The sequence below is a fragment of the Tetranychus urticae genome, chromosome 1 (genome assembly GCF_039701765.1).
Source record: "Tetranychus urticae isolate SD_2017Ah chromosome 1, NJAU_TeUrti_SD_1.0, whole genome shotgun sequence".
NCBI classification, from domain to species: domain Eukaryota; kingdom Metazoa; phylum Arthropoda; class Arachnida; order Trombidiformes; family Tetranychidae; genus Tetranychus; species Tetranychus urticae.
In genome coordinates, this window is record NC_142958.1 from 30,762,764 (window position 1) to 31,031,110 (window position 268,347).

General features: G+C 32.7%; 60 protein-coding genes, 9 long non-coding RNA genes and 1 other non-coding gene across 106 annotated transcripts; 37 read left to right on the forward strand and 33 right to left on the reverse strand.

Annotated features, from left to right (window-relative positions):
- Positions 1–947: 947 nt before the first annotated feature.
- Positions 948–7,750, forward strand: Nedd4 (E3 ubiquitin-protein ligase Nedd4). Of its 14 annotated transcripts, none has more exons than XM_015928753.3 (12): positions 948–1,187; positions 1,309–1,380; positions 2,573–2,734; positions 2,964–3,163; positions 3,255–3,372; positions 3,474–3,670; positions 4,023–4,152; positions 4,466–4,531; positions 4,719–5,953; positions 6,029–6,257; positions 6,458–6,627; positions 6,728–7,750. In XM_015928753.3, exons 2-12 carry the CDS (start codon positions 1,342–1,344, stop codon positions 6,828–6,830), a joined length of 2,649 nt encoding a protein of 882 aa, XP_015784239.1. In that variant the 5' UTR covers positions 948–1,187; positions 1,309–1,341; the 3' UTR covers positions 6,831–7,750. The 14 variants fall into 14 exon arrangements, with proteins under 14 accessions (XP_015784239.1, XP_015784242.1, XP_015784241.1 ...); XM_015928756.3 differs by having other exon boundaries at positions 3,255–3,345; XM_015928755.3 differs by having other exon boundaries at positions 3,258–3,372.
- Positions 7,745–8,759, reverse strand: LOC107362150 (uncharacterized). The gene has a single exon (XM_015929164.3). The coding sequence runs from the start codon at positions 8,757–8,759 to the stop codon at positions 7,980–7,982; it is 780 nt and encodes a 259-aa protein (XP_015784650.1). The 3' UTR covers positions 7,745–7,979.
- LOC107362149 (2-oxoglutarate and iron-dependent oxygenase domain-containing protein 3-like) lies at positions 7,745–10,629 on the reverse strand. The gene is made up of 3 exons (XM_015929163.3): positions 9,963–10,629; positions 9,587–9,884; positions 7,745–9,508 (listed from the first exon to the last, which is right to left on the reverse strand). The coding sequence occupies exons 1-3, from the start codon at positions 10,409–10,411 to the stop codon at positions 9,077–9,079; spliced, it is 1,179 nt and encodes a 392-aa protein (XP_015784649.2). The 5' UTR covers positions 10,412–10,629; the 3' UTR covers positions 7,745–9,076.
- Positions 10,630–10,697: 68 nt separating this feature from the next.
- On the reverse strand, positions 10,698–13,344 carry LOC107362112 (beta-1,4-glucuronyltransferase 1). Its single transcript, XM_015929120.3, has 3 exons — positions 13,142–13,344; positions 11,394–12,509; positions 10,698–11,332 (listed from the first exon to the last, which is right to left on the reverse strand). The coding sequence occupies exons 1-3, from the start codon at positions 13,199–13,201 to the stop codon at positions 11,138–11,140; spliced, it is 1,371 nt and encodes a 456-aa protein (XP_015784606.2). The 5' UTR covers positions 13,202–13,344; the 3' UTR covers positions 10,698–11,137.
- Positions 13,345–13,552: 208 nt separating this feature from the next.
- Setd3 (SET domain containing 3) lies at positions 13,553–15,999 on the reverse strand. Its single transcript, XM_015929121.3, has 2 exons — positions 15,414–15,999; positions 13,553–15,306 (listed from the first exon to the last, which is right to left on the reverse strand). Exons 1-2 carry the CDS (start codon positions 15,577–15,579, stop codon positions 14,048–14,050), a joined length of 1,425 nt encoding a protein of 474 aa, XP_015784607.2. The 5' UTR covers positions 15,580–15,999; the 3' UTR covers positions 13,553–14,047.
- Positions 16,000–16,524: 525 nt separating this feature from the next.
- LOC107361967 (peroxisomal reductase activating PPAR-gamma) lies at positions 16,525–18,138 on the forward strand. The gene is made up of 4 exons (XM_015928931.3): positions 16,525–16,717; positions 16,846–17,011; positions 17,082–17,399; positions 17,469–18,138. The coding sequence occupies exons 2-4, from the start codon at positions 16,855–16,857 to the stop codon at positions 17,909–17,911; spliced, it is 918 nt and encodes a 305-aa protein (XP_015784417.2). The 5' UTR covers positions 16,525–16,717; positions 16,846–16,854; the 3' UTR covers positions 17,912–18,138.
- LOC107361966 (carboxypeptidase B1-like) lies at positions 18,037–20,766 on the reverse strand. Its single transcript, XM_015928930.3, has 3 exons — positions 20,403–20,766; positions 18,863–19,979; positions 18,037–18,607 (listed from the first exon to the last, which is right to left on the reverse strand). The coding sequence occupies exons 1-3, from the start codon at positions 20,562–20,564 to the stop codon at positions 18,408–18,410; spliced, it is 1,479 nt and encodes a 492-aa protein (XP_015784416.2). The 5' UTR covers positions 20,565–20,766; the 3' UTR covers positions 18,037–18,407.
- Positions 18,493–27,628, forward strand: LOC112538785 (uncharacterized). Its single transcript, XR_003082133.2, has 3 exons — positions 18,493–18,611; positions 21,003–21,067; positions 27,489–27,628. It is a non-coding gene; the product is annotated as an uncharacterized LOC112538785 (long non-coding RNA).
- Positions 27,556–28,565, reverse strand: LOC107361969 (apolipoprotein D). Its single transcript, XM_015928933.3, has 5 exons — positions 28,403–28,565; positions 28,182–28,312; positions 28,038–28,114; positions 27,879–27,971; positions 27,556–27,808 (listed from the first exon to the last, which is right to left on the reverse strand). The coding sequence occupies exons 1-5, from the start codon at positions 28,517–28,519 to the stop codon at positions 27,630–27,632; spliced, it is 597 nt and encodes a 198-aa protein (XP_015784419.2). The 5' UTR covers positions 28,520–28,565; the 3' UTR covers positions 27,556–27,629.
- Positions 28,566–28,775: 210 nt separating this feature from the next.
- On the forward strand, positions 28,776–30,304 carry LOC107361968 (apolipoprotein D). Its single transcript, XM_015928932.3, has 5 exons — positions 28,776–29,205; positions 29,263–29,399; positions 29,503–29,594; positions 29,680–29,793; positions 30,061–30,304. Exons 1-5 carry the CDS (start codon positions 29,086–29,088, stop codon positions 30,198–30,200), a joined length of 603 nt encoding a protein of 200 aa, XP_015784418.2. The 5' UTR covers positions 28,776–29,085; the 3' UTR covers positions 30,201–30,304.
- On the reverse strand, positions 30,220–32,726 carry LOC107361965 (acylamino-acid-releasing enzyme-like). The gene has a single exon (XM_015928928.3). It carries the CDS (start codon positions 32,653–32,655, stop codon positions 30,406–30,408), a length of 2,250 nt encoding a protein of 749 aa, XP_015784414.2. The 5' UTR covers positions 32,656–32,726; the 3' UTR covers positions 30,220–30,405.
- A 624-nt stretch (positions 32,727–33,350) lies between these two features.
- LOC107362082 (acylamino-acid-releasing enzyme-like) lies at positions 33,351–35,903 on the reverse strand. The gene is made up of 2 exons (XM_015929085.3): positions 35,774–35,903; positions 33,351–35,702 (listed from the first exon to the last, which is right to left on the reverse strand). Exon 2 carries the CDS (start codon positions 35,694–35,696, stop codon positions 33,441–33,443), a length of 2,256 nt encoding a protein of 751 aa, XP_015784571.2. The 5' UTR covers positions 35,697–35,702; positions 35,774–35,903; the 3' UTR covers positions 33,351–33,440.
- A 589-nt stretch (positions 35,904–36,492) lies between these two features.
- On the forward strand, positions 36,493–38,961 carry LOC107362099 (uncharacterized). The gene is made up of 3 exons (XM_015929106.2): positions 36,493–36,857; positions 37,036–37,257; positions 37,448–38,961. Exons 1-3 carry the CDS (start codon positions 36,804–36,806, stop codon positions 37,925–37,927), a joined length of 756 nt encoding a protein of 251 aa, XP_015784592.1. The 5' UTR covers positions 36,493–36,803; the 3' UTR covers positions 37,928–38,961.
- A 3,826-nt stretch (positions 38,962–42,787) lies between these two features.
- On the forward strand, positions 42,788–53,647 carry LOC107361596 (histone lysine acetyltransferase CREBBP). Of its 2 annotated transcripts, none has more exons than XM_015928430.3 (22): positions 42,788–43,062; positions 44,035–44,821; positions 44,966–45,363; positions 45,458–45,645; positions 45,712–46,764; positions 46,884–46,958; positions 47,038–47,644; positions 47,711–47,817; positions 47,904–48,061; positions 48,154–48,600; positions 48,671–48,832; positions 48,931–49,457; positions 49,546–49,772; positions 49,855–50,131; positions 50,198–50,389; positions 50,482–50,990; positions 51,080–51,284; positions 51,366–51,766; positions 52,118–52,282; positions 52,370–52,626; positions 52,702–53,101; positions 53,185–53,647. In XM_015928430.3, the coding sequence occupies exons 1-22, from the start codon at positions 42,984–42,986 to the stop codon at positions 53,263–53,265; spliced, it is 7,302 nt and encodes a 2,433-aa protein (XP_015783916.2). In that variant the 5' UTR covers positions 42,788–42,983; the 3' UTR covers positions 53,266–53,647. The 2 variants fall into 2 exon arrangements, with proteins under 2 accessions (XP_015783916.2, XP_015783917.2); XM_015928431.3 differs by having other exon boundaries at positions 51,083–51,284.
- Positions 53,648–53,861: 214 nt separating this feature from the next.
- Positions 53,862–56,465, reverse strand: LOC107361601 (uncharacterized). Its single transcript, XM_015928436.3, has one exon. It carries the CDS (start codon positions 55,826–55,828, stop codon positions 54,452–54,454), a length of 1,377 nt encoding a protein of 458 aa, XP_015783922.2. The 5' UTR covers positions 55,829–56,465; the 3' UTR covers positions 53,862–54,451.
- Positions 56,466–56,997: 532 nt separating this feature from the next.
- LOC107361606 (uncharacterized) lies at positions 56,998–58,363 on the forward strand. Its single transcript, XM_015928443.3, has 3 exons — positions 56,998–57,282; positions 57,371–57,618; positions 57,681–58,363. Exons 1-3 carry the CDS (start codon positions 57,118–57,120, stop codon positions 57,898–57,900), a joined length of 633 nt encoding a protein of 210 aa, XP_015783929.2. The 5' UTR covers positions 56,998–57,117; the 3' UTR covers positions 57,901–58,363.
- Positions 58,364–58,646: 283 nt separating this feature from the next.
- LOC107361604 (uncharacterized) lies at positions 58,647–60,172 on the reverse strand. The gene is made up of 2 exons (XM_015928441.3): positions 59,829–60,172; positions 58,647–59,475 (listed from the first exon to the last, which is right to left on the reverse strand). Exons 1-2 carry the CDS (start codon positions 60,063–60,065, stop codon positions 59,017–59,019), a joined length of 696 nt encoding a protein of 231 aa, XP_015783927.2. The 5' UTR covers positions 60,066–60,172; the 3' UTR covers positions 58,647–59,016.
- Positions 60,173–60,667: 495 nt separating this feature from the next.
- ENGase (cytosolic endo-beta-N-acetylglucosaminidase) lies at positions 60,668–63,017 on the forward strand. Its single transcript, XM_015928434.3, has 4 exons — positions 60,668–60,980; positions 61,069–62,205; positions 62,270–62,520; positions 62,590–63,017. The coding sequence occupies exons 1-3, from the start codon at positions 60,775–60,777 to the stop codon at positions 62,457–62,459; spliced, it is 1,533 nt and encodes a 510-aa protein (XP_015783920.2). The 5' UTR covers positions 60,668–60,774; the 3' UTR covers positions 62,460–62,520; positions 62,590–63,017.
- A 563-nt stretch (positions 63,018–63,580) lies between these two features.
- On the forward strand, positions 63,581–65,030 carry LOC107361602 (choline/ethanolamine kinase). The gene is made up of 4 exons (XM_015928437.3): positions 63,581–63,722; positions 63,819–64,041; positions 64,130–64,846; positions 64,917–65,030. Exons 1-4 carry the CDS (start codon positions 63,595–63,597, stop codon positions 64,989–64,991), a joined length of 1,143 nt encoding a protein of 380 aa, XP_015783923.2. The 5' UTR covers positions 63,581–63,594; the 3' UTR covers positions 64,992–65,030.
- A 43-nt stretch (positions 65,031–65,073) lies between these two features.
- LOC107361605 (uncharacterized) lies at positions 65,074–72,338 on the reverse strand. 3 transcript variants are annotated; one of them, XR_001568534.3, is made up of 7 exons: positions 72,231–72,338; positions 71,855–72,089; positions 71,697–71,775; positions 66,253–66,415; positions 65,760–65,887; positions 65,599–65,648; positions 65,074–65,498 (listed from the first exon to the last, which is right to left on the reverse strand). XR_001568534.3 is itself a non-coding variant. In XM_025160681.2 (6 exons), the coding sequence occupies exons 2-5, from the start codon at positions 72,069–72,071 to the stop codon at positions 65,631–65,633; spliced, it is 477 nt and encodes a 158-aa protein (XP_025016449.1). In that variant the 5' UTR covers positions 72,072–72,089; positions 72,231–72,338; the 3' UTR covers positions 65,074–65,498; positions 65,599–65,630. The 3 variants fall into 3 exon arrangements, 2 of the variants coding, with proteins under 2 accessions (XP_025016449.1, XP_015783928.1); XM_025160681.2 differs by lacking the exon at positions 65,760–65,887; XM_015928442.3 differs by lacking the exons at positions 65,760–65,887; positions 66,253–66,415.
- Positions 67,788–69,032, forward strand: LOC149094949 (motile sperm domain-containing protein 2-like). The gene is made up of 2 exons (XM_025160680.2): positions 67,788–67,908; positions 68,053–69,032. The coding sequence occupies exons 1-2, from the start codon at positions 67,865–67,867 to the stop codon at positions 68,873–68,875; spliced, it is 867 nt and encodes a 288-aa protein (XP_025016448.1). The 5' UTR covers positions 67,788–67,864; the 3' UTR covers positions 68,876–69,032.
- On the forward strand, positions 69,466–73,096 carry LOC107361603 (uncharacterized). 2 transcript variants are annotated; one of them, XR_016198032.1, is made up of 3 exons: positions 69,466–69,604; positions 71,638–72,148; positions 72,225–73,096. It is a non-coding gene; the product is annotated as an uncharacterized LOC107361603 (transcript). The 2 variants fall into 2 exon arrangements; XR_016198033.1 differs by having other exon boundaries at positions 71,638–72,097.
- On the forward strand, positions 70,110–71,312 carry LOC149094950 (uncharacterized). Its single transcript, XR_016198034.1, has 3 exons — positions 70,110–70,245; positions 71,030–71,111; positions 71,175–71,312. It is a non-coding gene; the product is annotated as an uncharacterized LOC149094950 (long non-coding RNA).
- A 1,184-nt stretch (positions 73,097–74,280) lies between the features above and the next one.
- Positions 74,281–76,850, forward strand: Hsp83 (Heat shock protein 83). The gene has a single exon (XM_015928432.3). It carries the CDS (start codon positions 74,448–74,450, stop codon positions 76,614–76,616), a length of 2,169 nt encoding a protein of 722 aa, XP_015783918.1. The 5' UTR covers positions 74,281–74,447; the 3' UTR covers positions 76,617–76,850.
- LOC107361600 (beta-1,4-glucuronyltransferase 1) lies at positions 76,838–80,269 on the reverse strand. Its single transcript, XM_015928435.3, has 5 exons — positions 79,757–80,269; positions 78,474–79,397; positions 77,528–78,413; positions 77,214–77,440; positions 76,838–77,122 (listed from the first exon to the last, which is right to left on the reverse strand). Exons 2-5 carry the CDS (start codon positions 78,651–78,653, stop codon positions 76,922–76,924), a joined length of 1,494 nt encoding a protein of 497 aa, XP_015783921.1. The 5' UTR covers positions 78,654–79,397; positions 79,757–80,269; the 3' UTR covers positions 76,838–76,921.
- A 3,420-nt stretch (positions 80,270–83,689) lies between these two features.
- Positions 83,690–86,363, reverse strand: LOC149094951 (uncharacterized). Its single transcript, XM_089266158.1, has one exon. The coding sequence runs from the start codon at positions 86,237–86,239 to the stop codon at positions 83,801–83,803; it is 2,439 nt and encodes an 812-aa protein (XP_089122284.1). The 5' UTR covers positions 86,240–86,363; the 3' UTR covers positions 83,690–83,800.
- Positions 86,364–87,851: 1,488 nt separating this feature from the next.
- LOC149094952 (uncharacterized) lies at positions 87,852–88,357 on the forward strand. Its single transcript, XM_089266434.1, has 2 exons — positions 87,852–88,003; positions 88,095–88,357. The coding sequence occupies exons 1-2, from the start codon at positions 87,944–87,946 to the stop codon at positions 88,284–88,286; spliced, it is 252 nt and encodes an 83-aa protein (XP_089122560.1). The 5' UTR covers positions 87,852–87,943; the 3' UTR covers positions 88,287–88,357.
- Positions 88,358–88,431: 74 nt separating this feature from the next.
- Positions 88,432–90,679, forward strand: LOC107362017 (uncharacterized). 2 transcript variants are annotated; one of them, XM_089266431.1, is made up of 6 exons: positions 88,432–88,709; positions 89,047–89,106; positions 89,159–89,271; positions 89,348–89,723; positions 89,788–89,993; positions 90,151–90,679. In XM_089266431.1, exons 1-6 carry the CDS (start codon positions 88,622–88,624, stop codon positions 90,538–90,540), a joined length of 1,233 nt encoding a protein of 410 aa, XP_089122557.1. In that variant the 5' UTR covers positions 88,432–88,621; the 3' UTR covers positions 90,541–90,679. The 2 variants fall into 2 exon arrangements, with proteins under 2 accessions (XP_089122557.1, XP_089122558.1); XM_089266432.1 differs by having other exon boundaries at positions 88,473–88,709; positions 89,165–89,271.
- A 2,976-nt stretch (positions 90,680–93,655) lies between these two features.
- LOC149094953 (uncharacterized) lies at positions 93,656–94,741 on the forward strand. The gene is made up of 3 exons (XR_016198037.1): positions 93,656–93,780; positions 93,858–93,900; positions 94,610–94,741. It is a non-coding gene; the product is annotated as an uncharacterized LOC149094953 (long non-coding RNA).
- A 153-nt stretch (positions 94,742–94,894) lies between these two features.
- On the forward strand, positions 94,895–95,532 carry LOC112538800 (uncharacterized). Its single transcript, XM_025160733.2, has 2 exons — positions 94,895–95,030; positions 95,122–95,532. The coding sequence occupies exons 1-2, from the start codon at positions 94,971–94,973 to the stop codon at positions 95,317–95,319; spliced, it is 258 nt and encodes an 85-aa protein (XP_025016501.1). The 5' UTR covers positions 94,895–94,970; the 3' UTR covers positions 95,320–95,532.
- Positions 95,533–95,956: 424 nt separating this feature from the next.
- Tapdelta (Translocon-associated protein delta) lies at positions 95,957–96,791 on the reverse strand. The gene is made up of 3 exons (XM_015929001.3): positions 96,687–96,791; positions 96,482–96,598; positions 95,957–96,382 (listed from the first exon to the last, which is right to left on the reverse strand). Exons 1-3 carry the CDS (start codon positions 96,742–96,744, stop codon positions 96,048–96,050), a joined length of 510 nt encoding a protein of 169 aa, XP_015784487.1. The 5' UTR covers positions 96,745–96,791; the 3' UTR covers positions 95,957–96,047.
- A 3,714-nt stretch (positions 96,792–100,505) lies between these two features.
- Positions 100,506–102,623, forward strand: LOC107361674 (uncharacterized). Its single transcript, XM_015928520.3, has 4 exons — positions 100,506–101,194; positions 101,312–101,936; positions 101,999–102,280; positions 102,388–102,623. Exons 1-4 carry the CDS (start codon positions 100,638–100,640, stop codon positions 102,496–102,498), a joined length of 1,575 nt encoding a protein of 524 aa, XP_015784006.2. The 5' UTR covers positions 100,506–100,637; the 3' UTR covers positions 102,499–102,623.
- Positions 102,624–102,691: 68 nt separating this feature from the next.
- LOC107361673 (glucose dehydrogenase [FAD, quinone]) lies at positions 102,692–122,948 on the reverse strand. 2 transcript variants are annotated; one of them, XM_015928519.3, is made up of 6 exons: positions 122,744–122,948; positions 122,528–122,647; positions 118,820–119,214; positions 117,163–117,555; positions 104,460–105,038; positions 102,692–104,302 (listed from the first exon to the last, which is right to left on the reverse strand). In XM_015928519.3, exons 3-6 carry the CDS (start codon positions 118,944–118,946, stop codon positions 103,485–103,487), a joined length of 1,917 nt encoding a protein of 638 aa, XP_015784005.1. In that variant the 5' UTR covers positions 118,947–119,214; positions 122,528–122,647; positions 122,744–122,948; the 3' UTR covers positions 102,692–103,484. The 2 variants fall into 2 exon arrangements, with proteins under 2 accessions (XP_015784005.1, XP_089122554.1); XM_089266428.1 differs by lacking the exons at positions 122,528–122,647; positions 122,744–122,948 and adding an exon at positions 120,191–120,236 and having other exon boundaries at positions 118,820–119,968.
- Positions 108,240–111,436, forward strand: LOC107361681 (uncharacterized). Its single transcript, XR_016198036.1, has 3 exons — positions 108,240–108,500; positions 109,184–110,433; positions 110,953–111,436. It is a non-coding gene; the product is annotated as an uncharacterized LOC107361681 (long non-coding RNA).
- On the forward strand, positions 113,803–116,036 carry LOC107361679 (uncharacterized). The gene is made up of 4 exons (XR_003082181.2): positions 113,803–114,258; positions 114,628–114,762; positions 114,861–115,139; positions 115,693–116,036. It is a non-coding gene; the product is annotated as an uncharacterized LOC107361679 (long non-coding RNA).
- Positions 122,949–125,021: 2,073 nt separating the features above from the next.
- Positions 125,022–127,633, reverse strand: LOC107361678 (formin). Of its 2 annotated transcripts, XR_016198030.1 has the most exons (5): positions 127,151–127,633; positions 125,832–127,078; positions 125,610–125,759; positions 125,308–125,538; positions 125,022–125,178 (listed from the first exon to the last, which is right to left on the reverse strand). XR_016198030.1 is itself a non-coding variant. In XM_089266426.1 (4 exons), exons 1-4 carry the CDS (start codon positions 127,631–127,633, stop codon positions 125,409–125,411), a joined length of 2,010 nt encoding a protein of 669 aa, XP_089122552.1. In that variant the 3' UTR covers positions 125,022–125,408. The 2 variants fall into 2 exon arrangements, 1 of the variants encoding a protein (XP_089122552.1); XM_089266426.1 differs by having other exon boundaries at positions 125,022–125,538.
- Positions 127,634–127,752: 119 nt separating this feature from the next.
- Alg2 (alpha-1,3/1,6-mannosyltransferase Alg2) lies at positions 127,753–129,639 on the forward strand. 3 transcript variants are annotated; one of them, XM_015928522.3, is made up of 3 exons: positions 127,753–128,181; positions 128,274–128,340; positions 128,414–129,639. In XM_015928522.3, exons 2-3 carry the CDS (start codon positions 128,274–128,276, stop codon positions 129,595–129,597), a joined length of 1,251 nt encoding a protein of 416 aa, XP_015784008.2. In that variant the 5' UTR covers positions 127,753–128,181; the 3' UTR covers positions 129,598–129,639. The 3 variants fall into 3 exon arrangements, with proteins under 3 accessions (XP_015784008.2, XP_089122556.1, XP_015784007.2); XM_089266430.1 differs by having other exon boundaries at positions 127,753–128,074; XM_015928521.2 differs by having other exon boundaries at positions 127,753–127,947.
- Positions 129,640–129,702: 63 nt separating this feature from the next.
- On the reverse strand, positions 129,703–138,563 carry LOC107361672 (serine/threonine-protein kinase D2-like). Of its 2 annotated transcripts, none has more exons than XM_089266427.1 (7): positions 138,400–138,563; positions 134,287–134,622; positions 134,112–134,220; positions 133,404–134,045; positions 131,364–131,462; positions 130,871–131,224; positions 129,703–130,330 (listed from the first exon to the last, which is right to left on the reverse strand). In XM_089266427.1, exons 1-7 carry the CDS (start codon positions 138,447–138,449, stop codon positions 129,992–129,994), a joined length of 1,929 nt encoding a protein of 642 aa, XP_089122553.1. In that variant the 5' UTR covers positions 138,450–138,563; the 3' UTR covers positions 129,703–129,991. The 2 variants fall into 2 exon arrangements, with proteins under 2 accessions (XP_089122553.1, XP_015784003.2); XM_015928517.3 differs by having other exon boundaries at positions 134,112–134,223.
- A 1,839-nt stretch (positions 138,564–140,402) lies between these two features.
- Positions 140,403–141,397, reverse strand: LOC107361677 (ras-related protein Rab-8A). The gene is made up of 2 exons (XM_015928524.3): positions 141,206–141,397; positions 140,403–141,129 (listed from the first exon to the last, which is right to left on the reverse strand). The coding sequence occupies exons 1-2, from the start codon at positions 141,330–141,332 to the stop codon at positions 140,630–140,632; spliced, it is 627 nt and encodes a 208-aa protein (XP_015784010.1). The 5' UTR covers positions 141,333–141,397; the 3' UTR covers positions 140,403–140,629.
- A 398-nt stretch (positions 141,398–141,795) lies between these two features.
- LOC107361676 (synaptosomal-associated protein 25) lies at positions 141,796–143,301 on the reverse strand. The gene is made up of 2 exons (XM_015928523.3): positions 143,075–143,301; positions 141,796–142,978 (listed from the first exon to the last, which is right to left on the reverse strand). The coding sequence occupies exons 1-2, from the start codon at positions 143,165–143,167 to the stop codon at positions 142,430–142,432; spliced, it is 642 nt and encodes a 213-aa protein (XP_015784009.1). The 5' UTR covers positions 143,168–143,301; the 3' UTR covers positions 141,796–142,429.
- Positions 143,302–144,655: 1,354 nt separating this feature from the next.
- Positions 144,656–146,162, forward strand: LOC107361578 (transmembrane protein 130-like). The gene is made up of 3 exons (XM_015928413.3): positions 144,656–144,846; positions 145,015–145,320; positions 145,382–146,162. Exons 2-3 carry the CDS (start codon positions 145,224–145,226, stop codon positions 145,999–146,001), a joined length of 717 nt encoding a protein of 238 aa, XP_015783899.1. The 5' UTR covers positions 144,656–144,846; positions 145,015–145,223; the 3' UTR covers positions 146,002–146,162.
- Positions 146,163–148,338: 2,176 nt separating this feature from the next.
- On the forward strand, positions 148,339–149,533 carry LOC107362825 (transmembrane protein 130-like). Its single transcript, XM_015929991.1, has 3 exons — positions 148,339–148,393; positions 148,555–148,854; positions 148,914–149,533. The coding sequence occupies exons 1-3, from the start codon at positions 148,339–148,341 to the stop codon at positions 149,531–149,533; spliced, it is 975 nt and encodes a 324-aa protein (XP_015785477.1).
- A 4,787-nt stretch (positions 149,534–154,320) lies between these two features.
- On the forward strand, positions 154,321–162,367 carry LOC107361771 (chromatin remodeler ATRX homolog). Of its 8 annotated transcripts, XM_015928670.3 has the most exons (8): positions 154,321–155,400; positions 155,536–158,278; positions 158,333–158,758; positions 159,093–159,308; positions 159,823–160,101; positions 161,833–161,875; positions 161,933–162,043; positions 162,107–162,367. In XM_015928670.3, exons 1-8 carry the CDS (start codon positions 154,354–154,356, stop codon positions 162,330–162,332), a joined length of 5,091 nt encoding a protein of 1,696 aa, XP_015784156.2. In that variant the 5' UTR covers positions 154,321–154,353; the 3' UTR covers positions 162,333–162,367. The 8 variants fall into 8 exon arrangements, with proteins under 8 accessions (XP_015784156.2, XP_089122518.1, XP_015784153.2 ...); XM_089266392.1 differs by lacking the exon at positions 159,093–159,308; XM_015928667.3 differs by lacking the exons at positions 161,833–161,875; positions 161,933–162,043; positions 162,107–162,367 and adding an exon at positions 160,680–160,854 and having other exon boundaries at positions 159,823–160,481.
- A 2,540-nt stretch (positions 162,368–164,907) lies between these two features.
- Positions 164,908–166,417, forward strand: LOC107361769 (synaptosomal-associated protein 25). Its single transcript, XM_015928664.3, has 2 exons — positions 164,908–165,164; positions 165,260–166,417. The coding sequence occupies exons 1-2, from the start codon at positions 165,072–165,074 to the stop codon at positions 165,806–165,808; spliced, it is 642 nt and encodes a 213-aa protein (XP_015784150.1). The 5' UTR covers positions 164,908–165,071; the 3' UTR covers positions 165,809–166,417.
- A 168-nt stretch (positions 166,418–166,585) lies between these two features.
- LOC107361770 (protein lin-52 homolog) lies at positions 166,586–167,382 on the reverse strand. 2 transcript variants are annotated; one of them, XM_015928666.3, is made up of 3 exons: positions 167,158–167,382; positions 166,995–167,075; positions 166,586–166,893 (listed from the first exon to the last, which is right to left on the reverse strand). In XM_015928666.3, the coding sequence occupies exons 1-3, from the start codon at positions 167,222–167,224 to the stop codon at positions 166,628–166,630; spliced, it is 414 nt and encodes a 137-aa protein (XP_015784152.1). In that variant the 5' UTR covers positions 167,225–167,382; the 3' UTR covers positions 166,586–166,627. The 2 variants fall into 2 exon arrangements, with proteins under 2 accessions (XP_015784152.1, XP_015784151.1); XM_015928665.3 differs by having other exon boundaries at positions 166,995–167,078.
- A 744-nt stretch (positions 167,383–168,126) lies between these two features.
- Positions 168,127–170,070, reverse strand: v (Tryptophan 2,3-dioxygenase vermilion). Its single transcript, XM_015928663.2, has 5 exons — positions 169,874–170,070; positions 169,644–169,802; positions 169,503–169,568; positions 168,756–169,365; positions 168,127–168,625 (listed from the first exon to the last, which is right to left on the reverse strand). The coding sequence occupies exons 1-5, from the start codon at positions 169,940–169,942 to the stop codon at positions 168,387–168,389; spliced, it is 1,143 nt and encodes a 380-aa protein (XP_015784149.1). The 5' UTR covers positions 169,943–170,070; the 3' UTR covers positions 168,127–168,386.
- Positions 170,071–171,191: 1,121 nt separating this feature from the next.
- LOC107362140 (uncharacterized) lies at positions 171,192–172,069 on the forward strand. The gene has a single exon (XM_015929154.3). The coding sequence runs from the start codon at positions 171,383–171,385 to the stop codon at positions 171,860–171,862; it is 480 nt and encodes a 159-aa protein (XP_015784640.1). The 5' UTR covers positions 171,192–171,382; the 3' UTR covers positions 171,863–172,069.
- Positions 172,070–172,950: 881 nt separating this feature from the next.
- skd (mediator complex subunit skuld) lies at positions 172,951–185,563 on the reverse strand. 2 transcript variants are annotated; one of them, XM_015928655.3, is made up of 9 exons: positions 185,044–185,563; positions 182,975–184,592; positions 182,482–182,796; positions 179,919–181,935; positions 179,443–179,568; positions 174,754–178,192; positions 173,878–174,036; positions 173,454–173,563; positions 172,951–173,365 (listed from the first exon to the last, which is right to left on the reverse strand). In XM_015928655.3, the coding sequence occupies exons 2-9, from the start codon at positions 184,521–184,523 to the stop codon at positions 173,233–173,235; spliced, it is 7,848 nt and encodes a 2,615-aa protein (XP_015784141.1). In that variant the 5' UTR covers positions 184,524–184,592; positions 185,044–185,563; the 3' UTR covers positions 172,951–173,232. The 2 variants fall into 2 exon arrangements, with proteins under 2 accessions (XP_015784141.1, XP_015784140.1); XM_015928654.3 differs by lacking the exon at positions 185,044–185,563 and having other exon boundaries at positions 182,975–184,867.
- Positions 185,564–188,001: 2,438 nt separating this feature from the next.
- On the reverse strand, positions 188,002–189,833 carry LOC107361592 (uncharacterized). Its single transcript, XM_015928426.3, has 3 exons — positions 189,661–189,833; positions 189,361–189,450; positions 188,002–189,243 (listed from the first exon to the last, which is right to left on the reverse strand). The coding sequence occupies exons 1-3, from the start codon at positions 189,698–189,700 to the stop codon at positions 188,678–188,680; spliced, it is 696 nt and encodes a 231-aa protein (XP_015783912.1). The 5' UTR covers positions 189,701–189,833; the 3' UTR covers positions 188,002–188,677.
- Positions 189,834–194,612: 4,779 nt separating this feature from the next.
- On the forward strand, positions 194,613–196,295 carry LOC107361850 (transmembrane protein 115). The gene has a single exon (XM_015928779.3). The coding sequence runs from the start codon at positions 194,699–194,701 to the stop codon at positions 195,773–195,775; it is 1,077 nt and encodes a 358-aa protein (XP_015784265.1). The 5' UTR covers positions 194,613–194,698; the 3' UTR covers positions 195,776–196,295.
- Positions 196,296–196,478: 183 nt separating this feature from the next.
- On the reverse strand, positions 196,479–197,967 carry LOC107361851 (tRNA methyltransferase 10 homolog A). The gene is made up of 2 exons (XM_015928780.3): positions 197,851–197,967; positions 196,479–197,773 (listed from the first exon to the last, which is right to left on the reverse strand). The coding sequence occupies exon 2, from the start codon at positions 197,695–197,697 to the stop codon at positions 196,729–196,731; it is 969 nt and encodes a 322-aa protein (XP_015784266.1). The 5' UTR covers positions 197,698–197,773; positions 197,851–197,967; the 3' UTR covers positions 196,479–196,728.
- Positions 197,968–198,028: 61 nt separating this feature from the next.
- On the forward strand, positions 198,029–199,955 carry LOC107361849 (uncharacterized). Its single transcript, XM_015928778.3, has 2 exons — positions 198,029–198,260; positions 198,497–199,955. The coding sequence occupies exon 2, from the start codon at positions 198,556–198,558 to the stop codon at positions 199,846–199,848; it is 1,293 nt and encodes a 430-aa protein (XP_015784264.2). The 5' UTR covers positions 198,029–198,260; positions 198,497–198,555; the 3' UTR covers positions 199,849–199,955.
- Positions 199,956–200,003: 48 nt separating this feature from the next.
- LOC107361848 (7SK snRNA methylphosphate capping enzyme) lies at positions 200,004–204,282 on the reverse strand. The gene is made up of 3 exons (XM_015928777.3): positions 202,077–204,282; positions 200,672–200,798; positions 200,004–200,581 (listed from the first exon to the last, which is right to left on the reverse strand). Exons 1-3 carry the CDS (start codon positions 204,147–204,149, stop codon positions 200,532–200,534), a joined length of 2,250 nt encoding a protein of 749 aa, XP_015784263.2. The 5' UTR covers positions 204,150–204,282; the 3' UTR covers positions 200,004–200,531.
- A 2,059-nt stretch (positions 204,283–206,341) lies between these two features.
- Positions 206,342–208,212, forward strand: LOC107361703 (palmitoyltransferase ZDHHC17-like). Its single transcript, XM_015928563.3, has 3 exons — positions 206,342–206,649; positions 206,716–206,881; positions 206,943–208,212. The coding sequence occupies exons 1-3, from the start codon at positions 206,475–206,477 to the stop codon at positions 207,976–207,978; spliced, it is 1,377 nt and encodes a 458-aa protein (XP_015784049.2). The 5' UTR covers positions 206,342–206,474; the 3' UTR covers positions 207,979–208,212.
- On the reverse strand, positions 207,697–211,265 carry LOC107361502 (uncharacterized). The gene is made up of 2 exons (XM_089266151.1): positions 211,053–211,265; positions 207,697–210,866 (listed from the first exon to the last, which is right to left on the reverse strand). Exons 1-2 carry the CDS (start codon positions 211,128–211,130, stop codon positions 208,053–208,055), a joined length of 2,892 nt encoding a protein of 963 aa, XP_089122277.1. The 5' UTR covers positions 211,131–211,265; the 3' UTR covers positions 207,697–208,052.
- A 939-nt stretch (positions 211,266–212,204) lies between these two features.
- IFT43 (intraflagellar transport 43) lies at positions 212,205–214,316 on the forward strand. Its single transcript, XM_015928567.3, has 2 exons — positions 212,205–212,555; positions 212,619–214,316. Exons 1-2 carry the CDS (start codon positions 212,283–212,285, stop codon positions 213,036–213,038), a joined length of 693 nt encoding a protein of 230 aa, XP_015784053.1. The 5' UTR covers positions 212,205–212,282; the 3' UTR covers positions 213,039–214,316.
- Positions 214,317–214,396: 80 nt separating this feature from the next.
- On the forward strand, positions 214,397–217,570 carry LOC107361500 (uncharacterized). 3 transcript variants are annotated; one of them, XM_089266798.1, is made up of 3 exons: positions 214,397–214,629; positions 214,804–216,751; positions 216,824–217,570. In XM_089266798.1, the coding sequence occupies exons 1-3, from the start codon at positions 214,552–214,554 to the stop codon at positions 217,234–217,236; spliced, it is 2,439 nt and encodes an 812-aa protein (XP_089122924.1). In that variant the 5' UTR covers positions 214,397–214,551; the 3' UTR covers positions 217,237–217,570. The 3 variants fall into 3 exon arrangements, with proteins under 3 accessions (XP_089122924.1, XP_089122925.1, XP_015783825.1); XM_089266799.1 differs by having other exon boundaries at positions 216,848–217,570; XM_015928339.3 differs by having other exon boundaries at positions 214,398–214,629; positions 214,804–217,570.
- A 3,732-nt stretch (positions 217,571–221,302) lies between these two features.
- LOC107361706 (magnesium-dependent phosphatase 1) lies at positions 221,303–222,167 on the forward strand. The gene has a single exon (XM_015928568.3). The coding sequence runs from the start codon at positions 221,451–221,453 to the stop codon at positions 221,997–221,999; it is 549 nt and encodes a 182-aa protein (XP_015784054.1). The 5' UTR covers positions 221,303–221,450; the 3' UTR covers positions 222,000–222,167.
- A 197-nt stretch (positions 222,168–222,364) lies between these two features.
- ear (ENL/AF9-related super elongation complex transcription factor) lies at positions 222,365–227,321 on the reverse strand. Of its 2 annotated transcripts, XM_015928561.3 has the most exons (4): positions 227,012–227,321; positions 226,452–226,672; positions 224,607–225,011; positions 222,365–224,379 (listed from the first exon to the last, which is right to left on the reverse strand). In XM_015928561.3, exons 1-4 carry the CDS (start codon positions 227,199–227,201, stop codon positions 222,475–222,477), a joined length of 2,721 nt encoding a protein of 906 aa, XP_015784047.2. In that variant the 5' UTR covers positions 227,202–227,321; the 3' UTR covers positions 222,365–222,474. The 2 variants fall into 2 exon arrangements, with proteins under 2 accessions (XP_015784047.2, XP_015784048.2); XM_015928562.3 differs by lacking the exons at positions 226,452–226,672; positions 227,012–227,321 and adding an exon at positions 225,517–225,990.
- Positions 227,322–230,274: 2,953 nt separating this feature from the next.
- Positions 230,275–232,501, forward strand: LOC107370623 (fructose-bisphosphate aldolase A). 2 transcript variants are annotated; one of them, XM_015938595.3, is made up of 3 exons: positions 230,275–231,290; positions 231,432–231,557; positions 231,879–232,501. In XM_015938595.3, exons 1-2 carry the CDS (start codon positions 230,319–230,321, stop codon positions 231,525–231,527), a joined length of 1,068 nt encoding a protein of 355 aa, XP_015794081.2. In that variant the 5' UTR covers positions 230,275–230,318; the 3' UTR covers positions 231,528–231,557; positions 231,879–232,501. The 2 variants fall into 2 exon arrangements, with proteins under 2 accessions (XP_015794081.2, XP_015794082.1); XM_015938596.3 differs by lacking the exon at positions 231,432–231,557.
- A 396-nt stretch (positions 232,502–232,897) lies between these two features.
- Positions 232,898–233,939, reverse strand: LOC112538822 (uncharacterized). Its single transcript, XR_003082183.2, has 2 exons — positions 233,540–233,939; positions 232,898–233,325 (listed from the first exon to the last, which is right to left on the reverse strand). It is a non-coding gene; the product is annotated as an uncharacterized LOC112538822 (long non-coding RNA).
- Positions 233,940–235,715: 1,776 nt separating this feature from the next.
- Positions 235,716–236,297, reverse strand: LOC149094954 (uncharacterized). Its single transcript, XR_016198038.1, has 2 exons — positions 236,045–236,297; positions 235,716–235,961 (listed from the first exon to the last, which is right to left on the reverse strand). It is a non-coding gene; the product is annotated as an uncharacterized LOC149094954 (long non-coding RNA).
- An 11-nt stretch (positions 236,298–236,308) lies between these two features.
- Positions 236,309–238,255, forward strand: LOC107370624 (fructose-bisphosphate aldolase A). Its single transcript, XM_015938597.2, has 4 exons — positions 236,309–236,419; positions 236,538–236,666; positions 236,984–237,867; positions 237,995–238,255. The coding sequence occupies exons 2-4, from the start codon at positions 236,555–236,557 to the stop codon at positions 238,052–238,054; spliced, it is 1,056 nt and encodes a 351-aa protein (XP_015794083.2). The 5' UTR covers positions 236,309–236,419; positions 236,538–236,554; the 3' UTR covers positions 238,055–238,255.
- A 2,104-nt stretch (positions 238,256–240,359) lies between these two features.
- On the reverse strand, positions 240,360–243,875 carry LOC107370625 (peptidyl-alpha-hydroxyglycine alpha-amidating lyase 2). Its single transcript, XM_015938598.3, has 5 exons — positions 243,233–243,875; positions 242,741–243,153; positions 242,350–242,657; positions 241,512–241,608; positions 240,360–241,194 (listed from the first exon to the last, which is right to left on the reverse strand). Exons 1-5 carry the CDS (start codon positions 243,568–243,570, stop codon positions 240,728–240,730), a joined length of 1,623 nt encoding a protein of 540 aa, XP_015794084.1. The 5' UTR covers positions 243,571–243,875; the 3' UTR covers positions 240,360–240,727.
- Positions 243,876–243,928: 53 nt separating this feature from the next.
- On the forward strand, positions 243,929–244,691 carry LOC112539808 (uncharacterized). The gene is made up of 2 exons (XR_016198039.1): positions 243,929–244,103; positions 244,221–244,691. It is a non-coding gene; the product is annotated as an uncharacterized LOC112539808 (long non-coding RNA).
- A 290-nt stretch (positions 244,692–244,981) lies between these two features.
- On the forward strand, positions 244,982–254,809 carry Myo61F (unconventional myosin 61F). The gene is made up of 12 exons (XM_015928942.3): positions 244,982–245,566; positions 245,661–245,776; positions 245,928–246,860; positions 246,993–247,098; positions 247,187–247,267; positions 247,504–247,641; positions 248,111–248,911; positions 249,095–249,199; positions 249,629–249,806; positions 252,935–253,224; positions 254,242–254,348; positions 254,499–254,809. The coding sequence occupies exons 1-12, from the start codon at positions 245,441–245,443 to the stop codon at positions 254,620–254,622; spliced, it is 3,105 nt and encodes a 1,034-aa protein (XP_015784428.1). The 5' UTR covers positions 244,982–245,440; the 3' UTR covers positions 254,623–254,809.
- A 1,079-nt stretch (positions 254,810–255,888) lies between these two features.
- On the reverse strand, positions 255,889–256,418 carry LOC107361948 (uncharacterized). Its single transcript, XR_001568595.3, has 2 exons — positions 256,220–256,418; positions 255,889–256,137 (listed from the first exon to the last, which is right to left on the reverse strand). It is a non-coding gene; the product is annotated as an uncharacterized LOC107361948 (long non-coding RNA).
- A 130-nt stretch (positions 256,419–256,548) lies between these two features.
- LOC107361945 (USP6 N-terminal-like protein) lies at positions 256,549–262,692 on the forward strand. The gene is made up of 13 exons (XM_015928907.3): positions 256,549–256,752; positions 257,129–257,202; positions 257,388–257,430; positions 257,584–257,764; positions 258,334–258,503; positions 258,668–258,736; positions 259,102–259,156; positions 259,289–259,386; positions 259,547–259,632; positions 259,741–259,817; positions 260,283–260,406; positions 260,485–260,715; positions 261,441–262,692. Exons 1-13 carry the CDS (start codon positions 256,678–256,680, stop codon positions 261,595–261,597), a joined length of 1,440 nt encoding a protein of 479 aa, XP_015784393.1. The 5' UTR covers positions 256,549–256,677; the 3' UTR covers positions 261,598–262,692.
- LOC107361947 (uncharacterized) lies at positions 262,597–263,956 on the reverse strand. The gene has a single exon (XM_015928910.3). It carries the CDS (start codon positions 263,473–263,475, stop codon positions 262,879–262,881), a length of 597 nt encoding a protein of 198 aa, XP_015784396.1. The 5' UTR covers positions 263,476–263,956; the 3' UTR covers positions 262,597–262,878.
- Positions 263,950–265,605, reverse strand: LOC107361946 (Golgi-associated plant pathogenesis-related protein 1-like). The gene is made up of 7 exons (XM_015928909.3): positions 265,456–265,605; positions 265,197–265,393; positions 265,011–265,128; positions 264,869–264,946; positions 264,651–264,796; positions 264,140–264,166; positions 263,950–264,076 (listed from the first exon to the last, which is right to left on the reverse strand). The coding sequence occupies exons 1-6, from the start codon at positions 265,556–265,558 to the stop codon at positions 264,158–264,160; spliced, it is 651 nt and encodes a 216-aa protein (XP_015784395.2). The 5' UTR covers positions 265,559–265,605; the 3' UTR covers positions 263,950–264,076; positions 264,140–264,157.
- Positions 265,606–268,347: the final 2,742 nt, after the last annotated feature.

Genomic DNA, 268,347 nt, shown 5'->3' on the forward strand with positions numbered 1-268,347 from the left:
GCATCTGTTAAAGTTGTATGACAATCTTTCCAAACAAAAGGAGCAATAGTCTTGGTAGGCTGTGTCATGTAAATAGGCCCTTTGTAACCAATTTTTTCAGTCAGGTATGGAAGAGCTCCTGAATGGTCAAGATGGTAGTGACTGATGATAACACAGTCAATTGGTGTATTCACAGCATTGTTCCCAAAGAGAAATGTAAAATCAGGCAACAGTTGGTCGTAATTGTCATCATTTAAAGCCTCTAGAGTCAAGCCGCAATCAAGGATCACATTTTTACCTCCAATTTTAACCAAAGTTGAGCTTTTTCCATTTTCTTGAAGACCTAGTAGAGGGGTTACCTTGATTTCCGACATTCTTGAAATGGTTATTTCAATCGTCGGTTTCTCTAATTAACGATGAGAGATACGATAAGATCTCAGAGCAATGGGTTGAGAATAATAAAATGTTAAGGCAGCAAAAGAGAGAAATATCCGGATACCAAAAACAAGCTAAATATTGGATTTAGATGTTCATAATATGAAACTGTCCAAAGAGATGATTAAGGTGAATATGTTGGACCAATGTAGTTAAACAAGTAAATCTTGGAAACATGTAATAAACTTGAGAAGAAACATCACATTGTATGTTTAATGTTTTGGCATCTTGTGGGAAAACAAGGGTCTAAAAAGATGATGAAATATGATTTCAAAACAGATTTTTCACCTGATTTATCACCATGAGCGACTCAATTAATGAACTTAAAAGTTGAGAAAAAATAAAATCACAAGCAAATTACTATCATTAAAATAAATTTAAAAACACAACTAAAAAACATCTGATTTTTAAACTTGAACACAAACCGAGAAATACAATCAAATGCGTAGACACGCGGAAAAACATGAAACTCCTTCTTTTATTATCATGTATTAACGCCACCAGTGGAGGCTTGAGGTACTTTAGAGTAAATCTAAACTGCTGTTCAAAATTATGAAAAAAATTATTTGGAGCTAAAGAGCAACCTTTTTTAATCAATTTTACTACTATAATAATAATGTATATTATTTGATTGAGATTCCAACTTTCCTCTACTATTTTTAAATAACTGTTTACATCTAATGCCGTTTAATGTTCAATCCGGAAGGTCCAAACATTAGTGTTTACATTTACACTTCAAGTTGAACTGATCTCATCCTGTAATATTACTATTGGTAACCCTTCTTGTTTCTCTTATTTATCGTTGATGATCTTGTCTATCTTTTGTCGTTCCATGTTTTCATTGGAGATTTATAAATATTTTGACCATTTTCTATCTTATGTTTTATAAATCAGTGTCTGGAATAATCGATTTGGTTACTCTAAAGGATGTCTGGTACAGGATCTGAGTCAATTCAACAGCAACAGGTAGGTAACAAAAACCTTGCCTTTTAACTTACAATCTACTCTTTTTTATCTCTTTTTCAGTCACTCTTTTATCTTGTATCTTTGGGTGATGATTTTATGTGTAACTATTAATTGATTTTATCGAGTCTGTGTGCACTATTATAATGCATTCTTGGTTGAGAAAAAAACGTTCAATCTTTCGATAGAGTATAAGATCACTATCCAATTCTTACTGGACTCATCATTCCCTATTTTTTTAGATGTATGCGTATATTAGGATTGACTTTAGTGATATAAAATGTGAAGAACAAAAGGATTTCTTTTGATTATGGTGGTGATGATGTTGTTTTCCAAGATTGCAGAAATTCTTAGGGCTTCTAGGTGCACAGACCAAATCATGACGAAGCAATTAATTATTCAAGATTGACTGTACTCTGTTATTGTGTTTCTTTTTGTATACATTGTCTTGTTTGCTAGATTTGCAATGTATTCAACTTGACAGCTTGAACTTGTTATTTTAGCTGATCAATATTTCACCAAATATTGGTCAATTAAAGACATTGTAAACTTTCGGGTATTGTCAACCTACAATTCAGGATATTGTATTCTAAGGATTTGAGTTTATTTCCTTATTTTTCATTTCATTTCAATTTTTTTTCAAATCATGTCCTTTATACCTTTCTCTCTTTTTCTCTTTCTCTTTAATCAAATGTATGTCAGGTCAAATAACAGTAAATTTAAAATAACCAAGTCTTTAATCATGGACAACGAATTTGGTTTATCAGTATGTTTGATATACACAGCTCGATATTATCATGTTCAATATCATTGCCATCAAGCAAGCACTCAACCTGATTATAAACACTATTTTCAATAATCATTTGATTCTTTCAATTTATCCATCCTTTCTTGAGCTTTTTTTATTTATTCTTCCTCTTTATAATCTTAGAATGTTAAATATATCTCATTATCGACATCCATGCTTTTAATCAATCGATACATAACATATCGGTACTTTCATGTTTTGTTGATGTGTCGATACGAATGCAACAAAAAAAAATATATTGACGTTTCATTTGAAATGTTTTGATGGTTAGTCGATGATATGCTCTTTGCATCATCCAAATGGAATAAAAAACGAGATGAAACAAAAGCTGTTTAATTAATTTATGAAAATTGAACATTATGATTAATTTCTTTTCATGTTTTTTAGGGCTATCCAGCACGATCACGGACTCTAAGACTGAAGATAATCGAAGGAAAAAGCCTGGCCAAGAAGGACCTGTTTGGTGCAAGTGATCCTTATGCTAAAATTGGTCTAGTTACTTTAGAAAATGAAATCGTATACACAGCGTGTACCAAAACCAAAAAGAGGGTAACAGTAATCATTTCTATTGATTGTCTCTCCTGTAATTTTTCAATTTTATATTTTTCTAGTATCTTCATCTCTCTTTCTGTCTTCTTTTCATCTCACGTCACCATGATTTTATTGGTTGCCCTAATCAGCTTAATGTTGCTCATTTTCATTGATTTTTTTCTATTTTAACCTATCATTTTGCTTTTCTCAATCATTTCATTTCATTTTTTATCTTCTCTTGTAACAGACACTTAATCCTCAGTGGGATGAAGAATTCCAACTTCGTGCTATTCCTGATCAACATAAGCTAATCATCGAAGTATTTGATGAGAACCGATTAACGAGAGATGATTTCCTTGGTATGGTGGAACTTCCCTTGAATAACATTCCTACTGAACACCCTGAACGAACCATTTCTTCTAAGCTATACATTCTTCGTCCAAAGAGGTTTGAATTAAACCCAGTCAATAATTAATAATTGTTCTTAATAATGGATGATCAACATAGTAATTTTTTCCCGTTGTCTTTTCCTATTAAGTAGTCCTAAAGTTAAGGTCAGAGGGCAATTAAAGTTATACGTTGCATTCCTTCCGGATGAAGGTGAAAATGGCGCATCTTCAGAAAATGAGGTGAGCTTGTTTAAGGAAATTCGAGATGTAAGCTTTAGCGTTTCTAAACGCATATTTGAAATCATGTGCTATCATGAAATTACCACCAGAAGCATTCTTCTAATATTTCCTCTTTTTTATCCTTACAGCAAGGTTGGGAATTAGTCGAAGTAGAAGCAAATGGCCACGAAGAGCAACCAGCTCAACCAGTTCGCATTCCATCTTCTTCTATTGATAATCGTCTTTCACCTTTACCTCATGGATGGGAAGAGAGGCAAGATGCTAATGGACGCACTTATTATGTTGATCATATCAACAGAATCACTCAATGGCAAAGACCAACTGAGTAAGAATAGGCTTAATGATTTTAACCTTTCAAACTAACCTTAATCTTATAGTGGTTATTTTTAAATCTTATATTTCACCGCTTAAAATCTTTTTGATTTATAAGCGCACGATTTATCTGGATGAATTTCAGCCTACTCTTTGGTCAATTTTGATCGTTTATCTAGGTTTAGAAAAAGAAATTTTTCTTGTTCAGTTTATTTTATTACACTTTCAACATTACAAAACCACTATGAGAATAAATTTTCTCTTCCTAACTTCAAATGATAATCATCTATTTTTATGCTCTTCCTTGATTGCATACTATTTTTATCATTTTTAATTATATAAATCGTGTTTATAATTACTTTTAGACAAACGGGCCAGACTGTAGTAGCACATCAGCGGAGCATTGATTTAGCTCATTGGTTTCGCCGGAGAGTTCACATTAGCAGTGATCAAGGAGATAATCAGAATAATCAAGAAGAAGAGAGTCCTCCTCAGGTACATTATTACTTATAAAAAAACTCTTTAATAATACATTTAGTGCTAAACTAACCATGAATTGATTTATTCTATCTTTTATTTGTAACTGTTTAATTTTTTCTCTGTCATTGCTCTCAACAACTTTATCTATTTTTTCTCCTTTCGTTTTATATATTTACGGTCAACTTGTTTGGATGTGCAATTGTATAAATTTCTTATTTTTCCTTGTCCTGAAACTTTAATGAATGATTTTGCTCGCTGGTGGTTTGTCGATCCTGACAATATGCTTCATTTTGTGTACTTGGACACGCTATCCATGCATGTCTATTAGATCTTGGATTTTAATACAAGACTTGAAAGATTCAAGATCGAGCAAAACCGCCGTCGACTTTCTGAGGTCTCAAAATTAACTTTTTCTCATAAATGTTCTGTCATTTCCCTCCTTTTTTGTCAGCCCATTTTTGCTTTTGTCACACTTTCTAATTTATTTTATTCATCTGTATTTGTTCAAGCTATTTTCCTGTGTCATTACTAAATTATATTCTTTTCTTTGTTTTCTTTCACTCATATTGATCCATCTACAGCCTGTATCTAATGATGCTCATTCTAGGGAGAGTACTAGTCGTGATAGTTATGAATCCGCCCGTTCGTCTACACCACCATTGGACAGTATTGTGTTTCCGTCTTCAACAATAGCAACACCACCTTCAACTGGAGTTACGACAATCGCACCAATAGCTACTTTACCGGTCACATCAGCAACCTCAAGCTCAACTTTAAATGAAGAACCTTCAAGTTCTGCATTGAATAACGATGATAGTAATAATAATAATGATGATTCTACTGCCTCAACTTCAGCCGAACAATTGCCTGTCGGTTGGTCTATGCAAGTTGCTCCAAATGGACGCATATTTTACATTGATCACAATACCAAAACAACTACTTGGATTGATCCAAGAACTGGCAAACCAAGTCCTCAACCTCGTCCCCAAGTGTCCAATAATCCTTCAGTTGGTGCTACAATAGATGATTTAGGCTCATTACCTGATGGTTGGGAAGAACGAGTTCATTCCGATGGGCGTATATTTTTTATTGATCATAACACCAAGACAACCCAATGGGAAGATCCTAGGCTTAATAATCCAGCAATTGCTGGTCCAGCGGTCAGGTATTCACGTGAATATAAACGAAAGTATGAATATTTTCAATCAAAGTTACCTCGACCATCAAATGTGCCAAACAAGTTGGAAATTAAAGTCAGCCGAGCCAATATATTTGAATGCTCATATAATTTCATCTCCAATATCTCCAACCCTGATTTATTAAGAACCAAATTATGGATCGAATTTGATAATGAACAAGTTCTTGATTATGGTGGTGCATCTCGTGAATGGTTTTATCTTTTATCGAAAGAAATGTTCAACCCTTATTATGGTCTCTTTGAATATTCAGCCGCTGATAATTATACTCTTCAAATCAATCCGAATTCCGGAATGTGCTCAGAAGATCATTTATCTTATTTTAAATTTATCGGTAGAATAGCAGGAATGGCTGTATATCATGGTAAACTATTAGATGCATTCTTTATAAGACCATTCTACAAAATGATGTTAGATAAACCAATTGATTTGAAGGACATGGAAAGTGTAGATTTAGAGTATTATAATTCACTTAAATGGATTATGGAAAATGATCCTGCCGAACTTGATCTCAGATTTGTTGTAGATGAAGATATGTTTGGTCAAATGCAAGTTCACGAGCTTAAGCCTGATGGAACAAATGTTTCAGTTACCGTTGAAAATAGAGATGAATATGTAAAGTAAGTGACCTTTTGGTATCATTTTTTCATGTTTTATTTATTACAACTAATCTTTTCGTTCTCATCCAATTTTAGCCTTGTAATTCAATGGAGATTCGTATCTAGAGTTGCCCCTCAAATGAACTCATTTCTGAAGGGATTTGATGAAATTGTTAGCCTAAACTCAATAAGGATTTTCGATGAAAATGAATTAGAACTTCTATTATGTGGAATTGGAGAAATAGATGTTAATGACTGGAGGAAACATACTGTATATAAAGGAGGATTTCATGCAACACATATTGTTATTCAATATTTCTGGAGGGTAATTATATCATTAATTAATTTTTACCAGGCGCTTATCCTGGAACAAAGTCATTTCATCATCTCGAGCAAATAGCAAAAGCAAATTATACGCTTTTCACATGACTGTTTGAATTACCATCTCGTTTTTTCCTATGTTTAATAATTCATTAAATTTTATTTATAATATCTTCTTTTATCATCTTTTTATCTTCCAACAAGGTTGTATTATCTTTCTCAAGTGAGATGCGTTCTCGATTACTTCAATTTGTTACTGGTACTTCTCGAGTACCAATGAATGGCTTTAAAGAGCTTTATGGAAGCAACGGACCTCAGCCTTTTACAATTGAAAAATGGGGTACTCCAGCTAATTTACCTCGTTCTCACACATGGTAATGAACTAGTTAATTAGATAAATAGTTTATAAACTATTTCTCTCTAAATAATTGTAATTAGAGATAATTAATTGACATTTTTTCTTCTTTACTTTAGCTTCAATCGACTTGATTTGCCTCCATATGAAAGTTACCAAGAACTAAAAGATAGACTGATAAAAGCCATTGAAGGATCGGGTTCTTACGGTGGTGTTGACTAATGAAATACCGTTTAGCGATTAAAATGATGATGTTGATAAATAATGAATTTAATGCTAATGGAAAATATAATGATAAAGGTATTCTGAGCAGCTCAATGTTATTTGCTTGCACACAGTGTCAACCAAATCAAGTCTATTATAAATAACATGTAACATGATTAAGACGATATTTTTCTGTCTATTGAGTAATGCTAGTAAAAGATAAACAAGATGGAATGTGTAAAATAATCACAAAAATTGAATATAAAGAAGATACAATCAATTCTTCAATCTTAGCAATCAAATCAGCTATATATATAATTATATAAACAAAACAACAACACAATTGTCCAAAATTACATAGTGTATTTTTAAGATATTGATTGTGCTTAAACAATTGTTGCCTTTTTCTCAACCATTTGGTTTCTCATCTTATTAAGACTGTGATTTGTCTCTTTTCATTCTTTATTTTTTTCCACCACCTTCATTAATCAACACCAATACCGGCACCAACACCATCAACTTTCATACCTTTGGTTCATCTTTAAATTTTTAGTCCTTTTTGCTCAACTAAGAAACATCAATGATTATAATACACTCAAATTTCAATCTTTGTTTCTATCTGTTAATCAAATCTAACAAAAGCAAACGGGATTTGACTGATTTCAAGCTAATATAAATTGTTTTTTATGTTCAACCATTTCTGCGTCACACAATTAACCACAAGATGATATGAGGAACGATATGATTGAGATTAATACATGTATAATGATGAAATAATGATTGATTACAGTCAACAATATCTTGTAAACCTAAATGTTTAGGTTTTATACAAACCTTTTTTGTACAAACAGAAAGTAAAATTATTTCCTTAATGTTTCAAATTTGTTCAATTATTGAGATTTTAGCAAAATAAAACAATAAACATTCACCAATTATAACAATTATTATTATATTTATTTACAATCAAAGATACAAATTCAAATCAAGTCTCATAACGTAAGACAATGTGAAACTGATGGCTATTCTTGAGTTTAAAGATTATATTAGCTAACAATATAAACTTAATGGTTGTGATTTTAATTTCCTATTTTATGATATTGTAACATTAATGATAGCTTTCAATGCTAATTATAGATATTGAAATTGGATTGAATGGTGTGATTTAAGCTAAATTGATCGCTCTTCTTTTGGATCATTTGATTTGAGGACAGTTTCAAGATGTCTAATGTAACTAATTGCCATTTTTAATGTTTCAACTTTAGACAATCGTTTCTCTCGTTGACTTGGTGATAAAGGTAAATGTTTACGAAGTCGATCAAAGCCTTCATTTACATTTTTAACACGAGCTCGTTCCCGTTCATTGCGACGTCTAATGAAATTGGCACTATCAAGAGAGTTTGAATTTAAAACACTTGGTAAATGTCTATTGCAATCCTTGGTGAAAGTATCTGGTGGCGAAGTAAATAAAGCATTTTGTCGACGATGGTTAAAATTGATTTGATTTTCAAGAATAATAGCTTCATAGCTTTGAGACAAACTGTAAGAATTATCATTAACCAACCGATGATGAGTTTTATCACTTGTAATTACTCCAAACTTTGATAAACCAATAAATGGTGATGCTGGTGGAACTGGCTGAATAGCTGATGGTGTGTTTAAACAGCTTGTCGATTCCTGGTGTTTTAATGTCGCATGTTCAACCTGTTGGTGTTGTTGCAATTGATTTGATTCGCCTGGTTCCCAATGATTGGCTGTTTTAACATTATCGCCAGGTTGTAGTTGCAGTTGCAGTTGCTGTTGCTGTTGCTGTTGATGGTCTCCAAATTTGATAACATCCATTTTTAAGAAGATATAAAAGACAATTAATTTAGTTACTAAATGAAAAGAGAGTGTAAAGTATTGTCGAGAATGAAAATGAATCCTAATCAAGATTATCATTTGGATCATTATTTAGATCAGTGGTAAACTTGTATGTCTGACTACCTTTTGTTTGTTAATTGATCACTCAATTGACAAATGGAATGTCAAAATTAGTGAATGAACAATTAGATTTGTCTTACAAGATGAAAAACAATCGGTTAATTGCACCTTGCGTTAATTGATCAACAATTTTGCCTTATGCTTGACAACTGTCAATTTTTCACATATAAAAGGAAGTCAAAAGGGAATCATTCGCGTTTCTTTCTAGTGGCAAATATACATTATTGAATCAATTGTTTATTGTTAACCAGATTTGAGTTCATTATTGCCAACTGGTTAACCAGTTAGTAATAAAAGGATGGCTTTTTGAGTGTTGCCCAGGTCCTTAAGCTCTCTATAGTTGAATGGCCAAATTTAGGATTGGCAGTAAAGGCAAAGATAAGTGCTAATCTCTCTCCGTTATACAGTTCGTGTACACCATGAGGATTTTCATGAGACGAGGTCCAAGCCGCATATCTTCCCTTTTTGGGTTCAATCAGATATGGATTGAATTTCTCATCTCCAGGTCCATTGAGAAACTCTAATCGTCCACCTTCAAAGTCAACATCAACTGTTGATAGCCATAAAATTGAGGTGACAATCAACTCAGGAGATCGTACTTTATCAATATGACGGAACTCTGAAAATGCTGCTACAGGTTCATATCTTGTAAACTGACAGACTGTCGTGAAAAATAAACGATCCTCGGGAATTCCAAAAGCCATTGAAGTCACACTCTAATAATAAAAACAAGAAACAAGTTGATTGTCAATGAAAATAAAATTTATATTCGTAGCAATTATTTTAACTCTTACTTTTGCTGCAACTGATGCATTTATCAATAGCTCGTATTCATCATCAGATAACAAGCTTTTTTTAGGAGCCTTGCGAAACAAAGTATGTAAATTAATCCATTGGAGATTCAATGATTCACGATTGGTCGTTGTTGTTTCACCGAATAGTTCAATGTACTTAGCAGCCATTGTTCTGAGTTTATTGACTTGGTCCTGATCTAGAAGGTGATCGGTAAAAGTGATTCCACATGTTTCTGGTGCTGAACCGATTGAAGACTCGTAGCGATAACCAGTAGGGGAACATGGTTGCTCATAAATGCTAGTAACAAAGATTTAAATTAGTAACATGATTCATGCAATTAAAGTAGAAAAGAGTATCAATGAAATTAGTTATTACCTTAGTTGATCAATGTCTTGCTCCGTTGTAGCAAGAAAACTGTAGATCACTTTTTCTTCGGTGGCATTGACATCACTTTTATCCTTTTGTGATTCAAAGTTCACTTGATGACTGTTTCCTTCTTCTTGTAATGGTAATGAATCTGTGTTGTTATCTCCATTGTTAACCAAAAATGAGTAACCATTTTTACTTGAGCTGTCAACTTCATCTAGAGTGATTGGTAATTCACTTGTTTGATTGTTGATCACATTTTTTAGAAAATGATTTTGGGCATTAAAATGAGCCCCAATTGTGTTTAAAACAATGGCAATAAAGATTATTATTAATGATGAGATGAAGACTCGTTTGGGTTGTTGTAACACTGTTTTAACCTCACGCTCAGGATGTATCTTTTTACCATAATTGCTAATCTGTGAAGATTTACCTTTGGCGTTTGTCATAGTTGACATAAAATCATATTCCAGTCATACACAAATATGAACTGAAATGAAAATAAGGTCACCTGACGTGAATCTTCATTACCGAACTGTTAAGACCAAAATAAACAAACTGGTTTTAAGCTTGAGTTGATCAGGACATTAACCTTGAGAGACGCTCAAGAATCATGTGGCCTCAAAATACTGAATAAAATGGAAATACAAAATATCTATAGAAACTTATCGATCTTGATAAATCTTGAATTGATTGTATTGGAATTAGATGATACTTATGTAAAAATCAATCGGAGTCAAATCATTGGCAAATTGGGGCGATCATTAGCACACTCTAGAAATGTATTTGGTAAAAATAAATATTCGTTACAATAGGAGTATAAAAGACGAAAACAATCGGTAAAGGGGAAAAACATTAATTAGACACTCGATGAGTATTTCGTTAGTTAAATTACATTTTGACAGATGAATGTTGAAGGGCATGTTGCAACAATGCGAACAATAAAAGTGAATCTAAATGATATTTCGTATTTCTTGAAGATATTAAGCAAAAAGTTAGTGATTTAATCAGTAAATTGATATGCAGGCAGTCATGATATCAGGTATTTATTATGTTCATGGAATTTGAAATTGCTCAAAATGAAATATTGATATGGCCCATAAAAGAAAGTTTGAACATTTGGTGAATCCAATTTACATGGCACAGGAAAAAGTGGGAATGATGAAATAAGCTTTTTTACTGTTTTAATAACAACGCCTTGACGAGGTTGGATAGCGATCCTTGAGTTCATTTTTGAAATGCCTAAAAAGTATACGATTTTTTTCCAGCTCCAAATCTTTGTCTTTGTGAAATGAATCTGGCCTTTTCATTCCTTTATGAATTACAAAAGGATTATTCAAAACTGAAAATCGATATCCAGCCATATGAAGTTCACAAACCTAAGTGAATAATTAAAATTAATAAATTGGGTAACATTCGGTTATGGTAATTAAGAAATACCTGACTGATTCTATTGAAACCATATTGTCGAAATCTTTCATCATACATTGGCACAGTATTGCGAGAGATATAAAACGGTTCCCAGGGATCATGCCAGAAAACCTCAAATAAAATGTCTAATTTTGGTGATAATGGCTCCTTTTGCCAAGCTTCATAATCTGTGTATTTTTGACACTTCCAGCATAGCTCGTAATAAAATGGCCGAACATAACCTGAGTTGACTGCTAACATTAGTTCAGTTTTATCTTTAGGTATATGATCAGGAACAAGACTAGAATCGATTTCGTATGATGGCACAACAAATATGGTTTTCTCATCCTTGGTTTCTTCTTCAAATAAACGATTTTCCTTCGCAAATTCAATAAAATCATAATTGAGATTATTATTGGGGACCAGATCAATATCGATAACGAAAACAAATTGAGTTAAACTATTTCTCCTGGCAACATTTCGAAGTAAATTATTTGGAAATGGAATTCCTTCATTTTCATAGTTAAGAGTACCAGGGTTCAAAGCGGTCATGATTTTTGGCAGTTGAGCACAAATATTTTCTTCGATAGACTCGGCTCGTGAAGATGATGAAAGTGACGGCGCTGAAGGTTCTGATGGCAGAAGACGAATCAGATCATAGTGTGTATTTAGATCTGGCAGAGGCACAAGAAGAGGATAGACTAAATGGAAACTAGTGTTGTATCTTATCATAGGATAACATTTTCGTAGTGACAAAATGATTTCGATTGCAATGGATAGCTCTCTGGTCAATGTGAACAAGCCCACTGAAATTAAGCCTTTCCATCGATGAATAATGGTCAGCAAATTGTAAAGCTCTGATAAAGAAGACTGTGTGACCAAAGTAATATCCTTGCGAATATGATTGCGATTTCCCAGAGATTCAGCTTTGATCCAGTTATTAATGATATGCATTTCACCGAAAGCATCAAGAACGGAACTTTCCTTTACGGCATCCAAAAGCAGTTTACGATCCTTTTCGATCTCTTTAATTGAATAAACGAGTGGATTGTCATGACCAATTTTATCAAATTTGAAAGCTGCATTGCGTTTTCGTCGCTCATTTTTCAATGCTTCAAGTCGGCTCAACAGTGATATGTGAATAACCTGAAAATGAAAAGATATGGTCAATGAAAATGAAAAAAAGGTCAAAATATCGTTCTATGATATCAAATAAACGTGCGGGAATTGAACAACTCATCGCTTAGACAGTGATTATCGAAAAGATAATTGCTTACTTTTGATTATTATTACTTTAGACTTTTACGTTAGTAATTCTTTGTATAGCAAATGGAATTATGAAAATATTAATACATGATTAATTATTAATGAATCGAACTACAGTGGACTTTTAGTACATATATTGTGCTATCAAGTTAGTTTCAAAATTTTATGAGAAATAAAGAATTAAAATCCCGAATTAGAATCAATGATACGCTGTTTTAACTAGAAAAGTGCTAAAATATGCAAAACCAAGATTGTAATGAAACATGAAGAGTCTTATTTTTATGAACCTAAACTATATAGAAATGTGTGATATTCAATCATGTTTCTGATCTTCCATTGGTAACTTGATTATGTCTGTTGTTTACTTTCTTGAATATGAATGAAACGGTTAGATTGTCACATGTGCTGAGACAAACCAACAATAAATACGTTAATTAAAAATTAAAAATTAAAAGCTAAAGGAACTACAATATTGCACAAAAAATTGCAAAAAGATAAAGGTTGAACCTTACCTGTAATATAGCTATTACAATGACCAAGAAAAATATAGTTTGCCTCCAAGGGAATCCCATTAATAAATGGGCCTTGGTGATAGTTTGATACCCGCCTTGGAATATTCACATTACAAATAATTACAAAGTATACAATTAATTTGAAATTAAATTGCGTATTCTACAAGAATTAATTGAAGTCCAGTGTTTACATTTATTCATCAGAGGAAAAGAATCGGCTCATGTGAAGTCCAGCCTTCAAGAGACTGTTTTGTAGTGTAAATAGCTACACTGTTATTTATCAATTATTGTTTAGAAATGGTTTATGATTAGTTTTTTAATTTTATCGACATTGTAGTCGATTAGAAAGAATTGTCAATAATTTTGAACATTTTAAAATCACGAATAAAATAATTAGTTTCGAAAAAACAGTTTGTAGTGAGAATAGTGTTTATTTATCTCGCAATTTTTTGTTCCTAGATTTGACGAAAGTTGCTCTAATGTACAGAGAACCTAACAATTTGTACATTTTCAACTTATTTTTGCCCATAACGACTCAAGAAATGTTGCAAATCGATGATAAGTAAATTTAATATTTTATCAACAAAATTCCTGTTAATTGAGACACGAAATTGGACAATATTTTAGTCGGATTCAGCTGGATACAACAAAAACAATATGGTTCCTAAAATTAGTCAAATCGGTTACAAAAATTTCGAGTTTTTCTTGGCAAACATAAGTTACAAATTTGATATAAGTATATTAATCTGATCAATTATAAAGATAAAATGTAACCTTTGCTGTAATAGATAAATGAATAATATGAATTTAAATATTTCATATCCAATATTGCTTCGATCCAATTGAACATAGTCTGCAAATTGATAAGTATCGGTGAAGTATCCTTAGATTTGCAGATAAATAATTTTATTTTCCATTAGTACTCTGAATTGCGTTGATCACATGAGATGATAATATATTTTTCTCACATTCAATCAACTGAATAATGTGGTGGCCGCAGGGGGTTAAGTTATTTTGCTCTTTGTCCAAATTAGGATAACTTTTAAGTAATATCTGACATCTAATCGAGATGAAATTGAAAGCTTTTAGAGCCAAATCATCAGGAAGATCGTTGAAAGACGCGTTTGTTATTAACTGATCACTTTTCAATAATTTTTCTAATGTAGCCTTATCCATGAGAAAAATTTTAACAAAATTAAGTAGATTCTCATCCAGTCCAAATGTTTTATGGTGAAGAGGGAGATAACCTGAAGTCGGCAAGTTCATCATAAGACACAATTTAGATCGTAACTCAAACAATGGATCCACTTTACTAAGACCCATTCGAATGGACATAAAATCGTGTTGATTGTTAGCAGGGACGAAACCATTATTGATAAGAAATTCAGCATTGGTTCGTTTACCATAAAAAATGGTAATTTCTTCGTTGATTGAAAAATCTTTCATTGCATAGCAAAGTAAATTTGATTCAACTGGATCATAATCAGTTGAAAATTTCCCATCTTGATGATTACAAAGGTCCCAGAGTGGAATTAGTCCGGTTGTAGATTGATCAGGTCCATGAGATGCTGAAGTTGGAATCTGGTTTTGTCTAGTCATAACTGTAGATATTGCCCAGCGATAAAGATCAAGGGAATATAAGCCTTTGAGCTCTTTGATTTTGTTGATAGATGAGCTTTTAGAGGACATCTTTTTCCAAAAATATGCATATTGTCGGTAAATATTGCGCACAAGTTTAACGGACTCGAGCAAAACATGAGAACCTTTCAACAAAAGTAAATCTTCTTTGGTGTAATAGAGAGGAGTCGAGTAGACTGATGGGAGAAACAAAATATAAGGTTTCCAAAATGAATCCTTTTGACAATATTCAATCATCAAATGAAAAGCTAACAAAACATTAGGCATTGATTTAAGCAGTGGGTCTTCCAATACTGCAGATTTAAGACTAGTATCTTTTAAGGCTGTTTCTGTGGTCATCATTAATCTTTTTGGGATTTTCAGGACCAGTTCATCTTCTAATGTAGCTTTTTTAGTTATAAGTCCATATTCTCTGAGTGATGCGTCAAAATTTATGATGTCAAGTGACTCATTAAAGCATCCATTGGACTTCAGCCAAGTGATGAATTCCTTCAAATGATCTTCTCTGTGGTGTTGCACAAACAGACCTAAATATGGAGTAAAACAGATAATGTAAGAAATTGAATTTTTTCTTGAATATAGTAAAGAAAAGATAAAACAAAGAATTTATCAAATTTTGACTTGAAAATCTAACCTGTTTCAATTTTCCTAATATTGGTTGCGATCGAATCCAAATCAGTGAACTCCTCAATCAAAGCTTCTTGATTAGTTTCATTGCGAGTTGAATAGAATAAACATTTTTCAAGAAGATCATTAATGAGACCATTTCTCAAATTTGCTTGTTTTTTTGGTATTTTCATGATTCGTTATGCTCAAAACAGTAGAGAGAAAAGAAGAAAAAACGATCCAATGGTGATTATTATTTCAGGGTGGAGAACAAGTACTGTAACTTTAACAATGGAAGAGATATGAGCTAACGTCACACCATCAATCCTTTTGAAAACAAACCGAGTAAATTTCAGAATGAATGAAAGAACAGGAAAAGGCCATCAACGGTGTTCGGCTCTGAAGTTTAGTTAGCAGTAGAGCAACATCAAGACACTAATGTTCAAAAGGGTTTTCCTATCACTAGCAAATGATTATTTTTATTTAATTTCAATCATTGTTCAATTGATTTATCAGATTATACCCAGATTTAGGCATAAAATAATTGAAGATTATATTTGGTTCACTCGGAGAAACAATCAACAAAAAGTATTGCACACGTGTTGACTAAAAAAAATATAGTAAATAATGTTACAAACTGATGGCCCATCAGCTATGGGATAACAATTCGATTAAAAATCGAAGAGCGATTCATCGATCATTTATCTTTGCGCCAATTTAGCACGAGATATGACTCAAAGAGTATTTAAAATTCTAGAAATTAATGCAATGTATGGATGAACACTTTTAATTAACATGAGGTAAATACTCGACTACTCAAATACTGTTGATGAAGAAACTCTTCAGCTATGTAACGACTCCGATTGACGCTTACGTTTGTTCAGACAGTTGGGCTAAATTTGGTGGATCAACCTCGGAGAAAACTCTTATAGCTTTGTATCTAGAGGGTGATGAGCAAGTCATTACCATGACTTGGTTTCGGCGTTGACATTTTATATGGTATTAAAGAACCAGTGACAGGAGTTCTGTCATAAACTGCTGTTTTACGATAATCAAAATCGATAAGAATCGATACTCAGCTGATCAGAATTTATTTTAAACTTCTGATTCTGAAGTTGTGGATTCAACTAGATTTTTACATTTACTTCTGCAGGACTCATCTTTTCTTCATCGTAACATGTAAACAAAGATAACATTTGCTTAATTGCCTATTCAGAAGGAATTTTTTGATATTTCTAAAAGTGTTTAAAATTTCTGAAAGCTGCAAAATTATTTTGCAATGTTACTCTTTCAACTTTAATCAACAATCACTCCAAGAAATTAGTGCATAAGGTTTGTAAATTTTGTTATTTCTCATAATTTTCTAACTTCTAAAAGTACTCCTTGTTTGTGTTTTTGATAATCTTCACTCTTATTTATCATGAATCTTTTACTTTTTTTACTAACTGTGTTATCTCCAGGTAATTATAATGTCATTATTATGTCATTTAAATTGGTTACTACCAGTTTCTTCAGTTTCGTGGCTTATTTATGCCTTATTTAAGAGGAGTAATAGGCAAAAATATAAAGATAGCTTCAAAGACAAAGTTATTTTCATAACAGGAGCTTCTTCAGGTCTTGGCGAAGGTAAATTATTCTTACGGTGTTGATCTCAATTTTATCTATTCAAGATTCTAATGCAAATCTTTCTTTTTAGCTTTAACTAGAGTTTTCCACAAATTCGGAGCTAAATTAATTATTGCTGCCAGGAACATCGAAAAGCTGAATGTGCTGCGAGATGAATTGGTTGAGAATTACCCAGAAGGATATCGCCCAACTCCTTTGGAATTAGACTTAAGTAAAATCGATACTATCCGACAAATTACCAAATCAGCGATCGATATACATGGTAATATTGATATAATAATAAACAATGCCGGTATCAGTTATAGAGGAGCAATAATCTCAACTGATATTAATGTCTACCAAAACTTAATGACAGTGAATTATTTTGGACAAATTGAAGTGATTAAAGGTAAGTTTCTAGAAAGAATTAAGTTTTTTTTCCTTAAAAAGACTACTAAATTTTAATTTCATTTTCCAGCAATAACTGAACATTTTGTAACAATTGGTAAAGGGACAATCGTCGGTATTGGTAGCGTTCAATCACAAATAAGCATACCATATAGATCGGCCTACTCAGCCTCTAAACATGCCTTTCAAGCTTTTATGGATTGCCTTCGAGCTGAATTATCTTCCATCCAACCAGGTATTGACGTGCTAGCTGTGAATCCAGGTTACATCAGAACAAACTTATCTTTAAATGCACTCTCATCTGACGGATCTCTTTATAATAAGATGGACGAAACGACTGCTTTAGGCATGGATCCTGAGATTGTTGCCAATGAAATTGCTGCAGCGATTTATCAAAAGAAGAAAGAGTTATTCTTGTCATCTGTAACTCATAGACTAGCCATAATACTTCGTTATTTGTTTCCGAATTTATTCTTCATTTTAATGTCCAAAAGAGCCAAGAAACTTACTTAATTATTGTTATGGTTTGTTGAACAATTTGTCTTTTTATTAACGTTTAATATGGCAAAACTAGACATACTGTTGATTACAGTGAAGTCTGCATATGACTAAAGATCTTACAGTTTTCATTCAGACAATTGTAAGAATAGCCAACCTAATTTTATTAAGCATTGAAGTAGCAAGAGTAATTTGATAAATCTGATTATAAATATCAAATAAATACAATAACTCATTCCAAACTAATTGTTTACAAAACTTTGATTAAAAATCATGAAAGGCTATTTTTCGGTAAAATTCTGCGTAAATAACAATAAGACTAATCCCACGAAGTGGCATTTTGAAATTAACGACTGTACTAAATCAACAGCTGGTGTGATCGTTGTTTTCATTTCTTTAGAAATATGAATTAATTTATTATCACTTAATTTATTCGTATTCATTTTGATACTTTTTGAATCAATCACATAGATTCATTCAATTTTCCCAGATATCCATTTTATATAATAGCTCATCCTTTTCCGTCAAACATAGTTTCTCGTTTCTCCAATATTGCTTCAATGGCTATTTTTGCATCTTGTGCTGCAGGGACAATTAATTCTGGTGGAAGTAGGAATCCGTATTGACCATTATCACGAGTCTCAAAAGTAATTGCTATATCCGCAAATCCTCTGGAATAAACCCAATCATCGCTTCCACCACTAGACGCATCTAGGTAATTAGAAAAGGTTCAATTCACTGATACTGTATATTTAAATCATATTAATAGATCGAGGTCTTCCATTAAAAGTTGTTAATTTAGAACCAGAATTTTTTACTCTGAAAAAGGGAATTACCAAAAGGAAAAATGGAATTTGAAATCACTAAACTCCAAACCTAACTACAGACAACCTCGAAGAACAGCAAACATATTAAAATCTAACACGGATTCGAAGGAAGTGAAATTTGAATTGTAATTTGACTTACATTTATATGCCTGAGCAGTTTGACCACCACGATACAATCTTCTACCAATATTTCTATTAACCCTGTTGATCGCTTCTTGGCCAACTGTTTCCAACAGCTCTAAATTTTTAGGAGGGTTTTTGGTGAAACCATAAGGCCACAGAATCCATTGACCATACGAATGTATGGTAAAGTAGAGGAGAGTGCATTCTCCTGGTTCACTGTCGAGTTTTTTGTAGTAGTTTACAAGACTTCTGGTTTCGGGTTCAGAATTAGGTTTAGGCCCACAATAATTTTCTTTACACGGATTTCGTGATGACCCGATTTTACACCAATCGATATTAAAATTACGATTCAAATCAACACCAATACAAGATACACCTGCTCGCTTTGAGCGATTTTTTCGCCAAAGTCGAGCACCTCTGACTCTGGACCATGTGTATGCATAGCCATCAGGATTTGCTATTGGTATGATATGGAATTGATAGCGTTTAAAGATTGGTGAATTCGTAGTGGCCAGAAAATGAATCAAATACAAACATGAAGCTGGCGAGGCCCATTCTCTTGCATGAAGACCACATTCAATAACTACTGTCTTGCATTCATTATTGGGAGGCCTACGATTTGGTTGTCTATTGTTTCTATTCCTGTTTCGGTCATGACTACCAGTTATACCATCTTGATGACTTATCTTGGAATCATCTGTCCCGTCAACATCATCATCATCATAGTCGCCATCACCATCTTGGTCCCCATCAACACTTGCGATATCCATTTGCGATTCACGGTTTATAACAACAGCGGGAATGACTCGACCCTCGAAACTTTTACCGATGGAAATCAAATACATCGATTGAAATTCATCTGCCCACGATTTGATAATTGAAAGATATTCAGTGTAACGGTAATATCTTTTGAACAGTGAAGGTCTAACTGGTTTTATTGATGAAGCATCGGAAGCTAAATCAAGTTTTGGTTGAGTGTAATTGACCAATGCTAAATAAGCAGCCTTATTCTCAAAGAGTATATCAAATGGGATTGGAATTTTATCAAGAGCTTTAAGAAAATCTTCATCATCTTCATCTACAGCAGCCCAAACAGTGAAGTTAGCATCAGATGGACGATTCCAAACATCAACCTGAATCGAATAGTAAAATTAATCAAAATTTATTGGACCAATTGATTGTAAAAGGAGTTTGGGTTCAAAACAGCAAAAGCAAAGTAGCAAAAAGTTAATACCAATCAAATTCACACCTCTTATACAATTCATCGAAGAGTTGAAGCTCATATTCACCCATTAAACTGATAAACAGACACTTTCTTCGATTCATTTACCGATAACTGCAAAAAATCGAACGAAATATCAATTTTGAACGTGATTTGACTGCAAGTTAACGATCATAAAATTTTCAATCTGTCAAATGAACGTCTTTTGTGGACTTAAACTAACTCACCACTTGGTTTAAACAGATTTCTGTATTAAAGCTTTGAATAGATTTATATCAATTTCAAAAAGCGATTTGCTGTTTATCCGATGTTTATAAAAGGAAATATTACATACCTGAAATTTTCTTGCCAATCCAATGAGTTCTTCATATTCAGCCAAATTTTTTGAATGTATTTTCACAATTTTAGCATCGGATTCCTCAGTTTTATCACAACTTATATGCCAAATAAGAAAGACACAGAGACAGAATAGCAATTCAATCAGACTGGTCATCATTAAAATAAGGCTATTGAAAAGGAAGGCTGAAAGAGGGAAAACAAAGAAAGAGACAATGTGGAGCCAGCAAACAGTTCACAACCAGAATCTAAACTTAAGCAGTTATAAGTCTCTCTTTTGAATTTTGTATTACAATTTTGTTTAATTGAAATTTAGTTTATCCATTATTTCATACATTATTATGTCAACATGAATCCTCCATCATGAAATTCATTTTGTTTCAGCTTATTCTATTTGTTATGTGTTAACAGTTAAAAAATGCAAGGCAAATTTTCCTCTTCTCAAGGACAACGATTGCAAATTTTGTTTGCTTAGTCGTTCATTTTTATTTTCATTATTTTACCTCTTTTTCCCTTCAAAATAATTCTTTGTCCCTCTCTTTTTGACTTTTTGTTGATTATTTTAATTGTGAAATGATGTGTAATACCACTTCTACAGATAATCGCCATCATCATCATCTTGATCGCCATATCGTTTGCATCGGTTGGTGGGAACATTTTAAAGTAGGTGTTATGTGTTGGTTTAAGTGAAGTTTTACTCGATGACTTTAGTCAAACATTTAATTTAATCTTCAATTCAATTTAATACAATAAGTTAGTAAAACATTACTTCTTGTTAAATAACAAGGAACACAAAAAAGAGACGCAAATGTTGCTTCCAGTGCAACTCACAAAACTGGACTAACTGTTGGTTAATTTTTATCTTACTTATAAGAGTGAGAAAACGGTTATGAATGTCAATGTTTAGTTAAAGGAAAATTTCCAAGAAATTATGAAAAGAGATGAAACAGAGAAAAGGATCAAATTATCCTTTTAAGTCAAAGTTAATGATCATTACATGGTTAAGTTAAAGTACAGTTAAATGTGTTTAGCATTGGTTCAAGTTAGAGACAATTAGTGTGGTTTTAATTGTTAAATTAAAGATCATGTTATGTTTTGGAAGACAGAAAGATGACTCTGATTTCATTGTTTATTGAGTCTTTTTAATGATGTTGATATGTGGTTAGAAAGTGAATGAAATGAGCTTTCTAACGATGTCTTCATGATATCTCTAGTTTGTTTGGTTGAGGAGAAATAAGTAGATCTTTGATTACTTACTTAATGATTGAAAATATTGAGATTTTATATTTTAACCGTTCATAACTTGAGAACGGGTCAAGTTAAAGAGATGAACAATATACCATTAAAGAACTCTTAATTAGTTCTCAGCAACGGAACATTAATCATAGTTCCATCATGAGTAATTCTGATCATGGACATGATGTCTCAGAATTCAGTTTTAGTGATGAAAAGTTAAATTTTGAAAAATCTTGGTAACCTTGTCATATATTAAGGTATTGACATGTTATTAATAAATAATGAGTTAGATCTCGTTTATAATGAACTAACTGGTCTATTTCAACCAACACTCTCCCTTGCTGAACACATTTACTGTTTACATTGAATTTTAATTTTAAGGTATTACTGGTTTCCGATTGGTTGTTTGATTTGATTCATCTGCTTGAACATATACATGACTGAACAACGTGTTTTTATTGAATCTGTTAATTTTGCTTTGAAACTGAATGTTTTTAATAAATGTTAAGAAATAGTTTGTACTGATTAAGCGATGGAGCACAAAGTGATTTTGTCAGCATATCTGCTGGTTGCTCTTTCGTTGGAGTAAAATAAACTTTAATCAAACCTTTCTCTTGATAATCACGGATAGCATGAAATCTTATGTCGATATGTTTAGTTCGTTTGTGAAAAAGATTGTTACGAGTTAGCAAAATAGCACCTTGATTGTCACTCATTATTCTTACCGGTAAATTTATTTTAATTGAAAGTTCATTCAAAAGCTGAATATACCAAAGAACATCTTTTGTACATTCAGCAATGGCTACATATTCAGCCTCAGTCGTTGACTGGGCAACACTCTTTTGAAGCCTAGAACACCAAGAAACTGGTGAATTACTCAAAGTAACAACAAATCCAGATGTAGACTTTCTAGTCTCTTGATCAGCAGCATAATCTGCATCTGCATAACCAATCAAAGTAAAGTTATCATGATTATTTGCATAAGTTATTCCAACATTCGTTGTACCCTTCAAATAACGAAATACTCGTTTAATGGATTTCCAATGATCTTCATTGTACTTACTGTTAAACTGAGATGCTTTATTGATTTGAAAAGTAATATCAGGTCGACTGATTATCGATAGATAAAGTAAAGCTCCGACAGCTTCTTGGTACGGTATTTTAGGATCAGATTCAGTTGATGATGGATAGAGTGTAACATTTGTATCACCAGGACTTGTTACTGGTTTACATTCAGACATATTGAATCTATTCAATAACTCTTTAATGTAATTAGTCTGTTTGATTGTAATCATTGATCTATCATTGTTTTGGTGAATTTCCATTCCGACAAAGACCTCGGGTTTATGAATCTTGATTTCAAATTCTTGCTTAAGCTTTTCAGATATTTTGTTCAATTCATTTTCAGATGAACTTGAAATCAAACCATCATCAACATAAATTACAATGATTGTCAATTCATTATGATCGGATTTTACGTAAATACAGTTATCTGCTGTACTCTGTTTGAAATCATGTTTCAAGAAAAAATTCATTTATCCTTGCATTCCATTGACGTGGAGCTTGTTTGAGTCCATACAATCCTCGCTTTAATTTAAGTACTTTATTTGAATTTACATTAAACCCTGGAGGTTGATTCATGTAAATTTCTTCATTTAACTTACCATATAAGAATGCTGTTTTTACATCAAACTGTAACAAAAACATTTTATATTGGCAAGTTATAGCAATGATGGCACGAATCGAATCATACCTTGCCACTGGACTGAATGTTTCAAAATAATCGATTCCAGATTTTTGAGCATAACCTCGTGCTACCAATCTAGCTTTGAATCTATCGATGGAACCATCAATTTTCTTCTTAATCTTAAAGACCCATCGACAGTCAATTATTGTTTTATTTTCAGGTGAATCAACAAGTTCAAATGTTTCATTCTTTTTCAGAGATCGTAATTCATCTAACATAGCTTCATACCATTGTTTGCGATTTGGTGAACTCATTGCTTCTTCAAATGATTTTGGTTCGAGATCCTTGTTAATTATCTGATTTGCTAAATTTATCAAGTTCATTTCATTACTTCCAACTTCTTCATTTTTCTCTTCACTTCCATTTGCTTCATTTTGTTCATTTTGACAGATCAAGTCATTGTCATTGTTTAATTCATTTTCATCTGCTTTCTCAATCATTTCATCTAAATTTGTTTCTTTATTATTTAGAACTTGGTCAATTGCTGCTTGAGCATCAAGCTGATCATCTAAAAATTTAGCATCTCGAATAACTGTAATGTATTTACCATTTGGATTGTAAACTTTGAAATTATTTACTGTATCAGTATAACCAACAAAAATGTATTTTCTTGATTTTGGATCCCACTTCTTACATAAAGAAGCATTCAATTTACCGTAAACAACACATCCAAAAACATGTAAATGTTTGTAAGTCGGTTTCTTTTTGAACCACAATTCAAAAGATGACAAATTATTGAGCTTTTTATTTGGAATTAAATTCAGAATGTAAGCTGCAGTATGCATAGCTTCTGGCCACAAAAATTTCGGTAAGTTACAATCTAACATCATTGATCTTGCCGCTTCAGTTATTGTTCTATTTTCTCTCTCAATAAAACCATTTTGCTGTGGAGTGTAAGGAGCTGACAATTCATGTTTAATTGAGTTTTCAGATAACAACGTTTTAACTCTTGACTCAATGAACTCACCACCGTTGTCACTTCTCATTATCTTAACTTTATTTCCAGTATTTTTCTCAACGCTATTGATATACATTTTTAATGAATGATAAGAATCAGATTTATGTTTCAGAAAAAATAGAGTCCTAAAGCTTGACGCTTCATCCTTAATTACCAGAGCAAATTTTGAACCTGATAAAGACTCTACTTCCATTGGTCCTTGAAGATCACAATGAAAGGATTCACCAACATTTATTTCTCTTTTAGGTACAGATTTGAATGGTTTCCGAGCAAATTTGCCCTTCAAGCAACCTTCACAAATAAATTTACTTAAATCATTGTCATACTTAATCGGAGGCAAAATTTCTTGTTTAGACATTTCAATAATTTTGTGGACATTGATGTGGGCTAATCGTTTGTGCCAGTCCATTAATGAGTATTCTTGAGCTAACATAGCAATATTATCAGATTTAATTGTTCGCATTTTCATCCACATTGATTTACCAATTTTATCAACTACAGTTATTGTCCTTTTTGACTCAACATCAACAATTTTGGTTAGATTTGAAGTTGAGATTAAAGCATAATTTTTATTCAACGTTTGTACCCAAGAAAACAAATTGTATTTACCAAAATTTGGTACAAACAAAACATTAGTAAGTTTACCTCTGATCCACTCATTTCCATTGTAGCTCTCAACATCAACATCACCACGAGCTATTGCTTCGACTTTCAAGTCTGTTCCAACTGTAAGAGTAATTGGTTCATCTAAATCAACTAAATTTGAAAAATTTCTGATGTCACTAGTAACATGGAATGAAGCACCAGTATCAAGTAACCATTCCATGCTACTATGACTATCATGTATCGAGCAATAAGCAAAATTGAGATTACCATTGTTTTCATTTGAATTTGAATTTGAATTCGAATTTGAATTATTTCTGGAATTATTGTTATTTTGTTCATTTGAGTTTGAATTGTTATTAGAGTTTTGGTTTTGATTGAATTGAGCATTGTTTGCATGATTACGATTGTTGAAATTTCTATTATTATTTCGATATGAATTTTGACCTCGATAATTGCTTCGATGTTGGAATGAATTATTACTTTGATTGTTTCTGTTTGAGTAATTGTTTGGATTGTTGTTGTTTGAGTAATTATTATTTTGTCTATTGAAGTTGTTTGAGAAATTGTTTCTGAAATTATTTCGATTGAATCTGTTATTACTGTTATTGTTACTGTTGTTACTGAAATTATTGTTTCTATTATTAGTATTATTGAAATTATTAGGATTTTTGCGACAATAATTTGCTGTATGGCCTTTTCCACCGCACTCATAACAATGTTTTTCCCTGTAACTCGAAGTACGAGTAGCTTTGGCAATTAATGCTTCTCCATGATTATTCTTTGATTCAGATTTAACTCTTCTCTCTGCTAATAATAAATTTTATTTCAAAGATGAAAGCTTAATAACTTGACCATCAGTAATTTTGTACTCTAAGTTTTGCTTAAAAACTTCATAACATTGAGGAAGATCATCAATGACTTTCAAAATTACAGTTGGTTCATCCACTGGTGAACCTAAAACAGATAATTGCTTTACAATTGTTTCTAACTCACTGAAATAGCTTATAACTGTATGTGAAGCAGTAAATTTAAGGTCAGTTAATTTACGTCTGTGTTGCCAGACATTATGTGTAACACGTTGTTCTTTATAGTCAAGAATATTATTGTACATTTCAGAAGATGAGGAACAAGCAGTAATCAAATCAACAATACCTTCAGTAATACTTGTAGTTATAATTGTCCGAGCAATTGCATCCTTTTTGTTCCACTTTTCAATTTCCTTCCGATTGTTGATAACACTGTCAGGTGTTGCGACTCCTTCAACATGAATATGAGGAATAAGATCGGGACATTTTTCTTTGCCAAGCAACACTTCCAAACATCCAAGAGATTGAGCAAAAGCTTCAATAGATAACTTCCATAACTTGTAGTTAGTATCGTTCAGTTTGACGATACTGAACTCACCTAATTCAACCATGATTGGTGATTTAAAAAAACGTATAAATCTTAAGTTCAAAGTAAGATGAAAAAATATTGAGTTTAACACAGCTATTAAAGTTGGAAAACGTGTGAGCCCATAACCTGTTGGTTTAAGTGAAGTTTTACTCGATGACTTTAGTCAAACATTTAATTTAATCTTCAATTCAATTTAATACAATAAGTTAGTAAAACATTACTTCTTGTTAAATAACAAGGAACACAAAAAAGAGACGCAAATGTTGCTTCCAGTGCAACTCACAAAACTGGACTAACTGTTGGTTAATTTTTATCTTACTTATAAGAGTGAGAAAACGGTTATGAATGTCAATGTTTAGTTAAAGGAAAATTTCCAAGAAATTATGAAAAGAGATGAAACAGAGAAAAGGATCAAATTATCCTTTTAAGTCAAAGTTAATGATCATTACATGGTTAAGTTAAAGTACAGTTAAATGTGTTTAGCATTGGTTCAAGTTAGAGACAATTAGTGTGGTTTTAATTGTTAAATTAAAGATCATGTTATGTTTTGGAAGACAGAAAGATGACTCTGATTTCATTGTTTATTGAGTCTTTTTAATGATGTTGATATGTGGTTAGAAAGTGAATGAAATGAGCTTTCTAACGATGTCTTCATGATATCTCTAGTTTGTTTGGTTGAGGAGAAATAAGTAGATCTTTGATTACTTACTTAATGATTGAAAATATTGAGATTTTATATTTTAACCGTTCATAACTTGAGAACGGGTCAAGTTAAAGAGATGAACAATATACCATTAAAGAACTCTTAATTAGTTCTCAGCAACGGAACATTAATCATAGTTCCATCATGAGTAATTCTGATCATGGACATGATGTCTCAGAATTCAGTTTTAGTGATGAAAAGTTAAATTTTGAAAAATCTTGGTAACCTTGTCATATATTAAGGTATTGACATGTTATTAATAAATAATGAGTTAGATCTCGTTTATAATGAACTAACTGGTCTATTTCAACCAACATTATGCTCATAAGAGATATAGTCTGCTGTTAACCAAGGATCATCTCCCGGTTCAGATTTTATTTGTTATTCTCTCTCAGTTTTCAACTTTCACTAATGAATTCAATTTTCATCTTTTCGACAGGTTTTAAAGGCTTTCTCTGTGTTATGACGAAAATGTAAAGCTCAACAATTTGGTTTATTATTCAATATCAAATGAATAAAAAGACTTTATTGGATCGATTCAACATAAATGAACAAATTGACTTTTCGGTGTCGCTTTCCATTAGGATTGGGATTTTCCTCTATTAGCTTTAGAGTCAGGATAACCATTACAGTATGAGTATTGATCGTAATTATTAATCAAAGAAGTCACTGGAACTCCTAAGTTTTGTACAGCAATGTATGCAGCCAGTTTTGATTGAGCTGGAGGAGTCTGGCTCTTTGTTAATAATTTAGCATGGACTGTAAACAAATGCAGAAAAAACATGATAAGTTTAACCATCGAGATTACGTGAAAATTAAATGCAATTACTTAAGTGATTTCCTTTTTTCTCTTTACAGCCGATAAGAACAGCATAATTCTCATAGTCAGTGTCCACAACATATCTATCGAAGCTCTTTCCAGCTGAAAATAATGAATCAACGTTAATGAAATATTGACATAATCAAATGTTCACTGAAATTGACATACTTGGTGTGAATTTGATGGTTATTTTATTTGGTTGAGATTGGTCAATCAGTCCAGGGCCACCTTCACCTCGTGTGTACCTGATAAAAAGACGACAACAAATATAATGATAAAATAGAATCAGGAAACACCGAAATTGAAACTTACCCTCCCAAATGGAATCCATTCAAATATGTAACGGAGCTGTTATCTCGGAAAATGTATGTGTCGACTGGACAGTTTTCAAGATCACCGTTTTCATCTTTTGTTTCCTTCAGGACATACCAGGATCCTTCCATCTGTTGAAAGTTGAAAGTTGAGATTAGTTTCACTGGCACGAGAAAAACTCTTACGTGTTTAGTTGTATCATATGATAATGAATGACTTACCTTTTTCCATGAGAAATTAGCTGGAGCTGGAATGTTGGGACATGGACCAGGCAGGGTAACTTCACAGCAAACAGAAGCAATGAAGCAAAGAAGCAAAATATAACCTTTAGTAATCATTTTCAACGGTTTTACTTATTTGGTTGGATTCACTTTTGTTATGTCTTTACGTTTGTTGCTGCATTTAGCTTATTTGTTTAAATACTTACAGAATATTTTCCAAGGTTTTGATTAACAATTGATTATGAGCTCGAAATGAGTTGAAAATAAGTTCAGAATGAGTTTTTAACTAGAACAATCGATTAAATTATCTCCATCAAATCCACCCCATTCTAATGCAATTAAACACTTATCACTAAGAGGAGATACAATGTAAATTGTTATAACAGAATTTCCATTGTTAAGATGAAATTTCATCGGAATCGATCATTGATTTTTCTGTCTGTTTCTGTAATTTTTCTTCAGCAAATTGATATGAATTTGATAAATTCGCTATTATCATATATTCTGAAGCTATCGCTAAAATCTAGATGAAACAATGAAAAGAGAAATCAATTTGATTGCATATCTGATTGAATGTAGTTGAAAGTTAAGTACGCAAATCGTTCAATTATAAATTTACAGAAGCAAGTTGAATTGATTGTATATTTTATTTGTTTGCAATAGGAACCATTTCAGTAAAAAAAATGTTCAACAAAATCTTTTTTATCCTTTTAGCCTGCTATCTTGGCTCAATTTCATGTGAAATTTTTGACATCGGTACCTGTCCAACTCCTACTACATTCAGCCCATCTGATGCTGCAAAGGTAATTTAATCCTCAGTCTAATCCTTAATCTGTTTCTAAACTGTTTTTAACTTTCAGTTTTATGGTAAATGGTATGAAATCGCTCGAGTTGAAAGTGGTACAGAAAAGGGTCTACGGTGTGTTACCTTTGATATTGCATCCAATGCATCTTATTTATCTGGACATCCAGTAACACAAACTGGTTTCGATGACAAGTAAGTCCATTTTTTGTAAAGTTTTATAAAATATAATAACAATTATTGAATAGCTAAAACAACTAGAGTTAAACACAAATTCATCAACAACCATTTCTTTCAGAAACAATGAATACATTTACATTGGCAATCTTCAGATGTGGGATGATCAAACTGTTTTTGAATATGGAAATTTTGATATTTTGGACATCGATCGTAAGTTTCGATGTTATTTTATTTTTTCCTCCTTGTTCTCTTCAAACCATTTGAAACTGACTGACCATCTTTTTATGTATTTCAGTTTCTTATGGTTATACAGTTGTTGATACTGATTATGATAACTACGCCATTGTACTTGGTTGCTCTGAACTTCCTCCATTTGGTTATTGGTTTCCCTTCTTACTTGTCAGAATACGTAAGTTTACCTTTTTGAAATTGAATTTTCCCTGACAAGTGCCTTTGCTTGTACGACTTTTTTCAATTTTATTTGGGCTTTTATTGTAGAGTGCAAAAAACAATGATATTTAAGCCTTAAATTTTACCCGCACCAGCGAAACAAAAGCAGAAATGTTTATCTCATTATTTTTTCGTCCTCAACAATATAAGCCCGAAAATTTGAAAAAAACTGTACATGCAATGGCACATTCTTTGTGAGATATCTTATAAATGTTTCAATTTTCAGGTGTTGCATGGATCCTCTCTCGAACACCTACACTGGATGCTGAGCTTCAAAGCAAATTGGTAGATTTATTGGCTAAAAATGGAGTTGGCCAAAGTAAATTGACTTTCAACAAATTCGATAGCTGCCCATCATATTATTGATAACATAGCACAGTAAAAGTCTAATGTTTATTGTGATTTTTACTTACGCAAATACTTGTCTAGTGTAAGCAAATGTTGAAATAAAAATTTTGATTTTTCGTCAATTTCTTTAACCAACAATTTATGCTTAATGTTTAATTTAGTAATTTAAGTATTTAGCATGATATGTGCAGATAATTAAAATTCGAATAGTCTTTGGAAATATTCAACTACTGGAAGAAAGATGATCGAGAAACCATAACATAGTATTCACTGACATATCTAAAAAATGCGTTTCTTTGGTTATGCTATGGTTATCGTCATAAACCAAACATTTTGCTTCAATCTGACGTGCTTTTAATCCATAATAGTAATTTAATCCTTGGCTCATTGAAACTCTTTTGTCTTTAGTACTCAGACACATTAGAACTGGAGTTTTTACTTTGTCGATATGCAAAATAGGAGACTTAAGTAATAACCTTTTCAATAATTCTGGCGTTGGTTTAATAAATGGGTAAATTTTAAGATCACCAGATCCCTCGACAAGATGCCAGTCAGGAATATCAGAAGTACCAAATCCACTAGCAAGATCTGTAACTGGGTTTCTAACTTTACAAGCTTTAAATCCAAAATCACTATGTTGTCCAATTAAATGGGTAACCAGAAATCCACCATGACTTCCACCGAGAAGGAAAACTTGATTTGGATCAATCTGTGATTTTTCGATGTAATATTTTAGTACGTACATACAATCTTCAACATCAGTTGTTCCAACTTTACCACACAAAAACTTTTCATGAGCAGAATTGATGCCAGTTGATCCACGGTAATTGACCACAATCAATTTGAAACCTACCTCAATCATAGCTGCCACTGCACTAATGTATGAAGCTACAAAATGTAAATGAGGTCCTCCATGGGGAAATAAAATAGTTGCACTTGGTTGATCGATCAGCTCTTTTGGGCTTATGTAAACAGATGTAATTATTTGCTTATCATTAGTTGAAGGGTCAATTTTTTCTATGATATCACATTGATATTCCATATCATCTATTTTAACTTCATAGTTTGCATCGACAGGGATTAAGGCAAGTTGATTATCATTGTTATTTAGTTTACCTATTTGTAGATTATTACCACGATTAGGTTCGGAAATTTTAAAAACAACCAAATCATCCAACAGTGACAAAACTGAAACCACTTTACCAGGTAGAGCAATGCGTTTATTTAAACCTGTCTCACAATTGATATGAAATAGATGAGTTCTGTAACCCATGCTGGCCTCCACTATGATGCTTTTATTATCAGACAACCAACATGGATTTGGCAAATATATGCAATAAAGTGATCTGATTTCCGTGGGATCCTCAATTTCATTGGGTAACGAACAATTAGTGTTGATTAAAGTTTTTGTTGTTGAATCTTGTAAATTAAGAGCTACCAATGATGATGCTTGGCCATGTGGTCCTGATGGTGGATTACAAAGAAAAACAATTTTCTTGGAATCATAACTGACTCTTGGACTTCTGAGAGCAATATTGTTATTTTTTCCATAAATGCAAAAAGGTTCTGATCCAGGATCTCTCAAGTCACATTTGAATAAACATGATTTTCTGACAGGACAAAGTATGAGTCCTAATCGACGAGATTCTTCCATTATACCAACAAAACCAATTGTTTTATCATCTATCCAAAAGGCTTCACTGCATGAGACTCCAGGAACTTCGATCGTTCTTATTCTATAATCATCTTTGCGGTCAACAATACAAACAATCGGATTATAGGTACCTTCAAGTTGTTCCCCCCAATCCTCTTTTAACAAGTACTCTTCTCCTTGACCACTTGGTTTTATATTTTCATCCAAATCATTCTTTGATTCATCATTATTGTCTTTGTTCTTTTTGGGTTCCTCAAAAAATCCAGACGTTGTTTTGTATTTATCGGCAATGAACATTAACTGTGATCCATCTCGAGACCAACTCATTTTACCAAAAGTTGGTGAACAATGTATTTTACCGAAAGACTTATCTTTATCTCCATTAAGAGTTTTTATCTTTCCCTTTTTTGACCAAAATTCAATAACTTGACTGCTTTTCTTGTCTTTTCCAATTTTTTCACGCACAACAGCTTTCCATTGATTGTCAAGCGAGATAACTGTAATTAATTCCTCACTTACATCTTGTAGATTATTCAAGGCAATAACTTTATCCACGTTTCCATCATCTTTCAAATTAACCATGTATTCAGTGAAAAAACCTACTTTTTCAATTGACTCAAAGTCAGTATGACTCCAATCAATACGAAGTTTATATGATTTTGGTTGCAAACTATTTGATGATAGCGTAGCTTTGGTAGCATTCGGATGCAAGCCATATTTTTTGAATATCTCAGTTAGGCTTTTGATGACTGAGGAATTTGATGAAGCTTTGCCTTTGATTCCTCGACAAAAATCAATCAAACGATTTGTAGTTGACATTTTAACTTAACAATAATTAAGAAAGAACAAGAAAAATAAATTTAAATGTCTTAATGACCAACGAGTTGAACCAACACACAAAGAGATGAGCGATTATAGCAAATTCATCGCTTATCGATGACTCCAATGATGTATTGATTTGAAGAAACTCTAAGCACACTTGCTGCCATGAGGATTCTAAGCGCAATCGGAGTGATAGGCTTGAAGAATATTATTATAAATTTTTTAATTCAATAATACACATTATATGTTTGTATCTTACAGTAAAGTTTTCAGACTTTCAAATACTTTTCCATGAACAATTTTGCGGCATGAATTTTTGACACTTAAGCATCAAAATTCTACTGATTACTTGATCAAATTAACACAGTACTTTTATTAGTAAGTAAATTGACTTTTGATAGCTGCCCATCATATTATTGATAACCTATCAAATAAAAGTCTGTAAAATATAATAAATGTTTATTGTGATTTTTACTTTAAATATTAGTGTAAGTAAATGTTAAAATAAAAATTTCGATTATTCGTCGATTGAATCAACCAACAATTTTTATGTTTAATCTTGCAAGGCGATACTCGTAAAATTACCTGGATGAATTAAGCATTCAAGAATTATAATGTCACAGCCTTTTTTGGATAATCTTGAATCAACACAAAAACTGATGGAATAAAATTAAATGGTTGTTATTACAGAATTAAAGTGAATTTTTCATGACTTTTGCACATTTATTTCTAGAGTATTCATTATACACAAAAAGATACAAATATCCAGTGGAAATATTCAATTACTCAGAAGTGGACGAAAGATGATCGAGAAACCATAACATAGTATTCACTGACATATCTAAATAATGCGCTTCTTTGCTTAAGCTATGATTGTCTTCATAAACCAAACATTTTGCTTCAATCTGGCGTGCTTTTAATCCATAATAGTAATTTAATCCTTGGCTCATTGAAACTCGCTTGTCTTTAGTACCTAGACACATTAGAACTGGAGTTTTTACTTTGTCGATATGAAAAATAGGAGACTTAAGCAATAACTCTTTCAATAATTCTGGTGTTGGTTTAGTATTCAATGGGTAAATGCTTAGATCACCAAGTCCCTCGACAAGATGCCAATCAGGAATATCAGAAGTACCAAATCCACTGGCAAGATCTGTAACTGGGTTTCGAGCGCTACAAGCTTTAAATCCAAAATTACTATGTTGTCCAATTAAATGGGTAACTAGAAATCCACCGTGACTTCCACCGAGAAGGAAAACTTGTTTTGGATCAATCTGTGATTTTTCGATGTAATATTTTAGTACATGAATGCAATCTTCGACATCAGTTGTTCCAACTTTATCACACAGAAACTTTTCATGAGCAGAGTTGATGCCAGTTGATCCACGGTAATTGACCAAAATTAATTTAAAGCCAGCTTCAACCATGGCTGCAACTGTACTGAGGTATGACGCCTCAAAATGTGAATGAGGCCCTCCATGGGGAAGTAAAATAGCTGCACTTGGTTTATCCATCAGCTCTTTTGGGCTTATGTAAACAGATGTAACAATTTGTTTATCATTAGTTGAAGGGTCAATTTTTTCTAAGATATCACATCGATATTCCATATCATCTATTCTAACTTCATAGTTTGGATCGATAGGGATTAAGGCAAGTTGATTATCGTTGTGTTTTAGTTTACCTATTTGTAAATTATTTCCACGATTAGGTTCGGAAATTTTTAAAACAACCAAATCATCCAACAGTGACAAAACTGAAACCACTTTACCAGGTAGAGCAATGCGTTTATTTAAACCTGTCTCACAATTGATATGAAATAGATGAGTTCTGTAACCCATGCTGGCCTCCACTATGATGCTTTTATTATCAGATAACCAACATGGATTTGGTAAATACAGGCAATAAAGAGTTTTGATTTCCGTAGGATCCTCAATTTCATTGGGTAACAAGCTATCAGTATTGCTTAAAGTTCTTGTTGTAGAATCTTCCAAATTCAAAACTACCAATGAAGATGCTTGGAAATGTGGTCCTGATGGTGGATTACAAAGAAAAACAATTTTCTTGGAATCATAACTGACTCTTGGACTTCTGAGTGCAATGCTGTTATTTTTTCCATAAATGCAAACAGGCTCTGATTCAGGATCTCTCAAGTCACATTTATATAGACATGACTTTCGGATAGGACAAAATATGAGTCCTAATCGACGAGATTCCTCCATTATACCAACAAAACCAATTGTTTTATCATCTATCCAAAAGGCTTCACTGCATGAGACTCCGGGAACTTCGATCGTTCTTATTCTATAATCATCTTTGCGGTCAACAATACAAACAATCGGATTATAGGTGCCTTCAAGTTGTTCCCCCCAATCCTCTTTTAACAAGTATTCTTCTCCTTGACCACTTGGTTTTATATTTTCATCCAAATCACTCTTTGATTCATCATTATTGTCTTTATTCTTTTTCGATTCCTCAAAAAATCCAGACGTTGTTTTGTATTTATCGGCAATAAACATTAACTGTGATCCTTCTGGAGACCAACTCATTTTACCAAAAGTTGGTGAACAATGTATTTTACCGAAAGACTTATCTTTATCTCCATTAAGAGTTTTAATCTTTCCCTTTTTTGTCCAAAATTCAATAACTTGACTGCTTTTCTTGTCTTTTCCAATTTTTTCACGCACGACAGCTTTCCATTGATTGTCAAGCGAGGTAACTGAAATTAATTCCTCACTTACATCTTGTAGATTATTCAAGGCAATAACTTTATCTACGTTTCCATCATCTTGCAAATTAACCATGTATTCAGTGAAAAAATTCACTTTTTCAATGGACTCAAAGTCTGTATGACTCCAATCAACACGAAGTTTATATGATTTTGGTAGCAAACTGTTGGATGATAGCGTGGCTTTTGCAGCATTCGGATGCAAGCCATATTTTTTAAATATCTCAGTTAGGCTTTTGATCACTGAAGAATTTGATGAAGCTTTGCCTTTGATACCTCGACATAAATCAATCAAACGATTTGTAGTTGACATTTCAATCTAATCAGAAATAAGAAAGAACGAGAAAAAAAATTAAATGTCTTAATGACCAACAAGTTGAACCAACATACCTTGAGATGAGCGATTATAACAAAATTATTGTTTTATCGATGATTCCAATGATATATCGATTTGTAGAAAACTCCAAGCACACCCGCCGCCATGAGGCGTCTAAGCCGGTCACTACTCAATCAACCGGCTAGCTTCAGAATCTAGAATTTTTTTATAAGTTCAATACAATCAATGAATTTTATCATATTAAAATTTTGAACCTCATACACAGTATACTCTGATTCGAGCTAATTACATTGGTTTATTGCAAATGGAGGGATAAGCTTGAAGGAATAGAAATTTTTAATTAAATAATTAACTTAATATGTTTTGTATCTAATTTTAAATAAAGTTTTTAGTCGTTCAAGATACTTTTCCATGAGCAATTTCACGACATAAATTTTTGACACTAGAGCATCAAACTTTTACTGATTTGATTTATCAAATTAGCGAAGCATTTTTTTAATCTCAATAATCATTACCAATTCAAAAAATTCCGAGCAAAACTTGAATATTGGAAAATTTTCTGTCAGTTACAATCAAAATTTGCTATTGCAGGTGTTGATTTTAAAAAGCAATTATCGTGAATGTGAATGATTTAAAATTTAAAGGTCTACCTGAGAGATTTAAATTTCTGAAAATCCGGTATTTTTCTGGTTAGTTAACCAGATTACCTAGTCTCCATCTACAGAAAAAAAAGTAAACTTCCAGATGTTTTGTTTTGGTTCACAAATCACAGAGCGAGCCGAGTAAAGAGTATAACATAGATTTAAAGTGACAGATTCTTTGGTTGTGGTTCTTCCCCTTCTTCATCAGATTTGTAACAATTAATTTGTAATTATTGTGTTCCTTGTTTATTTAATTTATTTAATTTATTTATATTTTCACTTTGATCTCTTCTGATGTAAGAAATCAAATCCGCTTCATCTTCTATCTCTCTTTTTCTCTTTCTCTCTCTCTCTCTTCCTTTCTTCCTCTTTTTCTATTGGTCATTGTTTCCTCTTTCTTCTTTCATCAACGGTTTAGACTTTTAACTCAACACCATATCCAATGGCAAATATCAAAAACTGTAGGCCAAAAAGATATGCTGCTCAACGTGCTCAGGTTAGTAATATTTTTTCAATCATTATCACAATTATCATCAATTTGATAATTTCATGCTACTTAAATTTCACATATTTTAAATATCCCTTGTTACCTTGTCATGCTTCCGGGCGTTCTCATCTTTTGCCATGTCTTGATATCTTTCTATTTTGTATTTTTTATTTGTTATTTTTTCTAGACTTTCTTTGGTCAAGATCAAACTAGTGCTCTTTTTTACAAAGAACAAAATGACTTAAAGAAAGCATTAAGAAGATCTCTTATTGAAGCTCGCCGTGCTGCTAGTAGAGCTGACAGAGTTGAAAGTGATTCTAAATATGTTGATGATGGGGACACTGTTGAGAAGGAATCGGACCAATCGGATCAAGCAAGACCAAAACGATATGCTGCATTACGGGCTCAGGTAAGATTATCTTTTATTTCCTTCAACTATGTGTCTTTTCATCACTGTGATTGTTTCAACGTCATAATGGAAAACAATTGATTTGGCATATCGACAGATTACAAACAATTGATATTCACACATATCATGATGAATACTTTCTCTATTTTATCGTCTGATTTCAATTTTCTTTCTATTTCTTTCACTCTAGATTCTATTCTCTCAAGAACAGACCAGCGTTCTTTTTTATAAAGAGCAAAATGATTTGAAGAAAGCATTGAGAAAATCTCTTCTCGAAGCTAAACGTGCAGCTAATAGAGCGGATAGAAGTGATGGCAGTAACAAATATGTTAATGGTGTTTATAAGGTCGATAAAAGCAGATCTGAAGATTCGGAAAGCCATGAGCATCCTGATGATGACCAACATAGTAATAAAGATTCTCAATCTAACGATTCAACCAGTAGTAAATCTAAAAAGCTTAAAATCCACGCTCAAAGAAAATTTGCTTCTAGTTCGGTTAATAATATTGCAGCATCAAGTCCAGTAAAATCTGCCTCGAAAAATTATAATACTGTTGCTGAGCTTTTCCCCCGACATCGACCTTCCACTGAAGACTTCTTGACGTTTCTGTGCTTCAGATCAACCAAACTTTTGCCACCAATCAATGGTAGTTATAATTGCACCGACTAGTTTTATTCGAAAATTAATTTACCAGCTGTCTAATATTTTCCATTCATCAAATCGATCAAATAACTATCTTTAATTAATTTTTTAATCTATGCCTATCAATTGTTTTATACAATATCCAACATCCTTCAACCGGAGTGAAAGTTTATAGTAAACATTTCAATTGTAAAATAATTAAACTTGGTTGATTCATCAAATCTGATCAAATTTAAATTATAATATGCAGATGTCTTGAATGGCAAAAGAAGAAAATTAAATTTAAACACGATTAGTGAGAATCAATGACTGAATTAGAGAGTCAAATTCTGTATCTAACTCAAACTGCCCCAATGTTGACAATAATAATGTATAGTTAATTGTCTATTTGCTGTTTTTGGATTTACCTGGAGATGGATATTGGTTGGATTAGTGGATCCAATTCTAATTAATGGACAATTTGGTTCATACAAACAATTATATTGTACTGGTTGGATTAATGTGGAGGTGAACCCATACAATCAAATACCTGTTGAATAACTTAAATTTTGGTTGATTGTGATTTCACGAGCCTATGTTACAATGCTGGTCAATAGGTTTTCATACTTTGTGTTACTTTTGTTTCCCCGTTTTGGTTAATTTATTTGTTTATTGTTCAATTTAACTTCAATTATTTTTTTAATTATATTCTCATTTAGTTCAATTGGGATTTCATTTCAAAGGATTGATTTTTTCGCCACATATTTCATATAAGTCATCAACAATATTTTTACATCAACTATGAATCCAATTGGTTGTGGATCACTTTGAAATTGATTGAATCTTTCAATCTTTCTAAATTAAATTAATATGCAAAAAATAAAGCCAGTCATTTAAATATAATGAATTTAGTGGCCTGGAAAGTCATCTTTACCATTGCCAGTAACGGAATGGATGTGGTGCAAAAAAAGTCAATCCTTCGAGATAAATTCCTTTTTCAATTATCTATTTAATTTGATGTCTACATTTTAAATTATTTGTATCAAAATTAAACTGCAGTTAATACATTTTTCTACACTCAATTGTGTGTCTATTTTAAATTAATCTTCCAAAAGATTCATGCAAAATGAAAAACAATAACAAAATCATCTGTTGGAAAAGGGGAAAGATGAAGAATACTGTTGTCAAAAATTAACCAGTCTGGAGAAGCGGCCTATTCAAAATAAGTGAAATTCAATAAAAATTCATTTCGCTCTTTGAATTAATAATATCAACAGAAATTCAACAGAAATTAATAAATCTGTATATCAATAAAATCTGAACAAAATCTTGACATTATATATTGAAGACCGATATTCACAAAATAATTGTCAGTAAAACAAAATTGCAATGAGGAGTGGAGGTTATCATTTTGATTTCAAAAAATCCCATTCCATGCATTCGTCAGATAAATGCATTGATTTCCATGGAAATTATTCCATGGCACAATAATCGTTTATTATGAAATTCAGATAATCATTTTGGTTCAATAGATCAAAAGTAAACGACGGTCTCTATCCATAACATAGCAATTCATAATTTCTGATGAGTGTTTAATTACATGTTAGGTCTTAAAATTTTGATTGTTCATTTCTATGGGATTTAACAGGATCGATGATTAGTCGAAATGTTGATTTACAATTTTTAATTTGATGGCGATATTCCCGAAATGCAGTTAAATGATAATCTCCAAGATGAAACGAATCAGTTTTAGTTACTTAACTCTTGGGTTTATTTGTTATCAATTGAATTCAAAATCTGAGATTGGCTGTTCGTCTGATTCATAACAACATGGAATGTTGGCAATTCTGGACTTGGCGAACGATGAACTTGCAGATGGCGACACTTAAAATTAACTTACCTGTGACCATTTTTTGTTAACTTAACCCTGACCACTAGAGTACTCTATGATACTCTTATTGTTTATTTTGCCGCTTCTTTGCCATTTTCTTTTGCTTTCAACAAAACACTCTTCTGCTTTTTTTGAGTTATTTTTTGACAAATTGTTTAATCATTTTTTAGTCAATTTTGTTTATTATATTCAACCTGTGACCCTGTGATTTGCTTCTCAGAAATACAATGTTTCAGGAAAATTCAGAGCCTCAGCAGTGCTGTCAATGCCGAGACGCACCATCATCTTCTCATTCATTGAATCAACCTGGACAGACGACTCATATTTTACGATTTGTTAAAATTCATAAAGCTGACCCAGTATTGGGTTTACCTTGCAAGAACCCCAGTTGTACTGTACCATCGTCAGAACAAATACCTGATTTTAAACTAATAGCGGATAAACTTATTGACCCGATACAAGCTAAAGATTGGCACACTTCGGTACCAATGGAGCTTCGTAATCATCTGGTGCAAAAAATAGTTCAAGCCCTAATCTCAAATCCTGATCCATCGACTTTAAGTGATAATCGCATGGTAACATTGATAGAATATGCTTGTAATGGTGAAGGAAACATATATCAGGAGGCGGATTCCAGAGATGAATATTATCAGCTGCTAGGTGAAGAAATTTATAAGATTCAAAAAAAATGACTGTTGCTGAGCTTTTCCCTCGACATCCACCTTCTACTGAAGACTTTCTGTTATCCAGATAAATCAAACTTTTGCCAACAATCAATGGTAGTAATAATGGCACCGACTTGTTCATTAGAAAATGAATTTACCTTCTGTCTAATATTTCCCACTCATCAAATTGCTCAAATAACTATCTTTAATTAGTTTATCAATCTATGCCTATCAACTTTTCTATATAATTTCAAAGATACTTCAACCGGAGTGAAAGTTTCTAGCTAATATGGTTTAAACGTAAATCCTAAAATAATCAAACTCGTTTGATTCATCAAATCTCATCAAATATTATATGCAGATAATATAATATGAATATGTCTTGGATGGCCATGGAAGAAATTTACCTCGATTATTAAGAATCAATGACTGAATTAGAGAGTCAAATTCTGTATCAAACTAAAACTGCCCCACTGGATCACTTTCACTCTATTTAATTTATTGTATGCATTTGAATTATTTTTTTCAAAATTAAACTGCAGTTAATGCATTTTTATACACTTAATTCTGTGTCTATTTCAATTTCATCTGCCAAAAGATTTGTGTAAAATGAAAAACAATATTTGAAATGAGTAGTTCTATAAGTATGATGGTTTAAAAGCATGATACACACGAATGATTGAGCTAATAGAGATAGATACGAGTACAGGTCAAAAGTTATAAGACATGTATCTGCAATCAAGTTCAACAATTTGATTCTGTAATTACACTAATGAGATAGAAAATTAAAATGAAAAGCTTCACTTAATAACAAGATCATCTGTTGGAAAAGTGGAAACATGAAGAATGCTGTCAAAAATTAACCAGTCTGGAGAAGCGGCCTATTCAAAATAAGTGAAATTCAATAAAAATATATTTTCACCCATTAATAATAACAACAGAAATTAATAAATCTGTATATCAATAAAATCTGAACAAAATCTTGAAATTATATATTGAAGACCGATATTCACAAAATGATTGTCAGTAAAACAAAAGTGCAATGAGGAGTGGAGGTTATCATTTTGATTTCAAAAAATCCCATTCCATGCATTTGTCAGATAAATCCATTGATTTGCATGAAAATAATTCTTGGCACTATAATCGTTTATTATGAAATTCAGATAATCATTTTGGTTTAATGTATCAAATATATTTGATTATTTCTGTTGATAACTTACATGTTATGTCTTAACATTTGGGTTCATCATCATGTTCATTTCTATGGGATTTAACAGGATCGATGATTAGTCGAAATGTTGATGATTTACAATTTTTAATTTGATTGCGATATTCTCGAAATGCAGTTAAATGATAATCTCCAGATGAAACGAATCAGTTTTAGTTACTTAACTCTTTGGGTTTGTTTTGTTGATCCATTGAATTTAAAATCTGAGTTTGGCTGTTTATCTGATTCATAACAACATGGAATGTTGAAATTCTGAACTTGCGTTCTTTTTATGAATATGTTTCTCCATGAAATCGATAACCAGTTGATTTCTGGTGTTAGTAGAGGTCAGGATATTTCTGGTACTTCAAAGTTAACCTGTGTTTGTTTTGCTCAACGACTCCGAACTGTTAATCAACTTCGTACTGTCAAATTAAATCAACCAACATGTTATTCAAACACTTGATTGCAACAATAATTTTATTATTTAATTCAAATATTTAAATTAGCGGTAATGGCTGAAAGAAAGTCAGAAATAACGCAAAGCTTTAACAATTGAGTTATTAGGAAGCGTTTGCTTACTCTTAAAACATAACACAGCTAGTGATTAAGGTTCATTGGGAATAAACACCGAGTGTCGCTAAATTATTAGGAGATAATTCAAAATTGAAATTGGCAATTCATTCTGATTGAAATAATCAAATGAAAACTGGCTTGCATAGAATCAATTACCGTGAGAATTGAGGAATACATTCGCTTAACCAATTTCGTAGGCCATTATCAAGAATCTAATTGTTTAGCTTATAATTGTTAGATCGGTTACAATTTTCTTTGATTGATATTATCTTTAATTATGGAAAGACAGACTTGAAAATGGGTTGAAAAGTGAATCTTGACACTAGATTTTGATCTGCAAATGTAGAGATTGTTGAGAGTAAGATTACAATCTGGTATTTTGGTTAGTGATTGTTTAATTAACATAGTGCGCAAAATGGCCGACAATTAGCATCTAATTGTCATTTAAGGATTGACCAAATTTTTCTCCAAGTAAACAAAAATTGAAGTTGTCAAGGATAATCCGTTAATGCACTGCCAATGGGAAAAGAAAGATAGAACAATTCAAATTTTTAGTAAATTTTAACTCATTTGTTTCTCTTCTTTCAATAGATTAGGGACACTTACTGTTTATTTTGCCTCTTCTTTGCCATTTTCTTTTGCTTACAACAAACACTCTTCTGCTTTTTTTGAGTTATTTTTTGACAAATTATTTAATTATTTATTCGTTAATTTTGTGTAATATATTCAACCTGTTACCCTGTGTTTTAATTTAATTGACATTCAATGGATTATAGTAATAAAAATAGAAATCCTAATTTTAATAGATATTTCTTCAGCTACAACTATGTAAATGGATGTCGAGGTAAGCCAATTTGATTTCTTATCAATCCTTATCAACCAAATGACTCACTTTCACTGCTATTTCAACGTTTAAAGTGTTATTTTACTGGGCCAACGTTACCAGAAGAAAAACCTGTTCCTCGAATATGCTTAATTATTTGGTCTAATTGTTAATCAGTTCGGTTAACCATTGGCACTTTGTTGAATTTTCTGTGAATCTTTGGTTATTTTCTAGAGACATTTCTGGAGTTAGCATTTTGCGCGAATCTTTTAGCGTTTTTGTTTTGCTTATTGCTATATTGTCAATGGTTTTGGTGGTGGTGAATATTTTTTGATCTAGTTAATTATCTGCACTCAATTTAGTCATCTGTCATTTTTTTTATTTATTAGGAAATGATAAAGTTTAGGGGAAAAGTTTGATTTATCTGTAAAGTTTCAATTTTCTCATTTCTTTGATTGTTCTCATCCTAATGAGTTAACTTATTTGCATAATTGCTAATCTTTTTTGCAGTTGATCAAATCTATGTTCTTTATTAGTTTATATTTTCCTTTAATTATCAATTTTTGATTAAATGCGTCATTATTCTTTACCATGCAGTTGAATGGGAATTATTTTGAGGTTTGAAAGTTCACAATTAGTTGATGGTCCCTGCGACGCCATTTGTATCCACTCTCTTTCTTTTGGTCTCTTTCTCTCTCTTAAAACATTTATGTTTTGCCTGTAAAATGTACACTTTTGATTTAATAGTTCATTTATTTGTGGAACTTTATAATTATTATTTTGTTTAAATGAATTAATTTTAGTTTGATCAATCTTATGATGTAATGTAAAGTATGAAAGATAAGAAAAAAGTGCGATGTATAGTGTATAAGAAAGGGGTTTTTCTTCTGTGAGCATCAGCAAAGTAAAAAGAGAGAGACTTTTCTTACTCCATCTATCTCTCTTTCTCTCTTTCTATTTCTCTTTCTTTCGTTCTCTCTCCTAACTCTCTAGTCTTAGAGAGAGGGGAGACAATGGCCTCCAGTTCATCTTCGGCCAGTCCAACATGTACAGTGTCAACATCTTTTTCAGTTGTTGGTTCATCAGGGGCTGGTAATATGACAAGCGGTGTCGGTGGGGGCAATGGTATGCCCGGATCAGGACCACCGCCCAATAAAAGGATTAAATTAAGTGATTCTACTGATTCTCTACCTGGTCCAAGTGATTCACAACTATGGGAACTGGAAAGCAATCTACCTGATGAGCTAGCCTCAGCACCATCCTCATCTTCAAACGCTCCAAGCGCCTATGACTCTTTAACCAACAATGGTTCATTGCTGGCCACAAATGTTACTCTGATAAACTCTAATATTCCCATGTCCCATATAGGTATATCATCTTCGGCGAATGTTGTAAATACTACTTCTGTAACCTCAAATGTCACCAGTTTACCGCCACCATCTCAACTTCAGACCCAACAAACACCGCAACAACAGCCTAATCCACAACAGCAACAAACGTCACTGCCGGCTCAAAATCATCAACAATTGTCACAACTTCTCCAAGCCAAGACCCAGTCACCCAATGTATCAGTACAACAACAGAAGTTAATCCCTACCACCATTCAGCCTCAAATGATCGGTGGAATGGTGCCGGGATCACGTCCAGTTCTTCAAAATCAACTTAGATACACGAATCCTCCAAATATCCAACAGCAACCTCCTCAGCAGCAACAAACCCATATGCAATTGTTGTCACCACAGTATATGCCTCATCAAAACTTTGGCTCATCACTGTACTCGTATGTTTCAATTTTTCTTTGTTTTTCTCTGCATATTTGTCACATCTTTTTGTGAACATAATTTCTAATTTTTTGCATTCTCTATCATTACTTACACGAATTGTTATCACAATTTCTAACCGATTTTCTTTTTGTTTATTTCAGTGACAACCAAAAGCAGCAGCAAGTTCAGCAGCCTCAACAGCAGCCAGGGCAGGCTAGAATGCCTCAGCAGCAAGGTCCATTTAGATACACTCCACCACCATCTTCTCAGTCATTAAATCAACCTGGACCTCAGTTGCTTCAGGCTCAACCACAGAACTCTCCACAAGCTGTTGGTCAATTGACGTCTGCACCACAATCTAATCAACCTGGACATTCATCTGAAGCTGAGAAAAGGAAACTTATTCAACAGCAATTAGTTTTACTTCTTCATGCTCATAAGTGTCAAAGGAGGGAACAAGAACAACAAAATGGGACCGGTGGTCAACAGAGATCCTGTGCTCTGCCTCACTGTCGTACCATGAAAAATGTACTTAACCATATGACCGGTTGTACAGCGGGTAAGCATCATTCCCATTCCATCCTTTTGTCAATCTGATTTACTAGTAAACAAACTTTATTAATTCTTTATCTTCTTTATTTTTGTTCATCTAGGTAAACAATGTAATGTTTCTCATTGTGCAAGCTCTAGGCAAATTATATCTCATTGGAAAAATTGTACTCGTCCTGATTGTCCTGTTTGTTTGCCGTTAAAACAAGCCTCTGATCGCAGGCAGCAACAACAACAAGTTGCCACCTTGTTATTAAATCAGCCTTTACCTAATCCGCAACAGGCTCAAATAGTAAGTTGATACATTGTTATCGTTATCGTGACTATTAATATTCAATTCTCTTTTTTTCTTATTCAGCCAAACTCCCAACTTCCCAATGCTCAGACGCCTCAACCGCAATCACAGCCTCAGCCTCCTCCTCCGACTCAGTTTTCACAACAGCCTCAAAATGTTGACTTTCAAAAAGCTTACATAGCATTGGGTCTACCTTTCAATAATCCCAGTAGTACTTCACCACCGTCAGGACAAATCACTGGAAGAATACCTGGTTTTCCACCAATAACGGATCAGCTTCTTGACCCGAGGCAAGCTAAAGATTGGCACACTTCGGTACCAATGGAGCTTCGTAATCATCTGGTGCAAAAAATAGTACAAGCCATCATCCCAACACCTGACCCATCGACTTTCAAAGATAGTCGCATGGTAACATTCATAGGATATGCTCGTAAAGTTGAAGGGGACATGTATGAGAAAGCTAATTCCAGAGAAGAATATTATCATCTGCTAGCTGAAAAAATTTATAAGATGCAAAAAGAGTTAGAGGATAAAAGGCAAAAGAGGAAAGAACAGAAAGCTGCTGCTGCACAAAATTCAGGCCAAGATGTAAATGCCTTGCAGATTAATCCTAATCAAATAAACGCAAATAGACCGCCACAACAAATGTTAGCGCAGCAACCTCTTCAGCCTCAAACACCTAATGCTGGACCACCAACACCTCAATCTATCAGTCAACAACAACCAACACAACCACCTAGACCTAGACTTAATTTATCTGGCGCTCCGCCAAATGTCTCATTACAATCACCATCTAGATTTCCCTCTCAATCTAATCAATTGCCTCCAGGTTCATATTTTATTTCACCTCCTGGTCCACAAGCTCAAGCTACATCTCAAATACAGATTAGGTCGAATTCTAATGGTAATTTCATTACCAATTCTAATACTGGTAATACTTTACAAGGAATGCTTCAACAACAGCCCACAACACCTCAACCTCTCACATCGACAGCGACACCACCTCCACCTCGGTGTGCCTCTGTACCAACTTCAACACCCCAAGCTTTAACCAATCAAACCCTCCAATCTCACCAAAATAGAATGTCAAGAGATGAGATTGAGAGTTCTATGCCAGTACGTACTATTCTTATTGTCATTTTTTTATTTTACTCGTGTTTAACTTCCCCTGACATTTATCTTTTAACTTTCATTTTCACATTTTAATAATTTTAATGTATTTCTATTATAAACAGACTCCTCAACCATCTCTTCAGAATACATCACAACCAACACAGCAACCGGGACAACAGTCTATGGTAGACTTGCAGGTCAGTATTAGCTAAACTTCAGAATTTGTTTCGGTTTAGATTTTTACTTAACATTTATTCTCGATTTTTAATCTCACAGAATCAACAACAGCTCAGTAGGCCTCCATCTCAAATGCAACCCATTGAACAACAAGTTGTGATAAAAAGTGAACCAATAGATGATGTGTTATCAACAAGTTCATTATCATCAACAACTAATGGAATAACATCTAGTTCTGTTGTGAAACAAGAGGCCGTATCCACGTGTGATGACAGTATACCTTCACTTATGAAAATGGAAACTAGTGTGTCAACAGTTTCTAATAGTATTAAACCCGAAGTTAAGAAAGAAGAATCTGAAGACTCTATTTCAACAACAACAGATCAAAAGCCAATAAACTCTGTCTCAACACCATGTGAAAAAAGTGAAATTGATGTTAAGCAACCAATAACTACAACATCTACACCGTCCGCTATTTCATCAACAATATCCAAAAGTACCTCAGGGCCGAGACAAAGAAAGGTTTTCAAACCTGACGAATTAAGACAAGCTCTGATGCCTACTCTAGAAAAACTTTATCGACAGGACCCTGAATCACTTCCATTCCGACAACCAGTGGATCCTACTTTGTTACAAATACCTGATTATTTTGACATAATTAAGAAACCTATGGACCTATCCACAATTAAGAGGAAACTTGATACAGGTAAATTAAATTAATGCATTCATAATTTGGCAAATTCTAATATCTTTGGGTTTTAAATATATTCAGGTCAGTACCAAGATCCATGGCAGTATGTAGATGACGTTTGGCTGATGTTTGATAATGCATGGCTTTACAACAAAAAGACATCCAGAGTGTATAGATATTGTACAAGGGTAAGTTAAACACTTGGTCACTATTGCTTTCAACAATTTGCAAATCTCCACTTCTTTTCTAATGTTAAATATTTTCTTTATTTCAGTTATCCGAAGTGTTTGAACAAGAAATAGACCCTGTCATGCAAAGTTTAGGTTACTGTTGTGGTAGAAAACATGTTTTCCATCCTCAAGTTCTCTGCTGCTATGGTAAACAGTTATGTACAATTCCTAGAGATGCTAAATATATGAATTATCAAAATAGGTATGTGTTAGTTTTACGTTTCCATTTCGGTACTTTTTTTGTTACCTTTCGAGATCTGTTTTATCTAACTTGACTCTTATTCGATTTTTCAGGATAACTTATTGTTTAAAATGTTTCCAAGAAATTCCTGGTGATACGGTTACAATAGGCGATGGTTTAGGTCCTGATAATACTGTGTCTGGTACACAAACCATTCCCAAGAACCAATTTGTTGAATGTAAAAATGACCATATTGACCTGGAACCTTTCGTGGAGTGTAAAGAATGTGCACGTAAATTACACCAAATCTGTGTTTTGCATATTGACCAAATTTGGCCTGAAGGATTTGTTTGTGATGGTTGCCTTAAAGCAAAGGGCAAAAAGAAGAAAGAAAATAAATTCAGTGCTAAAAGACTACCCCAATCGAAACTAGGCTCCTATATCGAGAATCGTGTTAATACATTTTTAAGGAAAAAAGAAACAGGGGCTGGTGAGGTATCCATAAGAGTTGTCTCGAGTTCTGAGAAAATAGTGGAAGTTAAATCTTTAATGAAACAAAAGTAAGTCTCTTTTTTTCGATTCCTGTTCTTTAACAACTGTAACTAACTTTTTTGCATTTCCTCAATTTAGGTACGCATTTAAATATAACGAGCCTGGTAATGAATTACCTAGTACGTTTCCTTATCGCGCCAAGGCTTTATTTGCCTTCGAAGATTTTAATGGTGTAGATGTATGTTTCTTTGGTATGCATGTTCAAGAATACGGCTCTGATGCTGGTCCTCCGAATTCAAGGTTTGTATTCAGAGTTTCTTTTTTTTCACTTCATGCCAAATGTTATTAATTTATACGAAACAATATTTCTAATTTATTTTTAATTTTTCTAATTACAGGCGTGTATATATAGCTTATCTTGATTCGGTTCATTTCTTCTCGCCTAAGCAATATAGAACTGCTGTTTACCATGAAATTCTATTAGGTTATCTTGATTACACTAAACAATTAGGGTACACAATGGCTCATATTTGGGCATGTCCTCCTTCTGAAGGAGATGATTATATCTTCCATTGTCATCCACCTGAACAGAAAATTCCTAAACCAAAAAGATTGCAAGAATGGTATAAGAAAATGTTAGACAAAGGAATAATCGAAAGAATCGTGCTTGATTATAAAGACATTTTAAAGCAGGCTTCCGAAGATGGTCTTAAGTCAGCCACAGATTTACCTTATTTTGAAGGTGATTTTTGGCCTAATGTCATCGAGGAATCCATCAAAGAGATCGAAATGGAGTTACAAAAACAGCAAATACAAAGTTCGCAAAAAATTACACCATTAATTATGCCTCCGGCAGAACCATCAACTCCTCAACAAGATAGTATTTTTAATAATTCAGGAAATCCTACTGATGACGAGTCAATGGGTAAGATATCAGTCGATTTATTCAATTTTGAAATTGATTCGTCTTTATTAGAACGTCTTTTTTCATAAATCTTATCTTTTTCCTATAGATACGATGAGTGAATGTGGCGACAAGGCTGATGGAAACTGCAGTAAACCTTCTGATATTTTAAGCCTTAATTCTAAAAATTCAAATAGTAAAGACGGTTGTAATAATCAAATAAAGCAACAGAAGAAATCTGGAGGTAGCAAAAAATCAAATAAAAAACAAAAACAAAGGAAAAATAATGTGCATTCAAGACATAAAAGTGGAAGCAATCAACTTGCAGTTGTACAGGTATGTAAAAATTTTAAAGTTAATTAGTTTTTTTTCTATTGGAAATCATCTTTAACCCGCTCTTCATTAATTGCTCTCACAGACAAATTCCAGCCTTCAATGGGAACAAGAGTTGACAAATAAGATCTATCAAACTATGGAGAAGCATAAAGAAGTTTTCTTCGTTATTCGTCTCCACTCAACGCAATCTGCTGCCAGTTTGCCTCCTATTAATGATCCTGATCAATCTTTAAATTGTGATTTAATGGATGGTAGAGATGCATTTCTCACCATGGCCCGTGAGAAACATTATGAATTTTCAACTCTTAGAAGGGCCAAATTTTCCACCATGGCATTACTTTATGAACTTCATAACAGTGGTATGATTGTTATAAACTTTAATTTGCGATTGGTATCAATTAACTTGAATTTTTTCTCTTTTTTAGGCAATGGTGGATTTGTGTATACTTGTAATAAATGTAAAAGACATGTTGTTGAGACTCGATATCATTGTACCGAATGTGACGACTTTGACCTCTGTGTTACCTGTTACAATAGTGAAGGCCATAATCACAAAATGGAAAAACTTGGATTTGGTGATCTCGTTGGTGGTGTTGATGGCGACGGTGCTGTTGCCGGTAAGTTATCTTTTTACATTTTAAATTCTATTCCTGATATAACTCAAGAAACATTTTTCATTGTTTTAATCATTCAATCTAACTTATTTCAGGAGCAGTTGTTGCCGGTGGATCTGGAGAGCTTGATAACCATGGAGATGGTACAAGTGGATCCACTGTCACTTCCCCTGGTGAATCTAGACGTCTGTCCATCCAAAGATGTATTCAGAGCTTGGTCCATGCTTGTCAATGTCGTGACGCTAATTGTAGATTACCCTCATGTCACAAGATGAAAAGAGTTGTACAGCACGCTAAAAGTTGTAAGCGAAAAACTAATCAATCTGGTCCACCAATGTCCCAAGGAGGGGGTGCAACAGGCTGCCCAATTTGTAAACAGCTTATCGCTCTTTGTTGTTATCACGCGAAACATTGCAATGAACAAAAATGTCCAGTTCCTTATTGCTTAAATATCAAACATAAATTAAGACAACAGCAATTACAACAGAAACTACAACAACACCAAATCTTAAGGAGAAGAATAGCAACAATGACTAGTATTTCTCAATCAGCTCAGCCTGCTGCTCAAACACATGATTACAGTCCTTCACCAGTGCAAACACCGGTAAGTTTTGTCTTATTGATACCTGAAATTTTCTGAGAGTTTTTATTATAACATTGTTCTAATACTTTTTTATGTTTTTCAAATTATAGCAGCAACATTACATGAAACCTGCAACTGTTACACCTCCACCTGTAGGTGCTCTTCAAGCTGTACAGCAAGTACAGGCAGCGGTTGCTCGTCAACAGCAACAGCAACAACACCAACCACCGCCTCAGCCAAAAGTCATGTCTCAACAAAATCCTTACGGTAAAGGAAAGCCTATGATACCATATCAACAGCAATCTGTGCCTCAAGGTAAGTTTTTAATATAATTTTTTTTGCATTAATTTTATTAAATGATTGATTTGATTTAATGCTCGTTTTTCATCTTTTCAGGCTCTCAACCTCAACCGCCGAGACCACACATGGGAATGCAGCCTCATCCACCACAACAACAACAAATGCATCCTCAGCAGCTTCTGCAACAACAACAGCAAAAGCAACGAATGCTTCTGGCCCAACAACAGCAACAGCAGCAGCAACAACAACAGCAGCAGCAACAGCAACAACAACAACAACAGGCGCAACAACAACAACAGCAGCAACAACAGCAACCACCGCAACCGCAGCAACAACTCCAGTCACAACCAATGCCACAACAGATCCAAATGCAGCAAGTTCAGCCTGGACAAATAATTCAAGCTAATAATCAGCAATGGTATCAACAACCACAGCCTCCCCAACAATCTAGATATATAAGAGTACCTCAAAATATCCCTATGGCTTCCGCGGCTAATGTAAGTTTATTCTAGATTCTTATTTGAAGAGTTCGGAAATTTACTATCTTATTCTATTTGAATTTAATTTTCTTCTGGCGTAGTAAATATGTTATAACAAGAAAACTTGATTACCTATAGTTCAGAGCGCGCAATTTCCAATGATTCAAATAGTATCACAGTAATTTCTCGGTTAACGCATAAAACGTCAAAAACTCTGTAATTGGCGGGACAGCTTACAGCGCATTTAATTGAAACGGGCATGTGTCAGGCATGACTCGCATTTTTCAAGTTTTATAATAAGCAAGAAATTACTGTAATCAAAGAAAAATCATTTCAATTTTTTACAATATTTTGTCATTACTTTTTCAGACTCAACCTGGTGGTAAGCCCACACAAATGATGTCTCAACAACAACCTCAGGTCTTAAGACAGCAAATGCCTGTTTCTTCTGGAGTACAGATTCCTCAACAAGTGATGCAAGGAATGGGTGAACAACAGACACGGCAAGCACAAAAAATGTCGATACCACAGCAAGTAAGTTTAACAGTCATTATTGCACCATTTAAGTTTATTTCCTCGAAGAATGTTATGAAATAACTGTTTTCACTTTTTATTTTTCAGTTTCAAATGCAAGGGCAACAAATGAATCAATCCGGGTCAGGAGGAGTTAGTACTCAATCGCAATCTCAACAACCAATGAACAATGTGATGCAACAGTTGATCACCATGTTAAAATCTCCATCATCTCAATCGCAACAGCAACAAGTGATACACATACTTCAATCTAATCCTAAATTAATGGCTGCCTTTTTAAAACAAAGAAGTGCGACTCATCAGAATCAGGGCCAAAACCAAGCTCAGAATCAAATATTCCAACAGTAAGTATAAGAAAAAATGATTTTATTTGTGTTTGTATTTATTTTTAACAAATTATTTTCATTATTTTTTCGCAGAATTAACGCCAACCCTCAACAACCACAACAAGGCCCCTCTCCACAACAACAACAGCAAGTACAGCAACAACAGGTACAGCAGCAGCAACAACAACAGGTACAACAACAGCAAGTACAACAACAGGTACAACAACAAGTACAACAACAACAAGTACAGCAGCAGCAACAACAGCAGCAGCAGCAACAACAACAACAAATGCAACCACAGCAGCAACAAATTCAACAACAACAGTTGCAGCAGCAGCAAGCACCACAGCAACAACAACTTCAGATGCAACAAGTGCAACCTGGTCAGCATATTCAAACGGGTAACCAACAGTGGTATCAACAGCCACAACCTCCGCAGCAAACTAGATTTGTTAGAGTACCTCAAAATATTCCTATGGCTTCCTCGCCTAATGTAAGTATCGCCATTTGTGAAATTAATTTTATTGAATTTTCAGATTCCTAATTTTATTTTATTTTTCAATTTTTTCGTATTAGACTCAACCCGGAGGAAAGCCGCAACAAATGATGTCCCAGCAGACTCAACAGCAAGTCCTTAGACAACAATTAAACAATTAAACTATAATCAATCTATCATCTAACTATTATCAATCAACTATTATCAAAAATTAACAATTATCTTAAACAATTACCAAATTGATCATTGTGTTTCATTAAATGGTGAATACATTAAATTTGAAGACTTCAAATGGCTTGCACGTTTACGCTAGTTAAAGAAACTTGGACAACTATTTCGACAGAAATAATGTTTTAACTAGCGCAAGTATTTGTAACATACATATGTATCATTAATACTAATATTGAAATAATCAGAAATCATTTTATCGCCTCAGCTTCACAATTCATTTAAAGATATTTCTTGCATTTCCACAATCAATCTCATTTAAATTTTAAAATTGTTTTAACTACATATTATGCAAATAAACAACCCAAATCGAAATTAGTCTCGTATATTGAGAATCGTGTTTTACAATTTAATCAGCATTTGAGAATTCTTTATACCCAATCATCCATGTAATTTTGCATCAAAACATAGATCTTTTCTGGAACACGTCAAAGGTGCTTATGTGATAGCAAAGTTTCTAAGTCCGTTTGGTTCCAATAGACGCGTCAATCATTATTAAAATTTAGACTATTGTTAAATATTGAGACAATTTCATTTATAAGCATAATTTATTGAATAGTTGATTGAAGTTATTCAATATTGAATTTACAGCACTAATCAACAGCAGTCTAATTGTATGTTAGTTTCTTGAATTGAAGATATTCAAATTTCTTAACTTATCCTCGCGTCCGAACATAAATATCTTCAATGGCTTAACATACAATTAAAACCTTGTGACAACCTTTAATAAATTGACTAAGAAACTGTATTTGCACCGAAGTATTATCCATAAGCCATTGTTGCAGTTGAACATGGATGATCCATTTGTTAAGAACATGTATCAAAAAATAGATTAACCAATGAAAACAATGCTCAAGTTGTAATTTCCATTCATTAAAGGTTTGTGATGATGATTTTAAAAGATATTGTGAGAGATGCCCAAGTTATAATAGATATAGATTTGAGAAGATAAAATAATCATTTGGCGATGACTTCAACAAATGTCCGATTTTCTAAAGATGAACGAAAAAGGCAAGAAAGGGAGATTCATCAAATACTATGTACATGATCTACACCAAGTTTATAGAAACATTAATGGTTTAGAATTTAAAATCAGCCATATATCAATAAATGTTGATATTAACCAAGTAAATCTTCATCGTTAACACTTTGAGCCAAATATTCTTTATATAAAGTGTATCGTCGAGGTTTAATCCTGCTAAGAATATATTCTTTTCTTTTGATCAAATCATTACGAGTTTTTCGGTCCAAACTAGGAACAAATTTGGCTGTGTAAAGGCCCATTCCAAGGAATATCAATGAGGTAAGAATTATACCAATATGGACATAAAAATGATACTCATGAGGAAGAGTTTTCCATAAATCACCAATAGGTTGAAGTATATTTTCTAGAAGTAGCACTACACTTTCCCCGGTCAATTGTTTGATGGATGAAAATAATGTTAAACTTTTACCTTCTCTTAAGATTATTAGAAAAGGTAAGAAAAGAGAAATGAGAAGAAAAGCAGACGATTTAATCCGAGCATGTAAATTTTTGGATTTTTTCTCGTCATCATCAGCAATCTTCTTGTCAATTAGATTGATTATTCGGTCACAATCTTTCTCTAAAGTGTTCAAAGAGTGTTGCACAGTGTAGTTAATGGTTTTCTCAATTTGTTCATGAATATCGTCAATTTGATTGATACAGTTAGTTGGCCTCATGATTCGTGAGTCAGGTATATAAATAGTAGCCATCTGAAAGCCAGTTTTATTCAGACCAGGACGTTTACATAGCTCTTGGACAATCTGCATCATAACTTTTTGACGATCTGATTCTTCTCCCGCCTCATCAGCCTTTGAAAGGTAAAGTTTTATTTTCTCAGTATTTAAAGCATTTAGCTTCTGAACAACATCTAGAGTACGACGACACAAGGCTTGGCCGATAGGATCAAAAAATACAAATATTAGATCAGCAATACCACCTAACCATTGGATAGCCTTGTCAACATCATAAGGATAGTACATATCACCATCTACCAAACCTGGCGTATCAATAAAAGTAACACAGTTGAATCTGTTTGCCAGTGAAGGTGAAATTTCGGTTGAAAGGTAATCCGAGAGACCTTTGATGTTCTCTAAGGCTTTAAAGTGAGGGTGAAGGTGAAGTGTTGCTTTTCCAGTTAGGGATTCTCTTTTCTTTCCATTGGTTATAAAAGTGAATCCTTGAGTTTCAATAGCAACACCAGTTTTCTGTATCCTATCACCAACATACCAATTGATAAAGCTACTTTTACCTGCTGAATGATTGCCAATTAACATGACCATTATTTTACGACGAGGAGCTAGCAAGCTAAGCCCCAATAAACGGCCAGTTTTGATTAACCCATAATCACCTTCAACATAGAGACTGTGACATTCTTTTAAAATATTAGCATTAGCTGGTGTGTTGGAAGATGATGCAGATGAAGATGTTGATTCATTTATTACCTTTCCTGATTGTTTGTCACCATTAACCATTTTTAAATATATTACAGACAAATAAACACTTGTTTAATTAAAATTAACCACAAAAATAAAGGTGAACTAAATTAAAAGAGAAGAAATAAATTAAGAAATAACTGAACAGAAAGAAAGGAAAACAATGCGGTAACAATATGTTGGAAACACAAACAGAGAAAACCTGACAAAATAAAATGGTCTCTCTTATATCATATGTTGCCTGAAGCTTAATTTCGGTCTTCAAAGACAAAGAAGAATGGTTTCAGTATTTTTACCGTCAGATCACTCATAAAAATGTAATACTTATTCACAAAAGCCAATTCATTGTGAAAATGATCTCATTAATTGTAAAACAGCTAAATTGTGATCCACAGCCAAATAATACTGGCATAATACTTTTTTTAGATTTTGAATAAACAAAACCCAATTTGTGACTGTGAAGATAACCTACTAAACCTGTCATTAGAAATTCACTGAACAATAGGCCTGATAGTAAATACAAATGGACCTAAATGCATTATTTGAGTGTTAAAATTGTCTTAATTACCTTAATCTATTTGTATTGAATCAGAGACTGCAAATTGAGCAAAGAGTAACTCTCTCTTAAATTGCGACTTTTTAATTAATTTTTAAACATAATATATTGTGTGTACTTGTTGACTTAGAGTTGAAATAAGAACGAATCTCAAACTTACTTTCAGATAGATCTGACAATAAGTGAATATTACTGAATTTTATTCATGTTTGGCTCTCTTGGAATTCAAATGTTTGTTTTTTATTCATCTGCAAATTGTAAATTGTACTTTAATAAAACACCAAGTGATTGCAAAGTTTTAAAGATACACTATAAGCTTCATTACCGACTATTAAGTTTTATACAATGGTCATGTTTTGAAATATTGTTATTAGTACGACATTAATTTGGTCTGAATTTGACTTTCTCAAATAAAGTACATTTGGAGCTCTCATTGGACTAAGCTTTTAATTAACAGGAGGTTACTCCCGTGTGCCAGAAAAAGTCCATTGATTGTATTCCTTGATGTTGCCCATTTCCTGAAACGTGAAAATATTTTAAGTTAACAAAAAGATTAAAAACATCGATGTTTGCTCTTGGTAATCGATAATCGCTACAGTCAGAAAATATCGATAACTATCGATTTTATCGATAAAATCGCCCAGCATATTTTTAAGCATTAAGCACGAAGTTACTAAAGAAATTATTAAAGTTATTGAAGAAAAATCATTTTTCTTTTTTACAATTTTTTGTCATTACTTTTTTAGAATCAACCTGGTGGTAAGCCCAACATATGTCTCAACATCAACAACGTGATATGTCTCAACAACAACCACAGGACTCAAGACAGCAAATGCCTGTTTCTTCTGGAGTACAGATTTCCCAACAAGCATTCTCCATGCAAGACATGGGTGAAGAAAAGACACGGAAATCAAGAAGAATATCGACATCACATCTAGTAAGTTCAACAGTCATCATTGCACTAATTTAGTTTATTTCCCCGAAAAATGTTATGAAGTAATTGTTTTCACTTTTTTATTTTTCAGTTACAAACGCAAGAACAACAAATGAATCAATCCGAGTTGAGAGGAGTTGATACTCCATTGCAACCTCAACAAACAATGAACAATGTGCTGCAGCAGTTGATCACCATGTATGAATCTGCAACATCTCAAACGGAACAGATGCAAGTGTTACACTTCCTTGCATCTAATCCTTTACTAATGCAAGCCTATTTAAGAGCTCAGACTGATCAGATTCAGGGCCAAATCCGAGCTCAGAGACAAATCCAACAGTAAGTATAAGAAAAAATGGTTTTGTTTGTGTTTTAACAAATCATTTTCATTATTTTCGCAGAATTAACGCCAACCCTCAACGGCCACAACAACAACAACAGGTACAGCAACAGCAACAGCTACAGCAACAGCAACAGCAACAACAGCAACAGCAACAACAGCAACAGCAACAGCAACAGCAACAGCAACAGCAACAGCAACAGCAACAGCAACAGCAACAACAGCAACAGCAACAGCAACAACAGCAACAGCAACAACAGCAACAGCAACAACAACAATAACGAGTTGAAATTTCAGGGAAATTTCGGTTGAAAGATAAAGTTGAATCTGTTTGCCAGTGAAGGTGAAATTTCGGTTGAAAGATAATCCGAGAGACCTTTGATGTTCTCTAAGGCTTTAAAGTGAGGGTGAAGGTGAAGTGTTGCTTTTCCAGTTAGGGATTCTCTTTTCTTTCCATTTGTTATAAAAGTGAATCCTTGAGTTTCAATAGCAACACCAGTTTTCTGTATCCTATCACCAACATACCAATTGATAAAGCTACTTTTACCCGCTGAATGATTGCCAATTAACATGACCATTATTTTACGACGAGGAGCTAGCAAGCTAAGCCCCAATAAGATGATGGAAGATGATGCAGATGAAGATGTTGATGCTGATTCATTTATTACCTTTCCGATTGTTTGTCACCATTAACTATTTTTAAATATATTACAGAAAAATAAACACTTGTTTAATTAAAATTAACCACAAATTGAACTAAATTAAAAGAGAAGAAATAAATCAAGAAATAACTTAACAGAAATCAAGTAAAACAATGCGGAACAATATGTTGGACAACAACACAAAAAGAGCCTGGACCTAAATGCATTATTTGAGTGTTAAAATTGTCTTAATTACCTTGATCTAGTAATATTGAATCATAGTTTGAAAATTGAGTAAAGAGTAACTCGCTCTTAAATTGCAACTTTTTAGTTAATTTTTAAACATCGCAAGTACTTGATGACAAAGTAGAGCTTAAATAAGAACGTTGTATAAAAAGCACATTGTATACTTTAATAAAACACCAAGTGATTGTAGAGTTTTAAAGATACACTATAAGCTTAATTACCGACTATTAAGTTTTATACAATGGTCATGTTTTGAAATATTGTTATTAGTATTAAGATAGTGGTAGTAGCACAAAAACATAATTACAGTTACATTAAAAGTATGAAGATGATGATTACGATGATAAACAGAATCTTTCAATAGCGATTTTGAAAAAAGTGTATGGCTTTAATTCGTATTATTTCTGCTTTCGTTCTTAGTCTTTCATGGGCTAATTGACATTAATTTGGTCTGAATTTGCCTTTCTCAAATAAAGTACATTTGGAGCTCTCATTGGACTAAACTTTTAATTAACAGGAGGTCACTCCCGTGTGCCAGAAAAAGTCCATTGATTGTATTCCTTGATGTTGCCCATTTCCTGAAACGTGTGGCTGCTGGTGAGATTGGTGTTGATTCGAGGAGCCATGCAACAATGAAGTTCGTGGAGTAGTTAGGGCCATAGGTAAAATTGATGAGATCGCAGCTGCTGAGTTGTTAATAGGTACTCCTTGATTGGGTCCGCCACTACTTGATGAGCTAAAATGTTTGCGATCAACATTACCACTCTTCTCGGTATTAAAATACTGAATACTTAAACTTCGATTTACTTGATTATTGTTAGTATTACCGTTGTTGTTGGCTGTGTGAGTACTACTGTTTCCACTCGATACAGTAGCATTAGAGTTTCCTGATTTTGAACTTTTCTTGGGAGGATTACGTCTGACTGGAGCGATACCATTATGCCTTTGAATGTGTGCTTTTAAATTGCCCTGAAAAGTTAAACAATACAACAAAAACATTAAATGTGTCTTCAGTGAACAATCAGAGAGAAAAGTATTAGCGCAAAAGTAAAATCAAATAAAATACGCTATAGATTGGATTTGCAAAACATTTTTCCTTTGAAATAGTACTTGATAAGATTCGCACCTATTTAAAGGAATGTTTTTTTTCACGAGGGTTGCAACAAAATTTACCAATGAACATCAGATAGCTTAATTAAGCAGGATACCTACACTTCATAGCAAAATAATAGATGAGCTGCAAACCTCAATGTGAATGCATGAACAAATATGGCTGCATTTTAATTTACTAGAGCCATTGTAAAAAATGATAATTTTCATACCTTTAAAGAGAAGGTTTTACCACAGAGTGGACATGGAAAATGATTATCCTTACTGTGGGTTCTCATATGAGTATTCATGTTACCCTTGAGACTGAAATCTCTACCACAGATACCACAAACATAGGGCTTTTCGTCGGAATGGACAGAGCGAACATGAGTCTTCAGATTACCTTTCAGAGTAAATCCTTTACCACAAGTTTGACAACGAAAGGCTCGCTCTCCCGTTTGTATCCTCATGTGTGCATCAGCATTCCCTCACTGAGGTGAGATAATTGTCACAAATGTGTATAAAAAACAGGAAAATAGTTAAAAAACTAAACCAAATGATAATCAACTGAAGGCAAAATTGGTTTCACTATTTTTTTATTTTATTTTGAGTCTGCTTTGATCAAAAATCGATTAAGAATCGATTAAAATCGAAATTATTTGTTTACCTAAATCAAAGTTTCGTTTTATTGGAACATCAAAAACCATTGAAACCATCAGATAACATTTCAATTGTGCCTAAATGGATACTCGAATTATTTTAATTGTTAGAGATTCTGTACAAAAAAGTCTTAACCAACCGAAACACTAACAAGCTTAATAAGATGAAGTCACTATTCTCGCACATTTTTGTGGCTAAAATGACTTTTGAGTAAACATAAGGCCTGGACATAGACGAGATATCGAGGTTTATCAATTTACTGCAAATTACAATTTAATATGGGCTGAAAACAGGTAATCAAACTTAATTGTAAATTGAAAATTTTAATCTAACTCGATATAATTCAAGGAGATGGCGCTTATAAATCAGCTGTAAATATTGACAGAACTGCGATTAATCATTAATGTAAACATTGGCTATTCTTGAGGCTATTATTAATTTTTGAACTTTTCAAACTATTTCATGATTTGCTGCTATCGAAAGTAATTTTAGTTTGTGATCTATTGGATTAGAACAGTTATGAACCATTCTGAACCTAATTTACAATGTACCACAGGGATTAAAGAATGTTTGCCTATCAAAAACTTGGAGGAACTGCTTTCTTGGAGTCCAGATCAATGTCCAAATATTACAAAATTAGTTTCTGATCTAGAGAATCATGTCTTCTTTGATGGCCCTAAAGTTATTGTCTGTCATGACATGAAAGGTGGTTATCTAGAGGATAGGTGAGGTCACTTTTAAACTTGCAAAGTTGTTTCTTTGGATTTTGTTTTGAGCTGAAAGTTTATTCTCTTTTTCATTTTGATTCCTTAGATTTATTGATGGAGATGATAACCATGAAGCTTATCGTTTCTTCCATTGGAATCTAGTTGACACCTTCATCTACTTTTCTCATTATTTCATTTCGATTCCACCAATCACTTGGATAAATGCCGCTCACGTCAATGGTGTTCCAGTTTTAGGCACAATAATAACTGAGGGTTCAATAGGTCGAGAACTTTGTGAAAAATTATTGAAATCGGATGATATAATCAACTCTGTTTGTGAAAAGCTCATAGCTTTAGCAAAACATTACAAAATAGAAGGATGGTTTATCAACATTGAAAATGAAATTGAAGAAAGTCTCATACCCAAGCTGATTCATTTCATAAAAACTCTTCAACGCTTGATTAAACAGTCAATTAACCAAGCACAAGTTTTGTGGTACGATTCAGTCACCATTGAAGGCTCCTTGAAATGGCAAAATTGTCTCAATAACCGGAATGTAGATTTCTTTCAGTCTTGTGATGGGATATTCCTTAACTATACCTGGAAGGATGACGATTTGAAAAATTCTCGAGACCTAGCATTGTCATTGGGTCGACTAAATGATGTTTATGTAGGAGTTGATGTTTTCGGACGAGGAATGTTTGGTGACGGAGGCTTCAAAACCAATCTAGCTATTGACAAAATTCGCGAAAATTTATTATCTATAGCAATTTTTGCTCCTGGATGGGTTTTAGAGATACTCGGTCCCAATGATTTTACCAATAATCAAATTAAATTTTGGCGTGAACTAAAACTGAAAATAAGACATTCTCCTAAAGTATTACCATTCTCTACGAATTTCTGTCAAGGATTTGGTTTATCTAAGTTTATAAATGGCTGTAAAGTGCAGGATAAACCGTGGTTTAATCTATCTCTTTCAAACACTACAACTCGTAATTATGTTGAAGATGAAATTTTTTTACAAGATGCTTTTGATGGTGGACACTCTATTAGAATGGTTGATTGGAACGAGCCTATTCTTAGTTGTTACTTTAATCTTGACTTTGGCTTGGTTATTGATCTTATCTACAAGGTTACCGGTAGCTCGAAAGCCCTCATGACACCTAAAATTAAAGTTCAATGTCGCAATTCAGAAGCAAACAAAACGTCTCCCGAAAGTGAAAATAGCTTTATCGAAAGAAAGTATGACTTCAATTATATTTCTGGTCTATTTATGCTAAAATTGAATTTATTTGTTTATCAACAGGATAGAGTGTGACTCGGCACTAGAAAATTTTGGAGATTCTCTTGCAAGCTGGCATCGAGCTCGCTTTTTGCTACCTGTTTCTAATGATCAAGTACTGACATCAATTTATGTAGAAAAATTTCCTTTATCTGGTGAATCGAAATTTCTTCTTGGTCTTTTAAAAATCTGTGTACCTGATGATGTTCAGTAGAAATAATTGTCAAGTAACATTTACAGCAAAACCAACAAATAAATTATCAATCAAACAAAAGGTGAATAATAGTGGTGATTTTACTTTATATTTATTTTGTCTAACAGTGTATCATATTTTTATTTTGCAGTTGCAAATTTAAGGATGACCAATTTACTCAAATCATGGATCTTCATCTCACAGAATCATAAATTTCTTTACACTAATTTATCACAAAAAATTAATTCCGGTTTACGAATATTTCTACAGATTCAGCAACCGTCTCGTAAAGCCATTCATCCATAACAGTGGCAATTTACCGTTTATGACGGGTACGGACTGTAAAAATTAGTTACAGACTTTTAATGTGGCTCGTAAAGTCTAGTCGCTGAATTAATGCTTTACAACCAAACATGATTGAATCAACAAGTTTATTCTGAAATAATAGTTTTATATTTTGTTGACATCATTTTTGTACTTTTAATTTAATGGAGTGAACAACCAATTTGTTTTCAAAACATTGAATATTTCAGATTAAAATTATTATATTTATAATAAATAATGTTTTGACCATTTTAACATCAGCCGAGATTAATATTTCATCCGTAATTTCTTTGTATTTTCCAGAAAAATGCGAATCTCTATTAGCTCCTGTAATCTGAATTGATGATACTAAATGTGTAAATATTTCCTTAAAATAAAAGTGAACATTTCTCGCGAATCGAAAATATCGTAAACACAAAATGAATTTCTAATTAGATTATCAAGCTTTATCGTCTGATGATAAATTGATTTATGTGATGGTTATATGAAAAAATATCAACAAAAAATTTTGAATTAAAATGAAGGACTATTTGACTGTCAATGTGAGCTTGTTAAAAGTTACTCGTGATTAGCGACTGATTATCACTTATTCGCACCAAATGATATCATCATTAGACTGAAAAGCAAGAAATTAAGCAAAAAAAAACAAAGAAAAATTAACGACATTTTTAATTAAATGGATTGATCAGTTTATAGAGAAATAAGTTAGAATTATGACAAGGTTGACAACAATTTAATAGCAATTTTTTTTGTTTTCTGGTTTAGAGTTAGATTTTATATATAAGAGTTTCTTAATTAGGAAATTTGATTATTACTGTTGAAGACAAAATCAATGGCTGCATTTAGTGATTCAGATGATTCAGTTAGCAAGTCTATCCGTCAACACATTTTTAAATTGTGTTCAGAGTTTTTGAGCTCTGCTTGGTCAAACCCAGAAAATATCACAATACAGCGACTAACGTAAGTTCAATTTCATTGATAATTTTGCATGAAAATATTCAGTGAATCTGTTAAATTCAATCAAGATTTGATAAAATTGATTGATCAATTTTTCAGAGGAGGAAGGAGCAATCGTATTTATCGCTGCAAAACAAGTGCAAGGGATTCAGCAAATGAAGTGATCTTCAGGTTCTATGGAAGTGATTTTCTCGAAGGGACAGAAGAATCAAAGAGATCAAGAACAAAAGAAACGTTGATTAGTTATATCATTTCAGAGAAACGGTTAGGTCCACATTTGATTGGAATATTCGATGGAGGACGAATCGAGGAATACATTCAGGTAAGGTTACATCTTTCCCATTAGCCATAAGTTGACTTGATGAGAGACTTTACATTTGTTGATGTTTTGTTAAACTCATTGTTATCAGTCTACCATTCCAACTCGTGAACAATATGAAGGACAATTGATGTTCAAAGCACTGGCTTATAAATTGGCCACCATTCATTCCTTGCGACTACCATTTTCTCATCGAGTCCAGTTAGATTTGACTGCAATGGTATCAGGTTTGACGAAGAGCACAGCACTTGCTGCTTACTTGAATGGATCCAAAGTCAATGCTTTCTCAGAGAAGCTATTAAATTTCAATTATGCCGAGGAATTAGATTTGTTGATTCCGTTGTTTACTCAAATACCTTCAAAAATTGTATTCTGTCATCAAGATCTGAATCGGTTGAACATTTTGATTAGAACAAGAAACAGTGACGATTCTTATAGAGGACAAAGCTCATCAACACTGAAGGAAGCTGCTAGCAAAATAATGCTTATTGATTACGAATGTGCTGGCTATTCTTACCGATGGGCTGATTTCGTTACCTTTTTCAGTGAAATTTGCTCTAATCGATGGCAGGAGAAAAAGCAATTCAGTTTCAGTGATTATCCAGGTCCAGATCGACGAACCTACTTTATAAAACACTATTTGAGTACATTGAATGAACTTCAATTGTTGGAGATGGCTGATTTGGATGCTGAATTTTCAAAGCTCATGAAAGAAATTGATTTCGGTGGAATGATCCTCAATTTGGTTAATGCTTTATGGAGACTCAACCATCCTAAAATTGACAGTGACTCTATGCTTTTTTTATGGGTAATGTTTCCATTCTTGCTTTTTATTGACCAGTCTAACCCATTGTTTTATATCTTATTCATATTTTTAGGAAGAAGCCAACTTCAGACTTGACCTTTACCTTGGACTGAAAGAATACTTTTTAAATAATTACAATAACTATTAGTAACTAGTCAAACAGTTTTTGTGTTTAAAAATTTTATTTTACTTGTTGAGTTTTTTATTTCTATTTTTTACCAATAAAATAATTTGTTTAAAAAATATGATGAGATTTAATTTAATGGCTTTGAATGTGATGGATTTGGAGAATGGCGCATTACAAGCAATTGGCAACGGTGGTCAAAGTCAAATGAGATGAAGATGAGGATGAAGAGGTGGTTAGTGAAGGTGATGATTGAGATGATAATGGTAAAAGTGTAAAACAATTTACGATAAAAAAATGAGGTATGAGAGTTTGAATGAAATAAAAATTAAGATGTTAGCCAAGTGCGATTCTAATAACCACCATCGTCACCTTGTCCGCCAGTTTCTCCCCATCCATCGGATCCACTATAACTATCCTCAAAGCTTCCGAAATTTCCTCCATAACCACCACCGTAGCTGCTTCCATAGTTGTTTTCGTATGGATTGCCATAATTTCCTCCTGAATTAGCACCATTGTATGGAGCAAAATCTGTAAAAGATTGATATTTATTAGTATTAATATGTAAAGAAATGAGGGAATCAAAAAAGTCGTAGATTGAATTGAATATATATTTTTGTTTAATATTTACCTGGAGTTTGATAGCTTTCAGATACTAGGTATTTAGAGTGATGATGAATCCTATTCATAAAAATAAAACAAAATAGTTAGTGATAATCCATTGGATCAATTACAATAGAGCTTTGTATTAAATTGAAAATGATTCAAGTTTAGGATCCATTGCGTCGTAACCTGATTATTTAAGATGATGTCATTGGACGGTGTTGCACATTATGATGGTGATTTTGGTGAATATAACTCTCCCTACTCAATCGCCTAACTCCATTTCCTTTGACTAGATCTTGTCTAGCGGCCAACCTCTGTAACCGAAAGGAAAAGTAACGGTCATTAGTTTTTGAGGCCTCAATTGAATTGATGACAAGATCAAGATACAGGAATAGGCAATCACTACTTTCCATTCAAGTTAATTGAAAAATCGTGGAAAGTATTGAGTACCTAAGGAGTTTCAAAATGATAATCAATAATCAACTAATGCTGGATGAAGGCATACTCAAGAAAATAATTTCAATTTCAATTTTTGAATGCAAGGTTGGTATCTGAAGTTGAATTAACTTTATAAAATGTTTCTTATCGTAAGGTCATTCTCTGCTATTCTCTAGTTTTTAGTATAATTAATTATTGATTATCAGTTTAGGATGCAAATGTAAAAAAATAAGATTCATACGCCAGAATTTGGATCCATGACAATGTGATTAGTTAGATGGAGGATATTTTTGGTACATGGGTGAAGATAAAGCTTAGCTGATGAGTGTTTAGGTGATGAAACCAGTTCACCTTTCAACTCAAAAGTTGATCCTGGATTAAGATCACAGGATGGTGTTCGACTCCTAAATTCACACCAAAAAGGAAGAGATAAAGATGAAGCTGAGGTTTAAAGTTAGGTCTCATTGAATAAAACATGAATCAAAGTTACTTGATAGAGTATCGTTGTCAATCTTCACAAAAAAGGTAAACATTATGAGAAATAAATAAACAAAACTTAACGTTGAAGCTTCAAAAATGTTTTTCAAATGTTGGTCACATCAAAAACGTAATTAACCCATTGGGTGAGGGCTTAAAAAACAACAGAATATTGGTCAATCCAATAAAAAAGTAATTTCGATTACAATTAATAAAAATTTGATAAAATCTGATAATACAATGTATAAATGAAATTCAACCCTGAAATAAGGGGATGTTGATAAAATTACCCGCGCTTATGCAAGCAAATCCCAAAGAAGATTATTTCACTTGTACTCGTGAAATATCAATCAGAATCATTACTAAGCTTGAATTTTTTATGGTTAAAGTCAGATTGTAAACATTGACAATAAAAGGACAAAATCGAAGTCATTGAATGAAAGTGCCCGATAAATAGTAAAAATAAGCTATTTCAACTGAATAACATTATCCTTGTTGATTTAACTGTCCAACGTCTATTCCAACCTTGATTGTTCAAGATAAATCGTTCAATGATAGATTATCCATCTGATTTCAATAAGATAATACACTTATATTTGTAATGATCGTGTCTACACTCATGTTAACATCAGGATCAGAGGTTAGTACAAATTTTTTTCAAGAGTTGCCTATGTCTTTAATTATAAAAGTGAACCAATGGGCTGGTTGACATTCAAGTTTTGTTTGGAAAACCGTGTTTTCATCTCAGAATTATATCGATAGTTTTAAAGATAAAAAGTCTTCCTTGACCTGATTAAATGTTAATTATACCCGAAGCTACTTGATATTCCTCTCAAGAGTTTAATAAACATGAAGTTAATCATCTTCTACCAGTTTTACTCAATCGTGTTTTCTTTCTGTCTTTCATTTATAGGAAGCATTGAAATGTTTACAAGACCATCGGACGAAGGACATCTGATCTTATTTGAAATATTTTATTGCATTTGTGATGCTCAAGTTTGGCCATATGAAGTGGATTCCATTAGTTTTGGGCAATCCATCGATTCACCTTAGCCCAGTTTTTTTTCTAACGAGAAAATTCGCTGGAAGCTTGAGGCTAGGTTAATTAAGATTTTCCGGTATTTGATCGTGAATACCCTTCATAGATAGCCATGAAGGAGTATATATTCTTGAACATTGTCTCCCTCGACGTGACCAGAGCATATTTATCTCCATTTTAAGCCCCTTTCACTAGACTCCCTCTAAAAGGCAACCCTTTATATAATTACAGCTGCCTCGTTCAAATCTCCAGATGATCTTCTGACTTGAATTGATTTACAGTAAACCTTTCAACATTGTTCAATATATACAGTTGAGATTTAATTTTGGTTCATACAATGACTGAAGTAATTGCGCCAAACTTTCAATCCAATATTACGAGGTAAGTTCTTGTGATTTCAGGATTAACAAGAATCAATTTTATTTACTTATGTGTCTGAATTGTAAATTTTTGTAATTTTGTGATTACTGTGATTCCATTCTAACTGATCATTTTCATTTCTTTTGTCAACTCTACCTATTTTAGATTAACTCGTGAGGAAGAGGAAGTTAATCAAGCAGTCGACAAGCTTCGTGAATTGTGTTTACAAGAAATTGCCGTCAATGGCCACCTGTATGATCCTCGAGATGCTAAAATCATTCGTTCCGATAAAAAAATGTCAATGATTACCTATTTAGAGTCACATTCATGGAGTATTCAAGATTCATTTGAAGCACTCAAAAATCACTGCCGATGGCGCAAGGAAAAATCGTTATGTGAACTTAAAGCTTCATCATTCCCTCGTGAACTTCATCTACACGGAATGTTTCATCCCTATGGTTATGATAAACTTGGCCATCCTTTATTATTCATTAGACTATCTACACAAACTGGACCTCGAGAACTAAATGAATTGGTTTTACAGCACTTCATTTGGGTCGGTGAATCAATGAGAGATAAAGTGATTGAGAGTGATAAACGATTCGCTTTAATCTACGATTGTCGTAATCCATCTGTTGACATTCGTTTAATCAAAGATATTCTGACAATCTACTCAACACGTTATCCTCTCTCACTTGCTTGGGTCGCTTTCATCGAGATGACAACATCATTCCGTTTAATGTTTCATGTGATCAAATTTTTCTTCCCTAAATACATTCGTAATCAAATGATGTCCATTGACAGATTTGCTCTTCGAGAATTGGTTGATGAAGATAATATTCCAACCTATCTTGGCGGTAATTCCACCGGAATGGATCAATGTGAATTAGACAATTGTCCTACCTTCCAAGAATATTCACAAACAGCTGGATTATCAAATGAACTTATAACAAAAGCAACCAAGCACTTTCAACAATTTGAAAGCTGATCGGTAATAAAGTCTCATCTTTCAAACCATTTCTCATCTCAATCAACAAATATTACTGTTAAATCAAAACAACACAATAACAAAATCATATTCACCTTTCATTATTTCCTTATGACCAATATTAAATTTAATCAACATTAAAATAACTTAACAATCATTTGCTTCTTTGCGTAACATTTAAAATGTTTCATTTGACTCAGCTAAGTTCAACAAACTTTACTCATGATTGAGATAGTCATTAAAATTATTTTCAACCTGGTCAAGTTCAAATATTTAACTCGAAACGTGCAAGCTGTTGAAAACAAGATGACGGTGTGAATGAGTTGATTGTTGTCAGTATTTCGTATCATTATTGCACTTTCACAGTCATTCGTGTTTACCCTTTAGCTAATTGTAAATTTCAATAATCTAAGGACAAATCACAATGAATATTAGTCAATACAAGGTAAATAATCAAGGGAAGGTTATTACACTTTCTTTCAATGAAACAATTAATAAATATTGAATGGCAATCAATGATGAAAAGGTTGACATTTTGTATAATTTTATTTGCTAGATGTCACCACAATCAGAGCACTTGTTTTAAAAATTAAACATTGAATTTGAAAGTTGAATAAAACTGAAAGTAACTTCCAATGAATTAATGAAAATTTCACCAAAATAATATTTAACTGAATGAATTAATCTTTTCTATTGTGTCTGAGAAGTCAAAAGAGGACAAATATAAAGGTATTTATGGGTTAATTTTGTTAATTACTTGTGATGAAAGTCTTTTCTTCTTTATTTCCAACTAATTTTAGAAACATTGAATCTATTTTATGAATGTATTGTAATTGTTGCGAAGGAACAATATAAATTGAAGACACATCCTGAACAAATTAACTAACTTTTATGAATAACATTTACTCGGTCTTTGCCCTTGAGTAAAAACTGAGAGCGAAAGGTAACCAAGTTGACCCACAAGCTATTAATCATATATCATTTATTTTTGTTGGCCTTTCTATTTTTTGCTGTTAGATGGAATCTATCATGTCCGTTATGGTTAATCATGTGATTATATTATTTGGTTCACTCTTAATTTACTCTAATATATTCTTAAATAAAGGAACTGGTTTTACAACTAAATAATGGCTAGAAGATGGTTTGTAAACCAGTACCAGTTAAGAATAACCAGAACTCTAAATATATGAAACAGAAAACGGTCAAGTTAAAAGTGAAATAGGGTCAAAAAAGAGAAAACTCAATTCCACTCTCATCTTTAACGGTGAAACTTCGGAATGGAAACGACTGATAACATGATGAAGATCAAGGGCAAGGTCTTTTTTAAGAAACTCCGTCATAGCCATCATCATAATTACTATCAATAAGAGGTAAGAGTAAGGGTAAAGCCTATTTGCACAAGAAAAATATCTAGTCTTTAGGATCTTAGTAAAGAGTAGGATCAGTAAAGAGTCGAGCGCGTTTTTTATTTCACAACTTTACACATGAAATTTTAAATCGTACTCTCACAATTGTGTGTTGATTAAAAGCAGAATAAAGTAACACTGAATCTCGACCACTTACAATTAACAATCAACAAAATTTTAATAAAAATTTCTGAATCTAAATTGTTTTATAAAAGTAATCACCGGGATTTGAACCCAAAATCTCAAGAATTATCACCTAACCTTTAACCTACTAGGCTAAGCCTGACTTATTATTTCTTTTATGTAAAATGATTTCTAATGAAAAAACATTCCGCAACATTAGTTCCCTTATGAGATGGCGTTAGAGGTGCACTTTGTGTATTTAGTCCGGGTGCCTATTTACACACGATTCTTGTGCAAATAGGCTCTACCAAGAGTAAGGTTTTACGGACTAAGGCGGGACTTAAAAATCACACACTTTCGCTAACCAATGGTAAAATTAATAATGAATGTTTTTTATCTGAAATTAATGATTAACCAGAATTTTCTCATCTCCTCTTTCAGTATTCATGGATTTGCTGTAATATTAGTAATTAAAAATTAGTTCAATCATGATTAACCTTAAATTTAATTTTAAAAGATTAACCTGATTGGATCTCAATTTAAATGTCCCATGTTGCCCCTCCTTAGTCCGTAAAACCTTACTCTTACCGTAAAATGATATTTAACGAGATTCATACTTTCATAGTCTAGATAAAATCTAGAAAGCATTGCTTTTATCTTCTAATGGACAGTTTTAATGTGTTTAAGTGAATTAATTCAATTTTTAGGTTAGTAAAGAAGTAGTACATTAAATTTACTAATTAGCTAATTGATTATTTATTCATCTACAGATATTTAACAGTTGAGATGCGAGATGTTTGTTTTTTAATGAAAACATTGGACTGGAAAAGCCGGTAAATCTTTAACCGAAACAGTCAGCTGGTGATGTCTTTGAATTGAACTGTTGTGACTGTAGATGTAATTTTTATTTACAATATTAATACCTGTTAACCTATTTTGGTCTTAAGTTAACATTAATATAAAAACTCATCTATTTTTACCCATTCGCCTGTTCTTTAAATATTAAAATCTCAGTTTGATAATATTAAGCAAAGTAATCTGATTTACATTGTCTCAAATTTTCTTTATTTGTTTTCTCATTGTTGTTGATCTCATCAATTTTAAACTTATTGACCGTGTTATCTTCAATTGCTCTTTCAACTTATCATGCAATCCTCTTAAAATCAGTGACAACACTTGTGGAAATATCTAATTCACCAAAACTAATATACAATATCATCTTATAAATCGTAGGTTGGACGGACCCATTTAAATTATTGTAAAGGATGGACAAAAACTATTTGTATACTCACGGAACATGGACTGGTGTGTGAACCGGCATTGGTACTGGTTGAGGAATGGGTACATGATGGTGTTTTGAATGAACAATTACTGTGGAAAATAAAAGATGGCCATTTAGTCAAATATTGATTATTGAAATGAAGGAAAGGATTTAATTTCGATCAATTACTTGGTGGTTGTTCCCATTCAATTGGTAAAGGCAATGGCAAAGGAATGGGGAATGGAAGTATTCCTTTCTTTGGTTTCAGATATTTAACAAGTAATCCAGCTCCAACTAAACCTTTGAGCAGAATCTTCTTCTTCAGTCTACTGGCAACAACGTAATCATGATAAAATGTGGAAGCAATCAAACATGCAAAGATTATGTTTAAAATTTGACGAGTCATATTTCTGGACAAATGAACCTGGACAAGTAAGATGAGAAAGATTCTGGTCACTTTGAGTATAATCCAAGCTTTAGTTGGTAATCCATGGTGATTTGGTTATCAATCATTGAATTATTTTTCATTTTTTTTTATTTTTCTGGTATTTTCTTAAAGGCTTACCTTTGGTCAACGTAATTATGGTTGGTTAAAATCCTGTGAAATCACTGTAAACACTAAACTTTGCACTGATCTAAAAATGAGAGTTTTTTTTGTAAATGATGGACACTAACGAACGAATAACGGAATAATCTTTGGCGCTGCTTTTTATATAAAGGGATGATCAAAGTCCAGTTGAATTTAGGCCAAAATGAAATGCGAATTCATACGGAGCATCCCTAATCGCAGGTCATTTCTTACTCTTGATTTTGAAGATGTTCCTCCGCCTTCCCTGACTCCCTTTAAGGCCCTTTCTTCATGATCATCTTTAACCTCATCATTATTCAATGGCTCATCCTCATCTTTATCTTTGTCTTCATCATCTTCTTTTAGTTACCTCAGTACTACACCTTCAGGATACATCTTTTAATCGCCAATCTAAATTTAACCGGGAATTTTTTCTTACTGTTTCCACCGTCAACTTAAATCATAATTTCATCATCTCATTAGGGGACTTTCTCAGAACTTGTTCATCGAAAACATGAAACATTAATCCATCTCTTCAAAATTCACCAACAATCCGCTATTTTCAGGGTAAATTTCCGATGGACGAAAGAGTAATCTAAGATTAAGGATATCCCTTAAGATTACAGTAATTGTAATTCAGTTTTGGTTTTCCTTGTTCCTCGTTTTATTTTTGTTCATATTGCAAGCTATAAGTATTTCCTTTATTAATTGCTGTCTCTGATTCAAATACAAGTTTCTAGCCGTAGACTTTGCTCTGTATTGAACAGTATTGAATTATTGCATCTTATTGGTATAATCAATATTGATTAGAAAGTAATGTTTGAACTAAAATAAATAAAAATATTTGATCTAAATTCAAGAAAGGAAAACGGATTCTAATTTACTTTATTAAACCCAAATTCAGACCAATATTCTGATTTTAGGTCGATTCGATTAACTTAATTTAAGTTGAACCAGTCGAAATTTAAATTAATTTAGATGTGTTGAAATGCCAGTTTCATCTCGATATGATTAAAAATCAAATCACTTCTACAGATTTCATCAGCTGGACAATATTATTCCAAGTTTCTTATTAATCATTAAGCAAGAAATTCTTCTCAAGCAATAAAAATGGTTTCACCAATAAATTACAACCAATTAAGACGGATTAACTTTAATTTGGAGCAAATTAAGCAACCTGTCAAAGTAAAAGTGGTTTGCAACAAACTGAAAACACTAAATATAAGTGGTGTTTGGACACCAGACAACACAAGTCTCTTGGTCAACGGTTAAGTGGAATCCTATTGTAGAATCAATTTATAGATTGGATTAATAAATTCAAGCATGTTTGAGAAGAATGATACGGTTGAGACTCTGAACTTCAGAGTTCCTGAAAATTCAGCAATTATACTTGGCCTTCACACTGACATGAGAAATTTCTGGAAGAAGCAATCGATAAACTGATAGCTCTTATTTTTGGAAAGTTTCAAAATTGATAAAAGCAAAAAACTGCTTTATGTTAAAGAGTTAGTATTCTTGAGGTCACAGTAGTTGACCAAAGATTATTAGTTTAGTTAAGTTGCTTTTAATCACATTTTATCGGTATTAAGCACCAGGCCATAATCACAGTTCACTTGAAAATAATCAAACATAGATGAGAAAACAAACGTGTTTAAGATAATGCCATTACTAAATGACTAACCAGAATTTTCTCGAACTTTCAAGCTAAAAGATGCTTCAGATGACTCAAATTGTTGCTTTTCAAATTGAAACGCATATTAAAGGATAGTAAAGAATAGAAATAGACTTTTGTTAATTAATAGGAACTATTAAGAGTCAATGGTAATTAAGAAAAATTAATAAAAGCAAATTAAACTTGAATTAAAAACAAAGATAAATTACAATAGTTTATTTGTTCTCTTCTCTTACAAACAAGGTGGCGATAGCAGCGGTCACAGGAAAAAGGGATTGAAATGGGGGGAAAAAATCTAGAAGTTTACAGAAGATTCGAGAGAAAGTTAGTTTATATATAAAGGAGCGTATTAATCCGTTTCCTGTAGTTTCATTTAAATCTAACCAAAGCGCATTGTGAATAAAGCCATTGTTCATCTCACATTTCCACACCTTACCAAACAATTTTCTTGCAATTGCTTTAAATTGTTATTATTCAATTGTTCTCAATTAATTTTTTATTTGTGATTACTTTGTTTGTTTCATTTACCGGTATCTATCAAAATGCCCGAAGAAACTATGAGTGTCGAGGAACCCGAAACCTTCCTTTTCCAAGCTGAAATCGCCCAGTTGATGACTTTGATCATCAACACATTCTACTCAAACAAAGAAATTTTCCTTCGTGAATTGATCTCCAACTCCTCCGATGCTCTTGATAAGATTCGATATGAATCTCTTACTGATCCTTCTAAATTGGATAGTGGTAAAGAACTTTACATCAAGATTGTCCCCAACCAAGATGAACGCACCCTTACCATCATCGATACTGGTATTGGTATGACTAAGGCTGACCTCATCAACAACTTGGGTACCATTGCTAAATCTGGTACTAGAGCTTTCATGGAAGCCCTTCAAGCTGGTGCTGATATTTCTATGATTGGTCAATTCGGTGTTGGTTTCTACTCTGCTTACCTAGTTGCCGATCGGGTTGTTGTTACCTCTAAGCACAATGATGATGATTGTTATACTTGGGAGTCAGCTGCTGGTGGTTCATTCACTATTAAGAAATCTGTTGACCCAGAGCTCACTCGTGGTACCAAGATTGTTTTGTTCCTCAAAGAAGATCAATCTGACTATCTCGCTGAGAAAAAGATCAAAGAAATTGTGAAGAAACACAGTCAATTTATCGGATATCCTATCAAGCTTGTTGTTCAGAAAGAGCGAGAAAAGGAAGTTTCTGATGATGAAGCTGAAGATGAAAAGAAAGAAGACGAAGAAGAGAAAAAAGAAGAGGAGAAAAAAGATGATGAAGAACCCAAAGTAGAAGACGTCGAAGATGAAGACAAAAAGGACAAGAAAAAGAAAAAGAAGGTTACTGAAAAGTACATTGAAGATGAAGAACTTAACCGAACTAAACCCATTTGGATGCGAAACCCTGATGACATCTCACAAACTGAATATGGGGAATTCTACAAGAGTCTTACCAATGATTGGGAAGAACATCTCGCCGTGAAACATTTCTCAGTCGAAGGTCAACTCGAATTCCGAGCTTTACTCTTTGTTCCTAAGAGAGCTCCATTTGACCTTTTCGAAAATAGGAAACAAAAGAATAACATTAAATTATATGTACGAAGAGTATTTATTATGGACAATTGCGAAGACTTAATTCCAGAATACCTCAACTTTATCAAGGGTGTGGTTGACTCTGAAGATTTACCTTTGAACATTTCTCGTGAAATGCTCCAACAAAATAAGATTTTACAAGTTATTAGAAAGAATTTAGTTAAGAAATGCTTGGAATTATTCGAAGAAGTAGCCGAGGATAAGGAAGCTTACAAGAAGTTCTATGAGCAATTCAGCAAGAACATCAAGCTTGGTATCCATGAAGATACTCAAAACCGAAAGAAACTTGGTGATCTCCTTCGTTATTATACTTCTGCCTCTGGAGATGAAGTATGCTCTCTTAAAGAATATGTATCCCGAATGAAAGAAAACCAAAAATCAATCTATTTCATCACTGGTGAATCTAAGGAACAAGTTGCTGCTTCTGCATTTGTTGAACGTGTTCGAAGCCGTGGTTTTGAGGTTGTTTACATGGTTGAGCCCATCGATGAATACTGTGTTCAACAACTTAAAGAGTATGATGGTAAACCATTAGTTTCAGTTACCAAAGAAGGTCTTGAACTTCCTGAAACCGAGGAAGAAAAGAAGAAACGTGAAGATGACAGGAAAAAATTCGAGACCCTTTGCAAAGTTATGAAAGATATTCTTGATAAACGAGTCGAGAAAGTCACTATTTCTAATCGTCTGGTCACTTCTCCATGTTGTATCGTCACAAGTCAGTATGGTTGGTCAGCCAACATGGAACGTATTATGAAAGCTCAGGCTCTCCGGGATACATCCACAATGGGATACATGGCTGCTAAAAAGCATCTTGAAATTAACCCAGATCATTCAATCATTGAAAGTCTCAGAATTAAAGTTGAAGCCGATAAGAATGACAAATCAGTCAAAGATTTAGTCATGTTACTTTTCGAAACTGCCCTCCTCTGCTCTGGCTTCTCTCTCGAAGATCCACAACGTCATTCCTCTCGCATCTATCGCATGATTAAACTTGGTCTCGGTATTGATGATGATGAAATTGCTGTCGGAGGTGATAAAGTAGATGAAGCTGAAATGCCTCCTCTGGAAGGTGATGCAGAAGATGCTTCACGAATGGAGGAAGTTGATTAAATCATTCATTTTCCCTAATTTTTTTTGCCCATGAAAGTAGCTTCTCAATGGATAATCCTAATTAATCAAACAGTTCTAAATATTGTTTTTATTCTATAATTGTCTTTTGTATTCATTGTTAACTACTTTCTATCTCATCCCTTTTTCAATCAAATTGTCATAAAATGTCAACCAACCCAACTCCCTTAATTTTTGTTAGTTAAACAATTAAACAAATTTCATTTAACAAAAAAACATTATTTATTTATCCTCGCAAATATCTCAATTAAAATATTCATTTTACATTTTATAAATTGAGCTTGTTATTAGCATTGATTATTGCCTTTATTCCCATATTTACGTCTTAATTTAGAGATCACGGTTGTATAAACTTGATTGTTGCGTTTAATGAAAGGAGATCTTCTCTTCTGATCTTCTGGGTCAATATGTTTAATACCAGGAGCATGAACCAAGAATGCATTGTCCAAAATCAAAAGATCATAGTTGAGTAAACACATTTCAAACATCTGAAAACGACAAGACAAAGAAAATGATTAGACTCCGGAGAATTGAATGATAACCATGTGGTTATGAGCACAAAATAGATTCAATATTTACCTGAGACATTTTATCTCGTTTACCTTCCCATGTTAATCTCTCATCGTAAAGAGGTTCAGCGTTAGTTCCAATATAAAGTGGTTCCCAAGTACTTCGAGTTCTAAGTCTTTTAGCAGATCGGAAAATATTCAGTGAATCATTACTTGGAATAGATTCAATCCATTTATCACGATCAGGGAAATTTTGACAGATATCACAAACCCATTTGTGGAAGAAAATAGCTTCACCTGGAAATAAGAATAGAAAATATGTAAGCAAAATTGAAAAATTGTTTTCGTTTTAAATTTTCATAATATTCTTCTCAAATTATTTACCTTTTTTGACCAACTGAATCAAATCATTTTTCGTTAAAGGTGGCTCGACTCCGGCATTAACCTCGAAAATGGGTAAAACATACACATGAGGCACATTTTGGTTAGCAAGTGGCACTAAATTAGCTTTCTCTCGATCTAAATACTCTTTGAACATTTTAACAACATTGATACTTGGATAGAGTTCAATATCAGAAGCAAGCAAATATTTTGTTTTCACATTTAATCGAGCAACATTACGGGCAACATTTATCGGGTACGGAAGCTTGTTTTTAAATCGATAGAGACTCGGATGTTTTGCAAAGAAATCTTCATATGTTGCTTGACAATTGAACTCGGTTAAATTAACATAATCTTCTGGATAAGTTACTTTGTCTTTATCTGGTCCATGGTTAATATCATAAATAAAATGCCAAGTAACATTACGAGCAACACATTCATGTCGACAAGTTCTCATAAAATAAATCAATTCAAGAGAAATGGCAATATCATCACCAGGTGCATAAACTCCAACCGATATTGGACCATCCCAACGTTTACAAAGAGCCTCAACGTGATTTAAAAATTCAAAAGTCCCTTGGGTAGTTAAGGTAACACTGACATCATTCTGGCTTTCATTGGCACTTAATTGAAGGTTATTTATCTTTGTCTCTGGCAGGATGTAATTCTTTATCACAATGTAACTATTACGTTGCTCTGTTGTCCACCATGCACTCCTTTGTCTGTATGTTAATTGAGATATTGTTGGTGCATTAAGAGATTCAGAGGCAACCATAGCTGCGCCAACGGCCGCAACCGCTGCTGCTTCACCCTTTTCACCATTGGTGAGCAGAGCATTTGAGGAAAATTTTAAACTTCTAGAGTCATCCGATATTGAAGAAATAATTTGCTGTTGAAGAAAAAAGAAATTAGTTAATTTGTTCAACTGAGTATAGTAAGTAATATTTACCTTTGATTGGGGATCATCTTGAAGCAAAGGTGATGGTCGGATATTCAATATACATGCCGCTGGCTTCGAGATAAAGTGGAATGACAAAAGTTGATAAAAGGCAAGGACTACATTCACCGTGATCAGAAGTTTGAGAAGATTACGAGAATCTAATCGAGCTAAGGATAACCATAATCTCATGATTATTTTATTATGAGAAGCTTTGGACTCGCTTTCTCTCAATATCTCGTATTTAGCCAGATTCAAAAATAGATTATATTCTTGGTTGAACGGTGTTGTTGTACAAATTGAGTGATGATGTTGATGACGAAAGTGAAAAATGGAAGGATGATATCAATAAATATTTTAAGTGAATAAATAGGCGAGCAATTATGAAAATTGGAAGAATCAAAGTGGCGGAAGATGTGGAAAAGACTAAAGTTTCAGTGAACGTGATAAACTTAAGGCAGAAAATATTTCGGACGATTGGATCACAGAGCTGCACCAAAAATTATATAAAGCACACCTAGACTTTTTTATTGCCAGATTGTTAACTTTTGATGACACCGAAGAAAACGTAAATTAAAGTTGCATTGAATATGAGTTTAACATTGAGATGGTAGCCTGTATAGCTGATAATGGTGATGAAAGCAATAAAGTCAATCAAACTTGTAAGTTACCAGATGCATTAGAACCATGGCTAATAAGTTATAACCATTTGATAATAAAAATAATTTCACTCGATGAAGAAAATCACATTGATCAGGATGTATATTCTAGATTAATGACACTTTTTACCAATATTTTAATCACAACAGGAATGGTTGAGTAGTGATGAAAAGATAAGATACAATTCCAACGTTGAACCCAAACAATAGACTCTTATTAGTATTGGTTATAAACAGCATTTTTGGTAGGGACAAGCTGATTTGCCCATTTGAATTCCTATATTAGATGAAAAAAAATGAAAAATAGGTAACTTGTAAATAGTAACTTGGAGGTGTCGAAGGTAACGAAGACAAGAAATGATATAAACAATTTCACACAATAATCAAGTGTTTCAGGCCAAGTGTATTTGTGGACAAAAAGGTTAGTAAAAGGTAAGGTTGGACTGGTTCTGGTTAAAAAAACTTGAAGGAATGGTCTCAACAACTAAAGAAAAACATATGACAAGGACAGGTAAAGGATGGGATCTGGCAAACACAGATATAAACAATAACGAGTTCAGTCACAAACAAACGAAATATTTTGACACCAGGTCAACCAATAAGAGTAAAGAAAGCAGATTAAATGTCTATTCTTACCTAGCAATGGTCAGGCGAAGGTTACTATGTTGACTTGAAATCGGGTAGAGAGATATAAAGCTGTTTGACCAGCGGATTAGACGGATAGAAGAATCAGAGTAAAGAGAGTTTAATCCATCCGATTAAGTATTGAGACCAGTGGCAATTTGATGGGCATTAGGAAGTATTGGTGTTGGTTTTAATTAAAGATGGCAAGTTTAATGATGAGAGAAGAAGAAAAATAATAAATAAAAAAATGAAATAACTAATAATAAGTAGTTGTTGCTTTGAAAAGAAAGCTTCTCATGCTATGTTGTTGTCCTATCCTTACAGTCAACAAAATCTTCTCTCTTTTTTTTCTCACTTGTCTTTTTCTGTCTCTCCCCAACGCCTCTTGGAGTGAGTCTTATTCAAAACATGATGATCAAAATGAATGACTGGAAGATTGAAAGTTGGGAAAAGAAAGGTAAAAGATGATTATAACCGAAATATCCTGGAGGCTAACAATTTTGGAAAAATTTTGATGATATGGCAAGTACCAGTGGAAGGATTGATGTTAAGGTAAGGTCGTTAGCCAACATGGAGCCATGAAAATGATCAGCATCTTCATCCCCTCCTCTTTAAGACTGGCTATCTTACCCTTTCCTTTCATCCCAACTTCCAATCTTCACCTGATCATCATTATAACCATCATTAAACACCGAGAACAACAATAACAACATGGACATGGACAACATCAACAACAGGAGCAACAACAGCAACATAAGCATTGCGCTATTATGGATATAATTTTAATAAAACATCAATATATTAGTTGATTCCGCTTCAACAATCAATGGTTTAATGTTAATAACGATTTTCATTATCACAATGTTGATGAACCATGTTAACATCATTTCCGTTTAAAGGTTCAAGCTCATCAGGATTCAAGTTGAATCTACCATTTGTACCTTCAATTTTTTATATTAATTTTGTCTTCTCTAAATGAATCTTCAGCTATTAATAATTATATTCCTGGTTAGTCCAAGAAAAGACGAATCGATGGATTTTTTTTCAACTCTAAATGATCAATTGAAATATTCAATTTATTTTATCCGTTATTGATAGTTATCATAGCCACATAATTATCCTGTTAATTTCCCCTTTACCTGCAAATGGTCGTTTGCATGTTTACAGTTTAATTGCATCGATTAATATGGCAAATCTAATGGTAATAATTAAAATCATTACAACTCTTCTATGTAATGAATAGCAATAAAATTTTGATCAAGTCCAAGTTGATTCATTTTCAGAGTTACTTGCGCTTTGCCTGTGCTTGGTTAATTATTTTCACTGTTGTTAGTACCATTCAGTTAATTATTTAATTTCTGGTGCCTCTTCAATCGGAAATATCCTTGACAATCGGAGTTGATTGTGAAAAATATTCATTATTAGCAATAATTTATAGCTATCCATCAAAAAATATAGTTTTAAGGTAAACTTGAGAGGTTCATTTGAAATTGCTCAATTGAATTACAATCAAAATACATCTGCTGATACATCATCATAACTACTTTTTACAATCAAGGTTAAACTGTAATAACCAGTCAAAGTGATGGACAATTGAAAGTATAGTTGAACAATGATTTAACCATTGATCAATGTCAGTTGACTTGAGATTCAACATTCGATTCTTATTATCATGCTTTTGTTAATTCACTTTTATTTGTAAAGGTAAATGGAAATGTAAATTTTAAAAATAAATTTCAATACAAATGGTGATTTAATTAGATTAAGGTTGAGTCAATAAAAATGCGTTTAATTGTGATCAAGAATCTTGAATACTGAATGTTAAGTAAGAAGTAAAAAGTTAACCAAAGAAAAGTGATTTAAAACCAGAATCTCTGGTTTAAACCATTTTTGGGTTCAACACTGATATCAATTGAACTTTCTAATTCTCACCTTGCAGCAATCAGGTTAATGACTGCGTTTGAGCTTTAATTTATTTTAAATTGTCTATTTTCAATTTGTCTTTTTGTCTTTTCAACACTTTCAGCCTTTTAATTGTTTCTCATTCATTCTATTAACTAGATTGTCCGTCAGTTAAACACGTATTTACAGCCTTGCTCTCAATTGAGGTCAATTTTTCATTTTCCTCATCAAATTTAACCATTGCAATCAGGTCATTTATTAAGTGATTCATCAATTGTTTTCTTCAACCGGAAGACAACAAAACATGTCAACAAGTTTACAAAGTTTACAATTAACTCATTGAATCTTTATCATGTCCAGCTAATAACGATTGAACATATACATACTTGATTGTTGGAAAATGTATGTTTTATTGGTCAAATCCAATGTTAAATCTTAGCCATTAGGCTTGAACTGGTGAATTATCGTTCACTATTTAAAATTATTTTCTAGATACTGTATTTGATCAAATGTTTATTGTGGTTGAATCAGTTAGCCTACCGTCAGATTACCTTCAGTGCCATTGAGTATCTCCGCATTTATTGAAAAACAGTAATGAAGCTTCTTTAAGCTTTCGTGGTTATCTGCTTATTGAAAACTAATAAAAAACTCATCAATAAATCAATTGATACCTCAATTGACTCTATTTATTTTAATATAACTTAATCTTCTCTTGAACCAAGTCAATTAAAACTAACAATAGCTAATCATCAAACACAAACAAAAAGGATAGCCAATTGATAAATATGGGAATAAAATTTTAGGTGAAGGTACGCATTAACATGTGTTAGACCTTGATAAATATCTAAATCAAACGCAATCGACTGAGCAATATGAGCTTGCGAGCTTGAACAAACTCGAGTTCTAAAGTCAATACTGTAAAATACAATGTAATTAAATCTTCAATTACCTTATTGAGAGAAAACTTGTCTCATTGGTTTCTTTCTTTTTGAATCTCCCTCTCAATGTAACCAAAAGGTTGCTTCGTAACCAGGAAAAGTAACCGGTTACAGTAACCATCAAAGAGTATAACAAGAGACAGCATGCAATGTTAATTATCTTTTTGAGATAAGAATAGGAGAAAGGAGCTCAGCTTGATGGCGCCACTAGTAGATTACAGTCAATCAATGAGGAAATACGTATAGTTTACTGTATTACAGTCGACACTATGGGTTTCCCATTATAATGGCTGTAATACAGTAAACTATACGCATTTACCCATTGATTGGCTGTAATACAGTCATTTATATCTATTTTCAAAAGAATGGACTGTATTCATTCAACTCCTTGTACTTATAGACTGTAAACACAAATTATAATGCAAATTGAACAATTATAGTTTCTTAACATTATATAATTATGAGAGAGTTTAAAATCTCTTTGAAATGAAAGCAGAACTTCGTCAACAAGATCGCCACTTGCTCTAACTACAAGTATGAGTTCGACTCGAGGATTGATACAGGATGCCGAATGTTTGTTAGTGTTTTGGATTCACAAATTGCTGATTACCAATGATGATGATGAATTGGAGATTCTCAATCAAAAGAATAAAACAGAACAATCAGAATTCAAGATAACCACTTTGGTTAATAAATGAACAATTGCAAAGTTCAGAACTTTATTAAATGAATAGATTAGTACTGTTGAATTGGTAGATAATGTTGGAACAATTAAACACTCATTCAAGTAAAAACATGAGCGCAGAATTAGAGTTGAATAAAATTTTATATGGAAGGTAAAAGGTTATACTATTGTACTAGTACCTGCCTGCGATTTCTTAACCAATGCTAGCAATACTTACTCCGATAAGGAAACAAAAGTTAATTATTACAATACGAACTCAAACACTTATACTGCAACTAATGACTGTCCGATAGACTGTTGCATCTGGAAGGAAGTGTTGATTAAGAATTACGCTGTTAATAAATAGAACTGTGTAGAAAGGCTCGATACAAACACGGAACAGATAAAGCAGACAATTTTTATAATATCAGAAACGTTTGATATGAATTTTTACAATAGACTTTTGATTAGTCAGTTGAACCTACAAATGAATCTAAATGAAAAATAAATATAAGTAAAAAGAAAAACGAAAACAAAATACGCTTATTTAAATTAAGATATCGGAGATTCGGAAGAAGATGGTACAGAGGGAGGATTTTCAATATTAGATGTTGGAATGGCTGATGTGGATGGTTCAGGATTATAAAAATTAGAGGAAGAGCCGGATGGGATTGAAGAGGTTGATGGAACTGGTGATGAACGGAAACTGCTGCTGGGTAAGTTGGCTTTGGCCTTTTGAATATTTCTGATTGATTTAGAATATTTTATCTCTTGACGAAGATCTTTCAAATACTTTGTTATGTACATATTGATTAATCTCCGTATAATATGGTTTCTGATGGCGGTTTTATGGCAGTCTGGTATAAAAGAAAAGTCTTTTTTCCAGAGTGATTTGAATAGCTGGTATTTAACTCCTACTATGGCGATTAAATTTGGAACTTCTTCCTCTAGCTGGTCAATACAATTGGAAACACAATTGACTAAATCTTGTGATGGAAAAATCAAACGGTTTTCTTGGTTCGGATCATAATTGCGGACGTGAATATATTGATGTTCAGGTAAGGTTCCAGTTGTTGCTAGAACATCTAAACATTCTTGACAGGATTCAGCAGTCTCCTTTACTCTCCTGACGACATATCCAGCTATATAAGAAACCAACCCCTTATCAATAGATGGGTTCTTCATTTGGAGGCATGATGAATCTTCATTGATGTCACAGTTTCTGAAAGTCGTGCAAAACTCTGAAAATTCTTGCGACAACTCTTGATTAAAAGATTCTAAATATGCAGTAAGCTCGGTTTGGAAGTCATCAGTACTAGATGAAACGCTTTCTATATCTTCATTTGTAAACAGATTGAAATCGTAATCTGGTTCGCAATTCGCACCAAAAGGATGGTTCTGTGAATATACAATCAAAGACTGGCGGAACCTCAAGCGATAAACTGATGTGTTCAAGTGTGGAGCAGAGGACTTGACCATCGCAAAGTGGTTCTCCAAGATATCCTGACAAAATCTTCTCGTGAAAACAGAAGTAAAGCCATGCTCAAACAAGTGCTTGGATGTTGAAACGATTCCTCTTATGGTTGTACTCAGCATTTGTAAGCAATACACACGTCCATATTTAACATCTGTAGTTCCAGGTTTTAAGAAGAACAGTTTATCTTCACTAATCAGCTTATCGAATGTTTCAAGAAAAGTAATCAACTCGCTATTTTGTCTCAATCCTGTTTTCCATGGTTTACCGTCCTGATAGCCAGTCGATGATGAATTAAGAATGTCAAAAAGTTTATCGATTACTCGAAAAAGTTCAACAATCAACTTATATTTATCAGAATTGGGATCACCCATCACAACTGCATATGCGAATGATGAAGATACGGTGTGACTGAAGAGTTGTGTAGCCAACTTCACTCTCATCAGATCAAAACCAGAAGGATGAAGGTGCTGTCTTGTTATTTTAGGGCATGGACTTACAATAGCGTCGTCACTAACAATCGGTTCAAGATGGCCTAAAATATCTCTCCAATTTACTGTGCCTTTGAGGTTGAGTCCAAAATCACAATATAATCCATACTTCATCAAATTGTTCCTGATGAGCTTGATGATATGTGGAACATCGTGCAGGAAATATAATTTGTGCTCTTTGAATTGGAAAGAAGATGAAATATGATCAACATTTAATGATTTTGCAAGTGCTCGATTTTTGCCGTCTCCGTCACAAACAGTAGCAATTACATTGAAACCGGCTTCAAACAGTGCTTCTAAGTTTTCTTCAACTATATTCTTCAATAACTCGGTATCAAAGTCATTTTTATTGACGAAATAATAGCTGAAAACTTGTTTCCATCTATTTCTAATTCCTCTAATACCAAAAACTAATGCAGCTTGAGCATGTTGATCATTTCTTCCATGTTTACCCATATCGACGAATCCATCAACAGAATCTTGTCTAGGCAAATATGTAAATCCAGGTTTGATTTCAGTTTCATCGAAACTCATCACAATGTATTTATCTTCATCATCTGTTGTTTGAGCGTGACGACGAAGAGCAGATTTTATTTCAGGTGATACCCCTGTTGCTGTGAACAAATCCTTATTAAATCGATCGAGCGTTCTGGCTGAGGGTAAAGCGAAAAATTCTCGAAGAATATTAAAGGTTTTGGTACTTTTGCTGTTGATTACGTTGCAAAGTTGCTTCGAAGCGGTCGTGTGTCGTCTCAGTTGTGGCAACAAAGTGCTATTTTTCACAGCGCAATCAAAAAGTGTGAAGGCTTCGGATGACACAAGAGGCTGGAGTTTATCAAGATGTTTGCAGATAAAAGCTTGGGATGGATCGTTACGAAGTTTATTATAGCTTCTTTGAAGGTAAGCAAACTTTTTCTGCAGTTCTTTCAACTGGTGATTCGGATCTGAGTCACATTGTACTCCTATTGTATTTGCTGCTGGTGTTTCAGTTGCTTCTTCCATCTCAATGTCAAAAGATTCACTCATAGGTTCAGCAAAAGATTCACTCACAGGTTCAGCAAAATATTCACTATCGTGCTCAATCAGTCTTGGACGTGCATTCTGGAAGAGTCTAAGGTAGTTTCTATGGCGGTAAAACTCAGATTCATCAAAATGCAGTGAACAAATAAAGAGTTTTGCGCAATGGTCAACTGTAAAATGCTCTGGTAATCCATTTTTTAAGAGATGCAACCAAGATTGAGCTTGAGGGCGATCCGAAGGAAACGAAAAGAATGTAACGCCAGAATTGTTGTTTGGCTGTGCTGAGCTACAGTTTATGATGGCACATTTGCGGTTAACCACTATGGAAAAGCAAAGATACAATGAAAGATACAATGTGATTAATGATATAATTTAAATGAGAATAACAAAATGAATAATGGGTAATAAAGCAACATACTTCTTATTATCTGTAAATATGCTAATGCAAAGCCACAATACAATCAGTGTTTTGGACAAAAAACCTGAGTAATCAATAACAAATAGATACATAAAAATTAGACAATGGACTGAAAACTCTCAATGAATGTGAACTTACAATTGACAATACAACTGACAATATTTTGAATGCAAACAAAAGTAAAAGCTAAGCAGTGGCGCCTGGAAAGAAAAAAATATGATTAATATGTAAACAAAATTAGCAATGTGATAAAAATTTCAGATTTTGTATCTAAAAAAAGAAGTTAATGAAAATAGTTTTCAAACAACTGCAACCAAAGCACTCGGTGGCAGACCAGGACGCGTGGTGCTTTCGCCCTAGTTCAAACCACACTCTAACTCTCTTCTTCCATAAAAGCTTGAGCTAACGTCAATTAACTAACTATTCTTCAAAACCTCCTAAAATTGACGTTAGGTTCCCCTACACCATACACCTTTCTCTACTTAAGGCGGAGAGCTAGCTCAATCCGAAATTTGGCAGGCCGTAACCTGAAATGCACATTCATACTCATACCCCAGGGAACGATCTTGGCGGGGCTTGTCCCTGGTTCAACAACCGCCATAATACCTGAAAAGGAAATCAACATTAGAAACAAATGCGTGAGGTATAAAAGCAAATAATTAATATACATAATTATGCAAAACAATAATTTTGCGTAAAACTGACAGATTAGCAAAAAAGTAGATAAAACGAATGTGTAATAGATGAAATATAACAAATAACAAATAAACAATAACAAATAGAGCGAAATACCCGAAATAATAAATAATAAATATAATCAACAATTAAATAAACTAAAGAATTAAAGGTCTAAAATAAATAAATAGAATTAAACTTACCTTAACCTTTAACCTTTAATTCTTTAAATCTTTAATTCTTGAACCTAAATTAGAGAAAAGAAAGAGAAAAGAAAGAGAAAAATTAATTAATAATTAGTATTTTTGTTATTGAAAATGTATTTTATGTATATTTTCAATGTAAAAATACAATTTAATTTTTCTCTTTCTTTACTCTTTCTTTTTCTCTTTCTTTCCCGCTCCCTCTCTAGCTCCATCTTTTCTCTCTCCTTTCACTCTCTTATCTCTCTTATCTATAGCTCCCATTGCTGTGCTCTCTCTTGCTATTACTCTTTGGTAACCATGAAGTTGCTACATATGTAACTCATTTAAAACTTTGTTTTTGAAACAAAATCTTCCAGGGAGAGATTATTACTGATTTGCCTACCTTTTCAGCCAGATTAAGTTATAACCATCATGGTATCAGAGGAGTTAGTTCATAATTTAATCAAAGAAAAATTGCAACCCTCGCATTTGGTAAGTAATCATCTCTATTGATTTTCAATTGTAACACCGTGAATAAAACTGATTTCATTTTTTCATTGCCTTTTTTGACCCTTGTTGACAGACGGTTGAAGATGTTTCTGACGGCTGTGGAGCCAAGTTTAATTGTGTGATTGTCTCAAGTCAATTCGAAGGGAAACCATTATTGGAGCGACATCGGATGGTTCATAGTGCTTTAGAAGGAATCATATCATCGATTCACGCTTTAACTATGAAAACCGCTTTAACTACTATTATTGAGTATGTGGCAACCTAGTCGACTATTTGCTGTACGAGTTGAAGTGGCCAGAGAAAGTCATATTAGTCAACTATTTGTTATTTAATAAATCACAAAAAAAATCAGTTAATAGTTTATGAAAAATGGAAAAAACAAAAAAGGAAAAAAAATCAGTTTTTCGACAATGGTTGACCTATGAGTGACTCAGCAAATTTTTGACCCAGGTCAATTTCTAAGTTAGCTCATATCGATTATATCAATGTATCGCATGCCCGGTTGACCTGCGTAGTTCCGAAGATATTTGAGGTCAAACATGCGGAGTTGATTTTCTAACACCCTTGCTTCCGTAGTTTTTGCTATTGTTTGATTTTACAATGTTTATTAATGAACTTCCAGATGAGTGTTTACTCACCATTTTTAATTATTTGAATAACTTTGATGATTTAGCGAACTGCTATAAAGGTAATTACCAAAACATTTACATTTTTATCATTTTATAAAAATCATAATTCATTGTAATTTTCCATACCTTCAGCGATAAGCTCAATTTTTTGAGTAGCTAGTCAACATTCGATGTTCAAGTTAAATTGACCAGAGAAAGTCTGACTCTGAGTAGTGAAATGAATAATAATTTATTTTAAAAGTTCCATCTGAGTCAGTTGTGCTCCTGTGATCATAACATCACTCAATCATCTGACTGTTGAGGCGCAGTATTTGAATATTTTTACAGATTAAGTAATTTTTTGTTGGTTATGTAGCAATTGAATAATCAAATTTGGTCAATAAAATTTTCTTTCAGTGTGTATCAAATGGAGCCATTTAATCGCTGAGCGAACGAGGAAAGTTAAATATTTGATGGGTAAGTTTTAAATTTTCATTAATTCTTACTCTAATTGTGATCAATTTTTTAGTTGCAGAACTTTCAGAGGATCCTGACTATTCATCTGATCTTGTTTATTATCAAGGACCAGATTTGAGCACTAGATATAAAACCTTGCTGAGCACATTATTTTCAAATTTACCAGTAAGTTTATATCATTAATCAAATACCTTTTTGCATTTTTCATTGAATATGAATTTTCTTTATCTTATTCTCTTAGATTTTGCACAATCCAAATATATATAATTCAGATTTTATTTATATTGTAATTGAACTCTTAAAGAAAGTAATAGATTTTGAAAAAAAAGGAAAAGAGCTTGAAAATGAAACAGAAGATCTTGAAAAATTAGAACAATTTTTCTTCTTAAAGAGACATCTTAAATCTTTGAAAGGAATAATCAATTGCTGTGATGTAAATATAAATACAGAAATACTTTGTGATAAACTCGAAATGGTATCTTCCAGTCGTATTGAGCCAGGTAGTCTAAAAAATGGTTCCAGTATAAAGCAATTGCACACTTGGAAGGATCATGAGGATTTCGAAAGAGTTGCACATCATTTCCCGAATCTTGAAAGGCTACATATTCACCTCACTGGTATTTATTATATAAATATTTTGTCAAAAACGTTTGTTTATGAAAATCAATCTTTCATCCGCAGATGGTCTCTGGCCAAGTCCAGTACTTGAGCAACTTAAAATACTTGAACTGAAATTATCAGCTTGGCACGATTTTTCTTTGGCTTTCCTGTTCCTGGATTTATGTCCAAATTTACAAAGTGCGCATATTACCGTGAATATTAATCACTTTTCGGTTAATGAAAGATTGAAAAACGAAAGTTTGCAAGATTTAGTTATAGATTATTATGTAAGTATCAAAACTACCTGAAATTTCATTGCTTTTTGAAAATATTTTCGGAATACAAATGAGTCGATCTATTTCAGCTTAAAATCAACCAGGTTAAGTCAACATGGTCATTTATTCAAAATTTATCAATATAAACTAATTTATTTTATATTAATAGGATGGCCCTAACCGTGTCGACTGGAATGATTTAAAAAGAGCGCTCACCAAATATCCGAACCTGAAACATCTTTCGTTGAGGAGCCTATTTTGCATAAAAGATGAACATATCGAACAGTTTGTTCCCATTTTACCCAATTTAGTACTATTTGATATTTATGATTGCCCTGCAGTCACTCAAAGAGCTGCTGATTATGTCCAAGATTATTGTAAAAGATATGGACGATCAATCAAGTTTTACTTCAAAGGAAATCGCGATGAACTCGTGTCAGATTGGCCTCAGTTATCCACTAGAAAAGAAAAAATTAGTCAAGGCTTTGATTTCATGAAACATTGCTTTCTTAAACATTTTGATGACCTTCCATGTTTCTTGATTCCTAAAGATTATTGAAAACCACATACTCATCAATATAAATATTTGTCATTTTAACTCGAAGCCCATTCGAAGAGCTTGAAATTAGTCTCTAAACTTCCATCACTTTATTTCGCGATCTTTTTTTTAGTGAATTAAATCTATTTTTTTATCTTAAGAGATGTCTTTGTTAATGAATATTAATATCTATGTTACTCTTTATCTCGGAGCCCATTCGAAGAGTTTGTATTCAACCTTTTTTTGGCATCACTTTACATCACTGTATTTCATTATTTGTTTTTAGTGAATAAAATGAGTCTCTAATCTAAAGAATTGCCGTTGAGGCTAAAAAAGCTTCAGATTAAATAAAGTGAAAATGAGATGAATCCTACAAATTATCTCAATATAAATGTACTGCTGAAATCTATGTGAATAAAAATTAAATTATACATTCTAATGATCAATTAAATTTAGTGATTCACATTTCCGTTTTTTAGCTAGTAGAGTCTAAAAGCACAATAAACAAGACAAAACTATTTTGCTATAATTTTATTTTACAATGTTGATTAATGAACTTCCATATGATTGTTTACTCACCATTTTTGATTATTTGAATTACTTGGATGATTAAAAATCTGCTATAAGGTAATTACCAACTCATTTACATTTGTATCATGAAAGTCTTACATACGTTTGTATATGAGTCGATTAACTTCTGACTCTGAGTATTTTCATACAACTTTTATCTGAATGAAACATTTTGTTATCCTGTGATCATAACAAAACTCAATCATCTGATTGTTGACACGCAGTATTTGAATATTTTTACAGATGTTAAATCATGTTGCGTTAATTCTGGAGGCAGTTGATTAATGCTTGATCACATTAGCACTTAATTTTAGTAATTCAATGAAAATTTCATTTCAGTGTGTATCAAATGGAGCTATTTAATTGCTGAGCGAACAAAAAAAGTTAGATATTTGGTCGGTAAGATTCAAGTTTTCATTAATTCTAATTCTCATTGTGATCAGTTTATTAATTGCAGAAATTATTATTAGGTAAAACTGATTATTAATTGGATTTTATTCATTAGAAATCAGGAGATTTTATTGATGACACCTTTTCGAGCCCATTATTTCCAAATTTAATAGTTCTTCAGTCTTCAGTCTCTTCGAACATAACTCGTTTCTGTAAACTCTTTTATATTATTTTTAAGCACAACAGTTCCAGATATTACACGATTAGCCAAAGTATCATTGACAGTGTGATGTTGGCAAAAAGCATCATGACTTGGTTGAATACGATAATCTTTATGACCAAATCGAAGATTAGCGAAAAACTGAACAATTTTAGATGCTACTCTGAATCCAACGATATTGACTACTTGAGCGCAAAACGACGGATTAGTTCAGAGTTTTGTATAAAAATAGTTCTAAGTTAGGACTTTCACTTGAGGTAAAGAATTTTTTCATAGTACTCAGGTCGCGTATCATATCGTATCTAACTTTGAAAGTTCTCCATTCGATTAAATCTCCATCAAAATGACTCAGTCTGATGACCCTTTAATGCTGATTCCACAACTGTATTAAAATAGATCGCAGTTTGAATTCAATTTTTCAAAATAACACAAATTGAATCAGTTTAATAGAAATAATAGGTTTAATGGATTTAATGGTCAACCAGATTGAGACAGAATGATCTTCATGAATAAAGAAAAGAAACAAATTCCTAACAAAAGAGAGCTAAAAAGAGAAGATAATGCTGTTTCCCTGATATTTTTTCTGAGTATAGGAACACATTGAGCAATTGGTTCGTACTTTCACGTGATCTGGTTCTATTTAATGTTCCTGGATGAGTTGAAGTGACTCAAAGAGCTTCTGATTAAGTTCAAAATCATTGTAAACGATATGGAAGTTTTACTTCGATGATGATTACAACCAAATCAAATCAGATTGGCCTCATTTATCCACTAAACAAGAAAAAATTAGTCGTGGCCTTGATTTCATGAAACATCGCTTTCGCAAAGATTTTGCTGACCTTCCACATTTCTTGGTTCCTATTGATTATTGAAAACCACATACTCAATAATATATTTGTCATTTTAACTCGAAGCCCAATCCAAGAGCTCGAAATTAGCCTCTAAACTTTAATCACTTTATTTCGCGATCTGTTTTTAGTGAATGTTGTTTATTGTCTTATCTAAAGAGAAACTGTTGAGGTTGAAGAATCAAAGCAATAAATAAATTTTGAATTACAGAGGTTTCATAATATCGGAAAAGGGAAAAAATTCCCACAATATTTTCGTGGTGTCTAAAAATCAATCTCAGGTTGTCGAGCAATCTTGCACCATGACTTGATCAAAGTAAAATATTTATCCATTCTTTACGACTGTGAAACCTTATTCGATTGCATACAATTAGATAATGGATTAGCATTCAATAATTTCATTAAAACATCGATTAATCGATTGGTTAACAAAAAACAAGAAACCATCAAAAATAACAATTTGTTGAGAATTCCCCGAAAATTCAGCGTGAAAAACAAAAACTTCACAAGATAGATTTTGTATGTTTACCAATCGATTAACTTTTTGTCTGATCGATAATTCTTTTACTTAAGCCAGTCAATTAAAATTGTAATCGATGTAATCGTACACCTCTAGTTACATATGTACACAGTAAAGTTTACAAGCACAATTAACAATGCAAAACTAGTTTTTGCTATCATCGCATATTACAATGTTGATCAATGAACTTCCAGATGATTGTTTGCATACCGTTTTTGATTATTTGAATGACTTAGATGATTTAATAAACTGCTATAAAGGTAATTATCAATCATGTTTTTTTGTATCATGAAAATCATATACAGTTAAACCTCGCAAAGGTTGTATGAAATTTAGTAACGCTATCTTTGGGATTTAAGAATTAATGAAAATTTAGAACTTACCCATCAAATATTTAGCTTTCCTCGTTCGCTCAGCGATTAAATGGCTCCATTTGATACACACTGGAATGAAATTTTATTGACCAAATTTGATTATTCAATTGCTACATAACCAACAAAAAATTACTTAATCTGTAAAAATATTCAAATACTGCGCCTCAACAGTCAGATGATTGAGTGATGTTATGATCACAGGAACACAACTGATTCAGATGTAACTTTTAAAATAAATTATTATTAATTTCACTGCTCAGAGTCAGACTTTCTCTGGTCAATTTAACTTGAACATCGAATGTTGACTAGCTACTCAAAAAATTGAGCTTATCGCTGAAGGTATGTAAAACTTCAATGAATTATATGATTTTTATAAAATGATAAAAATGTAAATGTTTTGGTAATTACCTTTATAGCATCATCGTTAAATCATCAAAGTTATTCAAGTAATCAAAAATGGTGAGTAAACACTCATCTGGAAGTTCATTAATAAACATTGTAAAATCAAACAATAGCAAAAACTACTCAATAGTATTTGATCAAATGTTTATTGTGGTTGAATCAGTTAGCCTACCGTCAGATTACCTTCAGTGCCGTTGAGTATCTCCGCATTTATTAAAAACAGTAATGAAGCTTCTTTAAGCTTTCGTGGTTATCTGCTTATTGAAAACTCATCAATGAATCAATTGATACCTCAATTAACTCTATTTATTTTAATATAACTTAATCTTCTCTTGAACCAAGTCAATTAAAACTAACAATAGTTAATCATCAAACACAAACAAAAAGGATAGCCAATTGATAAATATGGGAATAAAATTTTAGGTGAAGGTACGCATTAACATGTGTTAGGCCTTGATAAATATCTAAATCAAACGCAATCGACTGAGCAATATGAGCTTGATCTTCAGCATAATAATTACATAAATCAATCTTGTATCAATTTTTAGGGAAATAATTGAACTAACCTGCGGCTGATTTTAAAAATGTTTGTCAGACTCAAAATTTTTAATCTCTCTAATTTTGGTAATGACCAATGGCTTGTACCAAAAGCTATTAATAGTTCACAAGTCAATCCTTTCCCAATTGCTTTATGTATACCATCACCACCACAATTATCCTAATTATTACCGACGTTTCAACTAATTTGTAACATTTCTTCTCACAGGTTATATTATTAGTACATAATGTAAAGCAATGCGAATGTCTCCATCAATAATGTTGTGTTGGCTGAATTTGAACAAACTCAAGTTTTAAAGTCAATACTGTAAAACACAATGTAATTAAATCTTCAATTAGCCAACGTTACCTTATTGACAGAAACTTGTCTCATTGGTTTCTTTCTTTTGAATCTCCCTCTCAACGTAACCAAAAGGTTGCTTCTTAACCAGGAAAAGTAACCGGTTACAGTAACCATGAAGTTGCTACATATGTAACTCATTTAAAACTTTGTTTTTGAAATAAAATCGTCCAGGGAGAGATTATTACTGATTTGCCTGCTTTTTCAGCCAGATTAAGTTATAGCCATCATGGTATCAGAAGAGTTAGTTCATAATTTAATCAAAGAAAAATTGCAACCCTCGCATTTGGTAAGTAATCATCTCTATTGATTTTCAATTGTAACACCGTGAATAAAACTGATTTCATTTTTTCATTGCCTTTTTTGACCCTTGTTGACAGACGGTTGAAGATGTTTCTGACGGCTGTGGAGCCAAGTTTAACTGTGTGATTGTCTCAAGTCAATTCGAAGGGAAACCATTATTGGAGCGCCATCGGATGGTTCATAGTGCTTTAGAAGGAATCATATCTTCGATTCACGCTTTAACTATGAAAACCTATACTGCGGAACAATTTAATAAGATTTCATCGTCAAGTTAAGATTGCTTTTCGTAATTTCGCGTGGAGCTGTTCTACTTTTTTCAATTTTTAAGCCTTTAAGTCTTAAAAATAACGAATCAAGAAAATTATGGAATTATAATCAATTCTATTTCTCCGTGTACATCAAATATAAATTTAGTTTCTTTCCAGATTATCAAATTGATGAAAATTGTTTCTAAATAACGTTAAACTCATTCCCAAATTGTTTCAATATCTCTTGCTTCATTCCAGTTTAAGTTTTATTTTTGTTTATCTCTTAACCTTTTGCAATATTTCGATTGATCTTTAATCATTTTAATTAGCCATTGTAACCATCATGATAAAGCTTATCAATGATCATGCTAGTCAGAAACAATCTTTCTTAAATCTGTCATATCTTAACTAAAACTTATCCTTTAGTAGGTTCAAACGGTATTTGCCTTTTTTGAATTTAGTTTCTCCATGTTAAATAGCAGCCAGGATTACTAGTTCTAGTAAACAAAATTGAAAATCATGAAATTTTGAATTGCCTGAGAAATAGTCTTACGAGTTGTTAGCTATTTCCAGAGAGCCACAACTTGCAACTTACAAGTCCTGAGTCAGGACTCTTGACTGTACAATGAAAGTTTGTGATTAAATGTGAAATAAAGATAATCTATTTACTAAAGTAGAGCACGATATTATTTCGCGTTTTATTAAAATTCAAATAATAAGTCTATGTAGGAATATACAAATATATTCTTAAATTATCAATCCAACTTTGATTTATGGGAATATGCAACCCACCAGACAAGAATTGAAATAACGGTGGCAATCAATTCAGTTTGCAACCATGGACCTCGGTAAGTTCCGGGATGAGAGAAATTGATTTTAAATAATGGAGTAACATCTTCTTTGCTCTCTTTTCTTTGAGCTCTCTTCAAATTACTCAATCCTTCTTCGTCATGAATTTTAATCTCATAACTGGCAGAGTATGATTTTGCCAAATCAGCAGTCCATGAAACTTGGAATCGACTTCCATCACTCGACTTGGCTACCGGTAAAATTTTATTGTTACCAATATCAGCATAAAGTACTAAAGAATCTAAAGAAGCAGCAATAATAAGATAAAAAACAGATATTTAATAAAAGTAACAGACTGGCTCACTTTGCTAAAATCACCAGATTACAATGATTTACTTACCAGGCTTAGCTGCGTCTTTGCAGTTAACATTGAAATTAACAACATAGGCTGTCTCAGAGATGACAAGTCCATCAGTGGTTGAATAGGAAGATGATTGAACATCACCGACTTGGCAACCTGAAAAAGACCAAAAATTTAAGATGACATGACTGTACAAAGAAAATGGTAAAAGAAATGAATAGCAAAAGGATAAAAATTAACATACCTAGGGTGATACCAAGAAAAGATAGAAAAATTACAATTGAACTAATTTTAGAAAACATGTTTATTAATAATTGATTTGATAAACACAATTAACTTTAAAGAGTCACCAGAAAACTAAAGTCAAAGCCGCCGTGTTTTGAATGTACACGTAGAAGGGGACTGTTCAAAAATTGAATCTTGTAATTACAGTAATGTAGCAATTTTTAAAAAGTAATGTTAACTGCTGAGAAATTTAGGTTAATTTAATCAAACTTGGCAGAAAATAACTTAATAACAGTTATCTAGTCCAGCACTATAGAAATAATTTAGAGAATCAAATCATAATAATTATTTTTCACTTCTCTTAACTTTCGCAATTGAAAAATGGTCTGAAAAACTGAGTTTTGATTGTAAATCAATTTACCTTATCATCGATAATCATCAGAATATATTCTGTTTCCTTCCCACTAATAATAGCTGCCACTGGAGTAAATATCAAATTAATAATCATAAAATTGTAAAATTGTTTCAAAGGTTTCGATGATTCTGTTTACAATTGATAACCCATTATTAAATATCTTTTTATCCCGTTTATCCAAGGATTTCCTGGTCATTATTTTTTACTGAATTGATAAAATAAACATGAGCTCGTTATTAACAAAAATCGTTTAATTGTCTGTGAGAGTTGAAAGTAAACCATTTTGAATCATCTTTTGAGTTTTTTTTAAACAATATAAAAACAATGCAAACTGCCTAATTGATTGATACGGACAAAAGAGGAAGATTGAATCTGAATGAAAATTTATGAAAGTTAAGTCTTGAAGGATATGGTTATCCCATGAACATAGACAAACCCAAAATAATTGACATCAATAGACTGAAACTACCCAATATTTGCTATTCTTTGCAATCAATTTACGATCTTTTAAAGTCTAGCGATTTCCAACGTAATTGGATTTTTCGAGGCCCAAACTATCGATTACTTTGATAGCAGCAAGCTTTGAGGAACATAAAGTTGGTAAAAAAACAGTTATGACTTTATTCAATGCTGAAGTTTACTTTAAACAAAAGTGGAAATGTTTATCAATAACTGTTTATAAATTATTATTATTTATTATTACTTGAAATGAATTAAATGCGGACTCTCAATGAGGTTTGTTGGTATTCATCCAGATCATTTAATTCTTATAATATTCTTATAATACAAGTGGCATCGCCTCGTACAATACTTCAGTAGCCATCAAAAGTCCGCTTCTCGCCCAAGCTTGTAGAAATATATCAAATATTATTCAAAATGTGACTGCCATCTACTTCAAAAAATATCAACTCATTATTTCGAGCCGTCAATGATTTATTGATTGTTTATTGACGATTTTATACCAATTAGTTCAACTAATCATTTTGTTCCATCATTAGTATCAGCATAAGAGCAGAAAGAAATGGATGAAACTTGGAGTGAGAATGTTATGGTGAAAATGTTTTCGTCCATTGATTGAAGTATGAAACAAATTGGTTGAAATGTAAAGTCAATAAATAAAAAAGTATCAGTGATAAATAAACTCGACCCAATTCAACACAAGTATTAAAATGTATATTTTAAACAAATTGTTCAACTGGATGTTGAATAAAAATAGCAAAAAATATCCAAAAGTGTCGATGAATTCATTCTCATCTCGATTTAATCTGATTGTTTCATCGACAAATGGTTTGCTAGGGAATGCTTTGTTTCTTTTGTTGCTTATATCGACTCAGTTCAGAGTTTTGGTCAAATTAGGCGACACTTCATTGAATTCAACATTTTCGGTTCGCCCTGAAACCATAATTTACTTTCTCATTGAAATCTATCTCTTAAGCCTTTTCCACTTTAAATTTAATGAAAAATTTCTAACCCAAGTTCACCAAATCTGGAAATCGTTGAACATTGACTTTGACCATTCAACTCGACGTTATTTTTGCACCCAAAGATCAAGTTACCTTAAAATAATGACAATTAGTTACTTTGCTATGTGGGTCTGCGACCTGGTACTTGATCCAGCCATTTGGCCCTATTCATCGGTTAGTCCATCAAAGAATTGGATTGAAACGCTAATGAGCGAACCAGCGATGAAATTTTGGTCCCGAATCCTTGTTCTTGTTATTCTTTATCCAGTCTGTTTGATGCAGAATTTTATCATAATTGATTCAGCATTCATGGTTCAATCTGCTCTCCATTACATCAACAGTCGACTTGCCATTATTGACAAACAGTTGAAGATGAACGATATGAAATTGGACATTGAAGTTATTCAGGATTTGCGATTGAAATACGTGTTAACTCATCGTTTGGTGGCGAGATTGGGTTCATTCGGGAATCCCTGTTTATTTGGCATGTTTTCATATTATGTCTCAATTTTGAATGCTAAAATTTACAATTTACTGTTCATTGAAAACAATCGTTTCGATTTGAATTTTTTGTTTCTCGATTTAATTGGTGAAATTGGCGAGGTGTTTGTACTTACTAAATCAATTGTTACAATAACAACTAAATCTCGTGCATTTCATGCAACATTGTACAAACTAACCTTTCAAACTGGTTCATTTGAGTATCTAAATGAGGTGAAGAGCATCTTTTGCCGAGATTATCCAATTTGACAAAATCAAACTAAAACAATTAATTGATTTGTTTTCATTTTTGCTTACAGATTTCACTATTCCTTTATCGGATGAACTTGAATAATATTGCATTCTCATTTGGAGGCATTTTCATGATAACGCCAGACTTCATATCGTCATTGATTGCTGTAACGGCTACAATCGTTATTGCGACTCCATCATTCATACATGTGTTTTGAGTAATCAACTTATACGTTTAATAAATAGCCATCAGCTCATCGGATTTCGCAGTTTCGCACAATTTCAATGTTTCAAGTTCAACGTTTTCGAGTCATGTTACTCTTGGCTTTTTTCAAACAACTGACGCGGACACAAATGAAAATTGAATTTCTATGAAAATATACAAATTGTAATGTAATGTTGAGACCCAGGAATAAGGCAAACCCAAAATTGACGTTTATTAATTTCCCATATTCCGTTTATTCAAGCATTTCCTGGTCATTATTTTTTACTGAATTGATAAAATAAACATGAGCTTGTTATTAACAAAAACCGTTTAATTGTCAGTGAGAGTTGAAAATGAAAACACAATTCAATACAATAAAATGACACCATTTTCATTTCACTTTCTATCAACTTTTATTTACTTGCATTAATAAACTAACAACACATCACGTCTAAGCCTGAAATTACTGATTAATTGCTGATTTCAGTTACTCATAGTCACATAATTTTAGCTGGAAAATCCTAATTTCATTGTATATTTTAAATCATTTAATACACTAAAACACAAATCTTTTAGTCTTCTAATTAAGCATATCCGAAGCTTGAATTTTTATGCTTTGTTGTTTTACAGATGAGATTCATATCGCAAATTAATACATGATACATTTATAAATTTGTGAATTATCCAAGAATTAAATTAGATTGTCCGTCGACTTTGACCTGAATCTATTCAATGCAACATTTACAAAGCTAAATTCACAGAGAATGATAATTTTACTTTTGATCAATCCAAATATTGATATTGTTATGTTAGCGAGGTTGAACCTCATTGTCTACCTTTTTAGATTGAAAGTTAATCTAAATTGAACAATTTACCATTATAATTATTGTTGTTTGACCAAAAAATCATACAATAATCAAAAGAATTGGATGAAAGCAAAATTAGGTTAAACATTCCCATGTTTTCCTATTATCTAAATATTGGGAAGTTTAGACTAAATTGTATTCTTGACAAATAAAAAGGAGTAAAATGTTGAATTCAATTTCACATATATAAATGAGCTTGTAATTTAACCAATTTTGCTCATTTTTATTCCAGTCTTGAGATAGTCAAATATAATTATAACAATGAAGTGATACAGTTACAGTTTTCATCATGGTTACATCTCTGTTGATACCGTTGCTTCAAACGATACCTATAATTGTTGTTGGACTCTTAATACAGTTCCCTGGTTATAAAGGATCAGCAACATTCTGGCCCTCAGGTTATTATGGTTACAATCGAGATTATGATTCCCTTCGTGTAACATCGGCAACAGGATTTCGTTCACCTTTAGATCAAGCAACATGGCCATCTCCGTCATCATCTTCATCATCGTCTTTATCTTCTTACTATCAACCCTCTTCATCTTCCTACTACCAACCCTCTTCATCAATACCAACAGCACCAGTAGCTTCCTCTCGATATGCTTTACCCTCACCAGTGTATGGAAACAATTACTATGGCTCATCTTTTCCCTTCTCATATTACTCTTACATGTCCAGTTTACCTTATTACACTGGAAGCTCTTATCCTTACAACGAGTGGTGGAAGTTTTACAGCCAATATCCAACCCGAAGTTCCTACTCTAACTGGCCATCAACGAGCAGCTCTAACTGGCCATCAACGAGTGGTGCTAACAGCAATTACAATTACAACAACAACAACGATGCGTAAGTGTTTATATTTTCTTGATCCATATTTACCGCTCTTTCTAACTACATATGGTTGTAACAAGCGTATTTTCAAAATGTTTATTTCTGTTTGATTAAACAACAATTTTCTTTTAGTCTGGCTATTCATTGTAGATATGCATCATTTTATCGACCAGGCCATCCAACATATCCATATTATCAGCACACTTCATCGCCTGGTTCACCATCTTCCACTTCCTCACAGTATTATCCAGTCTACTCTTATGGATCAACAAGCTATCCATTCACCTATGGAGGTTATAAATCGCCTAGCTATCATCCGTACAATTACAATAGCTATAATAGTTATTACCCACCATCACCATCATCGTCTTTCCCATCAGCACCAATTCAACCACCTTTATCACCGTCTCCAAATTATTATGGCTTAGGATCTTCATCGTATGGATCAGTTCAACCATCAGCGTATCCACCACCTCAATCTCCACTGCCACCTTCCTCTGTGCTACCCTCTTCCTCTCGAGATCTTTGGAGTCAACCTCCTGTTGGATTTGGTGATGTTGATTTCAATAGGCGAATGGGATGGCTTGGAACCGTTCCGAGTCCTGCGAATCCGTATGCGCCCAACTATCATCCAGATAATCTTTTTGGTAACACTTTCTCTCCAACTTCATCGCAACCTGTCGTTAAGTCTGCTCGAGCTGTTGCAGAAGTGATCGGGCCTTCAGGGGTTACCGGAACAATTGTCTTCAAACAAATTGTAAGTAATAACATGAAGACAATATTTGCAATTGAGTTTAATTACTTTATTTCAATTATTAGGGAAGTCGACCAGTTTCAATTGAAGGTAAAATAATGGGATTGACTCCAGGTCCTCATGGGATGCATATTTATGAAATGCCTTTCCTGGGTGGCGATTGTCAATCAGCTGGTGATCATTATAATCCACAGAAAACTGAACATGGAGGTAAACATGATTGGAATCGTCATATTGGTGATTTGGGCAATATATTTGCCGATGCTAACGGAGTTGCTAGTTTTGATTTAACCGATTTATTGATTAGCCTAACTGGTGGCTATTCAATTGTTAATCGAACTATCGCGGTAATTATTCATTTATGAAATCATTATTCATCTGTGAACATTCCCTTTTAATCAACCTCCAATCACGAATCAATCTTTAAAATAATTTCTTTGTGTTTTCATTCTAGATTTCAGAGAAAGCTGATGATCTCGGAAGAGGATCTGATGTCCAAAGTAAACGAGATGGCAATTCTGGCCCGCCAATCGCATGTGGCATCATTCGATTGAGTGTAATCTAATGAATTGGATAAGCAATTAAAAAACATGGCAATGTTGTTCGTTAAAATTCAAAATTTATTACTTTATGATATACTTTTTTGTTGTAAAATGTGTCTAAAATAAAGCTATTTTTTTAGTGGAAACAAACTCAATCATTGCTAATCATTCCTCAGTCAATCCGTTTTACAACGATAATGATTTGGACAAATTAGGTTTCAATTAAACCAGTAGAAAATTCAATTTATTTTAAAAGCAAATTGTAACAAACAAATGACAACGATAAAAATGAAATAAATAATTGACAATAGTTTGTGTGAATTTTCATTTCGTTTCATTTGTCGGTTAAAAAATTTTTACAACTTAACATGCAAATGGTCCCAATCATTATTTAGGAAACAAATCATATCACATCAATTGTTGAGATGAGAAGAAAAAAGACGTTTCAATATTCATGATTAAAACAAATGATTACTCAATAGTGATGATGACAATTGTCCATCAGTTTTAGTTTAAAAAAATGATCAATTGATTGGTTGAAAAGTAGTGAAAACTGTTAACAACAAGCTTTTCAATTTTAACAAGAAAGAGATGAAAAGGTTGAGTGACAATTTAATTTGATTGTGGCAGAATGATATTTCATGACATCTCTATTATTGTTATTAATTAGAAAGGATTGATGAAAGAATGAGAAAAGAAGATCCAAGATGACAACAATAAACAACTTTTCTTTCCTCATAATGTTTATATCTGTCCTTTGATTGTGCTGGTGAAACAATGATGGCGATGTTCAAGTGGTGGTATTGACGGTGTCGATGACGATGATGATGGTGGTAGCAATGATGGCGATGAATGTGGTGGCGATAATCAATGTGATGAAAATCAAGTCAAATGACGAAAATCTGATGAAGTTAATGTTGATGGCGATGATGATGATGATTACACAAATTACACAACAAGATGACATTCATATTTAAATATCTAATATTTATGTATAAATCTCTAGCTATCATTTCTTGGCTTTATTCACATTAATTAGATTAGTAATTATATTTTCTACATACTCGTAATTAGTAAGACCTAGAGAGTTTCGTTTAAGCAGTCCAGGTACGTGTGGACTCATTGGCTTTAATTGTTGCCCTTTGATAAAATCAGCCAATCTTTCGGCAATCATTATGATTGGTGCATTTGTATTGCCTGAAATGATGTTGGGCATAACAGATCCATCAGCAACACGAAGACCCTTCACACCACCGAGAACCCTTAAATGTGGATCAACCACCGAGGTTTTATCATAAGGTGAACCCATACGACAGGTTCCCACCGGGTGATAAATGGTTGCTGTGTAGGTACGAGCCACACAAGCTAAATATTCATCGCTCCAAATACTGTAAATCTCACAACCCGGGAAAATGGTTTCAAATAATCTGGCATCCATTTCTCTGTAAGCTGGAGCCAAGCCTACAGCGATTGATATTTTCATTGCATCAACCATGGCAAGTATGTCATCTGGATGGGTTAAATAGCGAGGATCAATTACAGGTGGATCATAAGGGTTGGCTGATCGTAGACGCACGAAACCACGACTTTTTGGCCTCAATAAAACAGGATACATGGAAAAGGTGTCATAGGGAAGATACGGTCGGTACACTTGTTCCCACATTTCACGGGTAAAACCTTGAACCCGACGAAAGGTTTGCCCATCATCTGATGTTGGTCCACCGGATAAAAGATGAATCTCAAAATCAGGCCAATCATCCGTAAGGTTGGTATATTTGGTCTTTATAAATCCTAAGCCTTCTACACCACCCAATGCGGTTAATGGACCTAAAGGTAGAAAACAAATAGACAAAAATTAGATTAATTCAAACAAAAGCTTTAACTTGTGTATCAAAAGTTCACAATCAATTAACAAATTTATGTGACATTTTGAATATGAATGATTTATGATCATTAGGATTGACTCATTGATGATCATATTTACCTCGTCCACTTGCAAAGTAAGTTAAAATGTTAGGTAAGGTGACAACACGTCTTTGGATAAGAGAGACTTTAGCGTCAATTGTGAAATGGATTCCTCCTGGATAAATGTGATCTTGAAGATTGTCACCAACTGGAAGATCAGCAATCACTGGGATACCAAGAGAGGCCAAATGTTCAGCTGGTCCAATACCAGACAACATTAAAAGCTGAGGTGAATTGATGGAACCACCAGAAACGATAATCTCATTACGAGCATAAACAACATGGGTCAATGAAAATCGATCAAACTGGACACCAATGGCTTTCTTGAAATCATTGAAAAGTATACGAGTGGCATAAGCAAAGGTAAGCACATGGAGATTGGGACGTTTACGAGCTGGTCTAAGAAAAGCCTTGGACGTTGAACATCTTGCACCTCGTCTAATGGTTCCCTGAGGAATGGCAAAACCCGCTTGAAGAGGACCATTAAGGTCAACATTTGGGTAACCCAGGTATTTACCCGCTTCTGGAAATGCTGTGGCAATTGGAGTTGCATCTGGTGGTGTTGCTACCGTTAAATATCCGCCGGTTGAATGGTAACCTAAGACGAGCAAAAAAACAAAACAATTATTAACAATTAATCGATGCCTCTAATTATCGTCACCAATCATAATCTTGAAAAAAGAATATGAAAGTAAACAAAAAACACCAAAAACAATGCAATTGTACGTGATCAACATTCCAAACCTTTTTTGCTGATGGATTTTGAAAGGGAACACTTTTTTTCCTTGGTGATGATATTATTAACAATCAGTTAATCACAGTAAAAAAGAGTCAAATGTAAAGTGTTACAAGAAAAAGGATGAAATACGATTAAAAACCATCATCAAATCGTTCAATCGTCCGTTAATCTGTTTAACCTCAAATGCATTTTAAAATTACAAAAAGGGTTTTCCTTCAAAATTTAAAATGTCAATTATTGAACAGTTTTTCAATTGATAAATTGATTGAATCTCAAACAATACATTGAATGCATTATGTTACCATTTTTGTCACCAAAATGTAACAAACACAAATCAGGCAACAAATTAACATTTCACTTTCCATTTAATTTACTTGTTTATGATAATATATCATTCACATTTACATTAAACCATTGAAGGATAATAAGATTTTAATGTAATCATTTATGTAAACACGCATCAAGAGTGAGAATCAACAATTTAAATTTAGTTAAACATTTTGATTATCACTCAAATTGGGGAAACTAAATTTTCTGACAAAAAAACCCAAAACCCAAAAATTGAGCAAAGATGAAATGTTAAGGCTTGCAGTTGATTGAAATATTCAAGTCCAATTTAACGGTCAAGATCAAATTATTGAGTGAAACCTTTTTTTCTCATGGAATCAGCACAACAGATGAAGATGATGATCATGGTTGAGGTTGATTTGAACGATTGAAATGATCACAATTAACCATTATTAACAATGGTACTTGGTACCTTTTGTTTTGCATCAAACTAACCTCAATTGTTTTCCCACTTATCAATCGAATCTAGTTTTTTTTCTCTTCTTCCAATCAAGTCAATAATACAATTTAGACCTAAATATTGACCTAATTTGGATAATAAATTTGAAGAAAAGGCCATTTTCATCTTAATCTTGATCAACATCAATATAAACATCAACAACATCTTAAAGATGTTTATTTAAAATTAGATTGGCTTTTTAGACTTAACTTGAAATCACAGGTTAAATTGACCGGTATTTTGATTGGGAATCAACAAGAATAGAATCAAGTTAATTAAAATGATCAACAAGTAACAGTTATTACCAGTGATTAGAGTGATACATTTGTTGATCAATAAGATTATCAAATAAACTTGTATTTGCTATTCAGTGCCTTAAGTAGTCGCAAGTAATAATAACTGTAATGCAAGGTGATATTGATTATGAATATTTAAGGTAAAATGAAAGTGAATTGTTCATCTTTATTTAGATGTTTCACTTAAATTGTTCATTAGCTAACAAGTAAAAGTAACCCAATTTCAGGATAAATCAACGATCAGTTTACAGGCAGCAATATTAGCTTCAACAGATTGGGTAACTGAACGTTAATCAGATTCATTTTGACATTTACATTGACAGAGCTTTAAACATTTAGCAAATTGTTTTAATTGTTTGCCTCTTTTAGGCTATTGTATTGATTGTGGTTTGATTGAAACGAGATTAAAGTCTAAAATTGAACATTTCAATCAACTAATGATAATCTTGTTTAACTCTTTATCCAGTCAATCTTTCAGATTCAAGATTAACCAGAAATGGCTTCTACATCAATCATGAAAACAATCAGAAACAATTGTGAAAATTGGTTGAAATTGATTGTTAAACCTGACACGATGAAAGGTAAAAATAATTGATTACACTTAATTGACCTTATTTTGTTTCATCGTTAATCAAGTCATAATTTTATGATCAAGATTATGATCGAGGAAAAACTAATTGTCATTCAATATCAACTCATCAATTTCATGGTCTATTAGTTGATTAGTTACAATTAATACTAACAAGAAAATTATTATTTTGTATTATTTTTAACCAACTAAACATATTAAGCTGAAATGGGTAACCAAATAGGTTTCATTGTTAACCATATTGTAACCTAATCGTTTCATCATTGATCATTGACCATCAAATAAATTGATACTTAAAATTTCAACAATCACATGAACAATGATTTTGAAAAAACTGGACTTGTACAAAAAATCAAATCAAATCAACAACAAAGATTTCAAGATAGATTCATAACTTTCATTATTTTCCCTGGAATCAGGTCATTTCTTCTTCCAAATCATCATAACCATCATCTTGGAATCTTTCATTCTCCTACAATAAACTAATAATAATTACAATCAAGTTCAAAGGTTGTAATGGGTTGCTCATAAACCAGTTTTGTTTCGCATTCTGTTACTTCTCAGTTGATTTCTTGTTCAGATAATTGTCTCTTTTTTTGTTTTCAGTTTATTTCACTATTCTAATTATTTAGATTGTCATTTGTTCATGTTTGCCTTCACATTGATTCTTATCCTGATCAGCTTCCATCTTCCTCTACTTCAAGTTGGTCTTTTGTACACATCTAACATTTCATGAGTTATTGGGCGATTCCTTTTGTTTGTATCCTCCATTGTTTTCCCATTATTATTACAATTTACCTTTAATTAGAATTAATCAGCTTATTATCTTGATTGGTAAACATGTATCAGAACAAATTAAACGATTAATACCCTTAACCTCCTGTGGTTGTGTTGGTTTAATTGTAAATGTCAAGATGGAACATCTTCAATTGAAAAAACAACATTCAATGAAGTAAACATCAACAACGATTATGCCAATTATTATTAGCTTGAAATTTAAAGATAGTCATGTAACGATGAACACAAAAATATAAAAAACAAAGACCAAAATAATTAGTGAATTAAAAATAACAACAGTATAAAGAGTGAAAAATGCTAATCACAATTAAATGTAAACGAGGAGACAAAGACATTGTTGGTTGCCAATGGAAATCAAAAAACAAATTTAGCGCCTAAAAATGATTGACCAAGAGTTCATATTCACATGTTGCCAATGTAAGATATTGTGAGACGAATCACTTTCCCATTTGTTAATTGTTTGCTAAATATTGATTAATCTCTGTTAATTACATCAACCAAGGAACAACTTAGGACAATCAAGGTGAGTAGTTAAGCAATTGTGGTGACTATTTCCTTATAAATTAATACCAGTTGTCTTTTATTTTTAGGTACTTAGCTTGACAAATTTAGGTTTTATTTTCAACTCTTGATGCTATGGTTGATTGGAATCACGTTAATCAACATGAATTGATCAAATTCTCAACAAATTCTTCAGTTGGTTCTGAATAACTTTGTACAGCTCTAAAATGTTAAACTGGATTCGTCGGTTTTGGTCTTCTGTATGTTAAGTCAGACGATCCTACGATGCAAATATTTTTTGCAAAACAGTTTGAATAGGCAGTTTAAAAGTAAAATCAATCATTATTAAGGCAAGTAATATGTCTGTATGGACTATCATTAACAATTAAACTCAACTTAACAACAATTACCAACAATCTCAAACAGTGGTACTCGCAGAGTTAAACAAAGCAACAACCAAGTGATAAGACACCAAATCAGTGAACGTCAAATAATGCAACAATCAGTATTGATCATCAACTGAGTTTATCTAATGTTGATAAATTTAGAAATTGTACTTTTGCCATCTTGTTTTCATGTTAGCCATCAACAAAGAGCAAGCTGAAGAAAATGATTGTTGTAATATTGATGATGTAAAAGATGTTATTATTACAATCAGAAGTTAACACATATCCTTCTAGCATTGGTTCGTACGAATGATTATCATCGTAAAATGGTGATGATGATGATAATAATGAGAGTAACCGATGAAATGTTAGTTAATAGTTGTATTATTACAATTGTTTGAGTCAATTTGAGTTAATTCATTGTTGAGATTTAGATTTTTTTTTGTCAAATGAAAAAAAGCTGAAGAAGCAAAGTTAACAGACTGTGATATGAAGACCTTTAACCGGCTCATCGAAACCTTTTATCTTTAAGGCCACAATAAGTTGACTTGCTTCGATTAACCTTACCATTTCCCTTTCATTTTTTTGCATACAAAAAACATTTTTCTCACCTTTTCTTTCTTTTCTCTCTTTCTTTCTCTCCTTAGCATCAATTATCAATACTTTGCCATCCTGCATCATCTTCATCATCATCAACATTTCACTTGAAAAGACTGTTCTCACCACTCATTTTCCTTTCTTCACTCCTTTCATCATCAAATGTAGCAACAACCACTAATCCAGCTTTGGCCTAAACTTTAAACTGTCATACTATTGAACATTTACACTTAACATTTGATTACAATGAAAGTACAATGATTATAATAGTTATAATTGTTGCTAACAATGGTAACAACAAACAGGATTTACCTGCATTTTAACAAGAAGCGGTAAAAACAATAAGGCCGAGCTATGACCATAGCGTCTTATTGATGATTTATTTGAATATTGTTTGAATTTTAAGATACAACTTCTTTTAAATTCAGACAATTTTAGTCTTATATCATTTGGTAATTGTTAGTTTGAGGAAATGTCAATAGTACAAATTAATATCTACAATCAAATCAATTATTCCAGAACTGACTAGGTGATTGGACTTGCCAAACGAAATTTGTTGAACAAATAGAGCGTATTTTCTCGAAAAATAGACTCAAGGGAAACATGGGAAACTTCCCATAATTAAGTCCTCAGGTATAAGTGTTCCTACATGTTCTAGATTTAAATAACATTCACCAAATAAGCACAAGTAAGCTGAATTAAGCTGTCAATCCAGAAATTAACAACTAAATTGCTTTTGTTATTACCAGAGCTTGGATTTTTCTGGTGTTGATTTAGATTTCTGGTATCGGTTAGATATTTATCGTCTTGTTGAGTTTTCTTCTTACTATTGACCAGAGAAACAATTCAATTGAATGCTGTGATTGAATTGTTTGCCTTTTGATGTTTCATCAATTTATACAAATTGCTGTCGTAATTGTTCAACTATGAATGCCAGTTGTGAAACTTTATGTTAAAGCTTTTCAATCTAATCATTAGACATAAACGGATCAATCTGAATTTTGTTTCCTTGCTGAACAAACAGTGAATAACTCTGTGATAATGATTATGCGGATATTTAACACTTTTACCAAGTTACCTACATGATGAGAACCACAAAAAAAGGTTGAACAGGAAAATTGGACTTTGTTTGCCCGAAAAACCTGCCTTGGATTGTTAATAATTGGATAAGATCAATACAATTTGTTATGGACGGAGATGGAAAATCAGAAGAAGAAGAAGAAGAAAAAATTACAGCTTGATGCTGTTGATTTAACCTCAACTAACAGTTTATCGGTAGTCAGTCAAGGCAAGTTATATGGTACAAACTTTACTTGAAGTTATCTTCATTCATTCATTCTCATCTTCTTCTCTTCTCTTTCTTTTCATTCCCGTACAAGGTGAAGGTACAAGTTTGATTTTAGAGACAAAAATAGTACTAATTGAGGTCTAGCCCGGCAAGTGAGCCGAAGCGTGGTGACTGTTTCAATTGCCTACCTTTACTCATCGCCATCTTCATTACCAACCAAAACAACCATACCTTGCCAAATCATCTGATTCACGTTACATATATAATTTATATTTATATTTATAATTATATTTTTATTTAATCTCATGTATGTAATATGGCCTCTTAGTTGACCTGTGCCCTGACCTTTACCATTTTCATCTATCTTTATCCTATTCAGTTGATTTTATCACATAACATCAGGCCAACAGTTGATCCATCATCTATTTGTATCAAATTGACCATCAAGACCTAGACTGTTTCCTGATTATTAGATCAACAAATAATCATCTTTCCAACCTTTTAATTAATCTATTTCTTTTTGTCTTCTAGCCTAAATCAGACCAAACCAGGATCAAGATTATCATGATGAGGTACATCAAAGTGACGGAAATAGCCTTGCATTCTTGTTTGTAATATTTAAAGTACAACACTGATTCAAGCCTGATTTGCTGATTAGAAGAGGAAGAAAAAAGGTCATGAATGATGGAAAAGAGAAACAACTTGACTGAATATTGAACAATTTAAAGTGTTTCTTTGTTACCAAGAGTAAACACTACAATTGAAATAGTATTACATATTGCTTTATTCAGCTTCATGACTGTCTGGTAAATTAATTCAACTTATTGATAACCTTTTATCTCAGGCTATACATCATTTAATTTGAATAATTAAATTAAATCGATTAATCTAACTCATCAATTATACTTTCGCTGGCAGCTCTCATTAACTTGCTCAATATCAATATGTATTACCACTTCAATTGAAAATCAACACAACTTGTTAACTTATATATTAATATATTTATATGCCCTAATGAATTTTAAATGCTTGTTTCATTCAGTTTGGCCTAATATTGTGAGAAGAAGAAGAAGCAAATTGAGTTTTAATGAAACTGGTTTTGATCAACATTTGATTAAGATTGAATATTTTGATGAAAGCAAGATAAACAACTCCAATGAAAGTAAATAACACTTTGAATGGCGCAAATTTCACTCGCAATTCAAAAAGTATTATCACTATTAAGCTCAATAATTTAGTTCAATAGTATAAAGCATTAAAACTGTCTGGAATGGTCTAAAATGGCCTAAAAAAAGAGTATAAAAGTGACCGAAAAATCGATATTTACTTTAAAAAGTAACCTTTTTAAAGGCCATTTATCCAATATTATGGATGAAAAATATTATATTTCAAATTACTATTTGATTAAAATTATTTGTTGACTAGTTTAACCAACAAACTGGTTCATCAAAGCTCATCAAATGAACCATTTATAACGTTATTAACACTCATCCATTGACTATCAATATTTTAAGGTTTGGCTGATTAATCAAAGAAATACAAAAACAAGATCATCTTTCAGCTCATCTTTAATTAATAATTGCAGGTAGATGATGAAGATTAAATTGTCATATTAACTCAACAGTTATGTTAAAATTTGAAAGCAATTCAAGCCCTTTTCTCAATCACAGTTTAATATCAAATTTTCCTGGTTTCATCTTTGATCTTGAGCCAATTGTTGCTGATGATTATAATAATTGCTTTTTAATATCGTTTAACCATCATTTTATATAAATGTTAGTAGCTAAATTGAATCTAAATTGAATCTAAATTGTAGTTGACATTATTGAAGGTAAATGATGATAATAACAATAACAAGATTGATCTTGATATTTCACTTAATGCTTTACTTGATTAATAATTGGGTGAGCCTTTTGATGTGGTTTAAAAAATGGGTTTGATTATAACTCATGAAATTTATAATATTTATTAAATTGAAACACGATCATCATTTTCATGATTATAATCATGATGATACAATAGCTTTCAGTGAAATTATGCGTGAAAACAAGATTCCCTTTCTAAATTGAAAGAGAAATAACAAAATTTAAAAGTGAGTTAAATTAGGAATCACAATTTGATTGTGATGATCATTATAACAATTACAGTTTGCTTCACTTCACAATAGCTCATTAACAGTTAAGTCAAACCTCCTAACTAAGTCACTCAGTCAATCAGTGAAATATCATGAAATAGAGTAACTCACTTGATTCACTGAACCAGTCAATCAGTTAATCAGTGAATCGAGTCGCCATTGGTGATGAGAAAGTTCAATTTTTCAATTCAATACCATAATCATTTGCCACACAATTTATTGGTTAACCTTTCATTTTTTCATGGTCAAGTTTACCAATAAACCCAAACCTAACCTTTCAATGGTCAACAATAACAGTTACAGATTTACATTTAGAAACCAGATTTCTTTGTATTTCAACAATTAGTATGCACTTTAAACTGATCAACTCAATTTACCATCAATCATATTGTTGCAATTTGATATTATTTTTATCCTATTCAACCCATAATCATAAGGATAAAACGTTGAACAATATGCATTTAAAGGGTTATAAGGATTGCGATGAAAACGTGAATCTAAACTGTAAATTCGTGATGAGAAGCAATTAATGATGATAATCAACCAACTCAGAATTGTAATAGGTTTTGATTGCCTTGCTAACATTCAAGTTGAAACATGAAAAGAATAGCTTAATTGTCAATTTCACTCTTCTTTTTTTGCTTTTACTTATTGATTGTTCATCTTGAAGTTGATTTGCACAAAAAAGTGTGATCTTTTTGATGCTCTTGATTAAGTCTGAGTTTGAATACATTTTGTCTGTGATTCAACAATCAGTCATAACAGTTGATCATTCAAATTCACTCTCATGATCAATATCATTGCTTTAAATAACCTTCTCAATATTCAAATTAGATTGCAGCTGAATGTAATGAATGTAAGACAATAATAGTTTTTAATGAACACAAATGCTGATCATCAGACTAATCATCATTATACATAACCATCACCATTATTTTGAGCATCATCAACTTTTTGACTGTTATCATAATTAAACTATCATTACATTACTTGTAACTGTCGGGCTAATTGTTGCTGTCTGACCAGTTAAAACATAATTTAAACTCTTCCTTTACATGTGGTTTATCGGGACAGTTAATGGTCAATCAACTAATATTGATTCTATTGATTTAGATTATTCAAAATTTTAATAATCAGTTGTGATTTACTTTTAATAGCAAATCTTTTAAATAGATGGCACTTTTAAGGGTTCAATTAAGATTGAAACAAAATGGCAATTTTTGAACCCAATGAATCATAAGCAAAGGGATAAGGGTAACAATGGAGCTGACAAGAAGCGCGAGTTTAACTGTAACATTGAAGATCTCTATCGTCTGGTTATTATTTGAATCTTAATTTTTATGTCTTTTAATTTTGACCAATTAAGTAAATGGTCGTTATTGGTTGATTCAGAGGATCTAAATTGAAACAAATTCATCAACAATCAACGGATTAACTGTGAAATAATATAAGAAACATGTTAAAGTGTTAAAGTATGGTTACCCTAAAATGGAGTCAAAGAATGAATCACTTTCAAAAGTGGAGGCAACAAATAACCATGCGGATGAAGGACCTTAATTACGTTATGTATGAGCTAATCAGTTAATTGGTTTGGATTTGACGATTGAATTGACAAAAGGGGAATAGTGAAAACAATTGGAAGATCTAGCGTTTGATCAATTCATAATCAACAACAGTCAACAAATGCTGCAAAATGTAAAACGGTAAGTCTTATGATATACTTTCTAGGCCGTTTTCCTTTCTTCCCCTTTTTTTTGCATCTTATCGTCTTCTTTCTTCAGGCCAGGTTCATTTATTTTCGCTTACTTTTTCTGACTCTACTTAATTCCAACAAAACATGACTAAATTTAGGCATCAACAGTTTTCACAAGCTAGCAATTTATTGCAAGCAAATCTTTTTGTTAAGTAAGAAAGGAAACAAATTTTAACCAGGAGAAGAAGAAGAGGAAAAAGTGAGATGATTGTTGTTGATGAGGATGAACATGGTGTGTGATAAACAAAAGAGAAGGGGATGAAAATGAAAATATGTTTCAACGTGTTAATGTTACTTTTATATTTCTTTTAATCGTCAGGAAACAACCCTTCAAGCTAACATGCTGAGGTCACATTGTTTAACTTGGTGTCAACCCAAACATTACCAACAAATAAAACTCTGGTTAACTCTTTTTTTCATTCTCATTCCGCCCTTACTTTTTTTCCTCTCAACAGTAAGTATACAATTAATCTTGTTAGCTGATTTCACATTCAACTAATAGTAAATTTCATTATTTCTCAAGTTTTCACGTTTTCTTAAATATTATTTCAGGTAGCAAAGAGGTCAAAACGAGGACAATTTTTCTAATTTCTGCCTTACCATTGTCACACCAAAAAATAGGATCGCTTGTCAAATACTTGGATGCAAACCGTTATGAAAGTAAAAATTTGATGATGATTGATCCCTTTCACTGGCTTCATCAATACAATCAACACGAAACGACAATCATGTCAACAACATTCACTTTCTCAATCTGTCACTGGATCAGAAGATCTGATATATCTAGAATTGGATTGATTACATGTGATATTGGAGCTAATGAGTGTAGTGGTAATGGTGATTTTTTTCATCATTTCTCCCTCTCTTCCCTTTATCTTAAACTATTGTTATTGTTTATCGACTCCAATTTTAACGTGTTTTGTTTTTGCGTGTTTTTAAACGCTCTTTCATCGGCTTTTATCTTTCTTATTGTTTTTGATTATTTTTTTTTGTTTTCCCTCAATTTTACCCTTTGTCTTGACTTTCCATTTTGCCTGTTCAATCAATCAGATCAGTAAATCATCGAAAGTTGACAGTCAAGGCGAAAATGTCACAAAATATTACTTTCTCCATCACTTTCGTCATTCTGATCATCTCATTGAATGAAAATTTTGAAATGAAAGTTGAAGCGAAATTAAAACAAATGAATATAATCAATATTTAATACAATCTATCGCCTGCACTTAAAGTGTAAATATCATTGAAATTGTGTTAATTGAACATGAACTTATCCCAATGACTTAAGAGTGGGTCAAATTAAGATCAATTAACAGCTAATTCTAGTTGTAAAATTAACACATTATCTAAAATTAATGATTGATTTTCAAATTTTATTCATTAACAGATTGGATCGTTCAACAAAACAAGCTAATCTGCTTTGATGACTTGGATAATTGAAACATTCAATGGATGCCAACAGCTGACATGCAATGAAAAATACATTTACAATCCTCACTGGTCAGTTTCATCCATTCATTTTTTCATTACCAATTGAAATCAAATGGATTAAAATTAATCAACCAATTCATTTAACCTTTTGGCCCACTGTAAATGGATCTTCAATCATCTAGAAAATACAACAAAGCCATTGTCACCTAATCATATCAAAGTAATTGTTTGATAAGTAGATAGGTTTACCTTAGGAATTAAAAATGAAATAAAGTGTTATGATTTATATCTTCAATTAAATGGATAAGCTAGCTTCATTGTAAGTGTACAAGTGATAATTGTTGATAATATAACGTTAAGTGGTCAGTTGTAGGACAAGATTTCATTTTATTTCATCTTTTACGATGGTTAGTTCATTGATAATTAAAGTCTTTTGTGGATTGAATGTATTGTGGTGAGTGAAAAAAAATTGCGATCAGTGATGATCAGGGGACTGCTTGTAATGTTAACCAGAATTGAAGGTTAGGGTCGCTTATTATTTAAACGCTTGTCAAATAAAGCTGTTAATCACATCTATTACCAGGCCTATTTTTTTACTTGTATTGTGTATTGATGAGAATGATGAGTAAAATTGATTGCGTTGATTGTTAAATAATGTGAGATGAAGTAAAAAAAATGTTATATAAAAAATGAAGATTGACTCTTGTTATGAGTTGGCCTCAAAAACACTTTCAGGTTAACCTTAGTGAACAAGTGCAACACAAATTGATCGTGATTAAACAAACAAGATTACTATTAGTAAATTGTTGACAATAGTTTGCCCCTTTCTGCTCTCTCTTCATCACGCTCTGTGTTTAACTAACTATAAATAATCAATTTAAACAACGTGCCAATGTAATCAACACTTTTGCTGTTTAGAAGCAAAAATGTTTATTTACCTTTCAATCTCTACGTCTTTTAACCAATTCATTGAGTCCAAATTCAGTCAATTTAAACAAATTGTCCATTCAAATCATGTCGATTCTTAATCATTTTTTTCTGTCATTTCTATTTTAGTGAAAATCAATCACATTGTCATCAATGTTTGGATTAATATGGTTAAATGATTTGGACTTGCAGATACTGAAGCAAAATTGATGGTCAAAGTAAAAATAGATTCAATCAAATCGCTAACTACTAACACATTAAAAATAAAATTATTGATTTATCAGGCAATTGGTAAAAGTCAATATATGGTTGAGTAGTGTTTAACCATGATAATCATTATGGTAGCCATTGAACTGTTATTTAACAAATGAGGTGAGATTTACACTAATATGATTAACATTTGTTATGTTGTCAAACGTACAAATTGATTGTTTACTCTTTTTTTTCATTAGGTTATGATCAAGAGTTGGAGTTGGTGTGAATTATGATCAATGCTTACCATTATATGCAAGACTTGGATCTCGATTGTCTTCGGATTTAAGAAAATAAGGAAAAACTTCTTCCCATGACCAACCATAGGCACCATCTTTAACCCAATTTGCATAATCACGTTTATTACCTCGAACATAAAGCATGTAATTGAGCACAGATGAGCCACCCAGCACTCGGCCACGAGGCCAGCGACTTCGTCTGTTGATTAATCCAAAGCACGAGGCTTCTTGAGGCTCTGTTTGATAGGCCCAGTCAATTGGAGTCATTTGAAGTGTTGCCGCAGCAATCGGAATGTCACTCAATATCGATTCAGATCCTCCAGCTTCGAGTAGCAACACTCTCCATGCTGGATTCTCGGAGAGACGATTTGCAAGAACAGCACCAGCTGATCCTCCTCCCACTGCAAAGGATAAAAAATAGATTATAATCAATAAAACAAAGATGGACTTGGATAGACAATCAAAATGAACCATTCAACGCATTTTTGATTAACATGATGAAAACAAAATTGTGAATGATTTAGCTGGTGATTGTGAATAGACAATTAAACAAGAAAAAGATGATGATTTGAATGAAAAGTGAATTGAAAATTGTGTCACTGGTACAATCTAATTCATTTCAATGAATACAAATAGAAACAGGATTTTATAAAATAGTGAAAGACAAGCAAACAAATTAAAACTAATAACAATTGATTATCAATATTTGACTGTATATTTTCAATCATCTTTGCAACATCAACTCATCAACTGATCATTTAGATTTGGTTCATCATGATAACCATGAAATTGTAAATTGATTATCAAAAACAAACACACTTTTGACCAACATAATCAACTTAATTGTTTCTTCATATTTTCCTCTCCTTTTTGCTGCTTGTTAACAACAAATTGTGCAACCAAATTCATTCAAATTCATTTGATTGTTTAATTTTTGGTTACATTAGTTAATAATACACTGGACAAGAAAAAGCTGGTCAAAATGGTTAAATGGTCAATCAAGCTTTACATTTTCAAAAAGACTGAATATCTAAATCATATGATGGTTACTATGAAGGGAGAAGGCAAAAGGTTTCTAATAATAAAATAGATACAGATTAATCAATTACAGTTGTAATTCAGAATCAGTTTGACGGTTAAAACTGTGAAAGATTGAAGTCTAAATTGAATTGAATCATTATCTTGTAATTCACTTGATATTGATCAAAAATACCGGTAAAATTAACAGTAACTATTGACCATGAGACAGGTTGATGTTTAGGATGATTAAGATGATGAATCTGACGATTGATTGAAAATGGATGGTTTTTGGGTTTAATCAGACCTAAAGATCAGAAATTTTGCTCAACACAGAATTGGGTTTCTAATCAAGTTTAATGCAATGAATATCAACACTTTTAAATTGGTAAATTGATATCAATCACAATCAATGTTAGCTGTTATTAGAATCTGTATTCACCTGATAATCAAGTTCAATTTTGAAATGAGTAAAAGTAAAAATTGCAGTTTAAACGGTAAAATTGGTAAATGTAAAGCTAAAAACGTGTAAAAAGTGATAAACCATTTACAAGCGGTACTGCTATTAGGATGAAATTTGAAGGTTTGTCAACTCAAAACTGATTATTGGGTTAAATAGAAAGCAATACAATAAGAAATTATAATTACCTATGATATAATCATACTCTGGTTCCCAATTATTTCTTGATATACTGACTGAATGGTCAGCAGCTCTGATCCACAAGAGGGTGGCAAGGGGAAGCAGCGCTGGTAAAACTGGAGTAAAGTCAACCATGATTGGGAATGTGAAAAAATTACGATTTAAAAAAAACTAGGATATAATTTAGGTAATTAAAAATTGGGTATTTCAATAGGCTACGATTTAGGCACTAAGTTACAGGATTAGTTGATTGGTTTTTATTAAACCCATCTAATGGTCAACATTAGTCTGGGCAAAAAGGCACTCTGAGAAGATGATTTAAAGATGGTTAAGAGACAACGTTCACAGAGTGGATCAGCAATTGATTTTGAATTGTTGATGTGTTTGTACAAAATCAGGTTTACTGTGGAAAAAGATGAAAATTATTGAAAAATTGAATCTATTAAGATGATTAATTAGATGGCAATTGTAATTAATGATGGTTAAAACGAGGTAAAGATCTTTGTGGATCAATATGAATGTATCATGTAAACACAGCACTTTTTTGGTATACAACTCATTCAAAGTGCGAATGAGTGTGATGGAAACACTTGACTTAGTACAAAATTCATCTTGAATCTTTTACATGATGGTAATAAGTTCTGAAGTAAATTAATTCCATAATCAGCAATCAAGAAAATTGAAAAATCACAAACAAATGGACAAAGTTGAAACAAGAGAAACAGCAAAACGGTTAAAAAACAATGTAACGGTTCACATTCACACCGGTTTGTCCATAAATCCTTGTAGTTAATCCTGGTTGAAAATTCAATGGATCACAATTAAACTAAACAAGAGAATCATATTTGATGGTGGAAATTGAAAAAGCACAATTGAAAGCACAATAATTGATTATCTTAAAGTGTTTAAATGGTTAATGTCTTTAACTTTCAAAATGAAAGTGATTGACTTGAAAAATGAAAAAATAAGAAATAAAAGTAAAACGTTTATCAATAAAAAGGTAAACGTGTAAAACGGTTCAAAATCAAGTTAAATGTGACTGATGAGGATGAGGAGAATGATGAGAATGACGATGATGATGGAAATGAAACTGAAAACTGATGAACTACTAAGTGTATAAAAAAAGAAACGTCGCTTTCGTTAAGTCGTTGTTGATGCTGTTTAGAGGTAAATATTTTTCGGTGCAGTTGAAGACAAGAAGAGAAACATGAAAATGATCAAGATGAGGATGGATGGATGATGAAGAGGAGGAGAGTCAGAAAGGGGGTTAGGTGGGAGGTTAGAAAGAGAAGAAGAAAGAGAAGAAGAAGAAGAAAAAAAACCGTTACAACAATTATCATCATCATAGTGTTGATTCAATAATAGACTAACATACAAACCTGAAAAGCCGTGAGAGGCAGAGAAACATCGTCATCATCTTTTCCATCTTATTAGATGATTGGAGAAGGATGAAGATGAGAAGAAAGAGAAATGATGAAAAGGTAATGAGAGCGAAGAGAGGATGATTGGGGGAGGAAGAGGAGGACGATTAGAGCAGTTTATTTGAATGAGATTATGATTGAATATGATTGAAAATGGTCTTAATTGTTGCTCTTTCATTAACGGATATTGGTGTTTCATTCAATGTCATTTTATCCATAATATTGTGATGATATTGAATAATGTTAGAGGCAAAATTGGCCTGAAAAATATAAATCAAAAAAAGTTCAATTCTGGGTCAACTTGGAGTTAAGAGTTACATGGTAAGAGCTAGAAATGGATAACAATCAATTGTCAATAATAGATGATAATATATTGATTAAGATGGCACAATCAATTTGGTAACAATTTTATAGCAATTGTACAAACTGGCAACAAATGCCATTCAAAGCTACTAAATTGAGAAAAGCTAAAATTATCATTTTGCTGAGATTAACGTTTTCGAGGTAAGATTATCTACTTTTTTACCTTAACTAGCTAGATGTCTATCAATTATTATTTTAATAATACAATTTACATTGTATTTACATGCTACTGTTGTCAATTGTGATCAACAATTAAAACGCTATTCTGTCTGATTGGGAAAATTGATTAAAATGGCTCATGCTGTTTCCAACTAATCGCAGTCATCTTTAGGTTCAATCATTGTCATTATGTCATTGGTAATCCATTATTTTCAATTGATCCTGCCAATTCATTTTTAGCCATTTTTAAGCTTTATATCGAGAGATTAACAGATTAAGGTTTGATTTGAATCAGGGAAATCTGAAAAATGATAAACTTAAAATAATTGTCGTTGATTCAATCTATGCTCATTACCATTCCAATCACTTCCATTATCATCATCTTCAGTGTCAACTTGTTACTAATGCTTGTTATTTCATTGTTATGGTTTTAAAACCAGTTTTTTAAGCAAATCATTACAATTGTTTGGGTTTTGAATGTCTAACCCTAATTGCCCATTATCAACTGATTGTTAAATGAATCTTTAATCAATTACATTCAAACGTTCTCACTTGATTATGTGAAAATATAAATAAACAAATGAATTCTGGTTTACTAACGTTTAATAACTGTTAATAATGTTACAATAATAAAATATGGATTGATTGCTGTCTAACTGAATTGATATATTTCAATTTTTGATTCACAAATATGCAATTAACTTGGCTATCGATTAATTGTCGCTTCATTTGGGTTTTTTGTTGGTGAACAAATTTTGGGTTTAAAATTGAAAGGTTGAATGAATAGACAGTTATGGTTGGAGTTTTGGGTTGACATCATTACTCTATGATTAAACAATATTGAAATGAAGCTTAATCAAGACTGACAAATCATTTTGTATTTGGTTAATCATAGTTTAACTTAATTGTCATCAAATCTTCATTAGTATAATTGATTGTTGAATGGAATTGCAAAAAAAGATGAAGTAAAAATGAAATGGAATCAGAAAAAATATCACTTTTTAACCTAAAACAGTGCAATGCAATATTAGAGTTTATTGGCCTATCAATGACAGAAATACTGACAATAATGATGAAGATGATCTGGATGATGGGGATGAATTGGTCTAAATTAATCTTGTTTCATTGATGATTGTGAAACTTACAATGAACAGGTCACAACAATGAGAGGTTGAAATGACGGAGAGAAAGGATTAATAACATTTAATGTAGACCTTCATTAGAAAGTTGAGATTCATTCAAATTGAACTGTCCATCCGTACTATTAATAATAATCATAATCATGATGAAAGTGGATAATATTGTCATCATTATTACCATTATTGTTTATTTCAATTGTCTACAATTAACTAGCTTAAACGTAGTAACCAGCAACTAAAAAAGCGTAACTATTATTAACAACATTATAAAGATGCACTTTAAATGAACCCAAAGCATATTTTTACCCAATAGAAATTTAAAACACAGTTAGTACAAAAAAACGATGATATGTATAGTCTCGACAATCACAATTAGCCAAGGTTAAATATTCAATATTCTGACAGTTATTAACTGGACTTGACAATTAATCTGGTGAACGATAATGAATGTGAGTAGATTTAGATGAGAACAGCTACTTTGCCATTTGAATAGGGTTTATATGATCATCACTGAAATAATTGATGTGTGAGTGTATTTTAGTGGATATTTTTAGCTAATCAACATATAATGACACATGTTAACCACCAATTTAATTACAATTGCCGTCTTTGTTTTTAATCACATAAAAATTACCGAATTTGTAATGTACATTAAGATACACCAGACTCTTTTTTTTCGGGTTATTCCAATATCACTTTGCAATAAGGTTCAACTAAAACACCAGAAACATGCCAGGTCAAAAGTGATGTCGTACTAAAGACAGTCAAAGCAGGACAAATTAAATCGTTAACTTAATGGACATGTAAAGCAATCAATTTACAGTTGAAATAAAGCAAAAAATTCACTTACCCAAAAGCAGAAGTTAATCCTTGTCATTGGAAATTACATTCCTTATGGTGTCCTAAAATTGGGATTAATCAAGATACATTTTTGGGTTGATATAATTTAACAAGATGGCCAACGGTAAAACAAGATTAAAATAATTAACAGAAAACAGAGAAAACATAAAACAAGATGGCGATGAGCGCCAAGTGAAACAAGACAATACAGTGACTAATGGTTTATAATTTTAACCAGAAAACCAGAAAGTGAAAAGCCTTTGGTTTTCACAATTGGTCTTCTTGTTGATGAGCTATTGATTCAAAGAGTAAAGAAGAAGAGACTGCGATTGATGATATCCAGATTTGTTGCTGGATAATTGCACTAGTAGTCGCTAGTAGTCAGAGATCCTTTCTTTTCTCTCTCTTTTTAATCAAAATTAACAAATTTAATCAGTTAAACAAAATTGATAATTATTGAAAATTACAAAGAGAAAAAGAAAGTCTCTTACTACTAGCGACTACTAGTGCAATTATCCAGCAACAAATCTGGATATCATCAATCGCAGTCTCTTCTTCTTTACTCTTTGTATTGATTCAACTGTAACTTCAATTGACCAACAATAATTAAAGGTTAAACAATTGGGTTGTTGATTGGTAGTTGGTTTAAAACAATTTGTAAATGTAACAATTTATAAATTGAAACATTTTCTTCCACATTTAACAATGGCTCTTGAATATGTTGCTCCATTGAGTCATTGGGTAAGTTAGCTGATAAGTTAACCAGACCTAAAAATTGGTTCTTTGTGCCATTAAACTTGTGGTGATACAAAAGGTCATTGTCAATCAGTTAATAACCCATTTTTACTTTGATCAATTGGTGAAGGTTAATCAGCTAGGATTAATTTGATTAACGATGAAAGAGTACAATTGATATTGATTATTTTGGCCATCATTTGGTCCAGTAATTATGATTGATAAACACACCTTGCCATTAATCAATCCAATTATTTAATGAAAGTAATTGTTTTAATTATCATTAAGGAGCCAATAAAACAGTTAATCCAATCTGCTGAATATTCATTCAAGTGAACCTGAACTCATCTTTGATCAATAAGCATTAAATGTTACCATTATGATCGCTAATAGCAGCATCATCTTCATTATTCAACGATTATGATGAGTTAAATTAACAATTGAAAAATAATTAACCTGAAAATGAAAGTTCAATGATAAATGATTGAATGACAATTGAATTAAATATAATAATTGGATGGTGAAAAATATGAGACAAAAGTACAGACTAAATAAGTGAACATTAATATAGCTAATCAAATTTGAATGAAACGACAGAAAAAGATGATTGAAACGAATGCAGAACTCAATGAGGATCAATTGAAATCCTTTAATCACACTTAATAGAGACAGAAAATAATGATAAAAACAAAAGTAAAAATACTTACTTAAAATACGGCAATTAAATGCGTCAAAATTTAAGGTGCTTAGTAACGGTATGTTTCAACCAATACCTTAATAAATCCTAATCGTTAATCCTCTTTAAGCATTTCAACAAAGAGATGACCAGCGGAATAATTAGCCAAACAATTCGGACAGAATCAAAACAATAACCAATACGATCACCACTGAGAAATTGTTCCGAATTTCCAATTGTCTTGATCGAGTGAGATTTTTTTAGTAAAGATTATTGTCAGTCAATTATCAAAATTAATTCAAATTGCTGAAATATCAATCAGAAAATTTATGAAATCAATCCAAAATGATATTTTAAACTTGATAGATGAAACAAGATTGAAAATCATGAAATTGTGACAAATATTTAAAAGATTACTATTTAATATTCGTGTGATCTTACAATTAATTGTATGGGTCAAGTGTGTATTAATCTTTTGGTATTTTTTGTTTCAAGAACTTGTGTGCCGGTTCTTGGTTTGAATGCTGGAATCGCAAGGATTAGGATTACGCTTGAAAGCAATGTTAACCAATGGTAAAATAAGGCGGCTTTAATGGCACCAAAGTTGGTCACCAGTTTGCAGCGTCGCACAGAGAGGGAATAAGAAGAGATTTTCATTCAATAGGTGACGCTGCAATGTTTTCCTAGGCCTCGCCGCATTTTTCACTTTTTGTTATGTTTTTGTGTTTGTTTTTTTCCCTTTTTTCAAAAATATATTCCAGTCAAAATCGTATCTTGGATTAAATTTAATTAAAAGTGCCTATTTCTCTTCCATTTAAAAGCTGCTGGAATAACCAACACTTATTGTATTATGTGCAATTCGGAAGCTTTAACAGAGTTAACAGATCAACATTCAGAGTTTAATTTTTCTCCAACGACTCACACGCCGATTGAATACAACAACAACACTTTACTAAATAAATGTTTTCAAGCTGGACTTTATAAAGCTGTGCGAAAAGATTTGCATATTAACATGTTCACGAACTTTTTTGACTCTATTAATGAAGAAAATGAAGAACATGGAGAAGATGAAGGAGATGATAAAAAGAAGAAAGAAGAGAAAAAGAAAAGAGATGAAAAAAGGAGAAAAGAAGATGAGAAAAAAAGAAAAATGGAATTATTACAGAGATGTTTCCTGGTCGGAGCCCACAAATGCGAACAAAGAAAAACTGGTAAAGATGCATTATTAGGAAAGTGTTTAGCAGCTGGCCTTTTTAAACGTGACTTAAGATGAAAAATGTATTAAACCCTTCTTCGCCAATCGTGCTTTCAATCCTGATGTCTTCTTCTTTTCCTCCTTTGATACTTTTTGACGATTTTGTTTTTCTTCAACTGCCTTCTTCATTTTATCGATCCTGTGATAAAGTAAAGAAAAATTAAGATTAATAGGTATGAGAGAAAACTAATCCTGTTCAATTTTACATACTCTTGTTTCAATTTTTTCATTATCTCTTTATTAAAAATATCTTTAAAATCGTTACAAAATGGAATCCAACTGGCAAAAAAATCTTTACACCATTCAGTTTCTTTATTAGTTTTGGGTTTCCACCTGAAAAATTCCATCAGCTCAGGAAATCTGTGAGTTTAAGAAAAAGAATGAAAAAAATTGATTAAGATTAAGGAATCAAAAATGGTTAACAATTCTTACATTTCCTTGCATTCTTTTAAGTTTTCTTCTTGTTCACTTTGCAGTTTAAGTCCTCTTTCAAGGAAACTTTCCATTCTCGATTTGAAAGGCTCGATGTGTCCAGCATCATTCTCAGGATCTTCATGACTGATGACTTTTTGTATTTTTACTTTGACAGATTTCAAAGATAATGCCAATGATTGAATTTCCTTAGATATATCTTCGAAATTGATCAGACTAGCTCGTTGTAAGTCTTGAGGTTCTGGAACAGGAAGCTTAACCCTTGGACCGTGCTCGTCAATTAAATCTTCAATTTGAATATGCTTTTCTATATACAATTTAATTACATAGTGAAGAAGCGTTATGGAACAATCAGCTGTCGATTTGACTTCTTTAAGTTTAGGTAAAATCTCTAAGCCAAAACCATCAGCTTGGCCACGATCTCGATTACCACCGTTCATATAATTACCCAATGAGAGTATTATGGCGAAAATATTTTTCAATTCAATATTGGTCATCAAATGAGTACAAGTGGTTTTAAAGTTGTTAAGACGAGCCTCTAAACTCGCAATATTTTCAGTAAATTGAATCTCGAACATGAGGCAAAAAACTCTTTCCCCAAAACAGGGAATTTGAGACAAATCGTATAAAAATTGTTCTGGACCGCCCAGTGGAATGCTACTCTTACTACTGAGATGACTTTCAATTTTCTTTAGTTCATCGGGAGTGGCATAAACCTCGAAGATTTTCTGGAGTGTTTCAATATCAATGACAGACGTATCAAAATTGTAAACGGCACTTTCAATTTCAGAAATTTTCAACTTTAAACTTGTAACGAGTATATTAATATTATGAGCACGTTTAGAGTCCAACAAATTGGCTCGCTCCTTAGATTTGAGATTCTCCTTTGAGTTATCAACAGTTTTCTTTTTTCGTTCAATAATTTGCCTTGAAAAAAGTTTCTCGAATTCTTGCCAATCATCAGGAGCTTCTTCTTCCAGTTCTTCCCAAAGGCTGGACAATTTTTTCACATTAGATTGACTTATAACAGGTTGTACAGCTTGAGGTTGAGATGAATGACTGGCTGGTATCTGGATTCGTTGCCAATAAAGAGGTTTCATTGCACTTTTTGGATTTATCTGAGGTTTTCGAGCAGTTTGATAAACTTGATGCCAACCACCAACTGGCGGTGGAGGCATTAAAATTTGGCCACTTTGAGGAGGTGGAGGTGGTGGTGGAATGGTCATATTTCCTCGATACGGACGTTGCTGTAAAGTTAGAAAGCACTTAAAATGAAATCGTTTCTATAAAAAAATATCTTGATTTCAAATGAAATTTACCTGATTTTGTGATGGTGGTCCACATAGTCCAGGAGGTGGTGGTGGTGGTGGAGGAGGAGGAGGGCCAGCACCAAAGCCAGAGGATGGGAAAGGCGGCGGCGGTGGTGGTGGAGGTGGAGGCGGAGGCCCACCAAAGCCAGATGACGGTAAAGGTGGTGGTGGCGGAGGTGGAGGTGGAGGCACTCCACCAAAGCCAGATAGTGGCAAAGGTGGTGGTGGTGGTGGAGGCGGTGGAGGTGGAGGTCCACCATAATAACCCGGTGGTGGAGGGGGAGGTGGTGGTGGTGGTGGAATACAAGGTCCATTATTATAACCAGAGTTTGGTAAAGGAGGAGGCGGCGGCGGCGGAGGAATTCCACCGCTCGAGCCAGATAAAGATGATGGTGATTGTGGTTGTGGTGGTGGCTGTTGAAGTTCCTCACCTGTGCCAGAAGATGAAAGAGATGATGTCGGTGGAATTGTTGAGTCTGTCGGATCTGTCATCGAGATGTTCAAACTAAAAAAATCAACAATCTTAAGGGACTGTCTTCTAAGTTAAAAGTTACGTATCACAACACAAGAATTGGATACAGAATCAAGATCTGTTAGGATTCATTTTATTTGGATCTGGCCAACTCTACTGTTGGTGTTAAAGTTGATTAAAGGAAAGTTTATTAACAAAGATCGATTTATTAAATTACGTCAGATATCATTTATTAAAATTTAACTTGATCGGCAATCTAATAACTTTCTGCATTTAACTTTGAGCATACCATCTGGATAATCTCTTTCTCTCTATCTCAATATCAAATAGACAAGTAAGTTTATCATTTTACTCCAAGTTTGCATCTAAGCTTTCGTGTATTAGTGATAATCATTTTTCCTTACTCTTGTCGTGAATACTGTGAACATTATTCCAAGTCATCAGTTGGCAAATTTTATCAAGTTAAGAATAAGATGTCTATTAAGTGATTTTTTGTTATATTTTGTCTTCGTGTTGTTTACTGTGAAAAATAGACTCTCAGCTGGAGGTTCAATAAAATTTTTAAAGTGTATTAGATTTCTGTGACATTTTTAAACCCAATATTGCCTGAGTTATACTTTTTCTTAATCTGTTCTATTTTTTTCTTCAATTTTTCTCAAGATGAAAGTAGTCTTCATTCATCCTGATCTTGGTATTGGTGGAGCTGAAAGGCTCATCTTGGACTTGGGTAAGATTTGTCATGTAATCCATGTATTAAACTTGTAGCTAAAATGATTTCTTATGTTTTTCTGCTATTTTAGGATTATCGTTGAAAAGAGCTGGCCATAATGTTCATTATTTAACTGCACACCATGATCCTAATCACTGTTTTCCCGAAACTAAAGATGGAACTTTACAAGTCACTGAAGTTGCTGGTAGTTTACCATCTAATTTATTTGGTATATTTTTTGCTTTTTGTGCATACCTGCGGATGATTTTCATCGCGATATCTTTGGTTTTGAGGTCTAAATTTTCGCATCTGGTCGATTGTGATTTGATTATTGCTGATCAAGTATCAGCTCCAATTCCATTCATCAAGATGCTATATCATTGGCGTCAACAAAAACCCAAAATACTTTTTTACTGCCATTTTCCTGATTTACTCCAAACATCAAGAACGAACTGGTTTAAAAGATTGTATCGAGCTCCTCTCGATTGGTTTGAGGAAAAGACAACTGGAATGGCTGATTGTATTTTAGTCAACTCTCATTTCACGGCCTCCGTTTTTAGAGACACTTTTAAAAGTTTATCTCATGTAGAACTCGATGTTCTTTATCCAGTGTTTAAATTTTCAACTTTTGATAGACCAGTTAAAGATGTACTTTCTAAAGGTCTTCCCCGTTTACCTAACCAAATAACAACAATATTTCTCTCTTTGAACCGATACGAGAGGAAAAAACGAGTTGAACTTGCCATTGAAGCATTAGCTGATCTTAAAGATAAACTTTTTGGCCAAGCGAAACTGTATGGTACCACACATCTCATAATTGCTGGCGGTTATGATGAAAATCAACTACAAAACGTTGAATACCACCAAGAGCTCAAATTACGAGCTAAAGAGCTTGGTGTAGAAGATGATGTCACATTTCTTAAATCACCTTCAGATGAAGATAAGCATTTACTATTACACAGTTGCACAGCTGTCCTCTATACCCCTGAAAACGAACATTTCGGAATTGTTCCATTAGAAGCAATGTACATGAGCAAACCAGTTATTGCATGTAATTCTGGTGGTCCATTGGAAACAATTAAAGACGGTGAAACTGGCTTTCTATGTAATCCAGATTCAGCAAGTTTCGCTGATAAAATGTATAAATTTGTAGTAGATAAAAGTCTAGCTCGAGAAATGGGTCGAGAAGGAAGAGAACATGTAAAGAAAAATTTTTCTATTCAACAATTTGACAAGAAATTGATAGGATTGGTCGATAAATTGGTTTCCAAATAAATTGATCAAATTTACCACATTAAAGATTATTTTCTTATTTAATTGTATTTAAATATTTATCCTTGCCACAACTATACATACACGAAATTAAATTACACAAACTGATCAATGAAAACCAGAGAAATTTGGTGAGATTTATTTCCATTCAAATTTTAATTTCATATGAAGCTCAATAAAATAGTCAAACAATTGAGCTCGCATTTATCATTACATAAATGTCAAAGCTAGTTTCAATAATTAAATCCAATAGAATAGTGAAATTTATTGAAACATTGAATCAGATAAAAGATTAGGACATCTATAATAACAAACATTAAGCTTGGGTTATTTTTTGTTTGACCAATGATCATTACATTGGATAACGAGTAAATATGGAGTTGTTAGCAGTCCGATTTCATGAGACAATTTTTTGTGATCGAGATTGATGATGAGAATAACAAGCTTTTGAAAATGAATGCCGTCCAGTGGCTGTGTTCATGAGGAAATTTTTAAGCGTTGAATTGAGGGCTGATGTTATGCTATTAGCTGGTTTCGTTTCAAATGGATAACCTGCCAGTCTAGGTTCAATCTCTGTTTCTTTAGTAAACTTTTTCGCATGTCTATCGTGTGGGGATGAAAAAATGTGAGGAAGTGAACATCGTTTGCGATCATTAAGTGTTGGCCGTTCTTCCTGGAAGATCAATTGACTAGGATAGGTTTTCAATTTGATTAAATCCGACTTAATCTTGGAATCCTGCGGAAGAAGAAAAAACTATTAGAAGTTGATAAAAAACGAGAAAAAGAGGAACCACAAAATATTCCCGTAAATGTACAAGTTAATGATCAAGAAGCAAGGAAATGAAGAAGACATGGAAATGATAAAGTGACCGTCAAATTTGAAGGTTAACAACTGAAAGGTAGTCTTAATTTGTGTTTAAATAATGGACGTACAAGTTGAAGTAGATTAAACCAACGTGTAATTTGTTACCTTACAATGATTATAAAATAGCATCATGTAATGGAAACAAAAACTTGTACTTGTTGGTTTGTGACATTGAACTTGAAAAGCTGGTAAAAAAGCCTCAAATAACATATTTGAAAAGGCAGGGAGAAAATCATTGGAGCCTAATCATGAATATTATCGCTATTATCTTTCAGTGATAATATCAACAGTATAAGAAATACGAAAAGCGAATCAAACTAGATAACCTTGTTATTACATGAGATTCACTAAATATGTTTAGGATGCCTAATCGTTGTGGGGTGGGCTTTACAAAATGAGACAAAGACTCACATCAAACCAGATATGACTTAAGGCCTTCTCAACGGTCAACCTTTTTCTTGGCTTAACCTGGAGCAGGTTTTCAATAAGATCTTTGGCCTGGAAACTGATGGAATCCCAAGGATCGGGTGGATAAAGGAAAGCCGAGGCTTGATTCCTTTCATTAATTTCACTTTCCTCACTGAATGGAAAGGTTCCCGACAGGGAAACGTAAATGATTACACCCAATGACCACATGTCCAGTGAACGGTTGTAAGACTTGTTTCGAAGTACTTCCGGAGCTAAATAAGCAGGAGTTCCGACAATGGTTCGAAGAAAAGTCTTTTCACCAATTATTCGAGCAAACCCAAAGTCACACAATTTAACCTGAACAGAAGAGAAATGAAAATAACAAAACAAAAAACAGGTTAAAATATTTAAATATTGCATTTGAATCAATCTTGTATTTTTCATTTACTTTTTTACAGATAAGGTAAATTGAACATTTTGTCAAGGATGAACTTACATGAGGATATTCATCGTCTGATGAGAGAAGTACATTTTCCGGTTTCAAGTCACAATGGACAATGTTCCTTGAATGGAGATATTTCAAGGCAATGAGTATCTGTAAAGGGTAAAACAATTAGTTGATCAATGTGATTCTCTGTTAACAAAATTCAACATTTTAATCAAGTTTCTCTCCATTTATTGACCAACAATCTTGCTGTTGTTGTTTAAAATTCAACTTTGATTCAACTTGATTAACATGAATCCTTGAATAAGGATGATAATCCCATCAAATTATCTCTCTTTCAATGTTAATTAAGCAACGAAAATCTTCATTAAAATTTACCTAATCTTGTGCCCATTTATGTTTAACATTGGATTTAATTGAAACTCAAATTTGCTGGTTTAACCGATTGTTTCCTAAATGATGGTCAATGGGTTAACTTGCATATTATTACATTGAAACTGGTTTCACTTTCAACAGTCAATTAATAGTGTTTCAACGCCTTACCCTAAAGGGTTAACCAAGTAATCAACAAATTGTGATTTTTTGTGGAGAGTTTATAAATTTTAATAAAATGACCTGGAAAAAAGTGACTGGTCAAACAAAGCAATTTGTTGGAAGCTTCTTCAATGGTTTCAAATGGTTAATAAATCAAGATGAATCAGGGTTAAAAGTGGAAAATGATTAAGTTAATTGTCAAAGGAAAAGATTGAAACCATAAAAAACACAAATCAGTGTTAATCTTAATGGTGAAACCTTGATTGTTTGGAGTAAACAAAGTTACTCATTGAACAGACTGTTTATGTTTATTTGATTGATTAGTTTCTTCATTCATCAACATTATTCAAATTGAATAAATTTAATTGAAAAGGATCTCCCGCTCCTTGAATTAAAGGTTAACACAATTAACCTTCATCAAGCAGATTCATGCAACTCATCTTACAATCAAGAATAAATTAGAAGAAGAAACCATTTAAAGTAAATCACTTTTAAATTACACTAAAAGTAACATTTTTCACATCAAATATTCATTTTTTGCTTAACCAACATCACAAATGAAATATTAACTCAAACATAAACTGAAATAAATCTTAAAATATTGAATCTGTTTCAATGGACAAATGTTTAATACTTCAGGTTGACATCGTTTCAAATTATGGCTGAAAACCCTGAAATTTACTTGTTTTCAATAAAATCACTGCCTCAATCAAAACTGTTATCTAGCTAACAATCAAATTGTAAATTAAAGTCAACCAGTTAATTAAAGGTACAGTTATTGGTATATTATTTTCCGGTTATCATTGATAAAAGAGATAATCGTTTGAAAATTCATTGATTCGTGGCAAAGTTGAGTAAAGGCCTTCAAAATGTTACCAAAAAAATGATAAACTCGTTGGACCCTCAATTATGATTAACTTAAATTAACAATTTTCAATTATATTAGAGGTAAACCAAAGCTGAAAATAGTGGCAAAAAAAAGGTTGACAGTGAAAACTTAGCGCTTAAACGTACCATTGTCAGTTAATTTCCGATTTTTAACAGTAATGCATATTAATTGTCTATTTTTACCTGTAATGTTTAAAATTATTTAACTCAAATCTTAATTTCTGTTGAATTTAAGTTTAACTTAAACCTTGAAAATTGACAAAACACTAAAATATTTAAGCAATAAGCAAGTCTATCACTTTAGCTAAGTAAGTTGATTATTTTGCCATGATTAAGTTATGATTTATGAAATAAAAATAGACAATTAATGTTAAGATTGAGGAAAAGAGCGTTAAAAATTGAACAATTTGAGTGCATCAAAATTTAGCATTAATCTGACAAAACAGTCAATAAGAAGGAGGTTTGATGAGTTGATTGACATTTTGGGTAAAATTTCAAATTGTAAACAGTTTAACCATTTTAACAATTTTTGTGTAATTGATGAGTTAATCAGTCAATCAATTGCTTACAGCATAATGATTGAAAATAAATCATTGAAAAATGTTTGCTTCTAAAAAAGAAAGCAAACTCAACTATTGAATAGCGATTTAAAAAGAAGCTCAATCTTACCTGGTAAATTAGGAACTTTGTTTTCCTCTCTGGAAGTCGCTTCATTTCAGATGATAAAATCATTCCCAACATGTCGCCCTGAAGTTTCTCCATGACAACAAATATTCTCTCTGGAGTTTCAAACATTTTCTCAAGATTAACAATTCCTGGATGTTTGATGGACTGTAAAATGGCAACTTCATTTTTCAACTGCTCTTCTTGTTTAGATGGAAAGCGAGTCTTGTCAATCACTTTGATGGCGATTTCACGACCAGATTTCCGATGGACACCTCCATAGACAGTTCCATATTGACCTGAACCCAGTATTTCATCAGGGAATATCTGGTATTGGTGACTGAGGTCATCTTTAGTTGAGGTTGAGTTGGTTAAATTGATGCAAACTGCTTGTTTAACCACCGGTTGAAATTCACCATTCATAAGGGCTTCTCTTAAAGCAGTTTCCCAAGCTCGTGAATTATCATCCGACTGTCCACAGAAAAGGTCGAAGTTAGAGGTTCTCAGTTCAAAACAATGATCATCCAAGTTGGACGGAATAATGGCAATTATCTCGGACAATGGAATCTCTCTGTAATATTTAACTGAATGATCATTAAGATACATGGTTAAAGATTTAGGGGTTAATCTCCAGAAATAACGTTTCTCCTGTAATGACAAAAATAGAGATTATTTTCAAGTGAACATTAAAACACTGATTAAGCTTGAACATACCCTTGGATCACGATCAGTATAATGGACCATCCAACCTTCTCGAAGTAAGCGAATACTTTTACGTCGAGAGTTTCTCATTCGTTGAATTAAGCTCATCAAAGGAAGGTGGCTTCTGTGTAAATTAGAGAAATGATTGAATTTAAAATGAACACAATTATTCTGATTGTTGACTTACGTTATGCTTTTTTTACGATTGGATTCACGGTGATTTTCATGGCAAACATCAAGTGTTTCTTCAGTTGTTTCATTTTCACTGATTTTCTCCTTTTCTTCTTCCAGATGATCACAGAGATTGTTTGATGTTACTGTTAATGACAATGAAGACGATGATAGTGACGATGATGAGGATGAAGATGATTGTTGTTGGTGATTGAAAGGTTGAAAGTCATCAAGCACAGTTTCACCTGCAAATGTTGCATCCAAATCACTGTCTTTGTCGGGTAAATCAGTTAAATTATCTTCTTCTTCTTCTTCTTCGGCTAAATCATCTTCATCTTCACTTGATTCAATCCTTAATTGCATCGAAAATGGAAAAAGAACAAAAAAATTTGATCAAAATGTTGACAAAAAAATGGTGAAAAATAAAACCCAAAACACTGAAAAAAGCTTGAGTTACATGAAAAAGGTTTGTGAAGTTGATTGGTTAAAATACAAAAATAAGCTCTGATTGTTGGATTATTTTGTTAACTTTAACTTTTTCCGTTAACTTTTCAAGTTTAAGGATAAATGAAATATTTCATGAACTACTGAACAATTAGGTAAAAAAAGAGTTGACTCTTCCTTTATCAAAAAAGAGCTTGAAACCTGAAAAGTAGATTTGGTAACAAATAATTAAGACTTCCTTAAGAGTTAAACGGAAAACGAGAAACTATAATTTGTTTCAATACAAACGTAAATACAGTTAAATTATAAATTACAATTTATAAATCATTCCAATACAATTTCCTGTTGTTCTGAATCTCAATTTTACCTTGTAACTAACCTTTAAGACTCACCAAACAAACAACAACAAATCAAACTTTTACCTTTTAACACTTTTCCATTAATCATCATCAAAAACTGAGTAAATCATCAAATGGCAATCTCAATCAATAACAATTCAAGAGCAACAATTATTTTTAACCAAAATTGATCAACTTTTCCTTCAATATCTAAATATGTTGATCTAAATTGATCATTGAATTGATAATCAATTGATTGAAAAGAGATGATCAACAATTGTTGTCAAAAAATATATTTTGAATGATTTGTGAATAAATTAAATATGATTGAAACTGTTTGAAATCAATGATTAGTGATTAAGTGTTACATTAACACAAAAACCCTTTAGGGTTGATTTCAATTAAAGGTTTACACTACATTTTACCATGTTTGTGTTAATGTATAAATTGTGTTGAAAATACTTAATCAAATTGAGTCTATCATCACATTTAATTGCTGTTAGCTGATTAACTCGGTTAGCAAGAGATTTATTTTCGTACTTTTTTCATATTCATTTTCAATGGCAAGTTGAAGTGTAAATTAAATTTTTGTCATATTTTACCTTTTTTCCAATAGATTTAAAGTAATTACAATCAAATTGACAATTAACTACATCATGTCATGCAATTGAACAATTGTCGAGTTAAAATGAAAAGACTGAAAGACATTTACTTAAGTAAACTTTGACCATTAAGAGCAGGAAAAAGGTTGACTTTCATCACAATTTGCTAATTATTATGTTTAATTTAGTTAGTGAGACAACGTTTAAGCATTTACATGAAAGGTTTGCTCGTAAATCAACTTGAACTAAATTACATAGGTTTGATTGTTTCCCAAATAACTGGTATTTAAATGAAAAATCATTGGTTTTTCTCAAGGTTTTGTTGCCAAGGTTTTATAAACCCAAATGTCCGAAGCATTATTAATATAATAAAGTGAAATTATTTTCAACTTCCAATTGTGGATTGAATGACTAAGAAAGCAATTGAATAACATTGGATAATGCAGCAATCAAGTGATTGTTGTAACTGGAATGAGCTAATAATTTGAAGATTGAAAAAAAAGACTTATTTTGCCAGGTTATTAACTTGGATTAAAGTGAAGGTATGAATTGAAAACCTTGATTAACATTTACGGTAATCGGCAAAAAAATCACCAAGATGGTAAATTAATTGTTAAGAGCCTGTACTTGTCTCAATTGTATTTCAATGAAGGTTAGACAAGGTTTTACCATCGACAATGTACAGAGAAACGTCAATTAAACACGTAATTAACCTTTGTTGATGTGAAAATTGGCAGCAATTTAACATTGATAACTTCAATACAAAATTCAACTTGCAAGTCCTTAACCCAAACCCAATGTAAGTCTTGAGTTAACCAGTTTGGGGTAACAATAACATGATAATGTCTCTGGTAAGCTTTGGATCAAAAATAAAAGCTAATCATACGAATTGGAACTTAATTATTCATCAAATTCAAGAGTCAATCTGATTCTGATATATTGGTCATATTTATACAGTTAAATTGATCGATGTTGGATGAAATAATTGTTTGTTAAAATCAAATCTAAATTTAGACTCATCAAGAGATTTGAGAATCAAGTAAAACAATTAGAAAGGGAAAAAATGAATTTTTAAATTTCCATATTCGTCAAGAAACAATGAACCTGAACATTAATCAAGTGATAATTACAATTAGCTTAATCATTGTATAATTTATTAAACTGTTTTCACCTTCTCTCTTAATTTATCCAGCAATTAGCGTGATCATAACTCGCATTGACTCTGCCCCTTGCAATCAAAAATTATTTCCAATATTACCTCAAGATATGATCGCTATTTGTCGATATAAATAAATTGTCTGTTACAATTATGATGTTTAATATAAAAACAAGATTCTAACCTCGAGATAATTGATTGAGAAAACACTTTTACTATTATCATCATGGTTACCTGGTTTGTTTAGCTCACTCAACATGTTTTTACCTGTTGAACACTGTTCAATGGACAATGTTTTAATTTACCCAAATTTGAGTCAAGATCTGACAAGAAAAGCAAGTTAAGAGGATAACTTTTTTTATCTCAAGTCAATAATTTTACCTGATAATAGTAATACCTGGAAACCCTTATAATATGAAAGACACACCTTATTCAATACTCAAATGCCCTTACCCTGATAATCACATTATTACGTCTGATAATCATGGAAATCCCTGAAATAACGTTATTAAAGGATAATACTGGATAAGTAACCTTGGCTTATGTGAGTTTATTCAATTATCTTCATCATCACCATTATCATTGTGAGAATGCTTGTGATGATTATTGTTTCATGTTGAACTTTTTTTTCTGTTGGTTTAATCATTGATGGTAAAATTGGGGATTCTGAAAAGATTTCAATTTTTCTTTTTCGTTTCGGGTAAATTTGAAATGTCAAGCATTGATTAATCGTGTAATGTTTTATTGATGACATATGCCACTTCCGATAACAATTGAAAAAATAAATTGAAAAATAATTTCGATTGCAATTATTGTTGAACTTGAATTTTTATTCAATTTTACATCAAACCAGGAAACGGGTTTTCATTTGATTCAATTTCAATTACTTTTTGAAATTGAATGAATGCATGTTACATGACATTTTCATGTTAAATTGTCTTCACTTTAGACTTGACAATTATTTTCAACCATTTCTAGTTTCTAATTTGGATGTTCATTGGAAATTCATCTTTAAATATCTCGTGAATTTAAAAGCAAATTGACAACGAGATGTTGAAAGGTTTTAATGTCATAAATATGGTTCAGCAATCAACAGGCAATTAGATTAAAGAATTGCATGAAGACTTGTTCTTATTTCAGTTAGGTTGAGCTAAATTTTGGTGGTTGATTAACCTCTAAACGAGAAGATGTAAGCTTATTGCATTGGAACTGCCTGGAGTAAATAACCAACATATCAAAGACTATCAAAATTGTCAGAGAAAGCAAATTTTAAAAATAGTTCATCTCAACTAATCACTAGCCTGATTAATTACAATCCAACAATCCATAATTAACAGTAACACATATAAAAATATGTAAAACAAAGATAGCAAATGTAAATTAAATTCATCACAGATGATCACAAACGGTTGACAATACATCGACACATTGTGAGACATTTTTGCAAGAAATTTATGTTATTTGAACATATTTGTTGTTATAATTTGATTCAAGATTGAATAATCCTTTGGCTAGTAATTTGTTGCAATGGTGATTAGTTAAATGATAAGGATAATGTTAATGTGAAAATTGACATAGATTTGACTTACCTTAGGGTTTGCTGAAATTTTTCGTGGAGATTTGTCACACGATCATACATTTTCCAATTCAAGTGTCACGAGAGGTTAATTGATAACACAATTTAATAGCAATTCAATTTAAATCACAAAATAACTCTGTCAATAATAAAGTCAAACTACTCGTTTAACTTGTTGAGTTAAACTAACCTAGCAAATAGTAAATACCTAGCATCTACCATAAACGCCATCTGAAGGCGGTTCTATCTAATAACAAGGTTCCTGCAGTTAAAAAAACTGTTTAATTTAATGATGATGAAAATGTTATAATACAATAAGATGTTGATTGTTAAGGTCAGTGTGAACATTAAACTTGAAATCTGATGATCATTACTTCTATTATTTGTGGATAATGATCAATGATCACCGATATTATCAATGTCATTAATGGAAATTGGTTTGACGATTTCTCTATCTTTCTCCTCTTTCTCTCTTCCTATCCTGTTACTGTTATTGTCTTTTTAGTTAAGTGTCTCCAGTTTGATTTCTCGTTATTGTGATCAATTGTGGTGCTAATTTTATAATTAAGTGTTCAAGTGTTTACTTGCAGCTTAAACTGTTCACTATTGAGCTTGGACTGGCTGATAATTCTGAATTTAACCCGTTTTTGCTGTTACTTACATTGTTTGTTTACGTCTTTAAATGGTTCAAGCCGATTTTATACAGAAGATATCTTGTGTTTGTATTTTCTGGTTTTCTTTGGTTTCCTGGTTCCTTTTGAATTTGAGGTTGTTAGTTGATACTTGCTGATCAAAAGACTTTTCAAAATATTATATAAGTGATCAACTTTAATTGTGATTGAATAATTCAATGTTATTGTCCAAACTAACCATTATTTTCAATTATGCTTCTGTAATAACTTTGGATACTTTATCATGCATAATGATCAGTTGGGTTACCTAGAAGAGCATATGCAATGTTGCAAGGATCAACCATAATCAAGAATTTACTGGAAATAATTTAGCTAATTACACTAAATTAGTTTAGGTTTGGTTTTAAGGAAAAAAAGTAATTTCAACTACGAAAGATAAATGATTACCAAGCTGTAATTGTTGTCATTTAATATGACCATCAAATTTAAGGTCATTCGTCCTTTCTATTTCTATCTTTCCCTATTTACGGCTCCACTTTTTTCACTTCTTCCTGAAATGACCTTTAATTTAATTTCACTTTCAATTTCTTTCTTTCTTGAAAATGCGGAAATTAAATGCTAACCTTGATCAACTTTAGGTCAGTTGGAAAATAATTTCCGATTGTTTCTTCAATATCTTCATCATCATCATCAAACATTTAAAGAGCTGTTTTCAATGAAATTCTTGAAAGCTTAGCGTTTCAATTGGTCACTGAATTTCTCTTGTTCAAGCAATCTATTTTAATCTAATGTAACACAGCCTTTGAATTTCGTAGGCAAATCTATCAAAAGACAGCCAACCGATCTCATTAGTTTAATTGAAACCCAAAAAACTAAATTTCTTTGTTTTTATACGAAATAACAATTATTTATCTGGATAACATTATGTTAAATAACAGATGTAATCTTGTAATATAACCAGACTTTCAATGATAAAATGATTGCAGTTTACTGAACAAACAATTGAACCTGAAACCAGAGAAAAACCTGAATTATTCAAGGCTGAAAAATTTAGTTTTCTAATTTTATGAAAGTGAATTTTCTTCAACTGTCCATCCAAGTCCACTTGTTTTATGGACAGGTTTGACTTTCTGATTTGCTATCTTGACTTACACCCAAATTGACAAGTGAATATTAATCTAAGCAAATAATTTGGTTAACCTCTAAATATTGAAAGCCTATTCCTTTAAATGTGTCACATATACATCAATGAGCATCAACTGAATATAACTGTGATCTTATGAGAGTAAACTCCTATAAAAGTAATAAAACGATTATCAGGAATCAAAGTTACAAAGATAGACAATTAATTGAGAAACTTGTTAATTATAAATAATGAATGATGTTAAGTGTAAAAATCAGCAATTTATAATCATGTAAATATCAATGAGCAAATAATCAACTCTGGTTACCATTTATTGGTAACAAAGCTATTTAAGTGTACATGTATTACCATCGTAACCAATATAATGGTGTAAATAGATTGCAAAGTTGATATTAAAAAATATCAGAGTAAAATTGAAAATAGATTTGATCACTGGTTGGAGAAATTTATCCATATAAAGGATAAGTTCATACTAACAGGCAAAACCAACGACTTTTCTTGTAGTAGGGTTCACTAACTCTAACCTGTTGCCCTGTTCTCATTGGATTTGCTGCATCCTTCAATTTTTTCTCCATCTTTCTCTTTATATCTCTAGTCAAAGTGATGAAGGCTTCTTCAACGTTGATACTTGTTTTTGCACTGGTCTCCATGAATTTGATGCCATATTCAATGGCTAATTGTTCTCCTCTCTCCTTTGTAACTTGTCTTTTATCTTCAATGTCACATTTATTACCAAGGATCATTTTTTCCACATCTGAGGCAGCATGTTCTTCAATATTTCTAACCCAATTTTTGATGTTTTCAAATGATTTCTCATTTGTAACGTCATAGACAAGCATGATTCCCATGGCACCCCGGTAATATGCTGTGGTTATAGTTCTAAATCGTTCTTGACCAGCAGTATCCCATATTTGAAGTTTTATCTTTTTACCTTCCAATTCAATGGTACGTATCTTGAAATCAATGCCTGTTAAGAAAGAGAGATGATTGTAAGAGAAAAGGAGTAAGAAAGAGAGACAAGGTGGTAATGATGATCATCTTACCTATGGTTGATATGAAAGATTGATGGAATGCATCTTCCGAAAATCGGAATAATATACAGGTTTTACCAACCCCAGAGTCACCGATTAACAACAATTTAAACAAATAATCATAGGTTTTATTAGACATGATTAACAGTTGATTTGAAAACACTGATTCACTGGAATGATGAAGGTTTTGATGAGGGATTGGCTGTGAGAAATTGACACCTATCAGCTGTGTAGCTGACTAGCTGCCATAAGCCTTTCGGCTGAGCGGCGACTGGAGCAAAGATTTCAAGTTAAATATTGAAATCTAAAGAGTTTATTCAAAGAATCATCAACATTTTTCATGATAAATCCGAGTAAAACTAATGAATATATTAGACTAAACACGATAAATATTTTTGTTATAAAAATGTTAAAGTATGGTCAGATTAACAATTGATTATCGGCAGAGTGCAGGATCTTTAGCTAAATACGTGATAATTTTTAAAACAAATCAAGTTATAATTAGCAATTTGAAGTGAAATCGTATTATAAGTGAAACCAACAATATGGATTGGGGTATTGAGGGATAGAGCAAAGTGTCAGGTTCAGCAAGGCAAAGTTGATGAAGTGCATAACAGTTTTTTAATAATAATGATAATATTAATAATAGTAATAATAATAGTTAGAATTATAATTATATTAGCCATTAAAATCAACCAAGATAAATGTCAATTTTTTGTCTCGTTTTAAAATAAAAATTTGATATAATACATTTGAAGGTAAAGAGTCCAAGTTTTCCAAGGTTAGCCACAGCAATAGGGTCAAAGAGAATCAAACCAAGTAAATTATTCATTATTATAATATGTATTTCTGTGAAATGTTATTCATAATTTGTTTGTTGGGTTGTTGTTTTGTTTGCATATTGGAATGGTTTATTAATTTGTTTGTGTGTTTGATTGATTTTAAAATCTTGTTTTAAGTTTTAAATATATTATATTCTTTAGGAATCTCAGTAATCCATTTGATTTTATTGCGATTTTTTGATATCATGCAAGAAAATCACTATAAGACTTAACTTAAATCCATTTGAAGAAACAGTGGTAGCAGACGTAGTAGAAGTAGAAGTAGTAAAAGTAGTAGTAGCGTTGAAAGAAGACGAAGAAGATTTCGAAGATGTAGAATTTAAGGAAAAGCTTCACAGATCAACAAAGAGATCAGGCATTTCGATGTAACAATAATTACCAGATAAAGGTCGCTTTATTTAAGAAGTTTTTGTGCTCTCTCATTAGCAGTTTGAATCCTAAGTTTATTAGAGTCGGCTTTCAGATTGATCCTTTCTAATTGAGCATTCTGTGAACCAATTTCTTGACCCATATCGATTGCCATATTCCGTAAATTACCAATCATAGTAGATACTCCTTGCATATTTTCTTCCATCTCATCTTCTCTAGCATCTTTGGTAATTCGAGCAATATATTGTCCTCCCATTGGTCCACCTCCATTTCTTTCATCCATTACTCTAGCTGGTTGACCAGCAATAACTTTACCATCTTCACTTGATTTCCACGTAGATTCATTCTCTTTAAATTCATTCTGCTTTTTACATGGACATGTACACAGTCCACAGCATTGTTCCATACCAGTCAAAGCTTTCTCAGCTTCCTTCATATCGGTATTTATTTTATCCATGTCTTCTTCAACACGATCCAATTGTTCACCTTGCTCATCCAGAGCAACCAATGTTCGTATACCGGCTTCTTTGCTGTCTTCACATAATGCAAGCATTCGACGAGTAGATTCCAGCGACTATAAAATAAAATCATGTTAATTATCATTTCTATGTCAAAAATTTCAACCATCTGAGTTAAAAGAGACTTGAAAACTAATAAAATAACAACAAACCTCATCAGTAATAGACTGTGCTTGCATATGCAGCCTTTCAGCTTCTGTTTTTGGTGCAGCCACCGGTGGAGGTTCCTCAATTGGAGCAGGCATTTTGATTAGATTTTAAAGTTTTATAAAAAAAATAAATTAAAAGTTGGTTTTAATTGAACTGGTTCTAAAATAGAATATGTTAGCACTTAAAACAACACAAAAAACTGGGAAAAGACATTTATTTTACTTCGCTGATGTTTAATTCAGTCTTTTTAGCCTCTTTCCTTTCCAAGTCAAAGGCTGAGTAGGCGTTAACTCGATTGCCCTGATTAGGAAAACAATAGAAACAACCGCCAAATTCAGATTATCAGAACAAATCAAATACATTGACTCTCTTATCATGTTTATTATGTTCCACGTTTGATTGATTAAAATCTCAAGTTTACAATCAGATAGAAAAATTATCCGATGCTAACAGTTTTACCCTTGAATCAAGAAATAGAAGCATTCCTTTCGTTAATCATACGAAAGTGGAATCGTCGCGTTAAAGTGTTGAACAAACAACGATATCCAATACAAGTTGCTAGCAAAAACGAGGATTGAATGAAGACATTGCATTAAGCTGAACAGAAAGAACCAAAGGGAAACGAAAGATATTTTGATATTCACGAGGAGATTTTATTGTTAAATTAAAGCTGGAAAACCCAGTTACGAACTGAATTCCCATTTCTCTCTAGGCTGAGATGTAAATAATTGACAAAGCCATGGTCAATTAAAATCTGATCATTGAATATAACACAAATTTTACAATTAATTAATACCGCAAATTTGTAATTGTTTTCAATTAATTGCAAACAAATTCTTGTTTTTTCACCAAAAGGAAATTTAAATCACCGATCTATTTGTATTCATAAATGCATTTTTATAATGAATAAATGTTTTAGTTTTGTTCACACTCCGATTTAATTTCAACGTTAATGGTTATCAGTTAGATGTCAATCGCATTGTTACAAACGTGACATTACAGTAGAAAATTTAATATTCAATATTTAATTTCCAATATTATAGTTATTCGATATAAAAAGATTCCTCTTTTCTGAAGAGCAACATTAAAAAACCAAGGTAAAAACATTACGTATGTTCGCTGGGGCGTTTGTCCATCGAAACATAATAAATGTATTTAAAATGAAATGGAAGTGTTCCTCCATAAATTTTGAAGTTCAGTTGAAGTCTTTCAAACACTTTAACAGCTACAGTTAACAGTTCATCAACAGTTAGTAATTGGATGTTTGCTATTCAGTAACATGTTGTATGAAACAGATTTTTGTATAAGACGAATTGCGAAAACTATCGACCAAAGAAACTTTTGAATGACACAAATGGACTCAGCTTTCATGCCTCTACAAACCAACAGAGTCTAAAGCTGAAAGATTTGAATTTTTTGTCCGTTTTTGACCATTTTTGTCAATGTGTGTATAAATAAGTGTGTTGGTTGTGTCTTTCTATTAATAGTAACAACCGAAAAAGTGACCCATTTTGTTGCATATTATATTAAACTTATAATACATTGAATATTTTTTCTCGGTCGCCATCTAGTGCAGGTGACCTTTACAGCTAGCCCAGGTCATCGCCTCTTTTAAACTCTAATATAAAGCTATCATCGGAGTTTTGCTGTGATAAATTTGAAACTCACTTTCATTCAAACAGTGTTCCAGTGAAAATCATCTATAATTTCAGACCAACCATGAGAAATTTATCATCATTCATTTTGTGTATTATCTCATTCATCAATGGAATATGTAAGTTTAACATTAATTTAATTAGCAATTTAATGAACGATTTGTGCTACAATTAAAGATCCTTTTACAATAATTCATGTTATGGTTTCAATTTTACTTTGTCATCTTTAAGAAACATCTTTTATTCACGCTTTATCTGCTTTATCTGTATCTTTATTTTTACTTTAGCCTGTTACTTGATTCGAGTTGAAGACGATGGACCTGTTACCCTTGATTCCCCAATCACTTTCACAGTTAAAAATCTAACACCTGACCCATTATTAGAATATCGGTTCAAATTTGATCAGTTTAACCATTGTCTCAAATGAAAGTAGAGTTGAATACTCAGTAATATTTGAATCATCTTCAACACCAATAGCTTATAAATACAATATACAATGTACGATGTACAATGTACGATGCAAGTTGATGTATGGTATCTCGATGTTCCTTCACATTTGTTCGCAACTACTTCTCACACTTTCCAGCTTTCAGGTAAAGTTATCTAGACATTAATCCAATAAAATTAACATATTTTTCATTTCTATTTTTCTAGATTCTCTGGTTGGATTTATAAATCATGACCAAAACATTTCTTGTAGATTTTTGGATAAGTATTTTGTTTCTACTGAAATGCCGGTTAAACTGACTGCTGAAATTCATGATCTATCTGGCTTTTTCACGGGACGATTTGGAATCCCATCAGCCAATTTAACTTATAAATGGATCATAAATGGTTCACCACAAGAAGAAAACTCTAAGGTTATTGAACCGACTTTTTCTGAGCCTCAACTGAACAACATTTCAGTGATTGTTACAGCAACTAAAACCAATGGAAGTCGTCTTATACAAAAATCTGGTACATTCAACATCACACTGAATAGCAAGCAGCCAATTACTAATTTGACTGTTGATGGTCCCACCGAGGTTAAAGTGTTTGAAAGACTTCAACTAGACTTTAAAATTCATAGAGGAACACCTCCATTCCTATATAGATATTCTTCTTGGATGAATCAAACTAATACCAACAGTGAATACGCTGAAAAGCACGGCATAAATGAAAGCTCCTTCTCAATAATTAAAAATTTCAGCGAAAAAGGAACAATAAGATTATACATTGGTCTCAAAAATGATGTATCAGCATATCCCATGATGATGAACATTAAAGTCCATTAAAGTATTTTAAACCCATTCTGTGAAATCTCGAGGGCAACACTTTCTCTGTTTGCTTGCTAAAATTAATGTCCCGTGTTTTTTCACCAATCTATTTGTATTCATAACTAGAAAATACGCTCTTATGTTGAATAAATTAAACAATTTTCTCCAATTAAAAAAAACGGGAAAAATTTAAATCTTGCAAATTTAAACTCTGTTAGTTTATGCAGACATAAAAGCTGAGTCCATTTGTGCGATTTAAAAGTTTCTTTGGTCGATAGTTTTCGATAAAATTGAGTTCAAAGTTGAAACTTCGATTGCCTTTTGTACAATTATGGAAGCAAGTTTTTTCAGGATAATCATTGCACTGATGTCATTTTTGGTGCTCAATCAGAAAGTGCACTTTATTACATCAAATAAATGTTCATGTTTCTACAAAACAGATTAGTTCGACTTTTAGTTAAAAAGATCGCTCTCTATGACCGTAAGAGTGAGAGAGATAAAACTTATAATCAATTCATAAAAATTGTTGGCCTACACCATGAATCAATCACTTTTTTCACTTTACTAACAGTTCTCCTGATTTTGGACATTGACCAGAAAACTTTGAGCCTCGATTTTTCGAAAATGGTGGCATCTAACATCATTATTCTTTTACCAAACATTAGATTTCATTATGCGCTATAATAGTATATTACTGAATACCGAATAAAACCCGAGCATTTAATAATGGAGATCATTCTAACGAGATTTGTGTTTGGTAACCATTCAACCTAATAATCAAGTTTCAAATCTGACAACATAAGTAAAACTATGCGCCAACTTTTTTTGTAGGATCGCAAATAATTTCCAGCCATAGCATATTATAGCCCATAATGCTATCTAATGGTTGGTGAAAGAATGATCATTGTAGGTGCCACCGATCTCGAAATATTGAGGTTCAAAGTTTTATAGCCAATAGCCGAAATCAAGATAACTGTTAGTAAATTGAAAAAAGTTTTCGGTCATTGATGTGTACCAACAATTTCTACACACACATAAAAAGTTTCATCTCTCTAACTCTTACGCTCACGAAAAGCATTCGATTTAAATAAAAATCGAACTTGATCTGTTTGGCAGAAACAGAAAATGTTAACCATCAAAGTAAGGCCATTTTCTGGTTGATCATCAAAATACACATCAGTAAAATAAGTTTCATGCAAAAATCTGCTTATATAGCTGAGGAAAAGGCGATCGAAGTTTTAATTTTGACCTCAATTTCCCAGAAAACTGTCCTTTGCATGAATTGTTTAATAGTGCTAATGAGCTCAGTTTTTATACCCCTACAAACACCACATGGTCTCAACTCTCAACTCAAATGTCCGAGCCTTTGGCAGTAATTTTTGCATTACTTTTGTTAACTTACTCAAGTTTAACCAGAAAATTGGTTTATTAACCAAGAAATGTGTTGAGATGAGTTTGTTTTGTTAAATAAGTTGTTGCTCATTCATTTAAAGTCCAAAAATAATAATCCGAATGCGCTAATGGAAAGTTTTTGGATTGAATTGAACTAGCAATCAGTAAAGAATTTAATTAGTGAAAGAATGATGACTGTAAGTGATGTCATTCTCGAAATATCGAAGCTCAAAGTTTTCTGGTCAATGTCCAAAATCAAGAGAACCGTTACTAAATTGAAAAAAGTATTTGCTCCATGATTTGGGCCAACGATTCTTCTGAGCAAATAATAAGTTTCATCTCTCTAACTCTAACAGTCACAGAAAAAGGTCAATTCAACTGAAAATCGAACTTATCTGTTTTGCAGGAAACAGAAAATTAATTTCTCAAAATAAGGGCCTTTTCTGGTTGAGCACCAAAAGTCACACCAATACGATGATTATCGTAAAAAAATCTGCTTCCATAATCCGTCTGTTCCTTACAAGATGAAATCGATTTAAATTTGAACTCGATTTTCTTTGAAATTACGATCAAAGAAACTTTTGGATGGCACAAATGGACTCAGCTTTCATGTCTCTACAATCGCACTGAGTCTAAATTTGAAAGAAATTAATTTTTGATCATTTTTGACCATTTTTGTCAATGTGTGTATAAATAAGACAATTGTGTTGATTGTGTCTTTTTGTAACAACCGATTAAGAGTCCCATTTCATTGCATGTTATATTAAACTTAAAATCAAATACATTGAATATTTGGTTTCAGAAACTTTTTTCTTGGTCGCCATCTAGTGCAGGCGACCTTTACAGCTAGCCCAGGTCATCGCCTCTTTTAAACTCTAATCGGAGTTTTGTTGGGATAAATTTGAAAATCACTTTCATTTAAACAGTGTTCCAGTGAAAATCATCCATAATTTCAGACACACCATGAGAAATTTATCAGCATTCATTTTGTGTATTATCTCATTCATCAATGGAATATGTAAGTTTAACATTAATTTAATTATCAACTATTTAATGAGCAATTTGTGCAACAATTAAAGATCCTTTTACAATAATTCATGATATGGTTTCAATTCCACTTTGTAATCTTTAAGAATCCTTTTGATTCACGTTTCACCAGTTTATTTATTTTTACTTTAGCCTGTGACTCGATTGAAATTCAAGACGATGGACCTGCTACCCTTGATTCCCCAATCACTTTCACAGTCATAAATCGTTATCCCACACCTGCACCATCCTTAGAATATCGAATCAAATTTGACCAGTTTCCTCAACATGATAAAACCATTGTATCGTCATCGGTTGTAGTTGAATACTCAGTAATATTTGAATCATCTTTAACACCGAAAGCTGATAAATATACGATGCAAGTTGATGTATGGTTTCTCGGTGTTGATTCACGTTCAGTCGCAAATGCTTCTCATACTTTCGAGCTTTCAGGTAAAGTTATTTAGACATCAATCCAAAAATATCAAAATATTTTTCATCTATTTTTCTAGATTCTCTGGTTGGATCTATAACTCGTTACCAAAGAATTTCTTATGAATATTTGGTTAACAATTTTGTTTCTACTGAAATGCCGGTTAAACTGACTGCTGAAATTGCTGATCCATCTGGATTTTTCACGGGACGATGTGGAATCCCATCAGCCAATATAACTTATAAATGGATCATTAATGGTTCACCACAAGAGGAAAGCTCAAAGGTTATTGAACCGACTTTTTCTGAGCCTCAACTGAACAACATTTCAGTGATTGTTTCAGCAACTAAAACCAATGGAAGTCGTCTTATCCAAAAATCTGGTTCATTCAACATCACACTAAATAGCAAACATCCAATTACTAATGCAACTATTGATGGTCCCACCGAGGTTAAAGTGTTTGAAAGACTTCAACTAGACTTTAAAATTCATAGAGGAACACCTCCATTCCAATACAGATATTTTTTTTCGATGGATCAACCTAACTCCATAGATGAATCAGGGAAAATGATCGGCATAAATGAAAGCTCCTTCTCAATAATTAAAACTTTCAGCGAAAAAGGAACAAGAGAATTTCACATTGCTCTTATAAACGATGTATCAGCATATCGCATGGAGATGAACATTAAAGTCCATTAAAGTATTTTAAACCCATTCCGTGAAACCTCGAGTACAACACTTTCTCTTTGCTCTTGTACCTGACAAACAAATTCACTTCATTTGCTTATTTCTCAAATTTACAACATGAACGAAAATGAAATAGTTTTTTTGTGAAATAAGTTTAACCGATGGGTTACTTTGCTCTGTTTCCAATGTTTAACTTTCAAGTATTTACTAATCTATTTGTATTCATAACAAGAAAATACGCTCTTATGATGAATAAATTAAACAATTTTGTACCTTTGATTGAATTTCATCCGTAATGGCTTTCTTGACTGAAGAGCAACATCGTTGGGACCATCAACAGTTAAATTAGTAATTGGATGGATGTTACTAAAAAGAAACAATCAACACAATTGTCACATTTATGCACAAATTGACCCAAATGTTCAAAAACGGGTTTAAATACAATTTCTTTCAGATTTAAACTCTGATGGTTTGTAGAGACATAAAAGCTGAGTCCATTTGTGCGAATTAAAAGTTTATAGGTTGATAAGTTGCCGATAAAATCGAGTTCAAAGTTGAAACTTCGATTGCCTTTTTGTACATTATGGAAGCAAATTTTTTCATAAAACTTATTGTGATGATGTAAATTTTGATGTCTAATGAGAAAATGCGCTTATTTACAGAAATAAAATTTTTGTTTTCTGTAAAACAGATTAGATCGATTTTTAGTTGAACTGATCGTTTTCTTTGAGCGTAAGAGTTAGAGAGATGAAACTTATTATTTGTTTAGAAAAACTGTTGGCCCAAATCATGGATCAAATAATTTTTTCAGTTCAGCAACAGTTCTCTTGATTTTGGACATTGACCAGAAAACTTCGAGCTTCGATATTTCGATAATGACATAACTTGGAATCATTATTCTTTCACTAATTAAATTCTTTACTGATTGCTAGTTCAATTCAATCCAAAAACTTTCCATTAGCGCATTCGGATTATTATTTTTGGACTTTAAATGAATGAGCAACAACTTATTTAACAAAACAAACTCATCTCAACACATTTCTTGGTTAATAAACCATTTTTCTGGTTAAACTTAAGTAAGTTAACAAAATTTGTGCAAAAAGTACGACTAAAGGCTCGAACAGTTGAGTTGAGAGTTTAGACTAGGTGGGATTTGTAGGAACATGAAAACTGAGTCCATTGGTCTCATTAAATACTTCGTTCGATGATCAGTTTTCTGGGAAATCGAGGTCAAAGTTAAAACTTTGATCGCCTTTATTTCAGCTATTGGAGCAGATTTTTGCATGAAACTTATTTTACTGATGTAAATTTTAGAGATCAACCCGAAAATGCACTTTATCACATGAAATAAATGTTCATGTTTCTGTAAAACAGATTAGTTCGACTTTTAGTTAAAAAGATCGCTCTCTATGACCGTAAGAGTTAGAGAGCTGAAACTTATAATCAATTCATAAAAATTTTTAGCCCACATCATGGATCAATTACTTTTTTCAATTTACTAACAGTTCTCTTGATTTTGTACATTGACCAGAAAACTTTGAGTTTCGAGCTTTCGAGAATGGAGGGGCCTAACATCATTATTCTTTTACCAAACATTAGATTTCATTATGCGCTATAATAGTATATTACTGAATACTGAATGAAATACGAGCATTTAATAATGGAGATCCTTCTAACTAGATTTGTGTTTGGTATCCATTCAACTTTATAATCATGTCTAAAATCCTGGACACCATAATGTGACACCATAAGTAATACCATGCAATAACTTTTTTTGTAGAACCTTGAACATTTTAAAGTTGCAATATATTGTAGCCCACAATGAAATCTGATTTCGCGTAAAAGAATGATGATTTTATATATTACCGGTCCCGAGATACTGAGGCTTAAAGTTTTTAGGTCAATGGTCAAAATTAAGAGGACTGTTTGTAAAGTGAAAAAAGTTTTCGCTCATTGATGTGTACCAACAATATTTACACAGACATAATAATTTCATCTCTCTAACTCTTACGGTTACAAAAAGAATTCGATTCCGCTGAAAATCGAACTTGATCTGTTTTGCAGAAAAAGAAAATGCTATGCATCAAAATGTGTCCAGTTTCTGGTTTCTCATCAAAATACACATCAGTAAAATAAGTTTCATGCCAAAATTTGCTCCAATAGCTGAAGAAAAGGCGATCGAAGTTTTAACTTTGACCTCGATTTCCCAGAAAACTGATCATCGAACGAAGTATTTAATGAGACCAATGGACTCAGCTTTGATGTCTCTACAAACCGCACCTAGTCTAAACTCTTATCTCAAATGTTCGAGCCTTTAGTCGTACTTTTTGCACAAATTTTGTTAACTTACTTAAGTTTAACCAGAAAAATGGTTTATTAACCAAGAAATGTGTTGAGATGAGTTTGTTTTGTTAAATAAGTTGTTGCTCATTCATTTAAAGTCCAAAAATAATAATCCGAATGCGCTAATGGAAAGTTTTTGGATTGAACTGAACTAGCAATCAGTAAAGAATTTAATTAGTGAAAGAATAATGATTCCAAGTTATGTCATTATCGAAATATCGAAGCTCGAAGTTTTCTGGTCAATGTCCAAAATCAAGAGAACTGTTGCTGAACTGAAAAAATTATTTGGGCCAACAGTTTTTCTAAACAAATAATAAGTTTCATCTCTCTAACTCTTACGCTCAAAGAAAACGATCAGTTCAACTGAAAATCGAACTGATCTCTTTTACAGAAGACAGAAAATTTTATTCATCAAAATAAATGCATTTTCTGGTTGACCACCAAAAGTTACTTGAGTGCAATGATTATTGTGCAAAATTTTGCTTCCCTAATTGTACAAAAAGGCAATCGAAGTTTTAAATTTGAATTCGATTTTCTTTGAAATTATCGATCAAAGCAACTTTTGAATGACACAAATGGACTCAGCTTTCATGTCTCTACAATCGTGCTGAGTCTAAATTTGCAATAAATTTATATTATTAAAGCATTTGATATTAAACTTAAAATCAAATACATTGGATATTCGGTTCCAGCAACTTTTTTCTTGGTGGCCATCTAGTGCAGGTGGCCTTTACAGCTAGCCCAGGTCATCGTCGCTTTTAAACTCTAATATAAAGCTATCATCGGAGTTTTATTGGGATAAATTTGAAAATCACTTTCATTCAAACAGTGTTTCAGTGAAAATCATCTATAATTTCAGACCAACCATGCGAAGTTTCTCATTATTCATTTTGTGTATTATCTCATTCATCAATGGAATATGTAAGTTTAACATTAATTTAATTATCATCTATTTAATGCTTAATTTGTGCTACAATTAAAGATCTTTTCACAATAATTTATGTTATGGTTTCAATTCCACTTTGTCATCTTTAAGAATCCTTTTGATCCACGTTTCACCAGTTTATTTATTTTTACTTTAGCCTGTGACTCGATTGAAATTCAAGACGATGGACCTACTACCCTTGATTCCCCAATCACTTTCACAGTTATAAATCGCTATCCAACAGCTGCTCCATCCTTAGAACATCGGTTCAAGTTAGAATAGAATCTCACTGAATAGCAGACAACCAATGAATAATTTAACTGTTGATGGTCCCGCCGAGGTTAAAGTGTTTGAAAGACTTCAACTAGACGTTAAAATTCATGGAGGAACACCTCCATTCAAATATGAGCATTATTTTTCAATGAAAAATCCTTTCACTTATTCTGATAAAGTTGAAAAATACACAAACGAAAGCTCTTTCTCAATTATCAATCATTTCACCACAAAAGGGACAAGATTTGCAAACATTGTCGTTAGAAATTGTGTATCAGCATTGGGCGCGGGTGCGATCTTATCGGTCTTTTAAACTATTATTTTAACTTTACGGTTATATAAACTATTATGTGAAACCTCAAGAGTACAACACTTTCTCTTTGCTCTTGTACCTGACAGAAAAATTCACTTCAATCGCTTCTCTTTAATTTCAGTGATGTTTAGGATTTTTCAAGTTTCCAAGTTGAAAAAAGTGCCATTCTCTTCTTAACGTCCTACCTCAGATTGTGTTCATGATTCCCTAGGATAAAGAATCTCATACTAATTTTATGTACTGCTTCCTTTTTATTCAGATTTTTATCTCAAAACTATGTTCTTCAATATGATACGGAATTCAAGTTCAGAGTTGATTAAATATTGCATCTTTTCTTGAATGGACATTAAACTCTATTAAACTATTGTAAAAGTATTGTAAAAGACCGAATTGAGCAAAAATTTGGATTCGCTCTTGTCGTTTTTATTTAATCTTATTGTGCTCATCAATCTCATTTGTTATAATTTTAAATTGTTTAATCTTAAATATCATAAATAATATGCTATAATATATAAGCAATAATGAATAATAAAAAAGATATTTAATCAGTTTCAAAGTTTCATCATTTATTTGTACAAAATCGAGTCTTTTTCTCGTTTTTCAATTACAATGAACGGCTTGAAAGCTAAAACTAAAGCCGGCTTTTTGATAAATAAGGAAATGAATGAAAGATTGAAAATTAACCTCAATATGGACCATTAATGCATTGATCTCGACCTCTTTCACATCTTTCCATTAATAACTTTGGGGCTAATCTATTTTTTTTTGTATTCCGTCATTTTATGTGATTGATTATTTAAAAAATAATTCCTGTTTATTTAGAAGATGATTTGTGTGATATTTAGTGTTATATAATTTAAGCTATACTATTCACCACTAGATGGCAGTTCTACTTTTTGCTTGTTAATTCTAGTTACAAGTTGTAACTTGATTCTTGTTCTTGTTACTGTTCTTTTTTATTCTTAGCCGCCTTTCCCCATGGCTAAATTTGAATTTGAAGGTTTGAGTTTCCCTCATGCCGTTCTTAATAGTCTATTACCTTTTCGTCTAGTCATTGACCTGGGAAATAAAAAGGACCATGTGCTTGTCAGTTCGCCCAAGTCCACCACACAAATTGAGCCAGTCAAACCAAAGGAACAACCGACTCGTAAAAGATCAAGTTGTCGAAAATCTACTTGCCCTCCTATCTTGACATCCAGACCTGAGAAAAAACGTGCCGATAAAAACAATGACAGTGATTGTGACAGTGACAGTGACGTTAATTTATGGTCTGATGCTTATTCAGATTCAACGATTGGTGAGGACTTCACTGATGACGAAATTGATGCAAACAAACGCTCTGGTGCAATATTAAAAGGAGATAAAGAAAAGGTCACCAGAAAAAGAGTCAAGAAAAGTGAAGCTTCACTCTCTAAACCAAGCGTCCAACAAATTATAGAAAATGATTTATTTTTGCAACTTCAACCAAGAGTTCATATTTTAAGACTACCAAGTTTCATGGTTAACTCAGATGACAAAGCTGCTGATTTGGAACAAGTCTACAAGGTTTTTGAAACCAATCTGTTCAGAGATATAGATTGTGTAGCTCGCTACAGTGAAAGACGAAATAATTTTGATTATGACGATGACTTTATTCCAAATATATTGCCTTCTCAGCAATTATCTAATCCAAGGAAGCGAGGGATTCTTGAGCTCGGTTCTGATGATGATGATGACGATGATGACAAGGATATGAAAGATGCTGGCGGTAGCAGTAATAACTTGCCGGCGGTTGAAAAGAAAAGAGCCAGAATGTCTTCATCGAAGCCAAGGAAACGAGTTGTGGTTGCCGACTCTGATGATTCAGAATCAGATGATATGTTTGATGACGAAGATGATGGCGAAATTATGTTAGATAGTGATGATTATGAAGAAAATGATGATGAAAATGAGCTTACTGAAGGACGTGAAACTTTGTCCGATACAGAGGCAATGTTTAAGAAGAAACGCAAACGTAAATTTGCTAGAAGAAAACGTTACTCTATGGTAAGTAAAGCTCCATTTAAAATAATCGATTATAAGTGTTGTCAAAGCACTCATAGTTTTTACATTTTGAACTTGAATTCCATTTCATTACGTCCATTCATTTATTTATGAATCTATATTTTTCTTTTGCTAAAGATAACTTTATCTTCTGACGATGAACAAGTTGATATTTCTGAAGTCATCGAAGAAGAACCTGTACCTGATCAAGATGCACCAATTTCAAGTCAAAAATCTGACCGTAAAGAAATCCGGAGAGTTCTTTCGGAAGCTGAGCTTGAGAAAGCAACCAAAGAAGCTACTTCAAAAGAAAGGAAAAGGATGGAGAGAATCAACGAGATGATTAAGCAATATGATAAAATTTTACCAGCGATTGAAAATGAAAGAAAAGAAAAACCCCTTATTTTGGATATTGATATAAAAACTAAAAAAGTTCGTGTGGAGGTTACCCAAAAACTTGTCAAGGATTTGAAACCTCACCAGTTTGAAGGATTGAAGTTCTTGTATTATTCAACGATTGAAAGTATTGAAAAAATAACTGAAGAAGGTTCTGGTTGTATTCTTGCTCACTGTATGGGCTTAGGAAAGACTCTTCAAGTGATAACATTTGTCCAAACTCTTCTCTCAAACGAATATACTAATAAACAAATCCGGACAATTTTGATCGCTGTGCCGGTCAATACCCTTAAAAATTGGTCCGAGGAGTTTGACAAATGGATTACTAGAAAGCGTTTAAGGACCTTCAATATTTATGAAATGGTCGATGAGTGCGATACTAAGAGTCGTGCTCATTTGTTATGTACTTGGAAAAAAGAAGGTGGTGTTATGATTATTGGGTTGCCGATTTTTGCCTCTTTAATGAGCCTTAGAGATGCTAAAAAGAAAAATGCAACACTGTCAGTTATCAAAGCAATTGAAGATTATCTTTCTGACCCTGGTCCAGATTTATTGATAATCGATGAAGGTCATCTTCTTAAAAACACTTGTACCAGACTCTGTAAATCTGTGGAAAAAGTCAAAACTAAAAGGAAAATTATGTTAACAGGAACACCTTTACAAAATAATCTTGATGAATATCGCACAATGATCAACATAATCAAGCCCAGACTTTTAGGATCTGCAAAAGAGTTTGCTAATAGGTTTCGTAATCCGATTGAAAATGGTCAAAAAGCTGACTCAAACGCAAGAGACGTAAGCCTTATGAAAAAAAGAGCTATGATTCTCCATAAACTTCTCGATGGATGTATACAAAGATTTGGCCATGATACTTTAAAGCCCTTTCTACAACCCAAACTAGAATATGCCCTTTATATTCGCCCCAGTATTTGTATGGCTAAAATGTATAATTATTATCTTGATCATTCATCGGGACGTGCTCTTTTATGGGATGCTACAGTCCTTCGTCTTTGTATCAATCATCCAGCTCTCTATTATATGGCCGAGAAAACTTTAGCAGCCAAAGCTTCAAAGGTGAAAAAAGTGCAATTACCTGCTGATTTGAGGCCTATTGGTAAAAACTCAAACTCAAAACCTGAATCTAATCAATCTCAAACCATTCCAAATGTAAACCAACAAACTGAATCTGGTGAAGCTTCAACTTCCAGCAATTCAAACAATCCTGTGCCTTCATCCACCGAACCACTTTCAAATGTTGAAAATAATGATAAAGTGGTGGATAAAATACCTACTGATGTTGATCCCGAAACAGAAGAAAGCAACAATAAGGTTAAAAAAGATTGGTTCAAGCAATTTGTCGGTCCCGATGATTGGAAAGTTATTAATTTGAGTGGAAAACTAGTTATGTTATTCAAAATTTTGAAAAAATGTATTGCTATTGGAGAAAAATTACTTGTTGTTAGTCAATCCTTGGAAACTCTTGATCTCATCGAAAAGTGTCTTAAGCTTAACAATGAAGTTGTTATCAATAATGCGAGAACAGTCTTGCAATGGGTCAAGGGTAAAAATTATTTTCGTATTGATGGTAAAACCGAATGTTTCGAGCGTACTTCCCAAGTAAACCATTTCAACAACCCAGAAAATACTGATGCCAAACTATTTCTGCTGTCTACTAAAGCTGGTGGTGTTGGTATCAACTTATTCGGTGCTACAAGGTGTATTATTTTTGATGTTTCATGGAATCCTAGTGATGATATTCAAGCAATCTTTCGCATTTATCGACTTGGCCAGTCTAAACCTGTGTATGTTTACCGTTTTGTTGCAAAAGATTCTATGGAAGAAAAAATTTTTCGTAAACAAATTGTTAAACTTGGTATGGCCATTCGTGTCCTTGACAAAGCACAAGTGAAAAGAAATTTCAAAACTGCCGAGCTTAGAGAATTTTATACTACACGACCAAATGTGCATTACGACATTCCTGTCCTTAATGTGCCTCAAGATCATCTTTTAGCTGACTTACTGTGCTCTGACAATAACGAAATATTAGATTGTACAGTATTCGACTCATTGTTAGAAAAGAAACCAGAAGAGGATCTCACGGAAGATGAACGTCAAGCTGCTTGGGCTGAATATCAGAAGGAAAGAGATGCAGAAATTCAGGCCGCCGAAGAGCGGAAACAGCAAATGGAAGAAGAGAGGAAAAAAGCTGAGAAAGAGGCCGCTTTAATAGAAGCAGCTAAACTAAGTCGTCTTGCAGAAGAAGCAAAACAGAAAATAAACCAGCAAGATAGAGCAAAGAACTCATTAGCAGCTGCAGCATTAGCGTCTACTCCGGTACTTGCTTCAACGTCTACTTCAGTGCCTACTCCAGTACTTAATTCAGTGCCTAGTTCATCGTCTACATCAGTATCCATTCCAAGGTCTACACAAAATGGAGCATCAGTCTCTTCACCAGCAACACCAGGTCCATCAAGATCAACATCAGGTAACAAAAATGATTCAACATCGGTAAAACAGCACCTAATTCAATATCTTGCAGGTAACGCCAGCATAAAGGATAATGAACGATCAATAAATGTCATAGCTAATAGGTTAAGTCAAAGTTTGACTGCTGTAAACAGTTCAAATACACAGGCTACGCCCACTATCTCCCAAGTTGCGCCTAATCTTATTCTCGCCAGAAAAAGAGGAACATTCGCATACAAACATGTGGCTAGAGCTCGTCCTGCAATACCTAACACCCGAACTCGTGTAAATCGGTCTTTAAAAGCAATGGAAACAATTGAAGAAAAAAGAAGAAAGGAAGAAGAAGCAACTGTCAATGCTATTAACCAGGCATTGCCCCGTAAAAGGGGTCGACCACCAGCGGATCATGCTTCATCATCAACATCAGCTCCTCCGAAAAAACAACCGAACAATGAAAGAAGTGTTGGATCAAGGGAAGATAGCAATCGAAATGTCCAGAGTAAGGCTTTCAGTTTTTTTTCTCGGTGCTTAGAAAGTTTATGGAAGAAGGAATGATAGATCTTTTAAACATTTACAATGTTAGCGGTTTAGGATTATGTGCTTAGGGATAATCTCTTGTTGTCTATCATGACTATACCTACTTACATCAACTTTCACCAAGCCCGTGTAGGCATCTGCAACAATATTAACATTGAAGGTCATCTAGACATAGATTTGTGAATTTCCCTAGAACGCGTTTCCCATTCGTACATTTGATAATAATGTCTAACCGGTTCTTTACTAATCGTTTCATTGTCTCTGTCATTGTTCATAACTCACTCCTACCCCCCTAGATAATGATCTTCGTCCTTATAGCTACCATTATCCGCTCAATAACTCTAATATTAATTATAATCCCGCCATTATGGATCCGATTCCTCTAGCAACTCCTACACTTAGACAACAAGGACCTTACAGCAATTTGAATCAAAGGCAAGGAAATCAAGGATATCCTAACCCTCAAATTATGCAGCGAGTTCAAAATTCGAACTATCAGCCACCGCCACAAGGTATCGATTCAACTAGAAAACATGAGTTCAATATTTTGCGTGTTAAAGCATCCAATCAAGATATACATATGAGAGTTCAATCAGAGATATTTCGAAGCCCTTTCACATGGAAAAAACGAAGTGACCAGAAATAGACATTGTTTGGCCAAACACTTACAGGAAAACAATTTTCCTTCATTTTTTGTTTATATTTAATTTAACATTTTCTCTTTTCTCTAAATTAACTTCAATTACATACAATTACTTCAATCTGCATAATTTGTCAATTTTTATCATTTGACTATTTTTTTCATTATTTTCAAATGAATTAATGTTATTGTTTTGGACTTTATTAATACTTATTTTCACAATGCGTGCAACTTTTGTTTATTGTTCCTGTTTCAACCTCTTTATGTAAATGTGTGAACGTTTAGCTGTTTTGATCTTCAGCAAAATATTGTCTTATCTGTTTTCTGTCTACTTTTTTGCCTAATTTTAGATAACTTTTATTCCTTTCTTTTCTTCTTCTTTTCAGCCCATTCAACCACTAAGTCACATTCATCAAATACTCAGTCTGAGAATAGACACCACCAAAGCACTGGTATACCATCGCATGGACATTCATCTGAACCTAGTTCAGCGCACAGTCAACATTCATCTTCGTCTTCCAATTTCCAGAATTATCAATATCAAACCTCACCTCCACCATCTCAACACACTATACCGCCACCTTACACGTCTAATCCATTTAACTTCCGTTCTCAAGATCATAATCCATCCCAGAATTATCCAAGCCAGCGTGCTCATTCTAATGGTAACCCATCTTCTCTTGATTTTATTGATCAATTCGTTTCTACTGATGCAATTTTGTCTGATTCATTATTAGAACCGAATAGTTCATCTATACCTTCAATTATCGATAATGCATCTACTTCAACCAATCAACTGATGAGCTCTAATTTATCAGAACAAGTTACAGACTCTACGGAGTCTGATGAACTTTTTCTTAGTCAACTTTCAGATATCAATTTAACAAATTGTTCGCTTAGTGAGTTAATAAGGAAATTGTTGTCTTTAGATGAATCAAAATTTGATCCTAAAGACCCTAATCTTCCTGAATACACCATTCAATTGATTGAAAAAATTCGATCAATTTTAACCAAGAAGAAAGAAAAACTGGACGAGAAATCTCGTGTAAGTACTTGTTCATTTGAGTTCAAGAATCAGGTTTCCTCCCGCATCTTTTTACCTATTAATTTACAGAATCAACTTGATTCTGTGCATTAATATAATAATATAATATAATAATAATAATAATTTTGCAACTATTTATTAACATTACAATTTGTATCATGCTATTTCATAATACTAATTAACTCTGATTCCATTTAGGTCGACCTTCTTACAGAGACCGAGATTATCGAAAGGATAACATGTGGCCAAAGTTTAAATAACCTAGAAAAGCGAGTCGATGATATTTTAAATAATCCAACAAGTACAGATTGTCATAATTTATAAATGTGCAAATAATTACATTTTTACTGAAAATAAATATCTTTTATATTGATTCACGAAAAATTTACATGATTTAAATCCTCTGATCTTATAAAAGATAAAAATGAATTGTTTATCGTTTAAGGTGCAATTCAATTTAATTTTAAAACCGATTCAATGCTTTCTAATCTTGCTTTTATAAGATCTGATTTGCTAATACATCAGATCAAGCGCATCTGCAAGTTCATATTTTTTAGCCCTAGCAAGATTCACCAAAAGATTTTCATCAAATGATTTCTTAGTTATTCACTTAAACAATAGCTTACAAAAATTATTAAGACGGTTGAATGCTTGTAAACAGGTTATTTTGAAATGACACATAAATATGGAAAAGCCTTGAAAACGTAAACTTTCAGATGGCGTTGAAAAAATGCATTTTATCTTCTGAATTTCATGGTTCTTCTCATTGAGTTCCAATGGCAAAACTAACAACTTTGTACATGAATTTGAACATTATGTCATTTAACAAACTAATAGGGCGATACATCATCAGAGTAAAAATTTGTTGAAGTTTAATATCAACAGCAGAATGTGCCAATTATCTACTTGTGGCTTACATGTGACTTTGGTCGCATATTGTTACTCACACATGATCAAAACCAAAATAGCACCAAACAAAAATTTGTCATTTTTCTACTGGATGGAATAATGTATCTGCAAATATCGTCGAGAAATCGGCCTTCGAGAGTTGATATATTTCATTGACACACTAATATAATCAGCATTGCTTTTATGTATTATATTTAAATTGAAAATTCATTGGTCGCGCCTTGGAATACGGTAAAAAAGATCGAAACACTATTTATCTAGTCTTGTCAATGTTTGAGTGTTTTTCAATGATTTTTACTATTGATACATTAATTCATTTATTATATTTTTATTTTTAATATGGAATCACAATCACTGAATTACTACGGATACAAATCACCATGAAACACGAACTCTTTATTATTAATCTTTATTTTCTTTCTTTTTTAACTCCAATCAACAGTTCAACAACAAGCAACTACCGATTCATTGAATCAAAAAAATGAGTAAGTAAAAATAATGTTGATATTTCATGAAATGATACAATAATTTCTTACCTTCAGCCAGCAACCGATTTCGACAAGTGAATTGAATAGCAAAAAAGAGGAAGAAATTGTTATTGAAAAAACAATTCCACAACAGGAAACTAACGAACCATTGAATCAACAAAATAAGTAAGTTATAAAATAATGTTGATTTTTCAAATACTTAAAATATTCTTCTCTTCACATTTACAGTGCTCGAGGAGTAAAAATACTTTACCAATGTCCGTACTGCTCATATAAAAGTCCAAAAAAGCGGATAATTACTGTGCACATGAACCCTAGAAATGTGAAAGGAAAAGTTAAGGCACCTCATTGTTGGCAGCGCCGTAGGCACGACCCACCGACAAGTGATGGAAAATGGTGGAATTCTAGACGAAAAGTTATTGAAATTGAAATTAATCAAGAAAATACTTTGTAATTAAAGAAGTTAAATAAAAATATTTAATATTTTGATACACTGCTTTTTGCGTTTACCAAACCGCATCCACAATACGATAGCGACAGATGTGTCACAAAGTTTTATGTCAAGTCATATATTGGGTAAACGTCTGTCAATCGTTTGCTCGACAAAACTGTCTCTATGTCGTTGACATAATACCATCTTTTGTAAGATGGGTAACGTAAAAATGGTTTTCTTAACTTGATTTGTTTATTACGTTTGGATCCTTTAACATTTACAACCAATTCAATGATAAAAATAAAGCACGAAAGACCCAAAAGGAATGCAAAAAGATAGAGTAAATCTTCAATCGTGATGAATGCAATTGGATGATACGCAATTGGATGGGTTTTGACTTGCTCATAATCTTCGCATTGGGCATTTGTTTTGTAAAATTTAACCCTTTTCACAGCCACTTTACTTATTGCCCAGTCAAATGCATCAAAACAATAGCCCATCTCAAGGCACGAATAGGCTGCTCGTTGAAGGAAACGTTTCTTGCTCTTCTCGATAAACTTGTGGTAAACCAAAAATCGTAAAGTATCAAAATAACGACGATTACTAATATCAACATAAAAGTTAGTATTTTTCTTGACATTGATCATTAAATTGCAAAATATTCTGGTGCAAGTTTTAGTGTAAAGCATTGAATCGAGAAAAACGATTCTATCGTCAACCAAATGATCAGCAATATATTCAACAGGTTTACCAATGTCAACTGGATGTACACGACGGGACAAAAATGGATCATCTCTAATCTCAAGAGCACAGTACAAATTATCAATCACATCTACGCGTTGAGTTGACCTGTTAAGATCCTCCAACTCAATTAAGGGTGGAGCTCGAGTGGCTATTGAATAATTGGTCGTAAATGCAGAGGTTAACAATTTGGAGACGAAAAAGACAGCACAATAACAAGTGGCCAAAATTATGAAACCAAATTGTCCATTGATAAGCTGTTTTGTTGTCCCCTTGAAAGGCCAAGGCAAAGTTTTCTCACGGACTGCATAAATAAGCACTCCGATGATGGACAAAAGGCCAATTAGGAAATAAACATTGAGTTCAATTATTTGAAAACTGGTCAATATTCCTGGATACTTTGATTTAACCGCTCTGTCCGTGTAAAGATTAATAAAGCCACAGTCTTCAGTGAGCATCAATGAACTAAAACTAACATTTTCTGGAATCAATGAAAAACGATCAGCTGGTTCAGGTGGGAATGAAGCATCATTGAGGCCAGATTGGATTGAATGGAGCAAAGGTGACGAGCAAACAGATGAATGACATTGTTTATTTTGAATGTGTCCACCGTTTACCCATTCAATTGGCACTTCACCAATCATGATTGATCCATAGGCTTTCATTGTACCAAACACGGATGGATCTTCATTTCCGGAAGCCTGACTATAATGGACCAATCTTAAGGATCCGTTGAAGGGGACATTCAATGGCATCGTTGAACCTTTGAATTTAAATGGACGTGAAGTGTGTTATTGGTAAAAGTTAACACAATCTCAATGAGAGATTTTGATTTCCATTGATTGAAAAATTTTTTCAATTTGGCTGTACAATTAAAAATAATGTCTAATTGGAAAATTTTTCATTTATGAAGTGATTAACTTTCCATTTTCTGATGAAACAAAAATCCATAACAGTAAAAAATTTATCTCTAATGATGTTGCTGAGTTTTAATTGAATCTATTCTGCTAATTGGACTGCTAAATTAAATGATGTATAGTTTATACGGAATTTTGATTTGATTTTTTTTTCGATTTTTAAAGGTCTAATATCATTGATTAGAATATTTTTAACAATAGTAATCACTAATACAATGAATGGTGAAGGTGACATTTTTATAAAAAAAGAGTTGATTGAAGAGTGAAAGTTAAATCTTTAAATGATTAAATCAATTCAATTTTTGGGGACTTTATTTTATAAATTATCAGGTGATTGGACTCAAAATTTACAAAAATATCATTTTATAACAGAAAATAGAAAATTCAACTTAAAAATTGGTTCATAAATAACATTATTTTGCTTCTCCGTGTTTATCAAGTTTTAATTACGATCCTTGATAGCTTGAACGGTGTGTTAGGTGATAAGTGGTATCATTTTGAATGTTGTGGATGCAAAGGTTTCTTCGCACCATTCAGACATACTTTCGAAACCGTTGACAAGATGGTAAATTTTGGAAGTGCAGGAATGATTTTATAAGTCCTGAGTCTTTTCTTCGCTCAGACTAATTAATATATTGATTCTCAATACTAATAAATTGTATATTGCTAATACAATGTATAATGCTAAATCTGATGTTACTAATACATATAATATGCACAATCAAAGAAGAGAATTTTACAATAAAGACTATTTTGTCTGATTTACTGTGCAAAAAGATCAGAATTTATATGGGAGATACATTGATCAATAAAATTGAACAAATTGTATTTCATTTGAATTTGTTCTGATAATCTAAATTTCGCGGTTTATGCTCTTGTTTTCCTAACCAGGACAATTGAGTTAACGCCTACTCAGCCTTTCACATTTGACTTGAAAGAGAAGAGACTAAAAAGACTGAAGTAAACATCAGCGAAGTAAAATAAATGTCTTTTCCCAGTTTTTTGTGTTGTTTTAAGTGTCAACATATTCTATTTTAGAACCAGCCCAATTAAAACCAACTTTTAATTTATTTTTTCTATAAAACGTTGAAATCTAAATAAAATGCCTGCTCCAGTTGAGGAACCTCCACCGGTGGCTGCACCAAAAACAGAAGCTGAAAGGCTGCATATGCAAGCACAGTCTGTTACTGATGAGGTTTGTTTTTATTTTCTAGTTTCCAAGTCTCTTTTAACTCAGATGATTGAAATTTTTGACATACAAATGATAATTAACATGATTTTATTTTATAGTCGCTGGAATCGACTCGTCGAATGCTTGCATTATGTGAAGACAGCAAAGAAGCCGGTATACGAACATTGGTTGCTCTGGATGAGCAAGGTGAACAATTGGATCGTGTTGAAGAAGACATGGATAAAATAAATACTGATATGAAGGAAGCTGAGAAAGCTTTGACTGGTATGGAACAATGCTGTGGACTGTGTACATGTCCATGTAAAAAGCAGAATGAATTTAAAGAGAATGAATCTACGTGGAAATCAAGTGAAGATGGTAAAGTTATTGCTGGTCAACCAGCTAGAGTAATGGATGAAAGAAATGGAGGTGGACCAATGGGAGGACAGTATATTGCTCGAATTACCAAAGATGCTAGAGAAGATGAGATGGAAGAAAATATGCAAGGAGTATCTACTATGATTGGTAATTTACGGAATATGGCAATCGATATGGGTCAAGAAATTGGTTCACAGAATGCTCAATTAGAAAGAATCAATCTGAAAGCTGACTCTAATAAACTTAGGATTCAAACTGCTAATGAGAGAGCACAAAAACTTCTTAAATAAAGCGACCTTTATCTGGTAATTATTGTTACATCGAAATGCCTGATCTCTTTGTTGATCTGTGAAGCTTTTCCTTAACTTCTACATCTTCGAAATCTCCTTTTTTCTTCTTTCGACTCTACTACTACTTCTACTTCTACTACGTCTGCTACCACTGTTTCTTCAAATGGATTTGAATTAAGTCTTATAGTGATTTTCTTGCATGATATCAAAAAATTGCAATAAAATCAAACGGATTGCTGAGATTTTTAAGGATCATAATATATTTAAAACTGAAAAAAGATTTTAAATCAATCAACACACAAACAAATTAATAAATCATTCCAATATGCAAAAACAACCAAACAAATTATGTATAACATTTGACAAAAATACTTATTATAATGATGAATAACTTAATTGGTTTGATTCTCTTTGACCCTATTGCTGTGGCTAACCTTGGAAAACTTGGATTCTTTACCTTCAAATGTATTATATCAAATTTTTATTTTAAAACGAGACAAAAAATCTGAACATTTATCTTGGTTGATCTTAATTACGAATATAATTATAACTATCATTATTATCATCATCATTATTATAAATATTATTAAAAAATTGTTATGCACTTCATCAACTTGGCCTTTTAAATTATTCCTGCAACATCGACAATCTATCGATGGTCTCATTTATGAAGCGATTCCACTTGAAATTGCTATTTACAACTCATTTTTGGTATAAATATCATTTTCAGCTAAATAATCTTCAATTCTATTGGCCGTTGGTACAAACTTTTAAATATTTAGTAATTTGAAAATATTTATTATGCTTAGTCTAATACAACTAACTGTTTTGCTCAGATTTATCATCAAAAATCTGTAAAATGATACCTCGATTCACTTCTTTAGATTCTTCAATATTCAATTGGTAGGCATAATCGTTAATCTCTTGTATCTGTTCCATCAGTTGGTTCGGCTTTGAGTCACGAAAACAATAAATCAGTTCATAGTCATCTGCCTCCAGCATCTCTAATTTTGATAAATCCCAATCACTTTCCCCTAACTTCCATTCGGGTTCACTTTTCTTCATAAAATCCAGTAAACCAGGAACTTGAGATTATAGAAAAACAAAATAATCATTAACGTTAACAGAATACTTTAAAAATTTGAATTTAGATAAGTTAGTTAGTTCTACAAATAGCAAAACCTACCAGATTGAGGCCATATAGTAGGAGAAGAACGGTCCAAAGTTTCCTGGCAAGAAAGGAATTCATCTTCCCTTGTAGTCCATACTGCTGTTGTGATTGGACGGGAATAAAGAAGCAACGGTCAATCTTAGAAGATAAACACTTACAGGGTGAACTCAGAACTTACCTTCAGACTTTGGATGATTTACTTTCACTTTCAATTCTAGATTCGATTCAGAATCAACGTTCTCCATAACTCTGATTAAAATGGTTGTTATTGATGACACACGTTTAAGTTTGAAAATGCGCGCTAACTAACCGCATGGGTGAGTGGTCAGAAGAGTGAAAGAGACAGAAGGGGAGATTATTTGAAAAAGTCTAATTAAGATAATCTAATGATCTTTCGAGTGAAGATTCTGCTTTAAAATAAAACTCATTCCCGCCCAGTAGTACTCAAAATTGGTTACCATGTGATTGCAAATTTTCTGCCGCCAAATTTGAAAAGGGAATCTTGAATTATTTACACTTTTATCAGCGCCATCTCTAAATTGAAAGTTTGAATGAAAAGATAATATCTTGCGATTCTTTTGCTAGTAAATCTTAATTACTACTTTAACTTAATCATTTAATTGATGCTTTCTTAGTTTGTGTGACAAAAATTTGATCTCTATACAGTGATTGAATGTACTATGGGAAATAATTTAACTGTATCATCAATCATAAAAATTGAAGTTTAATATTGAACATTTTCGTGAAGAAAAGGTTAATTCATTGTTTTTTCATCACTATTTTGCTTTTACCGAAGCTTGTTCATCTTGTTTCAGATCATTTCATGGATTGTTTCACTTTGAATTAGGATTACTGTTCACCAATTTTAAGTTGGACTCATTAAACATTTAACATCACGATGACTACTTAATTTATTTTCTCGATCTGAGTATCAGGTTGCATCATTTGCATGTAAGTTCATCGGTGATAAGAACTTTCATTTCTCTGTCAACAACCTCTATGGACCTCTTTATCTGCGTTCAATCTTCAAATCTCTAATCATGGAGTATTTAACGCCAGTTCATTTTCAATTCAATTGAAATTTAATTGCTACCCAATAAAAAAGCACAAAAAAGCGTCTACGAAATAACATGTCACATCCCTTGAATAAAAATATTTAACTGTAAGTTTTTATTTTATAAGCTGAGTAGTTCATGCATTTAATGTTAATAACCTCAGTAAAAATTTAGTAAGTTAAAAAAGATTAAGATTAAATTGGCTGTTTACAACCTTTCCTTGAATAAATCAGGTGTTTACCGTGATTAATTGATAATACATTTGATAAAATATCTTCTTATGTAGAGAACTAATTTCTCAAGAAGAAATCAAAAAAACGACAAAAGCGATAACTTTGATTGCTAATTGTTTTTAGCTTTCGTCTTCATCCGAGTCTTGTTTATGTGTCAATGTCGATAACTTTTTCTTCATTTTGGGTGTCAATAAGGGCAGATAATCCTTGGAAATCAAAAAGGTTGACAGATTAAATAGATCAACAAAAACCTTATATCGATCACTCATAGTAGATCTTAGGTATTGATAACCAGCTGAACCTCCAGTTCCCATTTGATGAGATCCAATCATTCTGAGTACCATTTGAACATGGTTATCTGGAAAATAATTCAAGATAGAAAATAATGAAAATAAAACAATTCAAAACAATCAACAGCTGGCATCAGACCAACTAGTTCAAGTTCAGTTGGATAAGAATTGAAAATCAATAAAACATCGAATGCTTACATCGCCATTTTGTAATGAGAGAGTCAATGTCCATCAATGAAGTAAGAACATGGTAAGGTTGATTAAATCTGGGTTGATCTTTGTATAAGGAAATCATTAAAGCACCTTGCAGAGCTCGGTGAGAGAAACGGCGCTCACCACGAGTAATCAAGCCATTGTGAATAGATTCATCAAAGATGGTCTCAAATACTTTAGTTTTTTGCTTGTAATCATTCAAAATATGCTCTTTTACGCCAGGATCAGTTTCTTGTTCAGCCTCTCGTAAACTGCTTTCCAACATGCCGTTAACGACTTCTTTATACCTTTCCCAGAAGTTGAAATCTTCCTCTTCAAGACCTGGAGTTCGTTCCAACCATCTTTGAATAAGATCACACAACGAAGGCTCTTGCTCTGATTTTTTAATCAACTCGATTATCTTTGGATCTTGAAAGATGGTCAAATAATGACTTTTCCCATAATTTACTCGAAGTTCATTTTTAACGCCCAACTTGTTCTCTAAAAGACGAAACTGGACACTTTGAAATCCTGATGCTGGAGACAGATAGTTACGAAACTCCATGAACTCCAGTGGAGTCATGGTTTCAAGAATGCTGACTTGATCAACAAGTAACTGTTTCAAAAATTAAAGTAAGCATAAAAAAGCATTAAGCAATAGTCATAAACATTTGAGTGTAATCACTTCAAAATAATAAAGCAATGATATGCAGTGTAATAAGTTCATTGGAATAATTTATTGATGAAACTTACCTTCAAAATTAACACCAATCGATTCAATCGAGATGTAATAACCAGCATGTTTGTTTCACTGACTTCCTTTAAAAGAGAGAAATGAAAAATTCAATTTGAGTCGCAGATAAAACCAGTACTCAATGTGTCAGATATATTTACCTTTCCATTAAGAAGATTCCTAATGGAGTCCAACTCAAATAAAATTTGCTTAAACCACAATTCATAAGCTTGATGGGTGACAATGAAAAGGTGTTCATCATGAACTTCATTGCCAAGTGACCTAGTGATGGGTTCAACACAAGAAAGCAACTGATCCAGCTAATGAAAGGAGAAAGAGACAAAATTGACAAAGATTTATTAAATTAATTGAAATAGTCAAATAAACTTACCATCAAATAATCACCATAAAGCAATCCACCTTTGGGAATTTTTCGCGAAATCGTGTCATCGGAACTCATAGTTGATTAAGGTGCACAATGTTCAGGTGTTTTTGATCACAGTAGAGGTACAAAACACAAGTAAAGCAGTAAAAAAAAGAAATTAAATTTACTTCACTTTCTTTTCTCTTCAATTAAGTTAAACTTACGGCTTGAAGCAAAATGAGGAGGGACAAGAATTTGATTAAATACCAACACACCGATGAAGAAGAAGGAGGGGAATTAGGAGTGATTAAGGTTGATAATAAGGTAACCTAATCTAACCTTGATTGAAGTATTAGAAAGTAAACTAGTCTGACGACGGGTTCAATCTCACATTGGAACCCTTAAGGAACCCTTTTTTCCAGTCGCCATCTATTGAAATTATGTTTTCCCTTGCAAGATAAACTTTCAATTTTTAATCTTTCAAAATGGACAAATTAAAACATCTTAAGATACCGACTGTTCAAAAAGGTGTTCAATTTTTCCAAAGGTTTAACCGTATGATTAATGTTATCTGTTATCAACTGTTATCTTTAATCTTTTTCTTACTGCTGTCCCTCTAACCCTTGGTTAAACTTCATATTACAAGTTAAAAAGAAAGAGTTGTAATCTTTGAATTCAAATTCACCGATTAGTTAAGATTAAGAACGTTTCACAATAATGAAACATTTATTTTCCTTAAGAAATAAGAAATAAAAACAAGTATTAGTTGTTAATTGGTTTGATAAAATCGATCAAGATATCGTTTCATTTTTAATCATTGTTACAGTAAAAAGATGCGAATCTTAAAAATGATAAATAATCTACACGATTGATTTTTAGATGGAATTAGGTGTTACGATAAGCAATTAAAAACAAGATTATCTTAAGGAAGCATTCAGTTCTTTTTAATATGAGAAACAAGTTGTTAGTTGAGATCAAAAACACCGGGTAAATCAGACGAACGGAAATTGATTTCAAGGTTGCCTTCATTTATGGTTATCTCGAGAAAAGTTATTCACACATTTACAGAGAATCCTTGTGATTGGATGAGACCGTTTACAACTTGAAAAGCTAGGATTAAAGTGTTCTAATAATTTTGAAGATTTCATCATTCCATTAACGCATTCCATGATATAATAACATTTCTTAGGAATCGTCTTCTGAGTAACTGAGCAATGATAAGTAACATGACGCAATTCATATGCAAAAATCGACAGGTAGATGGCAGCTGTTTTTAGCTTTAAAGTTCATGCGCGAGACTAGTTAGAGCTGGTTATATTTTTTAACCACTAGAACCACTTTTAACATTGCAAACTGTTTTCTTTCAATTCTGTTTAAGAATTTCATTTTACCGTTTATTCTCTGAATTATTCAATCAATTAATTAACTCCTTGACTACCTTATAATTTTTTGTTAACATTGACTAAGTTATCTTCTTGTCTACATTAGTTACACTCATATCTATCTTACCCGACTGTTTTTTGATAAACTTACACCATGGCTAGGACCAATCAGTATATCAGTTCTCAAAACAAAGTGCAAAAGGCCAGGAAATCCACTGGAGCCTGTGGTGCACTGACCATCAAATTGGCAGCCAAACGAGGTAAAACCATTGGCAAAGGTAAAAAAGATATGAGAGACATGATAAAATTTAAACCCAGACGATACCATCCAGGTGTAGTTGCTCTTCGAGAGATTAGGAAACTACAGAAGCGAACTGACTTACTCATCCCAAGGAATCCATTTTTACGACTTGTAAAGGAAATTGCCATGGATTATTCTCTTGAGCAACTGCGATTTCAATCTGCCGCATTAAGTGCTTTGCAAGAGGCCGCTGAAGCTTTTCTTGTTCGTCTATTTGAAGATACACAATTGTGTGCTATTCATGCCAAAAGAGTGACAATATTTCCAAGAGATATTGTTTTGGCTTTAAGAATCCGTGGTGATTTGTTCTTAAGACCAACAGCCGCTAATTAAAAGCATTCATCTTGTAATTATTTAACTACTGCTCTTCTCTTTTAATTCGGATCTATGAAACATTCGATTAAAATTGTAAATAATAATAATCTATCGACAAAATATTACTCATGTTGAAAACTGTTGTAAACATTTTCTTTTCTCATAAAAACGTACATTCTAAACTTGTAATTTTCATCATTTTCTCATTAAAAACTTTCATCTAAACCCAAATTTTGTTACAATACATCTAATTTCACGGGTCTTTGCTTTGCAGAACGGTCGAGCTGTCACGCTTCCGTGAACCGGTGACTAGTTCTTGAATAATTTTAGTGTAATCTTAAAACCAGAATGTTGTGTAAAGTTACCCCTTGTCCGTAACCTTTGAATTTTGCTTACAAAGGTGTGTTTTGAATTTGAATCAGGTTAGGAGTTAAACAAAAGATTATCTCATCGGGTTCAAATCGAGTCATTTGTTAATAAAATTTACATTGAAATTACCATTTTAATGGCTACAGTTTAACCTGAATGATCATCGTATGAACTATTACCAATCAAGGCGTTGATTGGACATTTGAGGATACCAATGAATGCTTAATTACGTTCTTAATAAAATTGTACCTTTACTGATTGAGTAAAGAGACATTTTTTTTGTGCTAGAAACGTTATTTCCGATTGTAAACTAGTAATGATTTAAGGTTCAAAGGGAATGATTTGACACAGAAACGTGTTTTTATGACTAATTAAAGTTGGCAGACATTTTTTTTAAGCAAAAGTGAAATTCTCGTTGTATTTATATTTTTATAATAATAATATTAATAATAGTAATAATAATATTAATAATAATCGTGAAAGCGTTTTTGTTTGACATGGATGAAAAAGGAGTCAGTTTGTATGAATATTATGTTCACAATTGCATTCTTCCAAGAGTGTTTGAAAGAAATATAAATGGAAAGGGTTAGAGAGAGAGAGAAAGATTTTAACAAGTGTTAATGAGAAGGCCACTTGGCCCGATGAAAAGGATAGCGCACCATCTTGATTCATCATTAAATTTAGATTTTTTATGCTACTTTATGGCTGATATGATTAATATTGAGAACGAAAGTAGATCAAGGAAGGGACTTTTTTATAGTAATAGTTTTGCATTTGCTTTGTTTTACACTAGAGAAGACCGATATATTAGTTAATTGTACATATTTATATATTTACATATACATATATCAAATAATCATCACGTTGGTTGGCGAAGAGGAAGTGTGTAAGAGAGAGAGATTGGGGATTGGGGGAGGCCAGGAAATGGGAAGTAATATGCATTTAGTGAATTTTATGGAAACAAAAAAAGCAGACAAATGGGACCAGAAAAAGAAAGTGAAGATAGCCTTGGCTTATTGTTACACCAATGCTTGGACCGTGTGATAAAGCTGCATTAAGATTTGAATATGAATTGGTAAACATGATAGTCGATCATGAGTGGCTGGGTCTAGAGAAATCCATGAAAGTGAATTGTATCCTTCAAGAACGTACCTGTGAACATGAAATAAATAGAGAAGTGTCAGTAAAAATTGTATAAATTATTTCCAAATTAGAAAATCAGATTATAGGAAATTTTTACCTTAATACATCTGTAGTCAGATTAGAATCAAGTGGATGACAATTTCTGTTGTTCATACAAAAGTCATCATTGTTTTGTTGCACAGATGGTGTGTGGATAAGTAATGCCGACTGAAAATGGTAGAGAAAAAATTAGTAAACTCTTTTAGTTATGGTTCCAAAAAATAGATTGAAGCAGGCGAGGAGAAAGAGAATTCAAATTTTTGACATCTAATACTTGAACGATCACTATGAAACAACTTAAAGATTTGGAGAGAAGTCTACTGATAATACTAATGGACTAAGAGCTACAGAGCAAATCATTTCAATGATGTTTAAAGAAGATCTTTTGATAAGAGAATTTTGGCTATTTCTGACTAACTGGGTATTAGATATTAAAGTTATGAATTCAATTTCGATAGATATAACATAATAATGAAACTAACTTTTAAGAAAGCAGGATTCATATCAGCTAAATGGGGACATGAAGACCAGAACCATTTCGGTAAAGGACCGGTTTGCGCAGTTGACACGTAATAACCTAACGCTAATGGCTGTTGCAGCAAATTGGTTGGATCATCACCAAGATCGCCTCCAAAAGAACTCTAAATTGAAAAAAATAAAAAATTCGTTAGAATGTACAAAATTGAGGAAATATAAAACGGTTTTTGAACATCAAGTAATAACATTGTATTGAACTCTTAGTTAATTGTTGCAACATTCAAACCCAAGTTCAATTATAGATACAAAAGTTGGACAAGCAAGAAACCAAAACTAGAAGCCTTAGAAAATAATCAATTTTGAACGGTAATTAGTCTGTCCAGTTCTTAACAGTCGATTCTAATTGACAGTTTGCTTTGTAACTCTTCAAGGTCCAATGAGTTTTTAATGTAACAATAACCATTTTTGCTTTATTTTGCAAATTATGTATTCTAATGATTTCATTGAATCAAGGTCAGCAAAAAGAGTTACTTTTCAAGGCCAAATGGTCATTCGTTTTCTCATCTTTCAATTTAATGAAATGCGAACGAAGTATGAGATTGAAAAATTATTCAATTTTTGCTGATAGTATTTAATACTATATTAAAAATAAACAAAAAATGTTTTATTGCCCACGTTGTTTTTGATTCACTGAGCTAATTAAAAAAACCGTTGAAAGCTTTTTTCTATGTTAAATATTCTTGGAATAAATTAATAAGCTGATAAAAAGGTAAAATTGAAAAGGCGAATCGGAGATTAAGTTAATGTTAAGATAGACATGAAGATATTATAGGTGTTTTTACTCGATTTGTTCAAAATGTTCAACTATTAAAATACATTACCTTCATATTCATATCAAAGCCAGATTGTCTTGGATCATCTGAATGGTTTAGGCCCTGATCTCTTGATCCTGGACTACCCGTCGGACTTTCAGTCCATTGGAAAAGATCAAGCTCATCGTCGACAGGAAGATCCTCTGTTCCTCCATCTGCACCTAAAGCTTGTAGAAGATCATCTTCATTGATACCGCCGATGCCTCCATCACCTATGCCGAAACCAGCTTGAGATGATGAAGAGGCAGCAGAAGTTGGAAAGACCAGAATATGAGTACAAGATGCTTCTTCAGGAGTGCTGAGGTGACAAGTACTAGATGAACTGTTATATTTATCATCTGGTGTAAAATGATCAGGAAAAACTCTAAGCGCAGTGTCAGCCTCTAAAGATACCAAACAAGCTGAAAGAATAGAAGGTATCTCATAAGGAGTCATCATTGAGCATTGGCGACATTTATCGCGTAATAAGCGGCTATAACGTTGAAGTGATTTTTTACTGAGCAATGAATTCCACTCTCTTAACTCTCCATGTCCAACTCGTCCAAGTCGACCAATCACTAATCTCCAAGGTTGAACTGTTTCAGTCATAACTGAGAAAATAAACTCTAATATTTTAAGCAGACCAAATTTTTTGGCAGATGCTTTCTTTCTTCTAGTTCGATTGGGAATTTCGATGTTGATCAATGTAGATTCGAGAAGATCACCTTTGTCATTTGAGCAAGTCACAACTAACCATTTTTGATCTTCAGTGAGACAATAAGCACAATACAAGATTTGAGATTTTTCCCTCCCATCACCAAACATTTCACCAAGCTCAGTTTGTTTATCTTTGAGAGGAGCCAAAATGTAAGGAGGAGTATAAACGCGAGTAATCGACAGGTTTGGATCCTTAGATTTGAGAAAAACGTCTAAAGAAGCAGCTGGACCAAAGCCGGTTAACGATTTGGACACAGAATGATGAATGAGAACTTTTCGACATTGATTAAATACGGAGAATGCTAAAGCTTTCAGTTGATCTTGACGTTTGGACCCTCTAAAATCTTCTCCAACACCAAGAATAGAGTCTAGAGATACTAGTTGGAGATTGATGCTGTTATGAAGATGTTCTGGTAAAAAGTTTAACATTTGTGCATAGCATCTAAGTAGTCCAAGGCAGGAAAGGCGGTAAACTTCTTCATCCATATTGGCAAATGTGAAAGGCTCAACAATATAAATTACAATGACTGGTTGTTTATTTGGATCATCATCTAGCTCGGAAGTATCTTGAAGATGTGAAGCTGTGTAACCAGATCCTTGACTTGCCCCTTCATTCATTTCATCATTCATCTTAGAATCATTCGTATTACTCAAGTCGGGTGGATGATGTGGTGAAGCTGTTGGAACTCGATTAGCATTGTTCAAGTTAGAATTAAAATCTGGTTTGGGAGAAGAATTGTCAAATAATGATTTGTCCAAAGTCTGCGAACTCAAGTAAGGAGCAACATAATATCGACAAGCGCGTGCATAAAGTTTGATTTTTGACGCCACACTTCCATCGCCAATCTGATTAAACCAATCATCAATAGGTTCATTTGCAATATTTTTCGCCACCGTTTTTCCAACTCGCATAATACCGTCTCTCATTACCTTGGCTATTGGACAATGTCGACCAAGTCGCAACATTTCATAAGTTGTACTTAACTCTTTGAAGTAGGTTTTAACTCGAGATAAAACATAAGTATCATCGGGTGCTAACACAAGATAAGCAACATCTCGTGTCACTGAGTAAGGTTCTAACATTAATTTTTCCCAGTATTTAAGAGCAAAAGGAGATAAAGCAACCCAATCATTATCATGTCCGACCAATAAGGATGGAATAGGTTGAGGTTCGCATTGATCTTCAGATCGTCCAGCTAAACGATGGAATTGTCTCCACGTTAAGGGACCAGAAACGGTATAAGTAACTTCCCACATAGCTTGAGGTTTCTTTGTAACAGATTTTTGAAGTAAAGGAGTTAGGTTTCTCAGCAATCTTACAACATCCAGATTATTTGGTGCTGTTGAACCATTATTGAAAGACCATTCGTGTAAACATGATGCTTTCCGATTTAATCTCTCAGGTGTATTAAGTTGTTGAAGAGCCATTTTTGAAAGTTGACCATTCATGACTTGCTTGGGTGCAACTAAAGCTGTGTAAGCAATCTCACAACCATCAGACCTCTGTAATGCATTTGAACGGAGAAGGAAAGCTTTCTTTGTGACCACTTTCATGGAATTTAATAGAACTGGGATGGATATTGATGAATTAATGTTGACCATATCGGAATCATCTTTGTTTCGTAATGATTCAAATATAGCTGCTTTGGCTAGTAAGGAACTAGATGAAAATAAAGTTGAGCATTGACTCCTTAAAAGGTTCACTAAGCTGGCGTCTAATTGATCGTTCTCATATAGATTTGTACTTGGGGTAACCATTTCTTTACCATCGATATTTTGTTCTTGCTTTATTGAAATCTCACTTTTGATCATTGGTTTCTTCTCTAATCTCTCAAGAGGATCATATACAACACCAGTAATCTCAATTTCATCTTCATAAAACAGCCCAGCAAAATAGCTTCGATGACGATTGGCAACAGCACTAAAACCACAAGTACACTTATATTGAGGTTCATCTGAGTCACTAGGAACAAGGGATTCAGGTAAGTAAATTCCGACATCTGATCCTTTGATGTTACCATTACAGGCGCATAAGGTACAACTTTCAAAATTATGATCTTTAAATAAGTTAAGCATAGAATCGGATAAAACTAGATTGATCAATAAGCAATGAGCATCTGGAATTGTCGGTAAGGCTGGACTTGTGGCAGGTAAAGGCGGCCTCCCTGATATTAAAGGAGCTTGATGGGAATGAACATCGTAAGGAAGCGATCCTAATGGACCAGAAATGTTACCAATGGAAGATGGTGGATGATGACCAGGATGAGAGGAATTATTTCCAGGTATTTGATGATGGTATGGAGGATGATTAACATTTGCAAAAGGTGTTTGAGGTCCATTGCTGTCCATGATAGGTGAAAAACAAGGATGACCTGGTGATATCATTCTATCGCCTGGACCATAGGAATTGGGGAATTGAGGGTTCATATACATGTTGGGTGCTTGTTGGTGACCTTGGATGAAAGGTGGAACTTGATGGTTCGGCGGATAATTTCCTCGTATATTATTGGTGGGTCTCATCATTCTGACACCAGATCCCATGATTGGAGGGTTTTGATGCACTTGAGAGTTGGATGAAAATGGACCGGAACGATTCAAAATCATGTTTTGATTCTGTCCAGGATGATGATTAATATGATGATGTGGACTTTGTTGTGATGAATAATGAGAATTCATTTGGTGAGAAGAAGGGATCATTCCAGGATGTGTATGATGAGGCTGCACCATTGCATTTTGTTGCTGGCTATTGCCGCTAGAAAAACAAAAATAATGTACGTCAGAAATATAATGATAAACAATTAACAGCAAAGTTAATGAATATTTCATTCAAACAATAATGGTTAAAAAATGATAATAGATATTAAATATTATAGAAAATTGAATGATTCGAAACTTTTTGCCAGATAAACGAATAAAAAAATAAAATTCATTAAAGTTTATTTTATTGCAGTATCAATGTTTTTGTAACCAATGATGAATCAATTCATAAACTCCACATGTATGCACATTTCATTAATCATTGATTGATTAGAGAATAACGTCTACTTAATTGTTAACCAGGATCTGATAGATTTAAACTGAATTACATAAAGATACTAACAATTGTTATATTTCAAAATATTTTCAAAGGTGCATTAACTGGAAATATGAGATCATGTCACTTCAAAAAACTAGACCAAAGCAAATGGTCTAGTTATTGGAATCTGGTTGACATAATTAGCGAATTGGATGAAACTAAATCAAGAAAAAAAACCCATAAAAGTAGAATGATCTAAAATCTGATTATTTCAAGAAACTTTTGAAGCGCTCACTTGTTCGCAAGTCCAGATAAGTTAGCCTTTTCAAACAGAGAATTGATACTATTTCTAAACTCTTACATCAAAAATTTATCTGTAAATGAATTTTCATTTCAAAATTGAAAAGTTCGAATACGGAAGTTTAGCTCTTTAATATTCAACTATAACATTTTAGTTTCAATCCTAAATGTAGACATGAGAACGTATAACAAATTTTTAAACAGTTACTTCACACAATCAAACTACTTTGGGCCATTGAAGAAATAAGCTTGCGCAAAATAATCTTTTCACTTTTCATCTCTTATACACACTTTTCACCATCTCTCCCTGAAAGACTGAAAAAGTCTGGATTTTTTTCTCTTTTCCCTCTTTCTTTTACTTTTCTCTTCCTTTTTTTATATTTCATCCATTCATCAAAAATGTTTGACGCGGCATCTTATTGTGCGCAAAAACCTTGAAAATGCGACAATGTTTGTGACTTAAAGATTTTTTCAAGTCTGTGTAGATAATTCATATCATGGGACTTTTATGTAGACACTTTCAATTTTCTTAAGAGAAAATTAGCCTGGAAGAACTAAGAAAATTACAGGCAAATGAAAAGTGGGAGAAAATGATCTTGAGCACACACTGTTGCTTGCTATCCTGAGCAAAGTCTTGGATAACAAAGAGATACAGAATAATTTGCTTCAAATTAATCGATACTTACAACTGATGTAAGTAACCAGAAGATCTATTTGTTTGGTTGGATTGAGATGGAGATATCAGTCCAGTGGATGGTCCATGATGTGATAAAGATGGATTTTGTTGAGATGGATGATGTGCATGTTTATCCCTGTGAAAACAACAAAAATATTATGATAAAAATTTGCACTCAGAAAAGAGATGATCCATGAATAAAACAGAAAACTATGCAAATCAGGATCGATCAGAAGTTGAATTTCGCTGCATATGTTCAACAACAAAAATGTAAATGTAAATCATAAAACCAGATTGTTCTACTTTCTGACAATATCTATCAATATTTAAATAGCTAAAGCGATGTGAATAATATTTCACTTGATGAGGACAAATGAGCAAAAATAGTTATTGCCATCAAATTTAAAAAAATAGATAAATATTGAGAAAATTAAAAACAAGTAGAACGGATTGTAATAGCAATGTAGCGGATGAAAAGTAACGTACGAGTATAAATGATTTGGTTGTTGATAATGATGATGAGAATGAGATGGATGAGGTTGCTGTTGATTTTGTTGTGAAGGATGATGTTGAGTTTTAGATTGACTTTTAACAGTTTGAAAAGGCAATGAAGGCTCTTGTTGTTTATATACACAGTCTGGTCGAGGTTTGTATTGAGTAAGACTTGCGACATCGGTTAACGGGGCATATTTGGAAGAAGTTAAAAATTTACACTGAATAGGTGGTTTATAAACATAAGACCAGTCTTTTGCACTGTCAAGGCTTGTTGGACTATTTGGATATGCGTCCAGTTTTTCACGGGCATTGTCGTCAATAAGTGTCATATCAATACCTCCAAGAGTGTTGCATGGTGAAGGTGCAGTGTTGATCTCCATTGATGGTGGGGTTGGAAAGATCATTGTCAATTCAGCTAGAGTTGATGAATTGCTTCGATTGTTTGTTTTTGAAACATCCTCTAATCCTGACAACAAATTGGTATTACCGTTGATTTGAGGAATACCGATTTGAGATTTGTTTACTTTTGGAGCATTTGGTGTTGAAAATTCACTGCTACTTTCTTCATCCGATGATGAACTAAAAAGGTAATTCAAATCATCATAACTAACTTTCAACTCCTCTTCTCGTGTGAACTTTTTCTGGGTTTTAGGAGATGCAATGGACGAATCTTCCACTCCAGCTGGAGCATTACTCTTTGGCCCCTCTTTGGATACAATTTGATCTTCTTGATTAGCAGAAGAAAGTTGGACTGCTGATGGTGCAATTACTTCCGCGGGTCGAGTTGTTATATCACTAGAACATTCAACTCTAACTTCTTCTTCAGTCGGTTCAACTTTAAAATCGGAAAATTCTTCATCATTAAATTCATAAGGATCTCTTGGCTTTAGGCAACTCATATCTAATAAATGATCATTAATATCTCTAAGTATTTCAGGTCGATTTAATCCTTTAATTACTCTACGATTCTTTGGCGTCGGTATATCCCAGATATTTGTAACGGTATCAACAACGCTAAAATCATAGAGCAACTTTTTGCACTGACCAATATCATTCTCGTTCATATCGCCAGGAAGCATTGGTCTTTTGAGAGAATTTGGACCATTTGCTCCAGTCTCTTGTTTATCAGATGAATTTTGCGGTACATTTTGTTGGAGATTTGTATCACTATCATTTGTTTTTGCTTGCTGTCCACCATTCATCGGCGTCCTAGGATTTGCACTACTAACAGCTGGAGACCCTGTCCCTGTTCCAGCGCCTTTAACGGACCCTGGATGAGGAGACATACCATCAATATTGTTTTTGTTTGTGTCTTTGGGATCATTAGAGCAAGGGTCTTGCTGGTAAATATTCCCATCATCACGAACGGGATGAGGTGATATAGAAGATAAATTAGCATCTAAGGGAAGAGCAGAAGCTGGTCCGTCACTGAATGGAGCACATGAACGTGGCGAATCTATGGCGGTACCTCCTGGAGTTGTTGCATTTGATTGTATTGATGGCAAACCACTCATACCGGGAGATTTGTATAAATAACTAGGTGTTTTGGGTTGTTGAACTGATGGAGGTTGTGTAATTGTTGCATTATTTCCCAAGGATGATGATTTTTCACCGCTGGACGAGTTATTATTGTTGTTACAATTTTCTTGGACTGTAGAAATATCGAGTTCTTCAAAAAACATTGGTCGACGATGGAAAGGGTTGACACTTTTGTTCGTAGATTTTTGATTTTGTCTTTCTTTATCATTTTTGTCAAATTTTTTGTTTGTTCCACTTCCAGAAGAACCGTAGAATGATGATGTATTATTCAGAGATTTTGAGTTGACTGAGGTTTGATTGTTAGATTTTTTTGTTTTACAACGATGACAAGAACAAGGTACTTTTGCTGAAGGATCACAGAAATCCCATTTAGCGAGAGCAGCAACAAGATCATCTCCTAAGGCTGTAACTGGACTCGTCGATGAAAGAGCTGAGGATGGAAGAGTAGGATTACTCGTATTTGGAGTAACTAAATTGAAAAGAACAAAAAAAAGTATATTAGAGAAGTTGATTTAGTTGAGGAAAGAAAGAGTGAGTCAAAAGGAAACACCAAACGTAATTGAGATTGATTTGTAGATTTTTATGCGATAAGTAGAAACTTTACAACGATAGATACAATTGTTGCAACAGTTACAAGAGTCTAGAAATTGTTTCAATCTAGTCAACTTTCCATGCAATAAAGCTAAGATTATAGTTTTTAGGAAAGATAATGAAATAATTGTACATCTGATACACTTATGATAATCTTAGTCTACCTAAGTAAGTAGTTTTTGATTCAAGGATAAATTTATGGCTTATTTGATTCAAAGAAACAAACCAATATGAGCTACAAGTTAACCATGCAGTCTAATGAATTATTTTACTGAGATTAAAATAAAAGTTCTAGCTAATAAAGAAGATTTCCCTTTTCTATTGAATAAAATTATATGAATAGTGTAAAGTCACTCTAACGGTTAATAATTGAAGCAAATAAGGAAATTTAAATGAAATGAAAATTTGGATATCCGAATAGTACCTTTGCCAGATACAAGGGTTGTAGTAGCAGAGCTACCACCGACTGTTATGCCATTTGATGTATTTGTTGTGGTTGCTGATGTTGGTATTGTTGTCGATGAAGATGTTAAACTTGATATTGGGGTTGGTGTTGAAGTGCCAGAAACTCCTGTCACTCCTAAATTTGAATTGGGAGTTGATGTCGGATTCGCCGATGAAATGGATGGTGATGATGCTGTAGTACTAGCAGTTGATATTGTTACAGTTGCAGTGGTTGTGGAAAGTGAAGATGGAGATGTTGTGGGTGACGATGATGCTGCAATAGTTGATGATGAGGCTAAAATAAGAAGGAAATCGAAAACAAAGTTATTAATTCGAAGGCTCATAAAACAAAATACCAACAAGTATCTAATCATAATGACAATGATAAATATTTATGCTTTCAAATTATTCAAGATTCAATGTCATTCAATGATCTAGTATATTTTTAAAAGTTTTATAGCTACAATACTCACTTGAATTTTGTTCAACTGGTTTACTTGATTGATGAGACATATTCATCTCTTGAAAGGCATTATTCCTAATACGGCAAGTTGATGAGGGTATTTGAGGCTGGATAGGCGATAAAATTTGTGAACGTACACGATTTGTATTGATTGCTAAATAAGATTGATGTAGTTCTGGTGGTGTATTCGGTGGAGTCAATAAGTTTACTGTTGGATTGCTTGTTTGCTGTTGTGTCTGTTGTTGTTGTGATTGAGTTGGTTTTGGTGTTGGTTGTTGTGTTTGTTGTGACTGTTGCTGTTGAGAAAACTTGGCATCTCTTGAGGTGCTCTTAACACTATTGTCATCGGTCTTTTTAGCATAATTTTCAGGAACAATATAAATATAAGAGGATGGATACTTCATTTTGATACCAGCAACACTGACTTCAACAACTGATGGCAATGATAACGAAGATGCAGATGAAATAGGATCATTTATAACGCCAACAGAAACATCGTCATAACAATCAACATAAAAAGGAGGTGTAACATTGATAGGTGCTTGTCGGTTGTTGGAACTGCTGCCATTGCTGTTATTTCCATTAATACTTTGTCCAGACTTAGAACTTTGAAGGTTTAAAGGATAAAACTTTTCCCATTCTTGTAAAAGTCTCTGTACTGATTGGTCAGAATCTTTGAAAGTTTGTCCCGTTACAATACCAGCCACACCATACGGACTTAGTATAACATTAAGGCCACACGAGGATCCCTGAGCGGCCAGAAGGTTACGCCGGGCTAATCTGAAAACAGGCGGAAGTACTCGAACATCTACACTAGCACAAACTGTGCTTTCTCCATGTACAAAAAAGTTAAAGGCGAATGAAAGCTGACTTGAAGAACTTCTATCATATGAAGGTAATGTTGTCGGTGATGATGGTGATGATGAGCTAGATGAGGTTGAAGCTGATGATGAAACTGGACCCATGTCAGGGTTAAAGCTTGCATTAGACCCTTCATCTGGAGGTATATCAGACTCAAATGGTTGTAAAAACCATTTTCCTATTCGAGCAAAACCTCGAGACAGAAGGCATCTTTCAATCAAATTGTGGAAAGCTTTGAAAAGTAGAGTTCGACATTCATAAGAAAGCCCATTTTCCCATGAACCTTGTTCAGCTTCAATTAATTCATTAGGAGATAATTTAGATACATCAGGTTCCTCTCCGTACCAAAATATCCACAATTCTTTACTATAAGCTGGATGCCCATCTTGACCGGAACCACTTTTTGCATTTCCCCCTCCACCTCCACCGCCAACAATTGATGCATCAGCAGACCCTAGATGACCACTGTTACACTTATTATTAGCAACTCTTCTCCACACACAAAGTAGTTCAGCTGCTAAACACTTGCTGAATGATTTAAGTACCGGATCATCGAGTGGATCACCAGTTGCCGAAGGTAACCAAGTCTCTGGTGTTATTAACCTTTTCCATTTTATCCCACAAAGATCGGCCAAAGCAAAAAAATTGGTGTAACAATCTTCAAGGCTGGCACCGTTGGTGATATTAGGATGGGTCATATCTTTTTCAGTGGCTCCGAGCAATTGCTCCTTGGCTGTGTTTCTTGGCCGCTGTATCACTGGAATAACCTTAACCATTAAAGAAAATTAAGCGTTCAAGAAGGAAAAATAAAAAGGTGAATGGCGATATTCAAAAATATAAAAAGTTTAACAAATTTAGATCAACATGAATTGGCCTGGACAGGCTTCACAATCACAAATTTACATTCCATTTACATGCTAAATTAGTGATGAAAATGATGATGGTGATGAGATTAATAGAAAGAAAAAGAGGAAGATGGAAAAGGAGAAAAAATAATGTGAGGAAAGGTAACGAAAAAAAGAGAGGCAGAGAGGAAGAGAGAGAAAGCAAGAAAGAGATCAACCAATAGGAGAAAGAAAGAGAAAGAGAAAAGAAGAAGCAAGCTCACTCACACATTCAAACAGACAGATAAACAGACAGGCAAACAGACACAGAGATATACAGAAAAAAATTTACGCATTTTATCAGAAAAAAAACAAAAGACTATCAGTTTCTTACCTTAATTGGACCATTAAATTAACTTGATTCCAAGTTAGTAACCAATATTTTACTGACCACATAAATAGGCTAATTAATCAATGATTAAAGTAAACCTCCAAAAAAAATGAAAACAAATGACAGATTATAGTAGTAGTGAGAGAAAGAGAGAGAGGCGAGTAAAAAAGAAAGAGAAAAAGAAAGAGAAGATCAAAGTAAAATGAAAATGGAGTGTATCTGTGATCAGAGCCGCGAGATGTCAGTGATGCACCGGTATAGAAATCTGTAAAAGTTGATTAAGCTAATGAACCTGAGAAGTTAAAGCTGATGATGAAGATTAATCAACTAATTAATTGATACACTTTGAGATTATCGGTTGATTTTAATATGAGACAAGGCTTGAACACTAATAAAAACTTTAACTTTAACCACAGTTTCAAATTAAAAGACACAAAATAAAAAAGGAAAACGTATTCAGCTTTCAGTGTTATTATTGTTGTTGAAGCAATACTTGAAGCCTCCGTTAGCCTGCTTTTTTACTACAAGAATTGGTTACCCAAAACTGACATTTCATTTCTCCCTCCACACTGCCATCTGTTGAACATTAAACCATTAACTAAATTCAAAATTCAAATTCTTTTTAACATTTAATTTATTTATTGGAATAATTTTAATCATCAAATCTACCATTACTTTTATTTTATTAAAATCATCACTCCCTATCTTAGAGTTGACATTAAATCTTGTGTTACCTAGTGATTTTTATTCTTATTCACTTGTTATCGACAACAATTGTTATTTTTTGCTAACAACTGTGATTTTCACAATTTACTCGCTTTATTTGGTTATCAGTGATTCCAAATGGATAAGATATTTCATTGACAAAGAGTCTTGCCTTTTTTTGTGACTTAATTTTCATTCACTTTTCGTCTTTTTGCCATCTTTAATTGGTGATTTTGATGTCCTTCAACAAACACATTTTAATCCATCTTTCATTAACAAGCTTCACTCTTCTGTTTCTCCCCACCATCTTTCCTCCACTAAGCTTGACTTTTTTTCTTCCTCTCTCTCTCTCTCTCTCCTCTTACTCATTCTTGTCTGCTCTTCCATCCTTTTCCCTCCTCTTTTCGTACCTAATACTTCAGGTCAGGTTGTTGAAAAAGTTTATTACCCTGAAAAGGGTTTATTCACTCTTTTTGGAGTAAGACTCTAATGTAAGAGTAACTAAGGCGTTAGTTACTCTATTGATTGCATCAACTTACTCTTTCTCTTTCTCTCGTCTTCGTCCTTTTCTCTCTCTCCATTTCAACTCTTTCTGTATCTAATTTGTGATAGTTTTTTCAGCCACGGATTGAAAAAAGACATATGACAAATTGTCCCAGTAATCTATCGATTTATCGTCTCACTTGTCTTGATTATTCTCATAGACTGTATAAACTGAAACTTAAACCTTTGTCTTTGCGTGATTTTTGTTCAACACTTTTTGTTTTATTAATTACACAATGATAAATTACACAACATAAGCTGTAAACTGATGTTTCGCCTCATTGTATCATTGATTATGCCTTGTGAGTGAGTTACTAGACATTTTTTTCCAGGCTTTTCCCTTGATTCTGGTTTTACACACTTTTGCTATGCAAGCTTATTTATTAATATTTCAATCTTTAGACTCAATTTTTTATCTCAATATACATTTGAATTGAAGCTTACTTGAAACAATTTCCAGCCATTTTGATTAGCTATTCTGATTAAGTTGCCATTCTTGTTACCAATTGTCATTCAGTCGACAAAACTTAACATAAGATTTACAAAGAGACTCAATAATTAGCTGACTGTCACGTAGACTCTAACCATTCTTCAACAATCACTAACATTTGTGAGAAAAAAATCTCTTTTTTATTCAGAATCTGATATCAAATGATCAGTGGTTACTATTGCAGTACAGATTCCAAGCCAAGAATAGAACAGAAATAATTTTTTATATCAATGATAATAACACACTGAAGGTTTCTTATCAATTTAATAGTTCTCTGTTGATTTTCAACACTTAAGCGTGATTGTGAACTTTTTGATTTAAATATCATTTGTTCAAAAATGAACTTTCACTTTCAAATTAAGATACATTTTTGCTATCCGTTGTTTTGAATTGACCAATTTTAAAAGACGCTTTCCTCTTTACATTAAGCCAACCTAGTTTGATGTCCTAAATAGACCCAATCCAATAATGTCAACTTCGGTAAATAAAAACCGTTTTTTACGCATTCAATCCCCAAAGTCAAATGGTATCCAAGAAACTGCAGTTGGATAAACTTGGCCAAATTGATAAACTCATCGGGACTTCACAGTTTTACAGCCTAATTTTAGGTCAACCATGAGCAAACCACTCGCCTATCCTCATCATTGTGTCAACTTTGCCACATTTGCTTCTGGATCAATTTGAGATTTCAGTGTTCACTGTTTCTCCAGGAAATAAACATTTATTTGGTTGATCAAACCTAGTTTTTGGTTTGAATAATCAATTCAATCAATTGAACAATTCAAACGCCAACTCTTTCTTTCTCTTGATTTGAAGTTATCCATAAAACGGACATAATATTCAGCTATTCTTGACTTGAAAGTCTAATACAATTCATGATTTGCTTAGCAAATTTTAAAGTTAAAGTTTCACTGTCAAGGTGTTTGTTGGAAGCAATGGCGATGTCTGTCTTGATAACATCAGAGGTTTCTTAATTGTGTGAAAATGAATAGAAATGGTGCGATGATAAAATAATGACATTGTTTCATTGGGATAGATGAAGATGATCGTGATGAAACGTAATTACCAGGATTATTCATTACCTTGACTGGATTAAATTAACAATACAAAGTGAGATTAGATGAAATGATGACAATTTTAACATTACAACCAGAATCTTAGTGAAAACTGTTAATGATGGTCTTTGGATAAACCCATTTACTGAAACAGTGAATTCAATTTGATAAGCTCACAATCAACAGTGTTTATGGCCATAATTATTGTAATTTTAATCTCCTACTTTTATAACTTTGACAGTTAATTGCATTACATAACAATGACAGTCAATATTGACAATAAATGATCATTTTGATGAGACAATCAATGCTTATTTATACTCTTATGATGTAAATTAGCAATTTTAGATGCAAAATACGATGTAAAATCAAATTGAAATTCAAAAGGAACATCAAAAAGTAACTAATTTCCAACTTGAAAAACGTGATCAATATTTACACAGATTATGCTCATTAGATAATTTACCGATCGAATCGCAGATTACAGGGAATCTGATCGTTCAGACATGATTATGAGTTATCTTCGAGAAAAACAATTACACTTTTTATGTTGTTTACAATTACTTCGAGCAATGATTTTATAGTTACAATGAAACAATAATCACACAAATAATCTTCAACCAGAATTAATCGACATCCAAATATTGATTTGAAGAGTGAATTAGATTTAACTGGACACAAATCAGTGGTAAAGATTAAAATAGTTATGATGTCAAGAAGGGCGAGATTTCCAAAAAATGAATGGATCGAGAGATAATCACAAATCATCATGATATTAGCATTACAGCTTCATTGGTGCAACAGCTTTTTCTGGATTCAATGCAAATGTAAACGACAGCAATTATTAGAGTCCAGTATAAGCCGAGAAGAGACGGGAAAGCACACTGTTACTTTTGGGTCCTTTGGGTGTTGCTCCAGATTCTGGTAACAAGGCTTTACACTGGTCTGTCTTGGGATTGTAAGAGGGACAAACAATGTCTGGTAAACGAGACAAAGACATGCGTAGGATTATGTCCATAAACTCAACCGCTTCCGATCCACATTTTGCTTCAACTTGAGTCTCTGTACATTCTTGGAATCGACGATAAGCACAACAACCTGTAGGAATACGTTGATCCCAATCAACTTGTGAAACCGTCTCTAAAGCTAACTGCAAGTCTTTGATGCACGTTTTACGGTTTGCTTGTGTGGCTTGGTTAAGACACTCCGAGTGTTTAAGGTAACTTTGTCGCAATTGGCTTCCACTGGTACAATATTCATTCAATAATCTTGTGCTTCCTTCCGTAATGAATGTTATTAGATCCCGTTGAAGTGAAGTCGCACATTTACGCGTGAAATTTTTCAAACACATGTCAGCTTCTTTCAAGTAACCACATTGTTTATCAAGCTCAACATCATTTGTGGCGATTCCTAAATGAAATTCGATAAAAAAATATATAAATATGAGTTGAATAAGGCCAAAGAATGATCAAATCTAAAGTTTACATCATTCCTGATTGATCCAGTAAAGTCAATTGAATACTTTACCTGAAGGGTTTTGGGTAAACACTAGAAGAGTTGCTGCACATAAATCCAATTCTCGAAGGTGACATGTTTGACTTGATGCTTTGCCAATGGCTATAATTGAATAGAAAATGATTTGAAATAAAAAATTAGACACAAACAATCAGGATAACATGACAATTGATTCATAAATCAATAACTAATTAATAGAACTGAAGATGTTTCAATAAAAAATATGGATAAAACGCCAAAGGTTAATATTTGCTTGAGTTGAAGACAAAACACAATATATTTTCAATGTAATAGTAATATTAATCAACTTACAAATTAAAAAGATACAGAAACACAGTTGGATAAAATTCATGATTTTTTGTAGTGAAAGTCGAGTATTCAAAACAAGAGTGAAATGGCAAAAGACGCTTAAGATGAATCACGAATCTTAAATATTGAATTACTTGAAGTCAAGTAAAATTAGTGAAGTTAGATTAATATGAATATTGAAACAGTTAACGAAAAAGAGAAACTAAATTGTAAACAATTAATCGGATCAATTGATTCAAATCACTGATGTACATTCACAAGTGTAGATCAAGAAGGAGAGTTGAGGAAGAAAACGGTTAACAAGAAGAAATGAAGACAAAGTCAATGTTCAACTGGTTGCTATTATTGATATTTCAATAATTAGTAAATTAACAGTTTAACAATTTGACTAACAGTTGGTTGGTACCAAATTTAACAATAAACTAAAGACTAAACTTATCAAGCAAAGCTATATTTAAATGCTTTTAAAATTGAGTTACATTAACAATCGTTCAAGTTGTAACAAACCAAGTTCAATCGTGAGAAAACATGAATTATTGAGATAAAGTTTTGAATGATCTTCGAACTAATTTTTGATTGTTTTGACGAAATTTTAGTTGAATAGCGACACTTCATTGATAAACTGTTTCGTCCATCTAATTCACCATTTCACCATTTCGTCCATCACCGACTTAAGTTTTTTGGCCATTTACTTAGTATATCCAAGGACCAATGCTGAAGCAAGGTGTTACTAAAGAGACGCAATGGTCGATCTAAAATGATGCTAAAAAGAAACAGAAACAAATGAAAAAAAACACATTTATGCACAAATACAAACAAATGATCAAAACGGGCTAAAATAAATTTCTTTACAATTTGCACTCTGTAAGCTTGTAGGTACATAAAAACTGAGTCCATTTGTGTGATTTAAAGATTTCTCTGATGAACAGATTTCGAAAGAATCAAGTTAGAAGTTGAATCTTCGATCGCTGTTTGTACAATTATAGAAGCAAATTTTTTCATAAAACTTATAGTGAATGATGTAAATTTTGATGCCTAACGAGAAAATGCGCTTATTTACAGAAATAGAACTTTTGATTTTCTGTAAAACAGATTAGATCGATTTTTAGTTAAACCGATCGTTTTCCGTGACCATAATAGTTGAAGAGCTGAAACTTGGTATTTGTTTAGAAAAATTGTTGGCCTGCATCATGGATCAAATATATTTTTCAAATTAGCAACCGTTATCGCGATTTTGGACATTGACCAGAGAACTTTGAGCTTCGATATTTCGAGAATGGAATCACTTACAATCATTATTCTTTCACTAATTTAATTCTTTACTGATTGCTAGTTCAATTCAATTTAAAAACTTTCCATTAGCGCATTTGGATTATTATTATTGGACTTTAAATGAATGAGCAACAACTTATTTAACAAAACAAACTCATCTTAACCCATTTCTTGCTAAATAAACCATTTTTCTGGTTAAACTTAAGTAAGGTAACAAAAGTAACGCAAAAACTACTGCCAAAGGCTCGAACATTTTGTGTTAGAGTTGAGACTATGTGGGGTTTGTAGAGACAAGAAAACTGAGTCCATTGGTCTCATTAAATACTTCGTTCGATGAACAGTTTTCTGTAAAATCGAGTTCAAAGTTAAAACTTCGATCGCCTTTTTTTCAGCTATTGGAACAGACTTTTGCATGAAACTTATTTCACTGATGTGTATTCTGATGAGAAACTAGAAACTGGACTTATTTCGATGCATAAAATTTTCTTTTTCCGTAAAACAGATCAAGTTCGATTTTTAGTTAAATCGAATTCTTCTTGTAACCGTAAGAGTTAAAGAGATGAAACTTATTATGTGTGTTTAAATGTTGTTGGTACACATTTATGACCGAAAACTTTTTTTCAATTTACGAACAGTTCTCTTGATTTTGGCCATTGACCATAAAACTTTGAGCCTCAGTATCTCGGGAACGATAATGTATACAATCATCATTTTTTTACGCAAAATTAGCTTTCATTGTGGGCTACAATATGTTGAAACATTAAAATACTCAAGGTCTTATCAAAAAAGTTATTGCATGGATTTACTTATGGTGTCAGATTTGAGACTTGATTATAAAGTTGAATGGATTCTAAAAACAAATCTCGTTAGAATGATCTCCATTATTAAATGCTCGTATTTCATTCAGTACTCAGTAATGTTTTATTATAGCGCATAATGAAATCTAATGTTTAGTGAAAGAATAATGATGTTAGGCCCCTCCATTCTCGAAATATCGAAACTCAAAGTTTTCTGGTCAATGTACAAAATCAAGAGAACTGTTGGTAGATTGAAAAAAATAATTGATCCATGGTTTGGACAAACAATTTTTATGAGTTGATAATAAGTTTCATTTCTCTAACTCTTACGATGTTAGAGAACGATCGTTTTACTAACGTTTAACTAAAAGTCGAACTAACCTGTTTTGCAGAAACACGAACATTTATTTCATGTATTAAAGTGCATTTTCGGGTTGACCACTAAAAGTTACATTAGTGACATGCATTTCATGCAAAAGTCTGTTCCAATAGCTGAAGAAAAGGCGATCGAAGTTATAACTTTGACCTCGATTTCCCAGAAAACTGATCATCGAACGAACTATTTAAAATAACCAATGGACTCAGTTTTCATGTCCATACAAACCCCATCAAGTCTCAAGTCTCGGCTCAAATGTTCGAGCCTTTGGCAGTAGTTTTTGCGTTACTTTTGTTAACTTACTTAAGTTTAAGCAGAAAAATGGTTTATTTAGCAAGAAATGGGTTGAGATGAGTTTGTTTTGTTAAATAAATTGTTGCTCATTCATTTAAAGTCCAATAATGATAATCCAAATGCGCTAATTGAAAGTTTTATAATTGAATTGAACTAGCAATCAGTAAAGAATTAAATTAGAGACAGAATAATGATTGTAAGTGATTCCATTCCCGAAATATCGAAGCTCAAATTTTTCTCGTCAATGTCCAAAATCAAGAAAACTGTTGATAAATTGGAAAAAGTATTTTCTCCATGATGTAGGTTAACAATTTTCATACACAAATAATAAGTTTCATCTTTCTAACTTTTACGGTCACAGAAAACGATCGGTTTAACTAAAAATCGATCTAATCTGTTTTACAGAAAAATAAAAGTTCTATTTCTATAACTGAGTGTATTTTCTGGTTGATCACTAAAAGCTACATCAGTGACATGCATTCCATGCAAAAGTCTGTTCCAATAGCTGAAAAAAAGGCGATCGAAGTTTTAACTTTGAACTCGATTTTACAGAAAACTAATAATCGGACGAAGTATTTAATGAGACCAATGGACTCAGTTTTCTTGTCTCTACAAACCCCACATAGTCTCAACTCTAACACAAAATGTTCGAGCCTTTGGCAGTAGTTTTTGCGTTACTTTTTTTACCTTACTTAAGTTTAACCAGAAAAATGGTTTATTTAGCAAGAAATGGGTTAAGATGAGTTTGTTTTGTTAAATAAGTTGTCGCTCAATCATTTAAAGTCCAATAATGATAATCCAGATGCGCTAATGGAAAGTTTTTAAATTGAATTGAACTAGCAATCATTAAAGAATTGAATTAGTGAAAGAACAATGATTGTTAGTGATTCCATTCGCGAAATATCGAAGCACAAAGTTCTCTGGTCAATGTCCAAGATCAACGGAACTATTGCTAAATTGAAAAAAGTATTTGATCCATGGTGTGGGCCAACAATTTTCGTGCACAAATATTAAGTTGCCTCTTTCTTACTCTTACGGTCACAGAAAAAGATCGGTTTAACTTAAAATTGATCTAAGCTTTTTTGCAGAAACATGAATATTTATTTCAAGTAATAAAGTGCATTTTCTCGTTAGTCATCAAAAGGTTCGTCATTGAAATAATTTTTATGAAAAAATTTGCTTCCATAATTGTACAAACAGCGATCGAAGTTTCAACTTTGAACTCGATTCTTTCGAAATCTGTTCATCAGAGAAATCTTTAAATCACACAAATGGACTCAGTTTTCATGTACCTACAAGCTAACAGAGTTTAAATTGTAAAGAAATTTATTTTAACCCGTTTTGATCATTTGCGGCAATTCGTGCATAAATGTGACAATTGTGTTGATTGTGTCTTTTCAGCAGTAGTATCCAGTTACCAATTTAACTGTTGATGGTCCCAATGAGGTTGAAGTGTTCGAAAGACTTCAACTGGACTAAAAATTCATGAAGGAACATGGCAATATGACTACATGTATCAGTTTTAGATGGACAAAATCGTTAAATTTATTCATCATAAGAACGCATTTTTTAGTTATGAATACAAATAAATTGGTAATTTAGAGTTGATAAATACGTGAAAGTATAACATGAGAAACCTTCACAAAATTGAATAAAATATGTTATTTTCAAGTCGATTTGACTAAAGTGCTTCCGAGTTTCTTCGGTTTTTGAGTTTTTTTCTTCTTAGCATTCTCTACCTGCTTAAAAGCTTGAAGACTACGAAATATGATTATACCGTTAGCTTCGTTTGAATTTAAGATCAGTCACGAGGCATTTATAATATTCAGAGTCAAACTTCTGAGCATATCCTTGGACCTGTTAGCTCTATTTGGACGAGAAATCCCTCAGAATAAACTTTTGCTTTAAAGTGACTGCAAACCCGTTTCAATTGGTCTAAACTCAATACAAATACAAATACAGAACTACAATATCTAATTGAATGCTGGGAGTTTACTTGATCTGTTTAATTTTTAAAGATTAAAAATCCATAATTTATTTGTCTTTCAATTCTCATCAAATTATTACTTTGGATCAGATTCATTGAGTTTCTTTAGGATAAATAATTGGATTTGAGGATGGCGCCAGTAAAGCTGCTAAGTTACCCACCAGGTAACACTCCACCTAACAGCCACATTTTAGATTCGGCTGACTGAATTATTGTTATTATTATTATTTGTTGTTACTAATTTGATTATGTTCCAATGTTGCCTGATTTATTGAAATTCCGAATGCTTTGATTGTTGTGCTTTACACTATTATCATGGCTGAACAAGAGCAAAGTGAAGCACCAACTTTCGGCCGTCTTCTGGAGCGCAATGTTATCTATTTGTATGAACAATTTGTTAAACTGATTGAAGGACGTGGTAAAAGTTCTCGCAGTCCGTTTGTCACCTCATTATGTGTCTCTCTTGTCATTATTTATCTTATCAACCTGTTAACCAGTGATTGGGGAACCAGTGATACCAGTAATCGAGTTGTCCCCGAAGCCAATACCGAGTTTTTTTGGACAAACTTTGATTCTCCTATAACTGAAATGTTTACTTTAACGCCGGGTAATATTTTATCTCCACGATTCTGGATCTGGTCAGCTATATCTACCATCACATACCCTCTAATTGAACTTCATTGGTGGCAAGTTTTGAACGATGTGATTGCCATCTATTTAAGCTCTACTCTTATTGAGCCCTTATGGGGATCCAAAGAATTATTTTCATTTTTTCTCATCATCAACCTTTCGGTTGCCTTCTTAACCACCAGCCATTACATAATACTCTATTCCATTTATGGTTCCGATGAGTATCTGTACAATGTTAGACTTTATGGATGCTCAGCATATTGTGCTGCTATATGTGTCTCTGTTAAACAATTATTACCAGAATCTGTCCTCATTGGAACACCTTTAGGAAAATTTAAAAACAACAATGTGCCTCTAGCTGCTTTATTTCTTTCCCTAATTCTTTATGCGCTAAATATCATTGAAAGTAGCCTGGTTCTTATGTTTTTCTACGGATTTATAGTCAGCTGGATTTACTTACGATTCATTCAAAACCATCCAAATGGACACCGAGGAGATCTCTCTGATGGCTTTTCATTTGCGTCTTTCTTCCCAAATGTGCTGAAACCTGGTGTAGCAATTGTCTCTAATTTTATTTATTCATTTTTCGTGGCCATTCGATTGTGCTCACCGATAGACGACAGACAATATCAACCTTTACGAGTTTTAGGAGAAAGATTAAATCAAGAACACGATTCTCAACAAGTACCAATGAGAAATCACAAATTTAAACATCATCAAAGTGGAGATTATCAATATCTATCGCAACCAATGAATGTCTGATTATTTTAAGTAAATCATCTGAAAATATCGTTTTGCCGCCTTCAGAATGCTTAAAGTTTATCAAAACAACGAGAAAACCTCACAAATTCGACTTCAATGACTTTCAACTTGTCAAAGAACCTGCACATGCAATCAACAGATTTGGATACGTAAATCACTAGACTAAACAAAGATAATGCACAACAGAGCTAACTTGATCTACTTTTCTACTATTACTACTCATTTAAGAGAATCAATTTTTCAAATAGTCTAATTCTTTGCCAAAACAACAGTCACAATTTTTAAGCAACAAATCAGTTTTTATTGTTAATAATAATGCATAAGGTGATATCTACACTGTGTCTGGTTGATTTTGGACCTTCCATACTTAGTATTTTGGTGTTACAAAGAGAAAAGTAAAAGATTTTTCTATTGGTCTGATCGGTTCAACTTTTTTTATTGGTTAATATGTAATATGTTGTTTAATAAAATCACCGTCTAGAGAACTGAAAAGTTCACTTGAAGGCCTTCTTAATCCAAATTTGAGTTTCAAAGAGGAACGCTCCGATTAATTCAGATTAATGAAAATAATGAAAATTTGTTTTTGCTGTCTTTTGTGATAAAGTATGCAGTATTGATAGCATCTACTAGTAATCATGGTAATGCAGTATAAAAATATATTTTGAAATATTAAAAAAACCAGAATTATGTAGATGACAATCTATTATTATTATATTTTATGTTTATTATTCAAATCGCCCAGTTATCAAAATACTTGAGTCTAAATTATTATACAACCGATGAATTTAGATGGTAAAATTTACAATTTAATGCTCGATAGAAACATAACTTCCGATTAATTAATGTAATTGTAAATATTAAAACCAAATAAATGACATAACAAGTTTTATGAACGTAAACCATTAAATAATCTTGCACTTTCTCTATAATTTATGTTAAGCATCGACTAGAAATTATGTTGTCGATGACTCTGATCCTGAAGATGCTGATGACTGGTTTTCGACTTGATCTTTTTGAACAACGTTTTCAGAGTTTTCCTTATGCTCCTTCTTGGGTTGCCTGATTGATTTTAGAGCATCACTTTGTTTAACTTTTCGGGCTGGGATAACATTCATAAATGATTGAGACCAAGCAATACCGTTGGTAGCGTTAAGCATTATTTCAAAGACATGATTAACAGCAAGAACTTTAGAGACACATAGCTCCATACATTGGTCAATTGGTAGTCGAGCTGTTTGAATACCCGATTTTTGAGCTAAACCAAGAGTCAAACCCTTATGAACATTGTGGTCAACTAAACCTCCGATGATGTAAGCATAATCACCTCCTCTTTTTTGTATCTCGGCTACATCAGGTAAAAGATTGGGAGAGTCACTTGACAAAAATATTAACGTTCCTTTTTCTTTGAAATCTTTGAAAGCGTCGAGAAAATGTTCCTCTTTTCGATGGATGTCCCAATAATCGAAACCTGGTTGCTTTGACATCAATCCTTTAGCAATTTCATCTTTCAATGAAGTCAAATAAAGTTGACATGGAGCATCAGAGCGTCTATTTAATGAGTAACACCTTTGGATTTGTTTCATCAATTTCCTCAATTCTTTTTCATTCATCATGGAGTTGAAGCTCAAATCAATAGCTATGTTTACCTTATTAGGTGATTCAGACATAGTTAAACGAGGCTTCTTCTCTGATAGATTGATACCCAATGTTTCTTTTAGTTCTTTCCTTTTAGCCTTTCTCTTCTGCTTTTGAATTTTTCGTTTCTCAATTTTGGTTTCATTATAAACCTTGTTCTTCAGCATTCTTTTGAGGGTCTTCTTGGAATATTTTTTCTCTTTTATTTCGTCCAATGACAATCCTAATTGATCAGCAATAACTTTAACTTTACCTAAAGCTTTTTCCTCGTCACTTGTATCACCCATATTAGTCCAGAAATATGGTTAATAAGCTTCCGTAAATGAAATTGTGATATATAGTCGGTGCAAAGAAACAATAATGCTATGAATGTAATGAAAGAAAAGATAAATGTAAATTAAAAAGTACTGTTTGAGTATTTATTTTTTTACACAACTTACCTTTACAAAAGGGGGTTCATTAAAACAAAAAAAAATATTGAATTTCAGACAATCACGATAATAAAAAAGTTTTAAAATAAGACTTAAATAAGATTGCAGTTTTACACTTTAAATATGAACGGTAGATAATGTTAGCTGCTGATGCATGGCTAGTTGCTAAGCTGGTCCAATCACATGTTGAACAGGTTTGTCAACAAACCCTGGTAACCGCTTATTTAATTTTATTTTTTTTTATTGATTGTTTATGTTTTTGGTTGGAAATCTAAGATCAATCTTCGGTGAAAATACGAAATTTATCCCTTCGAATAAATTCAAACCATAATTTGACATATTACTGAATCAAGTGAAATAAATCATGGATCATTAGGAAGTGATTGTGAAGTTCATGTGATTTGTTGGTTACATCTAAGGTTACAATCTTCATTACTAATTATTTTTAATCTGTTTTTATTAGTTTCATTCACTATTCCTCTTTTAAATAATGCAACAACCCTTCAATCAGAGTAAATGAAGTCTAAGACATATGCAAAACTAATTACACTTCCAGTATTTTCTATAATGATATATGTTTGCTATAAACTCCTACTAATTTACTGGACTTGAAATTATCGGTGAATTAACAGCCGTTCTTTTTTATCTTTTCCAGAGGGACTTTTACGAGAAAAAAAACAGCCAGGAATATTTCATTAATCTTAGCTTAAGGCTATGGCTTTATTCCGGAGCTCAAACTATGTAAAAGGTTACATATTTCCAGTCCGACCAATTGTGGCCATTGACTATTATCTTGACGATACTGTTTTGGAGAGGATTCGCAAAAGTATATCAATTAGATCATCACCAGAAGAAGCTAAAAATAAAATTGAAACGCTTAAAAACTGTAAGCCATTGATAAAAAAGATCTTAGAGTTACGCCCGTTGAAAGAAAATCTGGTCACAACAATGGGTGCTATTGAAGATAACATTGGAGATGTCAATACCTATTTCACTCATGTACGTCCTGATCAATCCCACTTATCTAAAGATTTAGAGGAGCTCGAAAAAGAGTTAGGCTCATTAGAAGACCAAGTGATACCTATCCTCTCTAAATTACCCAATGAAATTGACGAGGATGTCTTAAATGAGCCAAGTGGAGATATTTTCATAGTTGTAGATGAAGTGAAGAAATCTCGTCCCTCATTTAAATTGATAGATGCTGTTAAATTATCTTATATTAACTTTGGTCAGCATACAAGTATCATTGGTCCTGCATCAAGATTTATTACAGCTGATGGTGCTAAACTCTATATTGCCTTAATCCGTTATTTCTCCGAATCGCTGTTGAATGCAGATTATATTCCTTTTGTTGGTCTTGATTTTGTAAAATCAGCAATCGTTGAAGCCGTTGATCTTGAGCGTAGTGACCAAATTTATACCGACCCTTTATTGGTTGCTCAAGGAGATGATTCAGAATCTTTAAATAATTTTATTCATCTGGCTGGAGAATCATCATTTGAAGCTATCGCCAGTATGTTGAACAGACGAGAAATCAATCCTGATTCTTTACCTATCCGATTTTCATCCATTGGCTCAAATTATACATCAACATTAAGTCAACATCATACAATTAATTGTGTCATTTTAACACCAAATGATCTGGATCAATCAGTTCAAGAGACACAATCTGTCATATCTTTCTTTTGGAATCTATACAAAAATCTTTCTATACCTTGTAGATTAATCAAATGCTCTGGCAAAATGTTAAAAGCTAATGAGTCTAGTCGTTACGAGATCCAAGTTTGGATACCAACATCATCAACCTGGAAGACAGCCGCTCATGTTAGCAACCATCGTGATTATACGACAAAGAGATTAGGTCGAGAAGGTTATGCAATTGTTAAAGGCACACTAGTTGATTGTGACACTGTAGTGACCTCTTTGATGGAAAATAATCAGAAAGAAGATGGGACATTTGAAATTCCTGAATTACTTCAAGAACAATTGGTTCCCAAGTTTATGTGAAACAATAAAAGATGTTTGTAGATTGGTTACTTTATAAATGTTTTCACTATTGAATAGTTACTATTGATCATTTTTACGAATAAACTCAAGTATTATGTCTGACTAAATTGAATTATCGAGAGATTATAAGAAATTGCATCTTGAATTCTTCCTGATTCTGTTTAAATAATTGATACTTTTTAGTAATTAAGTTTTTTCAATCTTGAAAGTACAAATTTTGTGGGTTTACAATGCAGGGTGTGCTTTTTTGGAGATAAACCTCATCGGCTTGAGATTTGTTTTTAGGGTAATCGAATGTTGTACTAATATTATATTGTTCTAAAAAAGCGCGAATCAAGCACACATATGATCAATGATACAAGTTAATAGGAAAACCATTTGTCAAAAAAAAACATTTAACAAAGAAAGAGGAAAACGATTAATTTACATTAACTTTACATATGCATGATACTTTTAAGATAGATTGTTTTAACATTGTCATCATTCTATTTATATATTTTATAGATGTTTCTCATAAAAATGAACTAAATGAGAGAAAATAAGAATCAAGGTGGTAATTAACTCGGTTTTAGCTACATTTATTTATATCAACGATGATTGCTATGGTCGAAATAATGACTCAGATTATGTTGACTGGTGAGTTCATGAACTGAGATACCAGGACAGTTATTGAAAAGACAGAATTACGTGTTATCCTTGAGTTTCCTGAATAAAAATATCGGTCGGCGAAAACCTGTAAGCAATAGATATAATAGAAAGATTTGATTAGAACAAACTCAATTTATTTCATTTTATACTTTTATCGTTAAAATAAAACTCATACCTTTCGATGCATGTTCAGGTATATCCACAAGCTCCAATGTACTAAAACCAACTTCTTTCGATAAAAGATATTCATTGAAATGCTCTGGTTTGAACTTTATTGACCAGTAATTGTTTAGTGTGCATTCCTGTAAAATTTGAAAAGATTATTAGTATATGTATTTAAAACATGATGAATTCCCAATTCACGGTTACACCTAAGAGTGAAAGACACTTAAGTCGATGTTTTAAAGGATTAAAAATTTGCCCAAATAAAGAATCCAATATGACCAGTTAAAAATAACCAATATGTTGATTTCAGCAGCATTTGTATTTAATTCACCACCTTGATAACATTAAAATTAACATTTGATCAGAATTAATTAATCTGTCATAATTCATACTGCTGAGTTAGATCAAACGTCATTGATTTAGTTGAAGATCAAGTTATAACCTAGTTCGGATAATAGTACTTTCTATTCAAACCTAATTCTTTCGACTTTCAAACATAGGTATTATCGTGAATTGGCATAGAACCGTATTTACATAACATTTCAAACTAAAAAGAGTGGGATATTAGCTTATATTCATAGCATTTATATTAATGATTTAAGTCAATTCGATGCGATGTAATGAGCCAAAGGCATGAAATATTTGCGAGGCAATTTAACGAAATGTTTAGTTTGAATTTCAGTACAATGGTATATACCAATGAAAAAAATTAGCCAAGAATGAATGATGTTTAAGGTTATGTTGTGAGAGATACATTGGAAATTAGCAGTAATGGGAAAGCAAATCGGAAGTTTAGTCAATCATGATCAATTACACAAATTTACAAGTCTATCCAAAATTTCATCATCTAAAATAAACTTATATCATCATCTTCAATAGTCTAAGGATAACAATGGGTGAAAGAAACAAACTGATGCATTGTTGATATGTAAAAGATTAGTTTTACAAGAACAAAATATTTTACATCAATCTTCTACTTATTATATTATTCAAGAATAAGTTTTACAAGCTTATTTTTTCAATTAAATTGAACTAAATTAATAAAAAACAATGGAGAAAAATTCTACACAATAAAATATGGCAACAAGAAAAGAAATGGCAAATTAAATAAACAAAAGAGCTGTTTTCTTGAAGACCATGAGCGGTGAAGTAAGTTTATACACTATTTAGTAAGAGGATAGTGTTAATTGATTGAATAAAAATAGAAAAAGAAAAATCTACCTTAATTACTAAGCTAACTTTTTAAAATAAGCTATTCTTTGTTTCCAATGTATTTTTTCGGCCGATTTTTATGATACTAAATCATTCGGAGTTTAGTTGAAAGAGGAAGAAAAACTGTGAAAATAATACTAAAGCGTTCCTACAATGATTGGATTATGTAAATAACGGTCATTAAAATTAGTGAGAATACTTACAGAAATAAACTTCTTCTTTTTATAAGAGCACCATGGCTGAGCTTCGAGAATCAATTTCCCACCAGGCCTTAATTGAGCGTACATACGTTTAAATGCTCTTTTCAAACCATCATCTCCGAAATTGAGATGAATCCATTTGGTTACGCTCAAACAAAGGATACAATCATATTCAGGCTTTTCTTCTTTCAGGAGATCATCAGAATCGAGAACAAAATTATGGCAAATAAATTTAACGTTTTTAGGGAAATATAAAGGCTTGGTAAAATCTGGTATTTTTTTGGTTGTTGAAGTGTCAGAAGAGATTTTCGACTGAGTTTGTTCTTCACTAGCTGCATCTAATTGCGATTGTGTCGATGTAATATTTACGTTGGATTGCTGAGGTAAATTAGAAATAGATTTTGGTGAGGCTGGTGGCGACTTTGGATGATTTAAAGTAGCTGAATTTTCTTCAGATTGTTTAGTTTGAGAATTATCATTATCTAATGATGTCTTATTTTGTTGAATTAAACAGGGTGAAGGTTGATCAATTGTACAACTTGATGATTCTTTTTTGATATCAACCGATTCTTGTACTGTCGTCGACGTAACTGAAAGTGAAGATTTAGATGGAGTAACATCTACATCAGGACTGGGCTTTTCGTCAATATTTAAATCAGACTCAGAGGTTGATGGTTGATTCTCTTTGATAGATTCGGCATTAGTTGTGGAATCAACATCGGTAGAGATATTAATGGGCGCTGAAAGAGATTCTTTGGGGGACTGAAGGCATTCAGTAGATCCAGGTTGTTGAGGTGAGTCAGTTTTAGTTTCGTCTTTGTTTAAATAGTTATCATTATCCTTTTCAACATTTGTTTGAGATAATTCAACATTGTTTCCAACGATAGTCTCTGAAGATGACGCATCAGGATTTGTTATGTCACGCTTATTTTTATTCAGAACTTCGGTATCCAGTCTTTTTCTAGAAGAGTTTTGATTAATGTTGACATAATGTTTAATATTACGATTTGCTGCTTTAATCAGGTTTTCATCAATATCGATCCCAACAATTTGCTTGGGATTGAAGTCACGAGCTATTGTTAAGGTAACGTGGCCAACATTGCAACCTATGTCCAAAATATCTTGGTCTTCAAACCATTCTTCCTTGAAACACCGCAACCTAGGGTCTGTTGTTAGATTTTGATTACGGTAACCATAGTATCGATCATAATTTCCATATTGAAATTTTGCATCTTTAGGTCTAAACTTGTGTTGCATCTGTTGATGTTGAAGTTGTTGACGTTGACGATGATAAGAATAATGGTGGTAAGCGTGCGATTGGTTGCGGCCCGATCTAGGGTGCGATGGTCGTGAATGATGGTGGTGAGAATGATTATTGGAAGCTCTTGTTGCATTTTTTTCACCTTCTTTTGTTGGTTTTTTGAACATATCTGCTCCTCGATCCGATCCTCGATTAGAACCAGTCCCTTTATTTCCACGATCGATCTCTTTCTTATTAGACGATGTTTTAGGACATTTACTTGGTATCACAGATTCATCGTGCTGATCATTTTCCGTACCATTCACTGAACCAATCTCGTTGGGTTCGTTAGTGGACTCTTTGTTGGTGGAATAATCTTGTTTATTCTTGTCATCGATGTAAGCTGCACCATCTCCAATGCCACCAGGCTCATCGTCCACAGTTGTCTCTGAATCGGTTCGTTTTCGCTTTCTTTTACGACTTTTAATGATTTTACTGACCGGAATTGGCGAAATCGCTTCGGGATCACTCGAGTTTAAATTTAAGGGGTCGTGTAAATTAACAGGAATTAGAACTTCGACTTCTTTTTTGTGTTTAGGCGTGGGAAGCGGTGATGACTCGGGAGTAACTTGATCAATTGCCCCAGAGAAAGAGGCTAAATTCAATGGATCATGAATATTTCCTCCAAGAAGAAACTTGGTTGGTAAAACAATATCATTTCGACGTTTCCTTTTGTTATTATTATACCTTCCACCACCACTGTTTAGGGTGTAACGTCTTTTGGGTTTAACTTCTTCATCACAATTAACTACGACATTAGCATTGGCCAGTGCCATTGGAAACTGTAAAGGAACACTAAAGGGGTTCAATTTGAGTAAATTAGAGTAATTAAAAGTTAATAAAGATGCGGGGGAAAGACAAGATAAATCAACACATTATAAGGAAAGACATGTATTTTCATCAAAGCTTAGGTTAAAAGTGAGAAGAAAATTTTCTTTCGTATTCTTTTCAGTCTCGGCTGGCTCAGCCATGTTTACGTAAAACTTGGTAACACCAGCTGAAGATCGATGCATCGAAAAGCACAAAGAATTTAAATCTTCATCAATTCAAATACAGGTGATTGATCTAAAATTAATCAAGCTTTTTGAAGGATTTTCTAACAATTTGTAAACTATATCTTAATTACTTGGTCTACTTATTGCTTCTCCTATTTGTCTACTTAAGTATTATTGTATTTATTTAAATCAAGTTACTTAGTGACTAATCATAGTAAGCTGTAATCCATTGTGTTTCTTGTTTCCTCTTACAATCTTTATCTCAGAATGCTACTTTGTTGGATTAGTCTTATAGCTATTTACGCACATTTTCACCGAAAATGGCTTTTTAATAATTAACTGTGCATCAAAGTTTATTCGTAATTAATAATCAAATTGACCCAACTTTGATAATTTATGCATTTACTTGTATCGTAACACCGCACTTCAAGTGAATCACTCTTAAAGACACAATTTTGTGACAATAGAAGCGCAAGTCTGCTATGTAATAATCTGGATTTAGCAAATTTTTTCATTCTTATGGGAATTTTCAAAAATTTAACCCTAGATTATGAATTAAATTTTAGTGAGTTTGACTGAGTTTTGAAATGACTGTTTTAATAATGCTTAATCGGTCAATTAACCTTTTTCACCTCCTCCATGCAAATAAGACAGAATAAAAAATGGAAACTTCCTTCATTTATTGTATTCAAATTGAATTTGGCGCTTGTGGTGTCTCTTATTGAAAATGAACATTTATGATTTTTGTGGCTGATTATGTTTTTTAAGTACACTAGTTTCACGGAAAAATTAATTTTTGATAAACACTATCTACTAACGTAATAAGCTTAATTATACCATTGGTAGTATAATAGACGTCGCTTATCGAAGATTAACTTATGCATGAAACTAGTGCATTAATATAACGACGGTCCATGGATAAACTACTGTAATCTGTACGGCCTTGTCAGCTTTTTTTAACAAAAATTAAAGTTCATTTTTGCTCATTGAAACTTCATTTCAATTGCGGATTCGATTGATTCGTTTGTTTTTATTTACATCAATTATTTAAAAAAATGTTTTCGTCATTCGAAAAGGTTAACATAAACGAGAGAACGTCAATGATAAAATATTGATTATCCTTTAAGAGAGATTAGGATTAAAAGTGTGAAAACAAATCCTAGTGACCAAATAAGCAGCGCTGTGTCACTGACAAAACATAATGAGTAGGACAAAGTAGTGTATGATCTGAATAAGCCTACAAGAGCTCGAAAAGGATATAATTAAACATCAAGCCTTTTCAAATCTTTGTGGAGTTGATTCGTCCATATTATCATCAAGACTGGTCTCACAGGGTCAAGTTAAAGAAGATGATGTTCCATGGACCTGGGACAGTTTGATTTCTGAAGTTGCATCTTACATTGAGAGGAAAGATGACGAGTAACTAAGGCTCAAGTAGACGACACTAACCAATTTAGATGAGATTATTGATAAAGAATCATTAAAATAAATTGAGAATCGTTTAAGGAAACTTACTTGCTTGAAGATCCTCAAAAAATTATAATCTTATGATAAAAATGACCGAATTTCAATTCCTAAAACTTGCCATGACATTCTGTGAATGATTTGGGATAATCTTTCGTATTCAAGATCATCAGTATCAACAATTATTCTGGAGTTAATCTTTTTCTTGTGAATGTAAACATTTACATTTCTCGAGTTATAAGATCTTTTTACATGTTATCGTTACAATTTATTGGTTACCGAGATCGCTTCATCGAGGGCCTTTCCTACTTTCGTTTCGAGGGTACAGGGTGATCGGAAAGTTTCTGGTGTGAGGGGCTTTTTCCCCTTCTACGCGCAAAGACACTTATTGATTTGCTGTTTTATTCACCGATACTCTTCTACGCAGAAAAGGCTCCACCCCACACACCAGAAACTTTCCGATCACCGTGTACTTGTCATGTCATTTATTGTGCTTATTATTTGTTACATTTTATAATTAAATGCGGAAACAGAGCTAAACAGCAAATCATTAAATTGCATAGAACATAGAATCCTTACTGTCAAGATAATATGGTGAAACAAAATATTATTGTTAAATTCAAACCATCGATTTAGACACAAATGGTAACGAAAGGTGACAACAAAAGTCTAATTCCCCGAATCGATTGGCAAAACTTGGTCTTTGAAAGAATCACGTCTGGTGACCTTTTAAATTGGATTGAAGAATATGGTTTCGATATTTTATTTCAGTTTGATAGCAAAGGTTATGCACCCATTCATTGGGTTTCAAAATTTGGTAAATTGGTTGCACCAAACTGACTGTGAAACAATTTTATTAATTTAATCTCTCCCTCTTAACCAGGTTTACATGATATTACCACAACTCTATTGGAAAATGGTGTTTCAGCTTCCACTCCGGCTGATGTAGTTTGTGGGGCCCAACCAATTCATATAGCATCTATGGAGGGTCACACTGAGGTTATTGATGTCCTTTTAAGTTATGGTGCCGACGTAAATGCTCGAGATAAGTTGAGTTTTCTAACCGTTTTAATTCAAGCAATTTATTAAAATTTAGCTTTCTTTTCTCAGGTATAAATGTACACCTTTAATGAGAGCTGTAATGACTGGTTCTCATCATGTCCGCAATTCCAGAACCGTTTTACATCTTTTATGTCGTGGAGCTGATCCATATCTCTTTGACGGAAATAAATTCAGTGTGCTTCACTATGCTACACTGAAGGAGGATTTAGAGGCTGTCAATTTATTCCTAAACATTGGTGTTAATCCAAATTTACGGTCACAAATTGGCGTCAAATCTCTCCATATAGCTTATTATACTGGCAACTATCAAATAGTTAAACGTCTAGTTATCGCTTCTAGTGTTTCACCGTATGCGATATATTCATTGCATCAACGACAATTTCGAGCAAATAAAAGTATAAAGAGTTTATTAGCAGATATTTATAATTATGGAGCTAGTTTCTTCATGGTCATTTGGTTCCTCAGTATTTTGGTTTTTATGTATCCTGCTTATGTTTATGATTTGGTACCAAACTCTATGGAGTATGTTAAATTGCATGTTGTACTGTTGGCATCAAGTGGACTCGATTGGGTATTATGGTATGCGACTTGGGCAACCAGGTCTTATGTTCAGCCTAATTCACTAGAATATAAAAAAGTATTAGAAGCTAAATTAGTATCTGCATCGAAATTGAAAGAAGAAATTAAGAAAATTAGTGAATCAAAGTCTAAAGAAAGAATCAAATTACCTGGGATTCCTTATTTTAGTGTTAAACTTTGCCATACATGTAAAATTATTCAAGAAATAGGAACAAAGCATTGCTCTTATTGCAATCGATGTATTGCCAATCATGACCATCATTGTATTTATTTAAATAATTGTATTTCTTCTTACAATAGGATTCTTTTTATTGCATTAACTTTTAGTTTAGCGGTAACAGGATCGAGTCTTATTATTATACTTTACATTAGCTTGCAAAAAACGAATTACAAAGTAAATTGGAGGCAATTTGGATTGTTTCTGCTTGCTCTCAATTTATGTTTCAACGGTGGACTTATGTTGGTCCATTCAATTATAAAACTTTTTAAAAATCTAGTTATTTAAGATATTAAATACTTCATGCCAGTGTTCCAATAAATCTGTCCGTTAATGATAACATAAAAATTAATCTTCTTCTTTTAAGTGAATAATTGCAACTTTTCTTGGAAAGTTAGCTTCTCAGGGCCAGCAAGAATTGTCTTTTGGGGTTGAGTTTTCATTTTTTCAGCCTCAATTCTTTCTCTCGGATCTTTATAAATTTCATTGGCGCCAATAACATTTGGACCATAACTTTTGAAATTATTAGGAGGAAAATTTTCATCGTCATCGTCACTTGGGTCATTTTCAATAGCCTCACTAATTTCTTCCAGCAATGAAGCAATTGATGGTAATTGAGGTGGTTGATGCGGTGTCTGATGTTGTGGTGGATCATGCGGTAAATGCTGTGGCAAATGCTGTGGTTGGTGGTGTTCATGATTCTGTAGTTGATGTTGTGGTTGATGTTGTGGCTGATGTTGTGGCTGATGTTGTGTTTGGTGCTGTGGTGGATTATGCGGTAAATGCTGTGGTTGATGCTGTTCTTGAAGCTGTGGCAAAAGCTGTTCATGATTCTGTGGTAGATGTTGTGTTTGACGTTGTGGTGGATTATGTGGTAAATGCTGTGGTTGATGCTGTGGCAAATACTGTTCATGATTCTGTGGTTGAGGTTGAGGTTGTGGCTGATGTTGTGTTTGATGATGTTCTTGATGCTCTAGTGGATGCGGCGATGGATTATTCGGGACATTCTGCGTCAAATGCTGTTCTTGATGTTGTGGTAAATGCTGTGACAAATGCTGAGGTTGATGCTTTTCTTGATGCTGTAGTTGATGCTGTGGTTGTTGTTGTGGTTGATGTTGTGGCTGATGTTGTGTTTGGTGCTGTGGTGGATTATGCGGTAAATGCTGTGCCAAATGCTGTTCTTGATGCTGTCGTTGATGCTGTTCTTGATGATCTAGTGGGTGCTCTAGTGGATGGTGTGGTGGATGCTGCGGTGGATGATGTGGTGGTTGATACTGCGGTGGATACTGTGGGGGATGCAGTGTTGGACGCTGTGATGGACGCTGTGATGGATGCTGAAGTGGATGATGTATTAAATTCTGTGGTGCATGATGCGGTGGATAACGTGGTTGATGCTGAAGTGGATGCTCTAGTGGATGCAGTGGTGGATGATGTGGTTGGTACTGCGGTTGATACTGTGGCTGATACTGTGGTGGATGATGTGCTGGGTGATGCGGTAAATGCTGTGGTGAATAATGTGGTTGATACTGTGGTGGATACTGTGGTGGTAGCTGAGGTGTAGCCCTTTGAATTTCGTTGAGGAAAGTAGCAAGTCCATTATAATAAGCTGCACGTTTTGCTACTTCTAATGTTACAATAGAAGATTGAGTCATCAATTTAGCAGCTTTTTCTTGAGGTATGTCAATGAGTGAATGATTATTTACTGACAGTAGTTGGTCTCCAGGTTGAAGACGTCCATCTTGGTCAGCAGTACCACCTTTGATAACAGATTTTACATAAATTCCACCTTGACCTGTCCTTAAACTTCGAGCAGCAACAATGCTGAAGCCTAAACCATTTTCATTTTTTCTTAGCTGAATTGTGAAAGGAACAGGTGTTGGTGATGGCGATGGTGATGGTGATGGAAAATGGCTCATAGACGATGATGCAACACCATGCAAATTGTCATAAATTCTATGACCAAGATCTATGGTATGATGATAAGGTGGAGGCAACATTGAATGTGATTGTGTCATTTGTCGCATCGAATGAGATTGGAGGGCTAATTGAGGCGATGATTGTGATGACTGTGATGATTGTGATGGAAGTTGTGATGAAACTTGTGTTGGGAGTTGTACTGGAATTTGAAGTGGAAGCTGTGATTGAAGTTGTAATGGAATCTGTGGAGGGAGTTGTGGAGGGAATTGTGGTGGAACTTGTGGTGGGAGTTGTTGTGGTGGAACTTGTGGTGGGAGTTGTTGTGGTGGAACTTGTGGTGGGAGTTGTTGTGTTGAAACTTGTGATGGAATTTGCGATGGAACTTGTGGTGATCCTGGTGTTATTTGAGGCTGACAATCAACAGATCTTTTTCTGATGTGAAAAGTTAGCTGACCTCGTGCAGGATTATGTTTTTGTTTGATGGCTAAAGGACAATCGTTGTCATCTAGAACATATTGTATTAATCTATCTTGCGGAGGCTCAATAACCAAAACTAAACAATAGCTAGAAGCAGGTTCAGCTTCTTGGAAATTACCAATTTCTCTGTATTTTTCCAAAATTTGTTGAACTACATAGCGGGCTGTGTCTTTAGCTGAAAGTAGCAACGTCTTGTAAGGTACATCTGGATTAAGACATTCTCCAAAAATGCGAAGAGTCCCTCCAGCATCAGGTCCATTTTGTTGTAAAAGTTGAAGCTTTTTTTCAAGCTTTTGTTTTCTTCTTCTTTTCATGACAGCTTCCGGATTAGAAATACTTCGAGTGAAACAAGTTTCAGGCAACTCATCATAAAGTTTTCCAGCAAGGCTACTTTCTTTCGATTCTTCATTCTTCTCTTTCTTTTTCTTATCCTTCTTTCCACTTTTTGATAATTTTCGGGTTAATGTACCAGATTCTCCAGTTGACTTTTCATCAATCCTTTTCAATAAAAATCTTCCTTCTCTATCATCTTTGTGCCAATTAAGTTGAACCAACAATGGCCTTTCATCATCATCAAGTTTACGCTCTTCACCATTTTCGTGGATTTCATATAATCCATACTGTGGAACTGACAGCATCTTAATATCAGCTCTAAACTTTTCAATTAAAGAATCTATAACATCTAAAGTTGTAGCATTGCTACAAACACGGACACACTTTGTAGCAACTTTCTGGCCCGCATCTTGGTAACAAAAACGCATAACTCCACAAAATTCACCATTCTGTCATTTCAAAAAAAGACAACAATTTGTAAACAAATAATTAGAATGGCAAAAGACAGATAAAGACAGAGACACATAGGAACAGAGAAGACAGAGAAAGAGAGAGAAAGAGACAGAAAGAGCTAAGGGAAAAGGGAAAAAGGAAGATAAACAAGAAAAAAGAATCATGAATAAGTCAAAACTTACTTCATTTGGTAAACTTAAAGCAAATAGCTCAACTCGATTTATATTCCATTGGTTTATTAAACTCACTAGATCATCCATAATTAATTAAACAATAAACTAAAATTGTCAGATCAAATTAACTTGAAATAATTATAAAAATGAAAAAAAACTGAAAGTATTCCAACTATGCTGGTTGGGTGAGACTGAAGAAGTAACCGTCGGCTGACTCTCGTCAAACAAGTTGTTACTTATGGTCAACCTAGCTCGAAACCAAGGAAACCTGCAAGCGGCATTTTAGAAAAGATGTTTGGAGCTATTAGTGCCAAGGTTTAAATCTCAAGTTAATGGCAGGTTCTAACCTTATGATACATTTTTGAGAAAACCTGATCAAGGTTAAGGGTAAGGGTTAAATGTATAAGGTTATGAGAAATTATTATAACGGCTTTCAACCAAATCAAATCATATGTTAGATACCATAAGGTTATTTCCTATCATCTTAGGTCAGCCTTTAAATATCAGATTCAACCAATAACCGAGTGAATCAAACTAAACTATGCTAGTTAAGAGATGAACGAGTTAACTTTTACTTTCAACTCTTTCGATTTATAACCTTCGAACCATGATTCTGACCTCCAAACAGACTCATCTAACCTTGGTTTGTAAATAAATTAGGTTAAGAGTTTCAAAGGTTGAAAATTAATGCTTCTTGAAATATCCTGGTTGATTTGTGCGTTAGTTGGAAGTTTACACATTAGGTTGCGATCAAATGAGTATATCTTTTCATGATTTGTTTTATCATGTATTTCTTTATATTAATCAGGTTAATTGAACCTCGTCCAATTCAGTTTATTATCGCAAATTGCATTAATGAACGGAATTTGATTGTAAAACGTAAACTATGGTCAAGTGCCTTGAAATTCAGTAATTTAGACTCTCAAAATATCAGTGCATTAAGTCCAAGCAATATAAATGTAGGCCTCACGTTGTTACACTTCATCTTGTGAAGAAACTTGACCTTGTTAAGGCCCTTAAGGGTAAGAGTTTAAAATATGTGGTTAAATCAATGCTACCTAAAATTGCATTGCCAAAATTTCTCAGGTAAAAGATAACATAACTAAAGAAACATTTAGGTCAACTGTATAGAGGTAAGGTTTGTTAAGGTAACGGTTGTATCCTAGGCTACCTGTTCGTCACCTCAAAATTATAAACAAATGTTTTCTCTAATTAAGTCTCTCTATTTACAGTTGAATTATGTTTCTTTCAAATGCATCAGAAAAAAATCATAAACAAACTACTTCGATGATGAATAATACAAATCATATAAATCGTGATCATTTTGCAATCGGTGGACTAGAAGATGATCTGATAAACTCGGACCTAGAATCATTCAGTTTGTCACCAAAATCCCGGAGTGAAACTCGTCAAACCAGACGAAATGCTGAATCTACCATTGAACTACCAAATGACATTATGGCATCTGATAATCCTCTTACCCACATATTTGGAGATGGTTCAAATGAAATGGTCAGTACATTTTCCATGAGCTACTTTTCCCTTGAAACTAATTTCTTGTGTTTCTTTTTTTAGACACGAGTTGATGGACGGAGAAGGCGAGGATCTCTTTTTGAAGATGACCAAACAGATGATTTCAGATCATCTCGTATCTTCTCTGTCAAGGCATCTGTCAATCGACCTCGTGAATTGGAATCAGATGAAAACGAGACAATTCCATTTATTCCAGATATTGATGAGCTTGATGATCCAATAAGCAAAGGGCCTCAAGATTTTGTTGACAATTTTGTTGTCAACAAATTAATAAGCCTACAAGAGCTGGAAAAGGATATAATTAAACATCAAGCCTTTTCAAATCTTTGTGGAGTCGATTCGTCCATATTATCATCAAGACTGGTCTCACAGGGTCAAGTTAAAGAAGATGATGTTCCATGGACCTGGGATAGTTTGATTTCTGAAGTTGCATCTTACATTGAAAGGAAAGATGACGAGTAATGAAGGATCAAGTAAACGACATAAACCAATTTAGATGAGATTTTCAAAAAATTATAATCTTACAATGTTAGGATAAAAATGTCCGAATTTCAATTCCTATAACTTGCCATGACATTCTGTGAATGATTTGGGATAATCTTTCGTATTCAAGATCATCAGCATCAACAATTATTCTGGAGCTAATCTTTTTCTTGTGAATGTAAACATTTACATTTCTCAAGTTATAAGATCTTTTTACATGTTATCGTTATATTGGTTATTGTTGCACCAGTAATAAGCGAGTTCCCACGATTTGCTTCTTCAAAATACATTCAATAACAAACAATATCAAACAACAATACCAAATACCGTGCATATTTTACAAATCATTAAATGATGATCAAAATTGATAAATGATTTTTAATCGAATAACCGTCCGATGAAAAGGTTGGTCATTATTCAGTTTCACTCATAAAAAATGAAAATGAAGCCGAGTACAACTGAATAGCTCAAAGACCACGCCACGGGTGCCATACTTATAATAGCTTGACAAGCTTAATTGGTTAACTTTCCCATGCTTCAATATTAACATTCTTAAGGTAACTACAAATAGTCAGCATAAGCTTGACCAAAGCTAAGGCAAACATTCCTGAGTAACCATCCTCCAAACGAAACGAGGATATAGTGTGGTCATCAGCTTACATGTTTAAATGTTGCCCTCTTTAAGTGACATCTAAACGGTTAGTCTAGGTTTAACCAGAGCGAAGGCAATTATACTGAGGTCAATCATTTCCACACCCAACTTGGCCAACACATCAATCCTCTTCATTCGTTTACATGTAATGTGGTTTTTTCATGTTTTGTTGTCCTTATTTTGAATACATTGAGCTCGACAATTATAATGAAAAGAGTTCACAATCATTCGTGTATTAATTGTTTAAAAATGAAAATCTCTACTTCACTTTTCAGTTGCGACAAGAATCAGGAAAAATCAAATTTCCAGAAGATCATTTTACAGTAATTATTAATAGTTTCCAGTTCTCCAAATCGTTTGAATCATGTAAATTTTAAACACAATGATTACAATTGAATCACTGAAAGAGCAGTGAGTGTACAGAGTGAAAAATGTTTAAAGGTTAACATAACCATAAACAATTGATTCAAATCACCTGAAAAATTTGATTTCCTAGTCAAAAACAACATTTTTACCGTTTCAGGTATTTCTCTTATTTTGAAAAGAAAGAGATGAAAGAGATATTTTGCGAAAGGGTCAATAGAAAGAGCATTTACATGTAAACTGCTGGGTTAAGATTCGATTTTGAGATTTGATATTCGATTAATCGATCATTATCAACGCCTCTAAACTAAAGTCAGTTGAGCCAAAACTTTTCCTGCCTGCTAGTTGCCACATAGCAGACATTTTTTCCCATCAGCTTTGCACTGCATAGTTGAAATACTTTCAGTTTTTTTTTCATTTTTATAATTATTTCAAGTTAATTTGATCTGACAATTTTAGTTTATTGTTTAATTAATTATGGATGATCTAGTGAGTTTAATAAACCAATGGAATATAAATCGAGTTGAGCTATTTGCTTTAAGTTTACCAAATGAAGTAAGTTTTGACTTATTCATTATTTTTTTTCTTGTTTATCTTCCTTTTTCCCTTTTCCCTTTGCTCTTTCTGTCTCTTTCTCTGTCTCTGTTCCTATTTGTCTCTGTCTTTATCTGTTATATTTGCCATTCTAATTATTTGTTTACAAATTGTTGTCTTTTTTTGAAATGACAGAATGGTGAATTTTGTGGAGTTATGCGTTTTTGTTACCAAGATGCGGGCCAGAAAGTTGCTACAAAGTGTGTCCGTGTTTGTAGCAATGCTACAACTTTAGATGTTATAGATTCTTTAATTGAAAAGTTTAGAGCTGATATTAAGATGCTGTCAGTTCCACAGTATGGATTATATGAAATCCACGAAAATGGTGAAGAGCGTAAACTTGATGATGATGAAAGGCCATTGTTGGTTCAACTTAATTGGCACAAAGATGATAGAGAAGGAAGATTTTTATTGAAAAGGATTGATGAAAAGTCAACTGGAGAATCTGGTACATTAACCCGAAAATTATCAAAAAGTGGAAAGAAGGATAAGAAAAAGAAAGAGAAGAATGAAGAATCGAAAGAAAGTAGCCTTGCTGGAAAACTTTATGATGAGTTGCCTGAAACTTGTTTCACTCGAAGTATTTCTAATCCGGAAGCTGTCATGAAAAGAAGAAGAAAACAAAAGCTTGAAAAAAAGCTTCAACTTTTACAACAAAATGGACCTGATGCTGGAGGGACTCTTCGCATTTTTGGAGAATGTCTTAATCCAGATGTACCTTACAAGACGTTGCTACTTTCAGCTAAAGACACAGCCCGCTATGTAGTTCAACAAATTTTGGAAAAATACAGAGAAATTGGTAATTTCCAAGAAGCTGAACCTGCTTCTAGCTATTGTTTAGTTTTGGTTATTGAGCCTCCGCAAGATAGATTAATACAATATGTTCTAGATGACAACGATTGTCCTTTAGCCATCAAACAAAAACATAATCCTGCACGAGGTCAGCTAACTTTTCACATCAGAAAAAGATCTGTTGATTGTCAGCCTCAAATAACACCAGGATCACCACAAGTTCCATCGCAAATTCCATCACAACTCCCACCACAAGTTCCAACACAACAACTCCCACCACAAGTTCCACCACAATTCCCTCCACAACTCCCTCCACAGATTCCATTACAACTTCAATCACAGCTTCCACTTCAAATTCCAGTACAACTTCCAACACAAGTTTCATCACAACTTCCATCACAATCATCACAGTCATCACAATCATCGCCTCAATTAGCCCTCCAATCTCATTCGATGCGAAAAATGACACAATCACATTCAATGTTGCCTCCACCTTATCATCATACCATAGATCTTGGTCATAGAATTTATGACAATTTGCATGGTGTTGCATCATCGTCTATGAGCCATTTTCCATCACCATCACCATCACCTGTTCCTTTCACAATTCAGCTACGAAAAAGTGGTAGTGGTTTAGGTTTCAGCATTGTCGCTGCTCGAAGTTTAAGGACAGGTCAAATAGGAATTTATGTAAAATCTATTATCAAAGGCGGTACTGCTGACCTAGATGGACGTCTCCAACCTGGAGACCAACTATTATCAGTAAATAATCATTCACTTATTGACATGCCTCAAGAAAAAGCTGCAAAATTGATGACTCAATCTTCTATCGTAAGATTAGAAGTAGCAAAACAAGCAGCTTATTATAATGGACTTGCTACTTTCCTCAACGAAGTTCAAAGGGCTACTCCTCAGCTACCATCACAGCTACCAGCACAGCTACCACCTCAATTACCCCCTCAATACCCAGCACATCTTCCACCTCAGCTAGCACATCAACAACTGCATCTACAACAACAGCTACTACAACAACAACAACCGCATATGCATCCACACCAGATGCAACCACAGCATATGCAACAACATCAACAACCTCATCAACAACCTCATCAACAACCTCACCAACAACCTCACCAACAACCACACCAACAACCACATCAACAACCACATCAACAACCTCACCAACATCCACATCAACACCAACAACCACATCAACATCAACAACCAAATCAACAACTTCACCAACAAACACATCAACATCAACAGCATTATCAACAACCTCATCAACAACCTCATCAACAACCTCATCAACAACCACATCAACAACCTCATCAACAACCACATCAACAACCACATCAACAACCACATCAACATCAACAACAGCAACCAAATCAACAACCAAATGAGCAACTACATCAACAACAGCAACAACAAATCCAGCAACCAAATCAACAGCAGCATCAACAACCAAATCAACAACCAAATGAGCAACTACACCAACAACAATCACAGCAAGTGAATCCTCATCACCCCTTAATTAACTGTGCTTCCTTGCTGAAAGAAATTAGTGAGGCTCTTGAAATGGAAGATGAAAATGACCCAGCAAAGAATTTCCAAAGTTATGGTCCAAATGTTATTGGCGCCCATGAAATTTATAAAGATCCTAGAGAAAGAATCGAGGCTGAAAAAATGAAAACTCAACCTCAGAAGAAAATTATTGCTGGCCCTGAGAAGCTCACTTTTAAAGAAAAGTTGCAATTATTCGCTGAAGAATAAAGAGAGAAATGTTGATTTTTAGTTTCATGTTAAAAAATGAAGATGCATTTATATTCTATCTTGATTTTTGCAAAGCCTTTTAATTTAATGGACAACATTTAAGTCCACCGTTGAAACATAAATTGAGAGCAAGCAAAAACAATCCAAATTGCCTCCAATTTACTTTGTAATTCGTTTTTTGCAAGCTAATGTAAAGTATAATGATAAGACTCGATCCTGTTACCGCTAAACTAAAAGTTAATGCAATAAAAAGAATCCTATTGTAAGAAGAAATACAATTATTTAAATAAATACAATGATGGTCATGATTGGCAATACATCGATTGCAATAAGAGCAATGCTTTGTTCCTATTTCTTGAATAATTTTACATGTATGGCAAAGTTTAACACTAAAATAAGGAATCCCAGGTAATTTGATTCTTTCTTTAGACTTTGATTCACTAAATTTCTTAATTTCTTCTTTCAACTTCGATGCAGATTCTAATTTAGCTTCTAATACTTTTTTATATTCTAGTGAATTAGGCTGAACATAAGACCTGGTTGCCAAATCAAATCATGGTATCAATTTGGTATCAAATCATAAACATAAGTATTTTCGTATTGGGCCCACAAACTATCTTAGCCGGAATGGAAGCTGATACACTATTTTCCAGTAGAGCTGCGGTAATACATGTATCATGTGAACCTGAGTTTGACGAAAAGTTAAATCAATAAAAATTGTTCCACAGTCAGTTTGGTGCAACCTATTCACCAAATTTTGAAACCCAATGAATGGGTGCATAACCTTCGGAATCAAACTGAATAAAATATCGGAATCATATTCCTCAATCCAATTGAGAAGGTCGCCAGGCGTGATTCTTTGAAAGATCAAGTTTTACCAATCGATTCGGGAATTAGACTTTGTTGTCACCTTTCGTTACCATTTGTGTCTAAATCGATGGTTTGAATTAAACAATACTAGATTGTATTGGTTTTTTGTTTTACAATATTATCTTGACAGTGAGGATTCCGTACAATTCAATGATTTGCTGTTCAGTTCTATTGCTGCATTTGAACATCAAATGTAACAAATAATCGAAATGCCAAGTACCGATTGGAGAAAAGTCTCTCGGTGAAGCAATTGAGTTATGAAAAAGTTTTGAGGATTGAATCTACATGCCAATGATTCGGAATTGAATATAGACGATTTGCAATTTAATGATTTGCTCTATTGCGGCATTTAGTTATCAAATGTAGCAACTAATTAGCACAATAAACGAAATGTCAAGTACTGATTGAAGAGTCTCTCAATTCAGCAAATTGAGTCATGAAAAAGTTTCTAGGGTCAAATCTACTTGGCAAGTATTTGGAATTGCAATTTAAACATTTTTTTCATAAGATTATAATTATTTTTGAAAATCTTCAAGCAAGTAAGTTTCTTAAGCGATTCTTAATTTATTTTGAAATTAAATCTCCCATTTTAATCTGATTCTAATTCATGTGGTCGATTGACAGATGCCTTGACAGAGAAGACGCGAGATGATCTGAAATCATCTGTTTGATCGCAATCTAATGTTTAAACTTCAAACTAACGCATAAATCAACCAGGATATTTCAAGTAGCAATACATGATTGTAACTTCCAACCTTTGAACCTTTAACCTAATTTATTTACAAACCAAGTCTAGATGAGTCAGCTAGTCAGCTAACTAGTCAAGACGGAGACTTTAAAGTAGTTTAAAATCAATTGGCCTTTTGGGTATTTGCTGACAAGAAATGTTCAAATTTGTTTACTCAATTTAATCACACGTTTTGGGCGATTGTTGTGGAAAGATTTACTCGCAATAAGATAATGGAATAAGAAGAGATTTGAAAAGTTAGTGATTTTGTAGAGTCTTACAAATACCGATCGATATTGAGATTGATATTAAAGGAAGCATTAAGATATTGACTCAAGGCCCAAAAAAGCTTAACCCTTTGGAACCTTTAACCTGATTTTTCTCCAAACCAAGGTTAGATGAGTCTGTTTGGAGGTCAGAATCATGGTTGCAAGGTTACAAATCGAAAGAGTTAAAGTGAAAGTTAACTCGTTCATCTCTTAACTAGGATAGTTTAGTTTGATTCACTCGGTTATTGGTTGAATCTGATCTTAAAAGGCTGACCTAAGATGCTAGGAAATAACCTTGTTACATAACAGATGATTTGGTTGTAACCCGTTATAATAATTTCCCATAACCTTATACCTTTAACCCTTACCCTTAACCTTGATCAGGTTCTCACAAATGTATCAACATAAGGCTAAACCTTTCACTCTTAAAGATCGTATTAAATATGTAGCTTTTTATTATGAAAAGATATAAATCGCACGAAATTTAAGTTAATAATATTTGAAACAATGAAATTAGCCTTTTGTAGAACGAATAGATTGAACATAACTTTCAAAAATTATTCATGATAAAATTAAAGAACAATTTTGTTTGTTTTATTATATAATTTTGTTACTAGATATTATAGTAGATAGTAATTAAGAATTGAGTTGATTGTCTTTGGAAATAATAAACACAGAGTAATGATCGTCATCAATTAATCAAAAAAAGAAAAAAAAATATTCATTGGACTTGTAGCAATCCAGGAATCAACCTGAATCAATATTATTGAGTGGACTGTAAGTTATTGAAGAAGATACTTTTTAATGCATCGGGTTTCAACCCTTTGGAACCTTTAACCTGATTTTTCCCCAAACCAAGGTTAGATGAGTCTGTTTGGAGGTCAGAATCATGGTTCGAAGGTTATAAATCGAAAGAGTTGAAAGTAAAAGTTAACTCGTTCATCTCTTAACTAAGGATGGTTTTAGTTTGATTCACTCAGTTATTGGTTGAATCTGATATTTAAAGGCTGACCTAAGATGCTTCGAATAACCTTATGTTACCTAAAATATGATTTGGATGTAACCCGTTATAAACAGTTTCCCATGGATAACCTTATACCTTTAACCCTTACCCTTAACCTTGATCAGGTTTCTCACAAATGTATCAACATAAGGTTAGACCCTTCCATTAACTTAATATTTAAACCTTGGCACTAATAGCTCTTTATTAAGCATTGATGTTTTGAATCTTAAAACAATTAGATCCTGAATAATTGAAACAATGGTTTTCAATGGTTTATAAAAGTAAGATTGAAAGTTATGGCAATATTCGGGAGACATCATTTAATAAATGAATGATTCAGACTAACATTGTAAGATTAACCCAGTTCCAATTGTCTCAAATAAATTAGTCTTGATGTTAGATGTTTAAGAGGACCATTAATTAGTTAGTTGATGAATTTTGGTAATTAGTTATACTAAATGAATATGAAAAGGCCAATTCCATCAAAATTAAGCATATTTCCAGGCGTATTTCATCAGTAATCAATAAGTTAGTGAAAGGGTTAAGACTAAATGGGTGAATTTCTCAATCCTTTGGTGCCTTTAACCTAATTTTATATCAAACCAAGGTTAGATTAGGCTCTTTGGAGGTCAAAATTATGATTTGAAGGCTGAAAATCGAAAGGGTTAAAAGTAAAAGTTAACTCGTTCATAACTTGAAAAAACCTTTGATTCCGGTGGTTGTAGGCATATCCAATTTATAATAAGAGTTGGTTATTGGCTGAATTTGATATTAAAGGTTGAACTACGATCTTATATTAAAACCTTATGTTACCCTTTCCATTACTAAATACTAACCTGAGAACTTTTTTTACCTTTGTTTTGATAATCAAGTTGCTTTGGAAGGAAGTTACTTATTCGGATTTAAAATATTATAATACAAAGATAAAGATGAAAGTATTGAAAGTGGTCTTTATGATCATTTCCCATAGGTTCACTAATCTTTGTGTTATCCTTGTGGTTAGGTTTATTTAACCTTTGATAAAAATGTCCTTATACCTTTAACCTCTTGCCCTTGTAACTTTAACCTGGATCAACTTTCTCACAATAACAAATAATAACATAAGGAAATATTTACAATTTCATTTAAACTCTCCGCATTGTAATACTGTTTAACATTTCATCACACTAGAATGCAGCACAGTCATGTCCTTCAAACTCTGAGTAGACCTCTGTTTATCTTTTTTTCAGCAAAATATTAAGCCTAAATTTAATTAACCAGTGGTCAACTGAATATTGTTTATTTATTTATTGAAATTTTCATATTCAAATTGTGTGATTTCACTATCAAATAGAATTATTCAACAATGAAGTTGACTAGTTTGTTAAGAGCTGCTGGTAAGCCTCGTCTAGCAATGATTGATTTGGACTTTACATTGTGGCCATGGGGAGTTGATAAATTTAAGATGGTCCCACCATATTTTAAAAAAGATGATGGAGTTTATGATTCGAAAGGTGTTAAAATGGAACCTTTCCCTGAAGCTGAGAAGGCCCTGCGTCTCATCAAGGAACATGGTATCGATTTAGCTGCCGTTTCAAGATCATATTATTACCATGGAGGTCCTGTTCTCCTCTTCTATTACGGTTGGAGTGAACTTTTTGCACACCAAGAAGTCTTTCCGGCTCGAAAGACCCACCACGTTACCAAACTTCATGAAGCTACTGGTATTCCCTATTCAGAGATGTTGTTATTCGATGACGAAAAAAGAAACATTGATGATTTGTCTCCTTTAGGTGTTCACTGTGTTGAAGTTAACCCAAATCAAGGACTAACTCTAAACCTCGTAAAGAAGGCATTGGAAAGCTTCGGTCAATTGTCTGGAGACCAACAGCAAAGAGCTAAAATAGCTGGTTAATTAGGAAATTTCAATTAAATATGTAACGCTCTGAATTTTCTCAGCTATAGCCCTTTTTGAACTGAAAGTGGTCAAAATAAGAGTTCAATGAATATTATGTTGACTAGTTTAAACTCTCTTTAGATTTGGCTGGTAATTTTGTGAATAAATTGTTCAATTCTAATTTTACTCTACTGTTTCATTTAATTTTACAAACAAAGAATACACGGTTAATTGATACATAAGAAATAGTAGCTAATATTTACAAATATGTAGGCTAGAGATAACTGTTTTAATAGCTTCAACTTTAATTCGTTATAGTTTACCTAATGACCCGAAATAAATACCGATTCGAATGAATAAATTGTTGAAACATTTTGTATGAATTATAAATGATAAATATATTTATTGGAAAATTACTGCAACAAGTAATTTTACATTGCACAGATACATTATTTAATTATTTACATTGTTACATAAGTACAAGTATGTACATTTAGGTGGAGATTAAACATTGTCTTATTTTACGAACAGTATTACGGTCCAATTGCATTAAATCAAAATCAAATGCAGAATTATTCATACTGAAAAGACCTGTTTCCTCGATTATGTCAACGATACGCTGGAGAATGTCTCGGTCTCTCAAGTCATTGATTTTACGGTGTAGGGCTTTGAGTTGGTTGATATAGTCGAAATCGAATGTAGTTAAATTAGGTGGTCCACGGGAAATGGTTGGCTTAGGAGATGACTGATTATCGGTTTCATCCATTGGCTCTATTGGTTTGGCATTACTAGGAGTTTCTTTTCTTTTTTTAGAAATACTTTGTGGCAGTTCTCGATTTTTGTTCTTCTCAGACGAATTTAAGTTCCTTATTGGAGGTGGCGGTCCATCTCTCTTGCTGTTAAGATGATGAGGTTTATTATGGTTGATATTACTGATGTTGGATGTGGCGTTATGATGGTGTTCATCATCAGATGAACTATCTTTATCTTTAGAACCAAATGTTAACGGAGAAGGAGGATCACAACTTGATAAAGGAGAAACAGGTAAAGATTCTTGGTCCATTTCAGCCATTAATGTTGTAATAGGACCATTAAGAGATGAGACTGATGATGGAGCTCCGAGATAAGCACCCCCTCCAGGAGTTAATGAACCACTAACTATGGAAGCAGGACTGCTACTTGGATCTCTTAAACTATTAACATTAGCACTTAAGTTATGATTGTTATTAACCAAGGTTCCACCATGGTATTTATCTTTCGAGAATTTAGCGAATTTAGGACCAGTAGATTCTTTAGGACTGAATGAATCGTCATGGCTGTTGTCCTTATCTTTACTTCGATCTTTTAGTTTTTCTTTGTCTTTGTCTTTGCTCTTTTCTTTTTCCTTGTCTTTATCCTTTTCTCTGTCCTTTTCTCGATCTTTTTCTCGATCTCGATCTCTGTCTCGATCACGATTTTTGCTTGATTTCTCTTTATTCTTTTCCTTTTCCTTTTTTTCTGGTGGCTGGGGCTGGGGCTGGGGCTGTTCTTTCTCCTTTTCTTTTAGTAGCTCTTTATCACGGACTTGGATTTTATTGCTGTCTTTGCTGACGTTTTCCCGACTTGATTTCACTTCGTCAGTTTTGTGTTCTTTAGATCTTGATTTCTTAACTTCACTGTCCCAAGTTTTCTCCTTTTTAACAGATTTGATTTCCAGTGTTGTTGTACCCGTGTTCTCGTTATTCGTCAAACTTATTGTTGTTGATGTGGATGATTCCTTTTTAACGTCCTTCACTTTGTGGTTACTATTGCTTCCGACTGTGGCACTCGATGAGACTTGATCTCGCGTTGATGCTTTCTGTTTCTTTGATTTCTCTTTATGACTTTTTTCCGAAAGACCATCTTTGCTGATTGACTTAGTTATAATTCCACTGTCTTTCTTTTCACCAGTTTCACCTGATAAAAAGGATGGCGGAGAGAGACTTCGTTTCCTTTTTTTGCTGGAGCTTCCTTCTTTAGTATTTCCACTTGTATCACTGGGTTCCTTTTTTACACTAGTCACATTTGGAAGGCTTGTACTCTTTTTGCTAGAGGAACTGGCACTTAAGTTTGGAGTCGTTGGCCTTCCATCAAAATTGGGTTTGTTAAGTTTTTCCTTTTTGATTTTAGGACTTTCATCCCTCTTTTTCAAAGATTTCTCTTTGCTTGGCTTGGCATCTTTTTCGATCTTGATATCCTTCGAACTCACTATGCCACCATTTGGAGTTATCTTATGTTTCTTTTCCTTATCCTTTTCTTTTTCCAGAGATTTAGTAGATGAACCAGAAACCGATTTAATATCAGTTGAGATCTTTTTAGAGCTGGCTTTGAGGCTACTCAAGCCACTTTTGCTAGTTCCACTGCCACTTCCACTGTTATCCTAAAATTGCAAAGTAAGAGAAAATGAAATAAAAATTGATGAGTTACCAAGAAAAATAGATAGAGCAATGAACGTGAGAATGAAAAAGAGAAAGAGTATTTAAGAGGAGATATTAAAAGTATGAGATGGTTAGATAGAAAAGAAGGTAAAAAAGACAACGTATTCAAAAGTGAGGAAAGTAGTCGGGGGAAGTAAATAAATCATAAGATCGTCTTAATTATACATACCTTTAACTTAGAATGTATGGAGTCCGGAGATGGCCTTGTCTTTATGGGGGTACCAAATAAATCGGTAAATGGATCTTGTACTGATTGCGAGGATGATGATGAGGGAGGAAGAGGTATATTGCCAGATGAGTTGACACTCTTTTCGTGAAAGCTACTAATTTGTGTGTGATGTGTCGATGATGATGAAGACAATGAAGACTGCCCTTGATTTGAGGATGATTGTTGACTATGTAAAGATTTGTCTTTCGATGAAATGACACTGGCCATTTTACTTGATTTTTTCTTTTCGCCAGTAACATCTCTAGAGATTGATTTACTAGACTTATGGTTGTGTTTGTCATCTCCAAAAGCCAGAGATAAAGAGCGAGAGGGAGAATCTGAGACCGATGATTTTTCATGGATAACCTAAAAAGGGGAGGATGAAAGAAACAGATAGAATAATACATAATTAGCCATGTTATTTTAGTGTATTTAAAATAAACTCAAAGAGAATGAAAAAAAAGTGAATGAATGGTGCAATGAAAAAAGTCTTCACAATAACGAAAAAGGTATCTCTTTCACACAAACAATTGGCTATTCATTTACACGGGTAAATTTGTTCCAATTTCAGGACGAAATCAGGAAACAAGAGAGCGGAGTTAGCTGAAAAAAGAAGGCTGAAGAAAAAAATTGGTGAAAGTATTGGTGGAGTTAGACAAATGTAGAAAGAGAACGAAAAGAGAGGAGAGAGAGTCAGCAAAATTAGGGTAAAGTTGTTTGCCATCAATTCCTGTTTGCCACATGGCTCTGCCACACTAAAACGTCGCAAAATCAACAACAAAACAGACTAAGCACTGATGAAAATTTGGATTAAAATGGGAAAACACGATAGAGAATTAACACAGTATAAATGTATCAAGTTTTATCAAACCTGCGCCCGGATGGAAACATAGTTTTTCATCACCAAAACGACAAAAACAGACTAAAAAGTGTAAAGGCTGGTAGGACCAATATTGTTGTTAATTATGTTGATGGCAATATCCGAGTTTTTAAAAGAAATTGTTAAAATAAGAATATAACAAGAGGGTAGAGAGAAAAGGAATACAGATGAGGAAGGTAGTTAAAAGCAGATGAACTGAACAAGAAGAATGAATAAAAGAGAAAGTTATATCTAAGAGAAACAGTTTTTAAACAAGAAAAAATACACTTGAAACAAATAGTACGACATTGATTGATGAATTCGCCTATTGATTTGTTCAAATATCACACAGGAGACAGTTGAGTAGAATAACTTTAGATAGATTACTTAACGTTGACACTGATTTTTAAACAAAAATGGAGAGGAGAAAGGTACATTTCTGTGGATGTTTTTCAGACAAGATAGATCTTTCTCTCTCCCCTCACTCTCTTGAAATAAGATCACCATTAAATTAAGGTAATCCAGACAGGTTCTAATCACTTTGAACGGTGAGAGAGAAATAGAAAGAGAATTCGAAAGAAGAAGGGGAGAGAGAGAGTTAAACAGGTGAGAATGGGGAAAGAGGGGAATTATGAAGTGTGAGTGAGTTATCAAGCGATGAATGGAAATGGAGAAAGAAAGAAAATCATAAGACAGTATTGGAAGAGAAAAGTGAGTAAATTGATGGGAGGAAAGATGGGAGGCATAACTGAAAGCCTTTACTCACTGCATAATAATCAATTCAAGTGGCTCACACTCGCCATCTCTAATTTACCTACAATAACAGCGAATTACCGCTTTCGTTAAAATTGAATTACTCAAATGTCATACAAAACCTAATGTAAATACGCAACAGAATTTATCTTCGCACCAAATTCACATAGAAGTAAATAAATGTTTCGACTTACCCCTCCAGCTTTAAGAAGTTTCTTTTTAAAATCGGCATTAGGATTTTGAAAAGTAAGCTTTTGTTGTTGGGCATTGGTACAAGGTTCACCAATCTTGAGGAAAAGATCATAAGTATATTGAACTTTCTTTGGTTCTTCTTTATTACGGAAATAAATCTCGATTGGTAGTTCGAATCCAGCATATCCAGATTGAGATATTTGATAAGGAGGCTCTTTGATCACTGTTGAAAAATAGAGAAAAAAACATATTAGAAATAATTTCATCATTGCGAACGCAATCCATCATGGCACCGATAATGGCGGTTGAAAGCAACCGATCAAAAGCAAAGTTTGAGAAGAAGAGTACAAGATTTAAGGAGCGAGTAAACATCTAAAATAAATATAATTGAGATTCACAAATAGGAACCAAGATTATCTTTGAAGATATAGTCAAACTATTGTTAAATTAGATGACAGTAAAGGCCTTCAAAAGCTAGATAGAAAACGCAGAAAAATTCCCTCTTTTTCTTCACTCTGACCAAGCTTTTAGATCGATTATTTTCAAGGTTACTTTTACTTACCTCTTCTAGGCTTCGGAAAGCTTTCATGCAATTGAAAAATAACTTTCTCGACAAAATACTGGATGTCACATCCGTCAAGTCCACGGACATAGACCATCCAATCGTGAGTATAGCCTTCTTCAGTGGGTTTCTCTCTAGGTTTTGCATGGTGGCCCAGTTCGATTTGTACTTCAACTTGAGGTATCTTCATTATCGTTGGTGTAACACATAAAATAGAATACACTGTTTTAATATAATAAACATCAAAATAAAATGTAACTAAAAAATAATTAACTGACCACAGGACTAAATTACAAGTGTTAAGGCTCAGGATTTCTTACAAAAAAAATAAACACTTTAAGCAGTTTAAAGATGAGGGACGACCTATGCTGCGCCCTGGTGAAAAAATACCTGCGTAGTGAAATGTAAAGCGGATTATTTGAAAATGTAAACTCCCTTCAAAAAAACCTTTTATCTTAAAATCTAACAATATGTTAATCTTTAAATCTTTAAATCTAATAGTTTTATAATAATTTGCCCTTTGGTGGTTTAAGTTAAATTGAGGAAATTTTACGACAATAATCATACGAGTTAATTAAAATTAAGCTTCTTTTGTGGTTAATTCTTGTCGAAATCTAAGTGAATTGTTTTACAGAAACATAAAATTTTATTCCTCGAAATAATTGCATTTTCTTATTATTGATATAATTTCACATAAAAAAATATGTTCTATAAAAAGCGAATGAAGTGCGAAATAAAGCGCTATTTCGACGCGTCGTAACTATGAACCGAGAGAGTTTTTGGCTGGAGCTTAACTGGTGAAGACTGAGACTTTAAAGTAGCTTAAAATCAATTTGACCTTTTGGATGTTTGCTGTCAAGAAATTTGTTCAAATTTGTTAACTCAAACCTTTTCGAGTAATTTCGGGGAACGATTTGTTCGCGAAGATGGTAAAACAAGAAGAGATTTGAAACTTGGTGGTTTTGTAGAGTCTTAAAAATACCGATCGATATTGAGATTGATGTTAAAGGCCGAATTAAGACATTGACTCAAAATTCAAAAACGCTTAACCCTTTGGAACCTTTAACCTGATTTTTTCTCAAGCCAAGGTTGAATGAGACTAGTTGGAGGTCAGAATCATGGTATGAAGGTTACAAATCGAAAGAGTTAAAAGTAAAAGTTAACTCGTTCATCTCTTAACTAAGGATGGTTTTAGTTTGATTCATTCAGTTATTGGTTGAATCTGGTATTTAAAGGTTGGCCTAAGATGATAGGAAATAACCTTATGGCATCTAACATATGATTTGGTTGTAACCCGTTATAATAATTTCCCATAACCTTATACCTTTAACCCTTACCCTTAACCTTGATCAGGTTTCTCACAAATGTATCAACATAAGGCCAACTTCCACTCTTGTATTAAAGATGTAGCTTTTTATTATGAAAAGACATAAATCGCACAAAATGTGAATTAACAATATTTGAAACAATGAAATTAGCATTTTGAAAAAAGAATCTTTTACTCATCTTTTAAAAATTATTCATGATAAAATTGAAGAACAATTTCATTTGCCTTTTGATCGATGGTAATTAAGATTATGAGTTGATTGTCTTCGAAAATATTAAAACAATATGAACTGGATTATAGATCATCATCAATTAATTGAAAAATGAAAAACTTAGTTGTTAGAGCCTTTAACGATTCAGGAACCAACCTGAGTGAATATTTTTGAGTGGACTTAAAATTATTGAAAAATATCTCCATTGAATCTTTTGATGATCAATCAATTGATGATTGAATCGTTAATGCATCGGTTTTCAATTCTTTGGAACCTTTAACCTGATTTTTCTCGCAAACCAAGGTTAGATGAGTCTGTTTGGAGGCCAGAATCATGGTTCGAAGGCTATAAATCGAAAGAGTTGGAAGTAAAAGTTGACTCTTTCAGCTCTTAACTAAGGATGGTTTAGTTTGATTCACTCGGTTATTGGTTGAATCTGGTATTTTAAGGCTGACCTAAGATGCTTCGGATAACCTTATGTCATCTTACATATGATTTGGTGAAACCCGTTATAAATAGTTTCCCATAACCTTATACCTTTAACCCTTACCCTTAACCTTGATCAGGTTTCACACAAATGTATCAACATAAGGCTAAAGCTTTCCCTTTCAAACCATGCTATTAGAATTGATATATTGAACCTATTAATGTAATTAAATCTTAAATAATCCCAACAATATTAATTAAGAAGCAATCGATCGTGCGTAAAATAAAGATTAACAGTAACAAGTTATAAGACAACATTAAATGATGACTGAATTATCAAGATTAGACTGCTCTCACACAAGCCTGATTATCTCGATTTAATTATTCTCAATGTTAGATTTTTTAAAACAATCATTAATCAGTCAATTGATGAATTCCAATAATTAGTTATACTAAATGAATATGAAAAGGCCAATTCCATCAAAAGTTAGCATATTTCCAGCCATATTTCAGCCGTAATCTCTAAGTTAGTGAAAGGGTTAAGACTAAATGGGTGAATTTTTCAATCCTTTGGTGCCTTTAACCTAATTTTACTCCAAACCAAGGTTAGTTTAGGCTCTTTGGAGGTCAAAATTATGATTTGAAGGCTGAAAATCGAAAGGGTTAAAAGTAAAAGTTAACTCGTTCATAACTTGAAAAATCCTTTGATTCCGGTTGTTGTAGGCATATCCAATTTATAATAAGAGTCGGTTATTGGCTGAATTTGATATTAAAGGTTGAACTAAGATCTTATATTAAAACCTTATGTTACCCTTTCCATTACTAAATACTAACCTGAGAACTTTTTGTACCTTTGTTTTGATAATCAAGTTGCTTTGGAAGGAAGTTACTTATTCGGATTTAAAATATTATAATAAAGATGAAAGTATTGAAAGTGGTCTTTATGTTTATTTCCCATAGATTCACTAATCTTTGTGTTATCCTTGTGGTTAGGTTTATTTAACCTTTGATAAAAATGTCCTTATACCTTTAACCTCTTGCCCTTGTAACTTTAACCTGGATCAACTTTCTCACAATTACAAATAATAACATAAGGAAATATTTACAATTGCATTTAAACTCTCCGCATTGTAACACTGGTTAACATTTCATTACACTAGAATGCAGCACAATCATGTCCTTATTGAAGGTCTTTCTTGAGGACTCTTTGAAGAAGCAACTTTAAACTCTTTTATCAGATCCTCGTATAGCTTATAAACTGTTGTTATCCTTTGCTCTGATATAGTTAATTTACTGTTATTATTATTTCATCATCTATCCCTTATTATTATCGTCTAATTAAAATGGCTTTTTTCGATGAATTGAAGGCTACTGCCGCTGCTATCGTTGCTCCTGGTAAGGGTATTTTAGCTGCAGATGAGTCCACTGGTACCATGGGAAAACGATTGCAGAGTATTGGAGTCGAAAATAATGAAGAGAATCGTCGCCAATACCGTCAATTGTTGTTTACTAGCGGTGATGATATGCCCAAATTCATTAGTGGTGTTATCCTGTTCGATGAAACTGTTTACCAGAAAACTGATGACGGAGTTGCATTCCCTGATTTATTGATAAGCAGAGGAATTATTCCTGGAATTAAAGTAGACACTGGTGTTGTTGATCTTCAAGGAACTGAAGGTGAAACAACTACACAAGGTTTGGATAATTTAACCAAACGGTGTCAAAAATATTACGCGGCTGGTTGTCGATTTGCTAAATGGCGGTGTGTCCTCAAAATTGGTCAAAATACACCATCACCTTTAGCAATTTTGGAAAATGCCAATGTTTTAGCTCGATATGCTACTTGTTGTCAGCAAGCTGGTTTGGTACCCATCGTCGAGCCCGAAATTTTACCTGATGGTGATCATACAATTGAAAAATGTCAATTGGTTACTGAAAAAGTTCTAGCCGCTGTTTACAAAGCTCTTAATGATCACAATGTTTACCTCGAAGGAACTTTGCTCAAACCTAACATGGTTACTTCTGGCCAAAGTTGTCCTACCAAAGCTACTCCTGAACAAGTTGCTTTGGCTACCGTTACTGCTTTACAGCGAACTGTTCCACCCGCAATGCCTGGTGTCGTTTTTCTTTCTGGTGGACAATCAGAGGAAGAAGCTTCCGTCAACTTGAATGCTATCAACAAATTGGATGCTAAGAAGCCTTGGGGTCTCACCTTCAGTTATGGTCGGGCTTTACAGGCCAGTGCTCTTAAAGCTTGGAGCGGTAAAAAAGAGAACATACCGGCTGGTCAAGCTGAATTCCTTAAACGGGCTAAGGTTTGTGATGATTTTTTACTTTTAGGCGATTTTCCTTTTTTTTTCTTCTTTTCTCCTTTTCTCCTTTTATTTTTTTACTTTATACTTCACTCGCATCTTGCTTCTTTATTCATTAATTTTACTGCGTTACTCAAAATTCAGGCCAATGGTTTAGCATGTGTTGGTCAATATACTGCTGGTTCCATTCCTAGTTTGGCTTCGGTTTCATCTAATTATGTGGCAGCACATAAATATTAGATGAACTTTTTTATCCATTTTCTATTAGGGGTAAAAAAATCTAATGTTTTGATTTTTTTGTTTCTTTGTTCTGTTTCGTCTATCCATCATTATTGTTGGATTGTTGTTTTAACACGAATTACTTGCGTATTCTCGAATTCTAACAATTGTTCTGCATGTTACTCTGGTTTTCTATTTCTGTTAATCGTCAAGGTTTAATCAATTTTCTTTTCTCTAACCATACAATTGATCGTTTATTTCTGGGGTTTATTTTTCCGTTCCACTTATTACATGTCATATTGTGTCAGTCTATGTGATTAATTTTTATTTCATTTTGACTAATATTTTTCCCTTTCTTGTTTCTTTAAATAGGCTAACAGTTTATCATCCCTTGGTCAATATGGAGGTGGTATTGATGGTGCTGCAGCCGGTGAAGGACTTTTTATCAAGAATCATGCTTATTGATTACCAATTCCTTAAATATATTGTTTGATCCTTAGTAGTTTATGTGCTTGATTATTTGTTTTTCCAATTCCCACAAATTGCCTGGTTTTTCTTCTGCGATATCCATTCAAAATCTATTTACTTCAAGTTTTTAGTTTCGTTTGTTGACTCTTTCGTTTTCCTTTTATTGAGCGGCCAATCTTTACCCTATTACAAATTATCAATAATATTGAAATCTACTTGATTACTTATCATCTAGTTCGGACACAAGTCAGCAAATCAACAAATCAATTGTCCAACAATATAATACTAGTTGGTTTGCTTTCTTATCTTCATTATCGATTGCAATTGTTTGTCTCTTTTACAAGTTTTAAGATTCTTGTTTTCCTCTATTTCATATTCAATTTTGGGACATCGAATTCAAAAATCAAACAAATCAACTTATAATCAATTCTACCTATTATCTAAATAGCTAATAATGAATATTTTTTTCGTTCCCTATTCACCGAGTGTAATAGCATTTCTTTAAATTAAATTTAAGTGTTAATTTATTTACAAATCTATTTTCTTTCAAGGGTATCTTGAAATGCTTCAACTAAATTCAATCAAATTAATTATCCGTCGCTACAATTGGCTTAAAAATTCAAAATCCTTACATTTTAATGTAAAAACCATTAGAAGCAAAGCTTGAAACCACAATCCCTTATTGAATTACATTTAAATATTACTAAAACAAATGATTTAATAGCATTGATTTATGATCGTACACTTGTTGCTATGTATCAGCCTAATTGTTTAACTGGTATTTTAACCTTGACGAAGATGTGACGAGAAATATCCTTCAGATAATCAAAGGTAAATCCTCAGAAATTGTATCATTACAATTTGATGAAAGATATAATTGAACAGCAATTGATAAAATACTTATCATTTTGGACTTTGAGATGTTTACGTGTTTATTTCTTACTTTATTGATCAATATCATAGTAAATCCTTTTGATACCCAACAATAAATCAAAATGATATGTTTAACTTAACAGTTACATCAATGATGACGCCAACTTTATGATTACTTGAAATTGTGAACACACAAGTTAATTTAAAATGCTAAATCAAGTGATCACAAGACAAACGGTTGTAAACATTTATTGTTGGCTTTCAGACAATTGATCAGTTGAACAAGTTGATAAAATTATGGTTTGTTGGAAAACCAATTTTAGTGCAAACCAGGTAAAGAAGTCGCAATTGAATTTACTCAACCTTTATTTCAGGAAGGACAGTAAACAAATAGTAACCATAGATGCTTAAACACATGACGATCACCAATAATATCACATTCAAAATAAACATGAAGGAGACCTGAAAAATCACAGAACTGTAAAGAGAATCGGAAAATGTATTAAAATGAAAGTCTATTGAAATGGTAAGATTTACAGAAACATATGTAATGATTAACTGTCTTAGAAATATAAAGTACTTGTGTTTCATTAAATATATATCGTTAATATTACATTCAACTTCTTCCATATCTTCCTCAGAGCTGATAAAATTCACGGATTATGATCCCAAATGAGCTTTTTCATACTAACGAGTAATGTTTTGAAAACTCGTCCCATGTACAGCAGATTTTGATGGGTTTAGGTCCAGACAGGATGGGACAACAAAATACTTTGGGATAATTCATACAAGATATTTTAGTTTTTATACCAAAATTATCATGAGATCGGCAAATTCCTATGTCAGCGCGGACTTTTCTGCCATCTGCAGGGTTTAGAGTTGAGTGAATGAACAACCAAATAACGAGTGCTATTGGTGGCGAAATTGGACTTACCATGTGATCTTTCATGTTATCGTTTCAGGTCATTTAACAGAAATATTAAACAGTTGGAAGGTGGGAATTGAGCTGAAGGTCCATGAATGGAGATATTTACCAGAAAACTATCAGGAAAAGATAAATTGTCTCAATTTTTCTATTTCCGTGGGATTCTTCAGAGTGTCTATCTAAAAGTTAATTATCCTTACAAAATCAATTACAATTTTTGATTATCAAAATCGTTTTTTGCTTGGTTTAACTTTTTAAGGTAAACCAGAAACTAATTTTTCACCGATAAAGCTCATGGGTATAACTGTACAAAAGGCGATCGCGGTTCCAACTTTAACCTTGATTTTCTCGGAAACTGTCGACGGATGAATTTTTGGATAACGGTGGATAATCTTATAAAAAATTGTTTGAAAATGTGGTGGAAAAAAAGTCACTCTAAAGTGGTGGACAATTTTGTTGAGAAAAGTATCTTCAAAAAGTGATGATGTTTGCTTTGGTTGATGTGTTAGATTGGGTGGTGGTTAATATGGTGGACAATACGGTGAAAAGACGGTAAAAATGTGGTGGATAAAGTGTTGGAAAAAAGCCGGTCCCGTCTGAAGTCCTTTACATTGGCTTGATCCATTTTGGTTGTTTTATGGTTTTTTAGTGAAACCCTAAGTACTTTAATAATAAAGAGCTTCAGATTGAATGCGAACTGAAAGAGTAACTAAGAGTGAAAGGTTTAGCCTTATGTTGATACATTTGTGAGAAAAGCTGATCAAGGTTAAGGGTAAGGGTTAAAGGTATAAGGTTATCCATGGGAAGCTATTAAAATGGGTTACAACCAAATCATATGTAAGGTAACATAAGGTTATTTCCTATCATCTTAGACCAACCTTTAAATATCAGATTCAACCAATAACTGAGTGAATCAAACTAACAAACTATCCTAGTCAAGAGCTGAACGAGTTAACTTTCCCTTTAACTCTTTCGATTTGTAACCTTCGAACCATGATTCTGACCTCCAAACAGACTCATCTAACCTTGGTTTGGGAAATAAATCAGGTTTAAGGCTCCAAAGGGTTGAAAACCGATGTATTAAAAAGTATCTTCTTCAATAACTGTATACAGTCCACTCAATATGCTTCACTCGGATTTGTTCCTGGGTCGTTAAAAGCTCGTTAACTAATTATTTTTTCATTCTCCAATTAATTGATGATGATCTTTAGGCCATGTTTACATTGTTTTAATGTTTTCAAAGACAATCAACTCATAATCTTAATTACCATCGATCAAAAGGCAAATGAAATTGTTCTTTAATTTTATCATGAATAATTTTTAAAAGACGAGTAAAAGATTCTTTTTACAAAATGCTAATTTCATTGTTTCAAACATTATTAACTTAAATTTTGTGCGATTTATGTCTTTTCATAACAAAAAGCTACATCTTTAATACGATCTTTAAGAGTGAAAGGTTTAGCCTTATGTTGATACATTTGTGAGAACTTGATCAAGGTTAAGGGTAAGGGTTAAAGGTATAAGGTTATGGGAAACTATTATAACGGGTTACAACAAAATCATATGTTAGACAACATAAGGTTATCCGAAGCATCTTAGGTCAGCCTTTAAACACCAGATTCAACCAATAACTGAGTGAATCAAACTAACAAACTATCCTAGAGATGAACGAGTTAACTTTCACTTTTAACTCTTTCGATTTGTAACCTTCAAACCATGATTCTGACCTCCAAACATTCTCATCTAACCTTGGTTTTGGGAAATAAATAGGTTAAAGGCTCCAAAGGGTTATTTTGAGTCTTTATAGAGGCTTTAGAGTAAACTGTTTGGTTAATAACTACAATGTATAGTAATCAGAAGTTGAAGCTAATGAATGACGAACATAAAGGTAATAAATGTAACTGTCAGCTGATTTGTTTGATTAAACAGAATAAAAATCAAAATTGAGTGATGTAAAGATTTATGTATGCTTAGATTTGATCTCTACAATTAGTGGCAAGCAATTTTCCTTTGGGTAAATACAATTTTTACAGCAATAGGGTTTATTTTAATCAATGTATCAATATGTTTATGAAGTCTATGGTTTGGTTACAACCGTTTTTATGAACAATCAAATCAATAAATTCTGTTCAGATAACATTGACTGGATTAATAAGTATCCTGAGTTGGTATTAAATTAGCCTTTAAGCCTAAAAAGAAATAGCAACGGTACAGTTATCAGTAAAGATATAATTAAAATTGCTTGTAAATCACTCAAGGAGCTTGCACTCACAGAAGGAGATCAATTTAACTTCAAATTTTTCCCTAAATCCAGACGTCCTATGTCTTATGTAATGTGTATCCATGGTTACTTGTCCAGATAATCTAAATCTTCAGCAATGGATCAAGTTGATGGTTAACTGGTAAAGCAAAGGAAGAGGAGAAGGAGGAGAACACGATAAAAACTCGTGAAAAAAAGAAATATTCAATGGAATTAGAAAAGAAGGTGTGGAAAAGTCAAAGTGATTAATATTTTTTATGTGTTTACCTTCATTTCAGCTTACTTTACCAGTTTACCAAGTTTAACCAGCATTGCGAATCATCCACAGGAAAGGTTAGAAAAAGCTTCAAACTTGTTTTACATTGTGAGTAATATCGACTTTTCAAGGTAAGAGTTAAAATGTTAAAATTGCCAGTCCAAGTGACGAAGTTGTCATTTTTCATATTTGAATTGTGTTTCTAATCTTCTCCCAAATTGGTTTTGCTTTTACTTTATTTACTTGCAGAGGTGATTTCATCAAAAATGGCGGGCAAATTTGATTATCTACCAGAAAAATTGAGACAACAAATTGCTCACACAGCTTTGCAGTTGGTAACTCCAGGGAAAGGTATTTTGGCAACCGATGATTTACCTGGTAAGTTTGAAATCTTTTTTAACAGTCTTGAAAGAGTCAGAAATAGAAGAAAAAATCAATTACTGATAATTGTAATTGTAGATTGTGATATTTATTTTTAGGCTATTCCTTGATTGGATCGATAGTGAGGTGAATTATTATTGTGAATTATATGCCGAGTGAAATAATACGTACAAAGTGTTGATTTCCTGAAACCGTTAGAGGCTTGAAAATAAATTAACTAATAAACCTAAATTCAAACGCTGACTCAATACCAGAATATAAGATAACCAGTCAACTGTTTTTAAATGTCATTTACTTTCTTTCTCGTTTTTCAGATTCAATTGATCAACGATTTTCCGGACTTGGTATAGTTCCTGGACAAGAAAGTCGCCGTGTTTATCGACAATTATTATTCACAGCTCCAGGAATTGAAAAATATGTCAGTGGCGCTATTCTTTATGATGAAACCGCTCATTTCAAAACCGATGATGGAATACCTTTTCCAGAATATCTTCTTTCCAAAGGCATTTTACCAGGTATTCAAGCTGATCGAGGCTTGGTTGAGTTACATGGTATTGCTGGTGAAACTTTGACTCAAGGTTTGGACGATTTACTTGTTCGAAGTCAAAATTATTACAGAATGGGAATCAGATTTGCAAAATGGAGAGCTGCTTTCAATATAACCGAGAATACACCTTCAACTTTAGCAATTGAAGAAAACGCCAAGACCTTAGCCAGATATGCTTTGTTGTCTCAACAAGCTGGTTTGGTCCCAATTGTTGAACCTGATGTATCAATTCAAGGCACATTCAACTTGCAGCGATGTCAGAAAGTTATGGAAGAGGTTTGGGCAGCCACATTCAAAGCTCTTAATGATCATCATGTTCACCTGGAAGCAGTTATTCTTAAGACTAACATGGTTTTGCCGGGAAGAGCATGTAACGAAAAGGTATCTACTGAAAGAGCTGCAATCGCAACTGTGCGGGCTTTATCTCGAACTGTTCCTCCAGCTCTTGCTGGTGTTGGCTTTTTATCCGGAGGACAGACAGAAGAAGAAAGTTCAGTAAATTTGAATGCCATCAACCAAGCTCCAGGACCCAAGCCATGGGCTTTAACCTTCTGTTTCGGTAGAGCTCTTCAAGAAAGTGCACAAAAGGTCTGGGCTGCCAACCAAGCAGATATTGCATCTGCTCAGGATATTTTCATCAAAAGATGCGAGGTAAATATTGATAATCAACAAGTTATATAACATTTAATCTGAAACGGTTTCTAAAAAGAGATAAGAATCAATAGACAAAAAGGATTATAATGACCAAGTTAAATAAATCTTTCTTACTTTCTTGTAGGCAAATAGCTTGGCATCTTTGGGTAAATACGTTCCTGGATCAATACCATCGTTTGCTTAAACAGTTCCGAATTAATGGCGTCTAGATCCATTTTGTAGCTGATCTATTACGGCATTGAATATGCAATTAAGGTGATTTGGTTGGTACACACAGGTGTGGTTTGATTAGTACTGGTTATTTGACCCCTATCATCAAATAAACTGAATATGTAACATTGATTATAATGAAATAAAAACACTAACGACTTACTTGGATTAAAAACTGGATACTTTAATTCATAATTCATTATCTGAAGAGTGTTGTTGCTATGAACATCTATTTGTTTAATTTAAATGATTTGTTGATTATTAATGTTCAGTAGCAGTCAAATATGCGATCAAATTTCACATGTAAAAATGGAAGTGAGATAAGAGTTGTAAGTGTAAGAGCAATTAAAAGTCAATTTTGAACATTGCAAGCTGAATAAACCGTAAAAGGTAAATGGCAATTAACAAATGATTTGATCAGCAGAATCAACAGGATTGGCATAGTTAATTGAATGTTTACTCAAATTGACGGAAACATTACAGTTTGTGTAAAATGAATTTTATGAGCTAAACTCAGTTTGAAGATGATAAATACAAACAATAAATTTGATTAAAATACACGTTCGAATGCTAAAACAACAATTCATAGGTTCAGCCTTATGTTGATACATTTGTGAGAACCTGATCAAGGTTAAGGGTAAGGGTTAAAGGTATAAGGTTATGGGAAATTATTATAACGGATTACAACCAAATCATATGTAAGGTAACATAAGGCTATTTCCTATTATCTTAGGCCCACCTTCAAATATCAGATTCAACCAATAACTGAATGAATCAAACTAAAACTATCCTAGTCAAGAGCTGAACGAGTTAACTTTCCCTTTAACTCTTTCGATTCGTAACCTTCGAACCATGATTCTGACCTCCAAAAAGGCTCATCTAACCTTGGTTGACGAGAAAATCAGGTTAAAGGTTCCAAAGGGTTGAAAACCGATGTATTAAAAAGTATCTTCTTCAATAACTCCATAATATTCAATCAGGTTGGACCATTGCAGGCTCCTTTTTTGTTTTTCAATTAATTGGAATGGTCCTTACTCCTTGTTCATATTGTTTTAATATTTACAAAGACAATCAACTCATATTCTTGATCACTTTCAATTCAGAAACAAACGAAATTGTTCCCCAATTTATTATGAATAATTTTGCAAAGCTGAGTTTAATCAATCTTTTTACAAATGCTAATTACATTGTTTCAAATATTATTGATTTAAATTTTGTGTGATTTATGTATTTTCATAATAAAAAGCAATATCTTTAATAAAAATGAAAGAGTGAAAGTATTTCAGCCTTTGTATGTTGATACATTTGTGAGAAAACCTGATCAAGGCCAAGGGTAAGGGTTAAAGGTATAAGGTTATGGGAAACTATTATAACGGGTTACATCCAAATCATAAGTCAGACAACATAAGGTTATTTCCTATCATCTTAGGCCAACCCTTAAATATCAGATGCAACCAATAACCGAGTGAATCTATCCTAGTTAAGAGCTAAACGAGTTAACTTTCACTCTTAACTCTTTCGATTTGTAACCTTCGAACCATGATTCTGACCTCCAACTAGTCTCATTCAACCTTGGTTTGAGAAAAAATCAGGTTAAAGACTCCAAAGGGTTAAGCTTTTTCGGGCTTTGAGTCAACATCTTAATGCGGCCTTTAATATCGATCTCAATATCGATCGGTATTTTTAAGACTCTACAAAACCACCAAGTTTTCAAATCTCTTCTTGTTTTATTTTCTTAATTTGAGCAAATCGTTACCCGAATTACTCGAACAATTTGAAGAGGATAAATTAATCTGATTTTCTTGTTGTATTGCTGTTATTCAATGCACTTTTAACTTGATAATAATCACTTTTTCATCATCAAATATTGCACCATTTATTAGTAAACTGCCAAACAAAAATCATTATCAAAACGATGGTAATGATTATATACTAATCAAGTAGATCATGTAATTTGATTTGGTTTTGCCTTTTGACGGGGTCTGTTTTCCTACAACGATACAAACGCCTTTCACAGAAACTTGGCCTTTCTTCAAAGGTTCACCCAAAGAGGGTGTTGAAATTTTAGTCCGTCAGTTAGATTATAATCCAAACGAATATCGATTGGGTACAAGTAAAATTTTTATCCCTTTACCTCGAACTGCGTATCTATTGGAGTAAATGAAATAAATAAACATATTGACAAGATCAATCTTGATAGAAATCATGTCTGAAAATATCAATAACTGATAAAATAGCGAATTGAAATTGAAATATTGAAAAGGTCAAGAAAATATAAATTAATTTAAATATATTCATGTTTTATTATAAATTTCTTTCTTTTGTTTTAAATACGTTTGGTGGTCAGTCGTCCGGAATCTTTTAAAATCTTGAAAACAATTGTAACTGCAGTCAGTGTTTTTCACTTTTTTGACGTCAATTTGTTCCATGGAGATAAATGATAGTAAAAAACTGATAAAAAACAACTTCCTGAGAAGGAAATTTCGATGTTGCAAAAAGATGGATGAGTACATTTAGAGAACCAATTTCATCAGCTTTTTGTTGGCATCCAAATATAATTGAATCAGAGTAAAACTGCTATAATAATTGTGTGATTCATACCATATCATAATACATAAAGAAGTTATATATTTTTGATGATTTTGGTTTAAATTTTACGAATAGAACTAACATTGAACTCTTCAACTTCAGATTCACTGTGAATATCCCCATTGATTAGTTCTGCTTCATTATCACTCTCATCCATAGCTAATTGATTAAATCCAGATCTTTTAGGATCATGTAAAATCCTACCAAGGTTTAGCTCGTTCTTTGTAGCTTTGTAGCCCGTCACCCATCCTTTGATTTCCTGCAATGGCGAATAGCTACTAAGTCGAGAGGTTCTGCGACGAACAATTAAAATAATTATAATGACTGATATTATTAAAGGGACAAGCACCAAAAGTAGAGCTGGAGAACTTGATAAAGATGCAATCTTCGCTGGAATGAGTTGTGATTTAAGAATAAAAGTACGCGCTATGTTTAAGTTACTCGAATTCTTCAACGGCAACGATAATTTAGTCCCAGTTGCTCCATCAGAATTTTGTGATAAAATTGGGGATCCGATAGGCACTTCTGGAATGAAAATAATTTACATTATTAACTTGAATATGACAAGAACAGAAATGAAATGTGATTGAGACTTGCACCAATAACCTAAACAATTAGATATGTGCATATATTAATAAAATAGTACTTGTTGATCATCAACTTTGAAAATGAATATTTTGAGCTAAAGCTAACTTTTAAAAGGAATAAAAGCTTTTTGTAACAATAAATCTTTGTCAACGATCCGCAAATATTCAATGCCTCAACTTACTGGATAAAAGTTGAAAAAATTAAATTATATCAAAAAGTACTTAATATTATTCGACAGTCTAATTTGAACAAACCTTTTTCGAATCTCCAAAGACAATTTGGTCCAATTTCGACAATATATACACTTTTAGCATCTTTAGAAGCAACGATGTCATGGGGTTGCTTGAAATCCTGAAATAGATGTAAAGTTTAATTAGTAAGCTTTAAAGATCTTCACGCAAGAATAAAAAAGTTTCAGACTCAGAATAAAATAAAATCTGAAAGCAATGAATTTTTGTGAAATGATGGGAGTAGTAGAGGATGAAATTAGTTCATGACAATGAAACACATAATAAAAGAAAATCACACATCTGATAGGAAACTGATCGACTTGATAAAAAGCTTTCATTATTGAATTTTATTAGGCTAATGCTAAATAACAATCAAATATGAATTGGAAGAATTCATGAATACTTGTGAATAAATAAATTGATAAATATTTATCACATCTATGAAAAATTATCACTAGCTTTCAGCTAGGCTGCAACGTTAAATCACTAACGTCTTTGTCTAATTTTTTAATAGTTTAAAATACCTTGGCAAGATTTTACACTGTGATACACATAAAAACTATCAATAGACGCATTGTATTATACCACAGTTGACAAACCGAGTGTAATAAAGACTACCGGTTTAAAAGACATGATCTAAACTTTGAAATGATCAGAAAAAAACTATAAACGCATAAAGTTTTTTAGGGACATCTTGGCAGTAAGTTTAAGTTGAATCTTTAAAATAATAGCTTGAACACAAAAAAGAGGAATCACTGGTACTTGGAAAGATGCTAAAAGTGGTTGAAAGAAAAAGTGTTTTGTGAAAAAAATACAATTCTAGGGGTTATTTAATTGTAAAGTGATGATTTTATTAGCTTACCCCAAAAGAAGTCAAAAGTTCACGGGTTGTTAAGTTGAATAGGAAACCCTTGATTGGTGCTTCAGGATTAAAATAACTTCCACCATTCACAGCAAATAAAATACCTCCTCCAAAAGGTGAGTAAGAAATGGAGAAAAGTCGACCAGAAAACTCATTGATAGATATACTAAATATGAATTCACCTAATGGTGATTTAAAACATTGAATCCTTCCGTGTTCTCGATCAGCAACACAGACAGTGTTTGACTCTTCGATAAGTACAACTTTATGTACAATATTAAAAGTATTAACAGAAGGAGTGGGTGCAGCTGAAAGAAAATAAAAATAGTTAAACAATGAATTTGGTAGATTGAAGTTTGGAATGGTAAATAATTTTTTCTTGGTTATTTACCTGATTCAGGCTGACCCCACTGATTCAGAAGCTTGCCTTCACTGTTAAATCTAATGACCCTTGAGTTACAATAACCGTCAGCAACATAAAAATCTCCACTTCTCGAATCTATTGCTACACTAGTTGGCTTGCAAAAATGTTTATCGTCGTTTCCTGGAACAAATGCTTCACCTAACGCCATTTCAGGCTTATCTGAACCTTTAGCGACGAATTTGAACACTTGATGGAGTGCAACATCAGTCAACCAAACATATCCTTTGGTATCAAAGGTTAAGCCATGAGGTAGGTAAAAAAGATTAGCGCCCCAGCTGTAGACAAGCTTTCTTGTTTTGGGATCAATGGCTATTACAGTGGCGATGGGAATGGGTCCATCCGCAATTTGCTGGTAATGATTATTAAGATTATTAAAACTCCTATAAAAAAGTGAAAGAAATAAAAATGAGTAACCAACAATCTTTTAAGTTATTGTAACGTTAAAAATGAATTATTTACAGGTCATTCCATTTATGAGATCCTCTATGAAAGATAACAATATTGCCTTCAAGATCAATGTCAACTGCACTGATTTGACCCAGTTGAGCACCAATAACCGGCCATCCATATGTAAGGTTGTAATTAAAATTATTTAAACTTTTTTTCACCGATTTGGTCTGTCGCAGCTCCTTAGAACCTAGATCGATAGAGTTTTCACTGTTGTACTGGTTGACTAGATTCAAGGCATCCGATCTTTCAACTGGATCACAATCATGATAATTTAATAAAAAAATAAATAAAAATATTTTCTTGACTATCGAAGACACCATAGAAATAGAGATCCTTTCTCTGTTCATTATAGTAGATTCATGTTTTAAAATTTGCTTGATGATAAAGGTTATGACAGGTTTACTGATGGTTATGATGGGACGGTTGAAACAGATGGAAGCATAAAAACAATTAAAATGTGATAATAAACACTACACCCATTATTTTTACTGAATTTCCACAAAGAACAATTCACAAAGATAAATAAGACAAATAATAACAATTAGTTGAGTGATTAGAAGAACGATTTAATCAACAGATTGATTAGTTTTCACTCATGAAAAATATAAAAAGAGGAATGAAATTTTGTTGCAAACATTGCTGTAAACCTACAATGTAGCTTTAATGAGAAAAGGTATAAAAGGAAATAATGTGGCAAAAACGAACACCAGGTGTCACCAAAGTAAATACACAACATTAAAAAAAGTCACATTTCTAAGCAAAAAAACTGTTTTTCAAACAAAATAGATCAACTAAACTCAATATTAACTCGTAAACACATCAGAAAAACATCTGCGACCCCGAACTTGTTTTACATTGTGAGTAATATCGACTTTTCAAGGTAAGAGTTAAAATGTTAAAATTGCCAGTCCAAGTGACGAAGTTGTCAGTTTCATATTTGAATTGTGTTTCTAATCTTCTGCCAAATTGGTTTTGCTTTTATTTTCTTTACTTTCAGAAGGCGATTTCATCAAAAATGGCAGCCAAATTGATTATCTTCCTCTTTAATTGTTACTGTGAATTAAATAGTTACTGTGAACCCTCTCAAAATGTCACGTAGTCATAGTAACGAAATAAACAATTTAGTTTAATCCAGCTTTTTTGATTAATGAATTTTGAGAAGACTCTAATTATGTTTTTAATACGATATATTATACGAATCGTCTTTCAAAAACCTGTTAGCAAACACACCAAATCACAAAATCAAATTAAAATTAATTTTCTAATGTAAAATAAGATTCGTAGAAAGGCTATTTCACCTAAACATTATAGCTAAATAGCCAGAATGCTAATCCCACGACATGACAATATGAAAGGGTTCAAATTGACGAAAATATTACATTTTACGGAATCTGAATTTTCTGAGCTAAATTCAATTCGAAGATGAATACAAACAATATCAATTGAAATACGCGTTCGAATGCAAAAACAATGTTTATTTTTTTTCTTTTAAACTCAAGAGATGTTATTTAAAGAACGGTTACAGCCAGTCGCTAAACAGTCGGTCGGTCGATGCAAGTATCGACTAACTTCGGTGTCTAGTGATGTGATTTACAGAACTTTAACGAAACTACTCAACCTGATTAACTGAAGTTCAATGAAAAGCTTTCACCGTTATCGTTATCAACTAAATAAAAAGATGGCGTTAGTGTATAAAATGTGTTTGAAAAAAATTCACTGTTTGTAAGTTTGAAGGTGTGATCCGTGATCATTTGGTCGTTTATTGAATAATGAGCACAATCTGTCTTCTGCGGATTGAAATAAAATCAAATTGTTACGATTAATTTCTCTGCTATTCTAGACCATTTGGGTTATTTTTATTAGTGACATCATTCGTTTAAGTTTTTATACCCAAAATTTTTTGCCATTCAACATCTTTAACAATTTTTTACAGCAACCCAAGTAACTTTCTCTCATATTCTTTGTGTATATTTTGTTGTTTTTTACTTGCTTTGTAAATAAGTGAAACTTTTGCTGATCTCTGTTCATCCAGTACCCTGTTCTGCTTTTGGAGCTTTCAATTTTCTTACCAGAAAACTTGATTAAAATTTATCCTATGACATCAAATTGATACAAATACAGTCGTGTTACCAAAGGCTTAGCAAGTTGACCATCATTGTGTAACGTTTGTGACCCTTTTTTGTTTTATCGGATTTTTTTATTTTTACATACTTCAATATGGAAAACTCGTTAGGAGCTAGGGATAAAGTCGGTGTTCAAGACTTTGTCCTCCTTGAAAATCATCAAGATCCAGAAGCTTTTTTGGATAATCTGAAGAAACGATTCAAGGAAAACCTCATCTATGTAAGTCCATCTATTTATTATTATACTTTTCTTTATAATTATGTGTCCAGTTTATCGTCAATTTTGTTAATTTTTCTTTTCTATGGTTTCCCAGACCTACATAGGTCAAGTGCTTGTGTCTGTCAATCCATACAGAAGTTTGGATCTCTATTCAAATAATTTCATTGAACAATATAGAAATGTAAACTTTTATGAACTTCCTCCTCATATGTAAGTTTTCCATGAAACATTCACTCTTCTTGCCATCACTAATACAATATCATGTCACTCAATTTATTTTTGATTGATTGTCATCCTTGTGTTGGTTATTTTGTGTGGTTTCATTAGCTGATTTTTCTCTTTTTTTTCTTCTTCTTTCCAGTTTTGCTATTGCTGATACAGCTTATCGATTAATGAAAGATGAATGTCGTGATCAATGTATTCTGATATCGGGTGAAAGTGGCTCAGGTAAAACAGAAGCTTCCAAAAAGATTCTCAACTATCTTGCTGCAGCAAGTAAACATTTGGCAACAGTGGATAGAGTGAAAGACAAGCTAGTTCAATCAAATCCTGTATTGGAAGCTTTTGGTAATGCCAAAACCATTAAAAACGATAATTCATCTCGTTTTGGTAAATATATGGACATTGAATTTGATTACTTGGGTAATCCTAGAGGAGGACATATTACCAATTATTTGCTTGAGAAATCTCGTGTTATCCATCAAAACAAAGGTGAACGCAATTTTCACATTTTCTACCAACTTATTAGTGGAGTTGATGAAAAATTATTATCCAAATTACAATTACGGAGAGACCCATCCATGTATTATTACCTGAATCAAGGAGAAAGTTTTGATGTAACCGGAATTGATGATGCTCATCACTTTAACCTAGTCAAAAGTGCCCTTCAAGAATTTGATTTTACTTCAGAAGAAGAAGAATCATTGTTTTTCATTGTTGCCTCCATTCTGCATATGGGTAATATTGGTTTTCTTGAGGAAAACGGTGAGGCCATTATTGCACAACAAAAGCCCATTATAAGCCTGGCAAAGCTGTTAAAATGTGAAACAGAATCATTAAGACAGGCATTTACCAATAAAAGTATTGAAGTTCGCAATGAACTTGTTTCAACACCATTGAGCCGAGACCAGGCCATATATGCTCGAGATGCGTTAGCCAAAGCAATTTATGAAAGACTTTTCACATGGTTGGTCAAAAAGTTAAATTCATCGTTAGTCTCTAAAGAAAAATCTCCTGATCGATCAGTCATCGGTCTATTAGATATCTATGGTTTTGAAATATTTGAATCAAACAGGTAATTTTGTTTATTATGGCTTTTACTTCCATTGTTATTCTCAAATTGCCCATTGCTGATTACCCTAAATTATCTCAACCCAATCCAAATTTTACTAATTTTACTATTTTATTTGTTTCTTTCTTATATCAGTTTCGAGCAATTTTGTATTAATTATTGTAATGAAAAGCTTCAGCAGCTCTTCATCGAATTAACTCTCAAGTCTGAGCAAGAAGAGTATGAACGAGAAGAGATCAAGGTAAGTAATTTTGAGAATTTTTTGAAAACCAAAAAAAAGATCTTTTTACCAAAATTTCTAATGTAATTTATTTTCATTTCTTGATTAGTGGGAGCCAGTGGAGTACTTCAACAATCAGATTATTTGTGACTTGGTGGAGGAAAAATATAAAGGAATCATTTCTATATTGGTAAATAACAAATTATTAGAAATGAATTTTTACAATCAGAGAAAATTTTCATGGCCAATCTTTACTAATTTATTTTATTATTTCTTTTCCCTCGTGTTTTCCATGATGTTTTTTTTCATGTTATCAAATTTGGCATCTTTGCCAATGTTTTCATGAAATCATCTCTTCAATATGAACATCTGAATAACAAATCATTTCACTACCATTGGAAATTTAATTGACACCTTTCCATTCAGGATGAAGAGTGTTTACGTCCAGGAGATGCAAGTGATATAACTTTCCTTCATAAACTTGAAGACACCGTTGGCGATCACCCACACTTTACTACCCACAACTTGGCTGACAATAAGCTTAAAAAAACCATCGGGCGAAATGTAAGTGGCCAAAATTGAAGTCTTTGTGAATTACTGATTAATTGTCGTTGTTGATACAATGATCTTGAGGCCCAGTTTTCCCCCTTCCTCTTTAGTACAGCAAAACATCCGAAATGAAAGGAAGGAAAGTAGCATAGATAAAAATAAAGTAGTTATGGTGGTGATGAAGATGAGAATGGGTGGAAAATAAGAAGTAAATTAACTGAAAGACGAGTAATGTGAGATGATGAATAATGAAAGAGAGGAGAGTTAATTTGAAGAGGATAAATTAATCTGATTTTTCTTGTTGTATTGCTGTTATTCAATGCACTTTTAACTTGATAATAATCACTTTTTTTCATCATCAAATATTGCACCATTTATTAGTAAACTGCCAAACAAAAATCATTAAAATAACGATAGTAATGATGATATAATTTGAACTTATTTTTTTCATTGTTTACTATTTTTTTATCTTTTCCATTTTTAGGAATTCCGATTAACTCACTATGCTGGTGAGGTTACCTACAAAGTTGATGGATTCTTGGATAAAAATAATGATTCATTGTACCGTGATCTAAAGAAAGCTATGTCAACATCAAATGATGTAATTATCAAGAAATTGTTTCCTGAAAGTGAGGTTCATTCAAAGAAAAGACCTGAAACAGCAATAACCCAATTCAAGAATAGTTTAAACAACTTAATGGAAACGCTTTTATCCAAAGAACCCTGGTATGTTCGATGTATCAAACCTAATGACCATAAGCGTCAAGGAATCTTCGATGAATCAATTGTTCGACATCAAGTTAAATATCTGGGTTTAATGGAAAACTTGCGAGTCCGAAGAGCTGGATTCGCCTATCGACGGAGTTATGATGTTTTCCTACAACGATACAAATGCCTTTCACAGGAAACTTGGCCTTTCTTCAAAGGTTCACCCAAAGAGGGTGTTGAAATTTTAGTCCGTCAGTTAGATTATAATCCAAATGAATATCGATTGGGTACAAGTAAAATTTTTATCCGTTTACCTCGAACTCTGTTTGAGACAGAAGATGCTTTTCAAAAAAAGAAACACCAATTAGCTGCTTATATTCAAGCTCATGTTCGCGGTTACTTTCAACGTCAAAAGTATCATCAAATTAGACGGTCAGCATTATTAATTCAATCCTATTGGAGACGTGAACTTGCCATACGGTTATTAGCCAAACGAAGGAAAGCCGCCTTTATTATTAGAAAATTTATCAAGGGATTCATCACACGAAATCAAGAATTGAATGATTGTAACCGTGAGGTAAGTTCAATTTTATTTCATTATTGTCATCTTCAAATTTTCAATTGCACTAACAATTGACTTTGAATGTGAAAAGCAAAGTCAACCAACACTCACTGTGAATTAACATGAACTCATTTTATTTACCTTCAATCTTTTTTTCTCTCTCTCACTCACTTTTCCATCACCTTCATTTATAACCAGTTTGTGATCAATGTCCGACGTGAATGGCTAGCTAGACTTGCCCATCAGCTACCTAAATCATTATTGGAAAGGACTTGGCCCACTCCTCCCTCTATTTGTGCAGAGGTTTGTAATTGAACAATTGAACGGCAATATTACCAAGAAGTGAGGAAAGAGCGCAAGCAAAAAATAACTTTAATCATTTAGCTAATTGTTGACCAATGCCGGCTGCTTTTTGTAGCTACTTTGGTCATCTCTTCATGCTCAGTAGTCTGTTATAGTTGAGTGATAGGTTAAACAATCAGCTGCCGGTCATTCTTCCCCAACCTCCCACTGCAAGACTTTACTAATTTTTATTTGTTTGCTGTTTTTTCCCTTCGTCTCAACAACCTGCATATATTGACCTTATTGTCTCTCGTCACTTGGTCTTTGCCCTCACCTTTCATCGCTAAATTTTTGGACCACCATTTAACTAAACCGTTGTTAAACTGGTAATAAACTTCTCACCTTTATCAATCATTTTCACAACCCAAAAAATGTAACTTCAATCTTAAGGCTTCTATCATTTTGAGAGACTTACATACCAAATGGATGGTAAACAAATATTGGAAAAGTATAGACGAACAACGGAAAACATTAATGGAGGAAAAGGTTTTAGCGGAAAAGCTGTTCAAGGGACGAAAATCTAATTACCAAACAAGCATAGTTGAAGTTTTCCAACAATTAAGACCAAGTATGTAATTGTTACTTAAAGACAAAAGCCAAGTGTGATAAAATAGAGTCACTTGCTTAGCGCATGAAAAATGGTCAATTTTCTAGCCCAGTTTGCTGACCGTTTGGGCCGTGAAAACGTCAAGCTCATTTCCATCAGAGTGCGAAGTTTAAGCTGAAATTAAAAAATTGAAGCTATTGAATTAGTTACAAGCATTATCATGCCAATCATTCAAGTTTATCCTCATAGTTGCTCCTTCAGTTAACAAAAAAAATATGGCAACGTCTCTCATTAAGTTAATCATTATCTCGATTAAGAAGGCTGAAAAAAGGGCCGAGTTGAACTGAATGATGTCAAAGAAGACTTGAAAGGTTAGCTGAAAATGCTTGTTAATAAAAGTGAATTGGATTTACCAAAGAATTGAAAATTTTTGAAAATGATCAAGTTCAATAGCCTAAGGATTGTTTGCCTTTTTTTTGCTTAACTTGTCAATCTTTTTGAAAATTTTTTCTTCAAAAGGAAAAGTTGAAATTGGTTGAGAATGTCTCATGAATGGTGTTTAGTTCAGATCAGAATCCATAGTTTACTTGAATCTAAAACATTGTCAACCTTTTCTCTCAAAATTTCAGATTACTTTCATTAGTACGGAACAGTTGAATCTAATCATGATTTTGGAAAAATCTTCGAATGATTGATTTATATTTATATTTATTTTCTCCTGAATCATGATTAAGTTTACTTGATTGAACTTTTCAATTGTTGTTATTGTTTGCTATTGTGAGTTGATAATTTTGTTGCTATTCAAACAAACGGTTGATTGAAACTTGTTTACACAATTTACTTGGTTACAAATCGATAACATAAAATCTGATGTGAGAATTTCATTTTTTTATATTCTCTTCATTAATCCATTGTTCTTGAGGTGATATTTTGATCAGAGAATTTTTTCTAATCTTTCAAGCAAGTTAATCAAAATCCAGTTAAGTTCATCTTCCTCTTGTTTCAACCCATTGTTTCATTGTTCAGCCAAAATACTGTTTCCAAAGTTACACCGATTTCTGATTTCTTGAACCGATAATCATTAAACCAGCCAAATCTTCATCTTGAATATCAACTGATTTCAGATTAGTAATTTGATTAACAAAAAAGAGGTTGTTAATAATATAATCTTTATCATCAAAAAAGCCATTTGTTTTCCCATTGAGCTGTTAATGCTAAAAGTAGAGATTTTATGATTAAGGAGAAGCCAAAAAGTAGGAATGGTTGATTTGAATGAAATGATTCTAATCATCACAGCTATTATTATTACAATAAGCTTGATATAGTCAAGTCAACATGTATTTATATATTTGATTGTTTCAATAATCAGGTGAAAAATATTGTTAATAAACATCAAGTTCACCTAAATAGTGAGTAAATATGTTGACTCTATTATTATGATTATTAATTTACTGAGCCAATATTAGTAAATTGTAAGTTGACCTCAGTTTTTACGGTGACCGAGTAAATTACCCATCATAATGTCACCTTTTCATTTACTAATTTAACACTCCTTATTAACTTGCCATCCCCAATGGCGTAAATAATTAACGCTTAACTGTCCTTAATTTTTTTTGTTGTCAAATTATATATTTTTTGTTTTCATATTCAACTGTTGAACAAGATGATATTTAACATCCCGTAAACATCCTTTTTATTAGGTTAATTGATTCCGTCCTTAATCATCATAGAAACAAATCAACAGTTTTGCAGACTAATTTAAATTATTAACTTATGGATGATTTGTGTGTTGTTATTGTTAACAATTATCGACAATTCAAGGTTAACCCTGAACTGTATAATTTCATGATGATCTTGAAAGTGAAAAAATCATATTCATTTCAAATGATATTTTAGATTTATTAATGTGTTGAACAAAAATCAAAAGCTTACCATGAAATTTACTAGTAAAGTTGAAGGATAAAATTTACCTTGATAATGACAATTTCATCTCGTATTTACACTTTGAAGACAATTTTTGGCAACAAGAGCACAAATGACTCTGACTCAATGCTCATTGAACTCATCATCCCATAACCTATTAATAGTTGGATAATGATTATGTTGTAATGCTAATGATATAAAGGTATATCTAAACTTGTATCATTTGGATTAAGATTGTAAACATTAATGTTATAGATTAAATATTAATGTCAATGTATTAGGCATGGATTTGCCTTGAACATTAACAAGTGTACAAAAAATATAACTACATTTGCAGGATTTCACATGAGAGATGAGAGACTTTTTTTAGAGATTTTTCACCCGAAAAAAAGTCAACTCAATATAACCCATCTAAAGAAAGACAAATCTTTCTACTTTTTGGTACTTATTGGCAAAAAGCCTGAACTTTCTCCCTTTGTATTAATCATCATTATCATTTTGATTCTCATAATTTTACGAAGTCTTAGAAACTTGCTCAAGTTGACTTTCTCTGAATCATTTGATTATTTTATTCAAAACCTGAACACATTATTACTTTGAAAGATCTCTTCATTTCTGGTAAAGGCAATTTTTGAAGGTTCAAAAATCTAATTCTGTTTGTTCATCAATCAGTTAACCTTTTTGAGTTTGAAAAAATAAGCCCAACGGAATGATCAATGAATATATCATGGCTAGATTAACAGCTAAATCATCATCCTGCTATTTACATGATTTACAATCTTATCCTTGATAGTTTACCATTCAATTTGTATTAGTAATAATTTTACTTAATCTTTTTCAACAGTTAACCTATTAATAATGAATGAGGAAAAGCACATGAATTGCTCGATTTCAATGAAAACCTTTCATATTAATTAAATCATAACTTTATCTCAAAGTGATCAACTAATATCATCATAGCTGATGACAACTGTGAGATGAGATATTTTAAGAGACTGTTACTTTGTCAATTGATTGCCAAAAAGTTGACTAAAGCTTCTTGACGATATTTCAAGATTAAAAGGTTCATTTAGGAGGACAGAAAAATTGAATAAAATAAGCTTTATGAATATTAATTGTGCAAAGCAATGACTGGTTAAATGGTTAAACTCATTGACTTAAAATATTTACTTTAACATTGTATTGAACTATTGACTAATTTACTTTCTTTGTTTTCCCCTTAATAGATGATCATTTGGATTCTCAAACTCTTGAAATGTTTACCCATGAATTGAAACAATCAAAGGATGAAGAAACTGTTTACGCCGCTGGTTTAATCAAATATGATCGTAATGGTTACAAACCTCGCCATCGAGATCTTATACTGACAAACAAAGCTTTATACATATTGAGCTGGGAAAAAAAGTGGAAACTTAAACATCGAATACCTTATAAGAAAATTTCTTCTCTTCATGTCACCGATCTTTCCGATGGACTGATTGTTGTTAAATTTCCTATCGATTCGAAAGAGGATAAGGTTTCGTATCTTTCCTGGCTCATATTTCCCGTTTCCTATTTGGTTTTCAATTTTTACCTTCAAACTTCAATCTAATCTCTCAAGCAAACTCAATCAATTTGTTTTCCTCTAAACACATCCGATGAAGATTGATTCATTTGCTCTCTTCATCACTAATAGTTGACTTGGATTGAAGTCTCCAGGTGAAACAAATGATTCACTGATGAAAGAGTTGATCATTTCATTCCCTGAAGTCGTCCTCTTGATAATTATGGTCCATCTTGTATCAAGTATTTACTGATATCTAGTTATGTGAAACTTGTTCAACTTCACTATGATATCAATTGCTGCAATGATTAGGAAGCTTTTTAATGACTCTGTGAGATTTGTATCTCTTTCAACAACTAGAAATATATTATTAGGCTGAATAATTGGATGATTAACCTTTGAATTGATTCAGCTCTATTTTTTGGTTCATTATGTTGAATATTTTCCTATTTTCTCTGCCATTTTACAATATTTTATGATGACTTTTCAATTTACTATGATTTGATTGGTATTTAACTGTTTTTAAGCAACCTTTTGTAACCATTTTATTTGTCTAGCTAGTTTTTATCATTTACTTGATCAGTTTAACATCCAGAATATTTGAATATTCATAGAATTTAGTTTTTAGATAAATTGCTATTCCTCATCTTTTGCTGTCTGGTTAGTTAGATAATAATCATCGTATCTCATTTCAAGATTTCAGCATTCAAATATCAGAAAATTACTTGATCTCGATTACCATATCTAAATAGATCTGGAAATTATCCAAAAGTGTGAAGCTCAAGATTTCCATTGCTAGCCATTAATCGTATCAAACAAAATTAACAATCAGCTTTAATTTCTCATTGCAGTTTTATCAAATTAGAATCATGTTTCTTTGTTTTTCTTGGGTTCAGATTGAAAAGATTGAAGAAATTAAGTTAACATTGAAACAAATTTCTTTCAAATTGTCTCTTATTCTCATTTTAAAATTTTTATTTTCTATTGCAGGGTGATCTCATTCTAGATTGTGGATCCAATATAATTGAAATTTGTACCAAAATAGTCAAAGTATCCGGTCTGGATAATAATGTGCTCAAAATTGAGTCATCTGGAAGGTAAAGTGAATCTATTATGAATAAAATTTGTACAGCTTTTCAAAATCAATTTGATGCACAAATATGTGTGAATGCATTTGCTTTTGAAAAGTCAATGTTTTTATATTAATTTTTCATAATTAAACTAATCAATTATTTATTTTTTTGTAGCATGAATCATGAGCATAATGGTAAACAGGGTAGAATCTGTTTTGTACAAGGAGACAAGAATGAAATAATCAAAGGAAAGGACGGCTCTTTACTGGTGATCGGTTCTTTCAATTCATACCACTGAAACCAGAAACATGTTCAAATGTACTATTCATTTTTTATCATCGCCTTGCTTCCATGGATTGACAGACTTTGATGATAGATATTATCTCCATTCTGTTTGTTCTTTGTATGGTCTCTACGATTTAAAACAAACAATAATAAGAAACAAAGTCAAAAATCAAAATCAGTGAAATTACTGACCCATAAAACTATTGTCTAATTATTTGTAATAATGGATGAACATCTCTTCGATCCATTGCACGTATAACTCTAGTTGTTACCATTTTTAAGAGCTACAAAATAACTAACTATATATTTAAGAAATTAAGACAAAAACAAAAAATGAATCTAAGTTGTTTAATGTGAAAATCACCCAATCGCCGAGTTTTCTAAGTAAATCGTGTTTTGTGAAAACCTATTATTGGATCAAATGAAGTCATACATTAACTTTTAATCAAAGTTATGTTCAGACTGAAAATTTGAAGTTTATTTAGTTATGATAAGTTTTCATAAGATAGTACCCGGAATAACTCAAAGCCATTGGTTAATGTTAAATGAATTTCCGGAATGTCAAGACTTTCCTGTGTAGGAAATTGAGATTTCATAGATAAATCCAACTGAAAGGTTTGAAATTTGAATATCGATTGTCGCACAGATGGTTCTTTCGATCGGATTAATATTGAGTTTTCGAAATTGCCAAAGCTTTTCTGATATTATCTAACGAGAAAACTAGTGACAAATATTTGAAAAGAAATATTAATATACTTATTGAATGAAATATTCATATCAACTATTAAAATAACAAATTGCAGCACGAATGAGATTTTGAGGTTCGCATGAGATTTGTAAAAGTCGCAAAATTGAGTATGAAAGAGTAGCTAAGAATTAAAATTTCTAGCTAGCTAATTTATTTCGTTAGACAATGGACTTATTAATATGTTAATTTTTCATCGAGCTAGTTGTTGCTTGTAGATAATTCTCAATTAAAGCTAAAGATTGAATCCATCCAATAAAAACAAAACAAGGCGAGAAAACCAAAAGCATTCAGTAAATGGATAGATAGCCCTTGAAGTTAAGAGAATATTCGTTTATTAGGCTAAATGAATCCGTTCATGAATCATTATGGAAACAGACAGTGAGTTAGTAGACTCATTCAGATCACTATTACATTAGAAATTCCCAAGTTGTCGTTCATTTTTCAACGTTCCCTAATTAAGGATGAGTTAAAGCTAATTCGAATTTCATCCCAATTTCCTTTCGTAAGACATTTATAAAAAAACTCATGAAATCAGTCAACAATTATAATTTAATCTAAAAATGTTCTATCAAGGTAGATTGAAAAAGGTGAAATAACATTGCCCAAAATAGTTTAAATTACACAGTGAAGCAATTCTCAGAGAGCGACAACTTTGGAATCTTGACTGTAATTATGACTCGGGCTCCTAGAAATTCATTTTTTATCTTCGCCTTGCTTCCATGGATAGGTAGACTTTGGTGATAAATCTTCTCTCCATCTTGTTTGCTCTTTGTATGGTCTCTATAATTGAAAACAAATAATAATAATCATCATCAATTCATACATTAAAATCAGCAATATGTATACAAGTTAAATTACTTACCCCATAAAACCATTGTCTAATTACTTGTAATAAAGGATGAACGTCCCTTCTATCCATTGCACGTAAAACTCTAGTTGATGTTACCATTTTGAAGAGCTATTAAACAGCTAACTATTCAATAAGGAACTTGAAACAATTAACAAAAAAAGAAATCCAAACAAAATTAAACACCAATCAGGGTTTGTTTTGAATGTCAACGAGACTGGATTAGAAGATATTCAGTATCCGATATTGAACAATATTTATCGAATATATCGATATTTTTAATTCGATGTATCGGTAAAGAAGGCAGATAATTAAGGCTTGTCATTTTGTGTTGCAGAATCTTTTGACTCTATTCAGCTCAGCAATAACATCTAAACATACAATCATCTCTTGGTTTAATATTTATTTTTTGGTTAAATTAAATCTCTTTAGATTTTTATATTTTGCTTTTATTTATGTGTACAATCAGATGAATGGATGAACATCGAATTGATCCCGACGAGGAGCGTCGGACAATCGTGGAAAGATATACAAAGGGCAGAGAAAAGGTAAGATAGATTTTATGTTTTGATGAATGTACTCATATTTAACATAATATGCTTAATAAATTTTACCTTTCCAATCTTGTTAAGTCTAGTCTTTTCATCCTCTTTTTTGTTTCTATTTTATTTTAGTATATTTAGACATTATTGGTTGTTAGTTAATTTGTAACTTCTTTTGTGACATCATTCTATTAGCTCGTCTCTCACCTGTTTTACTTTAATTTGTCATTAAATCAACTTCCTTATCTTTAGTATTGAAATCACCGCTTAACTCGTTTTCAGATCTTTATACTGTTTTACTGGATATTTAAATGTTCCTGTATCTTCATTATTGTAAGCTAATTTATCAGTGATATCTTGTTTTTGAATCTATTATATACAGATTCGTGATCAAATTGGTGATTGGGAAGACCCACAAAACCTGGTCCTTTTCACGGACCGTTATGGATTCATCCAGTGAGTTATTGTGGACTAGTTTACTGTTCTTTAAATTGCCCTTGGCTTTATTAACGGACTCATGCCCCTTGGCATTGTTTAATTCATGTTTTTTTGGTTACTCTTTATCCTAACATCTTTCATAACTTCTCTTACTAAATCACTATTCTCTTTTTTCTTCATTCCCTTCTATTTCCAATCAACAGTGATCAACAGCTTCCACCTCGTTTAAGTAAACATGAAGCAAAGGTAATGAATTGATTTATTCCTCTAATTTGTTTTTTCATTCATTGCAGTATTTTATGCCTGTTACATTTCATTGGATAACTCATCATGATTACCCCAATGTTTTTTTATGCCTCATATTAATCTTTTGTGTTTTTTGTTTCATCTTTTAAATAGGTTAGACAAAAGGAAATTTCCCGGACTAGTAAATGGCTCAAAATGCTCGAGCAATGGGACAAATATTTTCCAAACTCAGAAAAATTAAGAAAAAGAGTGTACAAAGGTATACCGAATTCTCTTCGTGGTGAAGTATGGACCAGGTTAATGGAAGTACCTCAAGTGAAAAAAGAGCAAGAAGGTAGATTTATCTCTACTAATCATCTTTATTCTGATCCAATGTTCTACCTCCTCAAACTAAACGAAATTTTCGTTCATACCAAACAGCCTTTAGTAAACCTAAAAAGATATTATCTCAATGCTGAATTTTAATTAGGGTTAATTTTCTATCGAGTTTATCTATGATTAGTGATCACTAGTACAACAGCAATTTTATAATTGAAGGTGTTTGAATCAAATGACAAATACCATCATATCTGTTGATACCATTGTCAGATAATTCATTATCGTTTTATTTTATGTTTGCTAAATTACCTCTGCCCTGCAGTTTTTATACTGTCTATGGAACGCTTCATTTGGCAATGGTATCAGAGATGAATGGAAACTAGAGAAATGAGATTATGAAAGAAGAAATATATTGCGTGTATTTTTAGCCTTGAATCTAGACTTCACTAGTTCCATTTGTTAATGAAAACAGGAATTATCTTTTCGAGATTAGTTAACAATTTCGTTTTCCCATACATTTTCATTCCTTATAACAATAAGTAAATTTTGTGTTGTAATTTTTTCTTACTATTTGTATTTCAACAGGTCGTTACCAAGAACTTCTTGACTATGGACTCTACAACTCCAAAGATATTAGACAAATCGATTTAGATATCAACCGAACTTTCAGAAATAATGATATGTTCAGAGACAGATTCAATGCAAAACAACAAGAATTATTCAGAATACTGGTTGCCTACAGTGTATACAATAAGGTAACACAATGTTTAATTTAAAATTATCTCCTTTCAAAATTTCCCTCTCGTTTGTTTTTTTGTTTATTTTAACAACCTTTTAACAAAACAAACAGCAATTAATTTCTGTGCTAAACCTTGTTTACTAATAATTTCATTTTTTTCGTCACTTTTTTAACATCCAGGAGATTGGTTATACTCAAGGAATGTCTCAGATTGCTGCCCTTCTGTTGATGTACACTTCAAATGAAGAAGTAAGATTATTGAAATTGTACATAAACTTTAGTTTGAATTAGAGACAAATTTTCTTAACTGTTTTTTATCATTCAAATTCAGTTTAGATTTCTTTTGGTCTATTTTTACGTTTAACCGTTTGTTTTTATTTTAAAAATCCCTATTCGATATCATCATCTATTATTAACCTTAAATGTCAGTCTACTTAAAACCATTAATCATTTCTTCAAACATTCGTTTGGTACTTTTTATCTTGCGAACTTGACCTCATAATTTTGAAAATACATAATACAACTAAACTTATTTTTTCTATTCTTACGTATTACTAATTGAATCTTTTTACATCATATTTTGTTGTCAATATTATCGTTTTGGTGTATAACAGGATGCATTCTGGTCATTAGATCGTCTCATGTCAGGAGAGAAATATGCTATGCATGGTAAGCAAAAGCATTTAATCAAATTTTCCATACAAATCAAAGTCAATTATATATTGGATAATGCAACTTGAACTATTTTATTAACCACACTAATAATTGAACTATTTTTCCTTTATGTTCTCCAATATTTAGGTTTTTTCATTGACGGTTTTCCTAAATTGCAGCGATTTGCTGATCATCACGATAAAATTCTGAAAAAATTCCTCCCACGAGTCTATAAGCATTTCAAAGTAAGCCTCTTTAACAATTCCATTTTCTTATACCGATTATCATGATAATCATCAAATTATCATGATCATCAATGTCCTTGTTATCTTAATTATTACCACTATTATTACTGTCATTAATTTGTAATTTTAATCTTTCTTCTTCTTTCACCCTTTCTACCAGAAATTTGACATAAATGCTACTTTATATACTCTTAAATGGTTTTTCCAATGTTTTCTCGACCGAGTCCCTTTCTCGTTAACATTAAGGTAGTTACCATGAACTGCTCTGATTGAGGCATTCAATTTCATCGATGTCTATCTTTCTTTCTATTTCTCTTTCTCTCCTTAACTCATCATAACCCTTCTGTATCACAGGATTTGGGACTGCTTCATGTTAGATGGCGAGATGATACTTACCTGTTTTAGTTACACTCTTCTTAAATTACACAAAAGTAAGGAACTTGTTTGATCAAAAACTGTTTTTAATCGATTTACTTTTAACCTGAAGTTAACTCTTAACTTTTAATTTGAATTGATGCCGATTTCTGTATAATTGCAATTTTTTGTGTAATTTGTGTGATGTGAGTGTTATACCAATTCAACTCGTTGATTGTTTTAAACTTAAACACAACTCAAAAAAGCTAAAACATGTCACCATTTAGGTATTTTTTACTATTTTTGTTTTTGCTCAATTTCTTGTGTAATTTCTTCGGTTTAGTTGATAGCAATACTTTGTAGGCTCATTTTTCAAAAAAACGGTGAAACTTTTCTGTTTAGTGTTTGATTTGTGTAAAAGTGTGAGTTTACTCATTGAGATTGGTAAACAGCCAAAAATTTATCGTAATTGAGTCCAAATTTTAATACAATGACTTGTCCAATGCTAAATTTTAACATCTACTTTCTCAATCCTTTTACAGGATCCATTCTCGACAAGAGCATGGAAGATTTAATATCATTCCTTCAAATAGATTTGGAAAAGGATTTTGGATACTTGGATGACCAAGCGATCCGAGAACTTCAAATTGCTATAAATGAATTGAGGTATTTTCATCTAATGTCCTTCTTTGATTATTGAAATCGGATAATAACTTTATTCGTTTGTGAATCTTTGTTCTTCAGAAAACAAAAAATGGAGTCACCCGCAAAAACAAATACAGATGCCGAGAAGCCAACCAGACCGTTCGGCATGCTGTTACAAGCCGATAATGTATCAATAATGACCGGAACCGATGATAGAAGCATCGCTGGCAGTATTAATTTGAAAAATTCTGATTCAGTTTCGTTGGCTCAAACTTCTAGAACTAGTAGTGAAGTGGATCAAAATGAACTGGAAAACACTGAGCTGGATGAGTATGTTTCAAAATGAGCTTGAAAAGCTCGTCCTTTGAAGATATTTGTAGCAAGCTTAGAAAACCAAGACCAAAGAAAAGATTTATATTGAGCTGATCTTTAATGGTTCAAAACAAATTTTTCAACAATTTAGTGTTGTATATCTTTATCATCACCAGTCGATCATCAACATCATCATTTCAGTACATATCAATTAAACAAACCGGCTTATCGTTCTTCTTCATCGCCGTATATTGCAAGGTCTTGAAAAGAGAGGAAGAAAATGAGGAAAAGCAATGAATTTCTTATTCTGCAATATATATTTAAGAGAAACTGAAAGAACATGAAGATAAAGCTGAAGGAGAAGATAATTAATCTAGCAAGAGTTCATTTAAGTTTTATAGGCGTTGAACTACAATTTTTGAAAGATGAACTTCATCACAACTTGATACTGATTTTGTATACACATCTGTATAGTTTAACCTTTGCTTACACGTCAAGTTGTTTTTTGTCTCTTCAATTTAAGTGAAACTGAATCAAGTAATGCAAAAAAGTCCATTTATATCATTAGTTTAAGTTTTATTGCAGACTTGATGATAAACATTGAATGTAATTTCGACTTAAGTAAAAAGATGCTTGGATATTATGATCAAACTTTAATCTTTTAATTTATTATCTTGTTCGATGCTGTTTAATCTCATACAATTAATCAATCATACTAATCCTTTTTTTCTCTTTCTTTTTAGCGTTGAAGTCAACGATTTCTGTAAAATTCAAAGATCTTGCTCTATTTATGATAATGTAGATATCAATGAAAGCATCGAAGCTGCCAAGAGGTTGAGTGAATTAACAACAAACTCAGATCAACGTGGTTTTTTCAAATTGCAAATAACTTTAAGCTAGCCAACTCATGTTAACTGTTTGCGAATCCCAGCACCAGCAACTACAAAAAATGGGCGACAACACTTTCTTTTTCCTATAAAAACGTCATCGCTATACCATACGCTTCATACCAAATATTAAACACCAAACCATCAAATCAATCGTTATCGGATCAGTTATATTTCTAAAGGAAATTAAACATCACTCATACTCTGCCAATAATGATAAAGAAACTAAACGAATAATCAATTTATAAAAGTGTAACTCACAAAAAATTATATATAGATAATAAGCTCATGAATACATCCCCAGCAATTAAAAGAAGAAACAAAACAAATCAAGAAATAATATTCTGAGAAAGCAAAAATGATAATAACTAGATTTAAATATTTTTTAATTTCTCCTAGACTATTGTTAATCTTATATCATGTTTATCATGGTTCCTTCAATGCGGAGAAAAACCAAAGATCTTTTGAAAGTGCAAAAATTCAAACTCCAATAACTTCAGTTTTGAGTTCAAGCAAATAACCAATTTGTGTACGTCAAAAATTATTCAGTTTCAAGATGTGCGGTTTATTAAATCCGATTTAAAGTGTATTTTTGATTGGGTGAGAAAGACAATCAATATCTAATGGCTTGAATGGCTGGATAATTAAAATGGGTGGCCTGGTTTTAAAGCGATCAAGGATTGAGCGGATATCTGCTTTTTGATGTCCCACAGAATTCAAGAATTGGTGAAAATGGTCGTTCAATAAATTCAATTCAATCATTAAGGAGATGAACTTGAATTGCTTGTTCAAAAAATGTCAGTGATTAACGGTCCAAAAATCAAAATTGATCAAGTTAATTGTAATTTGGTTGTAAAGATTGAAGTGAAAATGGAAACAAATGATCTTTTCCTCAACAAAAAAAGACTGTGTTAATTTTTCCATTAACATTTACTCATCATCTTTTACTGTTTGTTAAATAATTCACCCGATAATTTAATCAACCATTGTTTATTGATTTCATCCAAGTAGATCACATTTAATTAAATAATTTATTATAATTTCAATTTTTGCAATTTTGAATGAACACTGTCAAATACAATTAAATCTTTGGTTTTTTCATCGTAAATGCTAGACAGTTTTATTTCAACCGATTGACTTTAGGATTGTGATTGACGGGTTCGCTCTGGAAAGTATCTTGAGATTCAACGAAAAAATAAAATTAATAATTATCTGAATAACAGCATTAAAGGATCAAGTTTTTCAATAGTCAGTCTTTTCCTGGTCAAGATATTAAATAATAAAAGTGGAAATGTTAAACACAGGAATCAATCTCTTCTTGATATCTAAGGGATAGATAATCGGCAGCATCGGCAAACTGGTGAAGTATCGTATGAAGTGCTTGTAAATGTTGCCGAAATGCTTGAGCTAGGTGAACAGTTGTATCATCCAATTCTTTATCTCGAGCATAAGAATCAACCTCATAATCAGTTTCAAAATCAGATGACGATGAAGTGTTAGAACATATTGAGCCAAGAGATCCATCTGAAGGTTGGCGACTATGTTTGCCAGATACTTTACCAAAAGCTCCTCCACCAGTTAATAAGGTTACTCCTAAAGAAGCAGATAATCGGTTGCTACCAACAGTACTTGATTTATCTCTAACAGGAGTACAACATTCATCTACAGTAACATGGTTTAAAGGTGCAATACTCGAAGGTCCCCAAAGTAGGTCCTCTTTCACATCATTCAACATTACGTAGAAGCTATACAAATCGACGTTTAATAAACAGGGTGGAATTGAACCAGTTTGCCTGAGTATTTTATTACCAACAACATCCATGTCTTTCAACTTGGAAGGCACCAGCACTGTAGAGTTCATCTTGTTGACCGATTTAACAAACCTATCCATAATGAGAATAGATGATTTAAACAATTAATTAATAGCACATTAGTAACATCAAAATAAAATTGTCAAACTGTAAAATAATCTGATGATTCGTAGAGTTCAAAACAGTACAGACATCTATTATCCATTTTTGTCATAGTTGAGATGTCGTGGCTAAAATTCAACAAATCAAGTTGATTGTCTTTAGGAAAATTAATTGATAAAAGAGATACAATGCAATGTAATTTAAAGAATCTAAATTACACAGCTAATTGCGATCTTTGTACTATTCGAGTCAAATTTAATTCATGTTTATAAAGCCATACTGACTGCTTTCATATACCTTAAGATTGAAGCTAATACGCACTTCAATCCAAAATACATGAAATGAAAAGTTCAATCGTATTTTAATTTTATCCCTTTAAAATGTCAAATTAAAAGAGTGACAATAAGCAAAATGACCAGAAAAATTGAATATTGAATAAAAACTGAAACCGATTTGGATGATATTGAGATTTAATAAAATTAACATGTAAACATTGAAAACGTAACAACAATAATGATCTGGTTTTTAATTAAAAGTCTAAAAATGGTTGATCATAGAGATGTAATTGTTCACTCCAATCTGTAAAATTTAAAACAGATAAATAAAATTAGTTTTTAAATAAATGTGAAATCAGTTACATACCTGACTCGATGAATTATTTCAAGATTTCTGAGAGTCCAACCACAAAATCATGGAACAATAAAAACATGAAAAAATATTAGTGAATTAACATTAAATTTAGCATTATCGTTTAAATGGAATGGTCACAAAACAAAAGACCAAAAAATGGAATTTAAATTGATACTCCAACTCAAGCCAGCCTGAGATAGTTTATAAATTATGATTTCTAAAATATTTAAAAATTGAACATTTTAAGAGTTTTTCTCAGAAAATAGTTCAATATTAAAATGAATCAACTTGACCGCGTTTGAGCTAAAAAAAATGAGTATTTAATCTTGACTAGTACTGATAAAATCTAACAATTTTAAGTAAAAAATGAATCTCGATTGTAAATGAGTATTGAAAATTGTAGTTACAATAAAATTGTAATCACACACACAATGGCAACCATAAATGAGACATTTTTTTGAAGCCAACTTAAATCACCTGAATTATAAGATTCAGTTACCGATTCAGTTACGGATTCAGTTACCTTAACGGGTAAAACATTTTCTTTGAATCTTCCCAAATAATTTCCCGCAGGATTGTAATTGCAGACAATAAAAGTTCCCCTTGAGCTTGAGCTTTTACCAATTCCAAGTTGCTTTGAACCTTTCCAGATGACCTGAGTAAAATGTCCTAAGGTTGGCCCAAAGTAAGATAAAAGTAAAGTTAAGATGAAGAAGTAAAAGACGCTTTCTGGTTACTTACCAGTTCCACTTTTAAAAGTTGCCTGATCATAACTGTACATTGATATTTCATCGTACCAAGCCTTAACTGGAGTTTCACCTGTAAACATGAAAATGGTAATTGATGAATGCTCAGAACATTGAGCAAGAAAATATGAACTTACCATCGATATCAGACAAAGATATCCAGTAAATGTTTTCCCCATATTTATTATTGGGTCGATGAGATATGCTTCCAACTGAGGCTAAATGGTCGGCCCAATCTTGTGCCACTTCACTCAGCTAATGTAATTTGTTTAATGGTTGAAAAGGTTGTTGGATTATTGAAGTTAATGGACAAAAAGACTTACCTTGCTATCGATTGTCAGTGGTTCAACTCCGTGAAGTGATCGATAATAATTGTGTTTCTTCAAACATTCAGCGTCAAAGGTTGCTCGACCCTCACTAGTTTTTGTCTTTGATTCACTTGAATCGGCCCAATCAATTGACCAATCAATATCAGAGTACAACTCTCTTTTATTGACAAGTCTTGACTCATTTCCAGTCGCTACAAGATTGGAAATAGAAGTTGATCAAAAATGAAAGATTATTAAATGTTAGTCTAATTACCATGTTGGTTGAGGCTTTGAACCATTGTTCGAGTCTCTCCATCTTCAATTATAAGGACTAGGATAAAGATGAATCCAAGGCAGGTTGAAATAGACTTGAACATGATGAGTTGACAGAAGCTTGGAAACAATTGATTACTTGAAAAGCAAATTACAGTTTGATCTTCCAGAGCAATTTTCAGCTTAAAAATGTTTTCCAGTTTTATCATTGACAATAACAGTTCATGATAAGCAGCTGAAATGGCTAAATATGGCAAATTTTAGATAAAAATATCACTTTAAAAGGTAAATTGATAGGTAAACCATATGTAATGTTTTATACTTATTTAGATGGTTTTAAATCAAACACGATTTGTAATCGATACTGAAAAACAATCAAAGCTTCATCAAGATATTAGAATCAGCAGAATTGAATCAGAACTCTCTCAAGATCAAATGGAAGCTACAATGATGACTTATTAAAGATGATTTTCTTGTCAAAAATTTTAAATTTAATCGAAGATATTCAAATATGAACAGGATTTATTCGGAAGAACGAAAAAGATTCAAATAGATTATGAAATTCAACAGTTTCCTTTTCAAAAAAATGTATTGATATAAAATTAGAACCATGTTCATTTATTCAATAAAATCAGTCCATGGTAAAATACAAATCGTCCTTTTAAGGTTTACAATTGATCAATGATTAAGAAGATAACAGCTTCGCTTTTGACTGATATTGTCAGATTATGGTCGAGTTGTGTGTGCTTGAATTGAAATAACATTAATTTGAAGTCTAATCATAAAGTGCCTAGCAATTGTCTCCAGGTCATTTAATCGAAAAAACATGAAAAAAACAAATGAAATGAAAATTAGCAGAAATACAGAACCAAAAAATGTAAATTTTCGACTTATTTTTTCGACTTTCTCTCGTCTATTTGCCGATCAATTGCTTTCATAATATGATCTTACAGTTAAGGATTTGAATCTTAAATTTAAACCTTTTGTCTATTTTTATCTGCTCGTGACGATTGTCCAATTTTTGTTTTTTGTCTCAACCTGAAATGAAATTCTGATGGCTTCAGTTAAGTGGTCCATATTCAATGGAATGACCCTTCAAGGAAAACAAAACAAACCAATAAACGAAAATACATTTGGAAATAAGTTCAACTGAAAATGTACAATGATTCTAATGATAACTCTGATGGATCATTCATGACCAATATTAGTATTGATCCAACATTGTCTTTCAGTTTGTAAAATCAAATCTTGAGTAAATGATGATGGCATTTACATGATGAAATTTGATGGACCGAAAATTGAGCCAACTTGGTCCATGAAATGATTAAAAAACTCTCATTGATAAACATTAGACTCAGACAAGAGCCAAATGATTTTCATCTAAAAGCTCAAGAACAATTCAAGTTACGTGATGAAATTAGATTCAACATCATTCAATACGTTCTTCCCGTAATCGACCAAGATGATGTTGATATTGAGCGAAAAGTCAAACCTTCGTTTAACCTGCATTCCATTTAAATGGACATTTTTGAATCAATGATGGATAAAACCAGAAATGGAATCATCAACAGAATTGAAATGTTTGAATTGATGGATTAAAGTTTAAACGGTAAAATCAACAAAATTTGGATTCGATCGTTTTGTATCATTTGGCAAATGCAAAGGCAAACTTTTTTGTCTAAATTTGAACATTTGGATTCTGCTAAAACCTGATCAATTGACTGAACAAATGATTCATTAAATGGATGGAAATTTATTATTCATTTATTTTTCGTCGTAACTCAGTCAGTTATTTTGTCAATCAATTGAGTTATGAACGATTTTGACTTGATTTTTGAGGTCACTTCGAGTGATTCCTTGACTAATCAACGCCAAAATGAATCTCAATTTTAGAGAAAAGTTCTTTACTCTCAGCTTATCCAATTTCAAAGTTGAACTTATTTATTTTCCTTCCCTGTCTTATCATCTGCTCTGTTTCTTCACTTTACTGTATTGCTTATCATCTTCAGGGAAATATCATTGTTACCATTCCAAACCATTTCACGGAAAGAATCATGATTCAAACTAAATTGAATTCTTCTTAATTAGGTTTACCATGGAATGAGATGGATCAAAAAGGAAACTGAGCCAATGGAATGGTAAAAAATGAAGAGAAAAATGAAAAGAAAGAGAAGAGTGTAAAAACGAATTTTTTCAAAGCTCGAAATTTTTGACCTTCTTTTATCCACTTTTCCAGCATTTTATATTTTACGCCCAGTTTGGTTACCCATTTGGTGAGGACAAATAAAGTTGAAGGAATCATGCGAGCTGAAAGTGAAACAATACTGAATTACATGGTGAGTGGAAACATGGAAAAAGCAAAATAAATAAGATTAAAGTAATATCAAGACAAATGATATTGAATTAAATCACTTGAACAAGAAAAAATGAGTTATCAGTTTTTATTTTTCCGTTTCTTTTCAATCAGTCATCATTGACATGCATTTATCATTTGCTCTGAATCATTCATTTTATCACTTGCAATACAAATTCAATTTAAACCATTTGCAATCACATTTTAAGCTGTAAAGGAGTAAAGCCGAATATTTTCAGATGAAACTTTTTAAAATTCAAGTTCAATTTGTTGCATCACTACGCAAGTTACGCATTTACTTATTATTGTTCAACCCATTCTTGTATTAATATAAATAAAACTGAACTTATAAAAACCATTCAATTATCAAATATTCGTCTATCAACCCTGAGTTTGAAGGTTTACACAGTAGATGGCATTTATAGTCTGTATGAGTGATTTCAAGGTTTTGTTTAAGCCATAAATGTTAACATGATGCATTAGTCTTCATGTATTTATCTGGTTAAGACAATTAGATATTCAAATGAGTAACAACAAAAT

Coding starts and splice junctions, on each gene's coding strand:
- Nedd4 (XM_015928753.3), top strand. CDS start 1,342: ATGTCTGGTACAGGATCTGAGTCAATTCAACAGCAACAG. Junction 4,532..4,718: donor ACCGCCGTCGACTTTCTGAG/GTCTCAAAATTA, acceptor ATCCATCTACAG/CCTGTATCTAATGATGCTCA. Junction 6,258..6,457: donor TTATTCAATATTTCTGGAGG/GTAATTATATCA, acceptor TCTTCCAACAAG/GTTGTATTATCTTTCTCAAG.
- LOC107362150 (XM_015929164.3), bottom strand. CDS start 8,759: ATGATCCAAATGATAATCTTGATTAGGATTCATTTTCATTCTCGACAA.
- LOC107362149 (XM_015929163.3), bottom strand. CDS start 10,411: ATGTCAACTATGACAAACGCCAAAGGTAAATCTTCACAGATTAGCAAT. Junction 9,885..9,962: donor CAAGACATTGATCAACTAAG/GTAATAACTAAT, acceptor CTTTGTTACTAG/CATTTATGAGCAACCATGTT. Junction 9,509..9,586: donor ATGCATCAGTTGCAGCAAAA/GTAAGAGTTAAA, acceptor TTTTATTATTAG/AGTGTGACTTCAATGGCTTT.
- LOC107362112 (XM_015929120.3), bottom strand. CDS start 13,201: ATGGGATTCCCTTGGAGGCAAACTATATTTTTCTTGGTCATTGTAATA. Junction 12,510..13,141: donor TTGTAATAGCTATATTACAG/GTAAGGTTCAAC, acceptor TTTCATTTTCAG/GTTATTCACATATCACTGTT. Junction 11,333..11,393: donor GTTTCAATAGAATCAGTCAG/GTATTTCTTAAT, acceptor TTATTCACTTAG/GTTTGTGAACTTCATATGGC.
- Setd3 (XM_015929121.3), bottom strand. CDS start 15,579: ATGAAAATACCAAAAAAACAAGCAAATTTGAGAAATGGTCTCATTAAT. Junction 15,307..15,413: donor TATTAGGAAAATTGAAACAG/GTTAGATTTTCA, acceptor CTCCATATTTAG/GTCTGTTTGTGCAACACCAC.
- LOC107361967 (XM_015928931.3), top strand. CDS start 16,855: ATGTCATTATTATGTCATTTAAATTGGTTACTACCAGTTTCTTCAGTT. Junction 17,012..17,081: donor TTCTTCAGGTCTTGGCGAAG/GTAAATTATTCT, acceptor CTTTCTTTTTAG/CTTTAACTAGAGTTTTCCAC. Junction 17,400..17,468: donor ACAAATTGAAGTGATTAAAG/GTAAGTTTCTAG, acceptor TTCATTTTCCAG/CAATAACTGAACATTTTGTA.
- LOC107361966 (XM_015928930.3), bottom strand. CDS start 20,564: ATGATGACCAGTCTGATTGAATTGCTATTCTGTCTCTGTGTCTTTCTT. Junction 19,980..20,402: donor GATTGGCAAGAAAATTTCAG/GTATGTAATATT, acceptor TATTCGATTCAG/GTTGATGTTTGGAATCGTCC. Junction 18,608..18,862: donor AACTGCTCAGGCATATAAAT/GTAAGTCAAATT, acceptor CTAATTACCTAG/ATGCGTCTAGTGGTGGAAGC.
- LOC107361969 (XM_015928933.3), bottom strand. CDS start 28,519: ATGATTACTAAAGGTTATATTTTGCTTCTTTGCTTCATTGCTTCTGTT. Junction 28,115..28,181: donor AATGGATTCCATTTGGGAGG/GTAAGTTTCAAT, acceptor TCTTTTTATCAG/GTACACACGAGGTGAAGGTG. Junction 27,809..27,878: donor GAAAAAAGGAAATCACTTAA/GTAATTGCATTT, acceptor ATTTGTTTACAG/TCCATGCTAAATTATTAACA.
- LOC107361968 (XM_015928932.3), top strand. CDS start 29,086: ATGTTCAACAAAATCTTTTTTATCCTTTTAGCCTGCTATCTTGGCTCA. Junction 29,400..29,502: donor CAAACTGGTTTCGATGACAA/GTAAGTCCATTT, acceptor CATTTCTTTCAG/AAACAATGAATACATTTACA. Junction 29,794..30,060: donor CTTCTTACTTGTCAGAATAC/GTAAGTTTACCT, acceptor TTCAATTTTCAG/GTGTTGCATGGATCCTCTCT.
- LOC107361965 (XM_015928928.3), bottom strand. CDS start 32,655: ATGTCAACTACAAATCGTTTGATTGATTTTTGTCGAGGAATCAAAGGC.
- LOC107362082 (XM_015929085.3), bottom strand. CDS start 35,696: ATGTCAACTACAAATCGTTTGATTGATTTATGTCGAGGTATCAAAGGC.
- LOC107362099 (XM_015929106.2), top strand. CDS start 36,804: ATGGCAAATATCAAAAACTGTAGGCCAAAAAGATATGCTGCTCAACGT. Junction 36,858..37,035: donor ATGCTGCTCAACGTGCTCAG/GTTAGTAATATT, acceptor TATTTTTTCTAG/ACTTTCTTTGGTCAAGATCA. Junction 37,258..37,447: donor ATGCTGCATTACGGGCTCAG/GTAAGATTATCT, acceptor CTTTCACTCTAG/ATTCTATTCTCTCAAGAACA.
- LOC107361596 (XM_015928430.3), top strand. CDS start 42,984: ATGGATTATAGTAATAAAAATAGAAATCCTAATTTTAATAGATATTTC. Junction 49,773..49,854: donor ATCAACTTGCAGTTGTACAG/GTATGTAAAAAT, acceptor TTGCTCTCACAG/ACAAATTCCAGCCTTCAATG. Junction 50,132..50,197: donor TTATGAACTTCATAACAGTG/GTATGATTGTTA, acceptor TCTCTTTTTTAG/GCAATGGTGGATTTGTGTAT.
- LOC107361601 (XM_015928436.3), bottom strand. CDS start 55,828: ATGGTTAATGGTGACAAACAATCAGGAAAGGTAATAAATGAATCAACA.
- LOC107361606 (XM_015928443.3), top strand. CDS start 57,118: ATGTCTCAACATCAACAACGTGATATGTCTCAACAACAACCACAGGAC. Junction 57,283..57,370: donor GAATATCGACATCACATCTA/GTAAGTTCAACA, acceptor TTTATTTTTCAG/TTACAAACGCAAGAACAACA. Junction 57,619..57,680: donor GCTCAGAGACAAATCCAACA/GTAAGTATAAGA, acceptor TTATTTTCGCAG/AATTAACGCCAACCCTCAAC.
- LOC107361604 (XM_015928441.3), bottom strand. CDS start 60,065: ATGAGGATACAAACGGGAGAGCGAGCCTTTCGTTGTCAAACTTGTGGT. Junction 59,476..59,828: donor GTAAAACCTTCTCTTTAAAG/GTATGAAAATTA, acceptor TTAACTTTTCAG/GGCAATTTAAAAGCACACAT.
- ENGase (XM_015928434.3), top strand. CDS start 60,775: ATGAACCATTCTGAACCTAATTTACAATGTACCACAGGGATTAAAGAA. Junction 60,981..61,068: donor GGTGGTTATCTAGAGGATAG/GTGAGGTCACTT, acceptor TTGATTCCTTAG/ATTTATTGATGGAGATGATA. Junction 62,206..62,269: donor AATAGCTTTATCGAAAGAAA/GTATGACTTCAA, acceptor GTTTATCAACAG/GATAGAGTGTGACTCGGCAC.
- LOC107361602 (XM_015928437.3), top strand. CDS start 63,595: ATGGCTGCATTTAGTGATTCAGATGATTCAGTTAGCAAGTCTATCCGT. Junction 64,042..64,129: donor GAATCGAGGAATACATTCAG/GTAAGGTTACAT, acceptor CATTGTTATCAG/TCTACCATTCCAACTCGTGA. Junction 64,847..64,916: donor ACTCTATGCTTTTTTTATGG/GTAATGTTTCCA, acceptor TCATATTTTTAG/GAAGAAGCCAACTTCAGACT.
- LOC149094949 (XM_025160680.2), top strand. CDS start 67,865: ATGACTGAAGTAATTGCGCCAAACTTTCAATCCAATATTACGAG. Junction 67,909..68,052: donor TTTCAATCCAATATTACGAG/GTAAGTTCTTGT, acceptor TACCTATTTTAG/ATTAACTCGTGAGGAAGAGG.
- LOC107361605 (XM_015928442.3), bottom strand. CDS start 72,071: ATGACTCGTCAAATTTTAAACATAATCTTTGCATGTTTGATTGCTTCC. Junction 71,776..71,854: donor TGAATGGGAACAACCACCAA/GTAATTGATCGA, acceptor TATTTTCCACAG/TAATTGTTCATTCAAAACAC. Junction 65,649..71,696: donor CACACACCAGTCCATGTTCC/GTGAGTATACAA, acceptor TTTTATGAATAG/GATTCATCATCACTCTAAAT.
- Hsp83 (XM_015928432.3), top strand. CDS start 74,448: ATGCCCGAAGAAACTATGAGTGTCGAGGAACCCGAAACCTTCCTTTTC.
- LOC107361600 (XM_015928435.3), bottom strand. CDS start 78,653: ATGAGATTATGGTTATCCTTAGCTCGATTAGATTCTCGTAATCTTCTC. Junction 77,441..77,527: donor GATTCAGTTGGTCAAAAAAG/GTAAATAATTTG, acceptor TCTTATTTCCAG/GTGAAGCTATTTTCTTCCAC. Junction 77,123..77,213: donor AACGAGATAAAATGTCTCAG/GTAAATATTGAA, acceptor TGTCGTTTTCAG/ATGTTTGAAATGTGTTTACT.
- LOC149094951 (XM_089266158.1), bottom strand. CDS start 86,239: ATGAGTGAATCTTTTGACATTGAGATGGAAGAAGCAACTGAAACACCA.
- LOC149094952 (XM_089266434.1), top strand. CDS start 87,944: ATGGTATCAGAGGAGTTAGTTCATAATTTAATCAAAGAAAAATTGCAA. Junction 88,004..88,094: donor AATTGCAACCCTCGCATTTG/GTAAGTAATCAT, acceptor CCTTGTTGACAG/ACGGTTGAAGATGTTTCTGA.
- LOC107362017 (XM_089266431.1), top strand. CDS start 88,622: ATGTTTATTAATGAACTTCCAGATGAGTGTTTACTCACCATTTTTAAT. Junction 89,272..89,347: donor CATTATTTTCAAATTTACCA/GTAAGTTTATAT, acceptor TTATTCTCTTAG/ATTTTGCACAATCCAAATAT. Junction 89,724..89,787: donor GCTACATATTCACCTCACTG/GTATTTATTATA, acceptor TTTCATCCGCAG/ATGGTCTCTGGCCAAGTCCA.
- LOC112538800 (XM_025160733.2), top strand. CDS start 94,971: ATGGTATCAGAAGAGTTAGTTCATAATTTAATCAAAGAAAAATTGCAA. Junction 95,031..95,121: donor AATTGCAACCCTCGCATTTG/GTAAGTAATCAT, acceptor CCTTGTTGACAG/ACGGTTGAAGATGTTTCTGA.
- Tapdelta (XM_015929001.3), bottom strand. CDS start 96,744: ATGTTTTCTAAAATTAGTTCAATTGTAATTTTTCTATCTTTTCTTGGT. Junction 96,599..96,686: donor TTTTCTTGGTATCACCCTAG/GTATGTTAATTT, acceptor GGTCTTTTTCAG/GTTGCCAAGTCGGTGATGTT. Junction 96,383..96,481: donor CAAAGACGCAGCTAAGCCTG/GTAAGTAAATCA, acceptor CTGCTTCTTTAG/ATTCTTTAGTACTTTATGCT.
- LOC107361674 (XM_015928520.3), top strand. CDS start 100,638: ATGGTTACATCTCTGTTGATACCGTTGCTTCAAACGATACCTATAATT. Junction 101,195..101,311: donor TACAACAACAACAACGATGC/GTAAGTGTTTAT, acceptor ATTTTCTTTTAG/TCTGGCTATTCATTGTAGAT. Junction 101,937..101,998: donor CAATTGTCTTCAAACAAATT/GTAAGTAATAAC, acceptor TTCAATTATTAG/GGAAGTCGACCAGTTTCAAT.
- LOC107361673 (XM_015928519.3), bottom strand. CDS start 118,946: ATGGTTGACTTTACTCCAGTTTTACCAGCGCTGCTTCCCCTTGCCACC. Junction 117,556..118,819: donor AGAGTATGATTATATCATAG/GTAATTATAATT, acceptor TATCCTTTGCAG/TGGGAGGAGGATCAGCTGGT. Junction 104,303..104,459: donor TTACTTTGCAAGTGGACGAG/GTAAATATGATC, acceptor TTCTACCTTTAG/GTCCATTAACCGCATTGGGT.
- LOC107361678 (XM_089266426.1), bottom strand. CDS start 127,633: ATGACAGATCCGACAGACTCAACAATTCCACCGACATCATCTCTTTCA. Junction 127,079..127,150: donor GACCACCATCACAAAATCAG/GTAAATTTCATT, acceptor CTAACTTTACAG/CAACGTCCGTATCGAGGAAA. Junction 125,760..125,831: donor TTAAAAGAATGCAAGGAAAT/GTAAGAATTGTT, acceptor TTAAACTCACAG/ATTTCCTGAGCTGATGGAAT.
- Alg2 (XM_015928522.3), top strand. CDS start 128,274: ATGAAAGTAGTCTTCATTCATCCTGATCTTGGTATTGGTGGAGCTGAA. Junction 128,341..128,413: donor AAGGCTCATCTTGGACTTGG/GTAAGATTTGTC, acceptor CTGCTATTTTAG/GATTATCGTTGAAAAGAGCT.
- LOC107361672 (XM_015928517.3), bottom strand. CDS start 138,449: ATGTATGATCGTGTGACAAATCTCCACGAAAAATTTCAGCAAACCCTA. Junction 134,623..138,399: donor AAATTTCAGCAAACCCTAAG/GTAAGTCAAATC, acceptor GATGCAATTAAG/GATTGAATCAAGTGAAGATG. Junction 130,331..130,870: donor TAAGTCATATCTGGTTTGAT/GTGAGTCTTTGT, acceptor CTTCTTCCGCAG/GATTCCAAGATTAAGTCGGA.
- LOC107361677 (XM_015928524.3), bottom strand. CDS start 141,332: ATGTCTAATAAAACCTATGATTATTTGTTTAAATTGTTGTTAATCGGT. Junction 141,130..141,205: donor ATCTTTCATATCAACCATAG/GTAAGATGATCA, acceptor CTTTCTTAACAG/GCATTGATTTCAAGATACGT.
- LOC107361676 (XM_015928523.3), bottom strand. CDS start 143,167: ATGCCTGCTCCAATTGAGGAACCTCCACCGGTGGCTGCACCAAAAACA. Junction 142,979..143,074: donor CACAGTCTATTACTGATGAG/GTTTGTTGTTAT, acceptor TTTATTTTATAG/TCGCTGGAATCTACTCGTCG.
- LOC107361578 (XM_015928413.3), top strand. CDS start 145,224: ATGTACGATGTACAATGTACGATGCAAGTTGATGTATGGTATCTCGAT. Junction 145,321..145,381: donor TCACACTTTCCAGCTTTCAG/GTAAAGTTATCT, acceptor CTATTTTTCTAG/ATTCTCTGGTTGGATTTATA.
- LOC107362825 (XM_015929991.1), top strand. CDS start 148,339: ATGAGAAATTTATCAGCATTCATTTTGTGTATTATCTCATTCATCAAT. Junction 148,394..148,554: donor CTCATTCATCAATGGAATAT/GTAAGTTTAACA, acceptor TTTTTACTTTAG/CCTGTGACTCGATTGAAATT. Junction 148,855..148,913: donor TCATACTTTCGAGCTTTCAG/GTAAAGTTATTT, acceptor CTATTTTTCTAG/ATTCTCTGGTTGGATCTATA.
- LOC107361771 (XM_015928667.3), top strand. CDS start 154,354: ATGGCTAAATTTGAATTTGAAGGTTTGAGTTTCCCTCATGCCGTTCTT. Junction 158,279..158,332: donor TCCATCAAGATCAACATCAG/GTAACAAAAATG, acceptor AATATCTTGCAG/GTAACGCCAGCATAAAGGAT. Junction 160,482..160,679: donor AACTGGACGAGAAATCTCGT/GTAAGTACTTGT, acceptor GATTCCATTTAG/GTCGACCTTCTTACAGAGAC.
- LOC107361769 (XM_015928664.3), top strand. CDS start 165,072: ATGCCTGCTCCAGTTGAGGAACCTCCACCGGTGGCTGCACCAAAAACA. Junction 165,165..165,259: donor CACAGTCTGTTACTGATGAG/GTTTGTTTTTAT, acceptor TTTATTTTATAG/TCGCTGGAATCGACTCGTCG.
- LOC107361770 (XM_015928665.3), bottom strand. CDS start 167,224: ATGGAGAACGTTGATTCTGAATCGAATCTAGAATTGAAAGTGAAAGTA. Junction 167,079..167,157: donor AAATCATCCAAAGTCTGAAG/GTAAGTTCTGAG, acceptor CAATCACAACAG/CAGTATGGACTACAAGGGAA. Junction 166,894..166,994: donor TACTATATGGCCTCAATCTG/GTAGGTTTTGCT, acceptor TATAATCTCAAG/TTCCTGGTTTACTGGATTTT.
- v (XM_015928663.2), bottom strand. CDS start 169,942: ATGAGTTCCGATGACACGATTTCGCGAAAAATTCCCAAAGGTGGATTG. Junction 169,803..169,873: donor TTTATGGTGATTATTTGATG/GTAAGTTTATTT, acceptor TCCTTTCATTAG/CTGGATCAGTTGCTTTCTTG. Junction 169,569..169,643: donor GGAATCTTCTTAATGGAAAG/GTAAATATATCT, acceptor TCTCTTTTAAAG/GAAGTCAGTGAAACAAACAT.
- LOC107362140 (XM_015929154.3), top strand. CDS start 171,383: ATGGCTAGGACCAATCAGTATATCAGTTCTCAAAACAAAGTGCAAAAG.
- skd (XM_015928654.3), bottom strand. CDS start 184,601: ATGGTTAAGGTTATTCCAGTGATACAGCGGCCAAGAAACACAGCCAAG. Junction 182,797..182,974: donor ACCAGTTGAACAAAATTCAA/GTGAGTATTGTA, acceptor TTCTTATTTTAG/CCTCATCATCAACTATTGCA. Junction 173,564..173,877: donor TGAATCCTGCTTTCTTAAAA/GTTAGTTTCATT, acceptor TACCATTTTCAG/TCGGCATTACTTATCCACAC.
- LOC107361592 (XM_015928426.3), bottom strand. CDS start 189,700: ATGAATTTTATCCAACTGTGTTTCTGTATCTTTTTAATTT. Junction 189,451..189,660: donor TTTCTGTATCTTTTTAATTT/GTAAGTTGATTA, acceptor ATTCAATTATAG/CCATTGGCAAAGCATCAAGT. Junction 189,244..189,360: donor GTTTACCCAAAACCCTTCAG/GTAAAGTATTCA, acceptor AATTTCATTTAG/GAATCGCCACAAATGATGTT.
- LOC107361850 (XM_015928779.3), top strand. CDS start 194,699: ATGGCTGAACAAGAGCAAAGTGAAGCACCAACTTTCGGCCGTCTTCTG.
- LOC107361851 (XM_015928780.3), bottom strand. CDS start 197,697: ATGGGTGATACAAGTGACGAGGAAAAAGCTTTAGGTAAAGTTAAAGTT.
- LOC107361849 (XM_015928778.3), top strand. CDS start 198,556: ATGGCTTTATTCCGGAGCTCAAACTATGTAAAAGGTTACATATTTCCA.
- LOC107361848 (XM_015928777.3), bottom strand. CDS start 204,149: ATGGCACTGGCCAATGCTAATGTCGTAGTTAATTGTGATGAAGAAGTT. Junction 200,799..202,076: donor AAAAGAAGAAGTTTATTTCT/GTAAGTATTCTC, acceptor CAAATTTTACAG/GAATGCACACTAAACAATTA. Junction 200,582..200,671: donor ACCTGAACATGCATCGAAAG/GTATGAGTTTTA, acceptor TATTGCTTACAG/GTTTTCGCCGACCGATATTT.
- LOC107361703 (XM_015928563.3), top strand. CDS start 206,475: ATGGTAACGAAAGGTGACAACAAAAGTCTAATTCCCCGAATCGATTGG. Junction 206,650..206,715: donor TCATTGGGTTTCAAAATTTG/GTAAATTGGTTG, acceptor CCTCTTAACCAG/GTTTACATGATATTACCACA. Junction 206,882..206,942: donor GACGTAAATGCTCGAGATAA/GTTGAGTTTTCT, acceptor TTCTTTTCTCAG/GTATAAATGTACACCTTTAA.
- LOC107361502 (XM_089266151.1), bottom strand. CDS start 211,130: ATGGATGATCTAGTGAGTTTAATAAACCAATGGAATATAAATCGAGTT. Junction 210,867..211,052: donor CTTTAAGTTTACCAAATGAA/GTAAGTTTTGAC, acceptor TTGAAATGACAG/AATGGTGAATTTTGTGGAGT.
- IFT43 (XM_015928567.3), top strand. CDS start 212,283: ATGTTTCTTTCAAATGCATCAGAAAAAAATCATAAACAAACTACTTCG. Junction 212,556..212,618: donor GAGATGGTTCAAATGAAATG/GTCAGTACATTT, acceptor TTCTTTTTTTAG/ACACGAGTTGATGGACGGAG.
- LOC107361500 (XM_015928339.3), top strand. CDS start 214,552: ATGGATGATCTAGTGAGTTTAATAAACCAATGGAATATAAATCGAGTT. Junction 214,630..214,803: donor CTTTAAGTTTACCAAATGAA/GTAAGTTTTGAC, acceptor TTGAAATGACAG/AATGGTGAATTTTGTGGAGT.
- LOC107361706 (XM_015928568.3), top strand. CDS start 221,451: ATGAAGTTGACTAGTTTGTTAAGAGCTGCTGGTAAGCCTCGTCTAGCA.
- ear (XM_015928561.3), bottom strand. CDS start 227,201: ATGAAGATACCTCAAGTTGAAGTACAAATCGAACTGGGCCACCATGCA. Junction 226,673..227,011: donor CTTTCCGAAGCCTAGAAGAG/GTAAGTAAAAGT, acceptor ATTTTTCAACAG/TGATCAAAGAGCCTCCTTAT. Junction 224,380..224,606: donor CCATACATTCTAAGTTAAAG/GTATGTATAATT, acceptor TTGCAATTTTAG/GATAACAGTGGAAGTGGCAG.
- LOC107370623 (XM_015938595.3), top strand. CDS start 230,319: ATGGCTTTTTTCGATGAATTGAAGGCTACTGCCGCTGCTATCGTTGCT. Junction 231,291..231,431: donor AATTCCTTAAACGGGCTAAG/GTTTGTGATGAT, acceptor CTCAAAATTCAG/GCCAATGGTTTAGCATGTGT.
- LOC107370624 (XM_015938597.2), top strand. CDS start 236,555: ATGGCGGGCAAATTTGATTATCTACCAGAAAAATTGAGACAACAAATT. Junction 236,667..236,983: donor GGCAACCGATGATTTACCTG/GTAAGTTTGAAA, acceptor CTCGTTTTTCAG/ATTCAATTGATCAACGATTT. Junction 237,868..237,994: donor TTTTCATCAAAAGATGCGAG/GTAAATATTGAT, acceptor ACTTTCTTGTAG/GCAAATAGCTTGGCATCTTT.
- LOC107370625 (XM_015938598.3), bottom strand. CDS start 243,570: ATGAACAGAGAAAGGATCTCTATTTCTATGGTGTCTTCGATAGTCAAG. Junction 243,154..243,232: donor TCTCATAAATGGAATGACCT/GTAAATAATTCA, acceptor ACTTTTTTATAG/GAGTTTTAATAATCTTAATA. Junction 242,658..242,740: donor GTGGGGTCAGCCTGAATCAG/GTAAATAACCAA, acceptor ATTTTCTTTCAG/CTGCACCCACTCCTTCTGTT.
- Myo61F (XM_015928942.3), top strand. CDS start 245,441: ATGGAAAACTCGTTAGGAGCTAGGGATAAAGTCGGTGTTCAAGACTTT. Junction 247,642..248,110: donor AAAAAACCATCGGGCGAAAT/GTAAGTGGCCAA, acceptor TTCCATTTTTAG/GAATTCCGATTAACTCACTA. Junction 253,225..254,241: donor TCGATTCGAAAGAGGATAAG/GTTTCGTATCTT, acceptor TTTCTATTGCAG/GGTGATCTCATTCTAGATTG.
- LOC107361945 (XM_015928907.3), top strand. CDS start 256,678: ATGGATGAACATCGAATTGATCCCGACGAGGAGCGTCGGACAATCGTG. Junction 257,765..258,333: donor AGTGAAAAAAGAGCAAGAAG/GTAGATTTATCT, acceptor GTATTTCAACAG/GTCGTTACCAAGAACTTCTT. Junction 259,633..259,740: donor CCTTTCTCGTTAACATTAAG/GTAGTTACCATG, acceptor TCTGTATCACAG/GATTTGGGACTGCTTCATGT.
- LOC107361947 (XM_015928910.3), bottom strand. CDS start 263,475: ATGGATAGGTTTGTTAAATCGGTCAACAAGATGAACTCTACAGTGCTG.
- LOC107361946 (XM_015928909.3), bottom strand. CDS start 265,558: ATGTTCAAGTCTATTTCAACCTGCCTTGGATTCATCTTTATCCTAGTC. Junction 264,947..265,010: donor ATCTTTGTCTGATATCGATG/GTAAGTTCATAT, acceptor TCATGTTTACAG/GTGAAACTCCAGTTAAGGCT. Junction 264,797..264,868: donor AACTTTTAAAAGTGGAACTG/GTAAGTAACCAG, acceptor GGCCAACCTTAG/GACATTTTACTCAGGTCATC.